Source organism: Chamaea fasciata, unplaced genomic scaffold (assembly GCF_029207755.1).
Source record: "Chamaea fasciata isolate MVZ Bird 193981 ecotype frontalis unplaced genomic scaffold, bChaFas1.0.hap1 SCAF_6, whole genome shotgun sequence".
Classification (NCBI taxonomy): domain Eukaryota; kingdom Metazoa; phylum Chordata; class Aves; order Passeriformes; family Sylviidae; genus Chamaea; species Chamaea fasciata.
The window spans coordinates 33,656,109-33,944,466 of NW_027094091.1; the positions used below are offsets into that span (position 1 = coordinate 33,656,109).

Here is a 288,358-nt window from a genome sequence, read left to right on the forward strand (position 1 = left end):
TCCTAACAACAGCATGAAAATATATATGCTGTTTGGTATTGAGGATATCCATTTGTGCAACATTCATTATTTCTCTATTTGCACACTGTTCAGCTCTGCAGTTCAGGCATTAGTTACATAAAGATTCCAGAAAATTGTTTGGTTTAAATTCTGTATTTTTAAGAAAATGTTCTAAGATACTTTATAAACACATAGAAGAAAACATGTCAACACTGTTTTCCTCGACTCCTTGTCCATTCTATTAGCTTTCCCTAAAAGTTCCATCTCCACACACAGATAAGTAAACTGCTCCAAGTATGAGTTTATTTTCCCTATTTTATTCTAGTTGCCTTTTTTTTCCTCAGCTTAGTAAGTCACCAGGAAGCTGCAGCATACATAATGTGGATCAGCTCCTGTCAACTACTATTCTAGTCATATTTGGTTCCTTTGGAGAAGTTCCAGACTTCACAATCCTGGAAGTCTTCTTCTGATGCAATTGAAATCATCCTTTCCATCATGCTGCTCCAAGCATTCAACTGTCTGTCATGACAGTGACAGTTGTTTATCTATTAACCCTGCTACCTTTGTTCTATATTGTTCAAAGGCATTTGGGGAAAATTCACACAGTAAAACAGGTATGTTAACCACTCCAAAATCTTTTCCCTAGAGCTAACTGCATACTCGAAGTGTTATTAAACAAGAACAAACAAGTCAAAATATTGGGAAGAGACAACATACATCAGTATTTTCTGTATGGTACCAAATACTTTTCTGGCTTCTAGTCTTGTATGGGCAGATTCTTCACTGGATTTTTCCCCCCAAAAAGCTAAGGTATATTATATCTCAATTTTTTTTTTCCTGAGATGAAGAAATAGAGGCTGCTTTTTGCTGCAAGAATAAAGATTTCTCTAGTTCTCTAGAACAGCTGTAGGAATGACAGATTGTAAAATCAGTTTTCATTGCATATAAAATGCCAAATAAATGAAACATTCAAAGACAGCATTTTTGTTTGTGATGAATGAGTAAATTCCAAATTGAGCCAATTTTTCTACTTTCACAATATACACAAGCAGATCACAGTTTTCGCATTAGCTGATATCATTTGCCAAATTCTTGTAAGTTGCACTTGTAATTGAATATTATGAGGAGATCTCTCAAGGCCTCTACAGAGAAGTTGCTTTTTGTTTGTGAGATAGCTCAGAAGGTAAAGCTTCTTCACTGAATGGCTGAGTGCATTTCTGGCCAAATTATGAATGTGGACTTCAATTTTGGTTTGTACATATTTTAACAGAAGAAACATCGCATTTCACCTTTTTTGAACTTTACATTTTGGAAGAATCAGTGGTACACTGCATATTGCAGAAACAAGAAAAACACCAGTAAGCACATCAAATGAACCTTCAACAACTGATTTCTATTTCCTTTCTTTAAAGTTATGTTGATATTTAAAAACAATATAGATGAAAAGAAAATTAAAAGCTGACCAATCACACCCAGTCTCGTGGTTCTCTAAGTTGTATGTTATAAATGGTATTAGCATAATACAAAGTCCTGACATGGCCTGCAGAAGGTTTTCTATAGATAATCTCTAATTAGGTAATTATATTATAAAGACCTTTTTTCTCTTTTCAATTCCAGATCTTTCGGATGAAGCCGGCTTCATACAACAGTTCTTCATTGGGATAGCACATAATAATATTAATCATGACAACAAAGCAACACTGAATGGTATAAGTATGGAACGAATTCAGAACTGACAGATGTCAAATCAGAGCTGTCATCATCAAGATCAACATTTTCAACCAGCTTCTGTGGGATTAAATCATAATTAAATTACCAGAACTAGGCAATGCTATATGCATTTGTCATTAATAACTTGCCATAAAATACAATGTTTGAAGCAGACTGATGAATGATTAAAATAAATGATGAACAAGAAATGATTAGTAAAGACTATACAGAATGCATATTAAGTATAAGTGCCCATGGCCTGGAAAGCAGTGATTTTCTAATACAGTCTAAGGCAAATCAGTGTGCATGGCACTGTCTCAGAAAGGTGCAGTTTTAAAAAACATATATAAAAAGGATATGCTTAGACTTAATCTGTGCATAAAATTTGTGACACTAACACAACAATACTGTATGCATAACAATATTAGTATCTTATATCTAGTTAAATGGAAAAAAACTCACAAAAGCAATTGAGGATGGAAAAAATGCCTTAGAATGAGAGAAAGAAAATATTAAAGATCTAACTTATTCAGATTATTAAAACCCACAAATAGAGTTGTTTTCTTTCATAAACAAATAAATAATGCCTGTATGTCTGAGGATTTAAACCTATTTATGGTGAAATCATCTTCTTGGAAACATAAGCCCTAGTAACAGAGTCTCAGTTACTCAGACAACCTTGCAGAGAAAGCACTGATACCACTAGCCACAATACTAGTGTGATCAGAAACAAAATATTTTCTGCAAGAGTCAGCACCGGTGACACACTTCCATATCCTCTTGGGGTGTTAATTTTAGGTTAGGTCCTGACTGCTGTCTGATTCTGACTTCATTGGAAGAGGAGGAAAACAGGCAGAGGTGATGTTTTCTGTAGATACCAGGTTAGAGTCTTCATGTCAGACAGGAGCCCACACGAATTCCCCAGGAGCTGCTGATGTGTTTCCATATACGGATGGCCACCAATTCCAGTTCTTTACAGGAAATTAAGAGATATTGAATGAAATTCAAAGATAATAACTGGCTTAAGAGACAACAGAACTGTGATTATCTGGCTCTGTACTTATAATAATAAAGCTTTCAAGGCTTGAACAGAAATAATTCTAACCAAGATATCTAGCTACAATCAGTTGAATGTAAAGCATGAACTTCAAAATAATGATAGTTGACCATTGGAACAAAATACTCAAAAATGAGATTCTCTGCTCCATCTTATACTCAAAGCAAAGACTTGATACCCCTCAGGAGAATATATTTGGGCATTTATATTTTGTTTTTGTGAAAAACAAGCTATTATGCCAAGATCTGTGACATGAAAGTGGCATCTAAGACAGCAGTTAAGACTACCTGGCCATTAAATATCAGAGGTTAAATATGAGCAGTCTCTCAACTTGATTTCACTGCCGCCAACCCCCTTTCAATCTTATGCCACAGATTATGGTCCTGACCTTGGTACTTCCACAGTAAGATCAGAGTTGTGCATGAGTGTGAATCTGACCTTTTCCCACAAATGAAACACATGAAATAAAGCCAAGTCATCAGTGGAGCTAAGACTAACTCCATACTATACATTCAAATCCTCTCTATTCACCCAGATTCCACAGCAAGAGCAGTACAAACAAAACAAAACACAACAACTTTTTTTGGTCTGAATTCCTTAAGACACAATACTTTTTATACTACATGGTCAGATCTAATTGTAACATGTTCTAGGTCTGCTTGTACATCTAAATAAATGGGAAGAAGATTTCTTTGGATAGGCAAATAAAATACTGATTCCATTAGATGTTGTTTTTTTAATAATTTCTGATTTCTGATTTTGCGCTGTCTTCATCTGTTAATGCATCTTTAACAGAGCATTAAAACAGAGTTTTAAAAGTAATGAGCTGCTATAACACTACATAAATCTCATGCACCATCACCCTTTTTGCACACATATGTTTAGAAGACCATAGAGAAAGCATCTGTCAATAGCTATAAACCAATCTTAAAAAGAAATCTGCAATTTACTAGCTGTGGTAATCAGGCACTCCAAGAAAAATATAAATCAATATTTTATAATGGATGCTGTCTATAATTTAACTAATAAATAACTTCCTGTATTTAAAAAAATGTAATTTGAATGACTACCATGTAATGGAAATAGATACCTTATCTTTAATTTTGCCAATCCTACTTGTTATAACCATGTCAAAGTGTAGGTTTGTCTGGATGCCAGACAACATATAGACATTGCTATGATTTGTCTGACTTTATTGACACTTCTCTACTCTGCTCTAGGACAAGGCAATAATGTTACTAAAAGTGTCACTAGAAGAAGATCAAAAGTGACAATAACATGTAGAAAATACGAAGTTACTGGGAGCAACTCTTATGCAGCTGAAGTTTAGAATATTTGACACATAAAAAGAAACAAGTGAGAAATGGGGCGAAAAAATCAAGCACAATTTCTTAAGGGAGGTACTCCGGATTTTTTTTATAATGATCATAGAAGAGTCCAGGATATCTGCACAGTCCATAGATATCTGCAGATGCTCTTCTATCCTCTTTAGAAGAACAATATACGAGTTTATTGTTGACAGCCTAAAATGAAGAGTCCAAGATATCGGCATGGACAGCAAAGTGAAGTGGTTTAAAACATGAGTATTTCAGGTTGTACTTTCCTGAAGTGGGAGTATTACATGTTCTGGAGCCACAGAACCAGAGCAGCATAAATAATCATAACCAAAGTCACACAGAATGGCTTACAGGAGTTGAATACAAACCACATGTACAGACCTGGACATACCAACACAAGTCCTTTTGCCACCAAAATAATTAGACTGTATAACCATTTGCAATAATTCTAGCTAGAGACGTAATAAATACATGTCTTGCATCAAACACTAGCAGTTTATCAGCCAGGAAGTACATGATGAAGTAGATGACACACCTGATGACAAAGAATTAGCTGGCTGAAAAAGTAAGGTCGGCTAACAACAATGACAAAAAATATTAAACCTGACTCAGCTACCTGGAAAATCTTAATGTATGAATGAAGGTTCTCAAGGAAGTCACTATAGATTAATGAAAAACTCCTTTCTAGACAAAAAACAAGGCATAGCTCTTGCAGTTCAAAAAAAGGTTATTGTTTCCAAATTAATTCCTCCTGTAAGATTTTTCTTTTAGCAAATGTTTGTTGGAAAATATAATCAGCTATTGACTTCCAGGATTCCTGATATAGTAGTGCTTTGGTAGTGATTCCATTAAAAAAAAATCAGACCCTATGCCTCACCTGTGGTTTCTTTGCATGTCACACATATAGATGCATACCATCCATATGAATATGTCATTGCTGTATTCTGTATTAGCAGGGATAACCTTGAAGCACATCTGCAAAAACCTTGAAGCACATTTTACTTAGTTAAGATGGAAAAGAACACCTTCAATCCCATTCTCTTTCTGCCTGTTATTTCACAGTTGCCTGTCCTATATTTGGTTTAATTTTACTTTGTGCTTCCTGGCTACTGGGGTTCTTGTTTCTATCCAGTGTGTAGTACAATCACTGAGCACTCAAGTGGAAGGGATTCTTTGTCAGGGAAGAATTTTGAAAAAGGGGAAAAAGTTTAGGGTTCATTTCCTGCAGTAAGAAAGGACAGAATGTACTTGAAATGCTTCACAAAAGATAGAAAAGCCCCAAAACGCAGACATCTTACCCTCCAAAAGAATCACATTGTACTACTCAAAGGAAAACTAATATAACTTTTTTAAGAAGCACAGAAAATACTTTGTTTAAAGTAGTTAAAATGACAAAGTTTAGACATCACAAGAGTAACTTCTTTTAGAACAACTTCTTTGCTGACCTTTAATTTTGTGCTATTACAATTTGCTCATCAGAAGCTACCAAAGTGCATTCCAACTTAAAGTCAAGTGTCAAAGTTTTATACAGATTTCCACAAAAATTACTTCAAATTATTTCTTTGTGGGACATGTCAGTAAATGTTAAATATACGTGTTATCTGAAAAAAAAATCCAAACTAACACTTGAAATGAAAGCAATAAAAATTCCAACAGCACTCCTGGAGAATTTTGAGTGCTATGAAGTAATCTTGAGATGAATTGAATTATTCTTGTTCTACATGATAGATAATTTAACATATGCATTAAAAGTGATAATGATCAGAAATGTGATTCCACAAAATTGACATTTATGAATGTGTGGCTTCTGAGTGATAAGAAGAAATTTTGCATTTGCTGAAGAAATGAATATTTGAACTTCAGTTTAAAATCCATATAAGGCATAATGATATTTAAAAAATAATAATGTTCAGGAATTTATGCAATTCCTACTTTGTACCAAAAAAGAACATCATTATCTAGTGTTATAGATGGAATAGTTGAGATAAAGTCCTGCAAAATTTATTATGCAAAGTCCATTGGCAGTGCTGGAAATGGAGCCATGCTCTGGTGAATTGTTTAACAGCAATTATTATTACTGTGAAGTTTTTGGCAAAAACAGTGAAAATAAAGTCCAGCTTTGATATTACATGATTAGTGTTAATAAAAAGGGCTTCTCCTTTTACTTCTGATTTCCCACAGACAAAAAGACGAAGAGTTGAATAGACATACACTACAGAGAGATACTGAATTAAAAATGATAGGTTACTTGCATATGGGATAGGAAATTTGCTTCTCCTCTATTGTCTCCCTATCCACCTACACAGCCGAAAAAAATTGGAATTTTATTAATCTAGGAATAAAACCTAGGTATTTACTGTGGAAAGCTACTACAAGATAGTCTGTCTTAGAAAGCTAATTATTAAAAAAAGTGCCATTTCTGTGTCATATAGTAATAAAAAAGCACCAGACAAATGAAAAATACTAATTAAAACATTGAGTGCATCTGCAGGTTGAATGTGGCTGGAAATGTCCACAGAACATTCAAGCAAACTAACACTACAGTGGAAGAAAATCTAATGGACAATAATAATCACCCCATTATTTGGTAATGTCAGCAACAGCAATTGGTATTCTCATTAAGATTTATCTATGATGTAACACTAATGTTCTACCTCCTTGGTAGGCATAGGTGGAAAAGGAACAGAAACAACAAATGCAGTTAAACAAACTACTCAGACTACCAAATCACCTAATAAACAATTACTTGCATACTTTGGCTATATATTGTGAAGAATAATTTATTCCTGCAGACAAATATGCCCATTTAGCAAGTACAAAAAATGCACTCTAAGGCAGGTATTTTAGCTACTGTCCATTGAACAGAACAATGAACTTGGAGAACCATCTCTCTTCTGAAAGGGTCATTCATTTCCAGAGATTTTGAAATGTGAACAGCAGAAGATTTTGGAGAAGCACAAACTGATTTTTAGAAATAGCGTTGAAAGCAAGAACATGTTTAAAAAGTAGGTTCAAAGTCCTCAAAAAGTTTTGGTGCTGTTTTTTTGTGTTTTTTTTTTTTTTTTTTTTTTTTTTTTTTTTGTAAGAATTTAAGGATCTTGACAAACATATAACCAGAAATAGAAAATAGATATGGTTATTTCGTCTTCATATTCATGAAGTACATCTTCGTTACTGGAAGTTTAACAGCATTGATAAGAGATTATTACCACAGTTTATGAAAAGCTTTTTTTCCTATTTAAATAACACTTTCAATAGAGATTTTCTAATTAGGGTGCTTCAGGTCACATCCTTATTTTTAATTCTTTTTGAGCTATGGTTACAGTTTTGTTCCCCCAGCAAAAATTTGTGGTCATATGATAAACTGCAAGGAAAAGATAGCAAAACCAGGAATCTATCATAGTACAAAAGTAATGGCACTGTCCATAAGATATTACAAATTTCTCAAATTAACTATTAACACATTATACTAGATTTTAATTATTCAAATACATGATGAATTACAGAAAACACTATATTAAAAAGACACTAAGTGAAATAGTGACTGCAATTTTGCCAGAACTGTTTTTATTTGTATATGCATGCCAATAAAATAGATAAAAAAAGAGTAAGAAAATACTTCTTGATACTGGTGAAACTGAAATGCAAGATACTTTATATGAGGAAAAAAAAAGTAGTGTAGTCAGTCCTCACTCACAGTCTGAATTGCAATGATATTGAAGTCTGATCTATGTTTTGTTTAGTAATTTGCTTTAATTAAATTATATTATATGATATATATATATATATATATATATAATATTTACTTAAATGATATTATAAAGATCTTTATTTACTCCACAAATTAATCAGCATGGATCATTATCAACCATCAAGTTAAGCAGGAGCTGTATAAGTTTGACATACTATAGAGGCTGAGGCCCTTCTCATTCCCTTAGTTGAAACAGTTAAAAACAATTTTTAAGGGAACAAACCCATTTCTTGGTCAACATTCTGCCATAAATTACAGAATGTGAATCTGACTATAAATGCTGATTGAAAAGTCCAATGCTAAGAACAGTCATGGAATTTTTATTCATTAGAAAAAGAGGAACTTAAGTAGAAATATATGCTCTATCTCACCAACTCCTATTTCTGAGGAAAATGCCTACCAAATATTCATTGTAGCTTGGGAATCACATTAAAGTGTATAAGGCCTGCATTGAAATTTTGCATGGAACAGGACAAAAAAATCTCCTTTTATCTTGAAATACATATTCCTACTGAGAAATACAAAGGATGGAGGACAAAGAGAAGAGCAGGTGGATAGCTCTGAGAACAGACCTTCCTCCTTTTTCCTATCCCTCTAGAAAACAGAGTTTTGACCTTCTCTAGGATAGACTCAAGAAACTTAGTCATAACTAATAGCTTATTTCAATAATACTTTTAATGTAAACCTTCCATGGAAACTTTTACAGGGTTTGTTTAAAAATGTAGGGGGTTTTTTTAATTATTTTTTTATTTTATGGAAAATGTGTAAAAGAATAGATGTTTATACTTTCTTTGAGTTTCATGGGAAATCCACCTTACAATCCTAGAATATACGTGTTCTTGTATAAATTTGATATTTATTTGGTTTCACCCTGCTCCAGATAAGACAATTTAAAATAAACACAAATTCTACGCAAAAAGATACCAGGTTTTCCTTGCCTGGGAGTACAAAGTGTGCAGTGAGTTTAAAATAAAGAACTAAGTATAAAATAAGTCTTATAAATTTTGTTTGTATAAAGCAGCTTAACTTTTAAGTTCCTTGGACATTTTCTCTGGCCTACATGCAATGCTGTTCTACTATTACTTTTTTGTGTGTTGGTAATAAGAGAACTGAACTAAAATAACTTCTTTGCACTGAGGAAACAATTTTGTACCGTTATTTCTAGGCTGTTACTGTCAGAATAAGGCTGCTAGTGCATCACAAGCATTAATGCAACCAAAAATTCAATTACAAATACAAATATGGGTAATGAAAAAGAAACAAAAACAAGAAAAGGAATGGTATTGATGGGAATGAACACTTTACTCAAACCCATTCTTGAAGACAAAAGGCAAACATAAGAGAAGCACACAGAGTCTACAAGCAGAAGGCACTTTCCTGATTATGCTCAGGCTAAAGTCAATCACAATTCCTTTTATACAGTGTTCAGTATTGCAAGCAGTAATGAAAAGATAAAGAGGATCATGATAGAAGGAAATCTGCAATTCTGATCTGAAGGTCAAACTTTTTAAAATTGTTTTTGAAAAGAGTATTCCAATTTTACTGTTAAAATCTATTTTAACAGATAAGGAACATAAATATTGCAAATAGTTTCCAGTGTTTACTTACTGGAAGCATAGAATGGTTTAGATTGGAAGGGACCTTAAAGATCATCTAGCTCCAATCCCCAAGTACTGTACACTATTAATTTTGCTTTCAAGGAGTTTTCAAAAAAAATTGTAGTCATAGTTCCATGAAATGGACAGTCTAGTCCACAAAAAAAAAAAAAATCCTGATTATAGAAAATATTATAGTATTATTGCAGAAAGATTTTTCCATATTTTACATTTGGTCCTAAAATTTATGGCATTTTAAGTTTAAAATACTCTACCTTTCTTTAAGGATAATTGAATCTTTGTAAAGTTTCTAATAAAATATCAAACATAAAGAGGCTAAAATCCACTCTTTTCTAGCTCTTTTTCTTCTTTCTGAAAAATGCGGATTTCCTTGGATCATACTTATCTTTGAGTCAGTGCTCTTAGGCCTGTGCTTCTCAACCATTTATCTAGTCAGATCAATTGCACATCTTCACAGTCTGTAGGATGCAGTTCCTCCCAATCAAATGGTGTCACTGGATAGAGGAAGGTGTCTTCTTTAATAAAAAGAACTGAAAACTGTGTTTACACCTAGGTCAGAACATCAGAAATGACTGTGAATGGAAAAAATTGTAAATAAAGAGATAATATGGATAGCCATTAAGAGGTCTGGAACATTTCCGATGGGAAAAGGAGGTTAATTGCATGCTGCATGTTCCTTTTTTTATCCGTATCTTTTTATTTATTTTTCACTGATACTGAAAAGTTTCTAAAGCAAGATGATTTAAATTTTTATTTGTTTCGACATACTTTGATTTTTTTTCTTTGAAACAGAATTTGACTAAATTTACTTTTCTTTTTTTTTTAAACTAAATTTATAAAATATTTTTAAAATTTATTATTTAATAAAAATATTAAATTTAAAATATTTCAGACGAATATTTAGCTAAACTTTCATATGAAGATCCCATAGTGGGGATTCTAAACTATTCCGGACCTTATTAGTCCTCACAAAACATTTTTGCTATTACATGATAAAATCTATTTCAATTCTATACTGCTATTTCCCATCTCATTCCCAATATGAATGAAAAAATTACTACTTTCCTTCTAGAAACTCTTTATTTATCAGAAAACTATTTTTTGCAACCCTTTCATTTTCTCTTCTCTCAAGTAAGATTTTCTTTCATGTCCTTCTCTTAAGTCATACTTTCTGACCTCTAATCTTTCATTGTGAACACAGGAAGTGCTCCATTAATACTAAGAACTCCTACTCGTCAGACAAAACAAATTTTTTTTTTCACTTATGCTGAATATTTAGTAACTGGAGGATGCCTTTATGTCAAGGGAATGTCATACTATTCAGAGAAATTCTGGCTTACTGAAAGTATCCAAATATAACCATCATTTTCACCATTGACACCAAACACCATATACAGTTAAACACCCATTATTCCCTTAAAATACAGGAGATTCTTTTCTTACATCTTTTTTTTTATAGCTTTAGATAGGTTTACTCACTAAAAGCATGCCACAATTTTCAGCTGTGGGAGTTGACTTAATAATTTGATTATACTTTAAAAAAAGAAAAGAAAAAAACATTGTATGATCCCACAGATTCCTAATTATGATCATCCTATTATATTTGTAGAAGAAGAAAAGATAGAAAATTGTTTTGATATGATACTTGGTTAAATATCTGTATTTAAAAATAGAACCTGGGCTGACTGGCTTCAATTAAGTCTCCACAGGAAATAGAGACAAAATAATACAGAAGGTACTACTTTCTTTATATCCAAGATCATATAAAGCCCATACACAGGCAAAATGCCTGTGCTCATGCAGAGCATCTTGCAGAATCAGGACCTAAATTAATGACTGAGACTCAGAGCGCAAAACAATGAACAATTGCTTTTATTGTACTTCTAGTGTTATAAGATGGAAGTGAAAAATACTTAAAAAATGAAAATGACTTTTTAAACAATGTACTGTCCTGAAATACAATAGATCAGAGTAGCAAGCGAGCTGTGGAAAGAACTGCAGGAAGATAGGAGCACACTGAGTTTTCCATATTACTATCAAAAGGAAATCCTTGGAATCCTGTTGAGGGGAGGGTGAATGAAGAGAGAATGTTTCCTGTGAACATATATTCACAAGGAAATCTACACTTCACACAAGCTCTGATAAAATACTCTTTATCCATCACTCTCCAAACAAAACGTACTACTAACATACTTCAGAATCAAGTAGCTATTCTTAGCAGTTCAAAACTTTTTCTATTTTCATGAGTTTTTTTTTACCTTTTCTATCCCTACTATTCAGCATATTAAGAATGAATCCTAACCCAACTACATTGTTAACACTGGTGAAATTGGGTACAGATATGCCTGAGTTGTAAATTTCAAGGGCAAATATGAACTTCCTTATTCCATGATCTCTTGTTTAGAGTTAATTGAAGCAGCAGGGGATGGCATTAAGGTTACACATATAAGCATGACTCCTTTTCTGCCAGTTACTGGGCCCTAACATTACTAATTCTTTTAAATTCCATCGTTATGATTTTTGTTCTGCAACTTTACTGGATACCAGCTATCTGCTTTCTGTGTTCCCCATACAGTTTCTTATCTCCCACTGCACCTCAAGTGCTGTGCCCAGTTCTGGGCGCCTCACTGTGAGACAGACATTGAGGGGCTGGAGTGAGTCCAGAGAAGGGCAAGGCGCTGGTGAAGGATCAGAAGCCTTGTGAGTAGTAGCTGAGGGAGCTGGGGGTGCATAGCCTGGAGAAAAAGAGTCTACTGCCTAAAAGGAGGCTGTAGTGAGGTGGGAGTTAATCTCTTTTACCATTTAAAAAGAGACAAGAGAAAAGGCCGTTAAACAGCACCCAAATAGGTTTAGATTGTACATCAGGAAAAATGTCCTCACTGAAAGGGTGCTCCTGCACTGCAATAATTGTCCAGGGAAGTAGTGAAATCACTATCCCTGGAGATAATTAAAAAACATGGAGATGTGGCACCTGGGGATATGGTTTAGTGGTGGACTTAGTACTGATGGGTTAATGATTGGATTTGATGATTCTCAAAGATCTTTTCCAACATTAACAATTATATGATTCTATGATCGATATTATATCCTAGACCTTGGAAGCTTTTCTCCCAAGTTTTCTGAAAATAATCTGTATGAAGGATGCATGAGATATCAAATGCTCGGTTTACTAGATATTGTTTTTCTGTTCCCTTTTTTTTGATAAAATTCTTATAGAACTCTCCACCAAAAAAGCCATACATTCATTTACACTCTAACTATTAAAAAACCAACAGGTATTTGCCTGCCCTAAGATCTGTATAACCAAGAAGCAATGAAGGTAATTACAAAAAACAATAGAGAATATTTTTTATTTATGAGTATTGATAGAAAATTAGAAAGAAACACTTATATTTTCAAGAAGATACAGTATGTTCTAATATTTTTCATTGAAATTAAATCTTTAAACATATTTATAATGAAAAAGTGGTTCAAAAAGAATAGGTAAATATTTATGTGTGTTGAGGAATGACTTTTTCCTAATACTACCCTATATTTGATACCTCCTTTTGATAAAATTCCTCCCAAATGTCCTTACTCTGACAGCTGGTTCTACAATCCATTAGTTTAATGACAGTGTTTTTGATATAGTAGCTAAAATTTTGTTAATTACGTCAATTTTCATAAAACACTATCTTTAAAGTTTTACAGCTTTTCCCTAAAAAAACCTAAAACAAAACAAACCTGCCAAACCCAAACAAACTAAATTTGATGCTGAAACTAGCTACAAGGCATCTAACTCTTATTTATTCCTGAGACATTTAAAAATAAAACAATTCATAGTTGTTAAAGCAATTTATCCTGGCAACAATTTAAAAATTTCTTCTATTTTTAATGTCTTCTCATTTTTGTTTTGATAAGCCATTCACTTCAACTGTGCCTCAATTTCAATTTTTTTTTCTAATCAGGTTTTTATTAACAAACACCCCTGTGTTGACAACTTCCCTATTAGTAAAACTCAGTAAAATTTCACGGGCAATTCAGTGAGGTAGAAGTTGAGTGAGAGGTTGAATTTTCACAGGTTCCTATCCAGTCTCCCTAGAGTCAATTATCCAATGTAGTTCCCATACAGTACAGAAACCAGAATGCTTTCCTATGTTTACACTGTCACCAACTGAGATTATTACTTTTCTGAGTAGGAGACAGGTTTACCACAGTCTTCCCCAGCCTTTTTCCAAGTCAGGGAGCACAAAATGTTCCTGTTCACAACATTATCTTCATTAACTGAAGAGTCATTTAGATTTTTTAGTTCTATTCTTCCATATCAGTCACTTTAACAGCCAGAGTTTTCCTTCCGTATTTTTTCTTCCTTACTCTGTTTCAAAGCTCCAAACAACACAAATAGATGTTCTGAATCTTCTAAACAAGTAGTTTTAGGATCAGTCTATAACAAGTGAAAAGTCATAAGTACTCTGTGGAAACTCCATGTAAATCACATCACAGTTAACGGATAGAAAACTGTGGGTAACTACAAGGGGTAATGCCAGTAAACACAAGAAAACACACCACTCTGTTAATAATTCCTGATAGTCTACCAAGGCAGTTACCTGAAATATTTATTTTTATAACAGTCGTGAAAGCTATCACATTAAAAAAACTCAAAAAGACCTACTTTGTATATCTGCTGAAAAAAGAATAGACTTTTTTTGCAAGTGAATAATTGCAGAAAATACATACAAATCCTGCTTTGCACTTCGCTAGTAGTGGGTTTGTTCATACAGATAATGACCCTGGCAAATTAGAACTATTGCAATGGAGTAGGGAAGACACGGACTGCTATACACTAAATGAGCTCATTGACATTCATCAAAAAGAATATATGATATTTTGTTCTGGACAGCAAAACAGCGCATCAATTGTCAGTTGTACTTTGGCAGCTGTAACCAGATTATAAGATTAGAAGGTTAATTTGCGGCTTGTTTTGTTGTCTGACAACCTTGTTTGTGAGTTTAATATCTAGGTCACTTCAGAATGCAGTGGGCTGGAACAGGCTGTAACTTCATTTACAAGCTGCTGGCAGAGATACATTTTTCCTTAGCATAAATGATTTCAACATATTAAGGTTGTTTTTTTTTGGTTGTTTTTTTTTTTTTTTAGGCAAACAGCTTCAAAACACTAATTTGCAATGTAATTTGGCTGAATGCAATCTACACTTGTAAACACTCTTGTTCTCCCTTTGACTGATACTCATTCAGATAAATATTTCAGATATTTTGGGACTTTTAGTTTCTGCATAGCAGTTGTTGGCACTCTTCCAAATGTAAATCACAAACCATGTGGAACTTTTGAAACTCATTCTTCACATCACCAAGGCTCAAAATGTACTTTATATCCAACCACTGATATGGGCATTCTAATGCTCTCTACATGTCATAGTGGGCTTCTCCTTGGCTTTGAAGGAAAGATTCAGCTGCTGTGCTTTGCTCAAACTTTTGGGATAGTTTCTCTTTCCTAAAAATAGGAAGAGAAGTAGAATCTTCCAAATGTATTTGACTCAGGCTGCCACAGTTATAATCTAAATTCAATTGTAAACACTCCTCACAGCATAGTGCTAGTGCTTCTTTCTTTTCTTCTTGTTGGTTTTTTTTAAATTTTAATTTCTGTATATTTTAAGGATATTAATGAATAATATATATTTATATAAAAATAGTTGTCATTTATGTTCCAATATGTAAGCTAGAAATCTACAAAAGATATGAACAAGTAATGAACAAGAAGTTAATTTTCCTAAGATGATAATTAACACATACGCAATGACTCTGAATGTTCTCATGATTCAACTACTTAGTTTTTAATGCTCACTATGTCAATAAGGATGAGCACTTAAATATTTTATTCTACCCCTTCTGTTCAACAACATGAATATTAACAACATTCTCTCTATTTTATGCTACATACATAAAAAATAATAATTACACTGAATTTATCACACTTCTCCAAATTCCTTCTCACAGAATAAGCTTTCCTTGATCCATTCCTGCTCTGGACACCATCACAATGGTGAAATAAAAAAAATAATAAAAAATACTGTCAGTAGACACTAGGACCAGCAAGAATATCCTCAGAGATTCACAATTACTTTGGGATATTAGTTATACATACATGCGGTCAAGATACAATGGAAAATTTAGGCAATACGCTGCTTACCTAAACTGATGATTTCTTTGCTTCAGATTCAAATTCTTTCTCCTTTTTGAAATTATATCATAATAGGCATAAATAAAACCCTCTGCAGAAGACTTATATGAATATTTTGCAGCTGATCCTCTTTCATAATCTTTTTTCTTTTGTTTTCTTTTTAATAGTAGCCCTCTCTGAAGTTTGAGGGTAAGGAGACGTCTGCATTTGAAGAGAGATTATGCTAATATGGACTTCAACTTCTTTCTGTTACTGAAGTATGAGAAATACTACTAAAACTACTGTGAAAGTAATCAAGTTCTTAATAAGGCAAAATTCCAACCAAAAATTATCATACTTTTGATGACCAATTTTAAAACTTGAAAAATCAGAATTTTGAAATTTACAATTACTTTTTAACCTTCCTGTGTTGGAACTATCCCTTTTGTAAAGGGATATTCTCGACACTGGATGGAAGTCCTCATTTCCAAACATGAAGAAGCGTAGGTGATACTAAAAGAACAATCATGTAAAACATGAGGTAAAAGCACTTTCCAACACTGCTTTTCACCCTCAGCCTAATATTTTGCAGTGTTGTTTACATTATTTTGTGATCTACTTCAGAGCTATGAATGCAAAACTCTCATACTTCTTTAGAGGAGGACTTGACTATTATTTCACAGTCTCCATTTGCAATAGTGAAATGCCAGTATTGGTTCCTTCTAATACTACAATTCAAGTGGCAAAATGAAGCTGTTTACCCTCTATCTACAGAATTAACAGTGAAACCTATTTAAGAAGAAGAAATGCCTATGTTAGGGTGCTTTATCTCACTTTTAGCTGGAATTGAAAATTCCCAGTTAAGCAGTAGTGGCATGATGAAATTCATGGCAGCAGATGTGGTGTTGAAAAAGACTGGGCCAAGGTGACATTAAAATGAACTCAAATCAAAGAAATTAGTTACTAGAATGTCAGGGAGATGTTAAATTATTTGTTTTGCTTCAGTTAATAAAACTGTGGTCAGTTTCCACCACAGTTCATTAAAGTCTCATATTTTCATTTGTGGGTGACCTTCATATAATCTTGGCCATGTTTAGGAAAGGATGCATTTCCCTTATGTCTTGCTACTCATTACAGTTCCACAACTAAATTCTTCTACTACAAGCTAAAAAAAATATTGAGTGCAATTCTGAAATATATGCATTTTGTCTATCTACCTTTTATTTATGTACTATAAAAAATGTTCCTTACCATTACTTTGTAGCAATAAGCTTTTGTATTATCATATATATTTGAGAGATGAGGTTGGTTTGCACTATTGCATCAGCATCCTGATCTGTTTCCAAATTTTGGAACCAAAATGTTGAAATAAAGTTTTGTTCCAGACTACTATCAATATATGTTAAATCCACAAAGATCCCACATGTTAAAAGTATTAAAGAGAAGTTAATTCTCAATTGTGTCATTTTCTGGTCTTTAAAATGTCCCCTCGTACGTTTTAAAATGAAAAATAAAAATCTCTCCTCACCTAACCCAACAGCTGAGTACTAAACAAGGGTTAAAGACAAAGTTCCAGTTTAGACTACCTCTAATGTGGACCTAAAATGTCTGCATATTAAGATTCCTATTTTCTCCTGTTCATTAGGAGGGGAAATGCTGGAGGGTTATACAGATTTATTTGATCTGTAGGATGACACATGAAAACAGCTGATGTTCTTTTCTCCTGGAGAAAACAGAACTATAGAATAACCAGAGAATTAAATTGCCAGTGTTGTAATAACATCCATCAAATATTAAAAGAAGCAACTTTGGAGTTGAGAGTGTATTGGTTACATTTATGTGATATAAAAAGGGATTAGATTTAGGAACTTTAACAGTAAAAATAAGTAAGGACAACATTACTAAAGATGGAAACAAATCCTAATGCAAAGTCCCTAGAAACCAAAACAAATGGAAAGATTCTATGGATTTTCTTGGGTTTATTACTTTCATCCACTCATATAGCCTTCCTGAGTTTCTTATTTTTACTTGATCTCACAATAGTTTCCAAAGCTTGACTATAATTTTGACAAGTTAGATAAATTTAGAGCAGATTTAGAAATCCCAGCTGGAAGGTGACACAACAAATTTCATGTTTCTGTGCAACTTTTGAAACTTAAAAGGAAGAGTAACTGTTGCTTGAAGGAGGGAGTGATATCATGAACTTCTGTTACCATATCAACATGATTGAAAAAGTATGCAAATGTTAAAACCAGCAGAACAATAAGTGCTAAATACCTAACCATGTCCTTTAGTTTGCTTTTTGGGATATACAAAGCCCTAGAAGATGCTTATTTATGTACCACATAAACACTAATTTATGAATTTGCATGTTTATGAAAGTATGTCATGAATCTTTATATAAGCAAATTTAAAATCATGTGAATTGAGGTTATTATTTTTTTCAGAAGGACCATGACTAGATTACCCACTCTCTTACACAGGCATGCTCTGCTTATCATGTTGAACTTGACATAATATAAGACTTTTCTTTTAACCATTATTGCCCAGAAGTCAGAAAATCTTACCGCAACAATACCAAACCTTACCAGATGCCTTTATGTGCCATAGGAACACCATTTGTACCATGAATAAAGGATGCTTTCACTTTTCTTGACTATCCTGTATTCAGTATCAATCAGCAACTTTTAGAGAAGCTATCTAACAGCATATACAAGAATGTATTTATTTATGGAGACAAAGTAAATTGTACCACTGTGGCTGAAATCAGGGTCAGTGTGCAGGGGTAGAAAAGAAGATATAGTAGTGTGTGTGGCTTTTCAGCATCAAAACAAGTTCTGAATTACCCCTTGGCTGTTGACAATTTGCTGCTTGGGCTTCCCAGGTTCTATTTCAGAAGTTTATGCCCATACTCAGTAAGTTCAGTGAACTCTGCAGTGCAATGACTCCCATGGCAATAACAGGGAGTTACTGGGAAATGTAATATATCCACGATTTCACAACATACTTTTAAAGAAGTATAACCCAGAAAGAATGCTATCTGGAAAAAATGTGTGACTAGCAGTATGAACAGGGCAATTTAAGATTTTCCAGATTCCACAACATCTTCATCATGTCTAGCAGTAAAAGTACAGACTGATTAAGCATCATTTTTAAAAGCACAACAGAATGTTCCTCAATCATGGAATGAAGTATGGAAGGATGGATGGATGTAATCCTCATGGAATAATAAGGTTCTCAAAAAGAAAAAGATACTGACAGTTCAAGGCAAACATACAACTTTTTTCCCTTTTGAATAATATGTGAGAAAATAATGCAATCTGTATATGTGAAACAAACCTCAAATACTGTTAAAAAGAAAGTTATGAAATTATGGTTGTTTGTGAATTTTGAACATAGCTACCAATACTGAATTTATCTAGAATAATCAATGCATGCCTAGAAAAAAACATGTCAAGAATACACATAGATATTGACACAGACCGACATCATTATTTTAAAATATGAATGAAAAGGGATTATTTCAGCTCATGAAACACATTAAATCCAGCATCTTATTGTAGCACTTCAAAGTGAAAATTCTTACATTATGTTATCTCTTCCCATATGCTGTTAGACATGACTTTTAAAAGCCATAAAGAACCCCTTCCCTCAAAATTTCAGCAATAGCACTGCAATAAAGACCAAAATATAATTAATAGGTAAGAAATATACATACTCATATATTAGACTTTAGGTCTTAAATCTTTATCAACATTTAGTTAACAACAGCCCCTTGCCCATTTTCTTATAACTTTTCTAGAATGAAAACACAGACAACACTGAAAACAGCTATATTAATCTACCTGCAGATGTGTCCTTCACAATTTCCAGTTGAGTGAAATGAAGGAAACCTATACTTCACCTATTTTTAGCATTTTGAAAGTAATATATAAATCAGTTTCTGATTCCACACATGTGGTTTTGATCCATATACATAGCATCGTGTTTCTGAACAAAAGAAGCATTAAACTCAGGAATTATTCTTATTTATGCTCCATTTATTTAGGGATTCATCATCCCCATCTGCAGTGGTGCAAACAGTCTCATGCTATACCTGTTCCCAGGAATGACTCAGGAATTAATAAAATATCACGAATATCCTGAGTGGTAAGAGACCCAGAAGGAACATCAGGTCCAACTCCTATTCAGGCACCTTTCAAGCACCACACAAACTAGTTGTCTACTGTCTTACATGGCACTGGTGAGACCACACCTGGAGTATCATGTCCAGTTCTGGGCCCCTCAGTAGAACTGAGACCTGAATATACCAGACAGAACCCAGGGAAAGGGTGGAAATCTCTCCTCTGAGGAAGGGCCAAGAGAGCTGCGACTGTTCAGCCTGAAGGCTGAGGCAAGATTTCACCAATGTGTACAAATACCTGACAGGAGGGTGTAAAGAAGATGGAGTCAGGCTTTTTGGGTGGTGTTCAGTGACTGGACAAGTGGCACTGGGCACAGACTGAAACACAGAAGCCTTTGCCTGAACGTATGGAAACGCTTTTTACTGTGAGGGTGACAGAGGACTGGCACAGCCTGCCCAGGAAGGTTGTGGGGTCTCCACACCCGGCAATTTGCAAATACCATCTGGACCTGGATCTGGGCAACCAGCTCTAAATGACACTACTTGTGCAGGGGAGTTGAACCAAAACGCCTGCAGAGGTCCTCTACTACCTCAACCACTCTGTTATTCTGTTACTTTTGTCTGGGAGTTACAGCTTTTTGCAGGTATTAGCAATCAAAGAAGTGATTATCTTTGACAAAATTAACCTTTTTAAAAATCGTGTTAAATGTACTGTTTAATGTAATATTAGTGAGCTAAAGAATTAATAACATACTGTTCCACTAGTCTGCAAATGCAGTAAACTGGCATTCATTTGATAAACAGAAGGCAATGGCAAATTATACCTTTCAAAATTTCATTCTTTCAATGACAGTAATTTTTTTTGTGTGTAAATTTCTAGCAATAGAAATTTTTACTTAAGTAAAGCATAATTTTCTTAAAATAAATAACATTTTTTTAAAATCCCCAATATTTTTAAAATATCCCACAGTCAATATGACTTTAATTCCAGTCAACCAGCCTCAAAAAACAGAATACATGGGACACTTTTCTGTCTAGTTTGTCCCTAGAAACTGTTAATGATCAGTCTCAACTGTGATTTCGACATTTTTAACCACAGCTTACTAACACATACTTCAAGGTTGCAAAAACTAGATTTAAGTGATAGCCCACCAAGTTGCTTCAGGCTACAGTTTCAGCTGACACAAATCATCTTTCACTGGACACACTTCATGGTTTCTAACATAAAATGATTTGTTGCAAAGCCAGTGCTTGCATTTTACAAACTATCATTAAACTGCAGTACTGGTCTAAAAGTTTTTAAGCAGGTACAATAAGATAAAGCTTGTCTAGATAAAAATGCTCTAGGTAAAATTGCGTAATCGTATCAGAATTACTACACCTCTAAGAATAACGGTTCACCAAATCTTGTTACTTTGTGCTTGCTGCACTGGACTTAGCAAGTAGTTTTAATGGTGTTATTGATTTTAAAAAAATCTGCTTAATACAATTAAATTTTAAACATAAGTAATGTACAGAACTTTTCATATTTAGTGGTGAAATGGGTGTTGGTAGTACTAAAAAAAAAGACAATAACAAGTTCTCTATACATTGAGCACAAAATAAGCCATATAGGTTACAGTGACCATTATATATGTCTTGATGACAAAAGACTTAAGAGTATTAGTTCCTTATTAAAATTATTGTTAATTTTAAAATAGCTTTAAAATAAAAAAAATACATACACTACATCCAGAGTATTGAAATTTCATAAATCTGAAAAATATTATATTTGATATATTGGTGTATATCCTTTTAAGAAAAAAGACAATTCAGAGAGTATTATGACAATCAGCTGAGAATTTTGTGACTTTATTAAATTTTTAATAATGCAAAGAGTTTTAAGGAGGAAGCTAGATGACATTTCTGAAAATGTACTGGAGTACAGTAGACCTGATTTGTCCAGCCTTTCAATAAAATATATAGACTTACTTTTTCTTGACAGATTATTGACTAAGTAAACTCCAGCAGCTTCAAGGAAACCATTTTGGTTGTATCATATTCATTCTGTAATGACCTGTGTTTCTTTTAGAATTTTTCTCAGACAACCTGACGGAGTTATCATGAATGATGCAAGATATTCATTCAAGTTGTCAGTGTTTTTAGGCAGACTTCCAGAGCCCATGCCATTCAAGTCCTCACAGTCAGTCATGGAAATTAGCTGAAGACAGTTTGTGAAAGGAAGTATTGATATCCACAGAAGCAGTTAGCAGTAAACAGTTATTGAAAAACTGTAAAAGGAAGATAATCAAAACAAGTGAAGCGCATTTGTCTGTGCTGTTAATGAGTGTTTCTACATCCTGAATTTGATAAAATATGCTTCTTTGTGGGGAAAAAAAAATCAGCAATGTCCAATCCAGACATAATTAATTATGCACTTGTCTGGTATTATGAAGAAATGTACAAAAATGTTAGTAATGTCTGCTATTGAATTTTAAAATTGACCCTATCTAGAAACTGTGATTAAAACTCACTTTCAGTTTTCCTGTTTCAAAATGTTTTGTGGTTGTGAGACAAGATTATTCTGCACATTAGAGTTAATTAAAAGAATAAGCTTTACAGATAATATTTTAAAATCGAAAGCACACAGTATTTCATATAGGTCTTCAAAATTTATTTTCAGCCGGTACATATTAGGATGAAGTCAGATAAAGTTAAGAATTTATTGCAGACCTACTAATACTAGTAAGTGATTAATGCATAATGTTCGATTCATTAAAATGCCTTTACTTTGGAAGCAATGTATTTATTTACATTTTAAAAACCCAAAAAATAAAACAACACAAGAAAACCAACCAAACTTCCCTCCCATCCCTCTCAAACCCCAAACCTGTTACTGCTTGAAATCCAGATATTTTGACATAATACAATAGATTTAAGAAATAGAATAGTTTAAAAACCGGTAAGATTATGAAATAAAAAAGACAATCAAAACCAATTTAATTATTATTAGGGCAGCATGGCTGCTTTTCACAAGAAATTCTATTCCTCCAAACCATTTGTGCAGTAGAATAAAAAAAAGAATAAGAGAAAGAATGTGAACCACTGATGAGATGATATCTTGTAAATCAAGATGTCCTGTTTCTGCTCTCAGTGTTAACGCTGACATGACTGGTGACTCTGAAGCAAAATAAATTCAGTCTATTACACAACAGCTTTACTACACGTAAAGCCAGATTTCATATTTGCTCTTCTTCCTACAAGGTTTTATTATAATATTATACTATATGTCAATTATGCTAAGTATATCCATGTCATCATTTGCAATCTGAATGGGCAGGAGAAGTTATTCATCAAAGAATATATAAAATAAAAATAGCATGAGTGAATTATAATGGGCATGACTCAAACAATGGTTTGATGAAGATTTACAATCAGTCCCTGCCCCAAATAAATTTTTGGGGAGACATTTTTCCTTTAAAACACCATTTTAACAGATTCTTAATTGCCATCCTTCTTTAACAGAAGAACACTGTGTGGCAATGCTCTAGTTGTGGCATATTCTAGTATGAAACACCATAGAAATCAATAAAATTGATATATCAATATAAATACTTGAAAACCAGTGTTATTAAAATCATTTAATGATCTTTGAAATGTTTTCAAAATCACATGTTAAATCACCTTTGTTGAGTGACCAAATCAAAGTTCTAATTTCTAAATTAAATATTATTTTTACAGTACTTACAGATTTCAATGGCTAGAATAAGAAGTTCTATGTTCATTTTACATAGAAGTGTGCAGTTGGGGGATCCTTTATCTAAAAATCAAAATCCCTTCTCTTTAGAAGTTGTTTGAATATTTATGTGTGCAGAGACTTCCATAATTTATATTTTTGACACTAAGTCATTATACGACCCACTGAAAAAGCTTAATTAATGGGATAAGAATGTGTCTGTAGATTCTCAAATTATTCTAAACATGCTTTAAATATTTTAAATTAGTTTCCAATTAAAATTGTACATGTCATATTGTCTTATGTAATTCTGTTGTTCATTTATTGAAGATAGAGCTTCAGCTAAAAGAACTGCACTGATGTGAGCTGAGCTCAATTAGTTTCTGATGTTCTGCTAAATTGCCTCATTACCTGTCATACTAAGACACTACCAACACTTTCAAGCTGGATTCTTTACCTACACATTAATCTCTTCTTCAAGAAAGTCTGGTGCATAAAAATACAAAATTAGAAATGTGATTTACACAAATTATCAGATACATGATGAAAATAGATTAAAAGAGGTGATACGTTGGGATAATTTGTACTGCATTCTCTGGTATTTAGAACTGTTTCAAGCAAAGTATTTGCTAAATCCCACTTAAGAGTTTTAGACACATTGGTTGCTCAGCAAATTCATGAGTATTTAAATAGCAAGCAAAATTCAGAAGTGCAGAATGCCCACAGTTCCAATTGCTTTTATTCCCCTTGATATCCCCTGATTTGAAAGATCATATATATATATATATATATATATATATATATATGTGAGACATATCCTCAGCTTTGGCATTAAGATCCAACAAAAAAACTGTTCAAGTCTTGACAAGCATGCAGATCCATTTAAATTTCAAAATCAAAAAGACTAGGTTGCTCTTAGATATTTTCCTGTTCAGTATGTAGAAGATCACAGTGTTAAATGGACAGTTTGGCAGAGTTTCCTTCAGTTCATTTGGGTTTGGCTGAATCAATACAGCAAAGGCCTTCCATTAGGAAAACAGCAAATCATTCTGCCTTGGCAATATGTTGTTCTGTATAACATATTGTGGATTTGTTGAACAATGCTACTTAAAAGATCAGCTTAAACCATAAAATTCAATGTGCATTCCATTTTCAGAAATATTTCTTAGTTTCTGAGGATATGGACAGGCAAAAAAGATACTGTTGGGAATACCTTTCTTGATATCTTTTAAATTTGAAAAAAATTCCTACTCTTCTGCTAATCTACACTTTGCAGGAAGGTATTCCTATCACAGACCTGATTTTAGGCATGTCCTGCAGAAATTATATGATGTTGTTCTGTCTTAAGGAGCACATACAGAGGGTGATTGGTCTCCTAACCTGAGAGATCAGGTAACAAGAACTGTAGTGTGCACCTTTGAAGGCAGGAATCATATATTTTGGACATGACACATCAGATGTTTTTGAATTACATCTCTGATCTTTTAATTCTTATCATGACCATGATGCTCTTGTATCTGTAAATAGATCTGTAAAATAACCAATAATCAAAACTCCTTTAGTGACTTAAAAAAGAAAGCTTATGTATTTTGTATCTAGACTGAAATAAACAAGTATCTCACAGTAAAATGGTTTGAGAAATTTTACTCTTAAGAGTTGTTGGCTAAACATTGGAGTTCAAATCAAAGACAAAACAAACAAAACCTAACTTCCTCAAGGCAAATGAAAATATTCCCAAGTTCTACATTTGAAGTTCAGAAATTACACACAGTAGAAAACAATACTACTTCTTCCTCTATATCCTACTACTCTAAACAGTAAATTCTGCATACAAAATAGAGATCCATAACTTCCTAGCGTAAAACCAAAGAAGAGAATATGAACGAAGGCTCCAGAAACAGTGTGAATAAACTGACTTTTTAGGCCATTTCTGAGTTCAAAATTTTTGGTTTTTCTTTTGGATTCTGGCAATGAAAGAAGTGACTTGCAATAGCCATTATCCTCCCCATCGTATTAAGTGCTAATATCAAAGCAAAACTGAGGAGTTATAACCTTATTTGCATGCTAATATAAAATATTACGGCAACATCTCTAAAACCTCTAAATATCTTTTTCTTGAAGACAACACAGTTCAAATATAAAGAAGAAACCTATTTCCTTGAAATGTGCTTGATTTCATTTATCCTGAATACAGGTCAAAAAGTTCTACTCTGAAAAGTGGTAATACTTATTCTGTACCAATCAATGATCTGACCATCTAAATTTTGAGGATTAGGGCATGATTAAATTTTCAATTTGAAAACAAAGAAAATATAGGAATATATTTTTCTTCTATTCCTAGCTAATATTCTCTGACAGCAGTGAATATTTATGCTTCTGGTGGGGGAAGGGAGAGGTTTACTTAGTATAGCTGGAGTATAAAATAGATTTTTGTATTTTCCCCCCAGTGAAATCCATACTGATTTGGAGCATTAGTGTATTATGACACAGAGGTCTCAAAAGCTGTCTTGTTTATTTTTGAACTTCCTTTGATTATAGCATCTAACTGGAAGCTTGGAAATAATAATTTTCCCAATATACTTTTTGTCTTTTTCCACTTAGCAGATATTAGACTCTCCCCAACCCTTGTGTTTGAGTAAGCTGACATTAGAATTGACGTCTTTAAATAAAAAAAAAATCCAGCTAGGTATAGCACCTATCTTGTCAAATATCTTATCACACAGAGATCAAACACAGCAGACTAACCATGGGAATAGCATTTGTTAATTAATTGCTGCTGCAAAGCCAACATGAGGAGCACCAAGCATTGTGAACTTTATTACTGCATGAAAAACTTATGGGTTTGTTTGCCTGTTATTATGAAAAAAAAAAAAAATTGGTGATTGAGTGCCAGGTCAAAAAAATATACTTAGAATTTGGCATATTTTTACCATAAGAAAAGAACAATTTTAATTTACAACGCCATCAATAATTTTAATTTTTTTTTATTTATTTTTATTTATACATTTTTAGGTGATAAAAAAAAAGGTTTTGGTTTACTCCAAAAGCACCACATTTGATTTTATCATTCAGTGTGTGCATTTATTCTTCTAGGTATGTACCCACTTTACATACATATTTATTTCTAACAGTCATAACTATCTATATATTAATGCAATACCCTTAAATCTCATTTTCCTAAGTCCATGCTTTAGTTTACAGACCTATGCTCAAAATATATTTTCATCTCCATGAATATTTATCTCCAAAAAAGGCATGTACCTACATCCTATCTAATTTGACTTTATTTTCAATAGGTCTTACCATAAATATCCAATGAATCTCTCTCTCAAGAATCAAGACTGAAATGTGGAGTTTTAGACCTCTACCATGTGCAGAAATCTGTATTTCAGCTTGGACACATATGTACTGCAGGCCACTGCTGGACCTCATATTTACAAACATAGAAGAACTGGTTGGGAATATGAAGGTCAGGTGCAGTCTTGGCTGCCATGACCATCAGATAGTGGAGTTGAGAATGCTGAGAGAAGGGAACAAGGTAAAAGGTAGGATCACAACCCAGGACGGTTAAATGGGTCAGATTCAGACTAAGGAAAAGGATAAGGAAAAGGTCAAGGTGTTCTTCCTGGAATTTACCAGTAAGGTCTTAAGAAATTTAGTCCTCCTGAGAACAGTGGGAAAGTCTCACATAATGAAGACTCACTCCTCGTAGAGAAGTATCATGTAAGGGAACACTCGAACTCCTGGGAACCACAAGCCAACAGAACAAAATCTAAGCCCCAGCCAGTGCTGAGAGAGCTGGGTGATGTCACTCTGATGACATTCTTTGAAAGGTGCTGGAAACTAGATGGTGTTCCCCATCCAGTTTCCATTGGGACTGCAAGAAAAAAAGATGTCCCTCCTGTCTTTAAGGACAAAATGGAGGATCCAGGAAAGTATGGGCTAGTCAGCCTGAACTCGGTTCATAGAGTAGTGTTGAAAAAATACTCCTCAAAACCATATCCAAACATATTTAAGGGCAAGAAGGTGACAAATCCAAGCTAGCCTGGATTTAAGAAGGAGAAATCATGCTTGACCACCATGACATGGTGCTATAATGACATTACTGGATTGGTGGACACAGCGAATATCCTAATTTTAAGAAGGCTTTCCACACTTATAACAAAATACAGTGGTCAAAACCAGAAACACAGGACATTTCATTTAAACATAAGAAAAATCTTGTGTACTGGAAGGTTGATCAAACAGTGGAACAGGTTACAAAAAGATGTTGTGGAGTCTCCATCCTTGGAAATTAATAAAACCTGACTGGACATGAACCTGGGAAACCTGCTCTAGTCTAGTTCTCCTTTGACAAGGGAGGTTAGAGCAGTGAATCTCATGAGGTCCCTTTTAACTTCAACTGTTCTGTGATGTTTTGATTCTATGAATTGTTAGTAAATCTCATTAAATGAGAAAATCTCATATGTCTCATTAAAAATATGGTACATTTCATACCTGAATTATGGTGGATATTATGGTGCTCTTACAACTGCATGGGTTAAAATGCCACTGAGAAAAATGATACAAAAAATTATGATTTTTAAAAAGACATCTAGCTCTTTCAAAAAAAAACCCACCCTGCTTTGTAAATACACTGAAAATAATTTTGAAACATTTTTAGAGAAAAAGCCCATTGTTTTAAATTGAAAATTATATTTCTGATAGAAGTCCCATTAATGATACTGAAAAAAAAATTGATACTTTACTTTTCAGATAAAGAAGAAACTAATCAGATACTGAGAAAGTAAAGGAAGAAGCCCACCAAGAAATCTGAGAGTGAGAAACTATTATTTAAAAATGCCCAGATATATAGAATGTAGAGGTCCGTTAAAAAACTTTTAAGTCAGGAATATAGTTTCAGATGGCTGAAATATTTGCCTTTAATTTTAGGCATTTGCCCAAAAGAATGAATAAAGTAATGTACAGATCAAACACAAAAATCAGTTAAGATGCCCTAAAGAAATTATCTGTAGCAAAGTTACACTATTTCTCTTGGTATTCGTCTTATGCTGAAATCTTTGTTTCATTAAAAGAAAATGAGGAAAAGATTGCATAAAATATCTTACATCACGCTTCCAGTCGGGCTTTAAACACTGTTTACTTCTTGTGTGCTGAAACAATTTTTATTTATTATTTATTATTATTAAATTATTATATATTATTATATAATTATATATTATTAAATATTATTACATTATAATAATAATATATAATAATATATAATAATTCTATTTTATTATTAGATAATAATTATACATAATTATATATTGTTATTATATTATTATATTATCATATTATTTATTTATTTATTTATTTATTTATTTATTTATTATTTTAACTATTTATAATAATAGTTTTTTTTACTTTAGTAGGATAAAAATATGTATTACTCATCCCAGCCCCACTAAAGCTCCACTATACAGGATATCCATTACCATTAAGAGAGCTGAAATCATATCCTTGCTGCCCTGTGTTTTAACTTGTCAATGGGCATAAACAGGGTGAGTAGGGTCACTGAAAATCTGTAATTGCATTTACAACCTCTGCAAGAAGTAGAGATTGTGAATATAAACCTTGTGCCCCAAGACAACAAGAGAATGAGGAGCATTATGGTAATGAGGTATAAATTCAGGCTTTTTCAAACAACTTCTGGTCTCTGAACTGTGGTAATTAAACAAGCTTTTCAGTCAAATATTCTGGGTGAATTCCAGATGCTTTGTTTCTTTAAAGTATTAAACAATCCTCCTGGCTTAAGATAATAAATTTCTTTTCGCTTCATGTCCTCAGTCATTGAAAAATACTTTTGAGAAGGATTAGGTGATAAAACCTATTGTATTTAATGGTGTAATGATGCTACATAACGTAATATTATTTTATATCCAAGGAAAATAAATCTTTGCAATGCACTATCAGGAAGGAAGAGATTTCAAATACAGATCACCATAATTTCTCGTTACACTATAAAAGAGGCAGCATAAAGGAATTAGTAGTCATTGTGAGACACTAGTGACTGTTGAATACAAAGAATATGAAGCTAAATGGAGAGTTATTGAATTTGATTCTGGTCAGGAAATTCTCCAGTATTTTAGAACAATATAGAAAGTATATTTATTTTCCACTCCCTCCCAGTACACTGGATAGCTAAAACAGTGGTGTTCTTTTTTTTCCCTACCTTTATCTTCAAATGCATTATAGCGATTTTCCTGAACAAACAACAGCAAATTAAAAGTCACCACGTAGAGGGAGCCATCCCCATCTGTATGCAGGTTCCTTATAGGGATGCAATAATTTTTAAGCATAATATTAACTCAATATGACACTTGAAAGCACAAGAAATATTGTAGTAGGTTAGGAACTTAAAGCGAAACCAGGAAGACATTTCCTTCATGTGTATTCTCACTACTTCTACAAATATATGTCTGCTGGAAAATCAAAACCATTAGCAAATGACTTTTATGTCTAAGAATACCCTTCTCTATTCTGACCAATGCTTTGCATTAAAATTAAACAGTTGTAATATAATGGAGATTCTGTAAAAAAAGTAAATCCCAAGACCAAGAAAGAAACCTGCAGAGCTTTAAAAACGTACGGTGGTAACCCTGGGCTGAAAAATCTCAACTCAGTTTTCAAACAAGCCCAAAGCTTTCCTCTGTTTAATGTTATGGTTCCTCAAACACATCATTCAAAACCAAAATTGAATTTTCTAAGACAGTGAAGAGACTGGGGTTTCAGATATGTAATGTGTTGTGAAAGGCCAGGAAACAGTTGTCTCCCCTGAATTACTGTAAAGATTCTTTTTAAGACTTTTAATATACGTGTATTTCTGAAGTTATGTCATTGTTTATTTTAAGGGAAGGGCAGAAAGAAAATAAAAGAAAGGGCATGATTCTTCAAGCTGATCTTGAGGGCACTCAAATAGCCAGAGCAAATTCTTGGCCATTGTTTCATCTTCAGGACTTTCAAAGCGCATTTCAACTCAAATAAAAAAACTGAAAAATGCTATACTTCAGAGTTGGTTATGAATTATTTTGTATGATACTTTATATTGAGAAATAAGTTACACACTTAATTTTCTTTTTTTCAAAGACACTGCAACAGCTATTTTGTCAGAAAATTCTGGCAAAAGACAGATGAGATACAGATCTGTGCCACAGATGATGGTGACAAATGATGCTGATAAACACTCATGACCTACAGTAGTTTGATAAATGTCAGAGAATCAACATTCTACAATGAATTGTAAGAGACAAGTTTACTTTTTAAAAATTCACACAAACCAAAGAGGCTTTTTCTATATCACTTTCATTATGTACACATCATACTTCTTTAAAAACACTTTAAACAGCATTCAGCTGTAGATATTCTTTTCTACAGTTGAACAGTCAAAGTGTCAAAATTGCCGTAACTAGAGAAAAGAAAACATTCCTTCATCATAAGTAGCTGAAACTCCAGTGTAATTGAACTGTGGTCGATTAAAGGATATTACAGTCCTGAATGGAGAGAAGGAAAGAAAACAAAGGAAGGAATACATGAAAGAAAACCCACATATTGACCCGATCAGAAGCAAAATTTAATAAAATTTGAGAAAAATAGAATTGTTTCTGTGAAGGCCTATGGGCCTGCTAGGGGACTTCCTGGGGCTATGCCTTGGAAGGATGTCCCCTAGACTTCAACGTCTCCTATGGACCCCCTGTTTAACTGACAGGTTGTCAGTCAACCCCAGTGCCACACCCCCTGTTGGCCTGTTGGACGTTACTCCCCCCAATTGACCTTATATGGTTAGGTTTCTAGAAGTTTTTCTGTTCCTTGTAACCCCATTGGTTTGTATCCCTGTCTGTTTACCCTCGTGTTTCTCTATTGGTCATTGTACTACCTTCTCCCGCCCACACCTCTCCATGATTGCTTGTTACCATTGGCTCCACCCCCTTCTACCTACATAGAAGCCTGGGCCCTATAACTGTTGGGGTCTTTGTCCCTGGGCCCTTCTGGTGTGTAGGTGTAATAAATTACCACTGGGAGTCCACACAAAAACTCTTCCCATTATTATAGTTTATCAACTGCTGCGTGTGAGGTTAGGGTTTGTTGTATGCCTGGTGGAGTGCTTTCCTCATGGGGACGCTTCAGGAAGGTTGCAGCAATCCACCAACTGCCCGTGCTGCAACATGATTCCTTTTGGATTCCTGATGCCAAAAATGCAGTATTTATTAGTGTGTTACAATGCAGTTCTTTTTTTCTTCCAGATTTTCAGTGTAAAGCTAGGAATAGTAACTAGTGCTCCCCTTTTAGAAAATAGTATAATCCTAAAAATCATGATCCATTTAATGTTCAGAAGCAATTGGATGCCTGAATAATAATTACAGCTCAGACCAGTATGCTATGTTCCTCTTCTGTACCACAACATTGCTGCTATTATTAGTAGAACACATTCAGTAACTTTCACTTCATCAAGAGATGCTAACTGCTAAACATTTCTAAATTCAAGTGCAGTTATTCTGGCATGCAAATCTAAATGTAGCAATTTTGGCTTAAACTTCCTTTTCTTTTTTAAAAAAAGAAATCCTGCATAATCCAAATACTGTTGTTCATTTACCACAGTGTAAAAACAAGCGCATGTCTCCCTCACAGCACTGCTTGTGTAATAAACTGCCATATAATTTTAACTGGAAACATTATACCTCGTTAACACAGAATTTAAATGCCTTGTGATGTCATGAATTTTCCAAATGAGTAGGACCTACTTGATTTAGCTTTTGCTTCACTGTGCACAATTATGTTGTGTGATGCCCAGTGTTACAAATGCTTCGCAACTAGCAGTGATATCAAGAACTTGTTCTTTGTAGATCTGCTTATGGTCTTCCATTAAAATGGCTTGAGAAGTGTGGACACAGGATGACAGCAGAAGCCTTGAAATAAAGGCACAGACTGAAACCAGAAGCTTACAGACAACTCAACCACAGTAAACTTCTGGTTATTAGGAGAAAAAAAAGTATTAAGGAAAAACGGTTTCAAGGGTAACAAGTGGGCAAAGAGCAAGAATCCAAGTACGTAAAACACAGAATATACATACACTGACTAAAAAAAAACCCCATAAAGTTCCCAAGGTGACACTGAAGAGAAGAAGAAACTACATTCATTAACATTAAAACTATGTGGGGAGGAACCTATCCACTATGAAAATCAGCCTTCTCCTGCTTGAGGACTTGAGATGGTGCTAACTCATGCCAACATTTTTCTCTAAGACAGAAGCCACTGACCTTAGGAATCAGGGTGGCCGGGTGAACATAGCACCAGGAAAGGAGGTAGATAGTAGAAAGTTTTTTAGTCTTTAGTCTTTAGCAAATCTAATTCAAAAGAAAAGCATTCCTATTATAAATGGACTACTAATAAGGCTTTGAACAATTTTTTAAGACTTGAACAGATGACAAATTCTCTATTTTGCACAGCTGGTGTGCTCCTTTGGCCTCATGCGAACTGCAGCAGATTAAGTACAGGAGTCTGATGGAGAACTCACACAGCCTAGTCTTGGGAGACAACCAACTGCTTATCAGAAAAAAAAGGTTATAAGAAAAGAACTATCAGCTTGTGAACCAAGTCTCTGTACAGAAGAGAAGGAAGAACTTCTCCTAACAAAGAAGATACGACAAGTGTAAGAGGCTCATACTTTTAATGCTAAAAAGAAAGATCATAATAGAAACATTAATGAAGCAAAATCTGAACAAAACCAATCACATAAAAAGGGGGTGAATGTGCCTTTACGATTTGCAGACTACTGGAAGAAAGGAATCTTTTAGATCTGCATGTAATTCATATGATATAATCAGATTATACCAGTGAAAACACAATTTTATAAAAAAAATAGAAAGCTAGTAGAATTTGAAGACTATAGGGTGAAAATATGTTCATTAAAATACTAAGATTAAAACAATTTTGATGCTATGTACATTTCCAGTTAATTACTAGAAGGAAGCACCACACAATGCAACAATAGAAAGCAGTTCTTGGCTGACATAAATTATAATGAAATGTGAAATTTAATAGACACTTTGATGACCAAATCTCAAATCACGATATTGATTTAAAGCAATGTGCCTGGGATACAGGAAGTAGAAAAGACTACTTCAGAAGCTACAATGATTGCAGGTACCATTTTGTATGTGTCACTTACAGAATTAGAATCAGAAGAAGGGGGGACGGACAAGAGGGTAATGATAGACTAAACCTCATATTTAGGCAATATTTTGAGAACTTAAAGTCCACCTATGTGAAAGAAGCAAATCCCTTCAGTTTTGCTTTGCTTTGATTTTTATTTCATGTTTAGTTATGCAGTATGGCTCCATTTCTTCCTGACAGACACCCTTGACAGCTGGGTTGTTCTTACAACCACCAGTGAAGCAGAGGTGCACTATCTCAGAAACAGACGCATGACTCTGAAAATAGGACCTCCAGATACTAACAAAAAAAGAGGGAGAAGAAAGCTTGTTTTCAGCTTTAATTTGTTTTACTCAGATGAAACGTGGTAGAATGAATAGGAAAAGATAGCATAAGAATCAAATGTCAAAACCCTATAAACAAAAGTATCTCAGGCATGCATTATTAATCTTGTCTGGTTTACCAATTCAAACCTGGGGTGGCAAGCAGGAATTCCCTTCTGCAAAAAGAAGTTAAAGAAATAAACTGGAAAATGTAGAGATTTTGAAATGCACCAAAGATACAGTTGCTTCATTACCTGTGCTATTAAATAGTGTCTAATTACATAACAGTGCTGCATTGGCAATAACAATTCTTATCTCAATTTTAAGAGTGGCAGGAGTAAACTTTTTCAGTTGGGTATTTTTTTTAATCTCCTTACAATACTTTGACTGGATCGCAGAACTTCGCAATAATAATACTTCTTTTTTTTCCAGGTTAGAATAATGCAATATCTTTAAATAAGTTCAGAGTTCAACTGTTAAATTATATAGCATAAAATAAGCATAGCTTGTCATTTATCTCAGATATATTATTGTATTCTTAGGTTACTGACAGCTTCAGTCCACAAATTATGTATCAGTTTGAAACACATTACACCCATTTTCTCAAGCCTTCTCTATAAATGAGTATATAGCATCTTAAAAATGGTGTACCAGAAGGTTGAACTGTGAAATAGCAGAAAGCTCCAAAACATACATGTAATGTGTAACTGAGGATAGCAGAGCATTTTAAAGAGAAACTCTCACTGTACAAGATAAAGAACAGCCAAAGGGGATATTCTGTAAAGAAAAATAAATTTGAAATCTTGTGCCTCAAGCTGGGGAGGAATGAAGATGTGGGAAGGGGTTAGAAAGGAAAGCAGTTAGGGTACAATTCCTCTCGAAGCGGCTAGAGATTTTCTGTATCCTGCCGAGTTTCCCACTTCAGTGGCATTCAGTAGGAATCATAGAAGCATTAAGGTTGAAAAAGTCTGGATAATCAAGTTCAACCACAAAACTAACATTGCCAAGCCCACCTCTAAACCATGTCCCCAAGTGTCACACCTACATGTCTTTAAAATACCTCTGGGTGAATTAATCACTTCCCTGGGTAGCCTGTTCCAGAGCCTGATAACTATTTTTGTGTAGAAAAAACAAAAGGGCCAGGAGATTTTTTTCCTGGAATATGCAGCAGCTCCCAAACCAGTTTGCTCAATAACACTTGCTGGAACTCAGGTGCATGACAAGATTCAGACACGACTATATGAAAATGCACACATTCTGAATCCCAAGGATAGGAGGGATGGTGATAATAATTATACAGAGAGATTAAATAAGCAAAAGCCCAAGTAGAGAAGATCAGTGATGCTGCTTACTGACAGAGACTGCTACTTTTTTTCTCCTAATGCCTTGTAGAAATTTAAATTTTAATCTCTCAACTGGCATGCCAAATGCCAACAAGAAAAGGCAGAATAGATTCCTGCCTTTTCTTACTGTTGGGCAAGTGAGGTTAGCAGGAGAATTCATATAGTCAATTCCTGTTCCTGAGTAGAGGATTTATGTAAATCCAGCTAATGAGACTAAGTTGTCAGAAGCCGCAGTTTATATTTAAAAAAACCCAACAAAATCCCTCAAATAGAAATAGTAGCTAAAGCTTTGGGATTTATTCCTTTTTAAAAAATTCCAAAAGAAGTAATTTTCCTAGTAAGATGCCTTACTTAATAAATAAGGAGTGAGAAAACATTTATAAATTTTTATACAGTTCTATGTTTTAGTATGATGCTAGACTGTGCAAAGTTCAGAAAACAAGAGCAAGAAGAACCCTGAATATTTCTTCTCTTTGAATGAGTCAGAATAAAACCATTTAACTGTACTTATTTTAGACTGATGACACTGAATCAAGCAGTGTCTGCATGTATAGATCCCACAAATAGAAATTAATTGATTTTTTGTAAATCTATTTTTTTTTTAAATAGGATTGAGTGTCCAAGAACAGGCCAAGGGAAGTTCAGTTACCTAATCAGTGAATATTTATGTAATTTAGTATATGCTTCATGTAAATTACATACTGAATCCATATGCATGGCAATAGACCTGAACTCTAATCCTATTCTCCAAATTTAACCACTGAGCCCAAACAGCTCTTTCACTTCTATTTACCGTGCCTGGAATTTCAATTCAACCGAACAGAAAGAAATTAGTGTTGCTTGGTATAACTACTAAAGAATATGACTCTCACTAAATGAAAGGTAAGAATTTCTGTTTGCATGGAAAACTTGCCAGGGTCCTGTTATAGTCAGCCACAGGATTCTGGAGTACAGTAAGTAGAATGCATATTAATTGTGCCCTTCAGGGACAGGTATCCTATTGCATTTTTAAAAAGGTAACCCCAGTTCCGTGTCCTAAAAAAAGAAACAAGAACAAGATTTAGTCACTTGAAGTAGCATTAATCCTAAACCATGAGAGGATTAGAAATCCTGTCACTTCACCATCATTTTCACCATACCCTAGGATTTCCTAATGATTAACTACAGGTTAATGCCTGCTCCATTCATTTTTGACTGTGGATCTCATTCAAAGGGGCTCACTTCTTCTTGTGTACTACATAGGCAATGCAGGTCTCCGTAGATGGTTCTGAGTGTTAGCTCTTGCAATGTCTAAGTGTGTTTATAGATGCTGCCTGAAATAATTTTGTCGGCTGGATGATGTAATCTCCTAAATTGCATTGATTTTTCTTGAAACTACTCTTCCAAGTCACTTCACTCCTTTGAAAACCACTATATAAGTCTTTCAAGAGATTCTCCTGACCCTCATCTCTTTTTCATCACAACATCCATTTCTGTCTGAAAGAAAGAGAAATAGTCACATAGATAAAAATGCTAGTGGTGGGAATGGTGTTTTTTCTCCTAATAGAAACACACCTGCTTGACAAATGAGGTTTTAAACAAAACAGATGATACTTGCTTGAATTCATAATTCTTCCTAATGCATAGGTAAAATAATCTCAACTGAAATGCTCTAGTACTTAATATATCTCCTCTAAGGAGAAAAAAACTTAGGCAATAAGCCATGCAATAAATAAATATTTAGCATACCCTCAAGGCACTTCCATCACATTTTACCAGGAAGAGCAATATTTAAAGTGTCCAGTATAGACAGGATTGGCCCAAAACTGAATACAAACAATTGCTCAACTGTGTTAGAGAAATAGGACTGAAAACAGTACTTTTATTTTTCAATTTTTTACTGAAATTTAAAAAAAAAAAAAATCTCCAGTAGTATTTTCTAAGAGGTAAAAAAATCTCTCCCAAACTTTTTTATATATTGAAATGGCTACAAGCTGCATCAATTTAATAACGGAATTCAGAAGGATGTTGTCGTGGGTTTTGTAAAGAGCATGTTATTCTATTCCATCTGGGTGGAGCAGAATTGCTTATCTTTGCCCAAATGGGTCAGTGTCACTTATCAGATGGTGGAGTGCTACTTATCTCTCTTCACTGTTTCACTACTCCCATGGAAATATCTTCTGCTAATGGACCATTAAGAGTTCATCAATGACATGACACATTACATTGTGAGGAGGAGCCAAACCATCTTAACCTAGATAAAAAGGAGCCACAGTACCACTAGTTTTCCAGTTTTCCACCGGATCCTTGGAGGAAGACCGGACCCATCTCACCATTACTGGACCTTTTTTCTTCAACTGGACCATCTCTACTCCAACAGAACCACATCTGCCACTCCAGGAGGGCTTACTTTGGACTGCTTCCAACACCCTGACCAACAGGGTGTCAGGTTGTATTTCTGACTCTGTCAGGGTTTTCTAGGATTTCTTGTTTGTTTATTTGTTTGCTTATTCTTCTGTACTACAACAGCTGTATTTTTTATATATATCCCTAGTAAAGAACTGCTATACCTATTCCCAAAATCTTTGCCTGACAGCCTTTTAATTGCAAATTTATAATAATTTGGAAAAGGGGGGAGGGGCTTACATTTCAAGGGAGACTCCAACCCTCCCTGGCAGATACCTGTCTATCTAAACCAAGAGAGATAGAAAGCTATCTTCTTTGAAAATAATTGCCCTTAGGATTCAACTAGCATCCCTGAAGTAATCCACTGCAATGAAATGTATTCATTTTGCTTTAAATTGTCTCTAAAACTTTACATGCCCCAGAATTACACAAGAAAGAGGCACACTCACATTGCTACAACCACCAGTACAAGATATAGTATGCCCATCCTTGCATTCCATGCACTCATGATGTAACATGAAAAAAAAAAAGTTGATATTTGCCCTTTCCTGTCCCTGTCCTTGGATTTAGCACTGCTGACAATACAGGTTGTACTCAAGGAAGAGCGCAAGATATTGATTAATTCTGTTCTAAGCATCTCATGTCAGGCTTGAAATGCTCTATTCCTTTTATCTTTTGTCCTCATTTCCTATCATGTACATGTTGTATACACGTGTTCACTGTACTTGCGTAGGCAAATACATCTATATGTGTCAAAACTTAACTGGATAGAATAAACTACTTTGCATCTGGAGACTTCATAGACTTCAACAGTACCTATTTAAAGTACATCCTAAAATAAACTTCATACTTGGGAAATAATATTATGTACAAATTGAAATCATGCCTTAGATATACAGAGCAGCAAGAATTGATGGCCATTTTTCTATTCCAATTAGAATAATTTATAATATACAGTACATCCTGTCAGGTACAATGTGCTGACATCTTTACACGAAAGGACAAAAAGAGTAATACATAACAATAAACTCCCGGGACAGCATCAATTAACACTGCCACACTAAGCAGTTCTTCTTACTTATCTTACTAGAGTGGCGTATTTAATAAACAAAACAACACTTCTCAAGAGGATTGTAATGTCATTAGTTCTATTCTTCCTTTAACCTCCTATGCTGAATAGGGCTTTTTTTTTTTTCATAGTTAGATGTACCTTTCAGAAATGTGACATGTATTTTCTCATCCTGATAGTTTATGTCCTTCAATGATGATTCTCCTAGGCACCCTCAGTGGCATTCAAATGGGACCTCAGAGTATGACACACTCTCTTTCCCCTCCTTTGCGTTTTTGGTTTTTTTTTTTAGCGCGCTTCTTTTAACTCTTCCATATTCTTCACCTCTAAGATTCTTTTTTTCCTACTTGTGCTGAAATATTTTCACTCAGCCAATAATATTTAAATCTTGGCATGATCAAAGTCTACTCACTTGGGAAAGTAACAAATTACCTCATCAATTATATTTTTATACAAAGACAAGATCTGAAAAGAAAAAATAAAAAATGGAACAAACTTGACAACACATCTGCACACACAAAAAAATCAGCCATTTTATGATCTGACTTCCTTCGCAATTTCCAAAACACTCAAAATTTGGAGTTTTTGGATGAATCTTAAGCATTGCCGCTGTATGGGAAGAGTACCAAGAGAGAGCTAAGTAGCACGCTGAGGCATAAGGAAAGTGGCTTCCCATATCTCACAATGCCCTGGGATTTCAATCAAGAAGAAAAAAAAAAAAGAGGACCAAAGCCAAAACATTAAAAGACTGAATATTTCAGGAATTCTTCTGGAGCGTAAGACCATGCTTGAAGTCCTTGGTCAGTCTGGGAATCCAGTGTGTTCTGAAATGAGCCTTTGACTTTTTGTCTCAGCTTAGATATGCCACCCATAGGTTTTGTCCTATAAATCTCCAGTACTCAGATAATATCTGGCACAATCCCCAAAAACTTGTGGAACTTTCTCAGAACTTCTCCACTAATATCTGTAATTAATAAGCTGTGTATTTGGGAAGACAAATGATGGGGTATTTTTTTAAGGCAGGGTAGGAAAGCATGGCTAAATATTAATCGATATAGGATCTTTTATCCTGTAAGTATATGTATTAAAACATATGCATAAATTACATGTGACAGGTTCTTAAAATACACAGTGTTTTAAAATGAAGTAGGCACAGAGATGATGACTGGAACAATAATTACTGCTCTTTTTTTCTCTCTGGTTTACAAATCAAATTTTAGGGCAGACCACAATGTCCTTGTCATCCTCTCTAACTTCATAACTTAAAAATAACAAATTTAGTGAAAACCTGTTTTCTGTTCCCTGTGTCCTTGAGAGATAAGAATATTTTCTGTAAGGGTGGACATAAGAGTTTAAAAATCAACTATTTGTTACAAGGGATGTACCTGAAGAAAAATGAAGTACCACAAACAGAAGTCTGAACACAAATGACAAACAATATGACACTGAATTATTCCCCACAACTGAATGCAAACCAAATGTATTCTAAATCTAAAGAGTTCTCAAAACTAAATAAATCTTTGAAACTAAGTTCAAATTTATATATCTTAGAGGAATGAAAGAAAGTTGTATGAAGTAAAAAAAATTTAAAAAGTGAATTTAGAAGGCTTTCATATTGAGAAAATAATCCTTACCAAGTTTAATTTTCTAGTAGCTTAACAGTATTTTTTTAATCTTGCACAAGGAAAAATATGGTAAAAATGTTACAAGCTTTTAATATTTTATTTTCACACGCAAATCTTTTTTGTTTCTGCAGTTACCAAATTAATTAAGCTTATCCTTTTAATCAAGAGTAAAGTGAAAATCTTTCTTTTATACATAAACAGCTTCATGAACAGGAAGTCTATGTTGATTAATGCCATCTGCAATTCTTTATCAACCATATCATCAAAAGAATTAACATTCTCCATTTTATTTTCTGATAAACCAGAAGAAATGATCATTTGAAGCTTTTCTGAGGAGGTCCTTACCTTTGAAGTCTCTTGCAGTTTCTTTTGGCAATCTGTTGAAATGGGATATTTACCTGTTCAAAGAAGATAAGGTATTATTAGTGATATCTTAGAATACATATTGTAAGTAAAGCACATTCATTAGTTAGTTAAATATATATGGATTATTCTTAATTATGTCCCCCTCTGTGTATTTCTCTGATTCTCATCAAGGAAGCTGCAGGGTTCATGAAATGTGATATGCTCTGAGAATTGCAAAAAGGTTAAAATAAATTATCTCAATATGATTCAAGTAGCTCCTAAGTGCTGGCCTCCCACTTATTTTTGCATTTATGGGCAAAACACCTTTATTAGTCTAAGCATATTTCAGTACTTGTTTTAAGTGCTAGCAACAGATTTTTCAATAATATCTGAAATCCAAGTGACTATGCTCACAGAGAATTTTGTAGTCCAGCATTTTCTCAGATGTTTTTCCTTTTCTCTTCACCTGCTCTCTCTTGTTTAGTACCTCTGGTTTAAATTCTGATGGATCAAGGCTATTTTTTATTTCTCTAATTGAATATTGTTTTGCACAACAGCATTCTGACTCAGAGGTCTTATCACACTAGAGACATGAAAATAAATACTGTGCAATTTAGCATATGGTACTGTTGTATGGTGCATACAAAGACTTAAGGAAAACATTTATCAATTGCTCATATTACCTATTAAGTAATCTATTTTTAAAAGTCCATCAAATTTGCTGCATCAATTAACTTATTCTGAACTTACAAACTCAGGAAACACACAAAAAAGCAAATCTACTTTCAGAGCTAAAATCAACTTACTTTTCATTCTCTTCATGAGTTCACTGATCACAGAATACATATTTTGTAGAAACTTTGCCTTATTTCCTGTTAGGTTGTAGCATTTGGAGGCATATCCCAACAGAGTGGAAGTCTCATAAATGCAGCTTTCTGATAAGAGCACATCAAATTTACTGTCTCACTTCAGTGCATCTGTTGTTTTTCATTTCTTTTCATCACTTCAAAAGTACTGTAATGATAACTGAAACTTTCCTTTTGCCTTCAATGTGAAAACATTAAATAATGCCCCCAAAATTGCATATGCAGATGATAGCAGTGTTTCACTCTATTTCAAGAGCAAAATTTTCAGGAGTCTTTTGGTGAAAAATATGCTGTTTTCATTTCTGACAGGAACAAAGTTTTTAGTGACAGTGTTTCCAGAAAAAAAAAAAAAAAAAAAAAAAAAAAAAAAAAAAAAGTAGTCGAGTGGAAAAGTACAAGTCAGGGTGAGGAGAAAAAAACATTATTTGTAAACATAAGGAATGAACAAAGTTTTTTACTCTTTCCTACACTAATTACTACACTTGTAAGAGCCTTCATATTTATGCTACAAAACAACTTGCAGCTAAATGTCTTTTATATTTTAAACTTATTTCAAAAAATAAGTCACTAACCTTCAGTAAAAAAATTACTATGTAGTAAAAATGGGGCAGATTTACCTCTGCGGGTAAAAATGGGGTAGAAACTACTCTGTGTCACTGTGTCAGTATGATAGCCTTTAAAATCTGAAACAGTGAGAAATATAAGACGGATAAGTAAAAGGAGTTTAGTTTAATTTAAAACACTATTACTAATTGGAATGTCATGAAAAGATATGTTGCATTCCCACCTCTGCTCAGAAAGTTTGAGAACTATATTTTGGCAGAAGGACATTCACCATTAAAACCAGTTCATGATTTAATATAGCTTCTGTCCCTTATCTTTGAAGGATTCATGATCTTAGGAACATCTATAAATTTTTACTGCAATAATGTAATTATCTGCTACTGAATATTCCAAAATAAACAAAATACTGAGCTGAAATTTCATATATGCACAAAATAATGAAGACAAGTGTAAGTATTATTGTTTGGGGTATAAGCACCATTTTGAAAGAGATTTCCATGTATTTCTAAATCAAGTATTTTTTTGCCTGCAGACCTTAAAAAAACATACAAATGTTTACAAAGCTACAAATGTAGAAATTTACAGATTATGTATATTTGATGAAGTTTAGAAATTTACTATTGAAAAAACATGTGCTTCTTTATGGACGAAAATCAGTCACGTTTTACCCTTACCAATTCTCCTTGTGTTAGCAATGATAATCTGAAATGGATTCTGAGCAGCTAACTCCTTATTTTGGGAACTGCAGAATGGCTAAATTGCTTATTTCAGGGATTACAAGAAGGGATAGCTACATAGATGCTCATCTGTAAGCAAAGACATGCTGTCCAAAGGGTTATGTGCTAAAAAAATACACTGTAGTCTGAGAGATAAGAAAGATAAAATCATATAAACATATGATAAGAAATAGCCTGGGAAAATCACACTTTTTTGGGCCATTTTCCTATTATAAAATATTTTTAATGGAAGTTATTTCCCCTTTTTGTTCAGTTGCATACTAAAAGAACAACAAATTCCGTTATTTTCACCTGCCGTTTCTTTTACTATTTGATACTGTCATTGATGTTACTCTATTTGAGGGTGTTGGAATTGATTTTGTAGCAAACAGAAAGGATATTTTTACTGTAAATATTGACTAATCTTTTGCCATTCTCGCTGTAAGGAAATACGACTGTTCCAAACTTGAGCATATGTTTTTGATTATATGGGCCTTTTCATCACACAAGCATATGCTACTAGGTAAATATAAAGCTGACACATCCTTGCATTATTTAAAGTGATTAATAGCTATAATTATGGGTGGCAAACATCTATTCTAGCATTGCACTCTGAAAAAGATGTTCATAAAACTGAGGCCAGAGTAGATCTGAAGATTGCTAAATTAAGTATGTTACCATGGTAGCCTCTTACTGTAAACTGTATCAGAGCAGTTTCTAAAACATTACCAAGTACTTCTGTCTTCAAACATTTTGATGAGTTTTTGAAGTGTTATTTCAGAATGCGTTAATCTGTATTACTCTTGTCAAATACATTCATTTTACTTACTGTGAAAGGTAAAGCCTTCTAATGTGTTTTAGAATGCACATTTTCTATCATGCCTCACTAAACATTGAAGAACTCAGGCATCCCTACAAGTGAAAGATAATCTGTTTTGTTTAATGGCAGTTTTTGAACTACAGCTACTACTTGAGCAACTTGGTGGGGATTTTTTAACTCTTAATCTTCAGAGTGGATCCCAGGGTAGTCTGTTTGGGAAGGTGACTGCAAGACAGTAGAATTTGTACTGTCAGTGTTTTTGCTTCAACATGCATTTGATTATGTGCGCCTTTTCAACATACATACCTCAATTCTAACAGTTTATTGGCAATTCACAGAATCATAGAATGGGTTGGGTTGGAAGGGACTTCAAAGGTCATTTAGTTCCAATTCCCCTGCCATGGGCAGGGAAACCTTTCCCTAGACCAGGTTGGTCAGAGCTCCATTAAACCTGGCCTTGAACACTTCCAGGGATGAGGCATCCACAGCTTCTCTGGAAAACCTGTCCAGTGCCTCACCCTCACAGTAAAGGATTTCTCCTTGGTATCTAATTTAAACTGCTCTCTTTCAGTTTTAATCCATTCTCCCTTGTCCTGTCAGTACATGTGCTTGTAAAACTCCCTGTCTATCTTTCTTGTAGGCTCCCTTCAGATACTGAATCAATTTGTATTCATTTTATTGCATTTTAAATTATCTTTAACATTGAATCTATCAGAATAATTTACGCAAGTGGCAACGTATCCTGAATGAAATGCCTATCCTGAGCCGCTAAAACATGACTATTCTTCCATTTCATTTTACTTGTAATCAAAAAAAGAAAAATATAACTTATCTTAAATTTTAACCTTCATTTCTCAGAAAAAATCTTTATATTTTTGATCAAAGAATCATAGAATCACAGAAAGAACTAGGTTGGAAAAGACCTCGGAGATCACCAAGTCCAGCTAATTATTTTATACTCATGGTAGAATTAAGTAGGAAAATCTGACTTAAGTGACTCAGAACTAATCAGTGACAACCTGCTTCAGCAGCTGCCAACATAAAAATCCTTTTGTGATATATGAAACACTAACTACTGACTGAAAAGTTTGAATACATAGATGTAATTTTTGCTCTTACTTTTCTGGTTTTGCCTGGGCTTTCTGATTTTTCGGTCTTAAGTGTTCTCAGTTGCAAATGAAAAATTCCTGTATTACATAAAATATTCTAAACATGATTAGGTCTAGAATTTGTTTAAAAATCAAAAATCTAATGAATAGCAATTGGTCAGATTATTATGACCTATAAGCATAGACATCAGTCTTAGGCTCAGCAGAAAATCACTCCCATTCAAAGTCCAGGAAGTTATTTACATCTGGAAGGATCTTACTACCTCTCTAACATGAAGATTGGCAGTGAGCAGAGGAAAAAAGCTTTGAGGTTCATTTCTCTGACTGTCTAAATAATCGTTCTTGTCTGATCTGTTAGGACCAAAGGTACATAACTCTCTTGCAGCCCACAAGAATTGTACAGTAATTGGCTTTGCATATGCTGAAACTGCAAAATAATTCCTACTGTTTGGTTTGCCTGCCTCATTACAGCCAATATTTGTGCGTGAGTGCACACACACACTGAGTGACACATGATGGCATTAAAAATGAACAAGTAAGAGAACTGACCTTAAAAATTTGTAGTTTACACTACAGCATACAACTCATTTAGAGATTATGAGAGTTAAATAATTGTCAATAATATAAAACAAATACAGTTTACCTTAATAATACTTTTAAAGAAATTTAAAACAACCAGTCACCTTTTATTTTTGAGAAGATTAGAAATACAATTGATAATAGGAGTACAAGCATCATAATTTGGATCTACATAAAGTCTTTGATAACATCTCAAATGATAGTCTTCATCTTAAACTGAAAGCAGGAAAGATTCAGGTTAAACATGGGAACAGATAAAGAACTGATTAAAGTAAAGTGATTAGAAAGTAAAGTGTTGAAAAGGGCCACAGGGGAGTCAGTTTTCAGATCTTCATTGCTTCTAATCTGCATAAATTACTAAAACAGAGAAACTAGCTGTAGAATTGCCAAATGCACTGATGACTTAAAACTGAAATGAAGTAGTAAGTGGAAAGCAAAAGAATTAAATGATAATTCCCCTTAGAAAATGGTTTACATAGTAAAAGGAAAACAAAATTTAAGAATGATAAATATAACATTGCCTCTTTTTCCTTAGAGAAGCACAAGATGCCTACTTTTAAATACTATACAAACTTTAGGGAACTTTTCTGAACCTGACTAGATATTGAAAAACAAAGAGAATGACAAGCAATTCCCATATACTGCAGCTCCTGGGGTGGGGGGGAATAACTATCAGTTCAGAAAAAACCCTTATGATCATAGCACATGCAGTGGTACAATATGGTACAACAGCTAACATTAAGCACCTTTCTATTTGAAATCTCAAACCAAAGAAAAGGCGAAAAAGCCCCAGACCCCCTTACACCAACACTACCAAAAAGTTACCAGAAAATGGAAAATATTTCCACTAAAATTATTCTTGCCACCTTTCCCACCTCCTAATTTTTCAGCTCAAATACAAACTAGTATCTTCTAGCTCCAATGGAAATGCAAAAGTAAGCGTTACTCAACACATTGAAAAACAACATTTGTGGACATTATTTCAGGCTTTTGGTGTTTGGTTTTGATTTTTTATTTGCTGGGTTTTGTTTTTGGGGGTTGTTGTTTATTATTATTTTTGTTCTCTTTTTTATCTTACACACAGTAAAATAGTATGAAAATGCTGAGGATGAGACTTACAGGAAAACATCTACCTGTACATTGCGGAGAGCACAAATATTATAACCCAGTCATAGTCTAGTAAAAATGCATGAAACACTTAATTAGAAAATACACATCAGAGATGATGAATGTGTAAGAGGTATCTCACAGGAAGCCAAATACCATGATGCTCACCATCACTGTAATTTGACCCATGCACTATACAACAGAAATAGTCCTGTAATTATGTTATTTATATCCTTCTGAAGCCTTTGAAATCATTAAATCATTACTCGTATGTTAAAAATATAAGACAAGTAAGAAAATATAATTTTCAAAAATCTAAGTAATGGGTCATTCTGCTCTTTTGGTCTTAGTTTGTACAGAGACCTGTCAGAAAAAAAGAACTAAGTGATTGCAACACAAATGGCCATACTCAAGAGAGGAAAACAAAGAAAACAGGAAGAAAAATTATCTGTAATACAGCTATATAATTATATGTACATATGGTCCTCAAGACAGCTGCATAAAGACAATGGAAGCATAAGGATTTATAGTGTTGATGAAATTGCATTGCTGTGTCCATTTGAATGGTAGCTGAAGTGACAATTTTAAGTCTGGCACCTGCAAAGCACTTTCGCACACTACACATAAGAAATTATGATCAAAAGACGTTTGTATCAGTGCACATGGCTAACAAGGGGAATGAATTTGTATGTATGAAGAAATGAAGAGAAACTCAAAGAAGGAAGGTTTTATTGCTACATATGGTTTTTCAATATCTGGTTAACAAATTTAATATCTCTCTCTTAGTGCCCACAATTTTACAAATAGCTGTAGTTTGACAGACAACTTGATGTCAAATGCAGAAGGTTTCTATATTTAATATTCCATTGCTAAGACTTACTTTGCTTTTTAAAGGTCATTAATGTTATTGATTACATTAATTTGAAAGCTGCTTGAATAACGCTGAAAATTAATGTAAAATGAACATCTGCGTCAGTTGACAACAAACAAAATTGCTGTGCTCTTCAGAAATGACTCCTCCTGGGTATTTTTCCCATTGATCAGTTCAGCATTGCAGGAGCAAAAGAGTCCAAATAGAAGTTCTCCATTATTTTTTATATCTCAGTAAATAGAAAAAGTTTTATTATTTTTCCGTCATTTTTATCAATGGCATTCAGCAACAAGACAGCGTCCTGGATAAAACTTAGCTAACAAAAGCAAATCTATTTATTCTTTTTTACCTATGCTAGTATAAGAAATAAACAGTATGGTCTGATAATGAGTTTCATAAGGAATTTCACTAATCTGGTCTAGCACTTGTAATTCTTTAGGAAGCTAAATATCTAGCAATTCCCTCTTCATTTAGAATTTGGCCCAGTGATAAGAACTCATCTACAGACATATTTATTTATATTAAAAACCGATGACCTTGTTAGGCCATCCAAACCAAGACTCTCTCGTAAGGTCATCTAGTGATATTCCTGGTGCTCAAGACAAAAGCAGAGAATTACTTAAAAGAACAGAGGTTAAATGTCAAAATGACTATCTATGTGAATGTAGCTTTTAGGAAAACAACTTTGTAATGGAATTCCAAGTCACAAGTCTGGGCATTTCTCTTTACATACATTCTGACTTTTAGGAAGACAGTATATGCCTTAAACTCCCATAACTTCTTAGTTGTGCTGGCTACACCTTAAACTCATAGAATTTCATAGTTTTACTGATTTTAGTACATGGAGTTATGAACTCATAAAGTCTGCCTACTTAGTAGTGTCATATGTTTAAAGATACTAGTACAGCATCATATTACAGAATTACTGCACATAATTGTGGGGTTAATCATTATCCTATGGTAGAGGGGATAACCTCTGCACATACTAGTATAATTGGGATCAGTTAGACCAGTGAGTCTACTGACATCTACTCATGTAATTTAAGAAGAAATATTCCATCAGCATTTATTTTACGATCTATTAAAGTAATGCATTTGTGGCTGCAAATAATTAAAAGACCCTTATTCCAGTGCAAGGGGACATCCAAACCACAAAACTGTTGAATAAGCTATAGTTTCCTAAGATTTTTTTTTTTATCACAGGCAAGTTTTTGGTATGAGATTTAAGACCAGAGCCTTCAGTATTATAAACTGCTGTGAGTGATTACTCTTGCCTTGCAAGCTAAAAAATATAAAAGGAATATATAAATTCTTTGTCAGCATCAGCAAAATATTTATGTCTAGTGATTCTAAATGTTGAACTAAGAAATGTCACTATGTCTTGCATGAAATTTGCCATTTTATCTCTTTGGTTGAAATTACTATATGAAGAAGAAAAAATATTCCTAGAAGTATTGAGTTTCTCTGGTCATCAGCCTCAGTATATTGAACTGAATATTTTTTTAATCTGAAGTTTTTTTCAGATTAAGTGAACCAAAATTGCCATAATTTTCTTACATTTTCTGAAACTCTGCCTTAGAAACAGCAATTGAGTAGCCCTGTGAAAACAGAAAAAAAACCCCTTCTGTCTTACATTATCCATGTATAGAAATGGATGGTAATCTCCAAATGATGAACAATTTGAAGAACTAAATCTTAAATGTACTGTGAGATAACAAAACACGTAAGAAAGTTTTAGAGAGTTATTTCAAGACGCACTTGGTGATCTCCTATAGACCCTGTTGTTTAAAAGCATTTATTCTGAGCTAATGACATTAAAACTAAATTGAAAAAAACCTAAACTGATAAAAAATTAATTAATGACAATAATACATGACCAGAATAACAAAATGGGCATACAAAAATAAGTGAAGTGACACACACATTAAACACACAATTCAAACCAAATGCACTTTCATTTGAAACAGAAATTATTATTGTTCAAATCTAGAAAAAAGCCTGATTTTGTTATTTTTTATTTGCTCAGAGATAGCATAAAGGCTCTTAGTTTCACCATCTAAACTGATACCTTTCTGAACTTCTCTATGAATTTGGTAAGTTGCAGAGCTCACTGCCTCAAGAGACACATGTCTGTTGCCTCAGCTCAGAAAGTATTTCAAACATTTTTCAGCATGGGAAAATCTTGAGTATAAACATTTAGCTAAAGTTATACATCCCTGAATAGCAATGTATATTTAATTTCTCCACACACTTAGAGTAATTGCAATTTGAATCTTGCACCAATAAAAGAAATCCAGCACATGTTCCTCAGCAAACAATGGAACTGGAAGCATTTGGTTCTTTCAGGCTGGACAAAAGATGTTCTGTGAGCTACAAGCATAGGCCGTCCACAACTGGCTCACTCTGCTGAGTTCTGCCATAGCTCACAGAACATCCTCCCTTTTGTATTATGAAGAATAAAAATAAAATCATGTTTTTTTCACCCAAACAATTTTTTTTTTACATAAATCACACTTCTTTTCCCTAAACTTGATTCTTGTAAGAACCTATTGTTTCAGACCTCTATTCCTCTGCCAAGATGCAGAATTTAGCAATCCAATTTAAAGAGATTCAGGAGACTGTAGGAATCTGGCTATAACCCGAGAACACAAATAAGCCTTAGGAAACTATATTAGAAGAGAATCAGATAATAACTATTTGTAAAGTATCATTTTATTAAACTGTATTAAATTGCTCCTTCTAGGCCAAGAAAATTATTCAAAAGTCTTGCAATATAGAGTATACGAAATTTACAAAACAGAAAAAAGGCTTATTTTGCAGAGCAAATACATCAACTGAACACTAGTAGCTATGGAAACTGAAACAAGGCATAATTTTTCCTCAGAAAATAAGAAATCAAACTTACATTGCCATATTAACTCCAACAGTTACAAGATATCAAAGTACAACACATGAATGGTCCGGCACCTTATCCACAAGCATTACTGTGGTTTTCTTCCTGTGAGATCAGTGTTCCTTGCAAGCTGCAACTAATTATAAATTGGCTGATACACCAATACTCTTAGGCTGTGTTAACATTTTGAATTTGTTTGCTCACCTTACCTTCTTTACTGCAAGTCCAGCTACTTTGAAAGAAAAAAGTTTTGTCAACACTACAGTTGTAAGCTATTTTGCAATAAAGAATATTCTATGGACATTAATAATACTGACAAGAACAGATGGCAATTATCACTTTTAACAATTTTTTTTCTGTTGGTATTAATTACATGTGCTTAATTTCTGTTGTTATGTCCACTGGGCACCAAGGTAAGGTCCTCAAAATCTGCCCAAATAATTCCATCTCATTGACAGCAGCAGCATTCTTATTAAAACTGAAACATTACTGTCATTTTAATTAGCTCATTAGGGATGCATAAAAATTCACCATTATTAATAGCTATTTTTATATTTCCTAATATTAAAGTATTCTAATTAAACAATAATAAAAATTAAATATATTCTAATTATAAACTGAGCAGCATTATTTCTAAATGTATAGCAAAAACATCATCTATTGTGTTTAAAAATAGAAATATCTATAAAATTAAGAAAAGTATCAGTTATATGGATTAGTAGAAAAATTCTCTACTGTTCCTAAGTGTGCTGAAAAATGTATTAGATCTCTTTGGGTTGAATTCCTGTCCACTGATTATCTGGGAAGAGTACTCTTTCTATTGTGTCTCTAGCAGAATGCTTACATCCAAGGCAGCTAGGTGGTTCTCTTCTGCAGTTGTATTAGCAAGGGAAGAATAAAATTCCTAAGTAACATGGTCTGTAATAGCCAACACTCTTAGCAGGGAGCTGCTTAACCTTTGTCAAAAGATAACACCAAAACCAACCTTAAACAAACAGCCTTCTCAACAGGGGCAGGCCAGCTTTCAGTTAAGCTTCATTGCCACAAGCTGTTGCAGTTCATAGTTTTCAAGCATTCAACCAATGATCTGAAGACACATTAGGGATATTACAGACTTCAGAGCTATCCATTCCCAAACCTGAATAGCAGCATATAGTTTCCGTAGTGTGAAAGAAGACCCTGTCTGGAAATTTCTAAAGATAGAGAAAAAGATACAATGCTGATACAGTTTATTCTGAGGCTAAATAAAAAGTGTCCCTGGAAGTACTGGCACACCAATTTCCCTAGACCAGCAGGTTAAATGTACGGGCAGGACAAAAAACTCAGGATATTCCAGACACAGTCATATATATATGGCTTGATACTCTAGCAAAAACATTGACTCTAACTGCCTTGCATTGGGATTTTTATAAGTCCAGGCTCAAGTACAGACCAAACACATGAAACTCACTGAAATCCTACCTATTCAGAAAATCTATGAAAAACCCCCAACTTCAGGGCTTTATGTGAAATGAGCAGACAGGAATCCAGTTACCTCTGAACATTTCAAGCATTAGTTTGTGGATTTTGAAACAAAGTTCTCTGGTTCCTTTATGTAGAAGCATACCAACTTTGGGTACCCTTTGTTGTATCAGAGAGGAATTTACAGAGCACAGTTGCAATCTCATAGCTGGTGATCACGTTGGAAATGGAGTCATGATTTCAATGAAATCTGGTGAAGGTGTGGTAACTTGATAAAGCACTCAGTGGAGCAATGCCAGTCCGTTAAATACCTAGTTATTAAAACAAGGTTTCTGCTTTACAAGGTATATATTTTGGCCTTTTGTTCACTTCTGATATTATTCTTAAATAAATCACTGATGGTTGTTCCTAATCTAGGAAGTTTTTTTAATCTTACTTTGATGAAGGTAAAGAATTTTTTGCATTAGATTCTTCTAGTATGCTGATTCTGGTGCTAGTTTAACAAAATGGAGTGTGTAAAAATTACATTTTCACCAAATCTTAAAGATGTAATTTTAAGTTGTGTAAATAACAGAAGATTGATGATTCACCTATCACAAAAGAAAAAAAAAAATTGGGCGGTACTTTAAAATTGCTTTAAAAAATCGTTAAAATAATATGATAATATTACATGGTGGGTGGACCCTGGCTAGATTCCTGCTGCTCACCAAAGCCACTCTACCCCTCAGCTGTACAGGGGAGAGATAATATCATGAAAGGCTCATGAATTAAGATAAAGCTGGGGAAAGATCACTCAGTCCTCACTGTCACTGACTTGACTTAGTGAAATTAATTTAATTTATGACTGAGCAAATTAAAGCAGGAAAATGAGAAACAAAACGAAATATTAAAAGTTACCCTTTCTCTCACTCCTACTTTCTTTCAGGCTAAACTGTACTCCCAAATTCTCCAATTCCTCTCTGCTCAGCCACACCTGGGCACAGGGAATGGGGATTGCTGTCAGGTCATCACAGCTTGTCTGCTGCTCCTTCCTCCTCAGAGGTAGAACTTCTTACACTCTTCCCCTGCTTCAGTGTGGGGTCCCTCCCATGGGACACAGTCCTCCACAAACTGTTCCATTGTGAGTCCTTCCCACAGGCTGCAGTTTTTCAGCAACTGACTGCTACAGTGTGGGTCCCCACGGGGTCCAAGTCCTGCCAGGAGCCTGCTCCAGCGTGGGCTGCTCTCTCCACGGGTCTGCAGGTTGTGCCAGGGGCTTCCCACGGGATCACAGCATCTTTCAGGCACCACCTGCTCTGTGGTGCTGCAGGGGCACAGCTGCCTGCCCATGATCCTCACCACGGGCTGCAGGGCAAGCTCAGCTCTGGCGCCCGGAGCACGGAGCACCTCCTCCCCCTGCTTCGGCATTGTCCTTGGTGTCTGCCGAGGTGTTGCTTGCACATATTCTCACTCCTGTCTACAGTTGTAATTGTAGAGGTTTTTTTTTTTTTTTTTTTTTTTTTTTCTCCTTTCATCACTCTGTTCTCACAGAGGTGCTAAGGACGTGGCTGATGGGCTCAGTTTTGTCCAGCAGCAGATCCACGTCGCTGCCGGCTGACATTGTCTCCACTGAACACTGCAGAAGCTTCTGGCAGCTTGTCTCAGAAGCCCCCTCTGTCACCCCCCTCTGCTACCAAATACTTGCCATGCAAACCCATAAAATTATAGCTCACAGCTTACCAGAACATTGAAGATGCTTGGTGCAGTCAAACAAAACAAAAGAACCCGAATTAAACTTTATGATCTTTAAAATTATTCCTTGCCCTACAAGAAGGTATTTTTTTTAAGCACAAAAGCTCATTTTTTTTTTTAATTCAACAAGGATTCACAGCAGTTGATATTGTTTATCATAAATGTTTCAGAAACAAGTTTAGTAACTTGAATATGCATCTTGGCAATACATCACCAAGCATTATTTTGGAGACTTCAAATGTAAAACAAGTCCATTCATTATGGTTATTCCCTCCCTATTGCTCGTATTGGAACTCAAAAATTATCATCTGTTTCAGCAGCAGCAGATGACCAGTCTGAACTGAAGAGCAATCTTTTTAAAAGTAGATTGTATGTGTGTACTTAGGAATTACAGGTAATCAACTAACAGGACATCCCACACACGAAATCAGTGAAAATGAAGTACTTGTTTCAAATGGAAACTGATGGAAAAATTATTATTCAAGTCCAAAATAATAAATTAAAAAAATTGAAATATATGCATACATATATACCCATACATAACTATATACAAACAGGCCTAAACTAAATGGGTTGTTTTTTACAGCATTTTTAAATGGAAAGTTCTTTCTTAAAATAAAATTTTAAAAAGTTCAAGAAAAAGACCTCTGTCATTGCAAGCAATTACAGCCTAAACAATTGTTCTGCATCTGGACTTCTATCACACACTTATTTTTAATACTGTTGCAGATTTTGGGGAAAAAAAAACCAAACCAAACCAGAAAATTTTTCATTTCTCTATTAACTATTTTATACAGATGCTGAGGTCAGCTAATGATTCTTAGGCTGTATTTTGAGGCAAGATAACAAAGACAAATTCTTTGCCATGGCTGGGAGACTGTTGCTATGACTGCTGAGTTATTATCAAATGGCTGGCTTCCACCTGGTTAAATTGGTTCTCTTCAAACTGTGTAGGATTGTTGTGCAGGATTCTAAATAAATACAAGAGAGGCTTGAACTTCCTGGTAAAGTAGCATTGGAAATATCTTTCATAATGCTCTCAACCTTAAGTAGACAATCTAACATCCTTAAAATTTTGAGCTACTGGGAGGACTTCATGAAGTTATCTTAAACCTGGTGGATTCAGAAAGCTTAAGAGGCAATAATAGTGTGCCATTCTATCAAGAAATTTTCTTGCACAGTGCAATTCTTCACTCTAAAGATTTAGTGTGATAGTACATACCAGTTTTAATATAATTCTCAAAATACAGCTAGGGTATAAAGCTAATCATTCTCACCCTATTAATGCTTTGACTAATTTGATTCAATATGATTTCATACTCTTTCTTGTGGCTTCATATAACCTTTACAGCGTTCTCTGACACTGATTGACTGTTTATGGAAGGCAAAGTAGACTAACTGGAAAAGCATCTAACCTCTATTTCATATCTATTTCACAGCAGTCATCACGTGCTAAAATAAAAGGGTGATAGCCAGACCAGTACAAAAAAGTTCAGTAAATGCTATGCAGGTACTTATGAATTCATTTTTTTAGGCTGCCAGATCTTCTCTTTTAAGAAAAAAAAATTAATATGTAGAAATAGAACTGTAAAAACACTGTCTCCTAATTCATAAAATAAGTAAATATTGAGGTCAGCTATTGCAACATTTTCAGAAATTGAAATATTTTTAATGTTTTGCAATGAGCAGATATGAACTCCACACTGAAAGTTATTTTTGCTTTCAGCTTACCCTGGAGCTGAAGTGAAAAACTGGCCTAATATACTGAAAGAAATTTACTGATATCTTAAATGCTAAATTCACTAAGCAGGAACACATCCAAGGGAGAGTACAGAGGCAGCATGGAAGTCTATACTGCTTCTAGCTTATTTAGAAGTAATTTGTCTTAGTACATAAGCCAGAAAAGACAAGATCATCAAAAGACCTTGTAGGTCCCTTGAATTGGAAATTAAATGCGTATTATTTTGTGAGAGAAGGTTTGTGTGAATAGTTGAAAGTGCAGTGAGAAAGTTGGCACCGACATTTTCTTTCAGAAATGCAGTTCATGAAACATGCCACGCTGATTGACAAAATATCCCTTTGCAAAGGATAAAGAAATGGGCATTGGTCTGCAGGTCAGAAGTGGTGAAAAATTTGCACTTTTTTCCACTTCTTTGATTTCCATCACTTATTAAATTATATTTATCTTGACCCACTAATTTTTCTCACTTTTGCCTTTCCAATTCTCTTCCCCAAACTGCTGGAATAAGTGAGCAGCTGGTGGGTTCCTAGTTCCAGGCCAGAGTCAACACATCACAGCTTCACAACAGTAAAGCCCGTTCAGCTTAAATTAGTCATGTAACAGAAAAACAAATATGAAATTAATGTATTATTTGAATAAACAACAGCCAAGAAACCCAGAGATCAGTTGGTTTAGTTGATTTGAGCACTTCTTTCTGAAAGGACATTTTCAGTATGACTGACTTACGCTGCCATAGGAATGCCCACAGTATTGCTCTTCCTCACCCACATCAATATGAAAGAATATTGCCACTGCCATAATCTGAAACAAGAGTTCCTAAATCGTAAGGTTTTGCTTGAGAGATGTTATGCAGGTAGATGATGCAAACAATGATGGTCTCAATCTTTCATTCATATTTGATAACAAGAGTAATCTATTATTCTAAAAACCACATCTGTAGTCATAATCTTATTGCTATTAGGCTGTTTTCCATCCTGTGCACTTATTTCATGCAGAAATATTAAATCACTTTACAAAACTGCTGACAGCTGCCCCAAAAGCAATTACATGAGAAAATATCTATGGGTAATCCTGAGTATAATTTTTTTTAAATCTTCAAATATAAAAGGTGCTCAGAGATAGGCAATACTGCACCTGAGTCTGCCAAGCATTAAGGATTTTATCCAGAATTAAAACTTCTACAATATGAATGTCTTTTGTCTCCTGAAAGATGCATTTCTATTCTCTCAATGTTGATCCACTTGAATCAGTGGAATCAGGTGGTGACTGATAAACAATGTTAAAAAAGAATAAGCCTGACAGGATTTATTAGTTCTATTAACTACACAGAAAATGAAGTTTGAATTTTTTGTCTAGGCATGAGGCTTTCTATAAAGTCTAAATCTAGAAGATAATTTTTGCAAACATGGACTTTTTGAAATGTGATCTATGGGAAACATAGTCTCTAATTTAAGGGATGGGACCAGCAGTTGGTTTCCAGAATGCCAGTTGCTCTGCTGGCTCCCTTCCCTTGCAGCCCTAGTGCAGATGACTGCAGAAAGACACCAGAAGGGGCGGAACCAGAGAAACCCAGTGATGCACACAATCCCTGAGGATCACCCGTGCTCCTCTTCAGCTTCACCAGGTTACAAGATAATGGGAGTGCTGAAAGAGTGGAGAAGAAATGGGCACAAGGCACAGAGAGATGGTGAGATTTGTAAAGGTTATGGGGAAGGTAGTGAGGTAAGAGATGAAGATGTATGGCTGAATCCAGCTGCTTCTCTTACACATGTGTGTACAGTGGCAGAGCAAACCAATGACAGCAACATATGCTTGAAGTGCACCCAGCTTCTTCTATGACTTCTGTAGTTTCTCTGTGCTCTTACTGTGTTATTTGGAAATAACTACACAGATAAAAGATTTGAAAAATGTGTCTGTAATCTCAGTGCCTTAAGCTGTCATCCTTTTTTAAAAGGTTTTATTAATTATTGTGGAAAATCTGATTATTTGTTTGGAGTTCACACAGCCCATCAAGTGTAATATTACAGTCCCATGCAGCAGAATGACCTTCCCCTAACTTAATTTTTTGTGAATTTTATGTAAAATATGTAAAATTTACACCTGTGGGCCAGCAGATCATGGTGACCTGATATATTTCTGAATGACAGAAATATTATTAGAAATAATAATATAAGTTAGCCTAATGTTAAGTCTTGGACTTAAATCAGCATTAAATTATTCTAACCTAAATTAAAAATTGGCACTCATAAAAAAAAGCTGTTGAAACAGAAAAAAGACATAATGTAGTGCAAGACATATGGAAAAAAAATCCAGAGGAAGTCTTGAAATAAACTATAAAGACTAAAGTTCTGCCACTGAGAAAACTGGCTAGAGAAAATGCCTAAATATTCCATTTAAAGTAATACATTGAAAAATAAGGGTTCTGTTAGTAAAGGACAGGTACGGGGGAGGGGGTTGTTCATTTTTTAAGTTAATAGCATCCTACAGTAATTGCTGTAATATAATTTAATTCATCATTTTCTGATGCAAAGCTCTAGTAGTTTTAAGATAAACAGATAAGATAACATACGATATATTAAGGCAAACATAATATTTCTTGTGCTTTATTATGAGTTGCTGTAGGATTGTTTACTGCCTGTTGTCTGTGTGACAGAACCACTATCACCCTGTAAGGTAATGAATTCAGGATGGTAAATTTCGTCATGGATAGTATTCTGAGGCAAGTAATGATGATAACAAAAGAAAAAAATTTACCGAGGAAAATAAATTACAGAACCTATATTTATGATATCAATTACATTAAAAAGGTTGAGCTTCTTCCTTCCTAATCTGGGTATTAGTTATTTAAAAAATTGATAACTTGCATTTAAAAATTAACTTCACTGTGTCTGGCATGATATCACCACTTGAATTCCAAAAGGAATGTGAATGATAGTTTTGAGGTGTTTTGTCCATTTTAAAATGAATTTTGCCAGCCATCCTTCCTTTAAAAATGTAGTTATACAGTACAGATCAGATGTCCAGCATGGAGTACTGGATAAAATACATCACTTGCATTCACATGTCTTACTGATACTTGCTCCTGCTTACTACTTCGGCAACACAGCACAAAGCTTTCCTTTCCTGAATTCCCTTATTCAAAACCTTTTTATGCAGCCAAATCTAAAAAATATTAATCCAATTAGAAAACATTTTCTGTTTTCCATCAAACCAAGATATTTCTCCTACTAAATTTAAGTTTTGTCTGGTAAGGAATTAAGAAAATCAGTGCATAAAACAGATGCAGGACAGAACTAACTTTAAAGAAGAGCTCTCCTGAACCATACTGAAGGATTACTGAGGTATTTCCAGGCTAACTACAGGTATGTTATGGAATAGCACCTCAAAACTGAAGTCTTAGAAGTCATTAGTGCATAAAAAGTGCACTGTATGTTTGGACATAGCATGCAAAAAGGAATGATAAATAAAAAGCTTATAAAAAGTACCAAAAAAATTTCAATTACATCTTTTTTTCATTATTGAAGGAACAAAAACTATTTTGTAAGTGTCATATCGCTTTAGTCTTTGTACTATATCAGCCTCTTTGGTTATATTATCAGGATTTTTAAAATTTGATATTGACCAATATACATTTACATGTTTTTTTTAATAAGATATAAAGTAAGTTTACATTCTTTTTTATATTTTCAACAAAATACTATGGTACTCACTGTGATAAATGTAAATTTCCTCTCTAGCAAAGATTCATTAGAATATTATATTTGTGAAATCACATTTTGGGATTCTCTACTTAGTTTTCTGTTTACTATGGAAAACAACTAGCATACAAACACTACAAAGAAAATCAAACTCCCACAAAGAAGATAGTAAATTTTGATATTAAAATGTTTTTGCCCATTGGAAGAAATGTTTTAAACTAGTTAAAAAAGACTAGTATTATCTTTTTTACTAGTATGATCTTTCTGAAATCAGTGGCATCACAGACAATAAAATCTATGTTCAAGCTTCTCATATACACAAAATTTTCCTCAGTCATAGAAAGGACTCAAATACATGAGTCAGTCTTTTTAGCTTTTGTCTAAAGTTACACACTAAAAACTTCAGCAAGCAACAGCAATATGATATTTTTCTTCCTCTTTCTAGTCCTATGACAATTAGACTTTTACTGGCAATTTCTTCTAATGACCATGGAGGAGTGAGTATAAAGTTATGTTGCATAAAGGAAATACTACACAGAATGCATTTTAGATGCATTCATGCTTCTTATTTAATTGCATCTGAAATAACTATGTCCAATGACACAGGTACTTGTTATCAACACTGTTACCAGAACAGTTAGAATCTATGCTGCTTCCAAAGCATGTGATGTTTGCTGAAATATGAATTAGAAAAAAAAAAAAAATTGACAAACAGAACTCTGAAATATCTTGATTCTGGCAAATTTAATAGAAATTATTTTTGCACTTAAAGAAACTCATGTTATCACTGTGTTTGCTTTAAATTGCATTAAATGGGTTTACATGTGTTCAATTTATTTAAAAAAGCCAAAACAGCCCTTGCATGTTAATTTCGAGTATTCAAGTGAAACAAATCCACCAATTTGAGAACATGCTCTTGAAAATGTAGACCTCAATTACCAGTCATTCCCATACAGCTGTCCTTCCATGTCCTTCCAGGAGGAACTGTCCTTCCTGTGCAGTGTTTCATGCATTTCACTTGACTGACCCACCACCACACAATTCTGTGAAAAGGACTCATTTGTACTGCATATATTACTTTATTATCACTAGAGTAAAAAAGGCAAGCCAAGAACTAGAAATTCTTTATGAGTACCCATAGGGCAGCTGAAAATATCTCAATTATTATCTTGCTAACCCTTAAAAACCTCCTATACAATAAAAGGAAATTTTTATTTAGTTTAACATTTCTTATTTCAAGACAGCTTTGCTTTTTCAGTAGATATGCTAAATTTTAATATAAACCCTATCAGATTAAAAGTATCAAGTACTGCTGGGAGAAGAAAAATTGTCCACAGCAGCCTGATAAGGTCAGAATGATAGGGCTCCCCTTATTTCTGAAAATCAGCCTGTAGCCTGCAGATATTTCCTAATGAAACTTTAAGATAAGGCAGAAATTTTCTAGCTGTCAAAAAGCGCAAGTGAAACAGAAATAAAATATAGATGTGGTTAATGTACACAATGAATGATGCACAAGTACTGCCATAGAAAAGCTAGCAAACTTTGCTTTAAAACAAAGCCTGAGTAATAACAGTCCTGTATACTAAACAAACATATTCTTTTATCTTTTGGAACACCAGAAATTCCTATTTAAAGGATTCTTTGTCCACAAGGATACCAAATATAAATTTTTCATAGCTCAAAGTATCCACTCAGAAGCAATTCAAATTTTTAGAATGCCTTCCTTCTCTTTATCAATTGTCCATGAAATGTTTGATATTCCCAAAAGTGTTCCATATTCAAAATTATTTGGCAAACAATTCATTTAAATCCATTTCATCTGTGCACTACTTAGAAGCTCTTTTTTGTGTAAATGTCAGTTTGAGTACTCACTATTTGAAAATTGGTGTTTCCACATTTACAGCATTCTGCAATGTGTTGCTGTTTTCTAAACAGGATTCACAGGTGAATGAAGGGCAAAATCAAATGAAGTGCCTTAGAGCATTGTCAACTTGAATTTAATTCCAATCACATCTGGTTAACCTTTGTAAAAACAAGTTTCTTTTTCAAAATAGACAGGCTGATGACTAATATGTCCCAGACATGGAGCCCAGTAGGGTCTTTTCTACATCAAATAGGTATGCTGACAAAGGATCCAAATATAATTAATATTCATACTTTAATAGACATCTGACATAGGAAAAAATGTCTTTCCCAAGCAAGTCCAATCTCAGTGAACTAAGATTAAAGGAAATGGCTTTAAGATTGAATTTATTTTTATTGCTTCCAGTTTTTACTTTTTGCTCTTAAAACATTCTCTTCAAATGCACTATAATTTATATAATTTAAGTCCTTACAAAACAACCACATTAGGGATAACATGTAAATTGTTTACCTAGTTTAAGTTAATAATCACCTCTTCTTTGCAAGGGGAAGAAACCGCCCAATCTTAATTTACTGTTTCCCAACATTTTTTTTTTCTAATATGAAATATGCCTTCTGAAATAAGCCAATATGAAATTATTTATTTTCATAGAAAGAAGTACTGAAAGCAGTAATTTATCTTGCCAAAAACATATCTAAAAATATATTAGAGATGTTTGGTTCCTTCCTGGTAAAATATTTAGATATTTAGCTGAGTTCCCACAAGTTGTAGCTGAAAACATTATTGAGTTTGACACCACTTCATATGAAACTGGTGTCATGAACCACCAGGCCAAGAGCAAGCAGGGCATATTTTGACTTGTGTTCTGAGACTTTAACAGAATTTAAAAACTGATTATATACAGCCTGATTTTATAAAGAGAAATGAAATCTTTTAATGACAGCATTTCATAAGAACAGTAAATCATCTACAATTAACTTGCACTTTTTTCTACTGTAATGATATTAGAACAAAGCTTTCAAACATGAGGGTATTTTCAAACTGGTAAGAGAGAAAAAAAAAATATTTCAGCTTCATTCCCAAACTGAAATTCATTAATTATTTCCTGGATGAGTTCTTGCTAATCATTACCTGACTGCAAAATTAATAGAACCAAGCCTCAGCTGTGTAAACCAGTATAAATCAATCTGAGAAGGTGTACCAATATAAGCATCAGTACAGCCTCTCAGTATTAGCACTCCTTTTGAGTTAACACATCCAGTATAACAAAAAATAGCCAGGATACAGAAAACTTTTAGGGTTAGAAGGAATTAATAAAAAGGGTATGCTTTCAAGGAACCACAAGTAACTTGAACCACAGATGAAAAACACGGACATTGGATATTCTAAAAAGACTAATGGCACTCACAAGGTGTAGTAGCTACTTGATGCACAAACTATGCAGAATGAAACGTATTTGCCCATGGTTCTCACATAATATCAGTGATGGAATGCAAAATTATGAACTATGCTTTATTAATGGCAAAGAAATTTCTGTACATCTGGCTGCAGAAAGAATGCTGAGTCTGTGCTCCAAACACTGGTAGGTCATACAGCAATATGCCTCCAGGGAAAAATGTCCACGGTCCCTGAGGATGTTCAGCTCCAAGTTATGCATTGTTCTCTTCTACAGAGGAGAACTGAGTACACAAATGAGATTTATTACAGGGTACATCATAGTTAAAATCTCTGCTCCCCATAGTTAAAGAAAGAGGTCAGATCACTTAGATAAAGGAGCTCTCAACAAGGGAAAGAATTTAAAAAGTGCACATAATGCATACACAATTTTAGCATTCATTTTTGAACATGTACTCATATTTAAAAGGTGCATATGTATGTAAATATTTGTGTAGGAGAATATACACGTATGCATGCATAGGAAATAATCAGTGGACTATTCTTGTCAAAAGCTTAGTTAAAGAATATGTACTCTTGAAATATTAGAGTGACAACATAAGTCACTTTGTTGTGATTTTGAAATAGATGAAGGCAAAGATTTGGAAAAAAAACCCACTGGGAATTACAACTGGCACAATATTATTAAAATCAGTATTGGATGATAAAGTTTCCCCAGCAATGAAAAACGGTGATGGTGTTTAAAAACTAACTAGTCCTCATTGTTGTGGGGCAGCGAAGAAGGACTGTAAACCAATAATAATCTGAATATATATTTCAGTTGGTTTCAGGGCTGATATCAGAGTTTTCAGTAAATTATTCTACCAGCTTTTGAGAGAAATAAATTAAACAACTCTGCCTAAAGCTCTTCACTAAAGCTCTTCTGGGTTAAATGGTTTGGGACCTCTGTTTTTGCAGTGCAGGCATACCCCTAGTTGTTTGGGAGCAACAAACAGATGGTTTGAAAAAGAGATTTATTAAGTGTCCAAGATCTAAATTAATTTTAGGTTGAGATTAGAGCCTAATAAGGTAATTTGGGATTGTCCTTCTGGCAGGTGTTCATTGCTAATACTTTTCCCACAGAAACCAGTTCCTTAATAACCTAGAGTTACAAATGGGAAGGCTCTGAAGAAAGCTGGGAATACTTCGTCAGTTTTCTGCCCATTGATAGTGAAGAAGAATCCCTTTGCTAATATCCATTTGAGCTTTACATGAGAGGGGAATGTTTACAAGTTCTGTCATAATTTTTTTTTCTAATATATATATCTTCCACAAAAAAAATGTAGTGCTCTGGAGCCCTATTAATAACCTGGGGCAGGATGGGCGGCCAAGTTGTAGCGCACCCCAACACTGCAATTATTGGAGAAAGAATGGATCTCTTGCACAGTTTAAAAAACTCCATACAATTCCAAAATTAATTAAAGTTTCCCCTCTTTTGTTTTAATTTCATGTTATGATAAAGAAATGCCTTGTGGCAGAGCAACATCAGTTTCACAAAAAAACATTAAAAAATGGTTTGCCACCTTTATCTCTTGGGTTGCGAGAAATGAAACCAGATAGTAACTTTTTCCCCCAAAGCTGTTAATTATACTACAAGTTTCTCGTCTCAGCGAAACAGAAGATTTTGAAAGTGTCTAATAAATTCTGCAACAGAAACAGCAATTTATACCTTCAAAAGGAGTAGACACTGCTACTTTCAGGGTATCACATCTTGTAAAAATATTTTCCATTCTTTTTTATTACTTTTGCAAACAACATTATAAGAAACAATAAAACTATATTTAGATAAGTATCATGAATTTAGTAAATGCAACTGTTGTTTACATCTTTTGTGTTCAGTTCTTGTGGTAGAGGTGCTTGTCAAAAGCTAGTATACAGTACTGATTAACCAAGATTTAAGCATTATCTTGGTACTCGCTAATACAGAAATACCAGAAACAATAAAATATAGGGATATGACATTGTTTTAATGTCTCAGCTAAGCTAAATTTGATCAATATGTGGGGCAGTCATGGATAAAATTTAATTGATGAGCTATTGAGAATATTAGCCACTAAAATCAGCATTTTTTTAAAAAAAAATGTTTTACAGTGTAAGTTTATCTCAGAAGTGATTTTTGCAGCAAAACACTTTCTCTCTCCAGTTAAAATTATGATGCTTCTTTCTTAAAATTATAATAATCCTGAAATGCTTTGATATAACATGAATTGTTGCAAAAAAAGCTTTATTTTTCACAGCACAAAACCTCATAACTACACTCATCCATATTTTCAGGGTTTTTTTAAATGGCCATGATTTTTGCATTATCTAGATAGAGGGCTGACTTTGCAGGCTAAGACATGGAGTACTTTTTCAGAGCATTTGTCAAAAACGTATGAAACTGACTCAAGAAATGAGTCTACTTCCTTTGTGAAGTGGACTGTGGGTTATTACTACTTCCAAGTTCTTTCTACTGACACTACAGGGCAAACTGGAATGCAAACCAGAGCTTACATAGTCAGCCCAGTAAATATACGCGGCATCCTGTAGAAAATCCTTATTGCATAACTTTTCTTGTGAGAAATGTTGATAAGATTAGTTATTTAAGAAGGAAAGTATTTTAAAAGGAGGACTGGAAAAATCGGATAGAGGAAAGAGAGGACTGGTGTGGGGAAGGTTAGAGGGGCAACAAAACAGTGAAGGATGGCTGAAACAAAATACTCTCCTGCCTGTTTGTTCCCACTTTGATTTCTCAATTACCCTTACTTCAACTTTATTCCACATGCAGGTGAAATGGTAGTGAATAGAGGATCAATTGCAAATGTCACACTTCAAAACTGAAGAACCATCATGAGCCAGGAGAAATCTCATAAAATCTTACCAGTATAGGAGGTTTAGTGGATTTCTTACAAAGGATAGAAAACCTATTTGCTCCAAAAGTCCTTCCAAAGAATATGATTTATAAGAGGAATATCAAACAATGGAAAGGACACTGATAGTTCGGAGGAAAATATTTTGCTTTTTTTCAGCACCTGGGAGGAGGGCAGCTAATGGGTGAAAGCATGGTTGAACTATTACTCGTCTGAACATATAGATAAAGGGAAAACTGTAGACAGTGGGAACTCTTTTCTAAAACTTGGGACCTGTTGAGTTTTTCTAAATATCTGCATGAAAACAGTTAGTAAATACACTGATATATTAAATATGAATGAAGAAACAGTGTTGCGATTGATATCACCTGGAGTAAACTGCAGTAGTTTTTATGTAATGTGTCTACCTTTATAAAACACAAGTAGAAGTCAGAACAGTAAAAAATCTAAAACAAAGGAAACTTTTTTTATTGGGATAAAAAACCTATTCATTTTCACAAAAGTTTCAATGCTATTTTAATGTCTAGCCACTGTCATTGAGATTGGACAGTGGATGATTTTATAAAAGTAAGTTACATTAGGAGAAAAGGAATGCGGTTACTTAAGCAGGTGAAAATAATCTCATCCTCAAAAGAAAAGTATGTGATGATAACATGTTTATTTATAGCAGTTAATGAGTTCTAAGGTCATGATCCTGATTTAAATTCTGTGAGTGACAGGATAATGGAAATTCTTATTGCACTAAATGGATATCTAAATGTTTTGCATCTAGAGTATTATGTTCTTCCTCAGTCAAAATTAATTATGTAGTCTTACTTAAAATAGAATTCATATTAAAGTAGTTTAATTTATCATTTCTCAACCAAAAAAGTTAAAATTAAGATACATTGATACACTTTATATAAATATATCAAAATATTTTATAGGGATTTTAGTTGGCTTTAAAGCACTTCTAATACGTAAGCAGACATTCTAGCTGTAATGTTAGTCTGAACTAAATTGAGAGACAGGGAAACTATGACTTTTTCTTGTCATGCTGTGACACATGGAAGTATGACATGTTCTTGGCATGCTATTGACTAAAGAAAAGCTTCACATTTCTTATCATCCAATATCAAATTCTAATCTGTTTTTTCTGTGCCCCTTCACATGAACTTGAAGTGTACCTGTTTCTTACAACTGGTATGAAAGCACGAGAAAATGAACAAAGAAGAAGGAAAGAAGACAGTTAAAGTCTATTAAAAAAACAGGTTAAGTCTATATAGGCAATTTTAACTTTTTTTTTTCACTTTTATGACTCTATTTCAGTACAACTCAAGAGTTATATGCTATGTTCGCAGAGCAGTAAGAACTATAATCTAACAGCAGTTTTTGGTGTCAGGATGGCTACTTAGAGATAACTGAGAGATCCATTATAATATCTCTAATTAATTACAGTAAAATGTATGACTGATACAAGCAGCAACAGTAGTATAAAATACAAGTACTTTTCTTTTTATAAAAAAAATATTTAATGAGAAAAAGTATACATAATTTTTAGGAAACAGAGCTTGGGAAGAAGAGACTTGCAGCCCAGCAGAAGGGCACCTTCAATTTCAGACTAGGGGGAATATTCCTGCAATCCCTTTCCCTACCATGGAACGCTGCTGCCCTTGAGTTTTTATGTAAGCAGAAAGCCCTAGGTTATGGTAACTCCCACAACTGTTAGGCTGCCATAAGAAAAAAAAAACCAACCCAAAACCAAAATGGCAGTAAGATGCAGAAATCCTCCATGTATTACAGAAAGCTTCAGTATTGCAAGATGTGCAAGCCTTTCTGCAGGATGTTGGTTTCTTATGTACTCCCACAGAACCTTTCCAGACAATTTCACTCATAATCTTTGATCTTTGGGAAAGAATGACCATTTATCTTGACATAATTTTTAACATGAGCCAAACAAAAGGAAATGCAAATTCAGGTGTTTGTTTACCAGCAAGTTATTACATATAGTGATGAAAGATCACAGATCACAATTTTAAAACATTTGCATCAGGTATCCCTTGCTCCAGTATTTGGAAACCTGCAGAATTCCTGACTCCTATTCTCAAAGAATCTATTTTCCAGTTTGTTTCCCATTTCTGGTTGCATTTCTCTGAAGATAATAGCTAGGTAACCAACTCTTTCATATATTTCTTTTTGCTTCAGTATGAGGGAGTAAGATTTATTTAGTCTCCTCAAACCTTATTTCTTCTTTAGGTATTTAGAAGGATTTCTGCACCTGTGGATAATCATCTTTCTGGAAATGTAAGTATGGAAGACTAAGTGCCATTTACTGTATTCAACTATTAATGATTTCTTTCCGTATACATTTCAATATGAAGTATCTCTGTTCACATAAGGTTGTGAGCTAAGTTGACATAAAATACTGAATATAAACATAGAAATTAATATTTTATGCATTGAACTTTTTACTCACTCATGACAAGACAAATTTGGTCTGAAAATCCAACTGTGCTGAAAAATATCCAAAACTGACTTTTAAGGCACACTTCAACAGACACTTCAACAGACACACAAATCTATTTACAAGCATCTGTCATCTATATTTTAATATTAGAGGCAGAACTTTGTAATAGTTGGAACTTAGCTATAATACCATCCTATTTTCTTAAATATATTCTAATTAACTAATTTATTTCACTATTGATCTGACTATAGTAAGCGACATTGAGGAAAATGAAAAGAGCAACATAAAGGAATTTGCACAGATCAATGTAGGTCAGATTACATTACAAACTCTTCTGAGAATTTTTTCAAAAATATTCAAAGGCTTCTTATCAAGTATCATAGAAAACCTAGTGAAACCTGACCAGAAGATATCTGATAATAGACTGAAAAATAAGAGTGCCAATGCATGCTTTGTAATAATGCTGTAGTAATTATTCAGTTTTTTTTTCTTCAACTTCTTTAAAATCCTCTTTTAGAACTAGAATATTCTAGTTTCTATATTCGCAATCATATTTTCTCTTGTATTCAATGTCACATATTCAAAAAGATAATTCTTTTAAAATTATTTCATTGCTTCTATACAAAATATGGCACATGTAGAAATATTTTACCTGTCTATAAGTAGGCAGTCTTTTGGCAAAGAAATGGTGACCACCCTATCTTAATGCTATAAACTATATACAATAAAACACAAATTAATTTCAAAATGATGACATTAACCTAATTGTGCTAATGAAGCAATAAAAAGATGAAAAGATTTTTAGACAGTAATAACTGTGCATATTTCACCTCAAATAATGAAAGGAAAAGCTGAACTGAATATGCATAAAATCCTTAGAATATGACTTTGCTATTTTCTTCTTATGCTATAATTCTGCATTTCACGCATTAAATACAATTCCAGAGTTATTCTCTATAGTGTATCTTAAACCTTTTCTATTTAGTATCATGTCAGTCTAACAATCTTAATAAATGAGAACATTTTTAACAAACTGCTTTGCAACTGAAACAGTCCTCTGTGTCTCAAGAGAGTACAGAAATGCACACAAGTAAAATACTTATCAAGAGATCCAGAAGTGAGAAACCAGAAGGAAACTGTATATTCTCTAATGCTTTTTACCTGCTGTAGATATCAGTGTTATCATCAGCAGGCTCAAATGCCAGACTAGACACAAGTGATGGGCTCTGAATCAATACAGTGCCATATACTTTACAAAGACATTGCAATTACTGACTTAGAAAGCACTCGTGCAAAATTTCAATATTAGGTCAATATACTAAATGTCTCTATTTTGATCTATGTTGTGTTAGCTCAAATGAATACGTACATTTTAAGCAGTTTCTTCAGATGAGTTAGTAAGTATATGCAGAGATTATTATTTTTAAAAGATGCACAAGTGCAAGAAGTGCAATAGCACACCCCAGATCTTCATATGTATATAAAATAATTAAAAACCACTAATTTTTTTCAATTATATTTTCACACTTCTTTGTTATGTCTAGGTGAATTTTTAAAATTTCATCTCTTTTTTAGAAGTGAGAGCAGGTCTTATATAAACAGTGACTTCGAAATTACAGCAAACAGATATTTATAAAATGTTAGATAGAAATTAATATAATACGAGCACATATAAAAATAGTTAATTATTGCAGACACAAGGGCTTTGAAAACAAATGTAGTAGCTATGACATTAATTCCAGGGCACAAACCCAACTATTTAAGGTTAACAATACTTTAAACAGAAAATTCCATGGTGATTAAAATATTTATTCTATTGACACAGTCCTGAATATTATATGCTTTATTAAGAGCAGTTTCTCTGTCTTTTTAAAATGTGGGTTTTTTTTTTTCCTTAAAACTAACAGGGAATGTTGTTTCAATGATATTTCCAGATTCAGCACTTTGATTTTAGTATGGAATCCAGCCAGTTTCTAAAATCAAAAACCAAGCACACCCTTTGACAGTTTATGTCATAGCCCTAGTTAATGGTGCTCTGCCAGCCTCACCAGCTGAGAATCTGCATTGAACTTTACAGATGAAAACAAGGATTAAAACTATGTCATTTCCCACTAAACTATCCTGAATGAATAGTGCCACCTGCTGAAGCCCTAATTCAACAAATACTTCACTGTAAACAAAAGTTTTGAGTTTAGTTGCTTGAAGTGCTTTACTGATTTAAGACCAGAATGGCAATTCTCATTTCCAGAAACACTCCCATGTTCAAAAGAAACATCCCTTCCAAGTGATAGCTTAGCTGTTCCTTCTTAGTTTCATAGCATGATAGCTGCCTCACAGGCTAGCCATGAAAATAAGGAAGTCCAACTTCTTTCCTATTACATGATTCTGTCTTTGGGCAAAAGCATCATAGATATCTGCAATTCATATATGGCTGTGTCCCTAATTTAAATATTCAGCTGTCCTAAAACACTCAGAGATCAGATACATCAGAAGAAAAATCTTAACTGCTGTTTCAGCAAAGTGATCTAAGCAACAACATGTATTTGCATACAGTGTCAGTCTAATGCACTTTTAAAATGCTTTTTGTGTCTATTAATCTCATTTTTAAATAAATTAGGAGGATGATGTTTTGGGCAACCATAGCTCTATTTCCCACTTCAATGAGACTCCCTGGCCATTAGCACATTGCTGTAATAACTTGCTTTTGGTTTTGGTAGTTTTGAAGGAATAGATGGACATTTATGAAGAAGCAAATTCCTTCACCTTTCAGCAGGCTATCAAGTGAAGGCTATACTTGCAGAAAATGAAACTTCTATCATCACTTTCCTGCTGATGCACATTGAATCTTTGATAAAAATAAAGCAAAAATTGTTCTGTGGGAATTACTCAAAAGGAAAGTTCGGGTTTGAAGGCAATGTGATAAATGTACAAAGATACCTTCCCTTATTTCTATCCACAAAACTGAGTGCAAATTGAAATCTAGCTATTTGAATCTCTAAACAGTTGTTAGGAAAACATTAGGTACCAAACATCTTTCTGCATACGTACTTAAAACACTCCACAGAAAACTCAGAATTATGTTTAAAAAACTCTACAGAGTGTTCAGAAATAATAAATACAGATAAAACATTTGAAATGCCTTGTTAAATTGATTTCTCTCATCCAATCTTTAAAACTCATAACAAATAAAAATGCAAGCATCAGGTGTATTCATGTTATTGAAGCTCAGAATAAACATGGGTTTTGACAGGGCAACAACCATTGTTTTAGTGAAATTTCATATCAGGAAGTTAATTTAGCGTCTTTATTATGTGAATACATATGCACCCACTAGGAAAATGGTGTTAAAGAGCAGTAAGTACAAGTGTCAATCAAGAAAAAATAAAGCAAAAAATATTTCAGCAAGGGTCTGAAATGCAAAAGTCTTAACTGCAGGAATTACTGTGAAATTTCTCATCACAAGTAAGACCAGATCCATACAAAGAGTCATGGACACAACTACATTGAACTTCTGAAGAATTACTGAATTAAGAATTCAATGTTCACTTGCAATTTGTGCCCTATAATTTTCTTGAAAACATGTTTTGTGCACTGCAGAATGAAAAAGTTGATCAAAATAATGCAGCAGGTTAACTTCATATTAGTGGTATTTCTCAAGAATGCAATGCCCATGAAACAATTAAAAAAAAAAAAAGTCTACATATTATCAGGAGGAATCTGAAATTTTACACAGCTGTGTAAACCTAAGCCATTAAGAATAGGAACGAATCTCCTATTTCCAGAAGTGGTATTACAAACTGTATATGAACAAAAGGCAGTATTTAAGCAGTGAAATGGTGACTTACAGGAAGGTGTGTAGTTCTACTCGAGTGAAAGAATGAAAGGATAAAGGTAATAGACAATGGATGGATGAATGGCTGGAGATACTCATGAAAATTTCCTCTATAGATTTTAGCTTTATATTGCAGCCATAAATTTTAGAACAGTTTTTCTCTAAAAGTATAAGGTGTAGAAGATCATAAAACCCCATTAATTTTTACCTGGAACTCTATGCCTGATCTCTATCTGGGGAAAGAGTTACAAATCTAATTCCTATTCTAACAAAATGATTTCAAAACAGAATAAAGTTTGTAAAAGTGCATGTCACATATTTGAATAAATTCTTTTCCAGTTTTGTGGTGTATTAGCACCAATAGTCAATGTTTACAGCATCCTTAAAATAAAAGGATTCTATTTTGGTTTTGTGTAAAAAGAGCCTCACTGAGAGTATTAGCAAAAAACTAACAAAACTTTATTTTTGCCCAGAGCTAATGAAGTGATTTTTGGAATTTTGACTTCAGACTTCCTTAACTTACTATTATGTCTGAATTTACTGTGGGGAAAAGTAAGCAGCCAGTTTATGTTTTTGACTAGCAAGCTTACTGTGTCGACTTGTACAGGATATTTAGAAAAGCACAATCCAAAAGACTTAGCAAAGAGAGGGTGTCTGACTCCGTAAGAACATTTACTTATCTGTATTGTTTTTGTTAGAACACGTAAATTTTGTGAATGCAAGATTATTACTGAAAATGAAAGTGCATTTATTTTGCTTTTGACAATTGTCAACTGTATGTTGAGTCAATGGCCTGGACATGATGCATAATTGTGCTTCTCAGCAAGGGCTTTCGAAAAGCATTTCATAACAGAAGACTTGGACATGATCCATTTTTGTTGTTTTCACAACTTGTAATGTTAATTTTTAATTTTGTAAAATATTTACCACATATGGAGGAATGACTCCCATAAAGAAAGTTGCAGGCTTAAGAAAATATAAAACACAAAATCAAAATGAAGAAAATAAAGCCTTCAGTGCACATAAGTCATTTAAATTGCAATAAATGAAAGCACCTGTATGTCCATATTTTCTCACCCGAAGAACAGATGCTATGTAAACTTGAAAACTACATGTGCTTCTGAAAATGAGCTTTGTAGTATTTGCATCAAGTTTTCCAGAGTACATAGTGTCATAGATAGACCATACAAATTTTAAAGTATATTTCTACTGTACACAAACGATTGTGTAGGCAAAGACAGAAAATAATGAACTGCACTTTTTTTGTATACACAGTAAGATAATTTATTGAGCTACTCACACAGGAAAAAAACCCAAAAAAACCCCACAAAGCCAAAACATTAAAAAGAGAATTTAGGGAATGTAAGAGATTACTTTATAGGAATATTAATAGGTGACAAGACAGATATTTGCGAGATACAATTACCAGTCTTGATAATAGTTTGACATTCCAATAAAAAGTATTAGTAAACACTCCAAGGGAAATTGCACTAACTGAAGTGCTCTGGAGCCAAGGATCCCACTGAGGAAGAGGCAAGCTTTCCCACCTAGCAAGACCTTGGTATTAGAGCAGAAAGAAGTTCCCCCCATCTCAAACAGGAGGCAGTGGAGCCCTGACTCAAGAGGCAGCTCTGACTCAGTGAGGGTGGAGCCAACAGGGACTGAGCCCACCAATATCTGTACAAGAATTGCCTCCAAAGAGTGTGGGTGACACTCGCAGTTTGTGCTGCAGGGTGAGCAAGGAAGCACAAGGAGGGTCAGCTGGTGGTCATTGCCCTTACCAAGACAGCTTTCCACTCAGACAAAAGTTCCTTCTGTGCACAACAGAAAGCATCTGGTGACCCAGATGGAGCACTCACAAAAGCATGCGGTAGTCCAGGTCTCAGGATCTAGGGAGTGACAGAGCCTGGTGCTGCGCCCAGAGGGCAGCAGGGACAGCACCAACAACAACAACATGAGGTGTCATCAGGCTGATGATCTGTTCATCCTAGTAGTGGAGCTGAAAGATGAAGTGGAACAATTAAGAAATACTGGACACTCAGGAGGAAATTGAAAGGTAGAACCAGTCACCACAATCTTCTCAACTAAGGGAAAAAAAAGAATAGTAGTTATTGGAGACTCCCTTTTGAGAGGTCTGATATGCTCACGGAAACCAGCACACAGAAGGTGTGTTAGCTTCCTGGAGCCAAGGTAAGGAACATCATGAAGGAACTTCCCAGCCTGGTACAGCCCACTGATTATTACCCTCTGCTGGTTTTCCAGGTAGGCAACAAAGAGGTCCCAACAAGAAGGCTGCAAACAACCAAGAGGGATCTCAGGACCTTTGAACAACTGGTCAAGGGATGTGAAGGACGTCTTGCCAGTTGCAGGGAATGATGTGGCAAGGAACAGGAAGATTATGCAGATGAACATCCGGTTTCAACACTGGATTGCTAGCAGAATTTTATGGTTTTGATGATGGGTCAGTTTATACAACACCAAGCCTGCTGGCAACAGAGTCCACCTGTCTTAAAGTAGAAAATGAATTTTAGCTGAGGAATTAGTAGGGCTTATTGAGAGAGCTTTAAACTAGATTAAAAGGCACAATGGGACAAAACCAGGCTTACCAGTGATAAGAAATAGGAGATCATACCAAAACTTGAAGAACTGAGCCCTACTGAGATCTTTCAGTCTGTTCCAGGAGGTGTTGGCTAGAAAGAATCTCAGCTGGGATGTTTCAATACTAATGCAAGGAGCATGAGGAACAAACAAGAGAAGCTGGACGCATTGGCCCAACCCCAGAGCCCACTCACTGTCATAAGAGAAAACTGGTGAGATGAATCCTGTGACATGAATGCCACGTTGGATGGCTACAGGCCCTTCGGGAGGGATAGGCAGAGAAGGTGAGACGGGGGTGGTGTTGTATGTAATGGAAGGGCTGGAATTATGGAGGGTACAGCTGGCAAAGGCACAGATGGGAGCCTCTGTGTAAGGGCGTACACACAAACCGGCGAATGGATGTACACACAAACCAGGGAATGAGACGCTGGAGAGAAGCACTGTGGAAAGAGACCTGGGCATTCTGGTTGACTGCAAGTTGAATCTGAGTCAGCAGTGCCCTGGCAGCCAGGAAGGCCAGCCATGTTCTGGGGGGCATCAGGCAAAATGCCCAGCCAGTGGAAGATTGGCCCACTCTGCTCTAGGTGCTGTGTGCAGTTTTGGGTGCCATAATATAAGAAGAAGATGATGACGGGTGTAGAGGGGAAGCCATGTCAGAAGCAACTAAGGTCACTTGCCTGGTTAAGTCTGGAGGAGATTGAGCAGAAACCCTAATGGAATCTACAACTTTCTCATGAGAGTAAGCAGAGAGGCAGGCGCTGATCTCTTCTCTGTGTCAGGGTGATCAGGGACAGAACCCAAGAGAATGACCCAAGCTGTGTCAGGCAGGGGTGGTTAACATTGGATATTAAGAAAATCTTCTTCACTCAGAGGCTGAGTACTGGAACAGACTCGCCAGTGGGGTGGGCACAGCATGAAGCCTGACAGAGTTCAAGAAGTGTCTGGACAATGTTTTCAGGCACACAGTGTGGCTCTTGTGCCTGTCCTGCGCAAGGCCATGAATTGGACTTAAATCATCCTTGCGGGTTCCTTCCAACTAAGATATTTTATGATTCTATGAAAACTGATGATTCATATTTAAATTCAAAACTAATGGATCTGTTAAAGTGTCTGATAATGTCTGTAATAGAATGCAATGGATATGAGTGTGATAGGAATCATTCTGATGTGTTTATTGTATATGAAATTTCATTATCAGAGATTCTAAAGTAGCTTACACACAATCAAGACAGACAACATTTCCAGATATATATAGATAATATAAACACAATTATTAGTTTCTTACATTCTACCAGTGTGAACACTTCTCCAAATTTTTTGGTAACAAATAATTGCTTCATGCTCTAAAATGCATCACATTATTCCAGTGATGATTTGAAATCTTTCTTGAACACTTCAGTTGATGTCTCTTGAGTTTTTCATCAGCCCTTTCCAGTTTTATAGTGTCTTCAGTTACAGGAGGAATATCGGTGGGATAATGCAGTTGCCATGGTTCCTGTGCAAAGAAGGGAATGTGCCCCTCACTCTACTGGTTCACACAAACAGCATCTCTTTTCTAAACCACTAGAAAATTATACCAGTGTCCCACTGTATTATATAAAAAATACAAAAGTAAATAAATTTTTAGTTAGTAACATCTAACTAACACTGGACGTGGTTTTCTCAAAAAGAAATTGGAAGACAAAATGAGTAAGATGAACGGCAACCAAAGGCATAAAACTATTATTCTTCAAAGACTTAAGTGTAATTTGAGAAAGAAAAACTTCTGGATTCAGAAAATAAGAACATAGATATCAGGAGTGGATTGAATAGCTTCAAAGGTTAAGTGTAAGATCAGAAATAAAAGCAGAAAGTGAATTCATGGGCAAAATTTCAAACTAGAAAAAGCAATTTTCAACTCAAATCTGTATTGCTTCTGACAGACTCAAAGTAAAAAGGTACATTCAATCTATAAATGACATCATTTTAATTCCAGTAACATAAAGATATTTTAACTACTTTAAAACTCAGGTAGATTAATGATCTTAATATGAATTGCAGCAACATAAAATGATGTTTCTTCAGCAAAACATAGATATTTGTTTTCTGCCTTAGTTTTCAGTATAGCTCTCATCACCTGTTTAAAGAGTGTAATTAATAACACTGAGGTGGGTTGACCCTGGCTGGACACCAGGTACCCACCAAAGATGCTCAATCACTCCCCTTCTCAGCTGGAAAGAGAAAAGAGAATGAAAGGCTCATGGGTTGAGATAAGGACAGGGAAAGATCAGACAGGGGAATAACAGACTTGACTCAGGGAAATTAATTTATTACCAACCAAATCAGAGTAGGATAATAAGATAAAAAAATAAATCTTAAGAACAACTTTCCTCCACCCCTCCCTTCTTCCTGGGTTCTTTGACTCTCAATTTTCTCCAACACCTCCCTGCCAGTGGCACAGAGAATGGGGTCGGTGGTCAGTCATTACAAGCTGGCTCTTTTGCTCCTTCCTACTCAAGAGGAGGAATTCTCACACTCCCCAGACTGCGACAGTGTAGTATCCCAATGGGACATGGTTCTTCATCAAGTTCTTAGACCTGAATCCTTCCCATGGGACAGTTCTTCACAAACTGCTCTGGCACAGGCCCCCTGCATGGTCACAAGTCTGGTCAGCAAACCTACTCTAGTGTGGGCTGCTCTCTCCACAGGTCCTGCCAGGAGCCTCCCTTGGTAGGGGGTAGCTGGTGGATCTCTGCTGCACCACTGACCTCTCAGGGCTGCAGGTGCACAGCTGCCTCACTACTTTCTGCACTGATCTTAATGTCTGCAGGGCTCTCACACAGTGTCTTCTCACACAGTGTCCCTCTCTCCACTGACTGCAATTTCCTCCTGAGCAATAACTTTTTCCCTTTCTTAGCCATGTAATCCTCAAGGCATTGCTACCATTGCTGATGGGCCCTTCCTTGGCCCACTGTGGGTCCCCCTTGGAGCCAGCTGGCATTGGCTCTGTCGAGCTTTGGGGAAGCTTCTGGCAGCTTCTCACAGAGGCTACCCCCAAAGCCCCCCTGCCCTCCACTACCAAAACCTTCTCATGCAAATCCAATACATACATAGAGAACACAACTACTTAGATTAATTTGAGTCCTGTGATCACAGTCAGCTGTATAGTAATCTTTTTGCTAAGTATGAAAGGAATATATTTAATGCAAAACTGTAGCTAAGTTAGAAGCCTGTTCTCCTTCATCATTTTCAATTGCTAGTAGCACTACGACACCAATTATGTATTACTTAGATCATTATTTTTAGTCTTTCATGTTGACATGAAGTTTTATTTCCCAAGTTATGACATTAACACATTAGTCTCACAAGCGTTTCTGCTGATTTTCCCGTGGATTACACTGCAACACAAATATACTTATTCTGCAATTTTTATTTCTTTTAAATTGGTTTAAGCATCTCTTGGACTCTAGATAGGATATTCTCAACAGAGATTTTTTTTTCTGAATCTGGTTGAATTTCTTAACAGGCAGCAAAAATAGGTTATTTTCAACAACCTTAAAAATTAAGTTAGGAAAATGTCAGTTGTAGTAGTACAGTCATTCCCTTGACAAGCTTCCTTGATCACAGACAATTTAGTAAAAACAGAAAAAATACTCCAGTATGTTAAATGTTACACTCTTGTGAGTGCTCTTCTAGAGATGACAGGAAGGCTTAATTTATTTACCAAATCCTTGTGCTTGAAGCCCTGTGTGAATTGCAGATTCTTCATTTTATTAAGCATAATTTCTCACAGGAAAGTATCAAGGCTAAAATAAACTGTTATGCCTAAATGAATCAAATTGATTTTCTTGAAATCACGAATACATTATCTAAGCATAAAAGTCTTTCTTTTTTCCTTCATTGTGATTTTCTAGCTGCTCCCATGGTAAGGACTTGCATGCCTGTGTCTGAGAGGCTGATTCACCCAAGAAGATTTCTTTGTTGTTGTTTAAACTTAATTTACAGCCTAATCACATAATTGACCTCATGACCCCATGAATACAAGCTGACAGTTTAAGAGAAACAACAGAACAACAGCATAGAAGTATTACTCTGGGAGTCGAAAGGGAAAATTAAATCAGTGCTTTAAGAAGCCTTTTTTTTTTTTGAGACTTAGAAGACAGCCAGCTCCAAAAAAGCCTCAAAGTTGATCTCTGTGGTCATACCCCTTGCAGTCAAAAATCTCTGTAGAAGGATAAGCAAGGATATCTGATAGAAGCAAAAGCAGGAAGAGGAAAACACCTCACAGAAGTGATATTAGCAGATCTTTGCAAACCTGGATTGATAGCAGCCTCAGAAGGGTTGCTGAGGACAGATGAAGTGGTTAAGAGATGTAGAAAGGGAAGAAAGGAAATTAGGGAAGTGGAAGAAGGACCCCAGAACAGTGAGGGAGGCTTAAGGGAGATAAAACTGATTACACAGAGAACTAATTGTGAAGCAAGGTACGTGAACTTCTTGGGGCAGCACTCCTCTTTTCCCACCCAACACCTACCTTTGTTCCATCATGCTTAGTCTACTCCCTCACAAACTCACACTTCTTCAATTTCCTTCTCACACACTTTTTATTCATAAAAGTACATAACCTACCACTAACTGCACATAGTAGGTATTACAGTAAGGTCTCAGCCTCATTCATTAATTCTTCTCCAAATACCCTAATAAAATATACACCGGATCTGTACTTGGAACCACAGGAAAGACATACAAGTCAAATGGATTTGTAATCACATCAGTGGGTTGCTGTGAGGTATTTATACAATTTGCAATGATTTTATGGTTATCTAATGATAAATATACTATTCATTTGTGATAAATAGTAATAAACCTTCTTATTACTACTGGTTTGTTTAAATAAAGATGACTTGGGATTTTTTTCATTAGACCATTAACCTGGCAGGAGTTTTAAAGAATATATTCAACTAATAAGTAAGATAACAATTTTTTCATGAAACTGTGAAAGAATTAACATGGTGTTAACTATATAATAGTAAGGCAACTAGTACTGGAGGATTTGTCTATACTGTAAGATTGCCTGTAATAAAAGCTAGAATCTTCTGTTAGATCTGCCACAGCAATTTCTACCATCAAAACTGAATATCAGTTATATTCCATACATTGTTAAAGGTTTAAGGTAATAAGATTATTTCTGTCTATCTACAAGCTATACAAATGAGTAGCATCTTTGGACAGAGTGACTTGAATTAAATGAAAAAAAAAGAGAAAATATCTAAATCCTATAGTTTTCCACTGTCTGTGAAGCAAAATAATGAAGTGTTCTCGGATTATTCACTTTCTAGATACAAAACTGTTAAGGAAAAGGCATTCTGTAGAAATCATTTAACTGTGCATGCTGTATTTCTATTTACTGTGCAATCATATACCTAAAAGAACAATGCAGCTCCACAGAATTTTGATCATGTACACTTATGAAGATTGAATACATTATCTCAGCTTTGTTCAGATTAAACTCAAAGATATTCCTACAGCATTCACCAAAGTACTGAGCAAAACTCCAAAAATACATAATTCAGTACTTATTTCCTCACATCCTCTTTGCCAGTTACAATATTTGAGCCAAAGCTATATCCCTCCACAAAAAACAGAGGCTTTCAAATGGCTGTTGCTTTTTAAGAAGAGCTTGACTGTTGAAGGATATATATATCTTCAACTCAGCTTTATCCTGATAAGGCATTTGTACCATCTCCAGTGAGGAGAGTTTTTTCCTACAGTAATGAGATTATCTGAGAAAGCGGGTGATGCTTAAGAGAATACTTTTCAATTTAAAAGAAAGGGGGAAACCCCACCTGTTGAGGTAGACAAATTTCTGATTTGGCTAAGTGAGGAGACTTATCTCAGAGTATGTAGGAAAATATCTTGACAGAAGTAGAAGCTCAAGGACGAGAGAACCAGAAGCTTCTCTGCGTGTTCTATTCCACAGACAAAAGAATTCTTAAGTGCTTAAGTTTGATCTTTCTTTAGGGTTATACAAACACTTGCTCTCACTGTAATAAAAGAATAATTTAAGTATTGTGCCTTTGTTCTGCAAGTTCCTATATACACATACTCAATAAAAGGGAAAAAAAAAAAAGAGTTCTCATTTTTGTGATTTTACTTCATACTATGTTGGAAAAACTGCAAAATTCTTAGTTCGGAAAACCAGAGTAAGAATCTTAGGTTTTATTTTGCAACAATAGAGGAAAATCAGGAATTCTGGACTGAGTGGCTATTATTTGACAGAACTGTATTTTCTAGGACAAGACACAAAGAATCAAGACAAAATATAACAGCATTCCTGGCAACAGTTCTGCAACACTTATACAAACAATGCAAATTTAAAGATTGAATATGACCTCTATTACTTACCAATTAGAACTTTTTTTATTTAAGCACAAATTTGTTTCTGCAATTATAACCATTTCCAAATTAATCCACAGTATTCATTAAATACATGAACCTACTGTTTTCAAGTTACAGTGGCATATCTACACAGTGAAGTTTAGTTGTGACTATTTTTAACTCCTTCTTATATTTCAGTATAAGAAAGTGATTGAAAAATATATGCTGTTCTATTTTTTCTGTTAAAAACTGCTTTATGAGCAATTGTTCTGCCGAAGTCTAAAATAAACAAAATTCAAAATTAGAAAATACGCATTGTGCAACCGATGTTTAAGTTGATAGAATCCATGCTGGGACAGGTATTTGTTAAAATCATTTTCTACTCCCAAATCATTACAATCCATGTCATAAAAAATGAGATGCATAATTTAAAGGTTTTAATTTCTTTAAAGGTATTTAATTTGTATCCTATATGATGTTCTCTGTCAGAATTCTGTTAACATTTATTCTCTTTATTTGATGAGTGAAATTTGCTCTATGCAATCAGCATGTTTTAATGCAAATACTGCTATTATGAAGTATATTTACATGGCTAATTTTAAAGAAAAACATACAGGACTGTAAGCACGCTTCTTATAGTAAAGTTACAATGTAAAGTGCACCAGCAGCATTAATGTAATTTAAAAGTCCTATGACACATTTTTTGACATATTTAAGCTATATGGAGAAAATCTGTAATTCTCCCTTTCCACATGCTTACCTATTTTAAGTTCAGCAGCCTGACTTAATTAGCTAATATAGTAAGTATTCTAACCTCACCTTCAGCAATGGTGCAAACCTATATTAAGCTCATTTTCTTCTAGACATTCACTCCAAATTTATCATTATTTATTGTGAAAGCAAAATCTGAACAATTATTACTGTAGCTCTGTTGATGCACTCAGTGCAGGCTGAAAATCATACTAAAGCTACTCTTCTAGTATCCATTTTCATAGTTTCAGGAAGAACAAACAATGAAATCTCAACTCTACCTAAAAAAGTAGGCATAACTCTTTGAGTTCCTGTTAACTGTGGCTTCTGTTTCTTTGAAATGTTCACCACTCTTTTAACTTGCAATAAAAATTCAGATGTTGGGAAAAGCTCAGGACAAGGAGAACAAATGCAAATAGGAAACATGATGGAGAATTAATTTCAGTTACAGAAAGAAAAGGAGCATTTTCCACTGGTGCAAAGAGGAAAAAAAATAAATTTCATCAAACTGAGCTCTTAGTAATTTTGTGGGTCTGAATTCTGAGACTCCTCAGTGTTGTGGACATGCATTCTACAGTGTAGAGTCTACTCTCAAACAAGCTTAAATCAAAATGAAGTATAACAAGTAACAACAGGAATAGCTGATAGAAGTAGATGATAGAAAATATACCTTAAACACATTGACATTTACTTGTTTTAGACAGGGACCATTATTGATGTATGAGTATCTGCACAGAAATGCACTAAACTGACAGTAAATCTGTTTAGCTGAGCACAGCCTCATATACAATCTGTTAGGGCTGGATGCAAACTGGCTGCATTGATCTATTGCTAGATTATATGAGAAGTACATGCTTAGCCTCGAGGTTTTTCTACTGTGGCTGCATCGAGACCTGAGTTACTAATGTTGATCATATTGTAGCAACATGTGTAGACAAGATAATTTATGTTTCTGCAAACTCTGAGTAATTCTCCTATTCTTCACTCTCTCCATTCAACCAAGAAATGACAGCAATGATAGTTTAGACTCAGATCTTCTACTGGAGCACTAGGTCTCATAACTGCACATGGAAATAAGTGAGTCATGTTTAATGTGGCAACTCAGTTTTTTAAATATGAGCATAATAATTAAATAGCCACATAACTAACATAATCCTGGATTTCACATTTGATTAATACTTTCAAGATAGCTACAAAATTAAAAAAATGTAATTTTATTTTTTGATGGTTTTAAAATATTTTTGTTTCACAGAAAAACATAAAATTCCAACCAATTTTATGAAAAGCCTTCTGTCTTGAATAAAATGTACTTGAATTATATCTGTCACCATTCATAATACTGAAAATAGAGGCAACTGTATTTATCAACATATACTGATTTCATATAAAAGTACTGTGTATGCAATACCTGCTTTTTGACAGGTACTTATAAATGCCATTATTATAAACTAAATTCAAAAACTCAGAATTAAGTTCTATGTTACTAACTCAGGGACACCATTTTAATACATAGACATTTTACAGAAGATGAGGTTTTTTTTATTTTCCAGATTGGAAAACAGATGCCGACAGTAATTAAGATTATTGTTTGCTAAAACTGTTGGAGTCACTTTGCTATACATACAAAATTGCTTCTCATCTTATTCTACGGAAAGAACCCAAACCGGCTTTTTATTCTCAATCAGAGCTTTCTTCATTCCATAGGTGTGTCCTTCCCCAATGACAGTGTTCCTTTATTATTTTTTAGTAAAAAAATACTGTCACCTTCTCATGTCATAACCGTAGAATCCAGAGGCATTTATGTGAATACTGGCTGACAAACAATAAATAAAATCCAGTTGAAATTTCAGACATACTACCACATACGAACTGCACTGGAGAACTGCCTAGGTCAGTTTTATTGGACAATAAGAATACAGAAAGAAAATACCACCTCACTTTCTTTTCTTACTTAGAATGATTAGCAGATTATACACTGCCATATGTTACTGTGTAAATAAAAAGTTTCATTGAATGGTGTCCTGAGCGGGACAAGTAGGTCATTGCTATTCACTATCTGTGTTTCTGTGAACTTTATGTGTTTGTGTTTCCAATTTTTTTTTTTTCCTGAATGTCTGACTATAATAGGAAGAGAGTGATTTGTGGCGGAATTATGAAACATTCTTTCATAAATGAGATATAAAGTATGTTAGTTTTTAGAGTAGATTACCAGAAAAATGAAGTTGGACTCTTGAATACACCTGATTCTGTGTATACACCCATACAGCTAAAATGACAGGTTTATTTAATTTATGCTAAAATATTTGTGATAAATATACAATTCACTTCTGGTTTCTGACTTAGGCACAGTATCATTCTGACTTTCCCATGAGGCTGTAACTCTCCCTAAAAAATTCTGAAAATACTAAATAGACTATTAAAGTTGTAAAGGATCAAGTGAGGTTTACAAGCAGGGACAGATACTTTACATGTCTTAAACAGGAAACAGAGAAGTCATACAGTGCTGTTTACTAGTTTACTCCATATAATTTACAATTAACTGACAATTAAATACAAAAAAGAATCACAGGAAGAATATAATCAAAAAGTAAAAAAATAATTGTCATTTCTTTTAAGTGGATATTTTTTCTGTCTCATATAAGCACTTTCAGTGTTTGAAATTCAAAGAAAAGTAATTTTCTTGTAAATGGATTGATCTTTTCTGAGAAGAGTGCTTTGGATTTGGTTTATATGGTCCCACAGACAGAAACCCAATATCAAAATTGGATAAACAACAAAACACGAGTTTAAGAAAAGATCTGTTCAGAGTAAGTGCTAAAATCAGCAGGGAATCACTGCTGCTCCGAACAACTGCCTAAGCAGCCGGTTAGTGATCACCCAAATACAACCAAAATGATAAAAAGCAGCAGGGAAATAGGAAGCAGGAGACAATGCAAATTACCAGGGGGTCCATTGAGAAGTTAATTGAAGCAACAAGCTGAGAGACACGTAATGCAGATTGTATCAACAAGAAAGAGAAAACAAGCAGCCACTGAAGCAACCAAAGAAAAATGTGATGTCACTCTGGAAAAAATCAAACCAAACCAAAGAAAAACCATACCCAATTGTACAACAGGATGTTGTCAGATATATTGTCTTTTACAAAATGAGAAAGGGTCAGTACCCAAAACCAGGTGAGGTTTAAAAAACTATACACCAGACTTAATTGCAGACTTCAAATTGCTTCTCTTGCATAGGCTTAATATCCTAGATCCATGCAATATTGAAATATTTCAGTTAACACCTATTGCTTTGGTTCTTATTTTATTCTTTGGTACTTTGGTTTGGTTGGTTTGTTCTAAGACATGTTCAGAAGTTTTACAAATAAGGATTAACAATTCCCATGTGTGCTAACAGGAGAGACAACAGTATAGCACAGGGAGACTTTTACTCCTCTGGAAACAGGAAGAAAGAAGGGACATGACACTGTTTTGTCCAGGGAACAGACAGGATACACCATAAGTAACAGCTGAGACTACAAAGATGTACTAATGATAGTGTAACGCTCTGAAAGCTTTCTCATATTGTTTTTCTGGCATGTGATTTGAGCTAATTGAAGGGATCATTTTCCTATTGTTTATTATTGTATTACAAGGGAAGGTAACTGTCTTAAGGTTCTCCACATGAAAACAGAACACGAAAGCATAAATAAGCTTTCTTTCATGGTAAAGAACAACTTTAAATTACATGTAAAATGTAGTAATAACTCTACAGTTACTGAAACTCTTGCAGAATATCAGGCACCTGTTGGGTCCTAGGCAAGTCCAGATAAATACTGTTTATATTTAATCTTATATTTTTGTGCATCTCACAGGCAAAAAAAAATTGCATCACTTATTTAAAATACTTTTCCTCACTCTTGCATCAGAGTTCAGTTGAGACATGTCTAGCTGTATTTTATTTACTAGAATTTGATAATTTTAAAAGCTTACAGTAAATGAGATCTCAATTTTCAGCAAACGTGCACATCTGGAGGCAGAATCCTATTTAATTTCAACAAAACACCCAAAAAACAAATCACAAGTGGCAGCAGGTCACATAGAGCTTCTTCCACTGGAACTGTAATACACTCATCTGAAAATGTTTACTAAATGAAGTCATTCAAAGCACCAGAAGTTTTCTGACGGCAGCAATTTTTTTATCTGTTAGTGAAACTAACTAACACTGTATCCTTTCTAGCTTATGTTTCAGTACATTCACTACAGAGTTTAGTTTGAATGCAGATAACACGTGGTGTAAGTACCATGGAAAAACAAGAAAACATTGAATTTTTGATGTGAAAAGAGTGGGAATTCTCAGGAATGCCTACAGCAGATGACAGGAACATCTCAGAAATCTCTAAATGAGGAAGAATGTACTAAACCAAGGATCCTCTGGTGTCTCAGTCTAGAAGATGTAATATGTACTTTTCTCTAGAGTAACTTACATGACCACTGACATTATTTTGTGCTATATTAAAACATTGCATCATTTGAGTTAACATTTTTTTCAGCCATAAAATTCATACGCTCACTATGGGATCACAGCAGCATCATAAAATAGCACCTACAAGAGGTTTCTATTAGTTTTTCACAGTCAATATTTTTAATTTTGACTTCTACATTATGTACTATCTGTAATTACATGATTAAGATTTGCCAACATAAGCACCGCTCATGTTGACCAACAGAGATATTTGGGAATATGCATTAGAAGTAAAACTGCCAGAAAGTCTTATAGGAAAGAAAAAAAAATAAAGGACAAGTAAATGAAAGCTTTAGAAAGTTCAAATGAAATTTGCAGTCTTGGTTTGACAGGGAGATTAAATGCATGTAAGTGTATTTCTGTACATGCAATAATATTTTTTTTCTGTTCGAATAACAAAATGAAAGCAAATAATTCTTATTACAGAGAAGCCAATGGGGCACATAGTTCATATGTAGGACTTTCATGGCTAACCAAGTCCCCACTGTGAATCTGGCACTGGCAGAGGCATGACATGAAGTTTTTAGCCTGTGTGAAAAAATACTTCACAGCTGTAGGTTGAGAAATTAATTTTCTACATTCCAGAGAAAGGTTCACATCTTGTGATGACTGTATGTTGAATCTAGCAATGCCGGCAGCCACTGGTACAAAAAACCAAAGAAAACTGGTAAATCAGATCACATGTTTAAGTCAGATTCAAACTACTTTGTCATAGATCATATTAAAAAAAAAAAATATTAATTTGTGTGTTCCTTCAACCTTTTCTATGCCGCACACATATATATCTCTCAAACAATTTACTCAACAAAAGCTCTCTACCATTCAAACATATCATTTGGTTATGTGTAAAAGCTCATCTGCACACCCACAAAGGAGAACAGAAAAATAATGAGAAGTCAGAGGAGCTCCTCCAAAGCCCATCAGCAGCCATCCATCCAGCAAAGGCCTGTGTCCCTAACCAGAGGAGAACAGGAGTACGACAGGCTGGGTCCCAGTGACCAGGCAGACCTGAGAGAGTGACGCCGAGTGCCAGCCCTTGGGGTAGGACCGGTGGTCAGAGCCTTATGCCTGTGATATAGCATCTGGAGCAAGTGGAAGGGTGCAAGCCAAAAGCCATAATTGGAAAATACTCCAGAGGGCATCATAACAATTCAGAAGTATTTGTGATAAAATCCAGTGCCCAGAAACATTCCTGGAATTGTTTACTTTACTATCAAAGATGGAATCACAAACTGCACATAAGAAATTCCCAAAATGAAGTAGTGGTCACTGTGAGAAGGCCTGGTATCCACTCAGCTACGGCCTCCCTTGTTGTCAGAATTTAGCAAATCTTGTAGGCACGTTCTCACCACCCAAACCTTAGGGTCATATTCTGATTTGATAACATTGCATACTCTGTCTTCACAAAAGCACACAAGACATGTAATATTACTACAGAGACTGTAAGACAATAAAAGATAGGACTCTAAATCCATAATCAGGAAATATTTTAGAAGTACCTTATTTAGGGAATGCAGTAAATCCTTAAGGCAATTTGAGAGTTATGTAGAATATAAAATACAAGGAATGGGTTTCAAGGTAATGAATCCAGCAAAAGGACAAAATGTGTTATTTTGAATGACTGCTACTTGATGAGACTATAATAAAATCTCCACTTCCATCCTATTAGACTAAGCAGGAAGGTCAAATATGCAACAGAGATTGAAGTGACATGAAGCAGTTAGCAAAAGGATCAGCAGTATCAATTCTGCCTTTAATTTTGTGAAGTTTGCTGGATTATATTTAAGCTGTACAAAAAGACGAAACTGTTACAAGATAAAGAAGAAAAAAGAAATCTCCAGATCTATACACTATAGGTTCAAATAAAATGTAATATGTTGCATTGGAAGAGGATGCAATATATGAATATGGAATATTCTGATTAAAAATTAATTAAATAGGAAAAATATCAGCCTCCATTCAAAGATGGAATTGGTGCCTACTCTACCTGGATTCCAGGCGGAAGCCAATGAGAGGTGAGATTCCTGGACTGGTGGGAAAACATTTATGATCTATAATCTTCAGCTTGCCTTCATAATGACAAGAAGCTAAACCAACTGCTTAGGAAAGTCATTATTATCTCATGGAGCAGATGCAGTATCCAAAACCCAGCCTATGCTGTTGCCTAAGAAAATTGATAGCCACAATGCCAAAGCAAAGGAAAATGACCCAAGTGAGAAAATTTACACAGAAATAAGAAAGCAACAGCAGTGAATGAGGTTGCGAAGGAAACAAACAAACAAACAAAAAATTAAAAAAAAAGAAGAATAAAAGAAGAATAAAAAGAAGAATAAAAAAAGTAGGAACGTCAATCTGAACTCTATCTGAAAACTACCCAAACCTCCTTATGAACTCCTTGACATGCATGTGCTTGCACTTCAAGCATACGTTAGTTGGGTGACAACTACACAAGGGTATTATATTTATGGTAAATAAAAGCATAACAAAAAAAAAATGTCCCATAAGTGAACATGTGTAGGAGTATATTTTTAAAAGCTGAAACAATTCATCTTCAAAAATGGTATATTTTCTTCTGTTTTTATCTATTTTTAAGCACCTAAATATATTCACACACTTTTATGTTCATGTTTTAGTAGATGTTTGTACAAAGCAGAATGGTACCCCTGAAGTTTGTTTTCAGAGGTAGACTTGCAGAAATTACAAGCAGATGGAATAGCATTAGCTTTAAATGATATATATGTATCACCAGATTTTAAAAGGTATGAATGCTTTGGAAGTCTTGAGATCATTGCTGGAAAAAAGATTTTTTTAAATTATGATCATTCTAAAATGAACCCTCTCTCTTTTAAACAGCAGGATTTCTCTAATACTGTACATGCTTTTATAATTACTTTACTTTAATGTAATACTTTAATGAAGACCAGTTTAATTAAATTAAATTTCTCCCTAGTGGTAACTCAATCAAAATGCATTCTACCCTCATTATGTTATCAGTAGGAGTCCAACATTGTAAGTGCTCTAAGAGAAGCTGGTTTTAATGAGAATGGTCATGACGTATAATATTTGAGAGTCAAGTTGCAGAAACTTTAAATGTCATATAACAAAGAACTATGTTTTAAGATGAGAGGGTAGACATTTCTGTGCTAATTGGCTCTGTTTAATATTTTCCTTTAAATTGCAATGCTATTTATTACTTATTTATGACAGGCATTTACTTAGAATGTTATACTGCGTTCAACTTTCAGTGATTAAACTTTTATAGATAAATATTGGTCTCTTTCTTAATGATTAAGATAGCAATCAATGATGTTTACTCTGAAATGACATTTATCATCACCTCCTGTGGAGCTGTTTAACAATGGCACATCAGTAACATATTTATAAGGACTCTAGTTTTAAAAAGGATTTTTTAGGAATGTGTATGGAATACATCCTGGTAGTACCAAATATCCCTGTAAACTGGACATCCATAGTAGACTTTGTAAAATACCCTTTTCCCAGCTGCTAATGTCTGGTTTTAGTGAATGAATGTAACCATAAAGGTAGCCAGAAGTTAAATCACAGATTCACAGAATGGGTCAGGTTGGTAGGGACCACAGTAGAACATCCAGTGCAACCCCCCTGCTCAAGAAGTGTCATCCTTGAGCACATGGCACAGACATTTCTTGAATACCTCTATTGAGGGAGACTCCACAACCTCTCTAGACAATCTGTTCCATTGCTCAGTCACCCACATGACAGACACATTCTTCCTCCTGTTCAGGTGGAACTTCCTGTGCAACAGTGTCTGCCCATTGCTTCTTGTCCTACTGCTCAGCACCACCGAGCAGAGCCTGGCTCCATCCTCTTGGCACCCTCCATTTCAGATACTGACAGACACTGATGATCACCTCTCAGACATTTCTTTTAGAGGCTGAACAGGCCCAGCTCTCTCAGCGTATCCTTGTAATAGTATTGTAGAGTATGCTTTTAGGACTACATACAAAATTAACCTCATGTTTCTAACATTTGTTTCCCGATTTATCATTCTAGTGAGTATATCTAAATTGGCATACTCAGTATTTATTCCAATCATATCTCAATTATGCTCTTCAGGTAAGTGGAATGGAATACAAATAATTGAGCCGCTGCTGAAACTCACTGACCAGCTTAGAAAGTGAATCTGATCTTGGAATGGACTAGATATTAAGATGGAAGACAAAGTAACTAGTTTGCAAACTTAATTGCTGTAAACTATTACTACATCAGAAATATGCTTAAAATGAATGTGTTTTAAGAAAGCAATTGTAAAGTGAAGGGTGAAGGAAATCAATTATTAACTGCAATGTAGTCTTCATGCAGACATCTTGAATGCTTTGAAGTCATACTAAGCTCACTATAATAAAATATAGCTATAATATTATCCCAGTTGAGGTTATTTTTATTTTTGTTTGGTCCTTTTGGCATTGCTGCTTAATGCATTACTGCTTTATGTATCTCTTCCTTTAACATTCTAATAAAGTAGACACTTTAAAAAATACCCGGGGGGGGGGGGGGGGGGGGTTGGAATAAAGAGGCATCAGATATTTAGTAAACACTAATACTTAGTATCAGAAATGTCTCTTTTCTGCAGAGTGGAATAGAGTCCACATGGTTGCTTTACAGTCTTTGTGTAGCCTAGGTATCATGTTCTAAAAAAGCTTCACTTAGTGGTACTTCCTCAAAAATTTAGTGATGTGTTATTGTTGACATTGTTTATTGGAATTTCTCTCTGGCATTATGTGTGTGGTGCAGCATTTTTTTCTTTCTTTCTTTCTTTTTCTTTTTCTTCCCCCTTTTTTTTTCTTATTAAATACGGAACTGTTTGGCTGGAGAATTGTTGTAAATACATTTCTAGTCTGGTATTAAAAATAAATTTTTAAAAGGAGCTACTAATACTATTGGACTTACACATAGGACACACTCCAGGCACTGAAAATATTTCTCTCTTGAACAGTCTTCATAAAAGGGACGTATATTTTGTATTTGCCTCTCTGCTAGAGCCATAAAACCTCATTCAACAAGAAGCAAAAAGGTGACACTTTTATTATTGCTGTTGAACAACTGGTCAACTCCACGTATTTTTTTCTCATTTAATGTCATTTTCAAGGAAGAAATGAGGCTAACTGTCCACATGATCTTCTACAGCTTATAACTAGGCTAAAAATGAATTAATTTTAATGAGAAAAACAACTGCTGTCCTCAACCTGGCATGATTCTGAATTAAATATCAAATTCTGCTTCACAATCAGACATGTAAAATCTAGTCCTGAGCAGTAACTGCTTAGCACTGCAAACCTTGACCTCTTGTGTAATCTAGTATAACAAGCAGCTTGTGGTAAAGATTGCATTTCCCTTTCACCAGAAAAAAAACATAATAATCAGACAATAAACTTTTATGTCTTTCTGAAATTTAGCATTTACAGAGAGTTGAAAAAAGAATGCCGATGGGATACAAGGCTGTCAGAAGCAAAAAATTGTACACAGGATTCCAAGGACATTCACTAAGGATGATACAAGTACATGTACAATTTAAAAGGTTTATTTTCTAAACAAATGTTTATTTTCTCTCTGAAGGTTTATTTTCTAAACAAAGGGCTTTTTTTAGCAAACAAGCTTTTTGAAACAACAGAGGAAAACAATTAGGACAGAACTATTTTTTCACAAATCAATAAGCAACAATTACACAAAGAAAACAGAAACATGAAGCCAAAAGATGGATCACAGAATGCTATCAAGGCACATTGTGTATGACATTATAAGATGTATCATTGACAGGAAACATTGAACATGCTGACTTGAATACAGTCTACAAAATAAAAAAGAAAACTAATACCTAGGAAAGTAGGCAAAATGGCCATCACAGTCAAATGACATAACTACTCTGACTGATTGCCAGCTACGTTCCTTGTCTGGAACACAAACAAGAACCACACTACCATAAAACACTAAAACCTTATTGCAGCAGTGGTACTGCCTACCCAGATGCTTTTTTCATATTCATTACGGACTACAGAAATCACGTCCTTTCTTCAGATGGTGAATAAATACCACAAAATCTTGTGATAAATTGATCACAAGAGATTGTGATAAAGAATATCACACAATTTGTTGGAGGTATAGCAACATTCTAAAAATTATATTCTGTCATGAAACTTAGTTCAAGTCTATTAATGCACCAAATATAGTTAATTTGTATTAGAATATGAAAGAAAAATCTAAATAAATATTGTTGATAAACATGTGGAAATAATTAAGGGTTTGGAATTTGATTCTCTGATATGCAGACTTTATGAGCAAGTAGGTAGAACATGAAGATAGTGACAGGACAGAAATAACATTCATGGAGAATTTCTTCCTTCTTCTGATACAATTTTATTCTATGACTTTTTTTTTTTAAAGCAGAAATTTTGATTTACAATAATTTGAAATTCTTAAACCCTATCCTCTAAGAAAACTGTTAAACTCTTTTCCCATAATGTCTCAAATCTCTTTAGCCAGAGTGATTCACATTAGACCTGCTGGCAGCAAGCTCCCTTACCATCCAGTCTTCTCAGAAAAATCTTAGCAGCAGTGAACTTGATTATCAGGCATTTTTGAATGACTGAGCATCTGGAAATTAACAAGACTCCTGCCTGATTTCTACAAGAAGCCTTTACAGATGCCTTTACGTTTGGGAGGCATTCCTTGGCTTTTACTTAAAATCACTTTTACAGTTTTAACTGTTAAGTTTTCCACATTAAAAGAACTTTGATGTCTCCTGTTCAAAACTGAAGTTGTTGAGAGTATGCAATAGAAAAGACTGTCTCCTATTTTATAAAGGACAGTTATCACATATCTAAAAGGGTCCGCAGAACAAACATATATCCACTTTCTGTATGGATGAAATTAAAAAAAAAATTACTTTATTTTGTAAAATCATTATGACTCATGTCAAAATGATACATAAATCACAAGCAAAAGAAAACAAAAACAGATTAAAAGACGGTTATTTTCAGAAGCCTTTAAACTGTTCAGAGTGTGCTCTTTTGCAGTACTGGTGTAGCCTTTTGCTGTACTGTAGTATTACTCTAAATGTGACAAAGAAATTGCTTTTTTTTTTTTCTTTTCTCAGCCAAAATATAGCAAGCTCTTTAAGCGATATGGAATTGGTAAATAGTTATCAAGCCAGAAAATATTTCAGAACATTTTTTACACTCTCCAATATGAAAAAAAAGTTCAAAATTCAAGTATTATATAAAGAATAGAGAATTCTAATAAAAAAAATCACGAAATCTGTACACTTGATCAGCTTTACAATCAAGAACATTATTTGATTGTCTAATCTATGGTAACAATTAAATTTTACAAACATAAGTTCGAAGTACTTTGGTGCAGCTTTAAAGATGAAATATGCTTAGGTGGATTCTGATGATCATTATGCCTTATGATGATCATTATTAGAATGAAAGTTATCACTTCTGCTGTTTTTGGACTTGTCTGCTTTGAGACAGTCTAACCTCTGGGTGCTTTAGTCTAAGAATTATTCCTGAAGTGACTAATAGCAATAAGAGTAAAAGTCAGCTATATTTTAAGTATGTAACCTCTTATGTATGGTTTTCTCTCATAGCACTCTCTCTCCAGTTTTACAGCCTCAAACTTTTCCTTTCATGCCAGCATAATATTTGTAACAGATTTGTGTTAATCTCACAGACCTGTGGCTTCCCTGCAATAGACCATCCAAGTCACCCTGGAAATGACAAATCTTAAGGATTTCAGACACTAGGGGCTGCAGAAGTCAGTTTGGGAACTTGAACCACTAACTGCTAGAAAAACAGATAAAAAACCAAAAAACCTGGAATTACCTATTCTGTCCTTCTATACAAAAAGGCAGGTTGCAGCTGGACATCCCACAGTTCTGGAAAAAAGCCACTAATTTTATTAATGGAGATTCTGGGGAGACTTTGCACACATATATACCACCATCTGCCTTATTCCAGGAGACACTGCCTTCTGGTATCCTCCTAATAAAATAGGTTTTGCCACACTCTTCCACACTACAGTGTATGGGAATAAGTGACAACCATTATCAAAGCATTTTCATAAGAAAGCATGTTAAATATAAAAAGAGAAGGACAGTGACATTCCTGCTTTGAAAATTAAAACAAGAAATATAAGGAGGAAACTGAGAGGAGCCATGAGAAGAAAACAGAATTCCTCCAGTGTGACTTTATGACCTGTTGCAAAAAGCATGCAAAAATATGTGGTACCAGAACTACAAAAGAAAAAATAGATCGATTTTGTGCTCAAAATACTTTTCTAATAGTCCCTCCACATCAGGAAGTCATGGTCTTACTATCTGAAAAAAAAAAAACAATATTTCTATGCTTAATCCAGTAAGACAGTCTTGAAAAAAAGAAAAGGAATACAGAGAAATCAATGCAAGCATATTAATTTCAATTCCAGTCTCCTGATGAGGGTAGCTCTCAAATACATCTCAACACACACGGAGATATTGAATGCTGATGAATAATACATATATTTTCCAGCTTCAAGTAAATCATTTATCTCTGCAATTACAAGTCAGCAAAGATACTGAATGGTTTTTAACATGTGACTCTTGACATGTTTTTTTCAGGATAAGAGAAGCAGATTGAACTTTTTCTGCAATAAACCATTTCTACTAAGATCAGTTTATTTTGCCACTTTGATAATATCGAAACAAATAATTTGGTATTCTTCAATATGTAATATATTTAGGTCAAATATTTTTACAGAGATTTTTTTAAAAAATAAAAATAAATTGCCATGGTGTTCTGGAATAAAAACAAGACAATAAGTTAAATGATAAAATTCAGGTTGTTTTTTTGGTTTTTTTTTTTTTTGTTTTTGTTTTTTGTTTTTTTTTTTTTGTTTGTTTGTTTGTTTGTTTTTTTTTTTTTTTTTTTTTTTTTTTTAAATTTCATGTAGGGAAGATAATTTTCCCTTATGCCTCACAAGAAAAAGGTAACCCAGCGTTTCTTCATTAAGGGATAGGAAAGAAATCAAAGTGAATCTGCCTGAGTAATACTGATCTTCGCTAAGATTTAAAATATATCCCCTCTGAGAAAAAAGAAAGAGATATTTATCCTTAAATTCACTTCCCTATAAATTGGTTTTATTCTATGCGTTCAACTGCATTCTATGCATGCCAAAGAATAGCTGATAATCAGATGTTTCTACATGCTTTGAGGCAATGTAAGTGATTTTTGGTTAGAAAATACTGAGTCATTACTCAATCTATATTTAAAACCTCAATTTTATGATAACAACTCAGGCCTTTAAACAAAAGTGGTAGCAAAAGCCCATCTCAGCATTGCTAAACAGGCCCATACTCTAATAGTGGCATGGGAACAGTTAAATAAAAAATAAACAAAAAAATGCAAAATATTAATATCACTATGTCATATAAACAACAGATTCTTATGTTTAACCTATGACTTCTTGGGAAAAGGTGATTCTTTACCACATTGGAGGATTTTTAAACCCCATTTCTAATTGTTTGGTTGGTTTTGTTTTTTTGAGAAGTATGAAGGAGGAGTTTTTGAAGATACATTAGTCTCAAGAAAGTAATATAAGAAATTCCAAAATCATGGATAAAGCAGCTGTTCTGGAGTAGATAACTGCTATTTTTGTCCTTGGAAGAATGCCTTCTCTTTGCTAAATATGTGTAGTGATTTTTTTTAATAGACTCCAAAAGATTTTACATATATTAAATTTAAGACCACAATCAGGATTCTTTGTGTCTGCATTTGCTTTGCATTTCACATCATACTAAAGAATAATTATGAATGACTGAAACTAATTTGCTTTCTTTCCTAAGCTGCTGTTTCGTACTTTTGAGCAACTGTTAAATTACATCCAGGAGGTTTATTAGTATTTCAAAACTACAAACTAAAACATATTCCAACAGTGCCTTATGAGCACAGGAGGATACTGCCATTTCTTCTAAAGTAGCTAATCATTTAGCTATGTACATAAGATTTGGTTAGGTAGGTAAAAATAATCAACTAGAAATTTTAGAATAGGGCTTTTTTTTTTGTCTCAAGAATATAATATATCCTTGCAAAAAGTGGTACGAGAACTGTTAATCACAACAGAAAATTGCTGGTTAACCTAAAGCCCCTGGGTTTATTTTAACATACTAAGAAAATACAAAATCATAATTAATTTAGTCAAAGAGTTGCAACCAGTCAATAGCTAATATTAATGTAGAATATATTACTTCATGATGCCGTTCCATCATTGTGGAAGATAGAGGACAATCTGCACTATGACATATAGATATATGCCATAGAGATTAATTGCAATTATTTGGGAGTAGTTTTTCTAAATTATCCAAAGTAAAAAATCAAAGTAAATACATGTATTGTCTAAAAAAATAACTGTTTCAGAGATCTGAATAAATATAATCCCAAATTTTATATAGGCAGTATTAAATTGATAGTGTAGGCTTGCAAAAATTCTACTACATAATAACAGCTTCAGAATTTATAATTACAGAATTTAAGATTTAAAAACTGTATTTTCCTCTACAGATGAATATATATAGGACAAGAGCAGAAATGTAATGATAGTGTCAATGTTATCACTGATACAAAGACTGTTCCTGAGGCTACGAATGATAACAAACCTGTTATTTATGGCCTGCATTTAAAGTTGCAATTTAAGTTAAAATTTGATAAATATAGCTGCAACACACTGCAACAACAGACTATTAAACTACAGGAAAGCATGCACATGAATCTGAAAAATGAGATTTCCAGATTTGATTCTGGAATGGTTCCCAATTGCATTAGCAAAGCTCTTTTAAGTGGGCCTAAACTACACCACTGTTCTTTGCCTAGTGACTACTGACTACTTGATATCCAGAAATATCTTATGCAAAATAAATCAGTATCAGTCAAGTCTATTCTGCACGTAATAGCTGATCAAAATAACTAACATCTATTCATGAAAAAAATTTACAATATTCAGCATGTGGAAAATTTTTGCTAAAACACTGAAGGGAAAACTTTGCCCTGACGCAGAAACACTTGTGTTGGGGCGGGGGGGGGGAAGAGTTATCAAAACTCCAGGTTCAGGGTAGGCTTCTCTCAGGATAAATACCTGTCCTGCTCATCCAGACCACTAGCTTACAAGGGAAATCAGTAAGAATCACACACATATATCTAGCAAGGTAATTTTGCCCATAAATTAGATTGATCCATCTCTACTGACTACATCATAGATGAAGTACTTCAACTCACCTAGAAAATTCCATGCACTTGTAAAATAAATAATTTCAGAGTATCTCCTTATAGTCCAAATGAATGGCGAGGTCAAATCTGTTGTAGTAAGAGAACGATAATCGAGAGAATTCTGTATATATAACAACAATTGTAGGTATTATAACTATATGAAACATTTTCCCCTGGTTGAAAAAAATACACAGTAAGTTTTTATCTGTAGGTAACATTATAGACAGGAAAAGGATATAGTGCACATACAATGTGACGCCAAGTCATCACACTGACAGAGCAATTACAAAAGTGAAGTAACACTCTATGCTTTCAATATAGTTCTTATAAAGCATGAATTAAATTAAAATTTTGCATAATAATACTATGGTTTCAGTTTGAGAAACACTGTACTGCGAATCTGCAGACTTTGATGAATACCCTATTAAGATAACAGCCCAGTCAGCTGCAGTATTGTTTATAATCTTAATGGGCTTTAGACAGCAATGAAGGAGCAATAATTTTGTTCATTTCAAATAATGTAGCATTGAAGGGCATTCAAGGAAACAATTCTATTATTCATTTTTGCATCTCGTGGTGTATGATGATTACACCACATTTTTTTGTTCCATAAAATAATGTTATAAAAACAGTCTGAAGTGATAACTTTCCTCATGATGTTTACTTACCTACAATACAGGGTCTCAATTATTTGAGTTTAAAGTTACATTTATGTGGGCAAACCAAATTACATTTACTAGGTAGTATTTTGAGAGTTACTTTACCAAGTCTTTGTTTCCATTGACTTAATGTAATCAGGACTGAACAAAGTGCTTCTTTCACTGAGAATCTATCTGAATAAAGAATGAATAAGTTGTAAGGATCCCTTCAGCTACCAAACTGTGTAAACTTCTGTTGGAGGGACTTGTCTTTGGTGAAATAATTACATTAACGGTTACTCTTAAAGTTTGGCCGAACTTGTCTCCAAATTTTCTAAAGGACTAGGAGTTCAAAGTTGAAGTTATTTCAACAGGAGAACATTTTTCAAAGGTGTTACCTTTTTAAATATTGGGTTGATAGCTTGCATATCAATATAGAGAAATACTTTTAAGATAACACATGCAATTGCATTAATCTGTTATATTAGAAGACATTTTTCTCCTGTAGTTTCTCTTTGTGCTCTGAAATACTTGTTTTATTGACACCAACGCGACTTATGCCATTAATGTAAATACATTAGAAATGTAATTTTTATTCTAACTGTAATCTAATAAGCAACACTCATAACCGTGAGCACATAGGGTGCATCTGTAAATTTTTGTAGGCACTGGAACCCTGGACCAGCCAGACCCAATCTTGCAGCCATTCCCAAGGATGGCACACGGTAATGTGGGTGCAAAATCATTCCAAATAGAAAGATATCTTTTAATAGTATTGTCAGCTCTTCTTCACTGTTGATCTCATTGCCAAAGCGGTCTTTAAAATTAACTAGTATAAAAAATCAGGGTAGTCCACTGAAGAGTTCTGTACTAGATGTAGATTATGATGCAATATGGCATTTATGTAATTATTTCTAAATGTCACAGTCATTTGGAGCACATTTACATTAAAATAAAAATAAATACAGTTTCAGAAAGCAGGCTGTTAAGCAGATCACTAGATCCACTGAAATCTGATTTAAAGATTTAGCAAATACTAAGTCTTCCTCTACAAATGTGGAGAAAGATGAGGGAAGTGACACACCCTTCTCTGTAATACAATAGTCATCTGAATATCTAGCAACTGTGGGAAATCTGCAGATCTTTCATTTGTAGGAGTTTGGTTCTCCTTAGCTGCAAGACAATGCTAACTTCTGGTCTAGTGGTATTGTGAAATAGATACATAATCCATTTTTTCCTGTGGAATACAGTACAAGTAGAAAGGCAGAAGTGGGTTTAGGTCAGACCTCTTCACCTCACTGACACTATTTCTAGTGCAGGAGTATCCTCTATAGCCATTTGAGAGGGAAAGAAATCATGCTTTCAATGTGCTTGATTTTTTCAGCTTGGTTTTCTTTTCCTCAGAGTACCAACACTGCTTCCAGTTCTGGAGAGTCCAAAACTAACACGAGTTAAATGCTTTTTCCCAGTATGATTTGGAATAAGTAGTTCTTTTGTTAAAGTTCATTTCCTTATTTTTATTTTTATTTTTCTGTGGATTATTAATTTATAACTCTGGGAGTCAATTCCTATTTAAATAATTTTAAAATAAATTTTGATAGCAGCTTAGTTGTGTGTGGGTTTTGTTCTTAGATTTTTCTTCCCTTTTTTTTGAAAAGTTCGCTTATTACCATTTTGTATATTAGCTCAGTCATATTTTCTGCCCTTTCACAATGAAGCAGAATGCCAAGTAAAGAATATTACTTACTGGCAAGGGTTTTCAGAGAGTGTAATTAAAAGTTTGTCTCCATTTTTATATTTAGTTTTTCCTGGCATTTGACTAATTTGGCAGCATATGGTAGGTTTGTTTATTACCTTGTGCATAGTAATTAAAGCAGTACTTTAACAGAGACACACAAGAAATGTGTTCCATTTATATTTGAGGTGAAGGCTTTTTTTTCTGAAATCTACACATAATGAAAAGCATTTTGAATTTAATTCTTAAATCTGGAGATATCTGGATAGATTTATATGGCTGTATAATAATTTATTCTTTGTTAAGAAAGGTATTAACAGATATTTGAGTTAGTGTTCCAAAAATTTGGCCCACAGAAATAATTCACAATTTTTTTTTTTTGCCAATCTGTACTTCAGAGACTGACAAAATATCCTTTGGCACAACGACTTCCAGTTTTTAGACAGTCTGTGCTCTTATGTAGCTGTTTAGTAATTCCAAGTCCTCAATATTTGCCTTGAGAAACAGATTTATGTCCCTGATAGGTAAGTTTCACATTGTCAGTATATTTATTGGTAATACGCTGCTAATTGGTGGCCATTTGTTTTGGAAATCTGAACCTAATTTTTTGTGAATAATAAAATCAATTCTCACAGTTGGTTAACTCTGAATAAAGGAATGCATATCATTACATATAGCAATATAAATAACAGTCCAGCTCAAATGTCTATTTTAATAATACAACACTAGCTACTTATCATGAAATTTGAGCATTCCAGTATCAATTAAAAATAATGCTACTTTCTTTTTAATAATTAATATTTGTTGCCATTTAATTGCCTACCTTAAAGGAAAGACATATTTCTGTATCATAAGTTATACAAAATTTACATTTTCAAGAAAAATGTATTGTTTTACAATCTTTTGTATTGTTGCTACTTCTTTTCTTCTCTATGACTTACAGTCATAGTGAAAAGCCAGTAAATTTTATCCAGTAATTTCAGAAAACAAGGTAGATGCTTAGGATCTGATGCACATACTGCCCTCTACCTATCAAAGAATCTCAGAAACCAACAACAAAAACAAAACAAAACAAAACAAAACAAAAAAAAAACAAAACAACAAAAAAAAAGATGGGATGACAGTGAGATTGGAACCTTGAATGAAGTTAGCTTGGTATGAGCAAAATGAATTGCACTAGGATGTACAAAAGAAAAATTTCTTTCAAACCAGAAGGATGGATTTCTTCATTAACTGTATGAACAACAGGAGAAAATAATATACTACCTTACAAGACAGAAGAGACTTATTTGATAGTATCTGAAAACCCTTCATAGATTATACACAAAACCAGTAATGACACTTTCAATGCACTGAAATAACAGGTTACATGTAGGGAGACCCCAGTCAGGATTTTACTCTTGTCATCCCTCCTGCCAGCCCAACAACTTGCCAGGATAACAAATACTACCTAATAAAATTATATTTGCTTGCTCAGATTTCTAGGACAAGTATGTCAGTCATCTTTTAGACTTTTACTACACGATAATAACAAATCTTTTACTACAGTGATGAATGACAGCCAAAATTACTTTATGTGAAACTAAAAATACATTATCCTATATAAAAATTGAAAGCATGAATGTAGAAAAGAACATAGAAACTTTTTGCTTTTGCATGCATCCATACTGGAATAGGACTTAATCTTCAACACACAAGCCTCACCACTGCCTCAAAGTCTGCAGGAGAATTTCAGGCCATTCATAAAAAATTAAAGTGGTGTCTAACTGGGCTGCTTACTCTGTTTTCCCAGAGCTACCAGAGAGTCTCCAGCTGCCCTGGGGTCAGATGCTTAACTCCTTAGATTTTATTTCACAATAAAAATAAGAATTTTTGTAGGTCATTACACTACCAAAAGATCTACAGAATACTACGTGCGTAGCCCCACTGAGCCTCAAAAATATTTATTTATTTGTCACTGTAGCAGTAGAACCTCAAAGTGCAAGGATTCTTTAGGCTTCTATGCTGCCCAAGGTATTTCTAAATATTCCAACTACAAGCATTAAATAACAACAGCAAGAATAAATATTGATATCTTGTGTATCAACAACTGTACTCTTTCAAAGCAGAAGTAGCTGTCTCCCAGGAGAGGAGTGATTCTAAATAGCCAGCCTACTAAAGAGGTGTGTCAACTCTGCTTGTTTTTAAATACTGGCTTGCATGTGCAAAACCAAACTTGAACATCCTGAAAAAGTGTTAGATGTAAGGGAAAAATTTTGTTCTGTTGCTTAAAAAATTAACAAGTCTGTTTACTTACAAACATATGTTCAAATATTCAGAACTGTATGCAAACAGAAGTAGTTGAAGGACACGATTTGGATAGCACACTTGCCACAGATCAAAGGTTTTCTACTACTACTTTTAAAACAGTATTTCTACATAATCCTATTTTGCCAGGTTCCTGTGCTTAGTCCTGGGAGCTTTTAAGTAATTTGGAATATGAATCATATATGTCTTTCTAGCAATATCAGCACTGTGAAAACTTATTTGCTTTCAGCCTCACAACTGAGGCCTGGTGTTTATAGCAGTCAAATAATGGAAAAGAACAGCAATGCCCACAAACTCCTCCAGTGACAAAAATTCCCATCTTTTTCTAAAAAATACCTTCATACCATATGGAAAGCACCATGATTGTGAACCTGGAGAAAAAGCTGTGGAAAAAGGCATAGAAGATTGAGCACTCAATATTGAAGAAGCTCAAGAAATGACAAAAGATTATGAAAGGAAATATATACTGGGATAATAAAGATATACTGGAGGTATAAGTTCATCCCCACTAAGTGGTGAAAAAAATACTGCAAACCAGCTAGAAATATTTAAGCAGAGAATCACAGGATAACTGAGATTGTCAGTGACCTCTGGAAGTCATTACTGTCTTATGGCCCCATTTAGTGAGGGACACTCAAGGAAGGTTGTCCAGCACTATGACCAGGCTGCTCTTGAACATCGTCAAGGACAGAGGTTTCACCAATTTTCTGAACAGCTTATTCTAATTCTCCCTATAGATTTTCATAATTTATTGACTTGTGAGAGCTGTGTTACCCAGAGTAAAAGTCTAGTTACGGCCTGTGAAACCATGCTAATTCAGGTCCTGACATGAATTAGAAAACAAAGGCTAGTGACAGCTTAAGTAGGTACTTGTAAATTTAACTACAGATAAAACCATCCATCAGGTAACTGAAGAACCAAAGCAAGCAAGCAAGCAAGAAAGCAAGACTGTTCATCACTAAACTAGGCAGCATGCACAATTAATTATGTAGTTTAAGTGCTTAGCACTTCTGATTCTAAGACTCTGAACTTCTAGCCAAAATGACATATGAAACCTAGTGACATTTTTCATTTGTAAGAGGCATTCATTTCAGTTATGAAACTAACTTGAAGTTCTTTTTAGTGCCTCGGTCCACTGATCTTGCCCTTTGGTTTCAATAGGTTACTGCTCACACCCTTGAAAAACTACAGCTTTCAGTGGCTCTATCTACATGGCCTCAAAAAACCAAAAATTGTTAAGGTAAAAGTATATTTTTACAATAGGACATAAAAGGATGAAATTAGCAGTACAAAAGGTAAAAACTTGGAACCCGAACTACAGCTTGCAGACTTAATACAACACAGAAAAACTACACTCTAAGTTCATAGAACTTGGTATAGTCCTTTAATAGAAAAAAGGCGTAAGTGTATCTTTCTTCTCAGGTGCTATTACAATGTATAATGCATGTATTTGATTTCTTCTCTATTTTTATATTGTCAGAAAAGTTCACTGCTTTCCGATTAACACATATTTCAAAGTGATTCTTTTGCTTATTGCTACTTGTCATTACACAGCTAAAAAAAAAATGGATGGGCCATTAAGAGACAAAATGTTTTTCTTCCCAAAAAACTTGTTCCACATGAAAGTGTCGAACTCCATAATTCTTTAGATCTTACTTTGAGAAACTCTTGAGGCAAAAAAAAAAGTGAAAAATTAATTATGCATTACACAAGATGATAAATTATGCTCCTTCAGTCGGTGAAAATTTTCTTCTTAAGTCAAAAGGCACTGTAGTGGACATTTCCTGAAAAATTCACTTTTGGATCATGCAGAGCCTTAGTCACGTGTGATGTGCACATAGAAAGAACCAACAGACAAAACATTTTCTCCTTTATTGATTCATCATTTCAGTGCACATCTTGTATTTCCTTTTACACATAAGCACGGTTTGAATGTGTGATGAAGGCTAAGACTTTATGGTAAACAGAACGTAAATATTAGGAATGCATTGAAGTTACATTTACCACTCTTATCACCAGAAGCCAATGTCCTATACATTGTAGTTACAGTTATGAGGTAAGGATATAGAATATAGGCACAGAAATTATAAGCATCACCCTCTGTTCCTAAGGCAGAGATAGTAGTCAAACTTACCAAAGTTTGACAAAAAGCAATCACAGTATCTCTCAGTGTTTAAAGAAATACAGAGCAAGGTTTAAATACAGATTGTCAGGTACTGAAGAAGAAAGTATTCACATGAATAAATAGAAAATACAATTGTATCTTCACTGTAAGTATTGCTTTAGTGATTTCTAAGCAGGTACTGGGGTTCATGTTTAAGGGATATAGAAAATATGCCTTTACTACAGAGTAAAACAAGCCTGGATAAGTGTCAAAGGAAAGTAAAAGTTTCAAAACACTTTTACTGAGAAGACAACTAAAAAATATTATTATGGGAAAAAAAGCTTTGCCTTCAGCTATCAGTAAATACGATTTTTTTAATAGCTTTGCACTCTTCTTCAGTCCAAACAGCTTCAAGACACCAGAATTCACCTCATCTGCCAATTCAAAGGTTTATTTAGGAAAATGTTCAAGACATTTGTGGCAAGTACTATCATTAGTACCTAAAATAAAATCTATGGCTTACTAGTTTCTTTCTCACCCGGCTTCTTTTCCCAGGGAGGCTGAGGATCAGGGTGTTTATTTTTCACAGGCTCTTTCCTAATACAATTGAAAGGCATTCAAAAATCTTAGCTTCTGTTTTCTTACTTAAGCTTATTAGTGCACATATATACACATATATATACATGAACTAATGCCCTCTAGCTATCAAAGTCTAGCCATTTAATAATTTTGTAAATATTCGGTTAAACAAAAATTGTTGCATTCTAATCACTAAAGTAATAAAAGAGTGTCACTCTGGTTTTCATTCACATACTTTAAACCCAACCTTTTACTAACTTATTGTCACTATACAAGTATGCAACTTTTCTGAATGGAACTAGGTGAGCTTTAAGGTTCCTTCTAACCAAACTATTCCATGATTCTATACTTGTACATTTAAATGCCCAAATGAGATAAGAATATTTAGGAAAGACCATGCTACAGATATATCTCCCCCAATAGTTTTACTGAAAACCTGTGGGGGATACTATCAGTCACATTTCTGGGTTCTCTCAACCATGTGCACAGGAACTTATTTTAATACTATATAATAATGTAACAGCCCAAGGAGATAAAGTAATTGTCACTAATTGTATTATTTCCATGGTATTTGGCTTTATGAGTGTGTTTATGTAACCACATATGCAGCGTGGGTGAAAAATGATAATAAGTTTATGCATCTCCCATTGTAGTCTGAAGGCAGACACAGTCTGCAGTGCTGCATGAAAATCATTTTGAAGTAAATTAACTGAAAACCAATATACCATAAACTGACTACCATATAAACTCAAACTACACAGTACTTGCATGGTTTCTCTCTACAGAAAACACAGATAATAATTCCGAGGTATATATGTGAAATTCTGACTATTAGAAACTTCAAAAGCTGTACGGGAAAGAGTCTTTTGAGAGTATTTATGAACTAATAGATATCCCTTCTCAAACTGATAGAGAACTGAGAAGTTGCCTATTGATGAATTAAGCAATATCCTTTGCCAAGGCACTTATCCTTGACATACACTGTGTCATACAGCATGATAAAGCAAGCTTTACCTATCTGTCTTATGGCTCATATCTATTTAGCACTCACAAAAATAATTTGTTAGCAAAAATTATGGGAGTATGTGTTACAGAATACATGTCTGACCCTCAAAGGATGAGGGTTTCTCAGATTCTCAGAGAATATTATTACCATAATCATGCTTTCAATACTCTAGACCCCAGTTCTTGCCTTCTGATTTGATCAAGTAAAGAAAGCCATCAGACAAAGAGATTATTTTCTGGGTTGAGATTTTCAGAATAATATTCCATTTGGTACAGAAATACACCCTAAGAAAATGCATTGTGCATTCTTTCTTCTGCCAAACTCATAGTATGTATATTATAATTCGGAGGGAGGGCGTTTATTATTTCCATTTCAAGGGAGGCTCCTGCCTTAGCAGATGCCTATCTTTCCAAACAGCAGTATTGCCACTGTGGAGCTCTGGGACTTGGTTCCTAGTCTGATGGCTAGAAAGTGGTTGTCAAACTCTTTTTTTCATGACAAATATTAAGTCTTTGTTCGCCTTTGCTTTTTCACAGTATTGAAACTTGCTACTTTAGTCTTTGTTTCTCATTAAATATAAATTCTTGCACAGTTTTCACCTGGTTTCAATTCAAGTGCACAACCATCAACTACATTAGTCAGTGCAGTGGTGCACACATACTCATGCCAACAACTTGGTGTTCCTTAAGTCACGTGGCAAAGAGTTCTGTGAAAACCAAACTAACACACAGGTCCACATAAACATGATTTTTTTTTTCCTTTCTCTTTTTATGTCCAGAATATTTTAATTTCCTATGGTTTTGAAATTATACACATGGCACTCAAATATTAAGAACTTCCATGAGCTCATGCTGTTCTAATATCAAGTGAATACAACATAAACAGGTACTAATGAAAAGCTAGTATGCAGTATAATTAATCATAAATACAAAGACATTTAGTTCAGTGATATGGATAAATGATATTGTATATGTTGGTTTGTAAAACTGAAGTACATTCTTTAACTTCTCTTTTACTCTCTGCTCCTAAAACCACTGCTTTTCATAGAAAAAGATACTACTGATTAGGTTTATATTATTATTATTTTCTGTGCATGACAAATTAATCTTACTACTAACTTGAAATTGACAGGTTCCAAAAAGGGAACACAGGATTTAAATCCTTATTGGTTACAGCATTCATTAATCAGTGGTAATTTACATTAATATAAAAACATTGATCCTTCTCTGAGGGCCCTCTCTCGTGAGTAATTTCATCCTCCAGCAGACATTATGAGCTACATTAAGAACTGGCATTTCAACAAATGAGAATAGCCTAACTGTAAGAGAAATATCTATTTAATGACCTAATAGAAAATTATTTGTTTATTTTTATATTATATATAAAATAATATATAGATATAATATACAATATATATGGTACATAATATTAATACATAGAATATTTTTGTATATTTTATATTTTTATATTGTAATATTTTTATATTATAATACCTAATTATATTTCAATATTTCAATTTTTAGGGATTCCCTCCAAAATTTCACTGAAGGAAAAGCTGTAGTTACATTCATGGCAAATAAAGACATCAGATTTCTCATGTCATATTTTTCATACGTATTTTAGAAAATCTTTCTCCTGAATGTGTATTTTCATTGCATTAAAGTAAAGCTAGAGTATCAAACAAATATTTATCCAAAAGAGTAGCTACAAGAAAAAAACAAATCCACATTTGAATTGAGCTCTTCTTGAAATGACAGACTGAGCCATTTTTATACGAAGAGTTAGGCAGGATTACCTCAATGTTCTTCCCACTTTCTTAACTTCTAAAAATTATCTGTTAAGAGAGGCTGGCAGAAACTAGATGTAAACCTCTCTGATTAATTGGCAGCAGTATTGCCCAAAGTGCTCTCTATAAATTTAAGTTTTCACCTACGCAGAGACAAAAAGATTGAGATCTAAAAGAAGAAATAAAACCTCTAATGAGGGAAAGCTGGGACACCTTAAAAACTTTACTGCATACACACATGGTAACAAGCCAAGACAAAAATGACATGTGGTTAAATTAAGAAAAAGAATTTGGTCTATTTACTTGTGTTGTATAGTCAGTTCAAGCCTATAAAATACAGTGATAATACTTGTGCTCTATGTATCTCAGTTTTTATTTCTGTATAATGTGTTGACCACTACAAGATGGGTATGATATTCTATGGGTGAGAAAGGCAAGAAAGAAAAATAACAGATTAGAAATTCTCCTCAAGCAGGTCAAGTGGACTTGTGTCAAAAATAGCAGAAAAAAATGTATTTCGCATATGTTCTTCAGATTATGCCTTAGAGCTAGAAAATTCTCAGTGCCAATATCTGGAAGATGTTCCAGAGTTCTGTTTTTCTGTACACTCCATCTTGTCAGTCTTAATTTAAAAGTACAATCAGCATCTAATGAAACATTAAAATAGTAACCCAAATTCCTAAGTTGAACCCCATTATGTTTTAGGCATAGATTCCTTAATAATTTTGCAGCATATCATAAATTACAAATCCACTTTGCATATTCAGTGTGAGACACTGTTATTCAGAAAATATTATAATCACTGTCATCTGACCAAATAAATTGGAAAACAAGAAAACTGAGAAAAGCTGTCACTATAACATGAAATACATTATCTGCATTAAGCCCTGTTCAGTAGGAAACAAAATTAGATTTTGGCAGTTGGAAGACTATGTCAAGTAGAAGGAAAGGTGAAATGAGCAGCTGACTGTGATCAGTGTCATAACGACCCAAATTACACAGAAGAAATTATTTTCACAGTGTATCTAAGATTTTAATACTGACTGGAAGAATAACAAAGTAGTGAGACACAAAACCACCAAAAATAATGTCCTGAACTAACATCTTCAGGAGGCAGCATAAAATCAGGGTATATCACAAGGACCACCAGAAGAAGAATATGGGAAAGATTCTTCTATGGACATATATATCTAGTCTGTTTAAGTCTTACATAACCACTGTTCTGCCTTTTTGTCATAGAGTGAATTTTCTTTTTCTGTGACAAGACATCTCACTCTCTATTTCCTTTGTTCTCATATGGTAATCAAAAAAAATTCTCTGCTGTCAATTTAGGAATTCTCTTCCTTCTTTAAGAACAACTGGTGACTCATTTGAAAGCACTCTCTGCCATTAGAGAGGACCAACTCAGTGGTGAGTGATGGTTATCCTCACTTGGTGACTCATTTTGACACCTCACTTGGCAAGAAAACTGAGCGGAATCTGACACACTGCATAAAAAATCTTCTTCCAACTGAAACAGCACCACATATTAAGAGAAGTTTGCCCTTGTAAACTCTGAAACAAATGAAGACTGAATGTAGCTCACGAAAAAAAAAAAAAAAAAAAAAAAAGGAAGACACAAAAAGCTTCACAACATTTTCTGCAACAAAGGATCATACTACAAACTGGAACAGAAAGAAGAATGACTATTCAGTATTTTGAAACTTCTGAAACTTTAAGGCTGAAAGTTGTAAAAGGTTATAGGGTTTTTTTTGCTGAATTTGCAGTCTGGGTAAGGAATGTCTTCTGATACATTCAGTTTAGTACAAGAACTTTGGAAACCTTATTTAATTTGGGCATATGTTTCAGCCAGTAATAACAACTTTCTAAGTATATTTACTTACATGATTTGAATATTATTTTGCTATTATTATTTTCACTAATACTGAAGGAAGTAAAAAGAAATCACTGTGACTGCATGAAAACAGTTGAAAAGTAAACAGTTCCTCCTCACATCAAAAAGAAAAGTTTACTTCTTGAGAAAATGTGCTATAGGTACTGATGAAAATATGATTGCCAATCAGGCTGATTGAAACTCTTAAGAATTATCACTGAAAGATTTTAAGAAGAATTCAGTAAAATATTTTTACAAACATAGACATGGTAGGAATGCACAAAAATAAAGAACAATTGAGGAAGCAACCAAAAGCCTAACAGTGAACGGGAGAGATGCAATTCTTATCGGAATAGAGGGTGTCACACAAGTACAGAGACAGAAAGCAAAACTCACCACCCATTAGTAAATTTATCCCTGAATTAATAAATAAGGAAGTGACTGAATATGGGTGATTATGGAACACATCTCTGCTGACTGAATTCATAATCAAAAAAAAAAAAAAAACCAAACCCAAAATACTGACTATATTGTCAATGTAAACATTGAGGAAAAATGCACAAAGGAATATTTCTAATGATTAAATGTTTTCAGTCATTATATTGGAAACTCTCAAAGGCACTAGAAACCATTACTACTAGTAAATAATTAGAAAGAGTAAGGGAACAATGATTTGTTAGTTTTAATTTTTCAGAAAAAGTAGCATGCACATCTCTGTTTCTGTTAGATTTTTATACTCACTATAAATAATTTCACAGAGTTCTATAACACCATCCCATAACATAATCTGATAATTTTTTCTTTTGATCTCTTAAACAGTCTGAACACTTTCAATAACTCCATTTCACTCTGCTTTCAGGGTCTACTGTGGTTTTGGTTTCTATATCATATTCACAAATTGCAGTACTGCTATGGCTTCTATATGGAATACACTTGATTGTTTTAGATGAGGTCAGTAAACTACATGTTTCTCTCTTTTTCCTCAAGCTGAGAGCATGTTTTTGCAATCTTAGGTATTCAGACCAGCCTTTTCTTTAGTGTTATATTTCCTAAAGTATTTCTAGGTGTTTCTGTAAGCAGTACAATTGCATGTCTTAATTTTTTCTATTGACTGTAATAATGGTTTTTCTTCATATTCTTTGTATTCCTCTACTTACTTTCAACTCTATATGCCTCAGTAAGAAAGGTAACTTCCAAAGGAAGGGAGGTTCAGTGGCCTCTGGGACTGTCACTGAGCACCCATGAAAAGAGCTTGACTCCATCTTCTTTGGACCCTTCCTTTCAGACATTACACACAACGAGATACCCCCTGAACCATCTCTTCTCTACACTAAATACTCCCAGCACAAGAAATGTACAAGATAAATAAATAGAATGGGCAATAGTATAGTATATAGATAAATAAATAGTATGGCAGTATGGGCAAGGAAGAGGAATATGAAATTATTATCATTTACTGAAACAAGAGCACAGCATGAAGTTGAGAAATACTAAAAGCAAGCAGTGACTTACAGGCTTTTGAAAAACTGCCACAATATGCTAAGGATTTAAGAAGTAAAAACAGCTTTAAAAGCCTAACTGTACAGAATTCCATGATTTTTAAAGTCTAAAACTTATCTGGCAGAGTATCTATACTAGCTAGAGATTACACAGGGGTTTAAAATATCTATGTAAAAAATTATCCAGCTATAAATAAGGGATGTTTGATGTTGCCCATGAACACTTGACTACAAAATGTTGCAGTCCTTGTTATGGTTACATGATTAGACTGATGTAGCTTAGCCTACACTTAAGGGTGTCATAAGTAGAGTCAAGGTAACAAGTGGAAAAATCATGAGAAGAGAGATAAAAACTGAGCTAATGGTTAGTGTATATACTTAACTAAACTACAAGTGTTACAAATCAAATGTAGGATGAGTATTTTGAATAACTTCAGGAAGTGAACTCTAAGATTCTCATCACCTGAGGGTAGATGAGGTAGGCACAAAGAAATACTGTTTTTTCACAGCAATTATCCGTGTGACTGTGATCCTGCCAGTCTTGGTTGTGGTAACCTATTTTTATAGTTAGATCAGCCCTTTTACAGGACAATCTCTCACTTGACATCCTGGTTGCAACTTACAAATTAGCATGTGTGGTGCAGACAAATTTCCAGCTCTGGAAATCTCTCACTGTTGTTGCTGGAAGTGGAAGGGGACACCACAAAGAAAGTAATTCCATTCTCAATGAAGTATTTGTTATACGGTTGCATTTTTGAAAACTGTCTGAGATAAAATATACATTACTAAGCTAGAAGAAGTGTGAACTTATTAGTTCATATTATTTATTAATTATATATTTCTTTTATTCTTGCATTGTATTCTCTTTTCTATGACACACTGCAATTCTTATACAATTGCTCAATTTTTTTACCCAGCACTAAACATAGAAGTTAATAAATACTCTCATAAGCAGAAAAATATTTTAAAGATCAGCCATTTAATAGGGTGGTTTTACGACTGCCTAGAATATCATGTTTATTGCTGACCATGTATGGCAAAGCTAAATTTTTAAGCAGAAAGAGTAAGTCTCCAGAAAGGCTTCAGTACATCAAAATTTTAACATTCCAGTCCAAAAGGAAACTTGAAATGACCAATTATTGATTGAAAAGAAAACCCTGTCAAATACTGGAATCTAGGGAATACAAAAGAACAACTTGAAATTTTTCACAAATTCTAGCAAAATATGATACTAATTTCTAAGAAAATATACTAGTATGTCAATAAAGCTCTCAAAAACAAGGCCTGCTGTTCTACCCACTTATACTAGGACTGAAATTGGTCCACAGTGATTAATTTGAACAAAGTAGAGTATGTACAGTATATGGTGTAGGTATTGACCCATAGCATTTTCAGGTCCCTCCGAGAATGGAAGGTCCAGTGGTTCCAGTGCTGATGTGTGAAATGTTCTAACAAACCAGAAATCGATGCAGAGTGCACAGTAAACAGACACAGTCAATAAGCTATTCATTACTTTTTGTAAACCTCCAGTATAATTGGCATGTGGTCAATTTATAAACTGTAATCAACTGAGGCTTTATTTAATCTCTTAGACAGAAAAAGAGCAAAACGTTTCCTGTTTTATGTAGTCTTAAGAACATGAATCTGGAGAGGTAAGCAATTAGACATCCAAACGCACCTGCTATTAAAAAAAAAAAACAACACACTTGTCTGATCTCTAACAGAAGCTTTTTAGCAAACACCTCAGTACTGTGCCCAGCAAAGACAGTTTTTGAATGTGGTACTTTTATTAGATTTTTTTTTTCTGATCGATAATTAAAACCTAAATCCCAGATTCTTTTTTTAAAATAAATTGTTGCCTTCAGGACAGCAATTTTTCCTACCAAAGAGGGCAGAGAGGAGGCACATATTTGATAATTAATTTTTATCCTCATTTACTTACTGATAGAAACCTTTTTATCATAAAACTAATTGAAGTTGGTAAATGACAAAGTTAACCTTTCATTTCAAATTGAAACCAAAATCCAAACCCCATAATCACACTGTGCGATACTTCGATAGCTCCTATGCTATCCATGCTTGGATAGCTCCAAAAAAGAATCAGATCTGGAACAATGATTGCCTTCAGAAGAAAACACCAATGTAGGATTTGTTTCAAAATCCTGAATATAAAGAACAAGTAGCAAAATAGGGAGGCTTGTACTAGAAAATTTAGAGGAAATTTATTTGTTTTACCATTCCCCTATTACTTCTTTCCCATAAGCAGATGGATTATAGGCATCTAGACAACTTGCCCTCTTTTTGTTGTTCAGTTTGGTTCAGTTCACGATGCTTGGCTTTCAGAATGCCTAGGTAAGTTTTCAATTATGGAGTCCTAGACAATTCTTCTCCCTTCAGTGAACTTTTGATTTCTGCATGGTCAGCAGATGTGAAGGATTTAAGTATCTTACAACACAGTTCATCTAAGGGAATGTTTACACAGTTTTTCTAGTGTATTCATTCATATGCTGTGCCAAAGGAAACCACGGAGTGTTATCACATTGCAGAGCCCAAGATATCATACTTCATTTCATTGCTGGGTTAATTGTAGCCATCTGGTTTCATGGCTCACTGCACAAGCAAAATGGACTTCCTTCTGCCTGAAAAATTAGACAAGTGAAGTTGAAAATGTCTGTGTGGGCATTCCCTTTAAGTGACAGCATCTCCCCATGTAAGCTTACGGGTCAGAGTGAAATAGAGGAAATTAAATGTTGAGAAAGGTAAGCCAAATAAGGCTGAGCAACTTATACACACACACAAATCCATTAAAATTATATCTGAATTACAAAGATAGAAAACATTTCTACTTCATACTTATCTATCTCTGTCTAACTCTGAGTAGTTCTATTAGTAGAACATTTCTCTTGCTATTTGAGTTGAATACCATGTCCATTTGCTCTGGCATGGTATTATGGATAACTATAGCCTATCGTGCTTAGACTAAGAGAAACATGATGGGAGATGAGAGTTAACTAAGCCATAGTGCATGTACAGTACATCTAAAGTACAGTTTAGAAAAACCAACTGCATATACAGTTACTTTCAAACTTTTTTAACTACATGATTTGTATATCTACACAAAATCAATACTTCATTTAAAAAATTAAATTACTTCAACTTCTGCTGACATCACTTCAGAGTAATTTTATGATGTGCCAATGAAGACTGCTAACTATGTTATAAAATAAAGATCTAATTTAATTACTGACTGTTAGATTTGGAAATTTGTTGATTACATTGTTATATTAAGTTAATAAATGGAGTAATCTGCCTGTTATAGTCATTCACTCTAAGGTTATCTATTTGGCTATCAGTCATGGTAATTGTTACTAGTGTTTTAAATTTTTAAGAATTAAAGGATTTGGCTGCACTTCCAGGTTATACAAACTGCAAACATGTTTGTTATAAATAAATACATAACACATTTTCTATATACAGATCTATTAGTGCTTCGAGCAAGATTTAGTTCAACATTTCTTAAGTTGGAAATAAAAGTAGCACTAAATGGTGGAATATTTTCTCTCAAAAAGATTTAGGATTCAACTGCAATATGAGTCTTCCTGAATCAGTCAAGGAAGTGTTTTTTCCTTAGAGAATCTACTCATCTAAATTGTTACTTTCTGAAAGCAATTGGAAGACCTGAATATAATTTTATTATTTGCTAGTATGTTCAGCAAAAATCAACAGAGATATACATTAAAGACTGCCTTGATGTCTGGATCCAGAAAGTGGTGGTGAATGGTGCTGAATCTAGTTGCCATTTGGTCATAAGTGGGGTCCCTCAGGCTCAGTCCTGTTTAATATGTTTATCAATAAACCGGATGCAGGGATCAAGCGCACCCTCAAGTAAATTTGCAGACAACACCAAGTTGGGTGGGAGTGTTGATCAGCTGGAGGATGAACAGGCTCTAAAGAGGGATCTGGACAGGCTGAACTGATGAAACAAGGCCAACAAGGCCAAGGGCCAGGTCCTGCCCTTGGGTCACAACAACCCCATTCATCAGAACAGCCTTGGCAGAGTGGCAGGAAGGCAACTCATCAGAAAAAGAGTTGGAGGTGACAACTGACAGCAGCTGAACATGAGCCAGGTGAGTGTCCAGGCTAGGGAGGCCAATGGCATCCTGGCCTGTATCAGAAATAGCGTGGTCAGCAGGACCAGGGCACTGACCATCCCTCTGTACTTGGTGCTGGTTAGGGAACAGAGTGAGTGGCAGTCTGGGGCTTAGTTGTCAGCTGGGGACAAACCATAACTGTTGTTATTAATAGCTTACAGATATCCATACTCCTCTCTTTTACACCTTACTTTTCTTTCCTAACCACCTGCTGTTGCAGTAAAATCTGAAATTTGATGTGCCATTCACCCTAGATTTATCACTAAGTAACACACAAAAAAATCCCCAATACCAGATGCTGAAGTAAAACTAGAGTGTGTCCAACACAGGAGTACAGGAAAAGACAGTAAGGGAGAGAACATGAGAGCTGCTGAAGACTCTGGCACTGCCCTTATCCTCTGAAACTATAATACCTCTTTGAAGGTGTTCAAAGATTTTTATTTTCGTACGAAGGAAAGTTAAGCTGCTGAAATAACAATTTGAAAAAATATAGGTATATTTTACTTAATATTGCTGGGACATGAATAATAAAGTAGCCCGATAGTCTACAACGAAGTGAAGGAAAGCAGAAAAGACAACATAAAATGAAAAAATAAATCCTATAATGAATGTAAATATTTAAAATGCCACGGTATCATGCAGAAAGTGAAAAGACAGTTTTGATATAGCACACATATGCTCTAGGAACAGTTGCACACGTGGACTGATGTTGACATGGTACTAGCTATGTCTTCAGAAGAATAAGATGGCTATAAATTATTATTCTGACTATCCAGATGCAGCATTTTTGGAGAGTACTATGTAACTATTGTAAAATGACCTGTCTTTCAGTGGATAGATTAATAACATGACTACACCACAGCTTTCATATTTATTCATTAACTTTTTTTTTTTCAAGAAAGCATGAGTTTATCCTATGTTTCAATCTAACAGTTTTGTGGAAATGGTATCAAAATTATTTAAACAATGATGAAAAATATGGATCATCAAACTTAGGGATGAAACTCGATCCTTATTTGATAATACAAATTTACAGGACAAGGCATTTAAAAACAGAAGCATAGCTTGTTGGAACAAGATGTTTACAATCAGGTTATCTGACTAGGCTCCATTAATGCTGATCTATCATTTTCAGAAACCTTTCAAACAACAAGAAAACAAAACAAAAAAAAACTTGGTTACACAAATGCTACGAGGATAAACCTTCTGCCAGGGCAAAAAAAATAGCATAAACTTAAAAGTTTATACACAAAAGATAACAGTACCTCCTGAAGGTCCACCTCACTATTACAAAGTGATAACAAAATGAAGAGAATGATATAAGACGATATTAGATCTCTGTTTAGTTTCCCCACAGTAGATGGCCTTGTAAGCAAGTAAAAATAGTGCCATCATCAAGCCGCAGATTTTCAGTTACAAGAACAGTTGAAGTTTCCAAAACAATCACAAAGTGATAAAATTCTAATTACTCCTATAATCAACTCTCTTCCCTCTTTCCTGACTCTCCAAGCCACCAGCCTCAGGACCAAAAGCAATGGAGGCCTGAGCACAACACAGAGATGCTGGACAGATCCCAGAAAATAGTTTAAAATTGCATTACCAGAAATAAGCTGTAAAAACTGAATAATTTGTATTACAAAAATCTACAATCTTTGTAAATGGGTTAATAATTTTCTGTTTAGATTTTTAAGACTTATAATTAGACTAAAACCTCTTGGTTTCACATGTAAGGCTCACTTTGAGTCATGAAAACTGCAAATTTTATTGCAACGGCTTCTAGGATGCAATTTGGATGCAAAAAAAATGGTAACTTTTCAGTGAAAAACTGTTCAATTTACATAGCTGAAAAGAGGATTTAATGAGCTTTCTGATTTATTAATGAGAAATAATGAACTAACAACCAATGAATTTTGCATTCATTATTGACACTAAAACAGACAAAGTACAATAGTAGACACTTAGAAAATGTTGATAAACACCTCTTAATTTCTAAGCCCCTTCTCTACCCAATCCCACAAAGTTCTAAGGGCAGTCACACCCACAGAAGAATGGGAACACAGACTTACAAGTCTTACAATGGCTTACAAGCACAACACTCTCCCCTGGGAGGGCAGGTTACCCAATTGGCACAAACCCTGTGTGAGAGAGAGGAGGGCTCTAGCTTTGTGTGAAGCTGTGCCTCTCCCCACAGGCTGCTAATCCACATTTCAGTGCGAAGGCACAAACTGAGGATACATAAACACACCCGGGGTGTGTATCCTGTATACATATCCTGTATACATGTCCTGTATGAATCCTCCCTACTTGTTTCATCTCACAGTGCCATAATGGAAGACTTGCATCAGGAAGAAGGTTCAACAGTCACTGTTCCACTGCATGGTATCTCCCCACAAGCCAAAGGTTTTTTTACATAGTTCTTTTGGAGCTGACTCCTTTATTTCAGAAATCTCTTCTGAGTTTCCCGGTTAGCACTTAAGCGAACACCCCCTCAGACAGTTTCGGGTGTTCCCCTTCACACATACCCTTCACACCCACATCCTTGTCTTAACATTTGTTGTCAAGGGTGGGCTGCGCTTGCATCCCTACAGTAACAGATTAGTTAGGCAGTTAAAGACTTAAGATTTAGTGCAGAAAGAAAGTGAAAAGAACTCAAATACATACAGAAGAGGTCATGGGAAAAGAAGTGAAACAAATAGTATTGGAGGAGCTTAACAGAGGTGTACAAAGACCAAGTAGAAGACCACTCAAGCTAAAAAATATCAGATGTATCAGAGACTGAAGCGACAAAGGAGATCTAAGTAAAGACTGCCCAATACTATTGAATGATGTATTTTATTGTAAATTACTTTGGGAGTCTTAATTACTCGACATCCTGTTAAAGCCTAGTTAAATGGAATGCCTTTTTTTCTAGACTCTGCATTTGTTTTGAGCATGAAATTATGTTAACACCATACGAAACAATCTCTTTTTGCTCAGAATTTATTTAACCTACTTGTCCTTGTGCAAAAGATTCTTTTTAACTGTAAGATCAAGTTTTATTAACCATTATCTGAGACTACTATAACTTTATTAATTTTATTTCTTAGAATGATCATTGATTCTGAAAGGAACAATGACCAGTATTACAATTACCACAAGAAAGACTCTGTTACAAGGAGTGTAATAAACTAAGAAAGCTGAATCATAAACTTAAGCTGAGGTATTCACATGTAAATCACATTTTGTCTATATTCTTGTTAAAGAAGTTGGTTGATGATGGTCTTCTTCAGCACTTAAAAATATTCAGAAATTTAAACTGTTCAATGCTACTAGTTTTGAAATCAGTGTATCTGGAAAAATAATGAATTCCTTCACTAAATGTTATTATTTGGGTTTTTATTTCAGGTGCTTTGAATTCCTGTTGAATTTCTCTGAAACCCTTGATGTGGATATGAAACAGTTTTCTAAAGTATAAAAAGATAATCATTATGTTGGCCCTACTTTCAGTTTGAATTTTGTCTAATGTATAAATGAAGCATATTATTTTCACAGAATAATGCTTTCTGGAAAACATCTATATCAAAGTTCAAAACATCTGTAGAACATTTCAGGAGAATGAAATAATGCAAGTCATGACTTCACAATGAAGTCACGTCAACAGACTTTCAAAAGTAAACAAGTAATACAAAGTTATGGTCTTTAATGGCAAAATGCAGCTTCTCTGAATCATAACTCCTGTTGTGAGATCACCATATATCCAAAAGCATGAGCCTGGAAGACCTGTTGAAGATCTAAATTCATATCAGACAGAAGAAATAATTACATATATCTTTCAAGAGCAAAGATGTGGTTCTATAGAATTCATTGTTCCCTGTTAGGATAATATATTCATCCACCGTCATGGCACATAAAAAATGGCTGTAACCATTTTTAATACATGCAATTCAGAAATTAAAGTGGTTAATCAGGGATTTAAACAATGGGGAACTATGTACTTGAGACAATACTTCAGAAATTCTGTGTGTTCTGTCTTCAGTTTTGTGACTTAAATGATTCAGTACATTCCCTTTATTTTCCTAGAATAATATAATAAATGTATTTTCTTTGTACACGTTATCAAGCGGCTAACTTAAGTAGCATAATTGATTCCAGAGGTAGTTACACCAGTCTTAAAGAGAATTTCATTCTATGTCACATCCAAAAGTAAAAATTCCTGAAACCTTGGTACCAGCATAGGCATATTAAAATAGGCTAGCAAAATGAATCTATGTGCATATACATTCAAGGCATCATCCTTTAGAAATGTATTAAGGTATAAAATTATTTTAAGTTTATGAAGCTGGATAAAATCCACATTATCTTCCTCATTGAATAGTATTAAAAATAGCTATAATCTCTTAGCATTGATTTTAAGTTGCAAATATACATTCACTCAGTCTGAAATGAAATCTTGTTCTATAACCACAGAGCAGAACTTGAGAATTCATTTTACTTGTTTTCCAGTTTAATTGCAAACACTTTTTAATTTTCACGTGTATTTGTGTGTATAGATGGATGGATGTGTATGTGCTTATTTCAGCATTAAGAAATTTGTCCTTACATAGTGACTCAAAACAATAAAACACGTGAATTCTACATAAATTAATAATAAATGTATTTAAACCAGCCAGAAGCAGTTTGGCACACTAGATAATTTGTACTATATTATTTTCATAATAGCTGCCAAACAGACATCTGGATACAAGATATGCTTGAAGACGTTCATTTATGAAAGAAAAGATGACAATTTCAAGAAGAAAAAATGCAGTATTTTCTGAAGTACATAAATGGCTTGCAAACGACTGGCCCTAGACTCCGACCCTGTTCTGCAACCCAGCGCCCGTTATCCTTGTACATGCCTGCATGCTACAGCAGAAACTGTGGCCACTTATGTACTACCCTGTATGCAACTATTTGCCTTCAGTGAGGTGGCAAGTTGCACAAAGTTTCAGCCAGTGTTGAAGCTGAGAAGTGTTGCTAAAGGTATGATGGCTTTTGAGAAAAATACCACACAGGCTTAAGTAACACAAGTAAGGTTCCAGGCAGAAGGCTCAACTCCCCAGATACAGATGGTGAGCAGAAAAACTGAGGGGGTGTGACTGGCATATACCCTCTGAGTACACTCTAGGTGCATACATACTTCAGAAATAAATGTTCTGATTAGTGGGAAGAGAAACAACTGAGAAGTTTTGCTCAGATACCCAAGACTTTAATCAGAAAAGAATTTTATGCAGAAATTACAGAAGTTACATAACTTTCAACCAAAGTTCAGTCTAGGTATCTGAAAGAGATAAGACAGCTCACCCAAAATGAGAGAAAGTTTAACTCTAAGCACTAATGACAAAAAAATTATTCTGAACTCCTAGAAGCCTAACTTAAAGGCTCATTTTTTCATAACGTAACTCATCGTAATATGTCTTACATTTTCCTCTATTCTCAATTGTAGAATCAAAGAATTGTAGATGGTTTGGGCTAGAGGTGACCTTGAAGATCCTCTAGTTCCAACCTACCTGCTATGGGCAGGGACACCTTCACTAAACCAGGTTGTCTCCAGCCTGGCTTTGAACACTTCCACGTATTGGGCATCCACCTTTCTGAGCAACTTCTTCCAGTGCCTCACTACCCTGACAGTTTAGAACTTCTTCCTAATTCAAACCTTTATAATTCTAAACTTCTTTCAGTTTAAAGCCATTCCTCCTTCTCCTATCATAGAATCATAGAACTATTGAGATCGGAAAAGACTTCCAGGATCATCTAGCTCAACCTTGGCAAGTGAATCACAGAACGAGATGTCATGTCCAGTCATTTCTCAAGCACCTCCAGGGATGGTGACTCCCCCAGCCTGGAGTTAATGAAGCTACTCTGTTTTCTTCAACACTGAAATGCTCAGTCACAGCCTCAACTGTTGAGATGACCTCAGACTGCTATGGGGGGCAACTCTCACTAGATTTTTTGTGATCTAAAAATTTTTTGTGCACTAAAAATTACATAAATGATGAATGAATAATATGTCTTGATACTGTAATTTTTCAAGAAAACACAAAATTAACACAAAAATGAACCGAAATGAAGTTTGCACATTTGGCTAAGTAAACTATTTTAAAACATATTTATATCACACTAATAAGAATACTTGTAATAGTTTCAGACTCTTTAAAATATTCAGCAATTTTTTGTTTGTTTTCTTTTTGCAATTAAATTCAAAGTTTTATTCATCATAAATTATATGCTTTTGACACAGTATCTGAAATAATCCACCTGTTTCAAAGTGTGAAAACAGCTTCAAAGTTTTCCTGCTTTCCGCTGGAATGGGTTTTAAATTTCAGAATCTCAGATTTCAAAACCATATGCACTTTTTTACTCTGTTTGCCTAATGCAGTAGCATAAAAATTAATACTTAAATGTGAAAAAAAAAAAAAAAAAAAAAAAAAAAAAAAAAAAAACCACAAAAACCCAAACAGACATGCTTTGGTTTCCACCACATAACTTTTTGCAGGCATCCAGATAGAAGCTGAGTTACCAGAAACATATCAGGAATATGATTCCTTTCATTGTAACATCTATACTTTATAAATACTAGCATGAATATACACTTCCAGAGCAATGCAGATGTTAAGGAAGTTTTTGCAACAAAATAAACATTATAAAAATTAAGCATCATTAAGAGTTGACTAATCTTTTCATTCTCACCAGAAATTTATTCATATCACTAAAAGTAGTTAGAACAGAAGAGCTCTAGAGCAACTACTCAATGTAAGTTAGACAAAGAAATAGCTTGAGGTGGAATAAATCACACACACACATACACGCACACACTCATGACTGAAGAGCCTGTGGTATTTTATAAAATGTTTTAATAGTTGCATCAGTGAAGAGAAGAAAAATAAGTTCAAATGCCTCAGTGCTTCTCTAATGACTAAAGCCCACATAATATCCTTGCTAAAATACACACAGCACATGATTTATTTTAAGTTTTGAATTTTAGGATGGATAAGTATTATTCATTGTCTTCCTGAAGTACATGGACTTATGTACTGTACACTCTATTGGCATTCTATAGCCAGAATTTTCTAAAACAAGTGTAAGAAAATTCATTAGAGTGCTATGTTCTGATAGAAGTAATTAAAGGGACATAGTGATAAAGTCACTTACATGGCAACACAAAACCCAAAAACCACCACATTTTTAATAGAACCTCCCACTCATATCTGAAATAGAATGTTTCATTGCTAACCCAAGAGAGAAAATAAGATTCAATATTTTTAACTGAAATCATATTCTCAGCTCAAAATTCAATATACCGATAGAGTTTCTACTTAATAAAAGCTGAAATCTAGCAATCTCTTTCCAGTAAATACAATGCAACATAGGTTACAGGGGAAAAAAAAAAAAAAAACAAAAAAAACCCCAAAAAACAACAAACCCTTGGTCACAGTAAGATTTTTGAGATAATTTCTCAAAAAGTTTCAAAAGACTGGAAAGGTCAAACCTGAGCTGCTCAAATCGTCCCAAGACTCCTGAGCAAAATTCTGTGTTTTCCAGGAGAAAGGAGAAACTCCATTGCGCAGAGTCATAACTGTCAACTGTTTACAATTTTTAGAGTCCTCAAGTATCAGCACTGAACCACTTGCTTTTGAGAACTGGACTATCTACATGTGATCCTAGAACACTTAATGTTAGCCCAAATCATGTGCAAGACACAAAGGTATTGAAGAAAGTAAATATAATCAAGTCCTGGTGCCTGCCCACTAGGGAGCATTTCCATATCTTTTACAAAAAACATTTCAACTCTTTCACAGCATTAGCTACCTGAACAAATGAATAATCAGTGATATGTTATGAGCTTTATCAGTAGGTGCCCATGAGTGGGAAAATGATTACCACTGAGCTCTACAGTCATCTCTTCATTGAAACAGTTTGTAGTAGTTAAGATTTATTAAGTGCTGCTATTTCTTTTATTACTTCCTGTGTTCAGGGCATATGCAGTGCATTTGGTAGCTGAAGTTTTAATTTCTGAGAAACTGCCATGCAACACAAGAGCAACTAGTGTCAACAGAAGGTTCACTGTGGAAAAACAAAGCTATATATAAATTAGGTAATGTAAAAAAGCAAATCCATACAGTTCAATTTCATTAACTAAAGTTCAAGTATGGTTTTGCATTTAATTTCCTTGTTTGTCTGTTCTTTACTTGTGAAACTGACTATCCCTTAGCCTCATAAATAATGACTTTAATATGTTTATGTTTATTACAGAGTTATTCATTAAATACTCCAGAACTTGCATGACAACAGCCACGCTTCTCCTATTAAGAAATTAACCATTTTGTATTCAGAGCATTCTTTACATAATAGACAATAGATATGATATGTTGACACAATATAAGCAGTGAAGGAAAGCAAAAACTGAATAACAAATACTTTTTCCTGAAGTAATCATTGTAATTTCATACATAAATAGTGTTTTGTACCTGTTAAAAAAAAAAAAAAAAGAAAAAAAGGGATTTTATTTAAAAACTGCTCTAATGCACATGCACAGGGGAGTATGAAAGAAGGATATTCATAAATATAATTCTAGAAATTTCTCAGCCTGGCTAAATTTCTTTTAATAAAGCTGTTTATATAGAGAATAGTAATATTTCTGAAGGCGTCTTCAATAAGCAGGCAGCACATTTTAACTGTCAGAACAAGCAGTGGTAAACCTTGGCAGAAAACGCTTCAGATTATGCTAAAATTAACAAAGCTTCATGTTAGTCAGCTGTACAATATTGCACACATAAGGGAAGAATGTCTTTAGAAATCTCAGTGTGAATCGCATAATCACAACCATCACTTAGTAACTCCAATAATTTCTCACAATATTTAAAGAGAGGAAAGTATAGAAGATAGTATCTAACATATCACATAATGGCAATCATCAAAAACATACTGATTTTCCTCCCATTAATCTTTAAAAGGAGTAATTAAAGTCAATTAGTAATTTGAGAAAATAAATTTAGAGAAGTTTTTCGGGGAAGTGGTCTCCTCTAAGGTCTAAAGGAAAAAAAATTCTGACTTTTGAAATGGAGACAGATCTCTCTCTTGCATAGCTGTGGTATTCTGCAGAGATAAATGCCTAGAAATGTGGAATCCTTCAGCAGAAAAAGCAGAAACCAAAATTTTCTTGCCTCAGCTCATTAATTAAATGTTGCCTTTTTTTTTTTTTTTTTTTTGCATCTCATACTGTATTTTATTGCTGCCAGTGGTCTATCAACGCTCTGGTTTTATAAATTCTAGCATAATTGTCAAAACTATTTTGTGGAAAAAACACAAATGGACCAAAACTCTGCCTTGAGTAAGAAGAGCATTTTGATTGTTCAGGCTGGTAACAGTAATTAAGGACACTAGTCCAGTCAGGGTCAAAAATGGGCAGGAAACACTGAGTATTCTATCCTAAGGTCTACCTAATGGGTTTGCTTCAGGGTCCCATTTCCTGAGATTCTTCATCCTGTGTGTGCTGATTCTGTGCCTACTACTAATGCCATGACAAGATGAATACTCAGTCCAATCAATATGGACATGCTGACTGGGTTTTGTATACATGTAAGTGTAAGTAATACTGCTTTAAAATAAGATGTAATTAAAAATAGATCCTTATTCAAACCAACACATACACTCTATCTATTTCCGGTATACAATATCTGTCTATATTTTCTAACATGGCAACTTTTCCACAAATGAAAAATATTTGGCATTACATCTTTGAATAATTTTTTAAAATTGTGACTGGGAAAGGACTAACTATAAATTTCACAGTGAAAATCAGGATAAACTTTTAATGCAAAATATGATTTTCTCAGGACTCCATGTAAATTAACTATATTCTTATTACCACCAATAAAAAATGACAAGAGGTTTAATTATAACCAGGGCATGCACAGGGCAAAATCAAGCTGGTATTTAACTACGTTTCAATGAATAAGTAATAAAAAAATCTGCCTTTTTCTACTAATTACTGTCAAAACACACATTTTCTTTTTTCTTAGCCAAATCACACTAACATCTTACATATTGTAGTTACAGTGGTAAGGGGCTTTATTTTAAACAAGTGCTATGAGCTACTTACCATTAGTTTAGCTAAGCACTCTGAAACCTTTCTAATAGAACAGAACATAAGCCACATTTCTCAGACAAAGCGGTCAGTGAACTCTGAATAAAATTCCTTAATTATTATCTCCTAACCATAGTACAAGAACATTATAAACTAATGCTGAGAACAAAGAACATTTAAAAAGCTATAGAATTATACAAATTGAATAGCTGTGAAATAAAAAGACCTTAATCCCTTATACATATGACGATAATTTGATCTTTCTCATAATATTATCATCCACACCTCTTTATACTTTTATAGATAAAGCTTTTATTAACCTAAATATGTAAAATTGCACAGAATAAAAATTCAAATATTTTATTCACTGTTTCATTGATCCCAACAATTATTTTCTATAAACATACATGCATATGCATGAGCACTTCCTGCTTTTACATTAAACTGTATTCCTTCAGTAGTTCTAACATAAAGTAAACTTTTCAAAGATCATGTGAATTGTAATTGTACTTTTATGCCATCATTTCAACTGTGCTGCTAATCATAAAGGTATTTTTATTTAATTAATAATTCGTGTCTTTTATCTAGGTGTGAGATATTTTGACTTAATGCAATCTTATGAGATTAAAAATGAAATCAAATTCCATACTGGTAGCAAAAATATTTTAAACTTCATATCAATCTAACTGAAAAGATGCAGTATACTAACATTTCGACAAAATATTTTTATTTGCAATGAAATAAAACTATCAAATATGAAAAGCAGTGCCAAAGTTTTGAGGCATACCTAAAAAAATCTAGATAATTCAACATCTATATATCTTAGTTCTATGATATATACCAGATGAGTAGATAAGCTCTACAGTCACATGTCTTAAGTACAGGGCACATTCTCTAATATGCAGGAGTAAAGTTCAGATACTCAAAAACAGATGGAGGGATTTGGGGAGGAATTGAGCAATAACAAAAGCACATATCAAATTCTCCCTCAAGTGTTTTTGTGATTCCTAGTGTTAACAAAAAATGTATCAGTGTTTCTGAAACATGTGTTAATTTTCTGCAGTACTTAACTGTGTGCCTAAAGATAGGCTCATATTTAAGTGTTTTAGTCAGTGAGATCAAGGGTAAAGAAAAATTAAAAGCAGTTTTTAAGAAGGAAGAAACTAAATCTAACTAAAGCCCGACTGTAAATTCATTTTAAAACAACAATCACAAAAAATTAATTCCCCATAAATTGGGTCATCTCTCATACCCATGTGTGAATTCTCTGCTATTCCAGAGTGTCTGAAATGACAGTAGATACCTAACTTCAAAGAGCTGAATACATTGGATTTCTTTGTTTCATTGACATCATTACAAAGGAACTACAGCCAAGTGGCTGTTCACTCAGCTGCTGCTCAGATTTTGGCTAACACAACTCATGCTGACATATGCTGGAAGCAGTGCCATTAGGTCAAACCATGTAGGCAGGACAGGTGGCCTGAAAGAGCTAAAAAGCCATAATGCAGCCATTATCACCTGCAGATTGCTGTCACCTGCAGCCATCATTTTTGCATATTTATTGTCTGGCAGTTTCCTCAAAATCTAATTTACAGAAATAGTACAAACCACATTTCAAAGCTGATATAAAATATCAACTTACTCAAAAAAGTTTTTAAGAAGCGGATCTAACAGCAGCTGGAGTGCTGAATATTTCCAGCCTCCCAGTGGGAGGAGGTGCCTGCATCATGGTAAGGGAGGAGGAATCAGCACCCTCACTGGTGGCTAGGTAACTAATATTTCCTCACACGTGCATGAATTAAGAGTTATGGGTTATAAGTTATGAAACCTCATGAATTAAGTGGTAGGTGAATTCATGGGAGAGACTAGTCTGTGCAAAGGGAATTGAGCCATTGTTTGTTCTTGCTGATGCTCTTAATGAGCTCATAAAAAAAGCCTAAATCACAGAGTACATTGTCCTGTAAATTATAGAGATTCACTCAGACTCTGACACTATGGTTGTAGAATCACATCTCCCAAGTGGGTAAGTTAGGAGTATGCACCTCACCAGTGGACAACAGCACATACAACTGTATCTATGAAACACTGAAGAGAAGTAAGCACAGCTTACTGCAAATGTGCATTAAAGGAAGGGAAGGGTTCAGCAATGGAAAGAACTAAGGGCAGGGGACCCACAAAACTACAGGGAAAGTGTGCCATGCCTGTCCCACTGGGGATGAACTGCCCACTCACCTATGTTATTTGCTCACCATTAGCAGCCTACCCCCATGATGCAGCTTACCAGAATTAGGAGGGCATGTGAAAGACATAACAACAGAAAGATCCTACACATTTTCTATAAATAGCCCACAGGGCCTTATCAGATGCAGAGGAGAACATGCCAGCTGCTAGGAGATCGTGACAAGACAGCTGCAAGATAAGTCAATGACTATATGCACTATGCACACTCTACAGCCAGGAGTACCTCTTCAGCCTCTGGCTCAAAAGAATTCTCATCTTTCTCTAATTCCAAAAGCCATCATCCCTGAACAAAAAGTTCTCTGAGTTGTATAAAACCTTCCTGTTGCAGGAAAATTAAATTAGTATTTCAGTGTGCCGCTGGAGTAGGGGTATATGAATTCATCTCACAGAAATAAGTTTACAAATTGCTAAGGTTTCCCCCCCCACTCACAACTTTAGAATAATGATGCACAATGCAGATTTTTCTAGAGAATATTCAAACAAACCCTAATCTTCATAGAGCTCAGAAGATAATCTTTCATTCATGTAGCAATGTTAGCACTATTGGTAAACATACTGGTATTTGTGCTAAGACTAAACCCTTGGAGCCAAAATTAGCTTTTCTTTAAAAATACTTGCTAGCATGTTTCAAGTGTACCTCTTCTTCTCAATAGCAGAAGGCAAATTAAAATTTCTAGAAACTACAGATACTCTGTACCTCTCATACACACAAATACAAATATATTTATAGAGTATACACACACACACCTATATATAATACACTAAATTCCAAGATTAAAATAATTTGAGAGCAGACTCATGATTTCTGAAAGTTTCACAGTGGCAACACTTTTTTTGTGTGTGTTATCTTCATCTAATTTCTAGGATATATTCAGGAAGTACAGTTATTTTAGGTACCATCTTTCTTTCAAAAGAGCTTACCAACAATAACTCAGCCAAGAGTGTTTGTTATATGTCCTTTTGTCATGGTATTCCTTACTGCTGTTATAACCTTTTAATATTTAAAAAAAACTACAAATGACAAGTATTGCTGTAGGAAATATGCCTGTAACATGAAGACACAGAGGAATACCACTTGGTATTTTTAGAGGCAGAGTGGCTACTGATGTAAGGTCTTTAAGCACAGAAGAGCAGAGATAAAATAATATTTGAAAAAAGAAATAAACTCAGTAAAAGCAGTATGAGATAAATTTGAGGAGATAGGGAACATATGCTAATACAAAATAATAATAATACCATCACATGTAAGTTTTAGACCTTTATAATGAAAATGATCATTAGAGAATAGAAAGAAATTAATTTTCTTGAAAGCACTCTATACTGAAATTAGTTTTAAATTACTTAGAGAAAAAACATTACTTGACAGCTGTTTAGACAATTACGATAAAATAGTTGCCAAAGTTTGGATAATTATAGTGACACTGTGCTGGTAGGGTGAGAAAGGTATAGCTGGCTTTATGTCCTTATTTGGCTGGGATAGAAGTAATCTTCTTGATAGAGTTGTCCTTTGGATTCAGTATGAGCATAATGTTGGTAACACACTGGTTTTGGTATTACTAAGCAGTACTTACCTTAAATCAAGGTTTTTTCAGTGTCTCATGCTCTGCCAGTGAGGAGGCAGACAAGAAACAGGGAGGGAGCATAACCAGGACAGCTGATCTAAACTGCACAAAGGGATATTCCATACCATAGAATGTCATGCTCAGTATATAAACATGAGGAGTCACATAAAAAGGGGGCCGACTGCAGCTCAGGACCACGGTGGATATTGGTCAATTGGTGGTGAGCAGTTGCACAGTTTCACTTGTTTTTCTTGGGTTTTAGTTTCCTCTCTCCCTGTCCTTTTTCTTACTGTTATTGTCAGTTTTAGTATTGTAATTATTATATATGTATATATATATATTTAAATTATTAAACTGTTCTTATTTCAACCAACAAGTTTTATTTCCTTTTCCTTCCTGACTCTCCTGCCCTTCACACTGGGATGGGAGTGAAAGGGGGAGTGAGCTCTAGTCTGTGTGGTACTTGATCATCCACAAGTCTTGGCGCAAGGACTGTGGTGGTTGAACCCCCACTGGCAACCACACGCAGCTTGCTCATTCCCAGCTGGTGCAACAGGGGAGAGAACGGGAAGGGCAAAAGTGAGAACGCTTGTGGGTTGAGATGAAGGCAGTTTAATAGGAAAAGCAAAAGCCTAGAAAGAAAAGCAAAGCAGAAAAAGGAATTAATTCACCATTTCCTACAGGCAGGCAGATGTTCAGCCATCTCCCAGAAAGCTGGACTCCAGCTCACAAAACAGTTACTTGGCAAGACAAATGCCATCCCTCCAAACACTCCCTCTTGTCTTCCCCCCTCTTCTCCCAGCCTTATATACCATGCATGACGCCTTAAAGTATGGAATATTCCTTGGCTCAGCTGTCCTGGCTGCGTCTCCTCCCAAATCCTTGTGTACTTCCAGACTCCTCACTGCTGGGGTGAGGTTGAGAAGCAGAAAAGAGCGTGATACTGTGCAAGGGTTGCTCAGCAGTAACAAAAACGTTTCTGGATTATTAACACTGTTTTCAGCACAAATCCAAAACACAGCCCCATACTAGCCACTGTGAAGAAAATTAACTCTACCCCAGCCAAAAAGCAGCAAGCTTTACAAGTGTGTTATCTTGACAACAGACTGTATTTCTTGTGAGGAAAAATGGAGCCCAGATGAATTTTTACCACGGTATTCTAATAAAATATTTTCTGTAATCAATCAAATGCTATGCTATGGGATCAATGGAGGTTAGTGAATCTTCCGTGACAGTTATTATCTGCTTTTCTTCCTTGAAGGGGAAGAAACTATTTTGAATTTGTATAAATGTAGCAACTTAAAATATAGTAAAACTCCTATAATTCCCAGATTACATATGACTGATATTAATAGTGAAGATAGCAAAGGGACACAACTACTAAAAACTCTTCAATTTTGTACATATATTATTCAATAGGTACTGTGCTTACTAAATACAATATAAAAAATATTTAATCTTGGATATTTTTATGCCCTTGTGAAATATTCAGCAAGGATATGAACAAAAATAATAACACCTTGCTTTTCTGCTTCTATATGTTGTTTCCTCACTAAGTGACAGAAATAGCTCTGCACAGAGAAAGCCTCCATAATCCTGTCATGCTGCAAATCATGATTCATCAAAACAAAACAATTCAGGCTGTAGTTCATCCCTGTTTCTGGACTTTCACGCAGAACAGATTTTTTAATGGTTTTGCTCAGATAAAACAGAAAATCCAACTCAGAAAAGCCAAAGCTTTTCAACCTTACAATGTGATCATAACAAACACAGTTTTAATACAAGAATTTTGAGGCTTGTATAAAAATCTAAGTGTGTTTCAATGAAGGGTTTTTTCCAGTCTAAGTTTTAAGGTAGTTCAGTAATTTATCTCTTGGAATTAACTGTAAACTTAAAGGAATTCAATGTCATGTTTTCACTTACTTAGGAGAAGTAATTGCTTCTCCTAAGCAATAAATGAAGCTACCTTAATTGAAAAAGAATACAATGAAGCTAATTGCAAAGGCTCAAATATAAAGCAACACAGTGCCTTTGAATAATCAAACTGCTAATAAAATTAAAATGGGAGTGGATTTTGGAATAAGAATTGAACTATGTAGGAAAAAAAAAAAAAGAAAAAAATGTCCTGACTTAAAATCCTGTGAATATCAAACTATAAATTTATAAGAGGTATAATGTCTTCTATTTCATGAAACAGCAAAAGCAACTAACATTTGTTTTAATTATAACTTTATAGGTATCTAGTTCTGGTCTTCTAAATCTTTTCTAAACAGGCATAGTATTGGCTTATGTCATCATGATACTGGTTTTGTCATCTGCTCCAAGAGTCAGGATAACTCCAACTGCCATGAGGGTCTGACTTACATTCATCTAAAAAGATATTAATGATGGTGGCACTTTGCTTTGTAATAATAGATCTGTAAATCTGTAGAGAACAAACAAAACCAGATAAATCAAGAATATGAATGAGAAATGCTAGCACAATAATCCAGGCAGCAAACATTTCCTCCACTCACACTGAATATTCTAATGAATATCAATTTAGCATCCTGACTATGTGATTTCCTAAATGTTAAGCAAATAGCATGATAGCACATTTGAAATTCTTGCTCTATTTCTCATTAACTTAACAGGGGACCTTCGGTCAAGTGAGATCAACTAATTTTGGAATTACACTTAGGATTTTTTTATATTTTCGAGTATCCATTCTGATCAATTTTTCTCCAAGTTTTTATCATTGTGCCAGAGTGGGATGGAATACTCATTTTAAAATACAGAACAACTTTCAATTTCTGCAATGCCAAATAAATTGCACACAGCTCCATTATTCCTGTGTGCTGTAAGATATTCAACCCGTTTCCCAGTACAGAAATTCAAGTATACTGCTGGCCTATTCTATTCAATATTTTTGAGTAATAGCAAAAAAAAGAAATGCACAACACAAGAATAACATCCTTTATGACACATAAACTCTACACTTTGACAAACTATAGAAGCATCAAAAATTTAGAAATGCTTTTATTGATTAAGCAATTTGTAAATGCCTATTGAATTGGTAGTATGACAAGGTTTTGCATTTGTTTACGAAAGTACCCAGGCAAATCCAGTTATTCACTGAGATTCTCATTTCAAAAGTCTTTTTTTTTTTTTTTTTTTTTCCATACCAGATGTGATATAAATAAGTTTACATCCTCACTGGACAAGCAAGAAAAGGGGAAAGGGGAGGGACAAATTTATATATTAATATTACAAATTCCATAATCCAATATAGGCAATTTCCAAGGTAGACTGAGAATGAAAATATAAAAAATGGGACAGTCCTAAGGAAATTAATGCAAAAAAAAGAAAAATCATATGGAAAGTAACAAACAATAACAGCTTTTAAGAGGAAGAGCAGCTTCAATAATAAGGTAAAAATTCAAATTCTATTCAGTACTGTCTACATTTTTATAGTGGCTGCAGATAAACAAAGCAATTGCAATTTTCAATAAATATATAGCAAAATGCAATTGTGTGTGAATTTTTTTTACATAAAAAGTATATTTCTTTCCCCAAAAACTTTTTCTTTAAATGTCCAGTATGTTATGAATTTTTTTTTTTTTTTTTTTTTTTTTTTTTTTTTTTTTTTTTGGTAGATATGCCAAATTTGCGTGAGAGATATTCTGGTTTCTACAGAGTGGAAAAATGGTTGGTTTTTAAGCCTCAGAACATACAAAGGAGAAAGAGAATCAGCACAGAAGTTTCTCTGCCAGGAAACACAACAACAGTTTTGACAGAAGTCAGGTAGAATAATCACATTCATTGTAAAGGAGTAATTATTGGAAAGTTTTCAGAATTGAAATAAAATTTCTGGATTTTTAACAGGATAATCACAACTTTCTTAATTATAACTAGAGAGAAAAATGTCACTCACAATACTTGGGGTATGTATCACTACGTAGACCCTAAAGAGAATAAAAATGTATAACAATAAACTCGACTGCCTGATGTACATCTTCTTCTCTTAAATTTGTGTAGTTAATTGGCCTAAACTATTGCTGCCATTAAGCTAAGGAGGAAATTGACTCTGAAACATTTCTTGACTGCTGGAGAGTGTCTGGAGTTAGGAAACTGAGGTCAGTTGCCTGGCTACAACAAATAGTCTCTTTTGTCTCCTGTAAAATAGCTAATTTTCTTCTTTAAGTATTTTATCCATGATCTGCCAAAACTGACAAACTGGTCTTGGTTAACTAATAATAATAAAAACTAACAATAAAGAACTATTAAGTAACTAAAGAATTTATTTCTATATCAAAATGATTATGGAAATTATTGTCGTCTTAGATCTTTCCAGGGCAATATTTGTTACTCTATATGGAAAACCCCCACGAAATCAACACTGCCAAATTAAACTTCTGGTGCACATCTGTGGTCACCATGATTCTAAACCCTGGCTTTGAAGCAAGAGTGTTTTAAAAAGATATTTAAAGGCTCAAAATTCCCTTAAAATGCTTAAAATCAAGGTGGAATTCTATCGCTTTATGATGAAAATTAATAGAAGTACTCATATGTTTTTCTTACCAACCAGACAGAGAGAAGAGCTATGTAATCAGATTTATGGAGTGATTTGGGTTGGAAGGGACCTTTCAAGATCTTTAAGTCCAATCCCCTGCCATAGGCAGGGACATCTTTCTGTAGATAAGGATGCTCAATGCCCCATCCAACCTGAACACTTCCAGGGATAGGACATCTACAACTTCTCTAAGCAACCTAAGAATTTCCAGCTGAATAGAGACAAACAAATTTCTTTGAAATTACAGAAGTAATTAATCTTCCTCCAGCAGGTGACATCCTCTCAAAAATGGTGAAAATGGACACTGAGAAAATTACTTGGATACTGGTTTTACTTTTAAGAGGCAAAGGGCATGAAAACAAAAGACAGGAAAATAACCTGATGTTTTTAAAGAGGACAGGACAGATATCTAGAGCAATCTGATATTCAAAGTTTAGCTACCTTAAGCTATAAAATAACTGGAATTTTGAGGATAAGTCTGTAATTCAAAGAAGGCCAGAAGCTCTTAAAAAATTGCTGAGGCATTTGTTAAATATGTAACGGCTTTAACTGAACCTTGAAAAAGCAACACATAAAATTAATGCTAACTGACACATCAAGCATGTTTTTCTGATTCTGTTATGATAAATAAAAAAAAGAGAAAATAGCTTGATGATGACAGCTGATAACTGGACAGGTCTGTGTAGTAGGCGAAAAAAAATAATGTTTTAATAGTTCTACTTGAAGTAAACAAGTAAAAGATTAATTATTGAATATTGCATTGATCTAATATTTAAGTCATTAAAGAACTGGCAAAAGCAATGAGAATGAGCAAAAAAATAGATTCCAGGTGAAACAAGAAAAGATGAAATATAATATTTAGGAAGCCACACTACAAGACCTCTGAGATAAAGGCAGAAACTTTAGCAGTTTGTTTCAGACTTTAAAATTTGGAGATGCTTGGAGACTAGAGGGGTGGAGAAAAAAAAGAAAATTGTTTTGAAAATAAATATTCTAATAATACACCTTCTCTAATTAAATGATTTTTAGGATATTTCCAAAAATTTATTTTTGGATAATGTCTTTCACTGAGTAGTTTGGTAAAATGAGTTCCACCACAGCTTTCTTGTCTGATATTGCTATTAAGTGTATTGGAAGTACTGAGAAGCTTTTTCTTAAGTGGTTCTCTGAAGAAAGAGTTTAGGTTTTTACAATTATATATTAGTTTTCATTGTAGTCAGGATTCCCTACATCTTGAACTATGGAAGATTAAGTTAATTCTGGTATCCAAGTTACAACATTCAGTTGTAACTGAATGTTAGACTTCAGTAACAATGTAACTGAAATTCAGTAACAAAATGTTTTGTTGTTGCTGTTGTACAAAAAATACATACAAAATGTACATTTTGTCCACTTGTGTAGACAGCCAAGTGGTGAAAACACTGGTTGGACACTCAGATGGTGATTCACAAATCAAGGTCTGCTCAGAAGCCAGCAAGCAATGAGTGCCCTCCTAATGCAGGTGCCTTTGCAGGACCTGTTCTGCTTCACACCTGTCTAACTGGAGGCAGTAACAGAGGACCTTGACGGAAAAGCTGCCACCCAGAGGGTTCTAACCAGGCTGGAAAGAAGGGCCTACTCTGACACATGATGGAATCATCAGGGATCCCATGAAGAATTCTGAGCCAATAATTTTTCTCCATTGTCTGGTTTCATGGGCCTCCGCATACATCTCTTATGGAGAAATGGGTTCAGTTAACTTTTAAAAATGTATTTTATTTCACCTGATAGTCTCTCTACATACTTGCATGAATGTTCAAATCACATGGAAAATCAACTCTATTGTTTTATTTCCCTGGGAGCAAGAACACCTATTCCTCCCTTGTGTCCTTGCTTTCAACACTTTCTAATGAAGACACCAAAGGCACAGTTTTCTGTATTATGAGTGAAATCCCTCAAAATGCATCAATAATTTGGAATTATTTAAAACATACCAATAGTGAAAATACAGAACTTGCTTTTTTAAAAAAAAACTAATTATTTTATACATTACATAATACAATGTATCCACATAATGAGGAAATAAAGGCAAATAATGTATAAAATTACGCACAGAAGTGGTGCAGTAAACATGTAATGATACAGATGTACTTGAGGACTGTTTCACACACCTGATCAATCTGGCTGCTCCCCTCTGGCATGTTTTGTACCTTTGATTGATCCCAATGACCTTTGCCAGTTTTGAATCACGCAAGTTGCAAACATACCGAAACAAATTTGTTTTCCTCGTGTTTCTGAAGCTACTCTGCTTATATGCTAAATACAAATAAAATGCTTGACCCATAAAGGAATCGGCAGGAAACCTGAAATGAAGGCATTATCCAGCATTTCATGCTCCTTAGTGATGCCATTTTAAATATTTTAGACAGCCTATAAATAATTAAAACCTCACCACAGCAAATTATGTCCTATTATGCAAATAAATAGCCTCCTCCCTGGTTTCATTAAAGATTCTAAAAGACAAGCTGAGCAGTTTAAACATGGCAAAATACTGCAGTGAGGCAAGAAATCTTCAAATATTTTTTTAAAATGTTAGTGCCAAGTTTCATGTGGATTTTTATTCTAAAACTTTAATTTGCATGAGCAAATAAACCTTTAATAAACCTTTTGTAAGTGGTAAAAATGCATCATTTAATTATATTTGATTTGTTGTGAAACTATTGTGCCTCATGAATATTTAAGTTAAACAAACTCTATAGCAGAAAATATACAATTCTATTTTTTACAGAAAGTTCTATTTACATACTATTGTTTCTTTCAAATCTTTATTTGTTCACATACACTATATGAATATAGTGAAACTGTACACACAGCTTTAGAAGTTTATGTGTATAGAAACTATGCACATAGTTTTTACACAAAACATTGTTAGACATCTGATTTTGGTTTCCCAATAGAATTCAGATTTTATTGCAACTGAAACGTAATTCAGGTACATTTCTAGATACCTGTAGTAAAGATCTTACAGCATTTAAAATACTTTGATATGGGATTATATTTTTCCAGCAATCTTGATTTTTTAAAAATCTACTAAGTTTATCAAGACCCATGAAATTGTATATTTTTGCATAAAGAACATTTAATTTTTTATCATGAAATAAGCCTATGTTCAAGTATTTCTGTAGTGGTGCTTATTAACTTGCACAATAACAAACCTTTATAACACCAAAATGACCACAAATCAAGAAGTTATGGTTAGAAAATATTCATTGCATTCACTGACTCCTGTAAGATCTGAGAGTTGATTTACTTCTGTCATATTTCTGCCTGGTCTCTGCCACAATCCTGCCCCTGACTCCCTTCCTTATTAACAGCCTTACATTCCAAAACTATTTTTTATTGTTCTTCAGTGCCTTGCAAATGCTCTCACTCTATCTTACACATCAATTTCATGTTAGAATGCCACTTTTTGTTACCACCTTCTACAAACATCAGTTGCTCAAGAGAAAAAATACTTTGTCTGTCCTGTTCTACAAAAACATTCTTTATAGTCACAGTTAGTGTGTTACTTGTGTTCATTGTCAGACTTCACATTACACTAAATGGTGCAACTAGATAATTTGTTCTCTGTCTTTCCAATGGAGGTACTGGGTGCATTACAAGACCATAAATTTCCTTTTTGTTTTCTCAGTGCATATTCAGGCCTGTGTACTGAGCCAAACTACTCAGAATCAAGTGCATTTTAGAGGTTTGAATACCTAAACCTGTTTAACAGGATGTGTTTTACATGGAGTCCTGTTCCCATGAACAACTGAAATCAACTCCAAAGTACTATCAAGCAGAATAAATGAACAATGCAGTGTTTGGGCAAATAACATAAGGAATACAATGCCAAGAGAGTCAGTCATGAAAAGAGCAGCAAATTAGATTAAGCTGAGTGATGTTCATAATCTTCAGTTTGGAATCAAGCTTTCTATTCTGAAGAATATTAGCAACAAGCTTGTTGGAAAAGAAAAAACTGACATAAAAAATAGGAGACGTTGTCTACTTGCAGTTTGGGCTTTGGGTTTTGTTTTGTTGTTTTTTGTTTATTTTTTTCCCAGAGACAAAACTTCTTTGTCTAATTGTGCTACACAAAGCAGTTGTAATACTGAAAATTAATATTAGTTGAAGCATGGAAACTATCCGTGTGACATTCAATAAAGAAAAAACTTGATGCAATTACGTTATGCAGGTAAATATTAAATAATATAACTTCTGGTGCATTGAATCTGCAATTGGAGATCATCTTCCAGGAGAAAAATTTAGAGGAGCAATATTTTGAATGCAAATAGAATAACACCTACTGTATTTGCACCAAAAAATTGGGATAAGAAGGAAATATGTTCAATGAAGAGAAGAAATTAAGCATTAAATGTTAAATGTTAGTATTTATATTTTTAATTAATTTTCATCGTAAAGCTATGAAAGCTATCAATACCATGATGAAGTAATAGGTATCTAAATATGGTAAAACTGGAAATAGGAAAAGAATCCTACGTACATAGAAGCAGTATAAATATGTAGTTTTAAAAGTTTCATCTACCCAGATGCTTAAAAGTCCAATGTTATTGCAAGTAAAAATTTCAACTTGTAATTCAAAATGCAAATGTATGAGAATTTTTGCACAGAAACTATGAGTTATAGTATAGTACTTGTTGCTTTTAGTTACTCATTCACTCTCTAATCTCCTTTAAGCCCGTGTTTCTCCATTCCATATACAATAGAAGGATTATGTACATTTTACCTCTTAACTTTCTCCAGAGGATAACAGATATAATTACAGTTCTTCCTTCCATGCCAGCGTTCAAGTCAGCAAATTTTGTACAGCTCTGTAGCATAATCTTTAATACAGAAGTCTTATGTATCTGCATTTGGATGATAGAAGAATAGCACATGTTCTGTCTGCAGTATTTGCTACTTTTATTTCTATAAATTAAATTTTAAAAATGCATGGAACTAACCATGGAACCTAGTTTTAAAATTCTGCTTTCTATATTCATTGTGGTTAACTTTTAAAATAAAAGAAAATTTAATGAAAGTCTGTTTTGAAGGTGTTGCATAGTAATAATAAGATACAAGAATAAATACATAGTGTAGTGCATATGCTGAGCAGTTGTACCAAAAGCGTACTTTTCCTATGGACATCCCATGCTTTGTGACATGAAAATCCTCTGTAGTATGAGACCTACTCCAAGAAAAGTTTTTGCACAAAATCAGTTCTTTTCTTCAACAGAAAAATACCAGTAGTTTTGCTGTTCATGACAAGCTGCTTAGCCACAAAGGCAGAGGAGCATTTTCTCTTTAATGTAGTTTCCCTTTAACTGCAGCTTAGTGAATTTTTTTTTTTTTTTTTTTTTTTTTTTCCTGGAATGTTTTCAATATAGGAAAATACTTTGAATGAGTTTCAAGAGATACAAACTATAAAAAGTGTAACATTCAGCTTTACCACAAGTATTGAAAATCAAATGACCAAGGTTACACACAAATGTCATAAGAGGAGGTGAACTGCAAAGGAAAAGGGAAATTTCAAATTTCATTTTGATACAAGATTTTGTATCAAAAAGCACTCCAATCCAAGAAAACGAACCCAAAGTTACGTTTTCATTCATCACCTGAAAAACTGAGAGGAACAACTAAAAAATCAGATGCATAGCAATACATGGAAGCTGTACTTCACTGATGATTGGAGAACATTCTAAATTTTTATTCTTCAAGATGAAATAAGCCACTAACAGTAAAAAGTCAACGATGAAAAACCACAGCATTCTTCAGGTACTATTAGTTTTCTCCCCAGTATTCAGCAGTCGACAACACATGGGTAAAAGAAAACAAAGAAAACCAAAATAAAAAAAAAAACTAATGGGAAACATGAAAACAAAGAGCATATAATTTATTAGATTTGTGGCTTCCTAAAATTTGAGCACTGACAGAGGAAGCATATTTAGTTTTCAAGGCTGCACACTCATATATCCATGCTCCAACAGTCAAATGAGATTTCACACATACTTTATGTTAACATAAGGTGAATTATTCTATTGCATTACATGTCCTTTGAATGCAACATAAAGCACTATCATATACTGTAATTACTTAGAAAGAAACAGGAATCATCATTGCACAGTGGTCAGCTTCTAGCAGAGATGGCAGTACAAGGCTAAATCGCTTAGCATGTAGAACTCAATAGATACTGTGGGTTTTTTCCCATAGGAGAAATAAAAATAGTACAGATTTGTAGTTAAATCATCAGGTATACTTAGCAGCCTAAAATCCAATATTCCTGTAATTTTGAACAGTGTTTTAATACCACATACTAACAGCAGAAGTTACTTTATCAGAAAAAAATAGCTAATTATATATTCAACTATACCCATGAGAATAATAGTTTTAAAGCTAATTGAATACCAGTTTTCAGCCACAAGACACATTTCTAGGAAAATTAGAAAAGGAAAACCACTGAAACAGCATCTAGAATGAAAATTAAATGCAAAAAGTAGAGGGAGAACCCTGAAGATCTACAACGGGAAAGGTCAGTCTGGAGCTTTCACTTTTGTTGATGCAAGAAATGCATACACAAACCATATATATGATAAAAACTGCTGCAAGATGTCCTCTGTAGCTTAAATAAGTAACTTAAATAAGTAGCTTAAATTTAGAAGATATAGGTACATTTTTAATTAAAGAAATTATGTTAGGGATATTAAATTGACTGTATATTAAAATGCCTTTTTAGTTCAACAACAGAGTGTACTGAATAAATAAAAGCCCTGTGGATAAATATTTTTCCTAAAAATTACAAAAGGAAGTAAAAAATACATGCAATTTTATTGTATATCTTCAACTTTCTATATATTTCGTATTTGCAGATAATGTGGATTTAACTTTTATTACTACCACTGTAGGAAATTCTAAAGTAAAATCACAGTTAATATCTGATTTTTATATCCTAGCACATCTATTACAATGTGAAATTTTGTCCTTGACTATACAGCTTGACCAGACATGCACAGATGACTCTGCTCCTTAAACAATTATGTCATACACCAAAAACTGAAAGTGTGATACACCAGCCATCTCAGCTTCCCCACATACCTACAACTTATGTACAAAGATTTAATTTACAGCAACATATGTGTAAAAATAATTTAGCCTGGGTTTGGCTTGTTTGTTTTTTTTAGTTTGTTTGTTTGCTTTCATTTAGCTACCTCAATATGCACATTGCAGGTCCCTAGAGTGTAATTTGATCTTGAATCTTGATCTCATTGACTAAGGATACTGAACTGATTTAAGATGCAAATATTGCTAAACATTTTGAGTTATCAGATGATACCTACTTTTATCTTTTCTGAACTTTCTGAAAATGTACTTTCCATGCAGAGAAAGTACTCAAAGACACTATTTGTCTAATTGAGCTACAAATTCCTCAACCAACTCTGCTGTCAAGGAATTATGGTAGCACAATGCAATTTGAATTAAATCAGCAAACTAAGTTTTTAATAGAGTTTGGGTACATAAAGACTTGAATGTGAAACACTACTGATATTTAGGAAAAATAATTTTGAAATTGTGCTTATGGTGGAAAAAAACCACTAGATCTTGAGACTAAAGTAATTTTTCAGAATTTTAATAGCCTACATATAAACACATATGTTAGATAGTTGGATTCTGAATGTTTTATTTGCAATTAATATTGATTTGCCCTGGATAGTATGAGGTCAATAGAGGAAAATGAGTATATAAGATTATAGCTGACCTCAATCAAATTTTGTATTTCAGTGAAGGGATTCTGCTGACAGTATGATATGAACCATGCAAGTGCAATACAAACAGTGACGGTCAACTCCACTGGGAGGGTAAAATGCAAACTTTGCATTGAATGACCAGTCTCTGAGATGCAATGCCTATGATAAACCTAGGTACTAGAGCACAGAGATGCTAAAAGGAAATTATACTTAAAATCAAAATCACAACTGAGTTCTCCTCTACTCCCAATTTAAAAACTCTTCTCTATTACAAGATGATTATCTATTGCACATTTGGCAATTTTAGCCTTACTCTCCTTTACCAAATTTCTTAGTATAGTTACAAGAATATACAAATAGAATTCTATTTAAATTATGAAAGTAAAATATGACCTTATATAATAGATGAATTTTCAATTTCAGTACACTTTTTTCTTATTCAATTTCAATATCAAATAACTACATTTTTTATGTAACTTAAATTCAAAATACAAAGTCCAGTACTAAAGTCTTAGAAGACAAATTTTTAAAAAATTTCCATAATTAATACCTATATAGATTCTCAAAATATAACTGATAGATTCCCATAATTAATACCTCTACAGATTCTCAAAATATAACTGAAGATTTGCATCAATGTATGAGGTACGAGTGTGCACAAAACAATTTATGCAGATTCATAACTATGATGGCTAGATAAAATAAAATCCTCTCTTCTGGACTTAGCTCTTTCTCAGACACTGCCCAGGGCTATGACATTTTGTGGGTTTGTGCTGTGAATCTTCACTGTTGCTTTCATAGTTTATTTTTCTTGCCTGGCTGTAAAAATTTTCTCAATCTTCAAGAACTACAGATAATTTTAACGGCCTGACTGTATCAGTATGCACCTATCAGCAGGAAAAATCCCCTGTTAGTGACCCTATTTGGGGTTTGTAGCATGCATACAGTTTTGGATTTTTGTGGGATAAAATGCAACATTAACTAAAAACGTATGGAACATACATGACCATAGGGAACAATATCCTTTGCTGGGCAAAATACTTAAATTCTCCAGTCCTTCATTGTGTTTGCCAATTTTCATATTACTGTTAAGCTAATAATTCGTTTAAATAACAATGTAAAGGAGGAAAAAATGTTACAAGTTTTTCTCAGAACCTTCTCTTGATGGGTTGCTACAGCAGGAAGGAAAAAGTCCTACTGTGTCCAATTCCAAAGGACTGAAAACACTTTCAGCTTCCTCAAGTACCAAGCTGCAAACCTTTGCATATGCCAACTGCAAAGAATAGTGAATATAATTACAAAAGTATATGATTGTCCACATGTGTTAAAATTGTATATGCACATATTTTACCAAGTAAAAAATAGTCAGCAGTAGAAAACAACTTTAATTTTTCAGAATTGTACTTAGAAAATTTGGTTTTAGTACATTAGGATTTTTCCTATAATAATTAAATATTTTGTGAATGAAGACAGTTAAAACAATCTGGCTTGAAATGTCATATGATGGAAAGCCAATTCCAAATAACATCACACAGCCAGAATATTGTTTGTTTGGTGTTCTTTCTCAGTGTGGTCCCTACACACTCATTCAATTTCTGTAAAAATAAAGAACCTCAATGAGATTATTTAGGGATCATGGAGCAAACCCACAATTTTAATAAACTTCCCACAAAATAACTCTTATTTTCTAAAAAAAAAAAAAAAAAAATTATCCATAAACAGTTTACAGCAAGAACCTTCCACATTGACTTTTCTCTTTCATGTGAGTTACCTAAAGACAATTGAGTATCTGCTGTCTTATTTAAGGCCCAGCCGTTTTGGAGCAAATCGAATCTCATAATACACTGGAAAAGTTTACAGGACTTGTTATGCTTTACACATACTACAGTTAATGTGCTCTTGGAAATAAATTGCCTCACAGATTGATGAAAGTCACAGACTTTAGCACACCACTGTTTGCACCCAACTGAGGCCATTATCATTCATTACAGGGTGTGGGTTTTTTTTTCTTTTCTTTGCTAAGTAGCAATAATTTTCTCTAAACAATTAAGGCTCCTGTGTATTTTTTACTCTTTAAATTACTTTCAGCATTAAAGGTGTCACAGAATCATTTATCCTCTCTTGGGCAGTATTTATTTCAGTGACAGTTACTGCAGAAGAAACAGGCATGCCTTTTCCTGACTCCTTTCAATATGAAGCTCCCCAGAAGGATGAGTAACTATTGCATGGTGTGCAATAGCAGTGCAATAGCAGTGCTGGGCAGCATTGCTCAAAAGGCAATGAACAATGAAAGGAGGAAAAGGTTTAACAGTGCAAGCCAAGTACTCACAGCCTTGTAGTCCAGTAAATTTGGTGTTGCCATTGTCTGTCTCAGACTTGTGGTTTGTTCTCTATCCCTTTCTTCAATAATTCCAACTATTTATTTTGCTCTAGGAATTCAACACTCAAGCAAGGAAAAATATCAAAGACATTCTAGATAGGAAAAAATTTCTAAAGACTTTCACGCTACAGAAACACCAGCTTAGACTTTTTTTCAAGTGAAAAAGAAGAAATAATCTTGTACAAACTCAAAATTACAATCAAAAATCTAAGATAACACTAATCAGAACATGATAAGAATAATTCACTGGGATATGATGAGCTTGTGGTACAAAGCTGCCATACATACACTTCTTCATGTGGAACCAGAGCTCTCAACTGGGTTCAAGCTTAGAAGGGTAATTTTCCTAGATAACCAGGGCACAATTCTCCTCTCTTCCACTGCAATTTCCTGCTTTGCATAATGATAACATTTTTACTTTCCATACAGGGAAGTAAATACATCTAATGTACAAGGCGTAAAAATGACTGTATCCACATGAATTTCATATAAAATCCTGTTTTATAAATACAGATTTTAATAATCGTGCATAAAAACCACTTTTTTTCCTCCAGGCTAGTAAAGCTAAAATATTTGTGGTGTATTATGTTATCACAGAAGAGTCAATACTTAAAATTATATATTTTGCACTTGAAAATACTTTTAGCTAATTTGCAAAAATCCTTTCTTCTTGAATTTATTGGTAACTACATCCAAGGGAGCAAGCCATAGGAAGTATAGTAAAAATTATACATTTAAGGAGTGATATAATATTATTTCCTCTTCGCAGCTCACATTAGTTTAGCTACCTGAGCTGCAAAACCTTTTTCCAAAGGTCATATAAAGGATGTGCTGATGCTGCAAAAGGAAAGAGGTCAACTCTCAGTGACCGAAAGCAGGAATAAAATGAAATGATAACTAAGTAGCAACATCACTGAAAGCTCACTAATAATAACAGAGAAAGACAATATCCCCAGATTAAATATCTTAGGTAGCATGAATAAGTATTTAATGTTCCTGTGACATATCCAAGTGCATATATACACACTAAAAAATGCTGCTTCATCACCTAACTCTTTCAAAGAAGGTCATCATTATTGCAACCTGGATTGAAACAGCTTTCTTAAAATTGTAACTAACATGATAACCATTACTATGTTAAGCAATATTTTGCATGAGTAGTTTTTCTCTTTGCTATATTTTTTTAGTTTTTCTAATATATCTTCAGAGTGTACTGTCTAGAGGGGGCTCTTTTTTAGGTTATTTGAACTTGCAAATCCTGAAACCTACACTTCGAGCAACGCAATATTAAGTCAGAGAAATAGGTTATACTGAATTTTCATTAAAAAGGAATTCTAATGCATTCTGAAATGAACTTTCAAGAGTTTTATATTTATAAAAATATATATTGAATGTATTCGAATATACTTTTCTAATAGGATCTATCACAAGATTGTCAGAAAAACCATGTGATAAAAAGCTATTTCTAGCTTTCCACATTTTGATTCTAAGTCACAGGTGTAATCAAAAAGGTAACAGAATGAGTTTCTTTTTAATATGTTGTGTAAACAATATACCTGTTACCTTTTGACACCATAAAATCTAATTTTTAGAAATTTTAATAAATTAAATAAGCTGTGCTATATATTTTTTTCACTGGTTGGTCTGAGTGCATTAGGACCCACCTTCTGGCATTTGGGAGACCAACATGGACACCTTGCTCCAGATGCAGCCTCACAAGTGAAAACTCAATGAGAAAAATCACTTCCCTCCACCTTTTGGTAACAGTCTTCCAAAGCAGACTGGTATGGCACTCACAAAAAGGTGTACTCCTTGCTCACACTTGTTGTCCTCAGGAATCTCAAGTCTGTTTCTGCACACCTGTCAGTCCAGCCCCAGGTTGTGCACTTGCATAAGGCTAATTAATTCTGTGTAAGTGATTTCTAATTTGTCCTTATCAGACTCCACAATGTCTCCAGCAGCTCATTTCTCCAGCTTAATGAGATTGCTTTGAATGGCAGACCCCCACAGTTTGGTGTCATCTGTCACCACTGCTCTGGTTGTAGTCCATCCCATCTTTGTCATTGCTGATGAAGGTGTTAAATAACAATGGTTGCAGTAGAGAGCTCTGAGCAATGCCACTAGAAAACCACACACCTTGCACCAACACCTGAGTACAAACATTCAGTTTCTTTTCCATTTGCCTAAAAAGGTACCACAGCCATGGGATATCATATAAAGGGCCCCAGTTAAATCAAGAAAAATTACACCCATTGGTCCCTCCTCATTCACTCAACCATCTAATCACAAAATTTCACAAAGGTGAAATCTTTGCCCTAGCTGAATCTTTGCAAGTTGCTACCAATCATCTTCTTGTCTTTGACATTTCTGGAGATTTCTTCCAAGAGAATTTGTCATCATCCCAGGAATTATTTATGACCTTCTTGGGAATCAAGGGGAGGCTGACCAACCTATGGCTCTTCAATACTTTTCCTGCCCTTCAGGAGAATAGGCATGACATTTTCCTTTTTCCACTCACTGGGAACATTTCACAGTCAGCATGAACTTTCAAAAAGAATACAGTGTGGTCCTGAAGTTTAAGAATTTGCTTCTGCTGATAAGTATTGACCTATTTCCCTTCCTTTTGTTTATCAAAAGCTATATTCATAATAATGATTTAACAAGTGTAATTAAGACACATGGGAAGAAAGCTGCTTAAAAACTGATTTTTTCAAGAGTTGCATTATTTGTAATACTATATTAAAACTAAACATGTTATCTAGTTGGAGTCATGGGAGGTAACTTTCCTACTGTTATCCACTATTATTTTATTGCTAGATTAAGAAAACTGTGGTATAGGCTTAAATTTGCTCATCTTCTCCCAGAACACCCACAAGACTTTCAAACCTTTAATTACAAAAGTGGTATGAAAATGGTGTCTGAACTTGTGGTCTTACTGAGGAGCATTGATCAAAGGAATATTGATAAACTTGGCTTTGGCCGAGAGGATCTGAGTATGGAATTACAGATTAACCAACAGAAGAAATATCATCACAGAGAAGCATGTCTAAAGTAAAAAAAAAAAAAAAAAAAAAAAAAAAAAAAAAAAAAAGGAATTTTATTCAGTAAATTTAGAACTTTCTTGAGTAAAAAAATCATCTTGTCCACACACCCAGTACTCAACTTATACTTTTTAAGTCGTTCAGCTCACTTCAATGTTTATCTGTATGAGGTTTCTCAAAGTAAATAAAGAAAAAAGTATATCTCCCTGCACAGATCAACGAAGACGTTACTTTGTATCTCCTGGAAGTGTGCACTTAGCAATTGGATAATTTGTCTTCCTTCTCACAATTAAAATTAACAAAATTAGTACCCTTTCCATGGAGACATTTTCTGATACAGATAGGGAAACAATCTGATCCAAATGATCAGAGCAGAAACTCTTTTCTGTATGCTACAGCCTGCAACAGAATTCTGATGTGAACCCTTTTTTGGGGCAACCAGTTGATTCCATTTCATACACTCATGACAGCAACACATGCGTGGCCATGTCTAGCACTGTAGCACTACTAATTTGTGCCTTAGACATGCAGAAACAAAATGTACAATTAAACCTTATGCTTCAGGTGTTTTTAAACCATTCCAACTTTGCAAGGAGATTCTGAGGCTGTGGCTTGGGTTTACAGTCAGCAATTCTCCTTGTGCAGGGAACTCCCCATGGAGCCCAGTGCTTAACAGAGACTGTTGTTCCATACTGCTGACCAACAATATGAGTGATATAGAAAATCCATTCCTTTCTGCTATTGTCAAAGCCCTAGCTATTGCCAAATTAGCAGTCATCCTACAGATTCACAACAGCCACAAAAGCAGGCAACAGTTCTCCGGAATCATGTCACTTCATAATAACTTACCATCTCTGTTAGAAAACTGAATAGTCTGCCCCCAACCTCAAAACAATACCTATTCTAATTTCCAAAATACTCAGAAATTGTTTTTCAAAAAAAATACACCAAACCCCATTTTCCCCGTTTTAACATTTTATACAATATGTGCCTGTGTAATACATATTCACTTCCAAAATTCATAAAGAAAATGAAAGCCAGTAAGTTACTTTCAATGAGAATTTTTTTTTTTTTTAGGACTTGTGAGTGTATAATATTCACTTTATTGCCACAGGTGTAACATGTACTCTGACACCACAGTATCTCAGCTTAAAAAAAAAAAAAAAAAGAAAACCCAACAAAAAAAACCCAAAAACAAACCCAAAACAAAAACCAAAAAAACCCAAACAAACAAAAAAACAAAAACACAAAAAAAAACAAAAAAAAAAAAAACAAAACAAAAAAAAAAAACAAAACAAAACAAAACAAAAAAAACAACTTTCTCACTGATTTTTCTCTCTCTCAGACAGCTAGCTTCCACCTCTTTGACATCTGCAAGAAATACCAAGATGAAATGTCACTAGGCATTGTCTTCATAATTTGGGTTTGGTCTTGTGATGAAAAAATTACACACTTCCAGCAAACTGGAATTTCGTCTCACTTTTCCCAGTAGCAATAGCACATCCATGAGACCTTTCTGCATGGATTTTTTAGAAAACTTCAACATCTACTCATTCAAAATGACCAGACTAAATGGACCTATGTTTTATAACTGTAATGAGGCTCCTGGAGATCCATTTGATCTTCAACTCAGTATTCAATATTTCAAATGAGTACAAGGAGTTCAATCTCTTTTAGTCTTGCAGTGCATTGCTCACATTGTAGTATCTTAAAACTACATTTCAAAATTCATGTAAGTACTATGCCCAAGTCCTTATTGTTAAACTGTTTCCTCTTGCCCTATAAGCACTTAATCAGAAAAAAAACCTGGTTTATTCTTCCCGATGGAAAAAAAAAGAAAAAAAAACTATGCAAAACTGAAGCTGTCTATATTAAATGTCAAAACCACAAAAATTCTAGTAAGCACATTCATCAAGAACAAGAAAACTCTTGAGAATAACATATAAAGAAACCTCACTAAAATATACTGTTGATAAAAATATTTCCTTTTAAAAAATTGTGTTTTAAGGGCTTTTTTTTAAAACACATAAAATAAAATAAAATGGCAAGATGGCATTAATAGAGAGGAGAATCTCAGTATGGCTTGAGGATGGTGAAATCTTACCTTCCTCTTCTGGCTCATGTGAAGAAGGCAAGGAAAATGAGAAGAGGACAATATAGTGTCCACTATGTCCTTCTTCTAGTCACCCACCACAGCATCTACAACACCTCAGCTGCCTTAACCTCCTATGCCAGCCCCTGTATCTATTCTGCTATATTTGCCCTTACTTTAGTAATCCAGTAGGCTAATCCATAAATATGAAAAAGCACTTAATTGCTTAGTTTTATTAAAAACCTCATGAAAAAGAACATCAAGATAGAAAATTTATGCTAATATTAACCATTTATCATTTATCTTATTGACTTGGAATCAAAATTTTGACTGATTTGATCTATCCCAATATACAGTACATCTGTTATATCATTGTCTTTTTACACAAAACTGAATGTAGGAATCTTAATGCTTAGAATATGACAAATTAGAATCCATTGGACACACAGACTTTCAGTGTAATTTTTCAATTTTTCAATTTCCCAAATACTATATATATATATATATATATATATATATATATATATATATATATATATATATATTTGGAAATATGAAACACTTTTCCCTTATGTTGTCATCTGTATTTTTTCAATAAAAGCTAACAAATAAAGGTTGCAAGTGCCTCCAAGTTAAGGCTGTATAATTATTTAGAACTCTTACAGTAAACTCTTACAGTAAATTCTTTGGAGTTTTCTTAAAATCACAACTGTAAGTTTGAAAAAATCCTTATTCATCCCTGATTCAAATATATTTTCAGTTTAGCATTGCCCAACTATCTTTCCTACTTAGGACTCTCAGTGTTAAGCGAACTGTGGCTTGGGTTTTTGTTATCTAGAGTGGTCTAGAATAATATCATAATCTCACAATTCTCAGGCTTTAATGACAGAATGACCATCATTTCAGCAGGATTTTCATCTTCATCACAGAGCTAAAGTGAGGCAGGAATAACCTCTATGAATAGCTCAGGACTGTCCAATTACTTTTCAAAGCAAAATTAGTAATATAATTCAAAACTCAATTATATTGATGAATAATGGGGGGTTTTTTCCCTCATTTTTGTACCAAAATATATTTAACGTCACATTTCAACAAGTGCAAAGATTATTGTAGCTCTGGAGGAAACTGGCAAGGAAAGAAAGTGAAAAACTCTAACCATCAAACATGGAATTTAATTATTACACTTTAGGAGAAACAGCAAATATCTGAAATTAGATAAAAATACGTTGTGTTCCATACGAAATATTCATTAAAATCTTACAAACTAAGCAACAAAAATATCTTTACTTTCTTCAAACCAATTTCCCAAAGACTATAAGGAAAATGTGACATCCATTATGATGACATATGGTCAATTTTACATGAGTAAGACAGGTTATGCTTTACATCAGTGCCTCAAGGAATGCAGACTACTAATGCTTGGTTATTACCAAGCAATTTAAATCATGGTATAATTATACAGACAGATGGATTTCAAAAGCATTCTAGCTTCCTTTAAGCATTTAAAATGGAAAAAAGATAACCTGAGACATTTTAGTTATAAAATGCCAAAAAAAATTAGATGAAATCAACAAAATCTACAAACTAAGCTTACCAGAGAGAGCTTAAGAAAATCAAATACAGTGTTTTATTCATGGTACAAGTTAGCCTTAGCATAACACTCATAAAAGTAATTAACACAATCAGAAAATCAGGGGGAAAAAAAAAAGTTTTCTTAAAGATACCACTTCAGCTTTGCAGCTTAATATTTATTTACTACACATGTGTAAATTCTATTTTCTAACACTCCAAGTTAATAAAACTCTTTTCCCTAAAACTTTATTTTTACTTTCTGTAAAGTATAAAACAGTCATAGAGTAGTTGGAAACTACATTCTTGAAAACACACATGGAGAAGGCTAGAGAATGCAGAAGAGAAAAAACACAACCCTTTAATGGTTTTTGGGTAGTATATAGGAATTTCATTAAAAACTGACCATCAGAGAGTTGTTCTAGAACACTAACTTGAATACAGTTAAATTCAATAAATTGGTAAGAAACAATTGCACAGCCAGCATTGTTTTCTTTCCTTTTTGTGATGTGTCATTTCCACTACATTTGTTTTTGCAAATATCTTCATTTTTCAAAATATTTGTAACTAGCAAAAAATGTTTTGTCTTTCTTTTGACTTGATACTTCTTAGAAACGATTGAGAGTATGACTGTTCTGGCTACCTCCCTGGCTTTTTCTACAGATTCCTTTTTACTCTCTGCTGAATTTCAGAAAAATTTGAAAGAAACAAATTGCAAAGAGGTTAAGTTCCTTGAAAATTTAAAGTTTAGTGTTTAGTCTTTTGAGGTCTAGATTTAATTTTACTGAGATATCTTTTTTTTCCTATTTCAATTAAAACTACAGCTACAGTTTATTAATTTGTGTATACTAAACTGTTAATAGAAAATAGTTATTAAAATTACTTAGTCAGAATATTTTAGCTATATTCCCATGTACTGATAAAACAGGGAATATAAATCCCTCTGTGGTGTTAACTTTACTGAACACACAAGAATTTTATGATCCTAATCAAAGCTATATAAGGGTCTCTCAGATCATTTTTCTGAACAGATCAGTAGTCACCCATTTGCAGCATTCTGCATACTCCAATACTACTTTTGCAAGCTTTATACCCTCGAACACCCTTCCCAAGGCTCATGTCAAGTAATACAAATTTTCAGCAGTGCACTAAAAAGCATCATGCATCTGGATAAAGTATGGCACAATTGGATGTGGTCAATATGCTCTTGAGAATATTGAGCAGCGTGGCTCACTTTTTCACCACTGCGCCCTAGGGCCAGGAGTCATTTGTGATGAAAATCTTAAGCACTGTGATAACATCCACAGGCCAAGTTCTGTCTGCAGCAAACTTCACCATCTTAGTCCAAAAGATGGCACCTGCTGGGTGTGGCGGGTTTGTTTTTGCTGTGATGTCAGAGAAAGATCAAGAAAGGGAAAGAAAATGGTACAGCCTCAGGTCTCTGCGCCCATATGGGATCAGGATCATTCACCAGATGTACTCCAACATTCCTTAACATTAATCTATATGTAACTGCACCTAAATCATAAGCCTAAACCCAGAAGATGTAAGTGATTTTGTGCTTGTCTTCAAGGAGAAGCATAGTACGCCTGTATGTGAAAACGCAAACATGGAAAAAAACTTTAGATATAGCCTGAGAACTAATCACCTTAGGACTGTCACAACATGCAGAAAAGGTTTATCTGTGTTGTTGATCTACAGATAAACGACTGTCTAGAACTGCAGTTGAAATCAGCATTGTCTCCATGGAAACATACTTGTAAGAATAAATGAACAGGAAAATCTGTGTTGAATTTGTTTCAAAAACTACTCACAACTCTTTTGGGAAAGAAAAAAAGAAAGAAAATCATATCAGTTAAAAAAAAAAACCTTGTGATGTGATACGATAGAATGAGATCTACAAGTCACTATGGCTGCAAAAGATCATGGCTGTATTATTGGATCTGGACAATAACTCAATATTGAGTCAAAAACAAAGCATTCCCCTACTACTATTCATATATCCTAAAACCTGTTCCTTAACTCAGTAGGAATAGTCACTGCCTCCAACAAATCAGCTAAGTTGTGCCTCCAGTAATCCCTAAATCCACAATGACAAGAAATTTACAGGTTCGGGAAGTCACAGGCGTTATCTGACAAACTCAAAAGGTATCTTAGAAATTATTTCTTACACAAAAGCTGATAGTATATGTACTCATTTGTACCTCTATTTTGACAAAAACATTGCTGGAAATCTGCATAAACAGGCCTCCACACATTTGCACATTTAGAGTCAATAAAAGCAGGACAGACAGGTCAAAAGATTTAGAAATCATTTGATGACAGTATGACAATTTTCAGACTTATAGGAAAATATAATGAATTTGCTACTTACGTAATGTTGCTGTTTGACATTCCCCTGGAATGCCTGAATGTATACACAATTCACTTAAATATTAGTAAAATTTTGATATACGCAAGTAATTAAGTTCATAAAACATCTATTAATTTTTTAAAAGCATATTTTTCCTTTAATTCTTACAGATTGTTAGTTAGGACAATTTAAATTTACTGCATGCTACAGACAGAATCAATACAATACCTACAGTTCAATTTCACCAGTACTTCCAAAAAAAAAAAAAAAAAAAGGGTCCAAGTTTTTCAAACACAGTCTATAAAACCAGGAAAGAACTTCTGCAATTACTGCTTCTGAAATTTGCAGCTGCCACAGAGTTTTCACAATAACTAAAAAGAAAGGCCATATTCAAGTTTTAGCTTCTTTGTGGCAATAAGGAGATTGGGGCATCTATCTGACCATAACAGATGAAACACTGACAGAACGAACACACATAAAAAGTAAACCCATGGCCACTCAGGATAGCAGGAAGTAAGCATGACTGACATGGTCAAAGAGACTACAAATGATTTGGGAGACTGCCCTATGTACAGCTTACTCTAGGAATCCTGTGCTCCAAGCATCCTTTCCTTGTCACTTAGTACTCTGTCCTTTTCTTCAGATTGGGCACAAAGTACTCAGAGGTCCTTCATATCTTGTTGCTACCCCTGAATCTGTTTTTACTTCTTATGCCTCACATCTCACTATACCCCAAGGCCATCAGTATCTCATATGCAAAATAAATTGCCTCACAATAATCTAAAACATTTAACCTGTATCCACATTGGCTTTTTTTTTTTTTTTTTTTGATTTGGAGTGGATTTTTGAAGTTTGTCTCCTTATCATAGTTAATTCTTACACTTTGCTTTCCTTGACAGAAAAGTCTTGGTGCATTCAAATCCTTTAGGACGAAATTAACCTAGAAAGTGTGGTGGAGAAAAGCACTAAACACATTCCAAATGCTACCAGATATTCCTCCCAAGCTGTTCTGAAGTAAAACTGGACTGTAAGTGGTGTGGATGTCAGATTCAGATGTCTGGCTGATTATTCAGTCATTAACTTTCTGAAACCTAAAGGAACATAATTTTAAGCCATCTATTTCATCATGACATATTTTTGAACAGGCTCAAAAGTTACTAGATGGAATGAGAAGAGCTTTTGTTAAACCCTGCTTCCTTAAAAATTAGGCTAAAATTTCTGGGTTTACATAATTTTTGAAGGGTTATAAAAATAGATCCATTTGACCTTTTTGTTATAACTCAAAACTGATGAACTCAGGCTACACCTTTCTCTCCTGTTGATGGCTGCTTTTCCTCTCAGCTGTAAACTAAGGATGGTCATCAGCACCAGGTAATCAAGTGCAACTCCCTATGATCCCAGTTACTTCATGGTCATATGGTATTTATTAAGCATACAGGCCTGACCAATCACCTTGGCTTGGATGGCATTTTCATCTTGACAAATTTCCTGCAGCAAGATTAGAATTTTAAGCAGTCTCTGAAGCATCTAAATTCTTGAGCCACTGTGATAAAGAGATAAGGAAAAGCCAAAATAACAGAAGCACAAATACCACCTGATGCATTTACTAAATTTAAATGATTTTTAAGGGAAAGCTAAGGTACCTAGATACTTTTAAAACAGATTTGGGAATCAATTTTTAGCCAATCCTCTTTTAAATTCAAATGTGTTTCCTATATATAAGTTTTTAAAAACAAGAGAGGCACAGTAAGACCGAACATTGTAAGAGTGATTTATAAGTCTGATATAACGAATTATACTTAGAAAATTAATACTTGTCATTGATTATTTGAGCATAAACCCCACAATTTGAATGTCACGAGCGAAATCATCTGAAACGTGTGAAACCAGGGAAGCATTTTAACAGTGCTGAGAACAATTCAACATTATAGACAGACACAGCTTTCCCATGCTCTTTGTGAGCGGAGATTTGTCAGTATATTCTAGAATACACAGCACTAGATAATGCAAAAGAAAGGTCAGACGACTGAACATATATAAACACCTGATGGGAGGATGCAAAGAGGACAGTCTCTTCTCAGTGGAGCTCAGTGACAGGAGAAAAGGAAAAGGGCACACACTGAAACACAGGGGAGTCCCTCTGAACAAGAGCAAACATTTCTACACTCTGAGGGTCATCAGGCACAGGCTGTCCACAGTGTCCATCCTTGGACATATTCAAAAGCCAACTGGCCACAGCCCTGGGCAACCCACTCTGTGGGCCTCTGCTTGAACAGGGGTGTTGGATCAGAAGACCTCAAAAGGTCGCTCCAACCTCAACCCATTCTCAGCAAGTATCTAAAACTGAGGAAAATGGTACCTAAAGGTAGCATACTTCTATGTGACTAAAGCAAGTATAAGGCTAGAACTAGAAAAAACATAAAATGACATAAGGAGATATGCTGATTTAATTACTTTACTCAGTCCAACTAAAAATACACTGGAACACTATTAAAATACTGTGAATTATACCAAATTTCAGGAAATGAAGACCAAATATAAATATCCACTGATATTTAGAATAGATTAGTTCACATTAATACTTGAGGATGATAGATACTTATTTCAAAAATTTATGGCAACAGGTTATTAGCTGGCTAAGACTTGGATTACCTCATTATTGTTATTTGCTGTTTGTCCTTGAAGCTATGAGAATTTTCTATCTTAAAAAATTACTTTTAAACCAGAACTTCATTAATCATTACAAACTAAACTGTAGTTCTGGTAAAAAAATTCTCTACTGAATTTTAATTATTACAGGCAAAAATCTGGATAATTATGCAAATTTTAGGCATTCTTTGCATGTAATCATGCAGTTGGCTTTTTTTTAATATAACCTGTATTTGCAACAGGAGAGCTTTATAATCCAGTATATGTATATAATTTATCAATGCATTAATCTGTCAACTGACTCAGGACCTTCATTTTCATGATTCACATTTTTGGGGGGGCATTTATGATTGTCTCCTTGATGCCTTTGGATTATTATTTACACACTTCAGTGCACCAGAAAACTTTTTTACTGGGAATACTAAAAAAAAAAATACTAATTATATACAGGTATGTATACATATAAATGTGTATATATAGTCTAAGCACCTAACCATTGGTTTAATATCCTGCAATGTTCACCATGAGATATTTTTATTCTATCCAAGAACAGAATACACACATTTATTGTATCCATAATATTTTCTGTTCCAAACTGCAGAGCATTATCTCTGAACAATTTTCATGGCACTACAACAAAAATGCATTGTTAACTCTTTTATTTTGTAATTATTTCAGGTAAATAAAACCGTTTATATATATACACATATACTCCAGAAGTAGTATTGAGACATCTTAGTCACCTTCAAAGTTTCTTGAAATTAATCCAGTTATTTTCTAGATATAGCTCCCTGGGCTAACTAACGGTATATTAGAAACACATTCTTTGACTAATAGAGAAGGAACAGAGCTGCAGTCTGAATCTTCCAGGTAACTTCCAAGATTAACTTCTACATGTTGAACCATGAAATATAAAATCCTACTGTGCATCTAAACGTCAGGGAGAGTGTACATTCTTCCTGAGACTGAGCAGGAAAGCTCTCCAGCTGCATGGTCGGTGGGGGTGATTACTACTAAGACCTCCTAATTCTTGGTCATTCTAAAACCAAAACTGCAAACTGCCATGTTCAGAGACACAAAAAGTGTTGGCGGCAGGTATGTAACCAGAACATGAAAACTGTCAGCAAACTCCCCTTTTACTACAAAGGATGCACTGGAGTTTGGATGGTGAACCACAGGAATGTTACTGTGCACTCCTGAAGGCTCAACATTACAATAATTATTATTCAAAGTACATTCCAAGTGGAGTAACATCTGTTTCCATCTTAGCCAGATATATTACTTACTAAATAGCTTGATGATGCAGCATCAGGTTACATTAGCTTATACCTAGTTATATTTTGTTTTAAGATTACAGATTCATAGTGGTAGGAAATACAAAAATTCCTTGTCCCAGTAAAGTACACATGAAAAACTGTATTTATGCTAGAACTTACAATTCTAAGAAAAACAAGAAACTTATACACAATCTCTTTAGAGACCAGATGAGAGTTCAACTCCCCTGATCAAGCGAGGTAAAGTGAAGATGCATGTAGGCCAGCCAGCATATCTGAAAGATCCTTTAGTAGCTAATCTCCTAATTACTTCATCCAGTGAGGTCAACTGTAGTTCTGCTTTTTAAGCAGCAGTGTCTAGACTTTAAATTGTATTTCTCATCCTGCCTGTGGAAAACAGGCAGACATCCAATTATACAAACTGCCTATGCACCTATAAATCATATGTAATTATAATGTGTTTTGCGTGATTAAAATGGCATACACAGAGTAAAATTACTGGTTTTAAGGTACTAAAATTCTGCTCTTTTGCCTCCCATTCAATTCACCCCAAATAGTATAGATAAAAGTTATGAATATCTCATATTGTACTTCTCTATCAGCTTGTAAACAAGCATAACCAATGTTTACTTAAGATATTAGATAAATACATATTAAGAAAAAAATATCTTTTTTTAAATCTCAAAAGTTCAAAAGAATGATGTTTTTTGATCAAACATAGTATCGAAGACTGGGTCACCTCACATGAAAGTCATACAAACTCTTGGAAAAATTGTGCTGGAGAATTTTTCTTTGATTATTCACATATCAAACATGCTCTCCAAGAAACTTGTTCAAAAGTAGAGTAACAGCACTGCACCTGAACTGTCATCATTTAATATGAAGTGACAAGAAAGTGACAGATAATAAAGAACAGCCTGAAGATGGAATTGCTTGTCATTAAACCTTCATTTCCTCCTCAGGCACACTGAGAAGATCACAAGACTCCATTGTGCTGGAAGAAGTTCCCTAAAGAGAGAGTTACCAAATCTTATTCACAGAAGCAGACGTGATATATTTCAACTAGAAAATGGAGTCTGAGTAATCAGGTAACAGAAGCTCCCTTTAGAAGATGGGTGGGGTTTAAGGAAGTCTGTTCAATTTCTCAGGGAGGGTAATGCACATTATTTTGTTTTCCCTTATTGGCTGTATTGAGAATCATCATGGATGGGCCACAGAATCTGACTTGTAAGTACCATGTCATCAAAAATAAAGTATCAGTTATAGGAAAGTCTATAAATACTAACATTGTAAACAACTTTTCCTTTAGGTGGTAGTTGACCTTCAACATATGGATTCAAAACTATCATGACAAACCTAATTTTGAAATTAGAAATATCTGATTTCCTTATAGTAAACTAGAACTTACGACTGACTTTAACTACTGCCTCTTCCAGCTACTGTCTGCTCTACCAAAATAACTAGCATCATTGCCGCAATGACTTATGTCCCAAACAAATATTTTAATGCACGTTGCTTGCAAAAATACGAAAATTCAAATATTTAAATATACTTGCAAGGAAACTTTTTGAAAAGGACAAACTCTTGGTCTATACCAAGCATTTTCTTTTCTTTTTTCCTGCTTAATTCTTGAGGCTCTTCCAGCTCTCTCCAAAGAGTAGACTCCTTGGTTTAACCCTGCCAGTTTAGAAAATATAACATACTGCAACTCTTTGAGTCTTCAAGGTTAGCTTCATAGAAGTATAATGAAAAATTCTGTTTTATGACATTTCGCTAACACTTGTACTCTGATTCATTTAGTATCTCATTTTCAAAGTCTCTGAAATCTCATTCTTAGTAATCAGTTATTGGCAACATTTAAATAAACAGACCCAGGGATTTTTTCTTTTTAATTAAAACTCTTCTTTCAAAGAAAATTTAATTTTAGGGAGAAAATAGAAAGGAACTATTTGAAGAGCTCAAAAAACAAAAACAAAAAAAACAAACTACCAAAAAACAACAAAACTTGAAATATCAGCTCATGAAGAAATAAAAATGTGTATCTGGTAAACACAATTTGATTTTAGCCTCATGATCTGCAAACAAACAAACAAAAAACCCGAACAACAGCTACTTTTACCACACACTGAGTCTTGGATACCAAAATAACCTGCCTGCTGATTTATTTCCAAAACTTTTGTTCTGCACACTCTACGGGGTTTTCAATGAATCTGAATCCTTAAGACGTCAGGAAAATAAATTATAAAATCAATGTATTATTTGACTACATTTTCGAACAGCATTCATTTATGTCAAAAAGGAATCACTATAAATAGTTGAAAACCACCCTTTTTACCTGAAATTTTCTAAGGGCTACAAGCACAGAAACTGGGTTTTCAGATTTGTTCTGTTAACATTCAGTACAGTTCTGAGTGTGGGTGAGGCTGTGTTTGACTTATTTTGACAAAATATGAGGAAGAATAAATGTGAAATCTCTCCACTAAAGGAGTAGAAATTCACTACATGGAAGTTACAATGTCCTGCTTTGAAAAGTTTCATCTATGTTACCAGATTAATAATTAATGCTGAAAAACGAACAAATAACAGCTGCTATTTAAAAAAAAAAAAAAACCCTCACAATTAAATCTCAAGGCAAAAGAAATTTTTGAAAATACTTGAATAAGTGGTGTTTTAATACAATTTCTAAACCACTGAATTAATCACTGCCAGCAGGACCTTAGCATGTGCTTACTCCTTATAAACATTTTAATCCTATAGATCTTCAGGTTATAACATTTCCAAACCATTAAGAAAAAAACTCCTGTTTCTAAGAGGTCCAATAGGACCCTGAAATACCTGTTATTTTTGATTTGATTCATATATCCTGTGCAATAATATATCATATAAAGTAAATTTCATTGCAACAGCATTTATTCTCCAATAAAACCAAATGCTTTATCCATCTATATTAAATTCAACCATTTTTATAATCAGAGAGTACTACTTAGTTGCAAAAATCTAAAACTTAATGGCTATATTATTGCCTGAAAAGAACATGAAAAATGAACCATAGAAAATAGGCCTAGAGGGAATTTTAGTAATTAATTTGGTCCATTTTCCTGCCCAGACAATCATCAAACAAAAAAGAAAGCTACATTCTGGTAGTGCATCACTAGCCAAAGAATTTTGCAGTGCAACTGCAGTGAATTTTTTATATTTAAATAAATTTGATAACTGTTCAAAGATTCTGCATTTGTTCAACATTTTCTATTTCAATTTAAAATTTGTAGCGTTTGGAGACATTTTAACAGTTTAAGACTTTAGATTTCTAAAGAATAGCTTTAGATTAAATCCTTCAAAAGTATGAAAAATATTGAAAATTCAAAGTGCAGGACAAAGAGAGCAGAAAAAAAGAACTAAGAAACCACTGTGCATAAATGGTAAATTTTGGCAGGGACTTCAAGATCAGTTTTTCCAAGTGTTATACTCAGGGGAAAACAATGAAAGTGGCATCTTTAAGCACACCATTGTAGAGCAATAGAACTTATTAGGAAAAATTATGGGTTTGCTAAGGCAAATGGAGCGAGTAGTTGTATTAATATCTCCCTTAATGAGCTGATGTGTGATACATGTTGAATAGGTCTGTTATTTGATTGCTGTTCAAGAGAACAGTCCTACTGAATTCTAGGAAAATATTACGTAATCAGGTACATATAAAGCAGTTACATTTTCAAGTGAACAGGTCCTAATGAAATTAGAATTTCATTTTAATTAGATTTGGTAAAAAATGAGGGAAACTAAAAAAGCAAAACGAAAACAAATGCAAGAAAAACATTATTCCACGAGTAATCTCATTATTAGCTGGAGATGTAAGATTAATTTTGCATTCTTGTGTTCTTTCCCTTCTCAATTAAAAACATAACTGAAATGGTGTGTACATGTACATGTCTTCATATCCACACTATCATATCTCACTGTGTGTATACATATATGTGTGTGCCTGCGCTCATCCTTACTGAGGTCACCAGGAAGTCATGTGAATATGATAATTATCCTTCTAGCGAGACATACAGGACTATATCAAGCAATTGCTTAGGTCCTTCATTAAAAACCTTAGCACTAACATAAGATGACAGCTCCCATCTTGCTGCTATAAACTGAAAAAATTGCTTGAAAAGACGGAAAGTGTCAGAGTTATCAAAGTAGCTTATAAAAACCAGCTATGATGCAAAACTAAATGAAAAATATTCATAGTTTCCACATATCTACATGTTTGTGGGACTGAGTTTAATGAAGATGACAGGCATTTATGTAAAAAAAAGCAACCAAGATGTTTTTATTTAATGTGAAATTTTTAATAATTACTTTCAAAATTTTTGATTTTATCTTCCAGAAATCAAAACAAATAAAGATGTTTCTGTGGTCAAATTATTCTTGGGATTATTTGTTATGATAACAGTAATGCAACTCCCTACCTCGATATTTTCTTGCGTGATTGTGTTATCTCCTACTCAACACAAAAAAATCTCAACACAGAGAAGTCAATTTTAAATCTATATAGACACACAAACATGCCTAAATACAGCATGAAATTTATGTTAGTGTTTAACATAGAGCACACTGAAGAAAACACCTTATCCAGTTAAACATCTGTAAAATTCCATTGTCTTAACATTTTTTGTATGTTTGCTTACTTGACAAACTTCAAGTTATTCCTTATTATGGTCTAGAATCTTTTACTCAACATATGTATCCAATTCAGCCAAAAAATAAGTTCACTCTTAAGATCAGTTATGAAAATGTTGGTCCTTTGAGCTGCCTTTCCCTCCTGTCGTGGTTAAACCCCAGCCAGCAACCAATTATGCCACAGCCACTCACTCACCCCCAGCAGTGGAATCGGAGAGGGAATCAGAGGGTAAAAGCCAGAAAACCTGGGCTGACATAAAGACAGCCTAATAAGAAAAGGTGTTCTTGATTAAAAACTGAAACAAATCCTCTCAGAATAAGAGGAAAGCCTGTCTTCTTCAGTCAAATACTATAGAAATATATTTACTAAAAATGAAATTACTATCAGCAAGCTCAGGTAAAACACCCACTCCAGACTCTTGTGGATCTAAAACTACTTTTCCTTAGGTTAAATCAACTCTTTCATGTTGCAACAAGTAGAATAACACTAATCTATTCCTTTCAGAAATTAAAATGTAATTTTTTTTTTAATCTAAGATATCTTTTCTGTCCTTCTTGTCTACCTCTCAAATAATTTCAAAAAACTAAAACACTGTGTATTTATTAAACATAACTTGGCCTGGTGCAGCTGATAAGAGGGGGAAAATGCAACATATTCTGGGCTACTGTGCAAATATGTCCATTGCAATGGAGGAAGAATAAAGGAAACCTATTGCAGGTGTATCAGTCAAACATAATGATAAAATGCAATTCTGAGGTGAAAAACTTGATTAAAGTGCACCAGAAAATGAAGGTACGTAATAAGACTAGGTTACTAGTGATGTGTGCATAAAAAACTATGAAAATGGATGTGTATAGAGATACATATAAAAGGATGCAAAATATATACATCTATATATTTAATTATATTTGAATGCATTTTTAGAGAACTAATATTTACATTTGCTTTGCTACTACCAAATGATGCATCTCATCTGTATTTATTAGACATTAAATAGATACTCACTAGTACTGTATTCCTATGCCAGTTTTTTCATCTTTTCATTTCCTAATTTCCATTCTTTTCAGGTGAAAATCACTTCAGTAAAACAGATAATTGCTTCTGCTTTGCAATGTCAAACAGTTTGCCTCAGGTTACAGCAGTGTCTAAAATTAAGATGGGAAAGAAAGTTCTCATTATCTTTTTCTGTTTCAGGAACCTTTCATCTCATCGTCTTTGCTAGTGTCCAAAGTCATGCTCTCCCTATTGTTTATTCTTTTCTACTATTTTCTTGCATTTAGTTACAATTTAAGTTCTTCTCTTCCCCACAATTCTTCACCTTCAGTCTCAGTTATGAATGTCACCGTTTTACAATGGCTAAAGAGGAAACCTAGAATATGTGCAATCCAGTTACTCAGTCCACAGCATTTTCAGTACCAGTCATAAATCTTTATGTCTTTCTACTTAATTTTTATGCTAAAATTTATTCTACATCTTGAAACAGAAAAACAAAAGACTCCTTTGAGACTGCTTATATATACACTCTGTTTTTGAAACCTTGAAAAGTCTTAAGATAAAACTGTCACTCATTTCCATATGCATATTTTCCACAGTCTTGCTTTAACTGTCATCTCTTGGCAATAAAGTTCTAAAACTGTGTCCTCGCTGTTAAAAAGACAAAGTACAGACTGACATATGAGGCAATGACAACAGAGTGGTTCCTGCCGCTGGGCTATCAAATTTTAAAAGCATCAGTGAATTAACCAATCATCATGAGCCTCCTTCCACTGTTACCATGAAATTATGCTTTTATGTTGGAAGGACTGAAGAACAGTGTTCAGTTTTCTATTCAAGGAAAACTACAGCATGGTGCTGATAACACCAAGGTTGTGGGTTCGATCCTTGTATGGGCCATTCTCTTAAAGTTGGACGGGATGATCCTTGTGGGTCTCTCCCAACTCAGAATATTCTGTGGTTTCAATGTGTAAATTTTAGGCCTCCCTTCAGCTGGATAGCATTACGTGATTGGGATCTTTTGTTGAACATATATTTGTGGGTTTTTTTCAGTCTAACCCAAAAAACTCACCGATTTTAAACCTCCAACAAAGATATTATGTGTGAGCTTATTCATATCCAGATTTCTATTTCCTGTATTTCTGAAATTTAGCAATATTTACCAGAAACAAATAAAAACTGCCTGATGTAACAGGTTGCCTAAATATATGCTTTCCTTTTCCTAGATGAACACTAACATTCTATATTTTGACACCACTTGTGAAGAATGACTTTTTGGTCCAGTCAGAATGCTCTCTTACAAGTGAAATTCCAAATGTTTTTTTGTAAAAGCTGGAGAGACCAAGCCTCAAGGAATGGGCTCATGAGACTCTTCTGACTTTCGTTTCACAAATCCACAAGCATCTTGTTCGCAGAAATTCAGCTAACTCAGTATATTACTTTTTTTTAAATACTGCCACTAGAACTAATCACAAATTTAATAGTTTGATTACTTGAAATAGGTATTAATGAAATATTATGATATCACTGGTTTATATTTTAATTTTATACTCCCCTGGCACAATTAAACAGCTCATACAACTGTTATTCAATATCATTTTAGCATATTATTCAATTCTAAAAAAGAAATAGCTGAAATAGTTGGACAAGCATCATAGCACTTATTACATTTTGCAAAGGGATTTCTTTGAGTAAAAGAGAAACAACATCCCAGCGATTTCAATCCTTTTTCAATTAGTAAAGTGATAAATTCAGATAAATATAACTGACAAAAGCATTAGATTTAAAATTATACTTTTATTGGTAGATTACCACTCAGATTTAACTGGTATATAAAGGAATAATGCTAGTGATATCTAATGTTAAGCTTCATGAAAAATTATTCAAGTGCTCTAGTAGAAGTACTAGAAGCAAACTGAAGTAGAAGTAAAGAAGTAGAAGTAGTAGAGAAGCAAAATGATTTTAAAAGGCCATGACAGTGTAATAAAACTCCCAACATAACATATACATGTATTTTCAAATTAGTTTTCAGTGTTATGGATTTTCTTTGGTGATTTGACATAATATTTGATGAAAAATGCATCATTCTTCAGCAGTTTACATAGACATAATTTTACTAAATTTATTATTTATTTTAGTCTAAACAGAAGTAATGAGACCATGAAACACTTACATTTCAGTATGCTTTCCTATTAGTTAAAAAACTTTGGTGAGACATGTCAAAGCAATTTTTTTTAAACTACTGGAAGCAATTACATTATACGGTATATTATTAACCTGTAGTTGTTTTCCTCATAGTAAAAATGTATTAAAAATTAAATATATATATTATAAATGTCTTGTAAATATAAAGACTACATACACTGTATACTTTGCATATATTTAAGCACTCTATCTATATAAAGTTGACAATCATACATGCATATTAAGTGTATTCTTAAAACTAGTGAATAACTAGTGAGTCTTGACTCATCAAATAAGTGCAGTTACCAGAAACACCATAGACGACTCATTTGCAGTGATTTACACCCATCATCTAGAAACATACTGAATCCTATAGGACTGACCTCAGAGGAGCAGACAGGATTTAATTTCAGATGCAGTAATCTCTGATCTCAGTTACTTTGTTTTGCAACATAGAAGCGCTAAAGGGTTGAAGAAAAGAAAGGCTGGTTTGGTTCTTATATTTTCAGGTATAAAATGTTCAAACAGATATAATTTTAGGAGATTTCTATAGAACACATGTTGCTGTCTTTTTGTTTGCATTTTTTTGAGATACAGCACGTGACCCAATTTTTTTTTTTATCTGTCATGCAAAAGTACATGTTAGATGTTTTCACTTTTTTCGAAAGGTTTCAGAGATTGGCTCAACAAGATAGTCAAGACAGTTTTAAAAATGCTTGTGGCATCTGACATAAGAGGGATTATTACACAGCTGAGAACAGAAAAAGCGAAGAAAAGAGAGAAAAGTTTAATCCAGGAAATGCACAGAAAGCTCTTCTTTCTAATACAAATGTTTGCAACTCTACTGTGTTGCAAAGAGAAGGAGATAAAATTCAGCAATAGTTTTAAGCCCTTCATCATTTAATGAACATAGGTTAATAGGATCATAATACATTTCCTAGACTTATGAATTCCTCCTTACTTCCAAATTCTGGCTATATGAGATGTCTGTTGCAGTCATGGATCATTGCTTGAATTCTCTCACAAAATGTATTTACTCTCCCTTCCCCACTGAAATGATATTCACATTCGACATTCTTGAAACTGAGTTGTTCTACAGGAATGTACACCAGTATCTATCTACATGAAGAAAACAATCTAGATGTAATTTACGACAGTGAGAACTAAGAACAAAAAGTACTTTAGCTATTCCTTTAAGAACTCGGGAAAGAAAAGGGAGATTATTCTCTAATTCAAGGCAAAGCAATAAAGAAACAAATTAACAAGCACAGTAGCCAGGGAACAATAAATATGTCCACTAAGTTAGACACAGTGCATATGTGGCTGATAATTTAACACCATGAAAGGGGATTACAAATCTGCAGTGGTGCACTGAAACACTAAATTCCAAAAAGATTTAGTGCAAGCAATACAAGGTAGCATTAAACAGTTGACAAAAGATAACAAGGAAAAAGCACACACGGTTAGGGATTTCATAATACTAAAAGACATAAGGCCATCTAAACAGGTAGACATTGCATCACTCTTAGCGTTGGCTAAATCTCTACCCTTTCAAGCTACAGCTTGGCTGGCAGCTAGAAAAAAAATTCATTAAGGACAGGCTATCTCAAAAATAAAAAGCTTTAAAGTAAGCTTTGACAATTTGAAAAATCAATTCATGTGCCTAGATTCATACTTTAAAGAAATATAAATCCCTAACCTAATCTATTACAAAGCAGGATTAGAGATAAATCAAGTGGTTTTGATAGTTTCCTGAACTACTTTAATGCTGATCTCCATTGAAGAGTTGTATTATTGTGAATCTCACACTGATTAATATTTTATACTTCTAGGAGTAGCATTTCAGGCTAGGACTGAGACAAATAGCCTGGAAATGAAACCATAAAATGTTCGAAAAGTATTTGCTATTGCTAACCAGGTTTCATTAACCACTTCTGGTCTTTTTCCATCAAAATGACATACCTGAAAGACTAGAGTTTTCTATTTTATCACGGGAGGAGTAAAGAAAGGAAAAAATTAAAACTAATTTGATAAAGTCAGCAAATACACACAGTACTGACATTTATCATATAATGATTTGACAAATATTAACAAAATAACATTTCGAAATAAGTGTGTTGATGAAAGAGCACATACATGGATTTTCCATCAAGTTATAATACTGAGTGAATTTTTTTAAGTTTTCTAAATTCCAAAATGTTCTCTTACCTACCTAGGCTTTGTCAATAAAAACCAAACAAAAACCCAACCTTTCAGACTATAACATATTGACAATAAAGCTTCGTAAGAACAAAGTTATTTAAATAGCATTATCTGCTATTTGTCTTATTCTGTATTGCCATTTTTTTCCCACTGAGTGCTAATAAGTGCTTGCTGTTGAAGAGGTTTACATTTAACATCTGTCAGTTGTATCCAAAAGTAGCACCTACAGGGAACTGTCAAATAGATTGCTATTCTCCTCTGTAGCACCAGCAAATCTGTCTCACATCATTTACATACAGATAGTTATAGGCATTCATCATTTCATTATGCTGACTGCCTCACTATTCTAATGTATAATGTCTCTTTAATGAGCCTCAAAAAATACAATATTCCTTGATTTATGACTGCTTAACTGAAAAATTATACAGATTGACAAAAAACTCATCATAAAGCTTTTTTTTGTGTTCCAACTACCTTGCAGTTAAAATTTAACAATTACTCTCGAGCTAATTTCATGATTTGCTTATTTGACAAAAGAAATTATCAAATTTTACCACACTAGGCTTCACAGTTATTGCTGTTTTAATAAATACACTTTTACTTCCATAAGAAAGCAGTGTAGAATCCAACAAATTAAAATTGATCAGTTTTTGTCCAAGAAATAAATGTATTGGGCAATCTGTTTCAATATTGTTATATGCCAATTACTGTATACTTCCCAAATTATCATGTGGAATACTGCTGTTCTAGTCATGCAAGAGTGACTCATAAATGAGCCAATTTACATGTTCAAGTAAATTGAACTATGGTTTATCATATGAACTTCAATTATTTTATACACAAATGCTTAGCAATGAAAAGAAACTCTGCCATTAAAAGCACACTTAAGTAATACAAATATACCTAAAACACTCACAGAAAGCTGAGAACAAGAGGCAAACACTTCATTCATTAGACTGCACCCAGGCATCTCAGTCCCCCCACCTGCATCTCCCTGCGTTTATAGATATAACAGTATTCCTCTGGTTTTGAATACCCAAGCTGAAAAGGTTTAAAAACTGCTCATGGTGGCCATTAGAAGTAAAAATTTTCACTAAGTATGAGAAGCCTTATGATACCTTGTTTCTGACAAATCTACAACTTACAGCTGAATGCTTTCAGCATGTGAGAAAGTGTTGAGCTCTGACTGAATTTTCTCCCGTAACAGGGATAACTGCAATTTTTTACTCCCTCAGCTATGACAGTTTAAGCTTACCCTATAGACAGTCAGTCAGTCTGTAACTCCCTCCCTTCCACTGAGCCTTTCTTTTCCATTCAAGTTATAGAAACACCATGGCAAGACATTTCCTCATTTCAAATGCCACTCCTTACAGCCGGTTCAAATGTAATGAGTGCACATAAACAAATGAGCACTAATGTAACCTTACACTGCCTGATCTCCACACATCACTTCCTATTTCCAGATCATGAAACCAGGCTACAAAGGCTATCTGTTCAATGCAGTAGAGATGTACAGAGATTTAAGCAACAGATGGCAAGCCACATTCCCTAGATCCCAGCAAAAAAGTCAACTTTAAGTGTAAAATCAAACAAAACAATGATACAATGCTACTTAATGTTCAAGAGCTGTTTCAGTAGATGCAAGTATATCACGATATGATATGACAGAAAATAAAGTATATAAATGACACTGATATGTTTGACAATGACAAGTTAAATGGTCAATACAGTAAAAAATTTTATTTCATCATTTTGGACCTCTATTTTACTTCCTTTGCACTGAATATTCCAGTCAACATCAACATCTGAATTTCAAAGAGTTAAACTTCTAAAGAAGTTTGGTGTATCATAGGAATATAGGTATATCATTCCTTAATCAGCACCATGGTTTTTTTTAACATCTAGGAGATTTCACATATCTACACATTTCAACAATATAAAATGGCAACCTGTCGAATAAGCCAATACAAATTGGTTTAGAATTTTTTTTACATAATAAATCACAATAATTCCAAAAAGTTGTTACTTTACATGCACAAATTATAACTCTGAATCCAGAAAACTAGTATGTCAATCCAAATACCTGTTGCCAATAGAAGGCCTTAACATACAAACCTGAACACTTCATGAATTTAAAATATTTCAAAATATCCATTCCTTCCCATAACAATAAAGAGATTTATATCTCAGCTTGTAGTAGAGATAAAATCCAATTTAAGAAACATTCAAAAATTATTAATTACAACCTATCCTTAGACTCTGATGGTCACTCTGACCATCTCAGAACTGTACTTCTGTGTCCCTTGATAATAACCATGAGGCACAGAGCCAAGGGCGGCCATGGACAATGTTTCTGCTTTCTGTTAGTGTTCATATTGTGTTCATATCTCTAGCTGGAAGAGACTATGACTACTTGTTATCTTAGTGACACAGAGAAAAGTTGATAAGAATACAGATACCCCTATAATCCCTTCACATCACAATTCTATTTCTTGCTTTTCTTGCCTTACAAATTCATTATTTCATCTCCTACAGTATACGGAGTTATCATTTCCAAAAGCTGGCTAGTAATGCCTGTGACTCATGATTTTCCTTCCTCAATCTGAATTTCAGAGAAGGAAGTGGAGGAACATCAGAACAAGCTTTAAGCTTTCACATTGTTCTTTCATATGTGTGCATATAAATATTTGCAACTGTTTCTCTGGTGGAACACTAAATTAGCCATTTTCCTTGTAGGGCACTGAATAACACAGAAACCCAACAAAATTTAAAAATATATTTCCCACTGATTGAGCCTACTTACAGGAAGGTGGTGTTGCAAATGGATTCAATACTTCAATCAGTGTAGTCTGCACATCAGAAGAAAATCCAGAGTGTGTTCTGTTCCTGTGATCAATTTTCTATCTTTCTGTAGCTACACCTAGGAAATAACCAGTACAAAATCAGTACAACTAAATATAGAAACATAAACCAAATCATTAGAAATGAAAAAATGAGAATATCTTGAAAAATAATTTATGGCAAAGTCCATTCAATTATTCATCAATATGAAATTACAGAAGACAAATGTTTAATTTTTGTCTTTATTTAATTCTGTAGTACTAAAGTGATTTCAGAGTTCTTTAATCTCAAGACTACCGAGTAGAATCAAACAGATGTTATCATTACACCTAAACATCCATCTGGTAACCTGAGAGGAGAAACATAATGACCACAAGAAGGAACTGGTCCAGCTGTCCAAAACAGCTCAACTGCATTTCCATTCAGCATGTAGAACAATTGGAGTATATAGAATACATGAAGTAAACAGTTATGTTTATTTAACAGTAGAGTTAATTCATAATTTTTGTCTTTTGGTGGAAACAGAGGAAGCAGCTTCTCTTCCTTCTGATTCTTATTTACATACTTGGCAGAATTCTACAGAAAGCAGAAGAGCCAGGAATAAGGCACTAAGATAGCCTGTTCTGGTATTTTTTAAAGGGGGCAGGGTTCAGATGTATCTTCACATCCAAATCAGTACTACTGGTACTATTCTCTTTAAGTAGTTCCTCCAAATATATATTAAAAAAAAAACCAACAAAAAAAAACAAACAAAAAACAACAACAACAACAACAACAACAACAACAACAACAAAAACCAAACCAAAAAAACCTACCCTGGGAGATAACAATTGTTACTTTTATTTACATCTAGGCTTTGCTGCAAATTAATCCCTCCTACTTCTTGTCATACCTAAATCAGTTTATGCTGATCTTCTTTCTCAGCAATTTTATATATTGCTATCTTCATTCTTCCCATTTTTTAGGCTGAATGAACTTGGTTCAGTCTTCTTTTGATGCCTTTAATTTTTTGAATGATCAACAACCAGGTACATTTTTTTGTCCATCTAGAAACTTAGACAACTTGAGCCTCCAAGCTGTTTTATTGGATCCTTACACATTATGCTCCTACAGATCCGTAGAGACCAAGTGGATCTTGTTTCAGCAGTTTCTATCTATTATGCCTTTGCCACAGACTATCAACACAGTAAACAAAAACGTTTGTCATGCCTCAAATCCAAAAAGGGTGATAGAGGCATGAAGTGCTTTCAGATTTGTCAAAAAGATGTCTGCCAAGAATTTTAGCACATCTTGAGCTCTGATACTGCTGAAAGGAAGGAAAACACTTGCTTAAGAAAGCAAAAAATTCTGGAACTGGCCATACATGTAACAGTATGGCATGGTAAATATGCTGTCCCCATATTCTTCCCTGAAGCATTAAGGAATTCCCCATCGTGCATTTGTGCTGCTAATTATTCCTACTTGGTGCTTCTGCTTGTTCTCACCAAATTGAACACCTATTATTTTCTAGTACTTCCACAATTAATTAGGATTATTTGAAGCCTGGGACAGCAGCAATATTGGCATCTACTCTATTCCAGAACTACCAACAATGCCATAGAATAATATTACACCCAGTATAGAATTTTACAGAATTACCCTCCTCCCCTCCCACCCCCGTTTCTGCAGAAAAGAGTGACTGCAAATAAATATTACATCTTTTTAACCCAAAAAACTTGAACAATACTTCTAGTCTAATCTTATCTAGATCACAGTTCCCTACTTTGCTTAAAAGAATGCCATGCGTAATTATCCAAACTGCAGTTTGCTAAATTAAAGTCCAGTATCTTCTAATCCTTAAGGCTTGCTGCAGTTTTTGAAGAGACAGAATAGGACTGACTTATTCCCTAGAAATCTATGGTGTTCAATCTTAGTATCTCTTGCAGATGGATAGAAAGAAGAGTTTGATAATTTCAGGTCCCTCAGGGAAATTCAGGTAAGATAATTGTGCACAATTCTTTGGATATTTCTTCAATCTTTTTCTGAGCTTCTGAAATTTCATCATCCTTAAGTTCTCAAACATGATGTTACTATACGTCGGGTAAAGATTTGTTTATTCCTTCATGCATATCTTATGGCTTTATAAATCAAAAAAACTTTGCACCTAAGACCCAAATAAAAAACAGTTCTTTGTTTCTAGTTGAACTTAACCTCACAGTTAGATAATTTGTGTTTAGTTTTATAAGTTAATCATTTTTTGTGTAATTAATATTTTATATTTACTAAAAGCATTGGATTCTCACATCATCCATTTGAGATTCCAATATTGACCCCTGAACCTTCCACTGCTCTCTATACAGGATCAGCTAGGTTGGAAAAGACTCTTCTTACCTCACATAAAGAGGCTAACAGAATGTGAGATAGTTAATCAACTGTTTGTTTAATTTTTAAGATTTTACATAATTGTATGCAATTTGTCCCACCAGCTCCTTTGATCCTTCAGTGAGGATTTCCTTTAAAAGCATCTTTAGCTTTTAAAAGTGCACTAAATTTTCATGCACAGAAGGGATTTTCCAAACTTCTGAGTGTGTTTAAAAATGAAAATGCAGTCTGTTATGTTTTTAAATACAACTGATTTTCAAGATTGATGTTTCTGTTTTGGGACATCTATATTAGATTGCTGGGTGAACCTCTTCAAATAGAGAAGTATATTCATTAGATTAGAGGAAATATTTAATTATAGGGAAGAACACAGAAGACAAAACCAGATTAATCTGAGACCACTCAAAACAAGTGTCTCATTTGCCCAGGTTCACCTGTGCCAGCTCACAGGAAAGATAATACAGGGAGGTCTCAGTTAACCACATGTGTACACATGTGCGTTGAAGACCTACATGACATAGCCTGTTCTTCAGCTGATTTTCCTAACAAGCTGAACTTAATAGCAAGTTGTCAGGTGTTCCTTTACACTGCCACAGAAACTGGTAGAGGATGTTCCCCTTGAATAAATTAGTGAACTACATGTTCACTGCAGCAAATTATTTTATATGCCTTTGTTGCCCATATTTTTCAGTTTCTCTACCACTCCAGATCAGTTGTGCTCTTCTTCTTCTCAACACTTCACCTTTTCTGATAAGCTTAATCTGCTTTCTTTAATATTAGGGTGGAAATTAGGGACCACAACTTTCTACAAGCCATGGTGGGCATTGCATGCTATTAACGGATTATCAACAAAAAATATAGTCCACTGTCTAAAAGTTTAAAACAGGACAATAAGTCTAAAACAAATGTTCTGCTTAACCAAAGCCTTGGGATAGTCGTTCCTTTGGCATATGAAAGCAATGAGAAATATCAGCTATCCCTGGTGAGGAGACTATGTTAACATCTGTATCTCATTTTAAGTACTAGATTAATTTTTTTCATAAGACTTCTCTGGCTTCTCTGCTCTGTAATATCCCACCCTTAACATATAAAATGACCCTAAGAAAAGCAGTTCAGCCCTGTAATTCTACTACTCCCATGATAATAGCATCCCAGATAAGGAATATCTATAAAATGTGTCAGAACATTATCTGTTCGTTCCAGTCTCCTTTTTTGCCTTATTTTTCTTATCTTCCAGCAGCACATGCCTCAGCTTCTACTCAACATCACTCAGAAAACTCATAGATAAATAAATCAAACAAATAAATAAAACCTAAAAAAATAAAATGAAAAAACCTACCAACATTAAACACACCTTCACACACTCTTTTTCCAAGTCTGGAGGTTTTTTAAACTCTATTATTTTCTTTTCTGTGACAAAACGCAATCTCCCTAGCAAACTTAACAATCTTCTAAAAGCTTTGCAGTGAAAAAGGGGGGTGCAGTGAGGTAGGGCAGTAGGGGACAGGGCAGGGCAGGACAAGATGCTTTGGCTCTGATTTTGCCAGGATTAGCTGTGAACCCTCGGTGGGGGCAGGAGGGTGACGCTGGAGAGAGCAGTGGCTGTGAGCAGCTGCACACCAGGGGCAGGGAGGCAGCACCAGAAGGTGACTGCCACTGCCCTAGGGGACAGCAGGTCTAGAGACAAGCCATGTGCAAAGAGCAGGGGTATTCCATGACTTTGTTTCCCACCAGTAAGGCTTCTCCTCAAGCCTCCAGGATCCCTAAGACTCTGAAGAGATGCTCCAGACATGAAGCAACACCTGCAGGAGATGAAAGAGCAGTAGATCACTTACTTAACCCACTTTGATGTAAGTTCATGGCCCTGGTGCACGGCATCCCCAGAGGTGTTCATGGAGCTGGCAGGTGTCTGTGAGACTGCCTGTCCTTTTTGAAAGATTTCTGATGACTTGAAAGGCAGTTGCTGTCACACTTCTCTTTACGACAAGCAAAAAGCAAGATCCAAGGAACTACGGGCTGGTCAGCCTTAACTGTGTCCCTGGAGAAGCTGCAGACCAAGGAATTTGTAGATGCCATTTCTTCTTGCCTGACCCAGATCATGCCTGACTGACCTCAGTGCCCTTTGTAATATGGTTATTATATATATAAAATAGATGGAAAGCTAAATTCCTTTGCAAATAGGTACTGCTACCTGAAATAGACACACAGATTATGGATTGCATTATCCAAAAGGCAGACGTCAAATTTGAGAAACCGTGTCATTTAAAATTTGAGAATAGTTGCCATTTATTTTAGAAGAATGCTAAAAAATTAAATTTGTTTAGATTTTTTAGAAATACCTTTGATTATTTCTTACAATATTTTTCAGTTGTTTTCCATGCAGATAATTAAGGAAACCTTCATATACATTTCATTGGTTACAGCATTCGTAACACATTTTCAGAGTTACATAAAATTGTATTTATTGTTGCTATCATTTTTGCCTTTTAAAATATGAAAAATATTATTTCATTTTCTAACAGCTTATTTGTACAGTATTTTATAAAAAACGGCATCTCTAGAAAAATTATGTCCAATGACTACGGTAAAAATATGAAGCTCACTTCCAATAAGACCTATGAGAAAATGCTGAGAAGAAGCATGAACCAGAAAAAAAAGTCCAGTCCTCTTAAGATAAAAAGTAAATTCACCTTAATTGCTTGAAAATACCAAATACTTTATTTATGAAAAATCTTATCATATATCTTTACTGCTGCACAGCTAAATGTCACACTTCCTGAATTCTCCATATGTAATAAGTGGTCTCTAGAAGCCCACATACCTCACACATGGATACTATAAAAATATGCAGAACAGCTTTAAAACAATATGTATGTTGTAAGAGACAAGTATATGTACATTGAGATGACCACAGAATTCATGACCTTGGAGTTCTTTTCCAACTTTAATGATTCTATGATGCAGTTAATGCTGCCTAGGAAGAGATTTAAAGCAATAGCAATTTGATCAATATCTTATTAGAAGCATGATATGAGAACTTGTGAAAAAAGCTTGCTACCCAAAACCCACAAAAAATGAGCAATCCTTACTTGTAGACTTTAAGAACTTACTAAAACTAAATACGTTTCTCTAAATTAAACCTTTTATGAAAAACAGGAGGAAAGTTTCTAGCTCTTGCTTTCCCTTGTATATTTTTAATAAAATACAGGTATGACTGAATGAATCCAGAATACTCCATCTAGCATGGACAACATACTTCAAGTACAGTGCTCCGAGCTGGCTTTTAGCTACTGAATCAAAAAGCTGTATAAAAATGAAACAAAGTTTTATTTTTTTCAAAGTTAAGTTCTTGATTATTGCAAATTGCAAAAAAAGAATATGGTGAAAAGCAATTTAAAACGCACTTGAAACTAACAGCACATTCAAATTATTAAGCAAGACTTTGCTTTAATCTAAATTTACAATTTAAACTGTTTTTTATCATGCATAGCAAGAATGTTCAAGGAACTCTGGCAGGAAGATAAAATACACCTTAATATATAGGAAAAAAAGGAGTACAGGAAATTATGGTAACAAAAGGCTTATTTTTACTTTTTTTAGGTTGAAATGTCTATTAAAACTGGCTTAATGTGTAGCTTTCACATTTTAATGTTTACTGTATTGTGTCAATTTAATGCAATTTACACTCTCAATATACTTCTTTTATCTGAACTGAACAACCATTTCAATAGAGTAATAGGGTATTTCACTAACTTTTCCTCTAAAGATTTTAGGGTGAACTAATTATAGCTAAGACACTAAATATAAACATCCTGATCTCACTAACCCTACAGTTATTTTATCTTTATTACTGAAGACCTTTGCCTACATGCAACAGTACATCACGATTTAGTCACCAAGACTGACAGCCTACTCTTTATGATTTGACAGGACATCACTGTAGTAGGTATGTTGACTATTTAATGGCCTTAGAAAGTCTCTTATGGCCTTCACTAACTCATAAAATTAATCTTCATTGTCCTCTTGCATGAGTACTGATGACAAAGTGTAATCTTATTACAAGAGAGAAAATGTCTAGTCGTTTCCTAAATAAAACATTTTTTTCAGTGATTTAATGTATGAAGTTTTGCCTTGGATGAATTATATGCAGTGCTTTAAAGCGCATAGTAACCTTTCATTATTTCAATGGTCCTCTTTTGTTGTACTGTACAAAGCCTCAGAAGTGACATTGTCAAACTGTTACGAATCTACTTGATGCACGTCAAAGCCTCGCTATTCAGAACTGGTGACTAGACACCTGAGCAGTAAAAAACCATAGTGAATTTCTACTCTGTATCTTCACTATAGTGTGTCCATGTATGACTATCTCAGCAAAGTAGTATTAGCTCTTGGCAAAAAGCATTCATCTGGGCTGAAATGCTGTCAGCAGCAATATGGTAGATGTCAATTAGAATAAAGCATCCGATGCAAACACATTTGCCAATTACATGCATTAGACCTCATAATAGCTGATGTCACAAATGTAGTTTGGTGATAAATTATCTTAAGGACAGTAATTACATTTTTCCATCAGTTGAATATAGCCATTTTGAAGTTACAAAACAAGATACCCAGAGAACAGTCTCTGTTCAGACAACAGCAACAATCAATGTGTAAGGGTGTGCTGTTGCATGCTGTACGATTTTTTTCAGGTTAGACGAAGCTTTGGCTTCTAAGTATTCAGAATTTGGTTGAAGAGATTGAAGAATAAATAAGTAACCAAAAATAGGGACCACAAAAAAAAAAAATTACATGGACCCGTTCATTTGGATCTAGTTCAACTTCTCACCCAATACGGGGAGGATGACATTCATGCTAAGAAGAAATGAGAACAGTGATGAAGACAGTGGCAGCTGCATATAAAGCTACCTAGCAGAATATCTAGTATTGGCAATTTTTAGATCATTAGTTAACTCAAGGTAGGGAGTTGGACTCAATGATCCTTATGTGTCCCTTTCAACTTGAGACAGTCTATAATTCTATGATTGAATACTTTGCTTAATGTTAACAAGTTAATTAACAAATGTAATACAAACACATTAGTTTAAATAGAACTCAGAAAGATTCCACAATCTGTGTTATCTAAATGATTGGAATTATACTTTTTTGCCTAAATATATATATTTTATTTCAATTTTAAAATTAAAAGTATAGTGTAATGCAATACCAGACAACTGTAAAAAGGTTTCTGTCGTAACTATAAGTGTAAAGCTTGCAGTAAGGATAAAAGGAATGCTGCTCGCTGTTGAGGAAACTTCCCAGTCCCACGAGACTCTCTCGGTCACAGCCCCAGCACCAGCAACTTCCACGGCTGGGGCCGATCCCCCTCCAGCGACCCGAGGGGTTCCCGCTTGCCTCCCCGCACACCCCACACTCGCAGTCAGACCAGGTTTTCTCCCTGGATCCATCCCAGGTTTCCCATGGCAGAGGCTCAGCTGTCCCGTTCCATAAAGCCATTTGTTCACGGCGCAGTAGCACAGGAACAACCCAGGCGGTGCCTCCGAGGAGGGACCCCGAACGAAGGATCCCCCGGGTTTTTAACCCTTCCCAGCCCAAGGGCAGAAGGTCCGGCTCTCCCTGCCGAGCCCTGGGCTCCTGACGTGTCTGCCGGCTCCCACCTGGGCCCAGGGCCTTTGTGATGCCAGGGCCCGGTGGATCCCGGCCCCTGGTCTCCACTCTCCCAGCTGGGGCTTGGACTGCACCCCAACTGCGGCTGCACCCCGAGATCCCCGCACCTATGGAGTCCTTGGCACCCGCCCTTCAGCAAACGGAACTGAAGGTGTAAATGATGGGGATATCCTGGTCAAAGGAAGCAAAACTCTTAAGAGTTCAAGGGAACTAATTCCTTACTAAATCACAGTGTTTATAAACAGGGTCATTTTCACAGTCGGATCCTTAGCCTTTTATTAATCGGAATACTCCTCAAAATTTCAAAAATCATTGCCTTCTATTGGCAGCAAAGAAGAGTCTAGGAGGAGAACATACGGAAAATCAGGCAACGAAAAACCGGTGTCCGAAAAGGAGACAGAGGAGTCCTGAAACTTTAACCAAATAAAGGCAGAGAGCCCACCAGGGCACATGCCCCCGGGGTTTTCTCAATGTTTCGGAGGGCACAGCCTCCTTTCATTCTGAACTCTGGGCCGCATGGAGCCCTCTTCCTCTTCCCACTGGCTGAGGGACTGGGAAGGTCCAGCCTTCCCGAAACACCTGCCACGTATTCCCCTTGAACGTGCCATTTCACCCCAAAGCTCAGAAACTCCGGCTCGTGCAGACGCACTTGACTGTTTCCGGAGCCGAGCTGTTTGGGCTCGATAACAAACCTGCTGCCCAGAGTTAGCAGAGACATCAAAACCCATTTCAAAGCCGTTAACACCCACACCTTCACCCATGGAATTCTTTGTAAAGACTTTAGTGCACATTTTCCCTGTCAAGAACTTAAACTCTACATCTGCTTGCTTTCAGTGGTTCAGCAGAAGAGACAGCAGGACCTTTTCCTCTCCGTCTGAGCTTGGCTCAGCTACACTTCATAGATATCTCACCCTGTGTGAAACCATATCCCTAGGTAAAACTTAGTATAAGGACTTGGACACACGTTGGCTTTAGAAAATAATAACACTGATTTAATTGTAACTAATTAAAAGAGGTCTGGCTGGCCAAAATTCAAACTATGAAAAAATTACACTTTTTAGAAAAGAGTTATTGTAAGCTATCCACTAGCATTTTAGTGAAGATACAGTTATGGCATGCACAGACATATGGTAAAAAAGGCTTTATAAATATAATGTGCTAAAGTCATGTAGTTTTTCATGAACACCTTGCTATGTGTGGCAGGAGTGTGACATTTGCAGGGGGATAAAAATATATATACATACATACATACACATATATACACATCTACACAACAAAATCAGGGTTTAGGGTTTAGAAATGACAACTGCTCCCACAACAAGTGAAATCCAGCAGGTATGAAAATTAACTGTTGGCAAAAAAAAATTGGGTTAATTACTTCACTGATGAACTGCATCCATACAGAATGGAAAAAACTGTATTCAGAAAATAATGAAAAAAACCTTTTATCTCCCACAAAAAGGGAGCTCATAAGAAACTGAAGTTAGGCCTAGAACTTCAAAAAAAGTAGTGAAACCGAAACAAGGCAGAAATTGTTTGTATTATATTGTATGTACTAACACCACTGTTAATATATGAGGGAGTGTAAATTGAGCATCTAAATTCTCTATGTCAGGAAATGGAAAAAGAGTGCCTTTAAAAGACATTGAACTTTAGGACTCTTAAAATAGGTGTGTCAAGTTTGGACAGTGTGGCTAGATCTCAATGTACATTTCCATCTGCTGTTCTCTTATTGGCATATTCTGATCAAATTATTTAAAAAGAGGGAAAGTCTTGCACCAAAACAAATACAATTTAACAGCTAAACAACTAATGAGTTTAGAAAAATACTCTAAAAATACTTAGGTAGTTAAAAAATAACTTGAAGTTATTACAATAAGATTCAAAAAATGAGACCTAAAAATGTTTATTTTGGGGGTTTTAATAGGTACTAAATATGTTTTAGTTAAGGAAACAGAACGAGAGACAAGCAAGACTAAATTGGAGACCACTTTTCAGAACAAAAATAACCAAAATATTAATTTTGGAAAACTATTGGGATTCATATATTGCATTTGGAAAAAATCCAAATGAAAGAGCAAATATCACATAGCAGAGCTAGTGTACATACAGGAAAAAACTTAAGCTGATTTTGCAATACTGTCAGGAAATAACCTTTCATAAAAAAACTTGAAGATTCCACAGAGTTTCTGTCTATATTTGTATTCTCCCCAACTATTTTACCCAACACAGGTCTTGGTCACTTGTCTCCTCTATCTCCAGCATCCCCTTACTGATCTTTCTGCGTCAACACAATCATCCCAAGTAAATGGAAATTTCTACACTTACTTCTAATAAACGTAATGCGCATTACAGTGACTATATGCTAACTCAGAATATCTATTGTTTTCTTCTATATTCTCCTAAATTTGATATAATTTCATTTCTACACAAAAGACAAAGTTGGGAATTTAGAGGAAAATTTGAATTTTTTTGAAGAAAGTAATCTCAGAAAGGCTTGCAAAATGCCTATTCTCAACTTCTTTTTGGCAGTAATGGTTAGTTTTTTAAATCCAACTCATGAAAACATTCTGTTGTTTTTTTGGTTTTTAAAAATGAAAACAGGATAAAAGGATAAAATATGATAAAAGAATAACCTCCTTCTGTAGCAGTCTTAGCATATCCCTGCACCTGTTGTAGATCTCAGCCTGGAAAGAGAACAGTGATTCCTTGTTCAGTTTCCAGTTCCTACCAGATTTATATTCATACATTTTTAATAGGAGTACAAGGACAGATCTGCTCCTCTTTTTCCACCCTTAAGAGTGACTGTAAGAACTTGATGAGGGCTATTCCCTGGATGGATTTAAGGGGAAGCAGCTAAAGGGGATTTTCCTACACATTGTTCAACTTAGAATGTAATCAAGTCAAGTCAAAGTCAGCAGCTGATGTTTCACAGAGCTTAATTCAAAAATGTGACATTTTATGGACGAGTACATTATAATAAGTTAGAACAGTTGAATAGTAGTTCAGCTTTTGGAGAATGAAATCCAGGTATTTTCTTTAAATTTAAAAGGGATAGTAAGATTAGAGGGGAAGACAGGAAGCAATTGAGTTAGCAGTTTTCCACCACTTGAATAACATATAAATAATTAAGTCTAGCTTCCTGAATGTAAAATCCTTTGCCCCAACTCTATTTAAAATACAGCACTGAATCATTCAATCATACTTTATCATTCTCAACATGAACTTATGTGAACCGTTTGCCACTGATTTGACTATTGTCCTCCGAAGAATACACCAATAATAATCTAACATATTTTCTTCTAATTCTTGCTATAGTTCTCCATTAATATAACCTCTTTTTACTGGCACATAAAAGAAAAGTTTTGTTAAAATACAGCCAATAGACTGCTGTGTTAGTATTGCCATAACTTTCTTGATCTTCCTTCTATAAACTGAATCTAGAGAATGAAGCAGAAATAGAGGAAATCTAATGTTCCTGAGTGAGAAATAACATTACTCCAAATGCACATAGTACCAAATTTTATCTCTTAAAAATTAGTGAAATAGGTAATTTTGGAGAAAAAGACCAGTGGGTTTGGGTGACTGTCCACTGTAGGTACTTATCTTAATATATAAGGGTATTTAAACATGTTTGAAACATGAAATAAAATAAAACAAAATAATAAACCCCTCCCACTTGAAACCCTCCCCCAAAATCCCCAAACCAAACACCAAAAACCACCACAGGTTCATTGTGCTGAGAGCTGAAACTGCAATAAGAGGGAAGGTCAAATGAATAAAATCAAATTTTTTTTGATTAGGGGATATTATGGTGAGAAGAGGAAAACTAAAGAAAAGCTGGTAAGTGAAATGTGGGTATCACCTAAACGTACTTTGAACACCTGTTAATTTCACAACTGGAAGAAAAAAATATCCATGTTTAAGTTTACTCGTGTTTTAGTATTCAAAATAATCTGTACAAGCTAATAAAACCTATGGAGAGTAAATTACATTATACTACTGAAGTGATGTATCTGTGCAACACTCCATCTTATATCACATAGGGCATTTCTAACTCATGGGCATTTGACCCTTACTCTGGTTTTTGCTTTTCACCTTCTTAGACTGCAGAGTCACATCCCACAGTTTGTGGGTAAAGAAATCCATTTTAACCACCTTTCTAACTCCTTTGTCATTCTTTTCTTCAGAGAGCCATTAAGATACAGTCTTCTGATGGCTATAAAAATGAGAAATCTGAAAATGACTGTATGTGTTATGTCTTGAAGCTATACTAAAAGTCATTAAAATTATCCAATAAAGAATGGAGTTAATCATTAGTTTCAGGTTTGATATATTAGTGGAATGCTCTGTCATCACAAGAATCTTTGTTCTTTTTATAATCTATCCCTATGAAGTTTTTACATTAGCTGCAAAATTGGTTGTCTCAATGACAGGTACAGTCTTCTTAAAGGACAGGCAGTTTTGCACTTAAAATATACTTGCCTAATCAGGATTCTGCAAGGAACATAAGAACACTGGGCTATATATAGCCACAAAAAAAAGTTTAAGCAAGCAAAATCATTCTAAAATTAAAAATATTTTTTCAATTAATATTTAAACTATGAGAAATTCCTTATCTTTGCTCAAGGTATTACATTCTTGTCTAAAATTATCATTTGTTAAGTCATATGCTCACACCTGCTGTATTTATATGTCAGCTTCCTATTAATCTGAGGACAAATACATGTACATACATATGGCAAAGAAAATAGAAATACAAAAAACTGAATTGATCTACAAATTACATTCTGAAATACTTAGGAGTTCTATTGGTATTTTTATTTTTTAAAGTTTTCGCTGTCTAAGAAGTAGATGTATCCAGGTGCAATTAATTCTACAGTAGAGAATCAATAGGCTTGTATAAAAGAAGTCTGCAACAACACGACTGTGAAAATACTTAAGCAGAAACTGTTTTCAAAAAGTATTTCCTTCTAGAGGGCCAGGTAACTTTGAATACCATGGAGGTGAAAAAACCTGATACCAAAAAACTGAGCCTTCATTGCCAGAGAAAAAATAAATAGTCCAATAAACATGAATCCCACATGTCCTAGCATTAACGTCTTAAAACATTTCATATATTGGCCCACAGAATTTGGATAGTTGTGACTCATTCCAAACAGTTCTATGTGTTTTAGGTAGGTTATCTGTATGAAAAGCAATGCTGAACATTTAGTATGTTATTTTGCCAACAATGATCACAAAACAGGTTCATCAATCAAAAACCAATACATCTTTCTAAATAGGATTGCTATTTACTCTAAAAGTTTAAAATTTAAATGGATTTCATCATAGCATGTGGAAGCCAAGCATGTACTTGGCAGTACCCATAGAGTACTTAAAGAAAAGAAACCTTCACCTTTTGCCTTTTTTTTTTGATAGGATATTGGTTTCCTTAAAAAATATTTAAAATGTTTGATATACAGTTTCACAGTGCATATGGGTCAGAGAAGCCAACATACTGTACATCAAAATTTGATCATGTTAGTTCAGTATATTTTGTGACAAAATCATAGACAATGACGCAGTCAATTGAAAATTAATGGAGGAAAAGTTTAGATTACTAACACACTTCAAAGACATCTAAATTAACTGACTAGAAAGCTGTGAAACAATAAAGATTTTTTTTTGTTAATTTTCCTGTGTTTGAGTATGATTAAGAAAGCAATGAGCATATTAGAATGCATGAAGAATGACTTGAAAAATTACTCAGGAAATGTCATCATGGCACACTCAGAGATCATGGATACAATCCTCTCTGGAACTGGCTACACAATATCGATCACCTCCTCTAAAATACCTCAGCTTTTGCAACAGTCAAGAGGGGAGAAATTGGAAGTGTAATTACTCAGTCTGTAGAAATTGCAGGTAGTCTTGAGGCAAAGAATATTCAACAACAGAAATTGACATTAGTGTGGATAATAAAAATATTCAGTCTCAACAGTTTGAAAGAGACAAACATGAAACTCTGATTACCAGTTTTAACATAAAAACTAGATTTGAGGCAACTTTGTTGCAAAAATACCCAGAGGATGTCTAAATAATGCGTATGGTGTAACTCTCACTTAACATGAGGCATAAGCAAACATCAATCTAGGCATGTTATTAAGGAGCAAAATCAGATTCAGGTTTTCCTTTTCTTACTCTTTGATAGCGTAAAATGATGGGAAGAAATCATAAATCGGTAAATTGCATATATATTTTTATGTCTAACTATCCTATTAAGCTACATAAACATAAGCAAGGCCATCCATGTTTTGCCAGCACATTTATGTGATTTACTAAAATGATTTTTTTTCACTTGTGGACCTGAAATAGTTTTTGTAGTTTCTACTCATACAGTTTCTTGAGTCAGTATCTTGGAGCTTCCTCTTACTACAACGGGGTTTTGAAATAGAAGTAATGTTGTATTTTCTCTGCCAGAAATAACCATGTAAGAGTACTTAGGAGACTGGAACAGAGTTGGGGAGGGTAGGGAACAGCCTATGATACTCTACATTCATTGTCTCAAATATCTCTAATGCCTTTCCTTTAATTTGGGTCACAAAAAGACTTACTTCCAACATAAATACATGTTTTATAACTACAGCTACAGAAACATATATTAAAAATTTGTATTTACACTTGAAAAAGCTGAGAACTTTATATTAAAAAAACCTCTTTAATAAATGTGCATTTCTTATCTCTGCTAATAGAGTCATTTAATGAATGCCACAGAAAGTGGGATTTCAGGCACTTCAGAGTACTCTCTTGGAATGCTACTTCCAGTATTTCTCAGAAAGCATTCAATTTTATTAATACTTCATGCTGTCAAATTACAGTTTTTCTCTGCTAAATATAGTCTTCTAAAGGCAAAATATTAATGTTTAAAAAATAAATCCTGTTACTGTGCAGGCTTCTCTGTCAAACCACAGCCGTCCATGTTTCTCTGAAATGTGCAAGTACAATAGCTAAGTAACACATATTATCTTTCAAATCTCTTATCTCACAGAATATAACTTGTCCAAGAACCAAAGCTCAGCATATTAATGTATAAATATGCTTTAGCTCATGGGTCGGGTGCAAACATTTACAGTGAATGGGGTGACATTAGACTGGTGACCTCTCACTAGTGGGGTTATACAGGATTCTGCCCTCCGCTCTTCAGCATCTTCATAAATGACTTGGACAAAGGACTGGAAGGGATACTAAGCAAGTTCACAGATGATACAAAATTAGGAGGAGCCACTGACTCCCTCAAAGGCAGAGAAGCCCTGTAGAGAGACCTTGATAAATCTGAGGACCCCATAATCACCAACCAAATTAAATTTAACAAAAAAAACCCCTGGTGGATTCTGCACTTGGGATGGGGCAAGCCTAGAAATATGTGCAGAGTAGGGAATGAGGTACTGGAAGGCAGTGCCACAGAAAGGGACCTGGGAGTCCTGGTTGACAGAAAGTTGAACCTGAGTCACCAGTGCCCTGACAGCCAGGAGAGCCAACTGTCTCCTGTGGGGCATCAGGCACAGCATCACCAGCCGGGGAAGGGAGGGCACTGCCCGGCTTTGCTCTGGGGCAGCCTCACCTCGAGTGCTGGGGGCAGTTTTGGGCACTGCAATATAAGGAAGATATTAAGCTACTAGTGAGTATCCAAAGGAGGGCAACAAGGCCCTTGAGGGAAAGCTGTTTGAGGAGCAGCTGAGGTCACTTGGTCTCTTCAGCCTGGAGGAGACTGAAGGGAGACCTCATCACAGTCTACAGCTGCATGGTCACATCACCAAGCCTGAGAGAGTTCCAGAAGTGTTTGCCAATACTCTTGGGCACATGGTATGATTGTTGGAGCTGTTGTGTGCAGGGCCAGGATCTGGACTTGATGATCCTTGTTGGGTCCCTTCCAACTAAGCTTATTCTTTGATTCTCTGAAAATACTATCAGCAGTATCTTTCACAGTCTAGTTTTGGTCTATTTGCTCTATGATTCAGCAGTCATTTCTGCACAGTGAGGGATCTTCCGCTTTAAGTAGGAAGTAGATCACAGAACCATTTAGGCTGGAAAACACCCTTTAGATCACCAAGTTCAGCTGTTAAACTATTGCCTAACCAGATCCACTGCTAAGCCATGTCCTTAAGTGCCATGCCTACCCATCTTTTAAATATCTTCAGGCATGGTGACTCAATCACTTCCCTGGGCAGCCTATTCAGTGTTTGGTCACCCTTTCAGTAAAGAAAGTTTTCCTAATATCCAATCTAAACCTACCAAGGTGGGGAGTTAGGGGTAAAACGCCATATGTAAAAAGAGATTTTGAAGTGAAGAAACATAACTGAAATAAACACTGAGAGCATAAAGGATATTTTTATGTGAAAAATGTGATAAACACCTCTTGATTCTAGATTTTGATCCCTTAGTTTTTAGAGCCATCAGTACAGCAGGGCATATAAGACAAGCCTCTGCTCATGACTAGTAAGCACACAGTCCTCTGTGACAAGGCCAATAAGAGTGTCCATGCATAAATAACAAAAGGTGATATGCAAGAGCTATAGAGAAATTATTACACCTGGACCTTAGTTTAACCAATGTAAACAGATGGTTTAACTACTCTTCATAAATATTCCCCCTCTGTATTGGCTCCACTTAAAGGGAAATCAGTGAGACAGAAATAAAGACTCCAAGAAGCTGAATGAAGAACTCCCATACAGTGAGAGAGTTTATCTTTTCAATCTGAAATACTAAGAAGATGAGCACTGGAAGAAATATAAAATAGATTTGTTTGAAAACTAGCTTAAGGTTCTTTAAGCATTTTTTTACCAAGGCAAATAGTATTACTATAAACTATTTTCTTCAGCACTACAGTGCTCTTCCTTGTGACAGCAACATACTGTTCACATTAGTTTCTGCAGAACAGAAATATTCAAAATATTGGTGCAAGAAAACTACTACTTCCAACACCCTACTTGTAAGTCAAAGTCTAACAGACTGCTGGGAGGAACTGTGGAAAAAAGCTTCACAGACCAACCACTTCACATGAAAAGTAAAGTCTAAGTATTCTTGTCAGTATAGAGCATGAGTATTAAAATTTGTACAGTAAATTATTTCACGTACAGAAAACTGTATAATCATAGCATGATAAAATTTTCAGCCTGAAATTACTTTATTTAAAATGAAATTAAGGTTTAATGAAATTATATTCTTCTTTCATTGTACTTTCAAAGTCAGTGCTTCATAAAAGTAAATTCTTATTTACCATTTATTTAAGAAACACTTAATATATTTAGCAGGAATGTGAGGCATATTTCTTGTGTTTTACTTTTTCTTTTCTATTTACGGTCAGTAGCTATATATATCAGCTGAGGTAAAAAACCTAAACATAGAGATATGTGCTAGTGGCTCCTTTCTTCCCAATAAGCAGGCCAAATTAAAAAGCCAGTAATTTGCTCCAAATTTTTAAAAAGAAAATTGTTCAAAGAGAGTACACGCAGCAATACATGCATTTTATTAGAGAACTTCACTTAAAAAAAATTCTTTTATATTTAAAGTAAAACCACTGATTAATAGTGACAGACTATTTTTTAAGAGAATACAATTTCAAATCTCAAATTTGAAACCAGAGAAAATTCTTATTTACAGTCATAAGAGGCTATGGAGACACAGTTGCCTGACACATATTTTTCTAGTGATTTTAAAGTACTGAACGACATCTGTGTGAATTCTCTTTCTATGCTGAAAAACAACAGACCCACACGTAGTAAAAATTACAATTCTGTGTAATGAAGCTTAACATTGTATGGCAATTATAATATTTAAAATTACAACATTAGGAAAATTTACTGTAATTTTTCAAAAGCCATTTAATGACGACTTCTTGCACATTTTTGGTGTACTTAATTTTGCTCCAACACATTTATTTCTCCTTGACTGAATTACAAAAAAAAAATGGAAATCTAAAAATTAAACATTCAAACATAAATATTACCCTGCGTTAATGACTATATTATTTTTACTAAGCTAAACATTAAATTACAGGTCATGTTTACTTGTGTTTCCTATTTACTTGCTGGAGACAGAAATTATAAATTTTACCTACACTGATGTTTACTCATCCAGTATTAGTTAATTGTATACAGTTGCAGTAGATCAATGCACCCAAAATAAACTACTTCAACCTCTAGGGAAAACATTAAATCTCTAATTGATGTTTGAAGCAAGAGAACTGGCTGTACTTAATAGATATTTCATCTATTCTGAAGTAATTTCCTGGGCTTCTACCTTTGAACCTGCAATAAATCTCTCTTCCGTCAGTCCCTCTTTCAGCACCTAAAATAGACCACATCCTTTTGGTCAGACCGATGCTGAGCTAGAAGGCACCATAAATATCCTGGGAAAGGATGTGATTTGCATTAACACAGAAAATAAGCTACTACGAGATTTCATATTTCTGGTATTACCAAATCTTTTTGAAAGAGTTTTTTTGGGTGGTTGTTTTTTTTTGTTTGTTTGTTTTTTTTTTGTTTATGTTTTTTTTTAGAGTTGGCAGGAGATCTTGCAAAATGAAAAAGGATATCATAAATGGGATGTTCTTTGCATAAAAGTGCTTTTCCTTTGACATCATCAAGGAAATGATACATGCCTACAGTATGTACCACTGTTGGCAGGGGTTAAGTAGGAAAGAACATTTTGCACACCAGTTGTCTTACTTTTCTGATGGAAAAGTAATGAATGTATGGTTTCCAGAGAAACTATACTACCCTGTCAGAGATTTCTATATTCTTCAGAGCATAGAAACTACGAAGGAGTTTTTACAGGAGGGGTTTTTTTCCTGAAATGGTTACAGATACAGAAATGAAAACCAGTTTTATGGAGTGGTATAAGCCAAGGTAATCTACAGGCATCATAATCCTTACATTGGTTTCATATACTTAATTGCTTTTCCGCTGGCTTTTTTCATTTTCTGCTTGGTCAGTAATTTCGACAGTGATTTTTTTTTTTTTTTTTTTGGTCCTTGCTTTTTTGTACAAACAATAATGATTAAGCCAAGAACAAGAGAAATGCTTTAATGTCACCCAGAAAATACTCTATTATATTAATTTTCCATGTTTAGAAAGAATCAGTCCCCAAACAAAAAATTGTCCAAGTTAAGCTACAAGACCAAGTCAGTTGTATGTACTTAGTGTGGAATATTTTGTTTCGTGGATATGGTGCTAGTACAGAACTGTCCACATTATTATTAAGACAGTATTTCTATCAAAATGAATTTTGGCTGCTTTTAATATATTACTTTAGCAAATTCAGCATACAGCTGTCTTCTGTTAAATAATGAGGGATTTAGGAAGACAATCATTTATACTCAAGGATGTAGAACAATATATTCCACTATGAATTTGTTATTTTAATTGGCTGTTGTGGACATCACAATTATTTTTTTAGGGTATGGTCACTAACACGACATAGTGAAATCAATGTAAATATGTTTCTGTACTGTAGTATTACACTATTAATAGATGATGCAATGGTACTTAGTGGTCATTTATCAATCACAGCACTAAATTACTACAAATATTTAACCAGATTTTTCTGGTATCAGAAAAATCAGCTCCGTCTAAAGGTTCACAGGCAGTGTGTCCTGTAGGCAAGTTGTTTCCACGAGTGTCCAAAATTAAGTGTGCTGTCCGTATGAGAACTTGTTTCAGAATGTGCAAATTAGCATCTATCAAATTCCTTCTGATGAATGACTGAGAATGAAGGAGAAACTATATCACAATTCTATTTCTAAGGATTTTACTATGAACTTGAAAGATTATAGGATACCAGCATGAACAAGGAAATTTCCTCTTCTGTATTGCTATTACAACCCAAAGGAATTAATTCCTAATACTCTTCTTGCTGTATTGTCACCATGAAGACATGAAGTACATACAGCTAGTCTATAGTTGGAAAGATACTTTAGACATGTATACGTAGTAGAAAGGTTTCAGGATTAAAGCTATAAAAGAAATTTGATCAATTTATGAACAGCATCAGAGGACAGGTTGCTCATTACAATGAAGCTTTAGATTGGGTGACTTACCTTAATTTTCAAGATATGCTATTGAAAAGGGATTGTAAGAGCTTCCACATTTCTAAAACACTATTTTCAGTTGAAGTTAACATGGCAAGAGCAAACAGACTCTCACTGTGTTTTTCAGCACATTTATTCTCAACTTCATACTGTGATTCATCACAGTCTAGGTGCAGTGATTTGAAAGTCCTATAATGCACTAATGCATTACTGATAGCTATTTTCATTTATTAAAAGCAGTACCAGAATTCTTAGAGCATTTCAAAGCCTTGTTCCTCTATAGCAACTTTGGCAGAGACCCTGACATAGCTGAAAGTAGCTGAAACACTTCAAAAAAAAAAAAAAAAAATAAAGAAAAAGGCATCCACATGAAATGGACTCTTTCTGTTCTCAAGATACTGTATATAAAAAGTATTGTCCGTTCTTGCTAATTAACAGGAACAGGCCTCCTCCTTCCTTAGATAAATATACAATAGAGAGAAAAGAAAGCACCCTGCTACACAGCGCCCTCACAAGGGAAGACAACCACACAAGACATCCATCCTTTATCCTGCAGTGTTAGAGAGAACAATCGCACTGAAGGAAAAAAGGTATTGAGGACCTGTGGTTGCTGACTGTCCATGGCTACAGAGAGAAAGTGTATGTCAGTGCTTAGGATCCAGAAAGCATATTAAATTTTTTTTTTTTCCATTAACAACCTGATGAATACCAGTAAGTTGAAAGATCTTGTACGTTCCACATCCAGGCTTTGCAGGGTTCTGTGTGTGGTGGTGTTGTTGGTTTGGTTTTGTTTTTTCTTACACAAACCTCCACACTAGCATTAGTCTTTTAGCATCACAAAACCAAAAAAAAGAAGTGTTATAGTAGGCTATCATTATACTCTGCAGTAAAGACATAAGGTCAAATCAAATTTGAACAGAAAACAATTCTTTTCATATCGATTTATGAGCTACAAAATTGTAAATATGGAAATATTTATCACATAGACATCTGTATATCATGAACCTAAATTTGAAGAATTCAGGGTAAAAATCATATCCCTGTGATCACTAGACTTAGTCCACAGTGATGAGGCATCTAACATCAGGCCAGTGAGGTGATGTTAGAATTAGTAAAGCGAAGTAAAGGCCAAAGCAGAGTCCTACAACACGTCTTAGGAAATAATCAGGGGTCTGAGCACACAGCTGTTCCACATGCCTAACTCAAGGCAGCTATGCCAGCCCCTGGACAGCTGTACCCATGGTGGAGCTGGACACAGTTTAGCCCTGCACCTCAGGGCATGTGGGCAGGATGGTGTAGACTTTGGGGGAGAACTTGGAGTGCTGACAACAGCTCTAACAGTCTACAGTACTTCCAAAGCTCCCTATTTTTTAACATTTTCTTTACTGTAGATCATAAAACCACTGCAAAATATTGCAGCAAAAGTCTCAGTGTTTTAGCTAAGGATCACCAAATATCAAATGCAGTCTTCTCAATTTAACACATATTAGCATGCTTTAATGAAAGAACCTATAATACCACAACAGAATATAAGGAGAAGCCATCACATTACCTCTTTTGGTCTGTAGTTTCATTTGGGTCCTAAAAAAATTAAATATTTCCTCTTTTAAAAATAACTTCAAGCTAGTAGTAATGCTAGTAAATAACTTCAGCTACATTTAGACACAGCTGCACTCAAAATGCTGTAACAAATTAAGAATTTATTTAGACTTTTACACGTCATCCATTTTGATTTTGAATATACATCTCATTCCAAATTTCAGAAGCATTACTAAAATTGATCATGATATAAGTCACTAAAAATTCTGCCTACACCCAAACTGTATTGTGAACCTTGAAGTCTGCCAGGGTTTTGTTCTCAATTTTAGGCATGATCCTGGTTTCTAAAACTTTATTTGATTATTGATTTGGGTGCTTCAAGCTGAAATAACACAGACAAAATTTTCAGGAAGCAGACTGTAGAGTTCTGGACTGCAAATCAGTTTAGAATTCTATTTTTTTTTATTGGTAGAAATTTTTTCTAGGCACTAGGTCATGAGACTCAGAAATACGCAAAACCTTTATGTGAATCCTTTGCAATGTACTGGTATGGTCATTGACCAGTGAATCAGGAAATGTCTTTTGAAATCTGTTTTGTTTGTTTAGACAATCCCTCAGAGCAAGATGATGTATTTAAGAATACAGCTTAAAGGATGGAATTCAAACTTAATGATATTTATTTCTTAATATTCTATGCCTTCTTTTTAACTGTAGGACACAGTTTAAGCAGATTTCATTCATTCAAAAATAAATTTTTAGTTGTTTTAAGAAGTTGAATAAACTCTACAAAGCATGCCAACTGGCAGGCACAGATGCCCACAATACACTCACTGATATTTATAAAGCGCTTCACAAATAGTCACAAAAAAACCCCCAAAATGACCAAAAGAAAACCTCCAAAAACCCACCAAGCAATCTGACAACACACATTTAATTTTAATTCATGATTAGTGATACTTTCTAAATAACATAAAAGAAAGTTTTATTCCACCTGCAGATTAAATGCGGCAAAGGAGAGTATAGGTATGCAATTTAGATAAAGGAGAAAAAAAATAGAAGGCACTCAAAAACAACTGTAAGGAACCTCACAGTTTATATTATAGTGTGTATTGTCATTATTTCTAACAACTGTATGTATTTAGTTTTGGTAACACAGTATATTTGATTTGCATCATACAATCAGTTCCCACATTCACAAAAAACAACATGGAAGGATGTGAATGGCTGAAGCTGTTTTAATCCACCATGAAAGACAAATGTTCTTCCCCAGGCTTCAACATTTGTATCCAAATTCCTAATTGCTTTTCATGCCCTAACAGTTTTTCGTTTTACACTGATGTACTTTCCTGGACTCCTCATCTCTCCCCTAGGCCCAAAAATCATTCTGGAGTTATACATGTTCTGTCCAAAATACTTCTTTTCCCACTAATTATTTCCCTACCTCATTATTTGCGACATTTCTACAGCTACAGCTGAAACAAAATAGATAAACTAGCAACATCATCAGTAAATGATAATCATATTATATAGTTTTGGGCAAGATATTTTCAAGATGGTACATAGACAGTATATTGCAACATCAAGGTTCAGGTAATATATTGCAGTGTGTGGGGATTTATGTATCCTATACATTGGACAAACTAGGTCTATAGTGAATAAAGAGTCCTGGTATATTTAAAATCAACACTTAATCAAGCTTGTATTTGATGGAACCAAAAGGTCAGAAAAATCCAAAATGCAGCTCTTTGTTCTCACTTCTATTATGTGTATCTGTTTGACTAAACATTTAGGCTGAACACAGTGTCTTTTATTGAAAGTGAGCTAGCAACCTGCAAAAATACTGAGAATAAATAAGATAAAAGTATAAATTATTACAAGTATTAAACAAAAGCCAAGGAGATAATTACTGGACATCAACTATTAGCACAATATCCTGGAATTATATTATGACATACAAACAGCAGCAACGGCAGCTGCTTATCAAATAATACATTTTTGAAAACTATTTCTTCCAAATAATGGAAGAAATGGAAAGTAGGCTTTCCATTGATACTTATTAATTTTCTCAGAGGTCTCAGATGATCAATATTTCCTATGTACTCTTATTTTATTAGTTCATATGAAATTTTCTGACTTTTCTTTGGCTTACAGTATTTGTGAGCAAGAAACTCATTTGACATTGGTATACAGAAGTAGTCAAAAACCTACATGCATGTGCTCAAAGTAAACCAACTTTTCACCACTGCCATCTCTCCTGAAACTAAAACCTCAAAACACAGGCTTGCCTTTTCTCTGTACTATATTATGCTCCTAAAAAGATGTTAACTTCTCTTAAAGCTTTGTTTACTCCAAAAAATGTACACTGGAAGACTTGCTTGAGCAACTTGATGAAGATTGTATTACAAAGCCTGAACAGACTCTTAAGTTGGGTCAACTCACTTTACCACATTCCTGAGAGTCTGATCACAGGATGTATCCCATCGTGGTTCAAGAATACCAACATATTCTCACCTCCTTTTAAGAATGCATTGTACATGTCATTAGTTAAGACATAGCTTGCCCTAAGGATTATCACCAGTCAAATAATAAAGAAATAAATAACTTTGGATGATGCTAAATGTATAGAAGTAAAAGATTGTACACAGTACACAACATTATAGTTATGAAATTTAGCAGCATATAATTTGACAATATATCATTTCTATGTTGCTTTTATTCTGTACAGGCTAAAGACAAATTGAGATGTATTTTACAGAGATGTGTTTTGGGTGCATTAAGTCTCCTCCACAGACAGCAGAATGAGTATTGTGGGGTTATTCACTTGATTTTGTATTACCTAAAGTGCCAGTTTTGCTACAGATTGATGTCTTGGTAGAGTTCAAGATCACCCTGGTAAACCTCAGTTCTGTTGGATTTTTTTAATTTGTTTTGAACAACAGGAAGAAGCCTATTTTTGCTACTGAGTACTGGATTCCTAACTGCATGAAATTTCTGATAGATTTCTGAGGTGAATGAAATTTAGCTTGTGTAGCAGCTACTGTTTTTTGCCACATTAATATCTTTGATAAGTTTAAGGAAAAAAAATCTGACTTCTACATGATCCTATCTCTAACAGATTTTATTGCATAGGAATGGAGATAAAGTTTGCAGATTATTGGGCTTGGAACCTGCTGTTTGATACAGTTAGCAGTTTTACAGAACTGTACCAAAACCCTGGCTATTGCAGTAATTTTAAGCACATGAAGGATGACCTTTCTGTTTCATCTTCTACTGCAGTGTGTGTTCCCCTGCCTCATTTCCAGGTCACTATCTTTGTTCCATCTTGATCATAATGTTTAGCTATTATAAAACCTTAACATGCAAAAGGTTAAGAAGGTTTCAGTGCAATCACAAAGTCTCTGGGATCATTTCACCTTTTAAAATAAATAGATCAGAAAGTTCTAAATTCTTTGCAAACATTTTTTTAGGCAAGTCTAATTTTCCTCTGAATATTAAGTTCAGAGAACTACATAGCTGCCCACCCCTTCCCTTTTTTCAGTCTATAAATACAATGCCTTATATGAGATTGGTTGAATACTTACTGGAATGAGAGTAAAGCAAGCTGTGGACAAAGGAAAGTCATCTACTTGAAATTCTGCAAGGTATTTGACATGGCCTCCCATAACACCTTTCTCTGTAAAATTGAGAGATCTGTATTTGATGGATGGACACTATGGAGCCTCCAGAGTGACCTTAATGGGGCCCTTCAGTATCTAAAAGGAGGCTATGAGAGAGCTAGAGAGGCTAGAAGAACAGTGGTAGAACAAGGCTTTAAACTGAAAGAGGGTAAGTTTAGATTAGATTTTAGGAAGAAATTCTTTACTGTGACAGTGGTAAGACACAGGGACAAGTTGCCCAGAGCAGTTGTAAATGCTCCATCCCTGGAAATGTCAGTCCAGGTTGGATGGGGTTCTGAGCAACCTGGTCTTGTGAAAGGTGTCCTTGCCCATGCCACAGGGCTTGGAACTATACGATCCCTAATGTTTCCTCCAACCCAAACCATTCTATAATTCTGTGACTGTTTGGTGGAGAAGAAACTGGCTGGATGGTTACATCCAGAAGGTAGAGGTGAATGGCTCAGCGTTCAGATGAAGATCAGTAATGGGTTGTGACCCTCAGGGTCTGTACTGGCACCAGTACTGTCTAAGGTTTTCACCAATGTGGGATTAAATCAATTATTCATTCCAAGGGATTGAGAGTACCATCAGCATGCTTGCAGACAACATCAGGCTCACTGGTGCAGCTGACAGGCCTGAAGAATGGAATAACATCCAAATGGATCTGCACAGGCTTGAGGAGTGGTCCCATGGCAACCTCATGAGGTTCAAAAAGGCCAACTACACAATGCTGCAGATTCTTAAATACAGTACAGCAGGTGATTCCCTAAACTATTTTATTGCCTTAACACTAATATACAATACTAATTTAAAACATTTTTGAAGTGTAAGAGAACCCAATGGCTTCCAGAAACTCCTAAAACTCATTTCTTTTATTGGTTGCATCAGTCCATGATGACCTTACAGAATGGTGAATGCTAGAGAATGGGTACTTAAATGTACCAAAATTGTGTCCTAAGAACATCAATTGTCATGCCTGAAATACATTTCAAATTTTATCTGTGAAAGAAGAAAATTACCTTAATAAATTTGGATCACTATTGCACAGTCAATAATTGTCATTGCATTCCTCTGTAACTGATGTAACAGTGTCTGCAACTGGTGTCTTCTTCTCAGACCTAAAGCATTTAAAGATTATGAATGTTTAAAAAGAAAATCAATCTACAGAATCAGTAAGCTTTGGAGTCCTCAGGCATGTCAACATCTGACAAAGCAATCATTAGTCTTTTAAAAATTTCTCTCCTCCCTCCTTCCTTCCCCTTTCTAAAAATCCCAACTTAAATTATATGGGAAGTCATTGTTACTTGTACACCATAAAATATCACCTGACTCAATCCTCATAACTTCCTTTAGAAAAAAAATCAAGTTTCTACCCATCCAAGAAATATCAGTCTTGAAGAATATATAAACTATTCAGAGGTTCTGGTTTAAAAAAATCACTCCACATCCTACTGTGTCAGAATGTATCACACTGACGGTTTTCTCTTTTTTGAAGTATACGCTCAAAAATAACATCACTTTCCATTTTCACTAGTTCTTAGGCGTAGTGGGAAAGGAGGACAGGGAGACAGTAAGACCAAATATGAGTCACAAAATTTAAGCAGCATATAACAGTGAATAATTCATCTGCTGGACAGCAATGTAGCACAGCCAGACTTCCCTTTTGTACTTCAGAATGTGGCAAGACCAAACCTTACTTGCTTTTCCTCCAGCACAATCTTAACTTAAATCTTTCTAGTTCTCTTCTTAAGGAACTGCAGAGGTATCTGCCCCAGACAGGTATAAAGACTGACATTCACTTACAAAGTCAGCAAATGAACAAAAATTGGTTGTTCTTATATAATTTCTATGCCCTTGCAGCTGCACTAGATACTTCCTGAAAACACAAATTTTAGATATGAAAATCAGGGCGTGAGACCTATGTGATACAGACTGAACCAGTACAAGTCTATCACTTTTCTTGGAAGTTGCATGCAAGTGTGCCAGTGCAGGATGTGCTACTGAAATTGGTAAGAGCTCTAATATCGTGAACACTATTACATATTTGATTCTGTGCTGAATGGGTTAGATTATGCCATATCTGTAAAACGCCACAGTGAGAGAGGATCCTTATAGTCTAAGAAAAAAAATCATAAAATGTTAACTGATACACACTGAAGCTTTATTACAAAAGATCATAACTGATTAATACAGGTCTCATTATTTATCCACTATTGGGATGTCACATTAATGCCTCTAGAGATACATGATAGAGAATAATAAAAGTAACAGTCATGACCCAGTATGACAGTGGCTAATTGCCAAGGAAAAAGCATACAGCAATGAAAATACTGGCATGATAATATTTCTTTTTATTGATTGATTATCTCCAGTTCCTCAGGTTCCATTGGCCACAGTGTTACAGGGTCCCTGGCTCAGATGTATCTTTTTACTTGCCAAAGCCGAAAGATCCAGGAGAGGAGGTGCAGATACTGGCTAAAAAGGCCTTTTTGTTTCTATGTAACTGTCAGTGAAAAATTGAGTTTTACAGAAGCATGCAGAGAAAATGAATCAAGCATTTAATCAAAAATCTTTCAGGTAGATTTGAGCATTTCAGGCTGCTTATATTTTTTACAGTGCACTTTTTCTCTTGCTTTGTGTAATAACAAATTATTTAAAATAAGAGGACAAGTACTAATGTAAATATATTATGTAAATTATATTCCAATTTTTCCTATACCTCAACTCTGTTAAGAAAATACCTTAAATTTATGAACACATGATAGAAGCAACTAGTAATAAAACTGGATTCTGAACTCCAGCAGAAGAGGGCTCACTTTGAGTCATAAGAAACAATTTTCTACTCAAAATCAACCTTATGAACACATGATAATTTGAGATTCATTCACAATTATCATTCTAGGTGTCTGGAATTTACCTCATTCTTCCAAGTCCAGGATCCAAAATTCAGAAAAGGAAGAGAAAAATCTAACACAGACTTCTCAGGAGTGTCTTGAGCTTCAGTGACAGTTACACTCTATTTACTTATTTTCCAGAAATGTAAAGAGACAATGCTCCAGAGAGGAGTTGTCCATTTTGACAATGAAGCACTACAGTGTAACTTACTTTGACAGGAAAATTAACTGGCAAATATCAGGTTTCCTCCATTAGTGCTAACTCCTGGCAAATATTCAATAATAACTTAAAGCATTCATTTGAATTTTCTGTAAGTTCTGTCTGTTACTCAAATATTACCTCTGTATCACATCACTTAGCTTAAAAAGTCTCCATGAGGATGTTTGCTGAGAGTACTCCTGCTATTACCATGCTTCAGACAGTGACTGCTCATCCTAACATGAGACATACTTCATTTCAAAGATCCCAGTCAAAATTAGAAACACAATGCTACAGTCATTTGTGTGACAAGCCTTATCTTTGTCTTCCATAATTAGCTCTCACTTTTATTCTTCTCTTCACCTTTCACATAAAGTTTAAATCCCCATTAAAAAAAAGGCAATCATAATCCTAGTTATCTTCCATATTAATAATCTATCAATCTCTTCCAGCTAAAATGATTAGTTTTACAATTACTATAGACAGGACTTCTTTATTCTGGTCTTCAGATACTTCCAATTTTTTTTCTGTCTCCTGCACTTTATTGAAAATATTCTATTCACCATCTTCAGTAATCTATTATGAAATCTTAAAAAAAAAAAATCCACTACTCAATCTTCATATGTGTTTACTATTAGGTTACTTCTGGAATTTTGCTGAAATTTAGTCCTCTTTTAAGTCTAAAACTCTCTAATCCACTCAGTATTGCTTTCCATTTGATTATGGTTATCCCCTCAATGTTCCCACCACGTTCTCTTGTGCAACTACTAAAATTCAATTTCGTAAGTAACCCACATTTCCATATATTGATAAGGTAAGTCACACCTTGCATTGGCTAGTTACTCCAGCCTTCCAGGCTGCCCTTTTCATTTGAACTCTCACAGGTTAAAAGCAACTGTTCCATTTCCTCATTTAAAGTTCTCCTTAAAGTGGGCACAAATTCCAGCTGACAGCTATACTGCTTTGGGCCCACTTTCCCAGCCAACCCCATTAGAGCCCTTACAAGTGGGCTTGCAAAGGTACAGTCACTTTCAAGCTGCCTACAGAGTTATAATTACAAATTACCATTGCTCAGAAATGCCAGTGAGTACCCTTCCTTTCACTTGTCATGATTCCTACACTTCTGAAACTCCTGCTTTTAATTCATCACCCAGTTATAAAACAAAACAGAGGGATACATGACTGGGGCAGAGGGTGCAGATAATCCTGACCACTGTGGATAAACACACTGTTACAGCTTCCAGGACTGTGTATCTAGCTCTTACTTCTAAACAAATTCTAGTTAACTCTAGCAATGTAACTAGGCACATTTGAAAAGAAGCCCAGTCAAACCTTCAAACTGGTTTTAATGTTTTCTTCACAATTACAAAAGGAAGAATGGCATTTTAATAGGAAAGAAATTTTTAAAGGTTGTATTGCAGATCATTTAAAGAAGCTACCATCAATCAACCTAAAGATCACAGTCCTAAGTAGGAACTTCTATTCTTGTAGCATAGCAGTGAAGTGACAAGAACAAAAAACACGTACATTTATTTTAGAATAAGCAACTAAAAATTAGTTGGTCACTGAAACTTTAGTCAATTTAAGTGTCTTGTACATACAATTTCCTCCCATGTTTTCATCTTTAAATTAAGACTCTACCCTCTTGTTGAGGAAATAGTATACAGTCCTGTTCAGCTGTGTGTCAAGAAAAATCGGCTTTTAGGACAAAAAGAGATAAGACATTAATCCTAGAGCAAGGAGATCTTTGGGTTTCTTCTCTCATTCTAGAAATATCTCTAGCAAAAAATGAGACTAAATATTTACAGAGAGAGCAGACTGGTATCCCTATAGTCTCTATTTAGGATTTTCACATACTAAGACACAGCCAAGCTTAATATAGCCGAAATGAGAAATTCTTCATTTCCAGGGTAGCAAAAAGAAAAAGTAATACTCAGTGACTATCTGGTCCTAAAAGAGTAGAAGAAATGGTTTAAATACAAGAAAATATATAGCTTTCTCATCCTCAGATTTCAAGGTAATAAATCCTAGTGCAGCTGGTACTTACTAGACCACATTCTGATTTTTTCTAATGAATGCTTATTCAATAGATGTTTCATTTATTCTCTTTATTTTCTTTCTTCTTATGCTTTTCTGCTCATCTTTTTTTGAGCAGTTGCAATACAGTAGTTAACAGTAAATATTATAAAAACTATTTTATGATCAAGCTTTGAAAAGCCAAAACAGTATCTCTTCATTTCTGTCAAAAAACCAAACAAACAAAACCAAACAAAAACCCAAACAAAACAAACAAACAAAAAACCAAACAAAAACCAAACAAAAAAATCCAAAAATATATGAAACCAACGCCACCCAACAACAGACCCCCAAAGAGAAACAGTAAAAAAGCTAGGAGGATGCATAGGTCTGACACAGGTTATTCTTTTCTGTGGAGGTGAAAATACCAGTGGGATATGTAGGAGCTTAGTCTCTAGCTTGATGCTGAATGTCAAACAATAGTTGGGAAAGGTCGTAGAGAACTGAGACTAATGCATTCCAGCAGTTTTCCATTTTGAAGCAGTTTTGCTTCACAGAGAATAGACAAAGAAATGAAAAGAAATATTTTTAAGCAAAAAGAGTATGTAGATATTTTCTTTTGAAAGAGAAAAGTTTTCTAAAACACCTTAACAAATACTTACTGAAAATAAAGCCCAACTGTTCAAGACCTGGTATAAAGCTTGATGCCACTAATACAGTCACTAGCCCTGCTGTCACACTGCAAAACAAGCATGATGAAAAATGATGTGCCTAATTAAAAAAAAAAAAAAAAAAAAAATTAACAAAAAGTAACACAGTAAATTTAAGGGTTGGGGTGTTTTTCCCCCTAAAACCAAGCATTTTTTAAACAGGGAATGCTCTTGTAATGAGCTAACATGACCTATGATATTAAAGGTCAGAAAAACCACTTGGAAATTTAATTTTTTTTTTTTTTGCTTTGTCTTAGCTATGGTAAAAAAAGCAAACAAGTGCATTGGTTTCTAAGATACTCAGATTTGATTACATAGTTTATACATGTCCAATCGTGAGCCAGTCATTGAAATTTCTTAAGTTGCAAATAAATTTATGAAATATATTACATACTTATTATCAGATGTGTGTTATAAAAAACAGTATTTGCAACGAAAACAATGTTTCCTTGTCTTTCCCACCAAGATCCCTTACATTTAGATAATAATTAAGATAATACTGAAACATTAGCTGAAATATCCACTTGTCTTTCAATTCCTAATAAAGCCTGCCTATAGGATAGTTTAAGCAAATTTAAAAATCTCAAAAATGATGGGATACTTTAGGTCAAGATTTTCTGACTTTGGTCTCAATTCATATTAATAGAAAACAGGCAGCCTATTCTAGTCACAAACAAACCCCAAAAAACACCAACTGTGTAGCAATTACATTGAACTCATAATAAACTTAACGAAGTTCAAATAATAAATCTCTTAGAGTACTAATTCTATTCACTGTTACAATACAGTCATAACCATGCATTAGAAAAGTCAAAATTGCTTTCATCTTTAAAGAAAAAAAATGTCATTTGAAATCAAGCACACCTTCTAAAGATATCAGCCACTTCATTGGGAAAGCTTTGCAGCCTGGGCACTTGTGCCCAAGAGAGTGCTGCCAGTCTGCAGCCTGATGTCACTACAGAATTACAGCTTACAGCACATTAGCAATGCCTGCTATGTCCTCTAAGAAAGGAAGCCCTGCTGGCTGAACTTCCCAATTTTTCTCCCAAAGGCAGAACCAAACTTCCCCAGACTATATAGCACACCTTTTTAAAACGTTCTATAGAGACAAGATTATATTTATTAGCAAAGTTACCTTGTACTTATTTAGATTAGAATGAATACTAAGCATTCCTTTGTGTATAATTAATACCCCAATCAAAAAATCCCAACCACTAAGAAATCTATCAAAATTATGGGCAATAAATTCAAGACAAAACAGTTTTAAAACAAAGCTACCCAAAAATAATTCAGACTTCAGATAACAAAAAGTCCTCCTAGCAGGATTAAATGCTATATCAACCACATTGCACCTAGACAACATGAAGGAGTTTCATTACTGCCCCTTTACTGTGGTAAATTTCATTTACCACTACCATCCCCCTTGAAACCGCACATTTTAACCATCTTTAATTTTGCAAGCATTGACTAAATAGATATAGCTACATTTAAGTTTCAAGTTATTTGTTTAAAAAGAATTCCATCTTTGCTATTAGAAAGATGAACAGGAGGTATTTTTCTTCACTGTTTTGTTAAAAGCCTCAATCTCAAAAGATGTGCAAGACTGTAAACCAGAAAGAATAAAAGTGTATTTTTTCATCACTTGCTGACATTTTGAGTGGGTGAAAAAGGGTACTTGTTATGTCTTTTTGAATAAATACTGTTGTGATCAGAATCTATAATCATAATTAAGTTCCACCTTTCCTTCCTATTTTCTGAATTTAGAATGGAGGTGGGTGGGAAGATGAGGTGCAAGAAAGGTAAATAGATCAGGAGGGCACAGTGAAAAAGTGCGACTGTTACTGGTATGTGAGGATCAGTATTCCATCTGCTCAGCAAAGCTAGCTTTACCTACAAGGAGCAATACAGGCTTTAAGACAGTCCTTACTCTCAATCAATTTAGTATTTTGCTTTCTAGAGTAGCTTCATGAGAAACATTTAGCTTTTCCAGTTGCTTCTTCTACAGCATATTTTTGCATTCTTCAGTTTTCTTTCTTTAGACTGACCTTTCATAGGACCTGAATCTTGATTTTATATCAGGCTGTTGTTCTAGGATGGATACTTGCAAGAACGACGTCAATTCACAACTCAAACACCTCTCTTTGGATCAAAATCTGAAAACATTAGGCATCTCCCATTCTTTTTTTACAGAACAAAGAGCTACAAAAGACAGATCAAATTTGTCACCTGTCTTTTTCTTTCAAGGAGAAAAGTTTTACTCCTGCAAGGTATTAAAAAAAAAATTCAAAAACTTCAGTATGCTTCCTAAACCCTTTTACTTTACAAAAAATTCCATCATTTGTCATAAGTGTCATCTCTTCTTTAATGGATAAACCAGTAAGTCTCCTTCCTACTCAGTTAACTTATTAAAAAAAATAAAAACTAGGCAAATGTACTCTTCTCTGAAAAAAAAAAAAGTAAATCCCAAGTTCCCAGGAAACTTATAATGGCATTCCAGACACTTTATTTCTTCCTACAAAGAAAATAATAACACAATATGCATTTGTGGTTTTAGCAGAATGGAATCTGGAGGGGAAACAGAACACTATGGCAGCAAAAACTGGCAACTGCTGATTGATCCTGCTGCCTGAATGCATGAAAAATAATCCCATATGTCTGGATTGACACTTTCTAATGAACAGACAGTATTATTTCCTCTGATTTTTCGAACTTTACTGTCATTTGTTTGAGCAAGCCGACCCTAGTGAAGAAAAAGGAATGAAGGAGAGGAGGAACTGGAGAAGATGAAGGAAAATAGCTAAGTTGGAAGATAGCAACACATTATTCACTGGAACTGCCACTTAGTTTACCACACTCAAACATCCTACAGTTACAGCAGTCTGCTGTAACTTTAATATGAATAGATCAAAACAGTTCAGCTTTGCTCCATATTAAGACCATTATGTAACTGTATGAGAATTTCTATCTTCGTATTTTGATAATTCCTTGTGAGAGCATAAGAGATAGGAGAGAAACAATCGCCAATTAGCCCAGCTCTGAGAAGTTAGGTCTTTAGTGGGGATAGAATTTTTCCCATATTCTTCATTTCTCCTGAAATCCTGGCACATGACATTAGCAGCAGGACTAACAAAAAAGGTTTTGGTGCTACTAATGACTAAACTGATGTACCAGGTCAGTACAGATATGTCCTTGGCAATTTCTGAGTTAGTGAAATATAAGCACTGTGAGCAGATACCAAAGTTTAAACACTGGCTTTTCCAGCCCAGGCCACCAGACATCTGAGCAGTTTAAATGGACTACAAGTTATAGAGTTCTCAGAGAGCATCCTCGTGGAAGAGTAAGGTAATAATCAAACAGCTTTTGTACAAGCCTCAGATTATTCTGTAATTATTCATGTTCTGCTTTCATCTACAACGTGAGAAGCCACCACTATATTCAATGGAACTAACTGCAGGCACTAGTCCTAACAAGACTTCTGTGTGGCTGATTGATCAAGCAGTTATTCCAGAGACAGCTCTCTGGAAGCATCAGGTTAGCAGTTCTCAAGAATTACTATATTCACTGAGTATTCTCTTCAGCATTGCTGCAAATATTTTTTCTTGAATTTATATAAATACCTTCCTTATATTCAACTACAGAACTACGCAGAAGATTCACTATATTTTTCATTTCAAGACTTCAGATAGATATTATCTATCTACAACTCTTACCCTTCAGAGTATGTAGTGTTTCAATCAAGTTTTAAGCATCTCTTAAAATCTGCCTGCCAGTGTAGCCTTCTCCTGGTGTATTTATAGAATTCCTCCTGTTCACTTAAAAAAAAAGCAGCAAAAACCACCCTCAAAAGAAAGAACACTTCAGTTTTTCCAATTTTTACATTTAAAAGGAAAATATAACCAAGCAAATAAGCCTTTTAGAATTCCAACTAAAATCAACAAAATTACTGAGGTAAGTCACACGTTCGTTTGCCAAGGTATGTTCCAGTTTTGCATTCCAAACAGTATTGTTAAAACAAATTTTCAATTAATTTTCATTTCCAAATAAATCAAAGCATGTCCATCCTTAATTGTGTCAAATTTCTCTTTTCATGTGATATTTCCTTCCTGAAAAATGTAAAACCTGCATCTTCAGAAGGATAGTTTCAAATTTTTCTCTGGGACTTCAGGGCTACTTGTTTTTAAAAAATACTTTTCATATATAATTTAACACTTTTGGTTTCCTACCTTACTCAAAATAAGCAACTCTTCCTATAAACCAACTGCCTCCAAAAGTTGTAACAGTGCCACTAAACAGCAGAAATTTTACAGCTGCGACCTTTTAATAACTAGCTGAGATATTAGTATTAATTTGGATTCCATCACAGCTAAGCAATTACCTCAGTGTTTTTAAGAATAGAGGTTTCTTCCTTTTTAATTCCTAAGTCAGTCAGGACTGGATGAACAACCTTTTTCAAGCCTTCTTCTAATGACCCTAATACACAGCTCTATCAAAAATCTGACATCTACATTCCTGAAGACCTAGAAAAGGAGGAACTGAGGGACGTCACTGTAGTCCATGCTGATTACAATCTCTTGGAAAAGAGTTACTCCTGGTTCTCACAGCAATGGATTAAGTGTGCGCACTCTGGATGTTTCTGTCAGAAAGAAGTTATAGTTCCTCCCTCCTGAACTCGGCCAGCAAAGCTGCACAGTATCAGGAAAAAGACATTAGATCACTCTGCTTTACAGTATTACAATAATAAATTGCAGGAGGCAGCAGCAGCAAGCGGATTTCTGACAGAGGCACATACGGTGGTAGTTTTTCACAGGAATCATTCAAGCTGGCTTTATGCAAGGAACTCTCAGTGCCCGTTGACTACATAGTCAGAACTACTGCATTTCTAGAAAACTTCTCCCACCAAAAAAAACCTCTTTGAGAGCTAGTGAAGACAGCAAGGTTTCTCTACTCTTTTTCAGTTTTCATGACTTTTCAACATCACCAGCTCCATAAGGAGAGTGTGCTCCTCTAGTACACCTGTATTAGGAGTACAAATAGTACCTAAAAAATACTGTTTTAAGTACAAATTAGTCCTGTTTTCAAGTTCTTCAGTATTCACCCAAGCTCACCACTGATGCACAAAAAAACGCAAAGAAAGTAACAAGTAAAACTGCAATCCTTCTTTTTGCCTCCAGCCTTTAATTTACCTGAGCTTTGCTGAGCTGTAGACTTCTGTACTGGGGAGCATCCCAAAATTATTATAGACATGATGCTATATTAATTATTATAGACAGGACAAGTTTTTGCAATATACAAATTTTCAGAGGTAGTTTTGGCAGCTTTCATTCAAACAGTAAAAACTGTTTTTCCTAGTAAAATAGTGTTGTTTGAACCCCAGAACTCCTGTCAAGTTTCTGATAAAGTTCTCTGCTAGTCAAATTATAACCACGAGTCTCTCTGACACATTAAATAAAAAAATATATTCTGTTTTTGTAAAGTGTGTAAGAATATTGTGATAATAGAAAGGTGGCTTATATACATCACTACACTTATTTCTAAAGCTATCATTCTTCAAGTACAATAGTTGACATTCACTAACAATGCCTAAATGCCAGAGCTTTTATATCCAGCTCTGACATTGAATCCCTGTGTGTCTACAACCTTAGCAATCAACAGCTTTAAAACTTTACTGAGTTGAAACCTAGATTCCAGTTCCTGCTCATAGAATTTATCTGATAACTACACAATGAAAAAAAAAAAAAAGGCAAAAGCAATCCAGAGGTGCATCCAAGACATCCTCTCATATTCACTGCATTTTAGAACCATTATTTCTTGGTTATTTCTCTCTCAAAATTATTTGTTGCACTGTAAAAACATTAACCTGCTGTTTCTGTAGGATACAGGAGCTATTCATTAAAGATGGCAGACTGAGATACCACTGTTTCCCCTGTCTGCACAACCCTAAGCACTAAGAAGTGCCTGCAATCACAATTACTGTCCTCTCAAAGAGAATAAGCACCACTGGTAGGTGTTTACCCCTATAAAAAGAACACGAGATTTTCAGCTGTTGAATGAAAAGACATTTCAAATATAGAGCCTGGAGTCAGTCTTCCAGACCCTAAAGAGATGTGACATTTCATACAAAACACTGTACACCTGACATTTTCTGTTCATCAGCTTGCTGCAGCCACTCAAGGAGCAGCTGGTCTTCTGACCAGACCTCAAAAAACTGTTTCTCCATGAAGCACAGAGAGCTGAAGTGCTCTAATCTGGCAGACTAGATTGAACTGCTTCATTTCCCTAAATAAAAATGCATACCTGACCATACTTAGTATATCCAAAAAAGTCCTAACCATACACAACAAAAGTAGCCAGTGACAAATATACATTTATTAAAGAGCATCTTCAGCTCACTTGGACACTGGCTTCAGCACACTATTGAATGAGGAGAGCAAGGACAGTCAGGAAGCAAAATATCTTGTAAATCAGTATTAAAAATAACATTATAATAAAGTGATAAAGGATACCTGATAAACAACAGAAAAAGCTATTCAGATTGTAAAGCAGATTAAATTAGCTTTCCAAACCTGTGTAGTAACACGTTTACCATTAATCCATAGAGAAAATATCAATGACGGACTGAGAGGACTATGGAGCCAGTCATTACCTGTCTACATTTATACCAAGAAATTGATTCACCACATTGCTGGATTTCAACCAAATAACTGGCCAACCTAAGAAAATCCCTCACAATAAAGCACCTTTACATGATAATTTAGCTACAAGGTAAGATATATGTCTATTACATAAAGTGATTATTGACTAGAAGAAGCTTTCAATTTAGCAGAAAATTACTTTGTATAAGAGCTCTCCAGAGTTAGTGACAAAGGTTACATTTTGCTCTTTTAACACACAGTAAAAGAGAATGAGGCTTTCACTGGCCTGCCTTATATCAAATCATAAAAAAACTGAAAGAAAGTTAAATAAGGATAAAATTCTTCACACAGATTTTTACATTCTGTCCTAGAGTTAATTCCCTCCACCCTCCCCTTCCCCCCCCAAAGGAGTGCACTGAAAATAAAATTACTCGAATCTGAAATTCACTGACACTATTTTTCTCACCAGCTACACGTGTACTTTAACCATGAAGATTTCATGTTTATGAAGACATAAAACCCACTGAAGTAATAAGGTATTAACATACTAAATTTTGTTAACTTCAGATCAAAAATAAAATATTTTAAATCAATAAAAATTATATTCCTAACCCATTTAATATAATTATAAATTATTTGAGTTTTTCAGCAGCTGTACTACAAGAAATTAAAATATGGAGGATAGATAGGACAATAAGAGAGTTTGATAATTGAATCTAAAACTTGCCACTTTGAAATATTAACAAATATTTGAAAATTTAAATCCACTTTAAAAAATTCCATTTAAAGAACATCTTTTATTTATTAATATTCTACTAACTTCAGGGAAAATGTGGAAAATAATCAAACCAAAACTTCCACAAGATTAAAATAATGAAGAAAAATTACTGGTCCAGCAGACACTTAAACTTCAGCATCCAGTAGTTCAGCATTCAGCATTTTCATAGTAGATTTCAGGTTCAATGTGCTAAGAAAATATGTGCAAATAGATTCTTCTTTTTTTTTTTTTAAACAGGCTTTTTTCGTTTACTGGATATAATGTGGTTTAATAATGAGATACTATTACAAGTGAAGGATTACATATCCAGAGTAAACGTGGCATTTCTTTTAACTACAGATGGCTTCATGAAGAAAAGTCTTGAGAAAGAAAGTGAAAAGAACAAGGCATTTGATAGCTACCTAAAATGTGAAGAAAAGGGTATTTTCAACAGTTTTTCATCAGCAGTCCTGGCCAAAATACATACCGTACACACTGTCAAACCTCAAACCCTGTACACCCTTAAGTAATCAATTGAAATTAATTTGTCATTAAAACCTACTTCTGTTTAGCCATTTTCACAGCAGTGACAATAATAAAATTTTAAATAAAGAGAACCCATCACTGTAATATCTACAATATACAGTATATTCAATAGCTTTTGTCAGTTCTGAGGAGCAGAGAGTAAACTGCAGTAGAAAAATCACGCAAAAGCATATGCAATTTTTACTTTGCAGTGTTACACTATCCTTGTACTTCCTTGCAAAAAATATTATAATGGGAAAAGACTGATTATTGATTTTGCGGAACTGGAGGTATAATATATTAATTCTGCACATTATATAGCATAATGCCTTAGAAGACAGTAAATGCAGAATTTAGACAGGTTTGATATTCTTTAGAGAGGACGGCACAAAGACAAAAGCTTTTGTTTTGTAAAAGTGAAAGTTCATGATAGTGGCTTGAATGTCTAGTTCCTGGAATACCTTGCTTATGACACATATTTTTCCCCCATGTCGCAGTGTTTCTACTGTGGTTAATGAGGGCTTTAAAACAAACAACCAACCAACCAAAATCCTACTGACATTTAAACTTCTATTGTGAGTCCCCTCAGCATCCAGACTTTGCAAGCTTTAAACATGTAAAGACATTTATTCACCACCTTAGAGCACAGAAGAAATGTTAGGAAAATGCAGAATAACTTCAGAAAGGTTTTTTTTTGTTGTTGTTGCCAACTTTGTTTGTTTTTCTTTGAAACTACTGGAGGTTCAGTATGCAATATTATTTTCTGCAGCTTGCATTTTACTGTGTATGCATTGTCACTGTAGAGATTTTACAAACATGATAGGCATTTCAAAAATGCTGTCATATAATAAGCAAGGATATCTTCACTGCAGTGAAGAAATAGAAACAAGGCACTCACTGAAATGCAAATTGACATTAAACCTAGAAGTGGCCTCCCAAAAGTAAGATTGAGATGAATTACCACGACAGTGATGAAACAGTCTTATACCTATGCACCCAGTGTGCATCTTTCCTAGGTTAGCTGACAAGTGTTTCACGTGACTAACACTCTTTACTGGCTTCAAACTGGCTTTCAAGAAGAAAAGAGAGGAATATGCTTCTTGTGTTATTCTGAGCAAGTGTAACTGCTGAGCACACCTTTTAAAAGCCCATAATTTGTATACTAATGAAGAAATTATTTTGGTCAATAAACAGTATTTTAGTCTAAAAAACACCATCTAGTTCCTTCATCTATTCCTCATGGTTTATTCCTTCTACGAGAAACTTAACAAAGAAGAGCTGCTACCCGGGTTTCACAATAAATCTTTTTTGAGGCTTACAGGTTATTCACAAAAAAAGATTGCCTGAGACTCAGATTTGGCTCCCGAAATACCTATTTGGGAGTATTTCTATGGGGAGGTAAAGGGCAATGACACAGGCAGACAAAGGCTCAGAAGAAAAGACAGCTACTCAACTCACAAAGCTCAGGATAGATGTCTCCTGACTCAGGGCTGACCACAGTGAATTCAATTACAAGCTGTAAATGCAGATAGCTACAATAACAGCAGGAATACAGTCACACCTGAGAAACAGGTGTGGCCAAAACAGAAGACCAGGAGGGAAGACCTATTGGCTGGCTGGAGAAAGTCGCTGTAGTAAAGAAAAGTAGCAACAGAAAACTACCATAGCAAAAAAAAAATACAATAGCTACCTGCACGCTGCTTACTCTATATCAAGTTACTTATTCATAAATAGCAAATAGGATCATCAGTATGTGATCTGAAAGCCATTAAATTCCCCATTTGAAACAGGTCGTAGAATGGTGCAGGGATGAGCAAAAAAAACCCCCAAAAAACCCAAACCCAAAATGAAAGTAAGGAAGCTTAAAGTTTAACTACATTTTCTAAAGTTACAAATAGGAAAAAATATTTACATGTTTTATTAGATGGGCTACTTACATAAATGCATACATTTTGACAAGATAGGGGAATCTTATGTCCAACAGAATATAACAGAATCTGTACTCATTAAATGCACACGCCATGTAGCACAAGAGCTCAGTCCGGCTCTCAGACTGGGTCTCTAGGTCTTATGGAAGGAGACAGCAGATAAAAGATAATAATGAAACCATCACAAAGCCTTCTGATTACAGAATATAAATGATATCAAGCCCACCTCTACTTTGTACCAGCAAAACTAATTAGAGACATTGAGGCAATTCAATGTGGTTGAAAATGTTTTGGGTTTTTTTTGTTTGTTTGGTTGTTTTTCCCCACCTCAGAATTACTCATTTTAGATCAGTTGGTTGTGTGTACAGTCCTCTCAATAATTCAATTGAAAAGGCTGTTAGAAATCTCAGCCAAAGAATTTGAAGAACTTAACTTTTCCATCAAGAAAAATATGTATAGCGTTGCAGCAGCCCTCTTGTTAGAGAGTAGGAATGAGCCGAGACACAGACTTCTTGTTTATCACAGCACGAAAAGGAGCCTGGTTTATTCCTCTTTGCAGTTTAGCCACCCTGACTCCAACAATTCACTGACCCTGGCTGCAGCAAGATCGTCCTGTAGGTTTCCCTTGCAGCCTCTGACTGCTGGTTATTTCCTGCTAAACTATGACTGCATGTACTAGTTTGCAGACTCTGACTGCAGGCTTTTTCCCTGGCTAGGCTATGACTGCAGGTTCTAACAACAGGCTCTCACTGCAGATCCAGAATGACCTCACAGCAGGGATTCTCTCTGCCCAGGATCCTTCTTCATGATCCTCTCATTCCCTCTTCCTCAAGACCCCTTCTCCTTCATGACCCTCCCATCACCACCTAACCCACTCCCTTTCATCACACTTATCTTTATTGGACATAGCTGGGACTCATCAGGGGCAAGGCTGCATTGGGTAATTAACACAGCTGGTACTTATCAGGGGCAAGGTCACCTGTATTCCATTCTCCTCCAATATATAATCAAGGTTTCAAATGTCATGTACAGTTTTGGAAAATCTGCCACAGATATTCAGTCAGGAAAAGATTCTACGTGAAAGTTTTATAATGTGAAAAAAAAAAAGTTTTGGAAAAATACCAGTTTTCCTTTTGCTAATAAATTTCTCATTCACTGCCTGAAGATAGATACTCTCTCTGTAACTCTTTACCACCATGACAACTAGTAGCTGAACCAAAAATTGACAGAATCTTTCACAGTATTACTCTACATGACACTAGCAGCAGAGTGAAATTGAGTGTGATCACAGCACCCAGTCAATTCTACTGGTTCAGGGAGTTTTCAGTTCAGGTCAGTTTTATCTTCTGATCCTCATGTTCTTCAGTCCCAGGGTAAGGAAAACAAAGACAGAGAAAAAGACAGTAGAATGAAAGACTTTAAAAAGGAAAAAAAGGCAGAAAATTGTAGAAATTACTAAAAGCTCTTCCAGTTCTCCAAGAACACAGAGCCCACACAGCATAAGGTAAACTCTGTTTATATAAAGAGGAGCACCCACCACATAGCTTAAACCTAAAGAAGCCTCACATTGTTTAAGACATTCACTGCATGTCCTCTATAGCACATCACAAAGTCTTCAAGAGACAAACGTCATACCCAACCGGTTATACACACACACATACACACATACACAAAAAAAAAAAAAAAAAAAAAAAAAAAAAGTAATGGGATTTTTAAATAAAAATAATTTTAAGAAAAGAAATCCAAACCTTCCCCCCCTTGGTAACTAACCTCTTTAATCCAAGAACTTCTGACAAGGTGGTATTTTAAAGCCTTCTCTGTTCTCTTCTTACCATTCCTCCTTTTCTTCCTCATGTTAAATCCAATCCTCACTCCTTCACTTTCTACTAAAGAATAACTACTATTCTTCCCCCTTGATTGTTTTAACAGCTGGTGCTAGTTTGCCAATCAGTGTCATGCAATCTCTTCTCCATCTCTTTCTGTAGTTTCTTCCCCATATTTTTGCATGAAAAATCAGAAAGCACATCCGAGAAAATGCTCACTAAGTTCCGAGTATTTACTAGTGAGTATAAGTAAGGGTAGTAACACCTAACCCAGTGTAGCTAATCCTAGCTATTGCAGAAGCAAACCCTAACTAGTCAGTTTTTAAGAAAAAAAATAAAGTAAAATCTTCATTCTTGAGCACTTTACCACAATCTACAATTCTTTTTCCCAGGGCCACATAAGCCACAGTAAATCTTTTGCAAAGTGAAGTAAAATTAATTAGTCTTGCAGCTGCAAATGAACATATTTTACTTCCTACTGAAATGAAATAGGAATTCACTTGCAGTTTAGCCTGAAAGGCAGCTAAAAATCCAATTAAATTAGCAGTAGCTTTTAAGTGAATGGACAGTACCTTCTTACCGTGGTACCTAATTCACAGGCTATCCTGTGCCTGCACCCTAAATGAGCAGATTTGCTGAAATTTTTTTTTTTAAAGGTATGAATCTCTATTGACTAACGCCTTTTCACTTCAAAGCTTGATTTCCCCTAAGACCATCAGCTAGTCCATTTTGATTCCCTTCCATGTATTTTATCCCTTTCACTGTAGGAAATAGTTAGAAATGCTTAAAAATTATGGTGGTAAGACTTGTATGTTCCTTGAATATAGACTTTTATTTCAGTCTAAAATTAGATTTAGTGATCTCTGCTGTCCAAGAACAAGCTATACCCCAGTGATTTACAGGGGTCAGCATGCAACTGAAACAGTATTTTATAAGGCTGCTGAGGTGGGACTTATTACAGACATCCACCAAAATAAAAACACTAATTTTTTCCAAAAAGAAAATCATGAAACAGACTTTGCTTCTTCCATTAAGACTACGTGTTATATCTCCTGTTACATCACACTGTAATCCTAAAAATAGAAGCAGGCCTCATCATGAGATTAAACATGTATGTAGCATCTGCAAGAACAAGTTTTGAATAGGTTTTCTCACTCATAAATCAGAGCAGTTTCTGACAATTTTGCTAGCAGTTCAAATTATCATCTAAAATCATACAGATAATGGTCAGTCTACTATAAAGTGTAATAATGTCATTCAGAGCTGAGTTGGTGATTTTTCAGTCCAAACTTCAACAAACTCCACTCTTGCTGTGACCTATGGGCAATGTTCACTGTCAGTTACTACATACTTCATCCTTCTTTCTTCCTCACCCAACTTGCTCTAAAAGTGGATAAATACAACTTCAATCCTTACTGGCTGGCTGTCTTCTCCTGACTGTGCCCTGCTCCCTGCCCTTGGAAACAGATTATGTTCTTTTTAACATCATTAAGGCAACATCTCAATGTTACCCTGCCCTAAGGAGAACAGGCTTACAACACAAAGGCAGAACAGGAGTGGGAGTAGTACCTCAGCCAGAATGATTTGCCACCATATATTTCTTCAGAGATTAAATCAATTTGATTTTTAACAACTTTAAAGATGGGATGACTCCGAAATACACAGAAGAACTGTCAATCCATAGGTGTCTAACTGAAGGGAACACACTTCCCCTTGTGTTCAAAATGCTCTTACTCCAGCTATTCCATTGAGGTCCAGATCACATACAGTGAGACTGAGCTGCCAATCTGCCCTCTGCAGATCTGCACTGGCAAACAGACATGATGTTCTGGAACACAGCTCACTGTTTTTGCTTTCTTTCACCCTTGGAGGAAGTAAAAGCTTCAGTTAGCAGAAGGTAGGTCTGGACTTAGGTATTGGTACAGGCTAGGACTGTAGTAGAGAGCCACCACGTGTGTGACTCTACAGATTTCTGCAAACTGTCCTTGCATTCATTCCATAAAGGGAAAGAGATGCTGCTCTCATTAGATTGCTACAATAGAAATATGATGACCAGATTTCTCTGGGAATCTTATAAGGCACTATTTAGGACTTCTGCAGAAACACTTTCCATTGAACAGGCAAAGTTGAAATATTCTTGTTTGCTGAAAGTATGTTTGCCTCGGCACAGAACTTCTATTCAACGGGAGACCATTACGCTGTTGTAACATTTCATTCCAATTACATTACTGTCTAATTAACACTGGAACATTTAGCAGCTATTAGAAGAGACATTCTCCAGAGTTCTAGATTTCATAAGAGCTCCCAAGCAGAGTTTCTTTTATGCAATACTTCACAACTAAATTATCTTTGACTCAATTTGTGTTTCTAGAGGAAAAGCCTTTGTAAATATTCCATGCTGATCTTTCTATGTGCTACAGTAAAAGACACTTCCTGTGCTTTAAAAGAATCTTTGCAAATTCAGTCTATTTTTAATAGAGTCCAAGTTTCTTGGGGTAGAAGGTGCTAGATAAATTAAATCTCTAAAGCAGTTTGTAAAGCAGATAGTGTCTCTTGCTAAGATTAATTAAATAAGATTAGTTTCCACACAGAAAGTGCATATAAGCATGCTTAGGTATGTAACAGTGCATGTGTGTGTTAAACCAAGAAGTATCCTCTGTTTAATAAAACGTTAGTCTTCAAAACACCTAGCTCTTGGCTATCCATCATTAAATTCCTGAAGTCATAGTCCAGAATTAACAGGTCCATATGTAAGACTTGGTTTCTTTACAAACCTGAATGAAAAAAATACAGTTTCAGAAGTGAGAACATACTCATGACTTAACAGAGCTGCAAGTTAAGTTTTGTATGAAATTATCTTTATTGCACAAATAGAAATGTAATTTAATGCTTTAATCATTCTGATAATTTGCAAACTGTGACTTGGCTAAGCCGATAGAATATATTAGTTTGTTACTTCAATTGCTATCTTTAATGAAATAAAATGCTGTTATGAGAGAAAAAAAAAATCTAAGCATACATGAAGTCAACATGTCCCAAAAAACCCCCTAAGTATTGGCTTCCAGAACTCTTATTCCAGTATCCATCACAGGTAATAATTATTATTATTAGCTACACTAGAAATATTCTCAGATACTGAATCTCACAGACTCTTCACCTCAATGTATTAAGAAACACTTTGCTTGTTTCTTAAATATGTTTTACCTGGTATGAGTTGCAACTATAGCTTCCAAGGGTAGCTACAACCATAGGGTATTTTACTCTTATGACAGAGGCATGTACCTAGAAGCTGACATTCCCTCATTTAACACACACGGTATGGTAATTAGACAGGGTTTAAGGACTTCTTTCCCTTTCCACCAACATTAAAATTGCATTTTCCAGGACTAAAGTTTTCAGGTTTATCCATATGGAATTGTCAGTTTAGTAAATACAAACATTTCGGGAAACTGTGTATAAAACTCTGGTATGCATTTTTTAGGCAGTGCCAGAAGAGCAGAAAGGAACATTCATTCTAGCAAGTAAGTTTAACATAAGTATAACAAATGGTAGGGTGAATGAAAGCTTTCACGTGCTACAAATTGGAAGCAACACAAAAGAGTATGCTTAATACTGCCAGGGAACCTTCTTGCATAGATTTACAGAAAGAGAACTGGGAAAGATCAAAGGGAAAAGTATCTACATGTTATACAGAAGAAACATGCCTGTGTTCCACTAGAAGGATTTTAAAAGCAGAGTTAATTTTCTTGTAAAACGTGTGCTGGTATCATTTTAATACAATATGTGGAAAATATACAAATAACCTCCCCCCCAAGCCAACATTATACTATCCAGTATGTCACGGAGAATACTTTTTAATACTCCTTTTCTGTCAGAACTGTGGGGGTTTCCCCCTTAAAAACAAACAAAAACAAAAAACCAGCTCTACAGCATTTTCTCTCACTGTATGCTTTATTAAAGACACATAACAAATCCAGATGTCAAGACATCAGTGTTTTGTAAATCTCTGATAACATATTCAGCTGTCTATTTATCTGATGTGTGGAAAGTGATACTTTTGTTCTGGAGGAAATCCAATCTTAACATTAAACACCATCTTCATTTAAAGTAATCCTTTTACAGCAACTGAGGAAAAATCCAGAAGTTCTATTGTTCTGATTTTTTAGAAACACTGATTTGGACAGCATAGACTGGAATTCAGGTTCAGAAGTCAGCAGCAATGTTCATAAGAAATAGTTGAATACTTTGGTGTGCAAGAATTAAGGAACTGTTTAAGAAATGTATCTAAAAAAGTGAAAAGAGCAAGGTTGGGATACAACACAAAAAGATTTCTAAGCGACAACTATAGCACTCAAGACAAGATGAAAATAAATTAGTTTCATAATTATGAATATTACTTCTGTGAAGCTCACTGTTTTCACCAACTTAGGAGACACATGCTCCAAGCCCTTTCAGTATTAAGGCCAGCATTTCAGGCGCTTCTTTATGCATTTTTATACCTCAAAGGAGCACAAAACTATACTGGTGATAAAAACTCATGATTGACTGAATAAAGCGTAGGTATATAAAAGTCCAGACATGCTTTACAATTTTAATTATGTGCTATTCTCTACAAGAACTCTCAATATAGAATATCCTATTTAATTTGTGAAGTTTATCTTTTATTAGATTAAATTTCTGGCACTTTCCTTAAGTACAGGTCTTTGATTAAGATAATGGAAAGCATTTTGTCTCTGGAAAAACAACACCACAAATGTAAGATTATATTGCTTCTTGTTATGCCAACTTTATTACATTAAGAAAACTTTTACAACAAAATGCAACAAGTTTAGGCAGTCATTGTATGAGTTTCTCATAGAACATTTCCACATTGTGCAAGAAACGTGAAAAATGTGAAGAACCAAGCATTCTGAAAGTACAGTTTAGCTGCACTCTTGATTTACTTATCATTTCATTACTGAAGTAGTGTTTAATCTAGAATGCTATTATTATTAAAAAAAACCAAACACCTTAGCTTAGTTATAAAGGGATGAGAAGGAAAGTGTAGTTCCACCATCCCATATACAGTCTCCGCAATATTAAACAGCAATTATTTCTGATCAGAGTAAGTAGAACAATGAGACATAAAATGCAAATATTAAGTGGTTAGTAGCATAAAATTCAAGTTCAATTGGCAATTCAGTCATTATGTCAGTTGAAGATGGAAGAAGATTTTTACCGGACAATACGTAAAATATTACCACTCCTTTGATTTGTTTCACACATATTTCTACACCATTTAGCTATATTTACCTATTGAAGGAAAAGTGATGAAAATCCAGCCTTCTTTTAACCAATGCTCTAAAACTGGGCAAAGGCTGTCCCAGTGCTGCTTGCCAAGCTAACACCTAAAGCCCTTGCAGAAGGGTTACCATCACTGTAATATAATTATTGAACATTCTAACACTCTATTGAGCTCCCTGGAAGAGTGGAGCTTCCTATTTTAAGAAAACCTGCCCATTTAAATGTCATTAACTATCCAATTAGTACAGCCTGTTCCTTGCTAGCTGCAGAGTACTGGGATAATCTTTTAATTGTTAACCACTATTGAATAATTTTAGCAATTAGGCATTTATACATTCTGCGATAATTAAGACAGAATACCCCTCGAATGTGATCACTTTCCAATACTCAGTGACAAACAGCACGACGATCAATGGTAGAAATGGTCACGCGTGTGACCAGGGGTAACGCTAACACCGCAGGGCACCGTGTCCACCTGAGGAAGGCGCGCACCGCCCGGCGCACCCCGCTCACCGCATCCACCCGAAGAACCCATTCCGGCCGCTGTGCTCGGGGCTACCGGGCCGCTCCGCACCGCGCCTACGGGCTCCGCTCGCCGCACCGCCTAAGCCGAGACAAACCATCCCCGCCGCCGCTCCCCACGGCTCCACCTGCCGGGCGCCCGCGCCCCGCAGCACCCGCTCGCTCTCTCGCTCGCCGCCTTCCCCGGGGCGCCGCCACCATGGGGCGGGCAAAGCCGCCCGGAGCCCCAGCGCGCATCTGCCGCGCAGCCGGGTGGAAGCACCGCATCCGTCCCTCCTGAGCATCGGCAACTTTCTCTCCTTCCTAAGAGGAGGCGTGCCTCCGGGGGCTGCTGCCAGGCGCTCCCAAGCAGCCGCATATGGCACAGGCTCCCCGTAAGGCAAACCCCTGGAGGTGCTGGAAACAAAGCGGGGTTACCTAAAAGGGCACAGGTCTGCTCGCGGCCGCCGGGAGCCCCACGCCGGCGGCAGAGGCGCCCTCCGCCCTCCCTCCGCAGGACGGTGCCTGTTGCACGGGTCCCGCGGGCTCCCTGCAGGGCAAAAACCAACTTCGCTCCGCCGGGCGCCCGCGCCGCGAACTCGCGTGGGGAGAGGGGCCCCGGGCTGCGGCCCCGAGCGGCAGCAGAGGCGAACGACTGGGACAAACCCCCCCCTCCCGACAAGGCTGAGCTGCGCTCTACAGAGTGGGACCCCCTCTCCCGCGCCCCGCGGCTTCCCTCTGCGCAATACCAATTAACCCCGAGCGCTCGCCCTCCCACAAAAGGCAAGGCAGGGGGTGCGGGAGCCGACAGGAAGCAAAGTTTGATAAATGAGCAGCTCCTGCAGTGACAGGTGACTACGGAGCGGAGGCACCCTCAGCGCCGGGCAGGGCAGAAGTGCGGCAAAGAGGCACTCACCTGTCCGTTGCCCTCCGGCAGGCGCGGAGGGGAAGGCGGGCAGGCGAGACACAGCCCCGCGCTCCTCCGCCGTCCGTCGGCCCCAGCGGCAGGCAGGATGCCGGGCGGAGGGCCCGCAGAGAAGCGGGACCGCCCCGGGCAGGCACCCGGCAGCGGAGCAGGTGAAGCGGAGCTGGCGCCTCCGCCGGAAAGCAACACGTTTGGCTCTGAACTTTGCAGCTCCAGTCACAAACAAACAAATAGAGCCCAAGAAGGACCTCTCCCATCCGATCCCAGCCTTCTCGGCAGCCGCTGCCTCTCTTATTGGTGCGGAGGTTATTTATTTATTTGATTTCTCCCCCTCCCTCCCCTCCTCCCCTTCCACACACCCCCCCCCGTCCCTTTCACTTCCCCTATCCCTCCCCCCTCCCCGGCCTTCCCTCCCCTCCCTCACACCGCGCAGACAGCCCCGGTCCCAGCGCGTCGCACAGCGCGGCCGGGCTGCTCTGCGGCCGGCGGCAGCGCCGGGTGCCGGGCGAGGGGCGGGCGCGCCGCGGGGAGGCGGGAGCGGAGGCGGGCGGGAGCGGGGCAGCCGCCGCACCGCTGCCGGGCGATAGCGGAGAGCGGGCGGGAGGTGCTCCCGGACGCCCCGACCTCCGCACCGGGCAGCGGGGGCGGGAGGGTGATCCTGCTGGTCACCGCAGGGACAGGGCAGCGGGGCAGGGGATGACTGGTGATCGGGGCGGGGGAGGCGGGTAGCCGGCAAGTACCGGGCTGCTGCCGCGAGGAGCCGGGGGGACCCTACGGCGCTGTTTTGCGGCCCTCGCCCATGGGGAGCTCCGGCGGCCGCGGTGCGGCGGGAACGGCTCGGCCGCGGTGCGGCAGCGGCGGCGCCAGGGACGTGCGCACGGCAGCCGCGGGAGCGGGAGCGCAGGAAGGGATGCCGCCCTCGCCGTGTGCGCATACTGGCAGCGCCGGGGGTTGTGCCCGGCTCTGTGTGTGTGTTTACGTACGTGTGTCTCTGGTAACATTGCACGCAGCTTGCTTTCAAGGAGGCCCTAGACACGCTAGCCGCAGTGTACTTTGTGTGCAGCGCTTTTCCCTTTTGCTCAAGCGTATGCGTGATCAGTGCAGCGCAAGCTTTATTTTGCCTCTGTCTTATCAGACGCTAAACCTTTGTTTGCTGGTTTGTTGCCCTTTTTCTCTCCCGTCCCCTAAATCCACGTGCAACTCGAGCAACATAGTAGGTCTCACCTGTCCATTCCTTAGAGCCAAGTACACCGCTATGGTTATTGTAAGGAAAGGGAACGTGAGTTTAAAGCTGGAAAGGTAAGACTCCATGAAGGATTCCTTTCACTGCTCCTGCAGTACCCGTCCTAGCTCAGTTTCTCGCTGCAGCTTACAGTGGAAAAAATATTACTGTCCCACAGTGGCTGTTTTTATACTGCTGTACACACACGTGACAGACAGAATATTGACATTCTTGTATTTTCTTCCATTCCTCTCCCTTTAGAAAGTAGGGTTCAAATTAGATATCCCAGTGGAAGACAACAGATGTGTAAAATCTGTGAAGTTGGTACAAACTCTTCAAAATATTTGGGAAGGGTGTGTTGGGGGTGTGCGTGTGTTTGTGTGTGTGTGTGGGTGGGGGGGGTGTTATCTGGTTGTTTGGTTTTGGCTGGCTAAAATTGCCACCCTGCCCTCCTGGCAGTAAATAGGCATTTTGGATGTTCTTTTTCACTTCCAGGGGGGAGAAAAACCCAAGCCATCACTACAATAAACAAACAAGGAAATAAAAAATGTGCTTAGAAAATAAACAGTTATTCAATAATATTACTAGGAAAGAAAGCATAAATTATACCCCTATTTCTGTTCAGGTGACAAGACAGAGATGTAAAGATTGCTTTTAAGTCAGTCAATGAATTTATGTAGAATCATAATTTCAAACAGACGGTACAAATCTTCTTTGTGCTGCAACTCTGTAATTCTACCTTTGTCAACTGAAGACAATAAACTAGAAAGATTAATGTACATTTTGTCTTCAGTAGTAAATGCTATTGTCAAACGGGGAGAACTTTTTATTCAAAGAATTGGATCAATAGTTGACTTTGTTTTGAAGCACTTATTTAAGAAGCTGCTTAAAAAGAATGAAGTTCATGCTCTTAACATCCTTAAAGAAATTTCTCAAAGGCAATTATTCTATTTGCCAATCTAGCGGTCACTGCCATGTAGCAACAAAAAGCATGAAAGCTAGATGTGGAAATCCCTTTGGGTTCAGACAGTGCGTTCTCAGCGGAAGAAGAACAGTAGAAAATTAAAAAGTAAAATGCATTTTAAAAAAATCTATTTGAATATTTTAAACAGGTTGCTTTGAATAGGTGAAGTTTCATCTCTAACCAGTAAGCTTCAAGGTCAATGAAATGCAAATGACAGATGCGCTCCCTGCCTGAAAGGATACCACCAACTTTAGGTAACGTTTTGTGAGCAGTATTTAAAAAGTTGACCGCCTGTTATTTTAATCTGCAAACTCTCTGTTCAGCAAGTATTTTTTCAGAAGAGCTCGGACTGTCTTTGACTGGAATAAACTACTACATTTTCAAAATATGGGAGGTTAATGAAGATACTATTTTATTAATGATGGGCCTGTAATGGCAGTTGTCCACATCAGTGAGAAGACACAGAGTGATGTCAATTAAATTTAGTCACTTACTTAAATTTAGACACTTACACTGTAATACACTCTGTGAAATTTCTACTGTTTCACAGATCTTAAAAAACAGTTTCATTAGGAGTAAATGAAGAGTCTTATTTTTAGAAATTCTAAGAAAAGGAAGCACTATGTAAAGCCCATAACAAAATTGATCGTATGCTAGCATATTATATCTGCTTCCATTGAAATTAATTCATTAGGCTGTTGGACACACCTTAAAAAAACTTTGATTTGACTAAGTCAAGCTAATAATCAGTTTCTGTGGCTACTTAATATATTGACTTTTCACTGGAATTATGCAAGCAGAACACTATTCTGTGTTCTGGAAACTGAAAAATATGTAAGAAGAATAGGAATGAATAACTAAAGTTAAAAAAACCAGGCATGAAAAAGGAATAAAAACAAAAAGAAAAAAGAAAGACAATGGTATAAAATTTTAGTTTCCTAAAATTTCATCTCGTGTTGTTTACTTGCCTTTATTGGCTTCTTTCATCACTTAAATCCCTGTGATCTCACTCTTGGCATTTTAGACTTTTAAAGGGCTTCAAACTGAGACTGCTAAAAAAAAATAAATAAAAGGAGCCCCCACTGCCACTCACACACCCTGATACAACCTTAAAAATAGCTTTCTTTATTTTCTCATATAATGGCCTGGGTTTTGTCTGGACTCTTTAAATTGCACTTCTAAGGTCTTAAAGAGCTGCTAATAATACTGCTTGTAGCTGCTGATACACATCCCATGCAGTATGTTGTATTTCAGAAATCCATCTGATGATCTCGGCAGAAAATTAAATGTAGGTGTTAATATTTTCAAATCAGTCAAATCTGAGAAAGTTCTGGTTAAATATCAATAGAGACAGCTAGTGAGTAAGGAGTTTCTCCAAAAAAAAGTATTTTTTTGCCCTTGGCCTTGTTATCTGTGTAGGAGGCTTTTTACAAAAAAGATGGATTTTTCTTCTGGTTCACATCTGAACAAACAAGTTTCTACTTCTTTTTCAATTTCTTTTCAGGTAGCTGAGATGCTTTTGATCACAATTTATAAATATGTCAGGCAAACCTGTGAGTAAACTAGCAAGAATATATCGGGCAGTTTGAGTTTTAAAGTTGTGTCAGAAATCACATGCTATCATGTTACAAAGACTCAAGAATTCTACACGGCTGCATGCTAAGTTTATGGATATATATAACATTTAATATGTTATGAAATCTTAATTTATACAGTCTTATAAAATTGAATGAATAGGTTTTTCAGCTAACAAGAATTTGAAATTATTTACTACTGTGAGCATTTCAAAGTCAAGAAAAAGTAGGAAGTCTCCCTTTTATAATAATCAGTGCATGGGATTTACCTTACCCTGTCCAAGATTTACTAGAGAATTCAGTCTTCAGACTGTTTTCCGGTTTATATAAACAAAGCTGAATATATAAAACTGATTAGAAGTCTGCTTATGTTTTATATTTTAAAGAAAATGGATGCCAATAAACAGCTATGTAATAGCGAAAAAACATCATACGACTAGATAAAAGAAAGAAAATCTGTAGCCTTTAAAGAAAAGGCTGCTTTGTTGGAAGATGATTTGCTTCCCTGTGAATTAAATTTTTAAGTTGAGGTGATATGAATACATTTGTATAATGATTTCAGGGTCTGACAACCTCTTGCTTTCCCTGTTTGGTTAGGGGAACATTATTTCTTCTAAGGAAAAATATAGCCACAGAGTCAGGTCAATGGCTTCTAGATAAAAAAGATCAGCTGCCTTTGGTCATGGGAATTGTCTGTTTCTGTTCTGGTGAGTATAAAGATAGATCTTCAGCTTCTGACCTCATTGCAGTCTACAACTTCTTCAAGGGGCACAGGGTGCTCTGGCAGGTGCTGATCTCTCTCTGTTGACAAGCAATAGGACACAAGAAAATAGAATGAAGCTGTGTCAGGGGAAGTTCAGGTTGGGCATTAGGAAAAGGTTCATTGCTGGGACCACAGTCATCACTGGCACAGGCTTCCCCAGGAATTGGTCACAGCACCAATCTTGTCAGAGTTCAAGGAGCATCTTGATGACGGTCCTAAGTTGTATGGTTTCAGTTTTAGTTTTAGTTTGGGAACAGGGAGTTGGACTTGATGATCCTGATGGGTCCCTTCTAACTTGATGTATTCTGTGATTCTATTCTATGAAAGACAGGGATATAATGCAGACCATTATTATTATTATTGTAACTCAAACAGTCATGTGTCGCCCCATGTGTCACCAGTGTCTTTCAGCAGCCAAGAAGAGCTTCTTATCTGTATCAGATGCACTGGTAAATTTTTGTGTATATCACAAAGGAAGCTGAAAAGAGTACTTTCTTTTGTATATTTTGAGGATGTTTGAATACCATTCACTGCAACAATATATTGTAATTGTCATAATCCTCTGGCATTTGTCCAGGAGATAGTGCTGCCCAGGTAAGAGCTGGTTTTTTGGAACCAAACAAGCTTCCAAACTGGTGAGTTTATGAGCATGCTGATGGGTGGCCTACTGCTGCAAAACATGTCTGAAGTTGAAACTGATGTGCATTGGATCATAAATGTTCTGCTGATCCTGTTTGATGTATCATAGAATTATAGAATGGTTTGAGTTGGAATGGACCTTAAAGACCATTTAGTTCCATTCCCACCTGTGCCATGGGCCCGGACACCTTCCACTAGACCAGATTGCTCAAAGCCCCTTCCAGTCTGGTCTTGGACACTTTCAGGAATGAGACAGCGACAACTTGTATGGGCAACCTGTTCCAGTGCTTTATCCTCACAGTAAAGAATTTCTTTCTAATGTCTGTCTAAACCTACCCTCTTTCTGTTTAAAGCCATTCTCTCTTGCCCTTTGACTATACGCCCTTGTAAAAAGTCCCTATCCCTCTCCCTTGCAGGCCCTCTTTAGGTACAGGAAGGCTGTTATAAGGTCTCCCTGGAACATTCTCCAGGCTGAATAACCCCAACCCTCTCAGCCTATCCTCATAAGAGAGGTGTTCTACTCATCTTGGCCTCCTCTGGACTCACTCTAACAGGTTCATGTCTTTTATGTGGGATTCCAGAGAGCTGGATGCAGCATTCCAAGTGGTATCTTATGAGAGCAGAGTAGAGGGGCAGAATACCCTCCCTCACTCTGCTGGCCATGCTGCTTTTGTTACAGCCGAGGACATGTTTGGCTTTCTGGGCTGCAAGTGCACATTTGTGGGCTCATGTCAATCTTCTCATCCACCCACACCTCCAAGTCCTTCTCCTCAAGGCTGCTCTCAATCCATTCCCTGCCCAGCCTGTATTGGTGCCTGGGATTGCCCACACCCACACCCACAACCTTGCACTTGGCTTTGTTGAATTTCACAAGGCTTGCACAGTCCCACATCTCAAGCCTGTCCATGTCCCCCCAGTGCATCCCCTCCCTGCAGCGTGTCAACTGCACCACAGAGTTTGGTGTTGTCAGCAAACTTGCTAAGGGTGCCCTCAATCCTACTGTCCATGTCATTGACAAAGGCGTGTAAGAGGTCACACCCTATATATATATAAGTATACGCCCTGTTAAGCAGGGCACCTCTGAAGAATAATTGATATAAACATCTAAGAAAAGATGAAGACAACCTTTCTAATTCTCTGGAATAGGGAAATATTTGAAAGTGAAAGACATATGTTACAATTTTGATATATATATTCAAATGTATATAATACGAATCCTGACAGTTTAACTGTGCTTAAATTTTCTTAAGAAGGAATACAGTGAAGAATATGAACACATAGACAGCACCTTTGACCCAAACTCTGTTTTATCCATTGTTGTGCCAGATATTGAGTTTTCGAGCAAATAATCGTTACGTGCTTGTCTGTACTTGAACTTCACCTTACATGGCCAACAGTTTTTTGACAGGGAGGGGTGTTGAGTGAGAGATGTCTTTGATATGGTTCAGTCTGTCTGCTCTTACTTGGTTTTGGAACATCTTCAACAACTTATACTGGAATTCCTGTGTCCCTGTTGAGTGCCTTACAAAATTACACCCACTTTAGGAAAAAAAAAACCAAAAAAACCAACTCTTAGAAAAAGTCATCAGCAAGACTTCAAAGGATTATAAACTTATGAAATCCAGAAGTTGCAATGGAAGCTATCTGTCACTGTAATAGTGAGGGCTTATGTTAACAAGCAAAATTTAAAGATGAAAGCTCATCTATAACAGAGGTGTCTGAAAGAGAACTTAAATATTAAAATTACTTGTCTGAAGTAATACATTTCACAACTGGAATTTTGATACAATGATAGATTTAAGACATAAATACAAAAGAAAATGTTTGGGTTTCTACCACTTTTCAAAGAGATGTTTTAATTTTCATTTTAGTTTATTTTGTTTAGTCTTCTGAAATTATTGTACCTGTTGCCTTCATATAAAGGGATGACATCACACTTTTTTTACATTCAACACTGTTGGATCTGAAACTGATATGTTTTTCAGATGTGGTCTGTATTGCTCCAGTGTGCACAGACAAATAACTGCTAAAATGAACTCTTTGCAGAATTGCATATATACACATGACCCAAATATATATATATATATATACACACACATATATGCATAGTGAAGTTACTAGGTTGCCACATAGAAGAACTACATTCTATAATGTTTTAATGGGCATATTCAAAATCACTTTCTTTTTGAAATCCTAGTCATCCCTTCCTTGGTCACGGTCCGCCTAGTCTTCAAATATTTCTGCATATGCCCATTTTTGTTAGCTGAAATTTAGTATATTGACAAATTTTTTATAGCTATGGGGGAAAAATATGTTAGACTATTTATCTTCTAAATCTAAAATATATGATTTCTTTATTTTTTCAAGAAATTCTCTTCTTTCATTCTTAAGCTGCTTGGGAGTTAAATTTAGTAGATGTATAACTAGATACTCTATATGCACTCATTTTACTTTGGACTCTATTGGGCTAGATAAGGATGAGCTAATCATTGTAATGAAAGTTTACAGTTTTCACTGGACCAGTGTTTTTAAGTTGCTCATACTTACTCTTGGTAAAGAGTGGAAGGTCCTTAACGTTAATGTGGAGAACTGATTCTTGAAAGAGGTTAATTTCTCAAAGTTAAACATGTTCTGAATTATGTTCTTTGGAGATTAAGTGTAAATAGGTATGAGATTGTGACTGAAAGGGAAATTAAAGAAGAGGAAGTTTAGTAGCCAGGCACATAGCCACTGTACCATGATTGAGAAAATCAGCTTCTAAAACCCCAACTTTATTGGACGACAATACAAGAACACCAGTTATAAAAACCACATATATATCACAGTGTAAAATGCAGGCAGGATAATATATTTGATACAAACTAGAAGCTATGTAGTATAGCAGAAGTGAGACCAGGGAACAATCTCTGGCTTAGCTAAGGACATAACACATATATTGCATTATTTTAGGCAGGACAAGAAAGGAAATCTCCTTATATATATATATAAATGATACCATTAAAATTTTAAGAAAACTAAATTGCTAGTAGTGACAAGAAAAAAGAAAGTGTTTAATATCTATTTCATTTCTGTTTCTGGAAAGAAGTAGGAGAGTGCATTGTACTTCATAATGATGGTGAAGTATTTTCCAAGCAATTAGTTTCTAAGGAAAGCGTTAAGCAGTATTTTTATTATGAATGTTTGAAAGCAGCTGATTCAGATGAACTGAATTCAGAAGTAGACAAATAAGGTATTCATTTTAGGGGAATCTTGGAATACTCTAGAAACTCCTAGAAGCAGTGAATGTAATATTAAAGCTAAAAAAAAAAAAAAAAAAAAAAAAAAAAGAAACCCAAGCAACGTGACCCGTGTTGTTAAAGAGAAGTTAATAGAATGGTGAGGTGGGTTTCTATACATAACAGTTCAAAAGCTTTGAGTGCAGAGCATTACTTCTAGAATTCAAAGCAGAAAGTTTTTGGAAGATAAAGTCTTGTCAAACAAATGTGAATTTTTCTTTGAGAATGTTAAAGTTTGTCTGATAAAAGTAAGTGCTTTTGTACATCTTCCTCAGTAGTTGTAGGTTTAGTAATTAGATATATAAACAAGACTTTCAAAATTGGGATTGTACCTTTGAAAATATTTATTCTCATAATAATTAAAAGGTCATCAAATAGATAAGTCACTAGAACACGTACATACAACACCACATTGCATTTAAAAGGGTTTTTTTCTCTTTATTTGTCATATGTAGAAATAAGTAGTGGTTAGGAGGACAGAGATTAAATTGTTCACATGTATAGTATAGATAAAAATGATTAAAGAATATTGTATCACCTCCTTATGACCAGAGAATAAAATGAAGCCAAGAAGTGTAAAACTTATTGAAAAGAGCCCTAAGTGCTTGGAAACTGGAGAAAATGTCTAATTTTCTTTCTAGTGGAGAAACACTTCATAGCCTTTCTGAAGATTGCCACTAAAACTCCTTACAGTGTAAATACAGTAGGTATTTTTCATTATGAGATCAACTATAGAACAAACTCCAAGAAAGAATGATAAATTCTGCATCCCTTCAGGTTCTCAAAGAAACCCTGGATCTGTCTTTTAATTAGGTTCAGACCATGCTTTAACCAAATAAAACACTAAGATTTAAGTCTGAGGCAAATACAAGGACCTATTATATGTCTGATTCTTTCTGTCCTTGAAATATCTGTTCCTGTGATTTTTAAATATACAATTTTAATTGCTTTAAAATAAGTCTGTATGGGTCAGGTTTGTGGCACAACATGCTAACTCACGTTATTTAGCACCAAATGTGCATGTAACACACTATTCTTGTACTGATATGTCTAACACTAGTGCTTTCTTCTCATGCTCCCCTTTCACCTTCTAACATTCCCTTAACTATTATTAAAAAGATTTTAGAAGATTCTAAACCTTACACATGTATAAAACTGGTCACAGTTATGTCCATATCTTCTAATATTAAATTAAAATAGGTTCTAAATATTCTAACATTACATTAGAATGGATACTAAATTATTTGATAGATATTTTAAAGTTTTAAATTGAGAGGTAGTTATTACATTTTTAAATTTTAGAGCAAGGACTTGTATTAGACAATTATAATTTCCCTTTGAATAATGTGAAAGTAAAATATACAGTATTAGATAATTTCATCCTCATAATTTTTTTTTCATTCTCATTTTCCATCAGCAAGAAACATCCTACTGGGCAGTTACAAAATAAGTTCCCCATAAAGGGTGTTTTTTATTCTGCTGATACCTCACCCTCACTAATGAAATGTCAAGGATGCCCAACAGCCACATGTAAAATCATGGTTTGCTTTGCTTTATTTGTATTTCTTTCTTACTCCCATCAAGGTATCTTTTTCCTGCATTTTCTAAATTTCCGTGCTTTGTCTCTTTCCAATGAACCATGGCTTAATCGATGACAAACTCTTCCTCTTCTCTCATTAGCAGTCCTACATTTTACTGTCAAAAACATTTGAAAACAAAAAATCACGATTATCAAAATATAATCAAAATTATATTTTTATATAATTTTTGTATCATATAATGTCTATATATATATATTAGCCCTCCTTAGTAGAAAATATTCCTGCTGCACTTTTGGTGCATAAATTAGGCAGAAATTACTAATTGGTTTTTAATATTTTCCTATATCATGTCCTTTTAAAAAAGCAATTCTTTTTGACTGCTGTTATTCATAATTTTGGGGTCATAGCTAGCCTAGGATAAGTAGATTTGCTACCCTGCAGCCTTGGTTTTTTTTTTCTTCTTTTTTTTTTTTCCCCTTAACTACTGCATTTAAAGCTCAGAGTTCAGCCAGATGACTCCAAGGCTCCAACAGAATTCATGAATAACTGGACCTAGACCTAATGAAGTACAGCTCTCAATTTATCTGTTTGTTCCAGTATTTTCTTCTTGCTAATGTTCAAAAGATTTGTACATTACTTATTCCATCTTCTGAAGAAAAGTGACAAAATAAAATCTTTACTTGTTTTTTGTCATGTTGCATTTTAAAATTCAGCTGTACCAGCAATCCTTGCTTAAGTTTCCTTTGTCTTTTATTTACACTTTCAAGAATTGTTTATGTCTTTCGTTATATGTTTTTTCATGGTCTGCTGTGGAGTCCTCCTAATTTACATCTTACATTTTAACCTGCCAGAAATTATGCTCTTTCCTATGGAAGAAGGGCTGAATTATAGAAAAGAAAGATTGTATCTGTCAGTGACAGAGGAAAATAGTTTATTTATGGCTTATAACATATGGATCAGTATATTTATTCATTGATTTATAGTACTTAAGTATTCTTAACAAGAATTCAATAACTTTCTAGACTTCCCTTAGACTGAGGGAGGGAGGGGTATCTGGCTGGGGAACATCTTTGTAATACGACTTTTCCAGGAGACATCAGATGAACTTTTATTTCAAATTCCACTCACTTCATTAATTCAGCTCCACTTTGGGATTTTCTATAGAAAGAAGAGTAAAATTGTGGTAAATTCATCTCTAGTTGCATTCAGAAAGTAATATTTCCTATTTAGAACCATTATGCAAAAATTCATGAGGTACCTTAAGAGATTGTGTACAAATTTGATCCTTCCATATATCTTCCTTCCTTTGTCCATAGATGGTATGGACTGACATTTTAAAGCTTTTTTGGAAGTCTTTAAAAAAACAAGAAGGAAAAATATCTGCCTGTAGCGTAAAAACCTTGTGTGATATTTGCTATTTCAATGGCAAATGGAATTTAAGGGAAGTCTGTTTGTGGGGAATGACACCTGTAAGTCAGTAATATCATGTCTTTTCCTTATTTGTGGGATAGATATAATTTCTGTTTCATCTTCCCTTCATCATTCTCTTTATAGTCCTGAGCACAAGTTTTTTTCATTGACCTGTTCTTCATCTGTAGGACAGTGCTTGATATACAGAAAAATAGGGACTAAAAACATTTTAGTAAAGTTTTGAGGAAAGAAGAAATTTTGCTAGTAATTATATTAGTTTTAGAAAATATCAATATAATATTGTCCATACTTAATGGTTATGCCTTGTAGAGCTCAAAAACTGTTAGGACCGGATATATTCTTTAGAATCAAGGTACATAAAGTATAAAATAGAATATATTAAATTGAATTAGTAAATTACTTTAAATATATAATTTTAGACCAAGGTAATAATTTTCTATCTTCACAGAAAAGTGCAAGAAAATGACAGTATTTATCTATATTATTTGTGTATAATTACTTGTACTGCCTTTTGCAATTCAAAACTTGTTTATACAAATTACATGTTCTAGCTACATACTAGCATTTTTCTGCTGGAATGATTGTACCCATATAGTAAGATAGGAGTGTGAAGCATATTTAAGGTCTTCTAAAATGATTTTTGTATTTTTGTATATGTAGAAATGTTTATGTATTTGTATATTTATAGTTCTTGCAGATTCTTGCAGATTAATTTTAGATTTTTTGTTCTTGCAAAGAGCTTCAAATGTAAACAGAAAATTAATTAAGATGTACCTAAGCTTTTGGTTGGTTCCAATGCCGTTGTATTGCTACTGAAAACAGTCATATCAGATAAAAGTGTGTTAACATGGAAATAAATGCTTCAGGTCTCTAAATCCAAATTAAGTTTTCCAGTGTCACTGCAAAAGTCACCAGACAAACATGTAATTTTAAATTGTAGAAGCGTCACGTGCATGGCATCCACAATGTTAGACATTTTCCCTATAAATGTTCATACAAGTGTTGAGATCAGTCTAGTCAAAGTTTTTGGTATCCTGGTACTTCTGTTGATTTGCATTGTTCTACAGATCAGGCTCTGTGGTAATTGCTGTACATAGTGCAATGAGAATTACTATAAAGAACTGTGGTAGTAATGAAAATAAAAGAGCAGGTTCAGATTTGGCACTAATTACAATGGCTGTAGTTGTTCTACACCTAGTACTATTACCAGATCAGGAATTTATATATAAACTCTGAGAGATCTCATTTCATGTGTCTGTCCCGGTTGCTCTACACTCTTCCATGTGACTGCTTTGCATCCACAGAGCGTGAAGCATCTGGGATACATCGTTAATACAATCACTGCTTTGGCAGAGTGGCAACAGATAGCTTAGAATTTCCTCACTCGGGTACTGGTAATGCCATAGCTGTATAAGAAATCCCTTACTTCTTGGTACGAAGTTGATTATTTTATTTCAGTAAGTTAATTGCTTTTATCCTTTTCTGTCCTTTCCACCTTTTCACTGTGTCGAAGTCTGAAAAAATCTGTCCTGAACAAGAGGAACAAAAAATTAAAATTGAAAAGCTTAGATGTGCTCTGAGACAATGGCAGAATTGGAGTGCTGAGTACTGTATTACTTATTGTTCAGCTAATCCTTAAATGTATTAAAAAACAAATACTGAAAACGATGTTCTATGGTTAAAGATTATGCAGAGTATAATGAAACAATCTCACTTAGCAATTATTTTTTTAGATTGTTATCTGATTTAAATTAGATAATCATTTTCAAGCTGCTGTATTCAGTAGTAGTTGGTCATTGTCCTCCTACACACTGATCCTTCAACTAACTGCTTATTCTCCTATTTCATATGGTTTTTTTCCCTTTACTTTTTCCTACTTGATTTTTTCAAGAAGGTAATAAAGAAGTGTGAATCCTTTCAGAACCTGTCACATGTTGATTGGTCCTGTCTATTTACCAATTCAAAATACATTTTTAACACATCCAAGATACTGAAAAAAAAAGAGGTTCCTATTAAATCTATATATTGATACCCAGCTGCGTTTTTTGTTTTTTCCTTTTTAAGAGACCAAGCTGTCACTAGCTGCCTGAGTGTGCTAAAGAAATGAAAATTTGAGGGAAGAGCCACTTCAAGCTTAACCCAGGCCAATGAAGTTATGTGAGTTGAAAAGAGATGCAATTTAACAAATTGGCAGAGACCATTACTGTTTCTCATATCAAGGTTATTTGTGTTCTGACTTTCAGAATGTTGCATGTTGCCTCAAAGACCCAGTGTCTGCCTCCCAGGAATTTTCCTGTGTCTGTCCAAGGCTGAGATAGATTACAGAAACAAGATAATTTATCTTTATGTCAAAACAAGTGTATATATTTAACATATTATATTTTCCATTTTAAAAGTGGCTAAAGGGCAAAGTCATATAAAAAATCAAAATCAATAGATAAAGTGGTATTGATTAAAACCTCTTAAACTTATTTTTAAATAAAATTGTAGATCCAATTTTGTAGTACTTACAAAAACATCGAAGAATCAAGGCATTAAGAACGTTTAGAACCTTAAGAACATTTAAGAATTTAGAAATCATGCTTAGGATTTCTGGGAAAGATTTCTTTATCTTCCCACTGGAATTTATGTTTTTCAGAGTATTTGTTTCTTCTTTCACAGAATAGGGAATATTATACAATCTATTACATATTAAGGTGAAAAAAATGTTGATTTAAAATGAGTACTTACAGGTGTTAAAACACTTTAATCTCCCTTCTCTGCTTTTTACTCCTCCTGTAGGTGGAGCTACAGATTTGCATGTGAATTCATTAGGAAAACATTTTTTAATTAGCATTTAATTAATATGTTATTTTTTTGTTCTGTGTTTTGGTGAGCCATTCTTCATTTCTTCATGACTAAAATAATAAAAAAGGATTATTTTAAACTATTTAATTGAAACAGGAAAAAATGGAAAAAGGTTTTTATGGTTTTAGTTTTGTAACACATACAGAATATTGAAGAGTTTATACAGTAACTTTTGAAGAAAAGATATAGAAAAAATACACAGCCATGCTTAGATTCAAAAGGTTATCAAGGTGCAGCACTTACTATATTCATTTGTATTTTAGAAGCAAATAACTTTTGGGTCAAATATTTGTGGACTGACTTCCTGTTCAGTTTAGGTGTTTGCAACAGAATGTGAATGAGCATGTTTCTTTCACTATTTTTCTGCTTTCTGATGTTATCACTCTGTGGATTATAAGAAAGACTTCATTAGATTCTAGTTTTCTCTTTAAATAGGATTTTTTAATGCTTTCTTTTAATGTGATGGGATTAGTTTACTGGTTTGTTTTATTTTTTCCTTAAGTGTCAAGTCTCTGCTTGAAAAGTCCTTGCACTGATAATTTAATTTCCTTCCTTCCATACTGGAAAACATCAAAGAATGAGGAAGTCATTTTTGTCTGAATGTCTATAGGTAGCGGTAGAACATTCTCAAACACTGCCTACTGAACCTGAGTTTTCTTTACTCACATCTTCTAACCCTAAGAAAAGAGAGCCTCACAGAGATATTGACAGTCATTAATTGAAATTAAATTTCAAAAAACCTCAGAGAATCTGACTGAGAGTCCTCCAGAACGAAGTGTGTATTGCATGTTCTAATGCAAGGAAGCTGTCTTCAATAAAGTTAAAGGGGAAAAACCCCCTAACTTTTGGGATGGAATGGCTTTCTTCCTGATATGAAACTAGCAGCTAAGAATTCCGTTTCTTGATTTTTCTATTGATTTCCTGCATGGTTTCACATGAATAATGCTTCAGTTCTGTGGAGTGTAGCCCTGCTGCTTACATGCTTCTCACCTGCTTATATTGACTATTTGTGAAGTGCAAACTCCAATCTCTCTGACATCTGAAAGCTGTAGAAGATATAAATTCTGCTGCTTATTTATTCTGCTTTTATTTAATGTAGTGTAAAAGAGTACTGCAAAACAATATTCAAAGACAATATGATGACTTTTAAGAAGTATGCAGCGAGTATTTGATCTGAAAGTCTGAATAAATAGGCATGGATGAGACAGACAATACTAAATGTAGCAACAGTAATGTTCAGAATCTCAACGTTCCGATGTTTTTGTGTTCAGGAATCTTCAGGCACCTGAAATTTCCATATAAAGGATCAGTGTGTTCTTAAATGCCATACTTCCACTGAAAATAATGGGTCAAATTATAATTGAAAGTACTGTCACACAAACTTTGATTTCTTGAAAGATTAGGTTTTCAGTCATTCACTAAGTTGATGTAACAATTCATAAAATAAAAGGGAACTTACTTAAACAAGCAAACAAACAAACAAGCAAACAAACAAACAAAAAGAAAAAAGGAAAGCCATTAAACATCAATATTATTGTATTAGAAAAGAGTTAGGAAATAAACTTGGATAAAAATGATTTGTCAGGAGGAATCAATGGTCTAATCTTAGAAAACAGTGACTTCATTCATTTAGACTATAAAAGTTTTTTCACGTGCCTCAGAAGGATGTGTCTGGATTTTAGCCAAGTTAATCCAGAGGAAATGGAATCTTTAACCTTTTAAAAGTTTATAATGGTCCTTCTTGCTTTGTAGTCAGTAATACCAGGAGACACAGGAGGTAGTTAGGGCCTGGCTGATGGACATATGTTGCATCAAAGCTCATTAGCTCTGTTGTCTTTAGCAGAAAGGTTTATTACTTAGGGGTTGATCTGTGGAAAGAGAAAAGCTGCAGGAAAAGTACTAAATATTGTGTTGTGTTTTGTATGACTTTAAGCTTCTTTCACATATAATTGGGCATTTGGCTCATGATCACTGGGAGCTCTTGGGCTATCCCAGCTGTTCCAAAAGAAACCCCATTGCTCAGTCTGAAAGTCACATCGATGTCACAGGAAACATGTTGTAGCTGAAGACAGGAAGACAGTCCAAACTTCTGTGCAGCTCTTTTCATTTGGAATGGCTACTAGTCTTTATACAAGGCTAACTGAAAGCCCACCAATACCTTCTCTTGCTCTGGTCAGCCCAGTAAATGCAGGAAAATTCATTCATTTCCATTTGAGGAAAAGGGAAGCCTGTGGCACTGTGGTGTAAATATAATTACGAAACTTTGGGAAAGCATCATAAGCTAAACGGAATTAGCCACAAATACTGAATCGGCAACGCTGTAAAAACTGCCTTATGCTCAGATCTGCATAGTATACCTGTATCATGTTGAAATGGACAGTGCAGTGTGCCTTGACTATCCTGGAAGAAGGCACCAAAAGATAATCATAACCATCTGTGAGTTGGACCATGTTGTCTAATCATTGTTATAGCCAAGTTTTTTGGATCAGTACATGTTTAAATAATAACATTGGTGGTTATTTAGGGATTGTGCTGTTAGGAGGATGTAGTCATTCAGTTTTCCAGGTACAGTAGAACCATTGCCTATGCAACTGAATTTCCTGTCTGGGGAGATTGAACTGTGTCTCATGAACACATTGCAGTGTTCTGAGAGAAAGTGCTCAGTGTGTGTCTGGAGGCTGGTACTGAAGCTACATGGTTTATATTCTAGCATTTCAAATTAGGATTTATGCAATGTGGCAGCATTTTCACAATGTGTCTCTATCTGTATGATGTCAAACTAGAAAAGCATACCATAGGCTTGAGAATATTTTCCTAAGTGCAAAAATGTATGCACATGTGATTGTGTCAATTTGTTGGTTGGTTTGGTGCATCCATTGTCTTACTTTCACAGAAAAAGTAGAGGGATAGTGTGCCCAAGGAAAGTCATCAATAGTAAATTGAATGTTATTGACTGAGTGAGCTACCAATTCACAGTCATCAGCAAAAAGAAGCTCCCTAATGAAGAAATCAGCCACACGTCTGCAGACTGAACAACTTGCATGAGTAAGAAACTGAATAAATATAGCTCTGTCTGTGGCACAAAGTGCTTCCCTCTGCACAATAGAGAGAACATGTAAAAGAGTATGGAAACTCCTTATGATATTAAAGATATCCTTCACTTTTCTACCTATCTAACACCGTCTTATTACTGAGACTTAGGTGTCAGAAATAAAATTTTTAAGGCATTCATGGGTCTGCAAAAGCTTCAAGAGTCCCCTATAATTCATATTGTCAAAATGTTTAGTTAGGTCAACAGTCAGCAAGCAAAGACAGTAATTTGAACTGATACTATTTGAAGGGGTCATGCGCGAAGTGCTACTTTCCTAATAACTTTACATGCAAGTTTGAGAGAGAGATTGCACAAAACAGAACTTAAGTCCATCTCTTAAGGTGTTTTCCTAGCACTGGAGAAAAGCAATGCCACAATAATTACCGCAGTTTGCATCATGATTATTTGTAATAGATATTGCTGATGCCTTTGAATTGCCATGAAATTTCCTTCTGCTTTCAGATAATGTGAGAAGACCATGTGGTGTTTGTGTTGCTTTTTCAAATGCAATTTGCTATCATGTCTTTTCTAAACCTGTATAATACAAAGTCACTGAGTGTACTGGTTCAATATCAAGACTTTGTGAAAGAAAGAATGCCTTTGATTGAAAAATTTGACAAGTTGTCTTGACATTTTGAGCACAGGATACTACAAATTTCAGTCTATGACAAATTTCTGTCATTCTCAGAACTGTGACTAAGGATATTTTTACTCTACACTTCTACTGCCAAAGTATGGTATTAAGTTTTTTAGGGTTACGTCCTGTAACAGGTGAAAAGATATGTGTTCTGTCACTCTCTTACCTATGCAAGAAATATATACTACAGGTACAGAAACTTCACTGAATTGGTTGATATTGACAAATGCAGATCGAGTTTTGAGCTTCTTTTTTCTAGTAAATGGTATTGATTTCTTTAGATTCAATGTTACTCCAGAGTGCTTCCAGGAATTATGTTGTTTTTATGTTAATTTAAAATGTGTTTATACCATTTTGTCACTACTATGTTAATGAACACCTACTTCCATCATGACCAATATGGTCTTGGGCATCTGTCCTATATGTAGTTAATGCTACTATCAAATCTTATTACCTGCAACTGCTGGTTTGTTGTTTCTATTTTCAGATGACAATCCAAAATCCACAACCATGCTTGAAGACAGAGGTATAGTTTCTGAAAATTGACAAGAGCTCAGGATAAGTTAGAGGAATTGAAGGGGAAAAAACAGCAAGCAATGCATTGGTTTTCAGAGTTTTAGACTGAGGAAATAGTCTTGGGTTTTTCAACTATCTGAACAAAAACAGAAAGAAAGTAAATCTTTTGAAGTCTCCAAAAAATAAAGCAAAATGTGATTTTAATTCACAATGAAGCATTTAAGCAAAATAATCAGCATATATCTGGCACAACTTAAATAAAATATGTATCATCCATATGTGTTCAATGATATATTAAACAGTTCAAAACTGAGTGATTAATATTGTTTTTCTGACTTTTTTTTTTTTTTTAAAGCAAGTGGAGAGCTATTGTAAAGCTTTTCTAACATCAGTTTGGCAAGTAAAAATGCATTTATGTTTTATATAAGAGTTGTCTGGTCTCTATCATTTTCCCCAAAAAGTTGTGAAGCAATGTGACCATCTCTGTGCACCTTCAGAAGAAGCAGCTTTTCACCTGTTACTGTCTTGCTGGTCAGTTACTGATGATGTCCCTTCCAGGTGCAGTAGAGTAACACACAGTGATAATAATATACAGATAAAATATAGTGAAGAAACTTGCACTGTACAAGTAATAGATAGTATGCATATGAACACCATGTTTAAAATTATATCTATCACCCTTTTCTACAGCATCTTTTCTATTGAAACAACAAATTAAAACATTTAGGTTCTTGGTGCTATCTCCAGACACTTAGTTGTTAGTCCTCTCCTTACTTACTCCTTATAATTTTTATCATTTTCATTCCCCCTCCTCATTCTTTTAGATTATTTCTGCAAACAAAACATCCTCACTGGGCATTGATTTCTATTCCTTCTTTCTTCTTTCCTTTTCACTTCCTCCTTTTCCTCCTTCTCTTCCTCTTTCTTCTTTTTCTTCTCTTCTTTCTCCTTTTTACAGAAATAAAAAAAAATTACGTGGACAAAATCTCAGAGGCAGTGACTGGTAAGTTTTTTTTAAACAAAATGGAAGGAAAAACATCAGGCAAAGAAAGAGCAAAGCATCCTTTGATGAATTTCAGCATAAACACTTGTTGTGACAAGCTATTCTTATTACTAGGAGAGATAAAGCCATGCCTTTCTCCTGTATAGCTAACAAGTGAGATTTCACTTCTGCAATCCACCTGAAATGGGTAATATAATATACAAATGGTATACCCACCATCTTATGAGATGACATTTATTTTAATGCTTTTCATATTATTATGTATTTAAATAATTGATCATGTATGTTAGCAGTTCTCAAACGGTGTTCTGTGGTCCATAGGAAGCCTCTTGATCACTTAGGACTGTTGTCCTCCTTTCATCCTCCAATCTTAACCTGGAGATGGAGGAAATACAAAAGATACCTTTTTTTACTTTACCAGCCAATTCTTATTCTATTGTCCAATTCCTGGTTGAACTAAATACGCTGTTAGTAATGGTGAGAAAGGAAGGGAGGGACATTTCACTAAGAAAAGCTGTTTTGAGGAAGAGAGTAAATTTTCTGAGCAGGGTCACTGTCGCCATAACAGCCACGGCAGCTGGACTTCACTTCTTTCTTTAGACTCTTGGGCTTTCATTAAAGTTTCAGTTCATGGCTCTGCCGGGTGATACCAACATGGGCATGTGCCTCTTTCTGGGTTTCATGCTACTGCCATTTAGAAAGAATTCATTTGGAGCTCTGCAGGGTTACCTTTTCTCCTCTTTCAATGGGGACAGTTTTGTCCATCCTCTCTGCTTCTTTCCTCTCTCGTCCCACTAGGAAAGTAGAGGCAGTGACAGTACAATGATGAAGTGCTTGGCTGTGCCAGCAGCAATTAGCTGCTCAAATAGTTGCTTCTCTTCCCTAGAGAAAAGCTAGTAAAGCAGATGAGAGCATCCTGTGGGCTGGACTTGATCCATGGACTACCTGTAGAACCTGCAGAACTCATTAGCATCTTCTCTATTGCTTATAGTGTGCTAGGTGTAAAGGTATATCTAATTTAATTTTAAATTTTATATTCCTTTAATGAGACAGAGTGTGTTTCATAAGGACATTACTTGCAATACAGAGAGCAGTTTTGTCAGGCTAAAATGATGTGTGTCTAGGACATAAAGTGCTTAGTAGATGGCTTAGTGGAATAAATATTTCTACTGCTAGAGAAAGCTGTAAGAAAGTCTACTGGTAAAAAATCAAAAAATATGCCAAGTAAAATCTTGAACAAGTCTGTATTCAAAAATAATAAAATTTCATGAGTTATTTTACAAGATGCAAAGAAAGCAAGGACACCATGTTTGGGTAAAGATTCTCCTTACCTATGGTTTATTATTTCTGAAGACTGAAAGGCCAAATTCCAAGAACATCAGTGGAAGTTACATGCAACATTCTGGCAGAATTGTACTCCAAGATGGTAGTTAGCTACCTTCTAAGGTGTTATAAAAGGTATTAGGGGGTTAAATGTTCAGCTTGTAGCTGTAGCATTTAAACCTGAGCTTGGGAAATTTACATTCAATAAACATCCTGGCTAAGTTCTTTTCAGAAAACAAGTCTCATGCATTTTTATGTGCTTCTGTATTATTTAATATGCTACACCTTACTTAGACTTAGTCAGGGTTCTGAAAGAAAATAAAAAATACAAGTGGGATAGTTTGTAGATGCAGTTTGCCAAATATTATTTTGCCCAGGTCATGTGTAGTGTGCTGTCATTAGTGTTCTGGGCTGGAAATTTTGTTGTTGTTTGGGGTTTTTTTTTGTCTGGTTGGTTTGTGTCCTTTGTTATGACCTTGGGTCTCAATCAGCTCATTAAAAATTAAATTGCTTATTATAACCTGGCTTCATTTTCCACTTTGATCAGAAAGCACAATAGGTTCCTTAAGTGGATTTACCCATAAAATATTCTGGTAATGAGAATAGAAGAAGCAAGTTTAATAATTTTAATATCAAAACAAAAGCTACAAAAATACCACCCAGAGGATAATAACAAAAAACTCCTTGAAACATGAAAATTCTGTTTTCTAGCTTATTAAATTAACAGTTTTAACAAGTTGAAATAGGTATAATTTCCACTTCTTCCATGGATATTGCTCATCTCCCATCAACCTGTCAACATTATGGCATTATTTTTGTACTTTAATGATTTTGATTCAGAGGAGATAAAACTGTTTAAAAGCAAAGAAAAAAATTGCTAAATGGTATTAATTATCCATTTTTAAGAGTTCTGCATTTTTTCTCTGTTCACTTATTACTTGCTATGCAGGAATGCTTCAATGTTTTATCTCATAGGTGTTTCCTCCCACAAGGATTTGGGAATAGTAGTGATAGAAACGTAACATAGAAATATTTGTGATGTGAAAGCCCAGCTCCACTTAGCCTAATTCCACTAGTCCACTGAATCTAGTTTCTCACAAGCTTTTGGGGAAAGTATGAGAGTAGGGAAAAAATAAAATTATACTTGTCCAGCATCTTAACTGAGCTTTCTTTGACCCTCTGATCTTTGTGTTACCTATGTAAACAACAAGGATCTTAAAGCAGACTCTTCCCATGTAAGCACAAGTGTTTGTTTTTTTAATATTGTTGCCTTTTCTTTAGTCTTCTTTTGTTGTTAATATTTTTTAATTATTCCCTTTTCATTAGTCTCCTTTTCCAAAGGCTTCAGTCAATCTGAAATTAGATCAAATGCCTGCAACTGAAGTGACCAATTGCAAGTGATAGAGGATGAATAGTTCGGTCATGGTTCTGGCTGTTGAAAACACACTGGAAATGTTTGCAGTAAGAGATGGAAAATAATTCATAATAGAGGGAATTGATCAACAATGAATAAAAAACCCTAAAACCAGCCTGTCAAATGTAACCTGCACTTGCTAGTTCTAAATGTATAAGGATCCAAACCAAATCACTAAAAATAACTTAAGGAAGAAATACGAAATAAATTTTCTTACTAGTAAGACAGCTTCTGAAAATTGAATTAATATTAAGATTAGTACTAGCTTTAAATAAATACAGAAAGATGAAACATTTCTTTTAGGATGCCATCACAGCATTACAGCTTCCAGGCTAGGGTTGGCAAGCTTAACATTTGAGAAAGGTAGCTGTTTGAAGACTGGTCTACCCCACCTTGAGAAAATAAAAAGGCTTCAAAACCTGTCTGCCCCAAGTGACACCTTGAAATGAGATAGAGAAAGTAAATGGTGACTTGTCAAATCCAGCTAAAATCCATGAGCATGCCCACATGTGGCAAAGGGCTGAAAAGGAACATTTTCTTGCTCTTGTAATTTATTTTTCAGTCCAGAAGCAAGTAGTATTTTTCCTTCTTTATCATGCTTGCATAGTTACCTTCCTTTATTTCTTTTTTTTCCTCTGTAAGCACAGTTTGAAAATGTAAATGTAAAGACTGAGTATGAAATACTTTTCAAGAAGCTTATATTGTTTTCAGATTTCTGGAAAATGTTAAAGGTGGGAATTTTCTTACTGTCATTCAAATCTTTTATAGATTTGAAACTTTAGTATTTCAGAACTTTAAGGAACCTTCTTTTATAATTTTGCAAGAAAAGTTCAAAAGAGAAGCAAAATATTTTACATATCTGTTTTCTCATTTGTAAATCTCCTTGCTACTGACTGGAAAATTATTGAAATGTGATTGTTTCCTTCAAAGCATATTGTATTATAAAGGGTCTTTTCATGATATGTGTATAATAAAGGGTCCTTTTATAAAAAAAGCATTTTTTTTTAACAAATTATTTGAGTTGAAAAACAAAGCTGCTTTGTGGATGAAGTTTATTAAGAGTCCTCAGCTGTCTGATAATGTAGCACATTTTGTGAGCTCTGAAATTGTCTCTTGATATTATTTCTTGACTGAATTATTCACTTCTGCAATCTGCTCTTCATATATATATTTAAATGAAGACATTTTCCTTGGAAAATCACAGTAGTCTAAATAGAAGTCTGATTTCTGTAAATAGCTTGAATATATTTCCCCACATGATGTGTACACTGTTTGCAGAATAATTTTTACAATAAATCTATTAAAATCTTTCATGTGTGCAAATACAGAAAATGGCAGGAAATTTTTGTGTGTTCATATTATTTATGGTCACGATTTATTTTACGCATTATTTCCTATATGGCAGTAGTTATGAACATGCCAGTATTTTTCAGTCTTGGGCTGAATATCGTATTAAATAATTACTGTTCAGAACAATATCCTGATTCAGGTCAGTGATTTGAAATAAATTTTGTTCAATCATTAATAAACTGCACTTCATATATATTTTATCTAATATAATGCTTTTGGCTGTGTTCTGCATTCATTGTGAGTAGATTGCTCATTAAGGAAAAATTATTCTGTTCTCAAATTCTCCAGCCACTGCCATTCACAAGTGATTAGATTAAACTAGTTTTAAAATTAGGAAACAATATCAGTAACTTAAGGAGAAGTAACGAACAAAAGACTGTTAAACCCCAGATGATTCAAAATCAAGGTGTACATGAATAAATAATACAATTGATAAGACACGTATGCACATGCATTTATTTATTTAGACATACAAAATTATAAATATTTACATTTATATGTATGCTTGTAGAGACAAAGTAGAGATCTCCTTTAAATATATAAACAAATTAATATGGGGCATATATATTTTCCACGTTAAAAAAATGGGTTAATACCTAAAATAAGACTTTCTTTCTTTGTCATGGGAAATATCTAGAATTGTCTTTATGGTTTGTTCCATATATCCAATATCCTGTAATAAGTGTGCTGCTTTGTTCACTGCATTGGGTTTTCTTGTCATTGTTTAGGTTTTATAAATAAAATCAAAGGGGTTTTGATATATTGCAAAGCATTAACAATATCTAGCAGTACTTGGACTGTTTCTCACACAGAGTGATAGCACTTGGGTTAACTTCCAGTAAAAATATAACACTCCATATTGTCTCTGTTTCGTCTGACATTAAGGTGTATGCTGGCATGTAAGCGTGTCTTCGGTCCACCCCAAATGAAAGCTCTATAATTTACATTTAGTATCTGAAAAGTTAGTTTTTCGAAGGTGCTTGCACCTTTCCCATTGTTTTCAGTTATAAAATAAAAGACCTTTGCTTTTAATTTAGCAGGAAAAAATATGAGTTCAGAAGAATTTAGTTGCTTGTTAGTGCCTAGTGTTTAATAGGATTCTTCTCTGAGTTTAGAAAAGTCTTACTACCTTCATTGCACCATTTATAAACTAATCTGCTGTTTCCCCTTTCTTCCCATCCCTTACCTTATGCAAGGCTGAAATTTGTTTCTCTCTTTTCATCCAGGAAGAGAAAGTCATCTCAAATTCTCTCCTGGTAAAACAAAACCGTACTCTTTTAGCATGAGGTTTGTACTTCATAGTTTTTGAGATAAGCCTTTGAAAATTCTTTCTGTGGGTAGACAGTGTTCGGCTGACAGAGGGAACATGCATGTCTAGTGTATCAGGTTGTTCTGAAACTACGGGAGGTTTGAAGTAACATGAGGGAAGGATTTGGCCCAGTGAGTCAAATCAGTTTCTGATTACTTTTCTTCTTGTGGAGACTACCCTGTTGTGTTGAAATATGTCCCTGCAATGCCATTCTGATAATAGACACACTGAAGAACCACTGGCTTGTTAAAGGGCAGATAGCTGAAGGACCAATAACTTTTTGCTCTTTCTTTTCCTCTATCTACCATCTTAATAATTGCCATTAGGCATCAAGATTCTGTATATGGAAGTGCCTTTATTGCTGAAGCAACAATAGTTGCTTTCAGCCATTCTAACATTTGAAACTGGAGTTCACAGTTGTCTGACTTTACTATGATTGTTATCTAGATTGTTGTGCTTTTCGAAATTATTTCCTATGCTCCTTTCTCTACATTTTGACACTTTTATTCTGAATCTCTAGTGAGGCTGTGTGACATTCTGCCATTTCCTGTTGCTGTACAGAAAACATAAACATAGCTATAGCTTTCAGCTTTCCCCATTATCCTCAAAATCATACAACAGAATTTAATGTTTGGTGGTTTTTTGCCATGTCCTTTATAAGCTATTTTTGAACTTATCTATAATCACCATTTACACTTTGTGGCAAAATGTATCCAGAAAGATGCTACGTGTCTGAAAGACAAACGCTATCATTCTGTAGAATCAATATTTTCTTTGGCAGAAAATAATAGATTATACATGATTTATGTATTATATTGTAATGGATGGATTAGAATTTTCTTGAGAGCCTTTTAACATGACACAACATACATTGATATCTAAGGTACTGGAGAGCATAATCTCTTTTTTTTGTTCTTTTTTTTTTTTTCCTTTTTCTTTTTTCTTTCTTTTTTAATAAGAAAAATACTGGCTTTGATACTATTCAAGGTCAAAAACTTTTCAAGTGACCTCTAAGGAAAAAAATCATTAGGAGAGATTTCAGGCTCTTGGAAAAACTTTCTCTTATTTTAGGAAGAAAATTTCATTTGGAGTCAGAAGCAGAACATGGGCTCTTTTACAGTGCAATTACTTAATCAGTACTTTTGAAGATTAACCTGAAATAATGCATAACTGAACGAAGCTCATTTTTCCTAACAAAAATGAAGCTCCATTAATTTAAACGTTAAAATAAAGTATATCACTTTAGCTACAATGCAGTACTCTGCAGTGTCTAATTTCAATCACTCAGAATATTAATATAATAAAAAATATATATTCTAGATCCAAAAAATCACATAATTGTCAAAGGATATACTTTCAAGATCATGTTTTTAGTCATGCTATTTAGTCTTTGGGGATATTTTTGGTATGTGTTTCACTTACTCAGAAATTAAGATATTTGTTATTCCTAGTACCATTTCACTTAACAGTTCGGATGATTTCCAGTTCAGTTTAAGTAAAGAAAAATAATTTTCACAGTGCAACACAAATTTTGCAGCTTTTTACTTTTTTCACTGCAAAAAGAACTTGGAGTTGAAAGCTGATATTTTTCAAATTGTAATCCTCACTGAGTTTTTAATGTTTTTGTAGGGTTCCAAAAGTTATATTCTATGTATTAAACTGGACAGTTATTTTGTAAATTCACATGTAACTTAAAAATTACTAATGTTGTCCACAATGTGATGTAAATGCCTGCCAAGAGACCTGGTGTTAAAAAGTAATGGAACCAATATTTTGATGACTGATCTGCAAAGTTTGTGCCTACTCAGAGACGTACTGGGTGTTCCAGAGTCACTGGAGTTTATAGAAGATCTGAGGTTTTGACTGCCATCGCAGAGGAATCTTGAGGCACCCTATTGTTTTATTTCTTTACAAGTTTCCCAGAAGTTTGCAAGATAACACAGGAAAATCCTGTGGTGAAAAAAGAGGGGTATTCATTTTGTTGTTCATTGATCAGTTTTCAATTAGTTTGAAAAATGAATCCCATATTATTTTTCATTTTGTATTATTCTCCACACTGCTGAGTCTATCTATTAAAATACAGAACAGCTACAACTTTAAGGTATTTTGATAAACATTTTTCATAGTTCATACATAATTGTGCTTGTGTACTTTGGTAATAGAAGAAATAGAGGTTTTTTTAACTTGACATACTGCTTGATTTATACTAATACTTAAATTCAAGTGATACTTTCTATTTAAGATCTATATTGATAGAAAGATGAATGTAAAGTGGGGAAGTGGGAAGTTAAGGTGTATATTACTTTCTTCCTCATTTATAATATCAGACAATTTTCAGCTTTATGATCAAATATTTTGTCTCAATTTGTATTAGGTACTAACTACATACAAACCACATAAGAGAAGCAAACTTCTTACAAACCACATCAGACAAGAAATCCTACTCCATGTAATGGCATATGTGAAAAAATCAATCATGCCTTAAAAATACATTGATAAATGTATTTCCCCTAAAGCATTTGAATACTAGACATTATTGATATTATGTAAAATTCACAGAGATAGTTGGTAACATTTTTCCACTTTCTCTTTTTCTCCTTCCTCCTTCCCTCTTTTCTCTTCCTGTCCTTTCTGCTTGATAAGACAGTGCTTTTCTTTCTGTGAAATCCCCTCAGACTAATGCTAATTCTGGAAGGAATTAAAAGCTTGAAATCAGACAGAGAAGTGATTTGCTTACAGTTTGACCTGTGTTGAAAGTTGTTGACACATGCAACAGAACTGGTGAGATTTTTCTCCTTTATTTCCTGTGACTAGAGGCAGAATTTGTTATTATGGACACAGACAGTTTCTTAATATCCTGAGTTCAATGAGATCACAGATTTCAAGTTTCTGAGCACTTACTGAAATTTTATGTCAACTCCCAGACTGGCTAGCTTCTGTCATGGAAGAGCTGAAAAAGTCAGTATTTACTTCAACACCTAAGTACCCCTCACTACTGGATAAGAATTTCTGACTGACAAATATTAGCAACACTTTTCAAACAAGATGTTTCAGTCCAACAGGACCACCACTGGTTGTTTAGTTGTGGTTTTGGATAATGAAACTCATTGTGTGATGGGATTAATCACATTATTACCTTTTTATTTAAATAGAATAGAACATTCCAGTGAGTATTTTGTTATAATTGAATAATAATTAAAAGTATTTCAAGGGGTAATAAATATTTATGTATTACTTTATTGCTCCCTTCATGACACATAATAAGTGATGCAATTGCTGCCTACAGTATCAGCTTGAGTGGCCAACTCTTTCTCTATGGAAATTAGAAGAATGCCCCTTTATATGAAATTCAAAGCTTGTCCTATATTTGTGTGCAAATATTCAAGATACAAGTTAATGTATTTGCAAGCTTAGCATTCCCTGAAAGTATTTTGGCCACAAAATTAGAAAAAAAGTCATATTCGGTGAAAACCCTTCATATACAAACACTAAAGAGTAGTATATCTCAAGTAATGGGAACAGGTTTTCCCAGGGAAAACCTTTGTATTATAGGTGAATTTTTTACTACATTTTCTTGCATTAATGTGCCTTATGATGGTAATTCAAATACTAGAACAGCTGCTTTTCAGATGTAAAGTAGTTTTATACTGCAAGCAGTTGCTTAGAGTTTGCTATGCTTTTTTATTTTTCATAGAAATCATAAAAAAATATAATGAGTAGGGACATCAAGTGGCTATTCAGTCAAGGCTGCTCTCATTCTCTGCCAAATCAAGGTCAGTCACACCAAATTCATTCCAGGCAGATGTCTGCCTTACCCGTGTTTCTTTTGGTTTTTAAAAAATTCTTTCTATTTTACAGATAATGTACTCTAGTGCTCTCTTGTAAGAACAAGAACTAAATGAGAGTAAAAGTTTAAAATCATAGTACTCTAAAAAAATGCCTGCATGTCCATTCATTCTTCAGTAACATTTCTGATTTCACGTTCTTAAAAACAGTTGTTAAAAAATCCTGATATAACATGATTTAAGGAGGCAAATATGCTGCATTTGAATGAGAGGTGGTTATCTTTTACTGGATAACCTAGTGCTTTTAATTTACTTAGATGGACTTGATTTTTGGCAAAATTCCCTAAGATTTCACTGGAGACATGACTTAACACTGAGGACTGAGGCAAACTGAGTATTTAAATTCTTCATTTTTATTGGTCTTGTTGGGAATTAGATGCCTCCTGAAGGATAGGTTCCATGCAAATATATGCTGTAGTTATCACTTCTATACCTCACCTACTGAACAAAATATGCAAGATGGTGCATCGGAGTTCACAAGGGGATTGATCTAGAGTGCTGTACTGTTTAACTGAGCTGGGACTACAGTCACCAATGGAGATGGAGAGAGGAAAGCACCAAACTCAAGTGCAGAAATGTTCCCTTCCTGTAGAGATCAGGCTCTCCCTGCAGTGGAAAGAGATTCCCCTACTCATACAATCTAGCTGGGAATGTGGCAATACAGATCAGGAGCAACTGGAAATGAGTTAGAGCTCTCTTTGCAAGAATATAAGCTGTAACTTTAAAAAAATTCCTAAGGTTTCAACTTTGTAACAGGTGTTTATAATGTCTTTCTAAATATATGGATGTTTTTAAGGATTTCTCCTGAAGGACCTATCTATATGAATTACTCCCATTGCACAAGACATTTCCTAAACATTCTTGAATCATTGGATTCATATCCATCTCTTTTCTTCGGGGGATCATTTTCTTGAAAATTGCATCTGTCAAAAGAAAAAAAGGAAGAATCAAACATTCTAATGGACTTTTATGTACCACATACATAATTTTTTAAAAAATTAGATGGTATCTTTTGCCACTGCTGACTTTTCTGCTAGAAATTGTAGCATATCTTATAGTAAACTGAACTCTCCTATTTTTGTTTCTACACTCAGCTCTTGTAACAGCAAAAAACCATGTCTCTATTAGCCCAATAGAGTGAGAGTGCTGCAATTGCTGCTCAGAAGAACACAAAGCTCGGTGTTTGAAAGGGACATAAAAACTCCTGTATTCCTTTGCAAGAATGGATTGTGCTTAGTACACATGAATTGTCCAAAGCAGCAAGAAAGAATGAATCATCTGTTTCTTACCATGAAGCACAAGAGACCAGGAAATGGGAGCATTTTTATCACTTCCAAATACAGAAACAGTTTTAAAAAAGGTGTTATTACACCCTGAAATACTTAAATGTGAAGCTTTTATTCCATGTTTAGCTGTCATTAGCTCTAATGGTACTTTTTGATGGATTTTTTATATTAGTAAATATGAAGTTCCACTGCTAAATATAGTCAAAGCAGCCTGAATGAGGAGGGGTTTTTTAAGTTGATTGCTACAAAGAGACATTTCTCTGAAAGCAAAATCTTTAAGTAGTTTCTGTACATTTTATTGCATGAATAAAAGGTAAATTTTGTGTACGCTGCAGTTTCAGAGAATAATTTTTTATGAATTGAATCATATTAATTTTGACTGAAGTTTCACATTCTCCAAGTCTGGAAACAAGAAAGAAATTGATAAAAAAGAAACTATGCACATTTTTAATACTTAAGAAATTCATAGGTTTAATATTTGATGATCAAATATGATACACTCTGTGCTTATCTTCATTACATATTTTACATATAGTTCAAGGTCAGGTTGGCTGGAGACTTGAACTGGGTATAGTGGAAGTTGTCCTTGCCCATGACAGGACATTTGGAACAGGAGGATGCTTAAAGATGTTTAAGGATGCACCTTCCAACTCAAGCCATTATATGAGTCTATGATATTTTTCTAAAGTAAAAGGTAGAATGAAATTCCTCTTCAAATATTAGTGGACTGTCATGGGCTTACCTCATAGAAATACCTCATTAGAAAATACAACGTTAAGTCCACACCAAAACCAGCAGAACTTTACAAGATGTAACTTTAAATATACAATCACTGTATGTGATGGAGACTGAATCATTAACAATTATTTTGCTGTAACTTGCAGAGTTGCTGAATCAAATGTATTTGCAGTAGCATACTAATTACGAAGATGATGACATGCATTCATGGGTAAATCTGTTCTTTACTGGTTGACTGTAGATACATTTTTACACTTTATAACTTTGTGCTTTGTAAATTAGACTTTTTAGAATGAAAGTTCAAAACTTTTTCAAAGACAATGGTGATGAAAACAATGCAGTAGACATAATCTGTATGAAGTATTATAGGTGTCTTAGTAGTGTCAGAGCACATAAATGCATTCTTCCGAATTCCCCTGGAGAACATGAAAACATCAAGCTTTTGGCTTTGGTCTGTAAGAAATTTCACCCATTCACTCAGTTTGGACTGTGGTTGGGGGTGGGCAGCTGAGATTTGAGCACTAGAGTTCGTGGACTTATGTGTGGCCATCTGCCCCTTCTATTCCAATAATATGGTCATTGTTTTCTCTTATGAGGACAGACACACTCTGCTAATGAAAGTAATTCTGCAAACACAAATGCATGATCATTTATGTGTAGGGGCCTGATGCAAAAAAGGTTCAAAGATATAGATTGTCTTCATAGAACAGCTACTCCAAAATTTTCTTCAACATGGAAGAGGAATTAATTTATGTACATTTTAATGACAACAGGGGAACACTGTTTTTATACATGACAACTTACAGCTATGTTGAAGATCTCTTGTGTTCCTAGAAAAAAGGAAATTGTATCCTTGTGCTGAGTTCTCTGTGACCTTGTGGTTGCCAGGTGCATAAAGAATTGATCACATAGGAAGTTAGTGTGGGTCTCTGTAGGGAAATGAGGTATTTGCATAATAAAGAATATGAACCCTAAAGGAATTCTACATGAATGTCTAGTTTACCTTTTTTGTTTTGTTTTTTTTCTAATTTCTATTATTTTCTGAGTCAGACTTAAAATTTTAGAGGCTTGAATGCCTGGAGTTCTGGCAGCAGAGCTTTGTATTTGCTAGTCTCATGTGGCCTAACATTCAGTCCATGAGGCAGAGGAGTTCTGAAGCTGAGGAGTTCTGAAGCTGAGCCAGGAAGATTTCTCTTCAAGTTAATCAGATTTGGTCAACAACTTTTTTTCTAAAGTGGAACACTAAGAAGCTTTTTTCCATTAATCTCACCCTTTTAATTTTGGCACCATTTTGCCTTTTCTTTTGCCTGTTTATACATAGCAATAACATTTAACTCCCTTTCTTTTTCCTGTGTCAATCAAGTCACAGGACCATATTTTCTCCTTATAACTCACCTACCAGGTGTGAGACTGCCCAAGTCTTTATGCAGTCAGTCACCAGTAGCACACTGCTGACCTTTGCATTGCAGGATGGTGCTTTCTCCACTTGACCACTTTGTTAATGGATCGAGAGACATATAGGAGAGATTTTAAGAGCTTTAGGGCCAGTTGATGTGTAGTCCTCTGAGCAGAAACTGGACAGTCAGCTGGAGGCAATAGCCTTGAGGGCAGTATGAAAGATTCACTCAGAGTTCTCAAGAGCTTTAACTAGATATTGTGTGCCCAATACCAGCTGATGCTGCCTTCATCCATTGCCTTTACTTCCTCTCCACAGAAATAATATACTTCAGTTTCATCCTACAACTTCATCATTTATTCCCCTCCTTTCTCAGCTTAACATCTCCTTCTCTTCCTTGAATGGACTCATGCAAAAATAAACATGTAAGTATTTTAATATTGGTATTATTTTGATGATTTAGCCATATACTGGAGTCACCTTATGCCCGCTGTTTATATGTTAGCCCTATATATATATGTTTTGGATTTTTAAATTTTCAAGTGCAGCAGGATGAGTCTTTCTGTTGTTATTTCTGCTACATCATTTTATATGCATCAAATATATTTGGTATGGTAGGTATATCAAATTCTAAGTAATTTAGGGATTGAGATATTACATGCTGATCTTTGATTATTAAACCTTGCAAAGCTGGCAAGACTTCCAGCTTAAGTGAGTTCATTTTACCATAATAAAAGGATACATTATGAGGCCAAAGATTAACTGAAGTAGGGATATTAGCATAATTTTAGTGGCAAAACCTTTGATATCAGGAGTGTGTGATCACAATATGTTTGTTAATCAGCCAGAAAAAAAATATACTTCAAAATATATATTACACTTCAAAATAAGAAACACTACCAATTGTGGCTACAATTCTTGGAAAGTAATTGTTGGTAGAGATAGAATTTTAATATGCTTTCTCAAACTTGCTTCTTCATGAAACCTTGCTTTCTGCAGATTTCAGCTGTTATTCAAATGTTTTTTGAGCTAGAATAGAAGACATGTCTTTATTTTTATGTCTGAATTTCTGCAGGTTGGAAACTAACACGTTAAACCCTCAAACCTGACGTACCTTTAGCTACAATTCCTGCACCTGTTGGTCTATATGCCTCAGGCAGATGGTTCTGTTGTCCTGAGCAATATGCTGGTTATTAATAGGACATTATTTCTTAAACATCTAACACTTCTTAGAAAGATAGTGAAATATGTCTCATCAAAATATTTTATGAGTCAGATGTAAATGTGTAACATGAATAATCTTACAGGGATGAAATCTGTCAAGATTTTGGGTAAATGTAGGCAAAACTGTTACATTTGACTCCAGATAGATGTATTCCTTCTTACACATTACTCTAACAGTAGAGTCATGAACATTCCTTCTGTCTACAGATTAATTCTCTTATCTGTGATTGATCTATTTAATTCATTGATATTCTCTTACATTGAGATAAATAGAGTGAGATATATAGTGGTTATCAGAAACAGAAAAGTATACCACTGTAGTAATTTGGGAGTAGATCCCTTTTTCCTTTAAGTCCAGTGCCATCAGTATTGTTAAGTCAGCAATGAGTTAAATTGTTTTTATGTAAGTTGATTTGTGTATAAAATCTGAAAAAAAATTAAATTCATACTTGTCATTATTTTCACACATGAAAAAATTTCAGTCCTTGGGATCTGCTTGATAAATTCAAGCTGATTTTAAAATTGCTGGTAAAAAACAAACAAACAAACAAACAAAAAAACTAGGGAAAGAATTTAGTAGTGCTTAGTCTGGAAAAAAACTATGTCTGTGAATTCTTTCACTCTAGAAACAGACACCATGAATACTACCCTACCAGAGATATAGTTCACAAATCTGTTGAAGTGAAACAAGAGTCTGCAAAACTTCCACATTTAAAATTTTCCACTTCTTTCAGAGAAAAAAAGTATGCTTCAGGTGTTCCTTTATTTATATTTTACCTTCTATAGGCAAGTTCATGAGATATTTTGGGGTTATATAAGATGATTTGGGAAACTGTCAGTGTAATTCAACTGAAAACTGATCAACACAGACAAAACTCAGGTCTGCACTGCTTATATCATACGTTCCCAGGGCACTCCTTTTTTCTGTTTGCTTCCTTTTTAATTTTACTCCGGCAGGCCAGCTGGGAATGAGGAGCAGGCTGGAAGAGTGTGTGTAGCAGAGCTGATAGCTCAACAGAAAACTTTACATTGCTTCAGAAGTTAAGGCAGGTCTCAAGAATGGGGGGTCTGAATACAAAATGCAAAGAGCATGTAAACTCTTACTAACCCCCACAAATACTCTGCCTAGTGTTCTCCTCTAGGTAAGTAATTGCAGTTTATTAGAGGGAACTGATTTACTTATTTCTATCAGGAGATAGAGTGGGATCAAAATAGTAAAGTATAGTTTATTAAAGATTTGACTACCTATCACTTGTTTATGGGTTTTGGTTTTTGTTTTTTTTTCTCCACCACCTTTCTGTGACATGGAGCAGTATGAGCCTTATTTTCATGTCAGAACAACTGAGAAAGAGAGAGAGAGAGATGCATGCTTAGGGATATGTAAAGAGTTTGTGAATAGCAGTTCCAGATTTTCAAACTCAATTGAGTATTTTAATCATTAAACTGTCTCCCTCTCTTCTCCACTGATACATTTCTGAAATGTATTTTATCAGTCTATAATCACTTGCTGATTTAACAATAGAGAGCATATCAGGTGAAAACCATGGGTATTTAATTTCACATCACTAAGTGGTTTTACAAGAAAGAATCTGCTTCTGAAAGACAAATCTTGCTTATATCTACTAGTAATTTAGCAGATGGCTGACAGCACTTTTGCTTGCTTTTTCAAATAATTATGTAGCTAGGTAATCACTGTATAAATCAAAAAAAGAAGTAAACTGAAAGAAGATCTAAGGGATCTACATGTACATCCTGCGACGAATTATCTTTATATGCTCTTTATAAAACCCCATCTGCTATTGCATTGCTACTGTCACCAAATTTTATTACACATACTACTTTTATAAAACACTTAAACCACTACCTTTAGTATTAATTCCAAGATTTATGGTATAGAAGTGTATATTATGCATGTTTGCAACACAGAATATATTTATCAGGGCAGTTATACTACACCTGAATACATCTTAACACAGAGCAGGCAGAACAATAATATAAGTATCTATCCCCTGGTACACGGGACTGAAGTGAGAATAAAAGTGATACATTGCAGGCATATTAGTTCTAGGTAAATAAAATAATCCCTGTAAAAACTCAATCTCTGTAAAAAAAACCAAAAACTTGAATCATCCAGGAAATATCTACTCAGTTATATCTTTGTGAGTAAAGGGAGTATATTAAAGCCTTATGATCTTAAACAGACAGACCTTAATGGGAAAATACCTTAAACGTTACTAAAATTTTTTGAAGCACATATCATCTGTCTAGTAAGATCCACTTAGTTAAATAGTTTCTATGAGGTCCATATCATTTATTTTGAAGTTTTTATTTGATATGAAAAAGCATCTTATACACAGCTAAAGCCCAAATAATCATAAGGTAGAGACATTATTATCTCACTAAATTCCTCTGGCCAGGACAGAAGGATTTAAGTGTAAACAGCATCATTTTTTAAACCAAATTTCAGAACTGTAGTGTCTATTGGGAATTTTAATGTAGCATTCACTGTTAAGACTCTACTACCGATGATCAACCATTTCAGAGTCTTTCTAAATACCTATCCCTTATCTTCTCATCCATTCCTAAAGTTTTTCTCTTTGCAAAATTCCATTTCCAGTTCAGTTTCCTAAACTTTACGGTGTAGCTACCTGCATTCTGTTAGGACACAGTTCTCTTTTTGGATGAATAAATCAATTTTATATTTTATTATATAGGTAACCCAATAATGGTTTAGAGGCTGTATGATTGTCAGCATTAGTAGGAAAGATGCTTGTGTTAGGATCCATCAACTGCTCCATGTGTTATGCTGTAGGAAGCTGAAAGGATGGTTAAATCTGCGTATGTTTAACAGAAGTTTAGCAGAAGATAGTAGAATAGTAGAATAGTAATAGTAGAATAGTAATAACTGCCCTTGATGTAAATTTGAATTTTGGAGTAACGTGTACTCAACCTCTGCCATTATTTTACATTTATGGTAGGAATGTTTGGATAGGGATTGCAAATAAAAACAGTGTAGATAATGTGTGGTGGAGAAATGGCAGTGCCCCCTTGTTCCCTAAAATTTAGAGGTCCAAGAAAATAGCTGATCCTCGCTTTCCTGTGTTGGCAATGTTCTGCTAAAAAACTTCTCCAACAGGAACTGGTTGGCATTAACACACAACCATACTAAACCCTGTATCATTACAAGCCAACAGTCCTGGGAGGAATACTATTCCACTTGCCTGAAATATAGTGAATGTCTTTCCTCCTAGGTGATACACTTAGCTTGCCACTAATGTGCTAAGCATCATGCCTATATTAAATATTATGCTTATACTATTTCTGCCCTCTCAAAATCTAGAGCTTTGTAGGCACTAGGGAGTTTTCTATCTATATGATTTTCCATATCTGTTGGATAAATTAGAGATCCAAATGCAAAATTTAGAGCTCATAAACATTAGATGGATTTGTGAGTGACAATCCCTGGAGGGCTTTAGGTCCATAAACTAATGAGACATAAATATAGTGGAGTAAGGAAGGGTATTTTTATCTGTGATATACAAACTAGTTCCAAACTTGTTCAGGTCATTACTGGAAAACTATATCCATTTTCTTAACATCAGCATTACAAAATTTTGCAAGATAATTAACATCTTTAAGAATACAGTATGAATTGGAATTGTAAGGGGGAAGTGATTTGGCATCCTCTTTTAAAACTTTGTAGTCATAAAATGAGTAAAATAGGCATTGCTTTCCACTAATTGTCTTATAAAGACTTACAATGGAAAGGGAATCATACCTTCAAGTGAGAGGTGAGGCATTAGCAGTTTGTGACACATGACATCCCTGTTAGTGAAGGGAGAGGCATGCCACAAAAGCAATAATGATTTTGCTCTGTGTCATGCCACAAGGTAGCAGTGTTGTGGTACAATCTTGATAATTTTCTGATGCAAGTCACTGAGCATGGGATCAGTTCTGTTTCTGTCAAAATCAACAGAAGTTTTGCTGTTGACTTCTGAAGATTCTTTCCAATATAACCAGTGAAACCTCACTTAAATGTTTTGTTTGCAATGTGTCAATTAATATCAAAATTGCTACTACATAATATTTCATTGAGTCATTATTGGACAAATGCTGAAGCAAAAGAACAGAGAAAATTTCTAATCAATGCATTAAAGTATAATTTAATTTTGTTTTTCTTTGTTTCTGCTTTTTTCAAGTATCTGTGAAAATGAAAATTACCACCAAAAAAGTGGAAATACTAAAAAAGTGACTAATAGAGCAATTAAATTTGTTTTTTATTCCATCAGTAGGAATTTGAGAATATTGTTCAGGCAGGCAACTTTCAATACCTGCTTTTTCATTAGCTATTTTTTTCTATTTCTGAAGGCACATGTAATTGGATACAAAGGCTTTTTTATTCTGAAGGTCAAATATTGTGGAAGATCAATTGTTGTCTGGTGAAAATGAAAATTAGTCTATTTCTTTTAATGGTTTGGGTTAAAAGGGACCTTGATGATTATCTCATTCCAAGCCCCTCATCATGGACAGGGACCCTTCCTACTAGACCATGTTGCTCAGAGCTCCATTGAGCCTGGCCTTGAACACCTTCAGGGATGTGGCATCCACAACATTCCTGAGCAAACTGTCCAGTGCCTCACAACAACCCCAATAAGTAAGTTTTTCCTAATATCTAATCCAAATCTACTCTCTTTCAATTTGGACCCATGCCCCCTTGTCCTGTCACCACCTGCTCTTGCCCTCTCTTTCCTAAAAGACCACATCAAGTCCTGGAAGGCCATAATTAGGTCATCCTGAAGCCTTCTCTTTTCTGGGATGAACAATCCGAATTCTTACAGCCTTTCCTCATAGGAGAGGTGCTTCATCCTTCCAATCAACTCAGTGGCCCTCCTCTGGAGTTGTTCTAACACAACTTCAGCTATTGTGTTAACGCAAGTAGTGGTTTTTAACTAAGCAGCAAGGTTTTGGTGGTTGTTTCTCCCCCCCCCCCCCCCCAATGGAGCCTTTTCTCTTGGGTTTCTGGATGTTGATGGCAATTCATTTTCACTGGAGCTGAAGAGACTCACTGTTTCAGATTTTTTCATGCTCATGAATAGTATAATGTGAAGAAAAATGTTCTGGATTATTAGTTTACACTGGGACATGTGGATAAAAAAAAAATGTTAGGGGTTTATGGCAGAAATTAGGAGTATTATAGTGAAAATGCTAAGGCCTGCCAATTGCCATCATTCTATCAACATACAGACAACAAAATTTTATGGTGCGGTCTACAGATTTTTATTGGCATGAAATTAATAGTGTAAATTACACAAAAGTGGCAAAGTGATGAAGGATTAAAGAAGATCCGGACAGATGGTCCAGCCCGTCTTCTGCATGGAAATTCTCCACACATATGGGATACTAAAGGTGAATGAGGAAGTATTTATTGATTACTTTCAAGGTTGCTTGTTAAGCATACCCTTATAAGAATGTATTTTCCATTTCTTGTTTTTCTGCAGTATCTGACACATTTGGTCTGAAACATTCAGATGGTGACGATAAAAGTCTATAAAGGTGAAATTATGTGGAAAATCATCCATACAGATCATCCTCATTTGCCAAAATGACAAATCTTTTGCTTCCAGGGACTGTAGGGAAATGTTGGTTTGACTAGGTATTAAATAGCAATGAAATTGAGAACTGTTTTGTCGTGACACTTTACAACATCCATTATCTACACATTTTGAATCACATATGGTGTCTTTCACCACCTTTGTGAAAACAAGCTCTTGTCTGAATCTCAGTGCATCAAAGGGGAGTCATAGTACTCTGACATGCTAAATTCAATTAAGATTATCTCGGTACCAAACATATGCAAACAATAAGCAACAAAAGGACAAAAAGGTAAACAATACTCCCTCTGCTTGCTACTGGGAGACCATTTTGGCACCAGGGTTGGGACTAAAATGAGGTGGAAAATTCCAGATGTGTTTATAAGACTTTCTGTTCTAAGTGAAAGGAGGGAAGTGAGGAGTGAAAGATAAGGGTATAGGTGAACAAAAAAGAAAAACAACTTGAATAAAAGTACATGGGCAGGACAGAAAGAGAGGGTGAAGGCAACACTTGGAACAGAAGAGTAAGGGGAGGTGTAGTGGTTTGAAAGCAAAACAAATGAGAGGCCCCAAGTGAGAGATACAATTTAATAGGAAGAAAAGAAAGAAAGTGAAATAAGATAGATGCAATAATACAAAAGACCACTGACAGAGTCAGAATACAACCTGAGCAGAGTGATGGAAGCAGTCAAGATGAGATGGTCTTCCTGAAGCAGTGATCCTGTAGAAAGGTCTGGTAGCTCTGTTCCTCTGGGAACCCAGTGGGTAAGGACCCCCTGTACTGTCTCAAACCCCAGATTATATCCAGGTGAGAATGCTTGGTTCCTCCCCCTGGGTGGAGCATCTCACAGTGGGATAATGAGTCATGCAGGGGGTCCCTGATAGCCCATTAAACAGAGATAACTCCCGGAGGGAGTTATCTATGAGTCACGCAGCAAGGCATTTGATGGGCCATTAGCAGAAGATAATGGCCCAGAGGGAGGGGGTCTGGGAAAACACCGCCCCACCTGGATTCAATAGTTCATGAAGATGGTGATAGAATACTTTGTGCACATCCTATACTACAATCCAGGACAAGTGGGTTGACCCTGGCTGAACACCAGGTGCCCACCAGAAATGCTCTATCACTCCTCTCCTCTGCTGGACAGGTGAGAAAAAACATTTTAAAAAGTTTGTGGGTCAAGATAAGGACAGAGAGCCATCACTTATAGATTATCATCACAGGCAAAAGCTTGACTTGAGGAAATTATTTTATTTTATTACCAAGCATATCAGTGTAGGATAATGATAAACCCAAATTTTAAAATACCTTTCTCCCACCCCTCCCTTCCTCTCAGGAACTACTTCACTCCTGATTTTCTCTGCTTCCTCTTCCCCCTTGGCCTGGAACTGGCTGCAGCACAGGCTTTCCACAGGGTCACAGCCTCTTTCAGTTATCCACCTGCTCTGGCATGGGGTCCTCCATGGGCTGCAGGGGCACAGCAGTGTACCCATGATCTTCACCACAGGCTGCAGGGGAATCTCAGCTCTGGCACCTGGAGCACCTTGTCTCCTTGCTTCTGCACTGACCTTTGGTGTCTGCAGAGCTGTTTCTCACACATATTCTCACTCCTCTCTCTGGCTACTGTTCTGCTGCAATTTTCTTTTTCCCTCTTCTTAAAAGAGAGACATGGCCACTGATGCTGATGGGCTCAGCCTTGGCCAGTGACAGGTCTGTCTTGGAACTGTCTGGCATTGGCTACAATGGGTACAGGGGAAGCTTCTAGAGGTTTCTGTCTGAACCCACCTCTGAAGTCTCCCTGATGCAAAAACCCTGGCATTAAAACCCAATACAGGAGTTTTTACTTGACCTAGGCATTAAAAGAAATTAGAAATTATCAGGAAGAGAAGGGGCAGGGTGATAAAAAGGTCTGCCCTTTGCAATTACTTAAGAAATTATCCTGCAGGGGAAAAATACCCATGAATGTAGTTACACATAGACTGTGTGATGTCCCTGTGTTCCCACTGGGGTCCAGGTGGCCTAATCATTGTGACAGATCAGAACAGCCAGTGTGTGAACATAAAACCCTGTCACAGGGCATATGTGGAATGGGAACAAACATAGGATCAACCATAAAGATACACTTAGCACTGCATAACTATATTCTGTTAATTGAAACTTGACTCTGAAAAGTTTCTAGGTTTTTATCACAGTTGTTTTTTTCTAGATTTGACAACATGTATGTTCAGCTAAAGATAATTGGATCCTCTATTTTGCTTCCTGCAAGATTTCATTAAAGACGACTTACAGAGCCACCCTAATAACATGACTTTGCATATCAATTCAGGGACAGACAGATAGCTAAAAGAAAAAGAATCTGACTTTTATCAGCAAATCTCATGATTTTAACACTAAATCTCCTGATTTTAAGTTCATTGTAATTATGATAATCTCCTTTGAAGACCAGTGATCTCAGTTTGTTATATATTTTTCCTAGCTCAGGTAACAAGAACAGATCAGGTTTTTTTCTTTTTTTTTTTTTTTCCTAGAAAGAAGTATGCTGATTTTGCAAAGTAGAAGAGGGAAATAAAGTACAACTTCTATTAAATACTTAAGTAAAGTCAGATTCTATTTTTTCTCAGTCAGTCACACTGTCTCCTTTTCTCTAGCACATGATTTATAAAAGACTTGTATCTCGTTTTTATTGTAATAATTATTTTATGTGTGTATACATATATTTACAAAGAAATATATTACAACTAAACATACAAACACAGTGGCAATTTTTAAACAGTGAATTATAACACTGAGTTCCGCACCAGTGTAGCCCAATGCATTTAACTTACTCATGGCAGACAGTTCTTCAGAAAGTGCATGTGGAGAATATTGCTTAGTAGGAGTCTTAAAAAAATTTCTTTTATAAAATTATATTTAAAAATAATCATGCAGTAGCCCTTTTAAAAATAATATAACATTATAGAGCATTTATTGAAGACTGTATCAAAACTTGCTTGAGAAGTTGTGAACTGTGAGTTGCTGCTTTTGTTGCTTCTCAGTTTTGTCAAAATTTCAGTTATAAAGTCACCCTGGAATCTCTGTATCTCTGTAAACACTTCCTATTTATGCCTGGGCAACTCTATTTTCTTCAGTGGGCTTCCATAAATAAAATGGATGATCAGTTGTAGCCAATCAGTAGAGCAGAACTGATCACAGTGGGACTGCAAAAGGTTGGTTAGCTAAAACTGGTTACCTATTAGTTAGGAGAGTAGATCTTGTTGGCTGATACATATTATTTTACTGTCTCTGTCACACTGAATATGCAGATCTCATTGCTAGTTGGGTAGGGGGTCTTCAAGACAATTGATGTGGCTGAAGGAAATATACTAACTTGATAATACCGTTCTTCAAAGTACTGCAAACGAGGTCCCTTGATAGACTAACATGCAAACACTTGTAAAAAGCTTTGGATTTGTATGAAATCCAAACCAGAATTCCTGACACTTACAGACATCAGACTCCACTGAAATTTGGTTTGGTTTACTTAACAACATATTTGAAGGATGGCAGGATCCTGACACAAAAGATTTGTGTGTGTGTGTGTGAAGTTGCTAAGAGAAACCTGTTCTTCTCATTTACTGAGTTGTTATCACTCTGAAAGGCAGAAGCATAATCAGAAAAATATTCTACAAAGCATAAAAAGATTTTGCTGGTAGAAGTGTAAAGGACAGGCAGCTCTTTTTCACAGGGAACCCCTAGGATATTGGATGGTATGAAGCAGGAAAGGATGAGAAGTATTTGCCTGGGAATCTGATAAATTCTTATCAATTTCTAATCTCTATTTAATCTTCAGGGGAAGTCAGTATTTTGGAGAATGGGAAACCTGTCTATGACAGAACTTTTGATTGTTCCCCTGTGAGAAAAGTCAACTTTTGTTTTCCAATTTTGACTATACTAATATTTTGTAAGAGTCTGAATTCTCTACTTACCAGAGACAAAGTATTTCTGTCAGTAGAGAGAAAGGGGGACCCTCACTCTAGATGATCTTTGAACTCTGGGCTCACCTTTTTCTTGTCTTCTTTCCCACTCCTCTATTACTTAACCATTCAACACAAAGTAGCAATTCACTTTTACTGAGAAGCTGATTTAATCCCCTCTTTCATTCACCCTGCCAATCTTTCCTCAAACTCACTAGCTGGTAGCCTTATGGCCTTAATTTGTGATTAATTGTATGTAATCTCCTCAAACCTCAAGCCTAGCCTTTTGCACTGGAGCAAGCCAGTGTTCAGCAAAACTCAATACACCTTCCTTCTCAGTGCCATTCCTCTTCCTGTTTATACCAGGGTTCTTCCTTTTAGGACCCAGGTAATACTAGTTAAAGGAAACCCCAGACATGTTGCTGGTCTGGATATGCATGATCATAGGCTGCAGGGAAAGGAAAAGCAGCAGGAATAATATACTACTATGCAAAGACAAAAGTCATCTGAACCTCTCCAAGTTTTGTAGAATTCCCATGGGATGTAAAGGGCACAGGCAGAGAGAGAAACCCTTCTATTTTTCTTTTGTAAAGAAAATTTATTTCCTTAAAACCTCTTTTTCCAACTGTGATCAGAAATATCTGGTTTGTGCTGCATGAAGCATATGCCCTGCAGGACCAGAAATCTTTTGGCAGGAACAAGCTGGATAAGAAGCTTTGATGCATGATGTAACTAGCAGTTGTACAAAGTACACTTAATTGACAAAACCTCAACTTCAATAATAAAATTCTAAATATTTAAAATATGACCTTGAAATTTCAATAATATTGTCTTTCATCTTAGTCACCAAAAATACATAAAATACTTTTACATTCTGCATTTTAGAAATGTGATTAGTTTTTATGAGCACAGTTTTATATCTCCAACTTACTGGGTTTTTAAATTGAAAGTCTTGCATTATTAATTTTGCCACTTTTGAAAAACTTAAGTAACTTTTTTCAAAAGTAGGTTTTTGGCCTAGTATCTCTATAGAAAAACACAAATACAAAGAAATTTTGAAGAGACTAGTGAAAAAAAGGATTTCTCATTAAAACAGTTAATTCTCTGATATACATTTGAATATTTTAATTTAATTTTGTGACTTGGGGGACATGGCTTGATATTTTTTCATTGATTGCTATTGGCAAGAAAATTCATAAGACCCTGAAATAATTCTAAAGGTAAAAATTTACTTTCTATAGTTCTCTCTAAAATTTCAGCAACCATTTTCTGCAATTTTGTGAAGAAATATAATGATAACAATGAAATTCTCTATTCCTCTAGAAATATGTAAACTCACCTATGAAATATCTAAAAGTTTTTTTTTCAGTTACTGTCTTGTCCTGGAGATGCTGTAAGCTCATTATTTTGTATTTTTTTAATGACAAAATTGCCTAATCAGTGAAATTCTCTCCCTATGTGTGCCTCTGACTACATAAGCCTGAAACACTATCAGAAGTTATTAAAATACATTTTACAAGGAATATAATAAGTAGAGGTAGAGCTTTCGGCTTCCTGCCTAAAAACTCCAATAGATATTTTAAAGAACATCTAATAGACTAACCCCAAGAGACAGAAGAAAAGCCTTCCCATTTTAGCTAAAGGTAGGTAGATAATTCATTTGTAGTCTCTCATACCTGCCCTAAGGGTTCTAAATTTACCAATCCTCTCTTACATGCCAATTCTAACTTCTGTTGTAATGAAGTTAGAAGACTCCCTCAGCCTTGCTCACTGAATCCATTTTACTTTACAGAGAATAATTAAAGATATACTGTGACATAGAAGAGAAGGAGAAAAATGGTGAACTTGCTTGCTAACCAGTGGGAAGTACAGTTGCATAGAAAGGGAACCTAAGTTTTATTCTTCCTTCAGTTAAGGTTTGCAGATTTTAGGTTAAGTGCTAGCTCAGTCTGGGACAGGAGTCAGCAATTTGGTCATGAAGACATTGCCCCAAACACCTCTCACTATGCAATCTTGTAAGATTTTCTTGCACCTAGCTGCCAGGGAGCAGCAGGGGCAGGCTGCTCCAGCGGGAAGGGTTGCTGGGAGTAGAGTGTAACAAGATCAACCTTGTTAACTGGACCGACCCCCCCCCCCCCCCCCCCCTTCCCCTGCCCTGCCTACACTATAACCACCAGTGGCGGCAGTGGTGACCTCATCCAGTTTACTCTGGACTTTGGGGGACAGATGGCAACACGGTAGCCAAGAGCTGTCAGCAACAGTGACCCAGATGCCTTGCTGGTATTCCAATATGCCTCTAAGTCAATCATTTTACTCCATAAAGAGCATACAGTCCAGGGCCCGCTGAGCTCTCTGGCATGGTAGCAGGCTGCACACCGGGCTCTCCTCTTGAGCAGGGATGCCTCCCAAGGTTACTCTTAGAGCTTGAGAGATTTCTTGCCACAGCTAGTCCGTGGTGGTTGATAGCATGCTAAACTTTAAAATCTTAGTAAGTGATATAAAGGATTGACTGTGCACATAAAATTTTTTTAGACATAAACCGTTGACCAAGTCATGGCAATTTACCTGAAATTTGGGGGGAAAAAATCTGTGCTGAGATCCTGATCAGTACAGACTACAGATTCATAAACTGATGTTTTCTTCTATGCTTTGTAATAGCAATCCATTCCAAAAATGTTAGTTGAGAAAGTCACAAGGGTAAGCACTAAGTGACAATAAAATCTGAGCAGTGCAGTAAGGAACGACCTAACAGATGATCACAGACTCACAGAATATGCTGAGTTAAAAGGGACACACAAAGATCATCAAGTCAAACTCCTGATCCTGCACAGCACCATCCCCAAGAGTCACATTGTGTGCCTGAGGGTATTGTCCAAACACTTCTTGAACTCTGTCAGGCTTGATGCTGTGACCACTTCCCTTCAGAGCCTCTTCCAGTGCTCAATCACCACTGTTTTCTGATATCCAGCCTAAACCTCCCCTGACACAACTTCAGGGCATTCTCCCAGGTCCTGTCACTGGTCACCACAGAGAAGAGATCAGTGCCTGCCGCTCCTTTTCCCCTCATGAGGAAGATGTAACTTGAGGTGTTCCCTCAGCCTCTTCTTCTCCAGTCTGAACAGACCAAGTGACCTCAGCAGCTCCTCATAAGGTTTTCCTTCAAGGTCCTTCACCATCCTCATTGTCCTCCTTTGGACACGCTCTAATAGTTTAATATCTTTCTTGTATTGCAGAGGCTGAAACTGCACACAATGTTCAAAGTGAGTCTACACCAATGCAGAGCAGAGAGGGAGAATCCCTTCCCTCCCTTGACCAGCTGGCAATGCTGTGCCTGGTGACATGCTGGCAAAAGGAAGTTTTTAGGAGGAGGTGGATGGAGAAAAATTTGGTGACTTTTTACCATTTTTTTAAAAATTAGCATGATTAATATAATTAACATGTACATTAATGCTACTTTTAATGCATTAAAATTGCTATTAATGCCTATATTAATATGTTATGGTGAATATATTTAAAAACTCATACACCTATGTTTATGAGTAGGCTTACCATCTATGGGATTTAGTATCATGCTTATACTTTTTAATTATTACTACCAGTGTAACACTATTACGCAATGACTTCTGGCAATGGATCTTAAACCCTTAATTAGCTGTAGTGCAGGAAAAAAAAGAAGTCATAAAGTTTTGAGAGATCAAGTACTAAAACAAGTTAGTGTTAGTCAAAGTAGTCCTCATTTATGTTTGAAATACAGGATCAAACGCTTTAAAAAGGTCTATGGAGTCTGGTGTTATATCTGGGATGCAATCATCATGCTTTAAAGAAAGCAAAAGAATCCCTTATTGAACAAATATGAAGTAATTTACCTTTTAGGAAGTTTTATTCTTCTTTCAGTTGAACTTCACTTGTTCCATAAAATGTGAAGCTTATATCTCTTCAGAAAAAGTGATTAATCTTACCTAATGCAACTATGGTTGTTATCGCTATCTATATAAGTGTCTAATCCTTTAAAAGCCTAAGCCTTTGACCTCAATGTATCTAATTAAAGAAATTATACAGATTGCATGAGAAGTGAAAGCCATAGGTCAAACAAGGCTGGCTGAAAGGAGTAGAGTAAATGAGGATTATATAGAAGCATAATATTGCTAGTCCATAAATACACCATGTAAAATTTCTCATTCTTATGGCTAAAATTTTGTTGTTGTCTTTTCTCTTATTTCTTAACTTAGAAATATTCCTTTTCCCTGCCCTCCTTGTTCTCTTTCTTCTTTCTACCAGTATTGCTCTTTCATTCTACCAGTATTGCTACAAAGAAAGCCGCATTCAGTTACTCAGTCCACTGCACAATCCTACCAAGCTAAAACTCTTTTTCTTTTTACAAACACCTAAAAAGAGGGCTCATACAACATATTTTAAAGTGTTTTGCAAGGTCTCAGGACCAAAGCCAGTTAAAGGCTTAAAGAAAAAAGCCAACACAAGCAAGATAGTAAATTAAGATGATCTAAGTCTTTGGCAGACACAGGAACTGGAGAAAGAAGACAGAAGCCATAAGGCATTAGCTTTTGTCTCCTGACTCTGAAAATGGCAATGAGCCAAAGCTTGAGCTACTCTAAACTGTTGTGGGTTTAATTATTCTTCCATATAGCTGAAGGCCAAAGATCTGGCCCTGAGATTCTGCCTGCTATTGTGTCTGCTTGCTTCTGTTTAAAATCTCAGTTGTATGATGGAATTGAGAATACATGGTAGCTCAGGTCATACTGTTCTTTTCTTTTTGGAATAAAGTTTTTTTAGCCGCAATGTAGTTTATAACTCATTATAGGTTGTGAAGCTGGGAGGTGGGGGGCCCTGTAGCTGTACAATGGGGTGATTTTCTAAGGCCTTCATTAAAACTGAGGGGATGATTTTGCAGCAACACACAGTATCTGTGGCATCACACCAGAACAGCATCCACAGAAGTACCAGGTGTCTATTGAAAGCCATTACCCATAGGATGAAGTCACCGAACAATTATTTCAGTTACGTGGGGATGTACAGCCCTGGAGGATACAGGTCTGTAAACATATAATAGGTGTTAAAATCCAGTGCTTCTCTGTGCGACCTACTTCCTCTTGCTTCTTCCTTTATAGAAATGTTTTATCTTTCTCACCTGGGATTAACAAGAGTTAATACTTAGAATTTAAATATGTCCCTAGAAGGTAATTAGTATAATCTGTTATGTACAAACATACCACTGGCAAGTCTTTGATTTTACTCTTGTCCCATGGTATCAAATCAACTAGTTTGTCATCGTGCTTACCAAATGTATGGATAGACAAATATGGATTTTTCATTGTGGATTTTATTGGCACTTAAATAATATCTCAGTGGTCCTAAATAAAGAAACAGTGGTAACAGTAACTGTATGTCGAGCCTGAATGCAAAAGAGCTGGAGTGGAGGCAGGAGCCTTTGTGTCCAGTCTCATCTCAGAAGGACTCAGAAGTCTGGGCTTCAGCTTTAGTTTTAAATTAAATTAAGGTTTTAAAAAGTCATTATTTAAAATAAGATTAAGCGATTAGAATTTCGAACCTGCTTAAACTGAAACAGTAAGGATTTTTATATTACAGAGTAACACAGGCAAGAGTGTCATTTGGCTGTTTGTAGACCCTCAGGAGGTAGAAGGGATCTCAATGACCTTAAGTCATCTCTTTGTCAAAAACAGAGTTGTCTTTAGGATTTGTGTTGACAAATATTAACTTCTGCAATAGAAAAAAAAAGTGTCAAGTTGAAACATAAGCAGTCATATATTTACTGATGGTCTTCCACAGTAACATGTGGAAATTTCTTCCACAAAACAGCTCTGAACAGAGTCTAAGGATCATTAATGCTGTCATGTTTTTAAATTTGAAGTGTATTTCAAAGAATTACACTATTTAAAATCTCCATAGTTAATTTAATCAATGGGAGAGTAAGTAAAAAGGAACTTCTTATGTAATATGGTTATAAGGGCAACATTCAATCTCCCAGCACTGCCAGCTTTGTCTATGTCAAAAATAGTAGGAAAAATTGTAAGTCTATAGTCTTTTCCCAAATTACCTCCCTTTTTTTGGTGCAGGTAACTGATTTTTCTGTAAATCTTTAATTTTTTTTTTTTATGAAAGATTCCTTGCTTAAAATGCTGATGGGATATTATTGATCATTGTCTCAAAGAAATTGCTGTAATTTAGCATGCATGTTTTTGCAATTCTTAATGCTGGAGTAGGTGGCTAGGTTGAATTGTCTTCAAAAAATCCTTGCTATTTTTTTGGTAAAGTTTGATGGCATAGTGAGTCATTCCAGGAATGTAGATATATAGGTAAGGGTGGCTGTGAGGAAAATGAGGCAGTATGCGTGGAATTTTCCATTTCCTTTTAAACGCAATATTTTGCATCTTTTTAATATTTTATCCTGTGTTAATGGCTGCATAGAAAAACTCAGTATTTTTATGAAAAGTACCAGAAACCTAAGTACCAAATTTGCTATAACTGTAGGACCAACTCTTCATGTTATTTCTAAACTGTGAAAAGGCTGGATCATGTAACAGTGCCATGTTGAGACATCCTTCGTTATATGCCTTTACAACAGCTAGAGGAAGTCCAAGTAGCTAAAAACATTTTCTAGCAAAAGGAGTATTGGGATGGTGACAGCTGCCACCTATGAAGTGACAGAGGTATCCTGGGTGTCTCTGTCAGGCTACAGCCTAAGGCCAAGTCTTGTTGGAGATACAAGGAACTGTTAAAAGTACTGACAGGCATTTTAAGCAAGAAAGAACTGAGGAAAAAGTGAAAAAAAACCATTGGGGAATTGTATTTATTATCATTTGTTCTTAACACAAAATAGAGCAGGAAGGCAAAACTTTTTTTTCTTTGAGTGACAGAAATGTAAACAAGAGAATTATGATTCCTTTTGAGAAATTAAGGTTGTGCTTTGTTCACAAAAAAGAAAAACTGCACGTAGAGTGCTAGTAAAATATTTACTAGAAGACATTCTGTTGCCTCAACACAAAGGGGCCTTGAGGCTGAGAAACCCCTTAAAGCTATGAGCTGTTAAGTAATTATATGATTGATTTCTTCTGTAGTGCGCTGGATGAGAATATATTCTTACAACTTTGAATAAGTTTGAGATGGGATACATTTGAGCTGCTTAGAGTTGTGCTAATTCTCATTTCTCTAATCGACAGACCTGATGTGCCTCTCAAGAGTGACTCTCCATAAACTATCATAGTTCAAGTCGCTCACAACAGTAGCAACTAAAATTTTCCCAGACGTTTATAGAATACTTTAGGCAGCTAGTTCCATTTGGCATGAACACTAGTTAGATGTCTGTACATCAGTAGCATGCTCATGACCTGGAGCTTCTATTTCACAGATATCTTCCTGGTTTTAAGCCATTAAATGACACTAGAAGTCAAAACTTTTGGGGACTTTATAAAAGTGACTCCTTCCTGTTTATTTTTCTCATTACTGCTGTAATTGCTGGAGGGTTGCATGGCTTACCAAAGGGTGGCTGCACAATATAGCTGTCACAATTGTGATGACCCACCAGAAATATTATAAAATTTGTATCAGTGCAGATATCCCAGCCTTCAGGAAATGTTCCTGTGTATCAGCACAGGCACAGAATGCAAAGAAATGCTGACTTTAGTTCAGAAAGATTCACCGGCTTTGAGGTCAACAAATTTCAAAATGCTTCAGACTTGCATTCTGAAATGACCTATATTGTCTGTCACGGCTATGTCTCTAAAAATAGGCATTAAAAATTCTTAAAAGTTATACAGAATGTGTTTTGTTGGATAGTTAGTGCAGGTATTAGTGTATTTGTTAGTTGACTCTTAGTAGAAGTTTCTGTGTAGCTGCCGTCTCACTGGAATTGGAATTGTCCAGCAGCCTTGTTGCTGAGGTAAGTGACAGCAGTCCAAGTAATGAAATACAGGGCTATTTTTGCATAAGTGTGTTGAAATCTAATGGGAAAAAATGAATTTATCCAGCAGTTGAAGAATGACTTTCTTTGTTCAGGCTATAATTATCTTGACATTAAGCCTTATAAACAACTGACAACTCTGAAAACACAATGCCTACCTATATTCTCTGTTGTCTGACAGCCAATGGGGCATGAATGGGAAGAGGCAATAAGATTCTTAATTACATAATGTAAATAACATGTGTTATCTGTTTTCCATTTTGAAACCACCTTTCTATATGTTTCTATATCTCATACTTAAATTCTGCAGTCTGCCAGCCTGATGGTGTGTGCTGCAGTTTGAGTGCAAACTGAAGCAGTTCTTAATCCTGATGAAAAATAACATCAAGGAATGTGTATAAACAGGTTTTGAATAATAACTGGGTTGGCTGGTTTCTTTCTTTCTTTTTTTTTTTTTTTTAATTTACTTCAATACAAACCCTTTAACAGTGTTTAAAAATGCTATTTAAAATAATAATTTCTACTAAAAGGAAAAGTAAAAAGTGACACTGAGTGGTTGTTTGGTTAATCAGTACAATTGACAGCTTGATAAATGTCCCTTGTCAAATGAAGCTGCATCGTATATTCTTCAAGCTCTTCACATTTCATGGCAATTTATTTCTCCCCATTCCCCCCAGACCCCCCCTCCCCCCCCCAATCCCCATTGTTTAATAACGATGTCATTTTCCTCTTGCATGGTAATAATTAGTCATCATCTCAGATGTACACAGACACAGATACTGTGTCACAAAAAATGGTCTTGTGCTCCAAACAGAACAAACAGAGAATTCACGGAACTCACTGTAGTCAGACATTTCCACAGACCAGCAGCATATTCTCCGGTGTGAAATATCTGTAATACTTTACTATTGTGGCAGCTGATGAAATAGTAACACTCTGTTCTGAATTTTTTATATGATATGCACATTTGTTCTTGAACACACAGGCTAAAAGTAGTTCCAGTCTTAGGGGCTGGCTTTCTACACATAATCCAGATTCATTCCACACAGTATATCTATTTGAAATGCAGGACATTATCTCATGGATACACACTGATAGCCCTTTAACATGAAAATGCAACAAAGCAAATATAGCACAACACCAATAGTAAAACTTTGTCGAAATAAGCTTCTGTTTATCTCTTTAGTTGGTCAACCTACTGCTTCAATTGTTTGTAGAAAGGACAATAAACTACAGGTTTTCATGTAAAAAGTTAATAAAAATGTAAATCTAAAAAAGAGGTACCTTTGGAGATGCAGGCAAAAGAGAGTGGCATTATGGCCTGTGACACGGAAAAGTTATTATAGTTATGTTCAATTCTGGCCGGCCTCTGTGTTCTACAGCTGATAAGCTTTACCTTGGCAAGCTTAGACATTATTTTTACTAAAGTAAAAGTTCGTCTGGCAGCTTACCTCAGAATAAAAATTACTACATTAAATATAGAATAGAACACAAAAATGAACCAATGTAAAATACTGATAACTCCAGAAGTTCAGGTTTTTTTCAGCTAAAAATCATTACTTTGTTTCCAACTGATTTTAAATAATTGTGCTTGTAAGAAAAAAAGAAAGAAAGGATCTCTGTGAATTCCTAACCTGGTTTTGATCAATTGATCAATACTGGAAAACCAATACAAACTTGTCTCTTTTTTTTCACAGTTTGTTGTCTAAAACTTTCACTCAGAATAAAGCCTGGATTAGTAGTAATTATGATATAAATACAGAGAGGTAGGGAGAGTGGGGGAAATGAGGAGGAGGGAGAGAGATGTCATAGCACAGACTTTCAGTAAGCATTCATTTTGAATGTTGGGATTATTCTATTATAAAGATCAGTAGGGACTGAGAAATTATTCCAAATAATACTTGAGTGTCTTGAAATTACAGTAACATAGAATAAATAATCGACTTCTTTTGTAACTTCTCAGAAAAAATGCTTATGTACTAATATAAAAGTGGTAATATTTGGAAGGATACATTTTGTTCATAATTTAGTAAAGAAAATCCTTGTATATCTTCTTGAGCCTAAAACTCATCTCAACCTTCAACACAGAATCCTCCACGTGTGATCCTTCCATAATATTTTAGTCATGGCATATTGAAAGGATTTTATGGGAACCCCAAAACACTTCAACAGTATTTGGAATAGACTAAAAAGCAATGAAGCTCCCGCCCTTTTCCATATCAAAAGAAGGACTTCTAGGAGCAGTAATCAAGTCTGAAAGTAATTATGACAACTTCACTTGTGTGAATAGTGATTAGTACAGCCTTAGAATCATGCTTGTGTACCTTGTCCTCACTTGTGTTTCAAAACTCATTTCTTCTAAATTCAAAATAATGCCATTGGGGAAAAAAAAGAAAGCAAGAGAGAGAAAAAAGAGGAGGTTTTTGGGGAAAAACCCCCATAAACCCTTTTTTTTTTTTTCCTGCAAGACTTACCCTCAGATTTTTTTTCTTTTTATTCTGAGGTAAAGCAAAAACTTTTTCCAAAATATTTACACTCTTTATGCCCCCACCTTAAACCACAGTCCATTCTTCAGTAACCTATTTGATAAGACTTTCCTCAAATATGAAAGGATCCCCAGTTTAAAGGATTTGGAATAAAGACCAAAAAAAAAAAAAAGATTTCCTGCCAAATTTCATTCAAATCCTTTGATTTCATGTGCCAAAATATGATGCTGTTCTTTTTACACAGTAATTTCACCCAGGAGCTGTAAAATTTACCTGATCAAACATGTACAACACATACATAAACATTTGTGGAAAACTTAATTTCTCATTAAAACCAGACATAAATAACCACTCTAAGTTTGAAAGTGCACAGTTAGGCCTGGAATCTAAAATGCATTTGCTATTTATACACACTAACTTTAGAATAAATTCTAATTGTGATATTTGAATAAGTTACCCTGTTCTGTCAGTATTGGCTGACATGGCTCAATCAGGGTGCCTCTCTGACAAGATGCTTTGCCTGTCTTCCTTTAACGTCTTCATAAATTTCCACTTCTCAGAACCATCTCCTGTTGTTTTAGCTACCATAAAAAAGTGGGCACTCAGTGATACGTTTCTGGAACAAAGAATGAAAAAAAAAAAAAAAAGATGGAAGTAGTAAATAAAAAAGGCTGAATAAAGAACTTGGAATTTTTATCCAAAGGAATATGCTTAAATTTTGTACACCTGTTTAACCTTATGCAATGTATCATTGTGCAAAGTATCATGCTGCTCTTTCTTTTCCCTTATTCCTATTTTGCTATATTTGGAAACTTTTCTTCCTGTGTAGCTGTTTTTATCAGTCTCAAAACTCCTAAGTGCAGGCTGAAATTCAGTTACTCATTTGTCCCAGTCCCAGCCAGGACAGAGGTATTATTTTTAAAGTATCCAGGCTCGGTGGTACAATCCTGTAGTCCCAGGTACTGGGGAGGCAGAGCCTGCTGGATTACCTCAGCCTAGGAGTTCTGGGCTGCAGTGTGCTGTGCCAAGTGGCACAGACAGACCCTGATGTTCTTCACTATCATCTCACCTCACTTGCCAGGGGTGGGAATAAGGGAATCTGTCATTTTTGGTCATGGCAGAAAGCGTGGTGGCCATAACGGTCAAGTATTGTTTTACTTTCTGTGTAAATCACTCCTTTGTCTCATAACTTCTGCTAGTAATATGGTTGCTGTTACTGTTTGTTTTTTTATCTCATTGCTGTTTCCATTAGATTGTTATCTCAACCTGTGATTTTCACTATTGTGCCTCAAATTCTCCACTCTACTCCTGGAGTGGGAAGGGAGAGAGGAAAGAGGGAACGTGCGTGAGTGGAATCTGGTCTGTACAAGTCTCAGTGGGGGCACTGTATTGAGGAATATTGCTGCTAAACCATGACACTATTGCAACAGAGAATTTTTATTAGTGGCCCTTGCCTTTGAGAAGAAATTCTGAGAATATTTTTCCAGAATCCGTTTATTAAGTATTTTTGAACCTGAAATATACACTGTATCTAAAATCTGAATGAAACATTCAGTAATTTATATTTATCATGTTGAATTTCATAGAGTTGTAAGGCAGAAACTACAAGACAGTTTCTTGCTCCAGTAGCACTGTAGAAGGTAATGCTTACGTTTCTTGACAAAATAAAGCACTTTCATAGAAAGTACCATTAGGTGCTGAAAAAAGATGATATTATGGTGGAAATAATACGTAGCAAGGAGTCACAGGCAAATTAGTAGAAGACTGCAATCCCTCCAGAGTTTCAAGGGTCCATGAATCATAATTCTTCCTGCATCTCTTGCTGAAGTTGCCAGTACTGTACAATACATTTGAGTCTTCATAAAGAACCAAGATACTTGTTTCCTTAATAAACAATGTGTATAAAGAGGGCTTGTATAGGAAAGTCAAATACTGGAATAGAGAAGGCTGGACAGAGCACATTAAATGAAGAATCTTCTACCAGATATGATCTCCATTAAAAAAATGGTTGAAAAGATGCTGACTCTAGGACAGAATTAAGTGAAAACAAAATGCTGACATACAGCTCTTCACAGACGACAATTCTGGCTCTCTATTTTTATTCTTAAGGTCAATCCCTTAAATGCCTTCTGTATTTAGTGAGATTTAATATGACAAGAATTTATACCCAGGACTGCAAAACTTGGATTCTTGAGTGCCTTCATAATAATAATTTCACTGACATAAGAACTGCTCATGGTAGAGTCTATGAATCTATACAAAGTTTGAGCAAGTATTACAGGGATTTTAACAGATTTATCAAATGCTTCCTATTCAACACAATGGCATCATAGGATTAAGTATGTTTCAAAATTGTATGATTAAGTTTTAGGTAATCTACAAAATTCATGTATGCTGTCCACAAAAGTTTCATGAACATTTTCTCGCAAAGGTCTTAAAAAAATGATGGGGAGAATGTTTTCAAGTAATCCAGCAGGAAACAATATTTTCATTTCAATTCTAAGAAAGAAATAGACATTCAGAAAATTGAAGCCATTTCACAGAAATAGGTTGCAACTTTCTAGATGGAAGGGAAAAAGGTGTCAGAATCCAGCTCTGTGTGTCTTTTCTTTTTGTGGTTTTCATTTGGTTTTGTTTTGTTTTATATGTGTTTTTTTCTGTGTCAGCCTACAGAAGAATAAGTAGTTGGGTTTAAACAAAATTACCAGGTGTAGAGCACAAGTAATTTGTAATAATCAAAGTCCCTAGGTACACAGAAAATGAAGAATTCTAGAAAAGAATTTACAGTGTAAAAAGGTAGCATCAGCCTCTCAGAAAGATTTGATAGTTAACAGTTTTTAGCAGCAAAGTACTACCTTTATAAAGTTCTTCTCAGTTTCATTAATCTAGTCCATGACAGAGAGAATTTTGAGCAGCATGGGAGCTGCGTGAAGAATATGTAGACTATTACTGTTCTGCCATTACTGCTGATGCACCGTTGGGTTATCACACCATGCCTCTTTCATCTTTTTATGATCTCTACATGCCCTATACCTTTTGCTACATTATATTTAATCATCTTTAACAGCTTGAATGTCAAAAAGTTAAATAGTTTTAAGTATCTTTTTTTTTACTGTAACAATATGCAATTTAACAGCACCTGTGCTAAGCTCGTTAAGAGCTATTGACAGATTTTGTGCCATCCTGTGCCAAAGTCCTCACCATTCTTATGACCATGTGATATACTTCTACACAATTAAACTTATAGAAGCTGGTTTTATTACAACCATGATCTTCCTTTGATACTCTTCTGCCATCTAATTTGCCTCTCAGTAATTGCGTAGGTCTTAGTCACAATTATTCCATATGCTGTCTATAGCTGGAGAGAACAAATAATCATGCAATCCTTTTATTGTAAAAGCTGGTGACTCAGATTTTTCAGAATAATTTATCTATCCTTATAAGTATACTAAGAGCTTTACTCAGAATTTGTCCGCCAAACATTCCAGTTTCAGGCCTGTCTATTTCTGTTAATTTCAATATTATCTATAAATTGTGATCACTGATGATCTAGAAAGATGAGTTAAATTTGCGATAGATGTTGCTGGGTTGATAAGAAGAACAGAAATCTAACTTATATAGCAACTAGACTCACAAAGTGTAGCATAGGAGTAATTAGGGACAAGATAGTTCAAGTTAAGCAAATCTATGAGTTTCTTTCTATAAAGCAATAGCTAAAGCGAATGATAAATAAGTTGAAAATTCTTCTACTATTATTTTCCAGATGTAATAAACCTAAGACGTTTACCCTTAAAAAGGAATAAATTTCTGAAATAATTTTTTTGCATGGTTGCAAGGAGGAACAGGGGTTGGATTTGATGATCTTGATTCCTGACAAATTTCCATTGCTCATAATTATTTTTTTCATCTTTCTCATTAACATGGAAGAAAAACTTTACTTCCTTGTCATAGTACACCAAAGGTACTTACTCCTTTCCAGTTTTAAAGGATTAGTCTGAACTGCTTCCATCAATATACTTCTAAATTTTGTTCAGGTTGATGTAATAGACTATGAAAATGTCTTTGTGACCTTTCCGACTATAAAATGTTATCAGATCCATATATGCAGTCAGCCAGGCTCAGCAGCACGGGGCAATGCAAGGTTTGCTGTGCTGGTCACTGGTACTGATGTAGCCTCATCATGAGGAAAGACTGAGAGAATTAGGAGTGTTCATCATGGAGAAGAGAAGGCTTGAAGGAATCTCATCAGTGTGTATAAATACCAGAAGGGGAGGTTTAGAGAGAACAGAGGTAGGCTCTTTTCAGTGATGCTCTGTGACAGGGTCAGAGGCAATGGACACAGAATGAAACACAGAAGGAACTTCAAGAAACTCTTCTTATTGTAAGGATGACAGAGCACTGGCACTGGGCTGAGAGACTGGAGTCTCTGTCCCTGGAGAGTCTGTAAGAGCATCTGGACATGGTTCTGAGTAGCTAGTTCTGGGTGACTTGAAAAAGAAGTTTGGACCAGATGAGCACCAGAAAACCCTTCCAAACGTAACCATTCCGCAAGTCTATGAACAAAGTGACTCATTCAGGCAACAATGCTTTTAAAAAAAGAGAGAGAATTACCAGTTTGGAAAGGAGAAATGATTAATCACTATCTGCACTATCATTTCACCTGGACTTTTTTAATCTTCAATCCATTCTCACTTCCCCATTACCATTATTTTTTACTTCTATTATTAGTGATTTAGGTATTCAAAATAAATCCAATGTATCTTGAAAGCACAGAACCTAGAGAAAAGTAAATATTTTAAGATCTACAGTTTATTGTATGTTTTGTGGTAACTGTCCAGAATTTTTACATTGAGATTCACATTGATTAAAACAGTATTTTATGGAAAGGGGTCCTTAGTTTTACTATTCCTATTAAAATATTTTTTTTGATTTTTCAATTTGAATTTTAGAGGATTTCTTTTTACCTCCAGAAATTCTCAGAAACAGGAAAAGACATTTCTTGCCCAAAATCTATTCCCTCTGAAGGCTTCTGCCTAAGCTAAACTTTTATTTCTGTGAATTTATGGAAGACATTATAATGTCCTAAGTTACATGCAACTAGATTTATAATCTCATGGTTAATCCAAATTTCATAGGATTAAAATAAATACTATTGTCAACAGGAGCAAATAATTATGTTGCCGTTGAAAGAAAGGGTAGTTACTAGACATCCTTTGAATACATCAATACAGAATTGATCCTTGCACTTTCTGTCTGTCTCCAGAGCAAATAGTAATAATATTCTCTATAAACACTTAGAGATAGCTACTTCTGCCTGCTTGAATTAAATCAAAGAGCATGCAATACTTTCTCACTCATTAGAGACCTTCCAGAAATTCTTCAGGCAATTTAATTTTTAAACCAACATAATCCATCTATAAATTTTCCTACCTAGTTCCAGAAATCATCAGAGTTGCACTTCAACATGTTTAGATGTTTTGATTGCTGAATTATTTGTTTGACTAGTAGCTCTCTCTGTAATAGTTTTTTTCACTTCTGCAGCTGTTTATGTGAGTAGACACTACCATTAAGAGATATACCTATGCCAACAAAACATATGTATTTTTGGCAGCTGCTTTAGTTTAAAGGTTATGCTTTTGTCTCTACCTTAAACAAATAAATACTTCTCTATGGGGCATGGTAAGCATGTAACATAATACAAGGCAAATTATTTATGTATAACATAATGTAATATCAAAAATATTTTTAACAATGTGACTTGAATGATTGTTCTTATGTTAGGGGTGCTGTTTAAACATAGACTGTGACCAAAGGCAATCTAGATTTTCTTCTCTTTTCCATTCTCCTCTCTAGAACACATATTTTTTTTCCTGGAAAAATCACCAGTACGTTTTCTCTAAATGTCTACTTGAGGTTCTTAATACCTACCACTTTGCTGACAATTTGTTTTTGATAACATGTTTTGTATAAAGAAACATAATTTCTAAAATAGAAACTGAGTCTTTCTCAAAATCAAAGGATTTTATTAATTATTAAATAAAAGTACTTTACACAAATTACCCTTCTATGTCAGCTTAATGAATTTTTAATTTAAATGAGAATTATTTAGAAATAATTATGACTAGTGTCTGATTATCATTTGATCTTATTATGACTATTGAAATTCAGGTATGTTCATAATTAAATTTTTTGGAGATAGACAATGAATTGTTGCATGTGACATTAGAGATGATTGGCAAAAATCCCCCTTTTCTGAAAATGGAACAGGTATTGCAATAACTCAGAGCTAGTTCAGAGTAATGACTCTGTGCGTCTTTTAACAATAGAAATAAAAACTTTGTTCCAAAATACCTACTTACTATTAAGTAAGTAATTGTATTACCTACAATTTCATCATTTCTTGACAGACCTCATCTTACTTGAAATATATTCCATTCTCTGAAGCACACGATCTGTGCTGATTAATGGTTATATATTGATCTTGTAGAGTTAGTTTTGCAGCATTTCTCTGTACACTGAACTTTAAATTGATTATAAACAGAATTATCGCTAAAGTGATTCAAAGTAGTTTCATTCACGAATCCATGTGAATCATAGATTTATTTTACCTTTTTTTTTTTTTTTAAATTTGAAAGGTGGGATCTGCAGCAGCATAAAACTGGTTTTGGCAGTACATATATTCATCCAACAATGCATCTTTAGGGCATATATCTGGGAATGGAGGTTATCAGGCAATAAATGCATTTTAAACTCAATTAAATACTTTTCTTGTGCCACAGGCAGAGGACAATTATTTAAGAAGCAGGGAGTGACTAGCACTAGGGAAATCACGCGGAATAGATTTCCAATAGATAAAGAACACAATTCTCTGTGAAGTATTTAGAAACATTTTAACTCTTCTACTGACGTGTGCTTATAACAGAAATATCATTATAGATAGGCAGGTACAATTACATATACAAATACTTGTCATACAGTTACCATTGAGTAACGTCTTGATAAAGACTGGGTTCATAGAGTGCTGAAGATAGTCTGCTATAGCAGATCAAACTTCAGAAGAAGTTTGACTGGACCAAATCCAGTCTTTCCATAAAACTTTCCAATTGGAATATTTCCAAAGTAATTTGTAAAACACAAAAAATTTCAAGTATGAAGATACTGAAGAATTTCTCTTCTTGAGTTTCAAGGGTGTGTCATGCCAATAATACTAAAAAGAATATTAAAAAGACAAATAATATATCATTTATCATTTTTTTAATATGTAAGTACTGGATAATACCATTACAGCTACCTAGATACAGAAATCTGCATAAAATGCATACCGTGATTTATTATTCTGTAGCCTCCAGGCTGCCATTGAATACATTGCTGATGTTTCCTTACCCTGTTGAAGGTAACAATTCAGCAAATTTCAAATCTATGATTTTGCAGATGTTAAGTCTTTCCTTATTCTTAGACCATTAACCAGGCTAAATGTGATTCTCAGTCTTCATTGTCCAATGCGAGCAAAGAGTGAGGGCCATGATTCATCCACAGATGCAGGAATCAATAATGAAGACATTTGTTCAAAGATTGAACTGAGTCATATGCTCATCCATATTTATGACGACAGAAGATAAAACTTTTATATTTGTGAGTGAGGTCAGACATGAATGTTTGGAGAGAACACACAGAGATTATCTTGGGTATTGAAGAAATTATTGAGCATATTATAAACCTAAAGCCTAGGAATGTTAAAAAAAATGTCTGCAGTCCTTTACAGAGATCTTAGAATTCTTACCCTTTAAACATGATAAACATGGGTACATGAACAGAATTATATTTCTCTAGAGGCTTCCCTTGGCAGAATCATGATATACCACTCTGCACATACATGGTACAGTTACAGAACCCACACACAGAAATTACTTGCTAAAGACAAGTATTTCATACACAGAAAAGCCTTGAAAAAGACAAAACAGGCAAAACAATTATATTAAGTTTTTTGCACCACTTCACACTGTCAACACTGAATATAGAGAGCTTGTTTTCTTTCACAGGAATTGCTTCCTTCCCCATCACTTTCTAATTCTGATTAATAAAGTGCTTCTTACAAATTGGGGTTCTAGAATATCTTGCCAGTCCACTGTGGGGTTTTTATCCAGATGCCGAAGCAAACCAGTTTGATCTGTCATACACTGGCCTTTAACTTTTCTCCTGAAAGTAATGATGTCGGATGACAGCATTGTGTAAGTAATTCCTAGAAGTCTTTTCAAGAGCATTATAGTAGCATAGAATCCAATTTATCTAAACATGTTCAACACACTCCCAATACTATGAAATGTTTCAGCAGCCATTCAGATGAATCTTTGAGCTTCATTGGAATTTATGTCTAAGTGTGTTTAAGAATATGAATAATGAAGCACAAGCAAGTTTTACTAAATACAACAGCTGCCAACTAAAATATGCAGTTAGTTGCACACAGTGGATTCATGGTACGGAAAAAAAGACAAGTCAAAAAAAAATTCTAATAAATGACTAAGATCTAGTAGAGGATCATACTTCCTTACTTATTTTGTGGGGAGTTTTTATAAATGCTTTTTTCTTTAAGAAAAAGGCTGCAAATGTGGAAGCCATTACTGTTTCTTCCCGTGTGAAGATGTCTGCAAAGCGTTAAAGGTAGGCGGATAACTTGACCCAAGAATTCAGTGTCTCCAGTACCTTTAGGTCTTTGTCCATCATTGATATAAGAAGAACACCAAAGTCCTTGAAACTATTTCTGCTCATGAAGAATAGCTTGAAGGCAGAATTGAGTTCTGATGCAGCTTGGTATTGGTAACAGAAAATAAGCAGAATTACATCACTTTCTGTACTACTGGCATGCTGCAATGTGCCCCTAGCTTTCTATTACAGTAATTCTTTTATATTTCTTCCTCTGCTTGCACCTGTTGTTCTCTGTTCATCTGCAAAACATTTTTGATTTTATGAGCCACTGAAGGCCTCAGGGACAAAGAACATGTCCTTTTGGTCATAATGTATCATTGCCATTCAGTACTGAGAGCTGATAATTATTCTGAAATTGTTACCTGGTCTTTACTCACCCTATTTGAACTAATTTCCATGGAAGCCGCTAAGAGAGCTGAGTATAAACTAAGCAAGGAACTCTCAGCCATAAAGGTTTGAAAAGAGCATATGTATTTATTCTTAGCTTCAGCACTTCAGAATATATCAAGAAGCTGTTTGTCTATGTAGTGACAGGTGTGGACTAGTGAGGTGGAAAGACTTCACCAGGAGACTCAGGGCTATGACTTTAGGAACTGGAATTAATGTGTTCTGCAATGCCTGGGTTTTCAAACTTCTTTTAAACTCCTTCTAGAGGTTTAATAAAGTATTATTATTATATCTACATTTCTGGAATATTGTTTGAAGCTTGCTCAGGTATAAACCTTTTATACATATGCAATGCATATATATAATATATAAATAGTATCACTCTTGCCTTTTACAAATACATAAAAGCATCACAACATAGTAGATTTTATTATCTATACCATCCTGCATATTTTTCACCTTATTTTTTCCAGGATGTAAGTGATATAATCTTTTTACTACACACAAAATGAACTTATCTTTAGGCAGAAATCTGAAAAAAAAAAAAGCTTCCACACCAGGCACAATTCGGAAGGTATACACATTTCTGAAATCAGCCTGGCCCACTGAAGAACTGGCCATATGTTACAGACTTGAACTGACATCTAACAGATCCTTAGAAGATAAGTGTGAACCTGCTCTGGCTCATGTTTGTGTTTCTCTGCTTAGGTGTGCTTTCAGGTTTTGACATGTTTCCAAAAGCAAGAGCATACCTTTTATAAGTGTAGGAAAAACAACCTTTCACACATGCGTTAGTTTTTGCAGGCACATAAAACAGATAAAATCTTGGTCCTGACTTTCAGTATGAATCTCTAGTACCATAGAGGGGCCCTTACTGGCCTTTAGATATGTTGACCAAGTAATTAATTTAGTCATGGATTATTTAATTTATTTGCATGTGTGCCACAACTGTGTAAACATCATGTTGCATTTTATAGCCTCATGTGGGATTAGGATGTTGATTTTTTAAAAAAAAAAATTTAATTTCTGGTCAGTGAAAAAGAAAAGTTGGTAAAAGCACGCAGCTTGTAGATGTAGTAGAAGATGAAGTAGACCTGGCACACTCACATTCCTTAGGCTACCTGCTAGCAAACAAGAGCATTCAAAAAATTCAAAGCAGCATTGAAGGGGTACATACTATACAAGTCTCATTATCTGTATTCAGTAGGTAGCAAATATCTTCTAGGACTATGTGAAGTGAGACCTCATGGTCATGAGCATCTCTCATTCTAAAATCTCATTTCAGGTATTGCAATAGTTGCCAAAAACTGAAATAATCTACATGTTTTCTTGCAAAGGGAGTATTATGATTTACATGTGTTATATTTTGCAAGTGCCAACAGAATGATTAAAAAAAAAATTAGCTCTTTTCTTAATCCATACTGTTTCTCAGAGGTCAGCTGCAAGGAATTTTTGATGGAAATATATGTTCGAGTCTGTTAGAGGTACAGATGCTGTCCTATTTGGAAACAAACATCAGGAAGGCTCACACTGGAAAACGGAGGTCTTGGTAATACAAACCATACTATAAAATCTCCACTCTCTAAGAAACTACTGATGGTAGATTATTGTCTGCTTTAAGTATTTAATCTAATAAAATAATGAGCCAAAAAGCGAGTCATATGCTTGAGTGCTACTTTGTGGAAATAGTTGCACTGTCTATTGTTTCTGGATGAAGAAACAAGGGCACTGTAAACTGTTTTACAGGATTTTTTAATCTAAATTTGGAAGCCAATCACTTTTCTAGATTTGGATTTTTGGAATTTAATTCATTGCAAACCCATCGGTTTATGACAAATAATTACAAAAAGTGTGATGGCATCATGAAGAGAATAAAATGTGCATGTTATTCTTAAAAATATCACAAACATTTCTAACCATCTACTTGGTATTTCTGCCTGACAATGCAGAGTTAAATCCTGGCGACTGTTAAAATAGATAGAGGCAGAATTAATCCACATTAAGAACTATCAATTAAAGAATGGTCCAGCTTGGTTCCACACAAGCTAGTAAAATTATATTTTGCAGATTCTGTAAGAGAAAATATCATAGACTAAGCTAAAGCAACACGTAAACTGTTCAATACCTGTTCAGGTACTTACAACTTTAAAAGAAATATTAAATTCTTCAAGCTTGAACCTAGGAGGATTGAACCACGAACATACTTCAAGCCTACACAGGTGAAAGGGTGAATAGTTTGCCAATAATTACAGTGGACTCATCCACTCCCACTGCGTGTGTTTGACTTGGCTTCTTAGCCTGTGTCTGATATGTCGCAGCTGGGTCTCTGGTGAGTCTCGCGTTCCAGCTGGGAAGGAGCAAACACCAGGCTGACTAGGAAGTAAAAGCTCACAGCCTTCTCTGCCTCTCAGAAGAGTTTATTCTCTGTAGCCAGGTGGTTTAACATAACAAACACTGCAGTCAGGCATCAGTTGCAGGTTGGAGGCAGTGGTCATATTGACTGTCTTTCTGCTAAGATTGGGGTCTGCTTGGGTATGTTTTCTTTCCAGTATGTTCTGTTTTCTTGGTGGTTTTGTGCTAGGTATTCAGCAGTGGAATGTGTCAGAATAGAGAATGTCCTTAAGTGTGCTGGTACTTTTCCTATGCTGACAGGAAATATGCTCCTGGTAAAAATTTGTCTTTTAAATTTCTATATTGCAGCTCAAATGGGTGTGAGCTCTGCACATACTTATTTTCCTCATACTGATCCTGACACCCAGCTGAGAATGGTGCATAGCAGGACTGATGTTGTTCTGCTCCATGCTGGTAAGAGTCATCCTTTGGTTTCAGGGGGAAGTGGTCAAGCAGTGTCAGTGCTTTACAAAAGTGAGGGAAGTTAAGGTTAGAGACAATATAGAGGAGCATTTCTATTATATGACAGAATATTAAAGAATAAGGGCAAACGTGTAGCTAAGAAGAATAGGCATTTGTTGTTCAGCATCTATTTCTGACTTAGCTGGATCTTTGAGATGAACTTTGAACTCCTGTTTTCTCTTGAGGATTTTTCTCGAGATTCTTTATTAAAATAAACCCTTTTTAAATAATGGTTACTGAATAATTGAAGGATAGGAGGGCTAAAAAGAGTTAAGAACTGTGGATCACTACTTCTGTTACTGTGAAACTATACATTAAATACATTTTTGAAATACAGTATAATTAAAAATTCAGAATGATACCAACATGCAATTTTTGAACCAAACCTATAATAGTGGAAAAAACCCTGTATGTATACTTGAAGAGTTTAGAAGATTTATATTTCCCTCCTCTGCCTTTGATGTAGAATCCAGGCATATCTACAACCTACGCATTTTCTGGAGTGTGAAATCTGACTCTGATTATTATGTTAGTCATAATACAGAAATGTGAAAGAAGCTTAGATTCACTGAATTAGGAATCACAGACTCATAGAATCATCAAGGTTGAAAAAGACCTCTTAGATCACTGAATCCAACTATTAACATAACAATTCCATCTTCAAGCTAAACTATGTGCCCAAGTGCTATATCTACAAATCCTTTAAATACCTTCTGCTATGGTGACTTTCCCACTTCCCTGGGCATCCTGTTCCACTCCTTTACAACCCTTTTGGTGAAGAAATTTTTCCTAATAACCAATCTGGATATCTCAACTCCTGGATCCTCCTCTGACCCCTACCTTGCTGCAACCTTACATTAATGTGTAGTAGAAGTAAAGCAGGGTAAACTGTAGCTGAGGAGCTGCTAAATCTGTGCTCAGTGCAATTACCTCTGTTGAACACATATGCATTCAACAGCAGTGTCATGTCAACTGAGTCACCCAGTACTCTCTGAAAAGAAGGGCATCAAAAACATCTGAGATGGATACTACTGGTTCAATAAAAAGAAAAAAGAGTAATTCTTATTGCAAATTCTGAGATGACAGACAAGGAGAAAACTGTTTTGTTATGTGCCTGTACAAAGGCTTCCCTAGGGACTGAAGTCACTCTTGTGTCCCTTGTGTCCTACAGAACTTCAAAGTCATATGGGGGTTTGAAAAATCAACTATTTTCTTCCAGTTCTTAACCAAAAAGTACTCAATGCTTTTTATTCTTTTTGTTATAAATACATAAGTGTTGACCTTATATATGAAAAAAAATTCTTCGTTCATCTAATGTACTGGCCACATATCTCCCTTAAATCTAACTTCAGTGTTCTGGAGAGGGAAGTGCCTAGCCCAGTAGTAATATATAATACATAATGAACCACAGTACAATACAGGAGAACGTAGAGAAACTAAGAAATTAAAGTGAAGAAAGATGCATCCTGCCTGACAGAAGTAATATATATGGTCAGGAGAAAAAAAAAAAAAAGTAAAAATCAGAAATTCAGAGTTAGATAATAGAATAGGAGAATAATGAATCACAGTAAAAGGGAGTTAGGGTAAAGTCTTAGTTCCACTGAAGAACTGGCTGAACTCCTAATGCAGAAATGCCATTTCTGGATAACAGAGCATATAGAAAACATGGCAGACTGCATTAAAGAAAGTGAGATTAAGAAGATTTCTTTTTTTCCCTCTGGGGTATGTTTGTGGTAGTACAGCTGCACTCACATACCTCACAAATGGCCTAAAGAGGTCTTTGTTTTATTTTGTTGTTTTGTGGGTGTTTGTTTGTTTTTTTAAATCAGGAGGCTGCTGTTAGCTTAATCATCTGTTAATAGCTCCTAATTTAGTCTGTGTAACTTCCCTTTTTTTTCTTTTCTTTTTTTTTCTTTTTAAATATCTGTCTTCTGTTCCTTAACAAAAACTTAGGAATTTTGAGTTCACTCTGTATTTGTGAAGCTTTTAAAATTGTATATGGAATAGAAAAGAGGTCTGAAAATATGTTTAAATTTATTAAAATCATTTTAAATCAGTCTAAAGCTGTATTGAAATTGTCTGATATCTTCAAAAGTATAACTCTGAGGAACCTTACAAGTGTAGGACAGACTGTATGAAAAAAAATTGTATGAAGTTCAGAACCAATCATAAATGATCATGGTTTATTACAATGCATCAAAACTGGATTACCACTGAAATCCATAATTCACTGTAATAGTATCATAGTCGAGCCTGAAAAAAAGTCATCATGTTTATACTTGGATATTTCAGATGAGTAATTTATTGGTTCTAAAAATAATGTACTGGAAAAATACACACAGTGCTCTGGACTCTGCCAACCATAAAAGTCTATATTATATATATAGGCCCATGCACTGAAAGTGTCCTTCAAGTAGCCTTCATGAATATATTAAGAATAAACAGTATCCTGATATGCTAAGCAATCTTATTTGCCATAAACTTTTAAAGTGCTAACATTTTAGTAAAAATACCATTGAAAATCATTTATCAGTGCTCTGAGCCAGATCACTTTGTACCCCCTGGCTAATAGAGGCTACAAGTAATCTCCCAAAGTTTTACTCTCATAAAAGAGAGTTCACCTTTTCTCCTAAAATACCTGTAAATGTTTATTGATCACATTCACAATTTGTAGGCTGTTTAGAGAATTGTATTAATAATTAATGATCAAAAGTTAAGTGTCTAACAAAGAGCAGCTAAGCTCTTAAAACTCAAGTCATTCTGAAATGGGGACAATTTATCTTCATTTTGTATATCTAAGAAATAGGCAGAAATGGCACAATGGACAGAGTATGGACAATGGTTTTTGTTCTGCAAATGAGAAACTGACCTTAGAAAAAACAAACTGATGCTTATAAATGTAAGAAAACAGAAGGAAAATAAGGAAGAGGAGCATTTCAGGAAATGGGATAAATTTCAATGAGAAAATAGTGTTTCTGACTTAGTAGGCCTGCCTATTATTATGACAAGAGTATGCTTAAAGAATATTTCTGCCTGATTATCCAGCTGAAATCAAAATGACCTCTTGCTGTAAGAGTACTTGAAACTTTTAATAAAAGTTGGAAGTTCTAGCCATAAAATCTCGATTAATGTTACATTTGAAAAATGACATATTTTAGTCCATATTTGATTTGTCTAATATAATTTTTATATAATTCTCATTAGTGTGGTTTATAAGCAAATTTGATTGTCATTTGGTTGTTTATTAAAAAAATCTTTTTTCCTTCTAAAATCTCTTACACTGTTATCCTGAACAGTAGCAGCCCATCTCTTCTTTTCCCTGCATAACCTCTTGACATTCTTGTGGTCTTCCTGAGTTACCCACCCCGCCTTCCAAAGAACATAAGCTCTCCCATTTTTCCCCCAGGTTCCAGTCAAAGCTCTCTGTTCTGCCAGACTGACCTTCCCGACTGGCTTGTCTTTCTGCACATGGGAATGGCCTGATCCCAGGTCTAAAAGATTTCCTTCCTGAGTGGGACCCAGCCTTCCTGGACTCCTTTGCTCTTCACGACTACCTCCCAAGGGGTTCTGTCAACCAGTGTCTTAAACAGGCCAAAGTCTGTCCCCCAGCAGTCCAAGGCCACAGTTCTGCTGAGCCCCTTCTCCAAAGATCAAAAGCTGGATCATTCCGTGCCCAGCATGGCCCCCAACCAACACTTCTCCCTCCAGTCTTTTTCTGTTGACAAACAGCAAGTCCAGTGGGCCACCTTCCCTAGTTGGTTTCCTCACCAGCTGTGTCAGGCAGTTCTCTTCCACATGCTCCAAAAATCTTCTAGATTCTTTCCTCTCTGCCACATTGTATTTCCAGCAGACTTCTGGTTAGCAGAAATCTCCCATGAGAACAAGGCCTGAAGGTTCCAGCTGCTTATGGAAAATTTCATCTTCATCTTTGTCCTGTCTGGGTGGTCTGTAACAGACTCCCACCATGATCCTTGCCTTGTTGGACTTCCCTGATCCTTACCCATATGAGCTCAACCATACCGTCACCATCAATAAACTCTCAGCGTTGCACCATTAATTTGTGAAGGGAAAATATCCTATTAGAGATAAATTATAAGTATTTTCAGAGAGGAGACAAAATTACCTTTTTAATTATTTTAAAAATTAAATTGTCTGTAATATGGGTAAATATAACTGTTAATTATGCTGGAGTATTTTTTTAGAATTTCATGATGCTTTAATCTTCAAGAAAAGCTGCACATGCACCCCTAAATTTTGCCTGTTGTAATTTGAATGGTAGAAGGAGTGGGGATGACAGAAAAAATACTCCCAAATATGAGTTAGACACAAAGTCTTAAGACTATGGCTTAATAGACCATAAAGATTTTCTTAAATGTGATTTGATAGAATGCTTTGCATGCTTATCACTATGTTCTGAATTAAAATAGAAGACATATTTTAGATTACAATTGCTTAGAAATTATCACAGTGAATAATAGGTAATAAATGATAAGATTTTTCCAACATACTAGTGATTTTGAATTTTTATCATGAAATAGAACATGCTTTATATGGTTTATATGGTACTTGAATATGACTACACTTCTTACCGCAAGTAAACTGTCCTAAGGAAAAAACAACAGTA

The 288,358-nt window shown here is 34.9% G+C and overlaps 1 long non-coding RNA gene across 1 annotated transcript; it reads right to left on the minus strand.

Moving 5' to 3' along the window:
- Window positions 1-75,143: 75,143 nt before the first annotated feature.
- Window positions 75,144-212,039, minus strand: LOC136291156 (uncharacterized). Its single transcript, XR_010721440.1, has 5 exons — window positions 211,675-212,039; window positions 168,913-169,029; window positions 164,291-164,368; window positions 161,736-161,875; window positions 75,144-75,420 (listed from the first exon to the last, which is right to left on the minus strand). It is a non-coding gene; the product is annotated as an uncharacterized lncRNA (long non-coding RNA).
- Between the last annotated feature and the right edge of the window lie 76,319 nt (window positions 212,040-288,358).